The sequence below is a fragment of the Ranitomeya imitator genome, chromosome 1 (assembly GCF_032444005.1).
Source record: "Ranitomeya imitator isolate aRanImi1 chromosome 1, aRanImi1.pri, whole genome shotgun sequence".
In the NCBI taxonomy this organism is placed as follows: domain Eukaryota; kingdom Metazoa; phylum Chordata; class Amphibia; order Anura; family Dendrobatidae; genus Ranitomeya; species Ranitomeya imitator.
Genome location: NC_091282.1, coordinates 301097854 through 301374642, shown reverse-complemented (window position 1 = coordinate 301374642; position 276789 = coordinate 301097854). Strand labels below are relative to the sequence as shown.

The following is a 276789-nucleotide window of genomic DNA, read 5'->3' as shown; positions in this document are numbered from 1 at the left end:
AAGCTGCTCTCCCTAATGCTCTCAATGTTCAGTGAAAAACAGAGAAGCAGAAATGAAGCTCGATGTCACAGGACCATAAGTATGAAAATCACATATGAATGAAGTGTCCATGTAACATAGTAACATAGTTATTAAGGTTGAAAGAAGACTTTAAGTCCATCTAGTTCAACCCATAGCCTAACCTAACATGCCCTAACATGTTGATCCAGAGGAAGGCAAAAAAAACCATGTGGCAAAGAGTAAGCTCCACACTGGGAAAAAAAATTCCTTCCCGACTCCACATACGGCAATCAGACTAGTTCCCTGGATCAACGCCCTATCAAGGGATCTAGTATATATACCTTGTAACATTATACTTTTCAAGAAAGGTATCCAGTCCCCACTTCATTACAACATCATACGGCAGAGAGTTCCATAGTCTCACTGCTCTTACAGTAAAGAATCCGCGTCTGTTATTATGCTTAAACCTTTTTTCCTCCAGATGTAGAGGATGCCCCCTTGTCCCCGTCTCAGGTCTATGATTAAAAAGATCATCAGAAAGGTCTTTGTACTGTCCCCTCATATATTTAAACATTAACATAAGATCACCCCTTAGCCTTCGTTTTTCCAAACTAAATAGCCCAAGTGTAATAACCTATCTTGGTATTGCAGACCCCCAGTCCTCTAATAACCTTGGTAGCTCTTCTCTGCACCCGCTCCAGTTCAGCTATGTCTTTCTTATACACCGGAGACCAGAACTGTACATAGTATTCTAAGTGTGGTCGAACTAGTGACTTTTTTAGAGGTAAAATTATGTTCTCCTCATGAGCATCGATGCCCCTTTTAATGCATCCCATTATTTTATTTGCCTTTGTAGCAGCTGCCTGACACTGGCCACTAAATGTGAGTTTGTCATCCACCCATACTCCCAGGTCTTTTTCATTGACGGTTTTGCCCAGAGTTTTAGAATTAAGCACATAGTTATACATCTTATTACTTCTACCCAAGTGCATGACCTTACATTTATCCCCATTAAAGCTCATTTGCCATTTCTCAGCCCAAGCTTCTAGTTTACATAAATCATCCTGTAATATAGAATTGTCCTCCTCTGTATTGATTACCCTGCAGAGTTTAGTGTCATCTGCAAATATTGAAATTCCACTCTGTATGCCTCTTACAAGATCATTAATAAATATGTTAAAAAGAGGGCCCAATACTGACCCCTGTGGTACCCCATTGCTAACCGCGACCCAGTCTAAGTGTCCTCCATTAATAACCACCCTTTGTTTTCTATCCCTGAGGCAGCTCTTAACCCACTTACACATATTTTCCCCTATCCCCATTATTCTCATTTTATGTATCAACCTTTTGTGTGGCACCGTATCAAAAGCTTTTGAAAAGTCCATATACACTACATCCACTGGGTTCCCTTGGTCCAGTCCGGAACTAACCTCTTCATAGAAATTGATCAGATTTGTCTGACAGGAACGGTCCCTAGTAAACCCATGTTGATATTGGGTCATGAGGTTATTCCTCTTCAGATACTCCAGCATAGCATCTCCTAGAATGCCCTCCAGGATTTTACCCACAGTAGAGGTTAAGCTTATTGGCCTATAATTTCCGAGTTCAGTTTTTGTCCCCTCTTTGAATATTGGCACCACATTTGCTATACGCCAGTCCTGTGGTACAGACCCTGTTATTATGGATTCTTTAAAGATCTATATACATAATTGTCTAAGGGGTACTTCCGTCTGTCTGTCTGTCCTTCTGTAATGGATATTCATTGGTCCTGGCCTCTGTCTATCATGGGAATCCAAGTCGCTGATTGGTCGCCACAAAACAGCCACGACCAATCAGAGATGGGCACAGTCTGGAAGAAAATGGCCGCTCCATACTCCCTGCAGTCAGTGGCCGGCGCCCGCTCCCCGCACTCACTGTCCCCGGCGCTCCGCTCCCCGCACTCACTGTCCCTGGCGCTCCGCTCCCTGTAGTCTGTGTCCCCGATGCTCCGCTCCCCGCCCTGTGTCCCCAGCGCGCTGCTCCCCGCACTGTGTCCCCGGCGCTCCGCTCCCCGCACTGTGTCCCCGGCGCTCCGCTCCCCACATGCTCCATACTCCCCTCCGGTCACCGCTAACACAGGGTTAATGCTGGCGGTAACGCATTCCGTTACCGCCGCTATTAACCCTGTGTCCCCAACCTTTTACTATTGATGCTGCCTATGCGGCATCAATAGTAAAAATATGTCATGTTAAAAATAATAAAAAAAAAAAAAACCTGCTATACTCGCCCTCCGCCGCCTTTCTCGCTCCTCTCCACACTCCCGGGACCGCTCCATTGCAAGCGGCAGGTTCCGCTCCTGTCCCAGGGCTGGTGTGGGACAAGGACCTGCCGTGACGTCACGGTCAGTCATGTGACCGCGACGTCATCATAGGTCCTGCTCACACCAGCCCTGGGATGGGACCGCAAGCTGCCGCTTGCAATGGAGCGACCCCGGGAGCGTGGAGAGGAGCGAGAAAAGCGGCGGAGGGTAAGTATAGCAGGAGTTCAACGGGCTATAGGTGAGTATATGTTTTGGTTTTTTTTTAAGTCTCTATACTACGTGCCTCTGTGCTGGGCAATATACTACGTGGCTCTGCTATATACTATGTGGCTGGGCAATACGTGGCTGGGCAATATACTACGACGCTGGGCAATATACTACGTGGCTGGGCAATATACTACGTGGTTGGGCAATATACTACGTGGCTGGGCAATATACTACGTCGCTGGGCAATATACTACATCACTGGGCAATATACTACGTGGCTGGGCAATATACTATGTGGCTGGGCAATATACTCCGTGGCTCTGTGCTGGGCAATATACTACGTGGCTGGGCAATATACTACGTGGCTGGGCAATATACTACGTGGCTGGGCAATATACTACGTCGCTGGGCAATATACTACGTGGCTGGGCAATATACTACGTGACTGGGCAATATACTACGTGGCTCTGTGCTGGGCAATATACGACGTGGCTGGGCAATATACTACGTGGCTGGGCAATATACTACGTGGCTGGGCAATATACCACGTGAACATGCATATTCTAGAATACCCGATGTGTTAGAATCGGGCCGCCATCTAGTTAAAAATATTGGTCTATTAATGACTGTACTTAATTCCTGCTGTACTCGGGGGTGTATCCCATCCGGGCCCAGAGATTTACCAATTTTAGTGATTGTTAGACGCCGACGTATTTCATGCTGGGTTAAGCAGGTGACACTTAATGGGGAATTTTTGTTATCACTGATCATATTGTCTGCCATGGGATTTTCTTGTGTAAATACTGATGAAAAAAAGTCATTTAGCATATTGACTTTTTCCTCATCCTCATCCACCATTTCACCTAGATTATTTTTAAGGGGGCCAACACTATCATTTTTTAGTTTCTTACTATTTATGTAGTTAAAGAATATTTTGGGATTATTTTTACTCTCTCTGGCAATGAGTCTCTCTGTCTCAATCTTAGCTGCCTTGATTTGCTTTTTACCGAATTTATTTAATTTTCTGTATTTATTTAATGCCTCATCACTACCTACTTCCTTTAATTCACTAAATGCTTTCTTTTATTCACTTATTGCACCCCTTACAGCTCTACCTCATCATCTCCCGCCTCGATTACTGCAACACCCTCCTCTGTGGCCTCCCCGCTAACTCCCTTGCACCACTCCAGTCTGTCCTCAACTCTGCTGCTCGGCTAATCCACCTCTCTCCACGCTACTCCCCTGCTTCACCCCTCTGCAAATCCATCTACTGGCTCCCAATTCCCCAACGAATCCAGTTCAAACTACTAACACTGATCTACAAAGCCATCCACAACCTGTCCCCTCCCTATATCTCTGACCTAATCTCCCACTATCTTCCCTCACGTAATCTTCGATCCTCCCAAGACCCAAGACCTCCTTCTCTCCTCCACACTTATTCATTCCTCACACAACCACCTCCAAGATTTCTCCCGAATATCCCCCATCCTCTGGAATTCCATGCCTCAACACTAGTGTTGAGCATTCCGATACCGCAAGTATCGGGTATCGGCCGATACTTGCGGTATCGGAATTCCGATACCGAGATCCGATACATTTGTGGTATCGGGTATCGGTATCGGATACATAGAGATGTGTAAAATAAAGAATTAAAATAAAAAATATTGATATATTTACCTCTCCGGCGGCCCCTGGACTCAGCGCGGGTAACCGGCGGGCTTCGTTGTTCAAAATCAGCGCTTTTAGGACCTGAGAATCACGTCCCGGCTTCTGATTGGTCGCGGGCCGCCCATGTGACCGCCACGCAACCAATCACAAGCCGCGACGTCACCGCAAGCTATTAACGCGCTCATTTTTAAAAATGAGCGCATTAATGGCTTTCAAAGACGTAGCGGCTTGTGATTGGTCGCGGCCACGCGACCAATCACAAGCCGCGACGTCACCGCAAGCTATTAACGCGCTCATTTTTAAAAATTTTTAAAAATGAGCGCGTTAATAGCTTGCGGTGACGTCGCGGCTTGTGATTGGTCGCGTGGCCGCGACCAATCACAAGCCGCTACGTCTTTGAAAGCCATTAATGCGCTCATTTTTAAAAATGAGCGCGTTAATAGCTTGCGGTGACGTCGCGGCTTGTGATTGGTTGCGTGGCGGTCACATGGGCGGCCCGCGACCAATCAGAAGCCGGGACGTGATTCTCAGGTCCTAAAAGCGCTGATTTTGAACAACGAAGCCTGCCGGTTACCCGCGCTGAGTTCAGGGGCCGCCGGAGAGGTAAATATATCAATATTTTTTATTTTAATTCTTTATTTTACACATCCCTATGGATCCCAGGGCCTGAAGGAGAGTTTCCTCTCCTTCAGACCCTGGGAACCATGAGAATACCTTCCGATACTTGATGTCCCATTGACTTGTATTGGTATCGGATATCGGTATCGGCGATATCCGATATTTTTCGGGTATCGGCCGATACTATCCGATACCGATACTTTCAAGTATCGGACGGTATCGCTCAACACTACTCAACACGTCCGATTATCCACCACCCTCGGATTCTTCAGACGGAACCTGAAAACCCATCTCTTCAGGAAAGCCTACAGCCTGCAATAACCATTCTTCCGCCTCACCAACCGCCCGAGCTGCCGCCATGTCACCGACCACCCGAGCTGCCACCATGTCACCGACCACCCGAGCTGCCGCCACGTCACCAACCACCCGAGCTGCCGCCACGACCACCCGAGCTGCTGCCATGACCACCCGAGCTGCCGCCTCACCACCACCAGTGCTGCAGCAAACCAACCTCCTGTCTCTTCCCCACTATCCTGAAGAATGTAAGTCCGCAAGGACAGGGTCCTCTCTCCTCTGTACCCGTCTGTCACTGTAAATTTGTTTACTGTTAAGAATATCTATAACCCTGTATGTAATCCCTTTTCACATGTACAGCACCATGGAATTAATGGTGCTATATAAATAAATAATAATAATATTTAGCCATATTGGTTTCCTCCTATTTCTAGTATGTTTATTCCCATATGGTATATACTGTGCACAGGTCCTATCCAGGATGCTAATAAACGTCTCCCATTTTCTTTTTGTATTTTTATGTCTCAGGATATCGTCCCAGTTAATTGCACCAAGATCATCTCTCATCCGTTGGAAATTTGCCCTCCTGTAGTTTAGTGTCCTTGTAACCCCTCTACTACACATCTTATTAAAGGATACATGAAAACTTACTATTTTGTGATCACTATTTCCCAAGTGACCCCCAACCCTTAGGCCAGCGTCACACTCGACGTAAGACAATACGGTCCGTATTTTACGGCCGTAATACGCATAAAAGTCCCCAAAATAGTGGTCCGTATCTCCTCCGTAGGCAGGGTGTGTCAGCGTATTTTGCGCATGGCATCCTCCGTATGTAATCCGTATGGCATCCGTACTGCGAGATTTTCTCACAGACTTGCAAAACCGACATACCGACATACAATGGATCTATGTGCTCCCAAAAACATAAAAACATATGTACTGTCTATATATATATATATATATATATATATATATATATATATATATATATATATCAGTGAGACACATATATATATATATATATATATATATATTAATATTTCATCCAGTGCGAGATAGGTTAAAAGCCGGTAATTCAATTGCCGGCTTTGCTATCTCCTTCCTAAACCCGACATGATATGAGACATGGTTTACATACAGTAAACCATCTCATATCCCCATTTTTTTTGCATATTCCACACTACTATTGTTAGTAGTGTGTATGTGCAAAATTTGGGCGCTGTAGCTATTAAATTAAAGGGTTAAATGGCGGAAAAAATTGGCGTGGGCTCCCGTGCAATTTTCTCTGCCAGAGTAGTAAAGCCAGTGACTGAGGACAGATATTAATAGCCTGGAGAGGGTCCATAGTTATTGGCCCCCCCTGGCTAAAAACATCTGCCCCCAGCCACCCCAGAAAAGGCACATCTGTAGTGTGGAATATGCAAAAAAAATGGGGACATGAGATGGTTTACTGTATGTAAACCATGTCTCATATCATGTTGGGTTTAGGAAGGAGATAGCAAAAGCCGGCAATTGAATTACCGGCTTTTAAGCTATCTAGCGCTGTATGAAATATTAATATATATACATATATGTGTCTCAATGACATATATATATATACCTATTCTATGTGTACACATTTATTCTACCTATTCTATTCTAACCTGTCAGTGTGATTTTACTGTACACCGCACTGAATTGCCGGCTTTTATCTCTAACACCGCTGCGTATTTCTTCCAAGTCACACTGCTGGTCCGTGTGTAATCCGTATTTTTCTCGCCCCCATAGACTTTCATTGGCGTATTTTTTGCGCAATACGGTGACAAACGCAGCATGCTGCGATTTTCTATGGCCGTAGAAAGCCGTATAATACGGATGCGTAATATACGGCTGATAGGACATGACCAATTGAGAATCATTGGGCCGTGTGTAATGCGTGTTTTACGGACGTATTTTATGCGCTCATACGTCCGTAAAACTCGCTAGTGTGACACCGGCCTTATACTGTATTTGATATGTGGTCTGGCCTGTTGGTTAATATTAGGTCTAGCAGTGCCCCCTTCTTGTTGGGTCCTGAACCAATTGTGAAAGGTAATTGTCTCTCATAGTTGTCAAAAACCGATTACCTTTGCTGGAACTGCAGATTTCCGTTCCCCAATCTATTTCAGGGTAGTTGAAGTCCCCCATAATAAGGACTTCTCCTTGAGTTGCAGCTTCATCTATTTGCTTTATGAGGATATTCTCTGTTGCTTCCATTATTTTTGGAGACTTATAACAAACCCCTATCAGTAATTTATTATTTTTTCCCCCTCCCCTTATCTCCACCCACAGGAACTCTACATTTTCATTAGATTCACCTATATTATCATGCAGGATGGGTTTTAAGGATGATTTTACATATAGACACACACATCCCACTCGCTTATCCGTTTGGTCATTTCTGAACAGACCATAGCCCTGCAAGTTAACAGCCCAGTCATGGCTCTCATCCAGCCATGTTTCAGATATCCCCACCATGTCATAATTTTGCTCCAACACCATTAATTCTAATTCGTCCATTTTGGTGGCGAGGCTTCTGGCATTAGTATACATACATTTTATGCATCTCTCTGCACCTCTATTTTTTCTTAAATTATTAATTGATCTAACCCCACCCCCCATGCCACCGCCACCCCCAACTTCCTTATTTGTGCCCAGGTCCCTATCTGCACTTCCCTCCTATAAAATGAATACCCTCCCCCCATTCCCTAGTTTGAACACTCCTCCAACCTTCCAGCCATTCTCTCCACCAGCACAGCTGCACCTCCCCCATTGAGATGCAGCCTGTCCCTAGCATAGAACCTGTAGCCAACTGAGAAGTCGGCCCAGTTCTGCAGGAACCCAAACCCTTCCTTCCTACACCAATTCTTGAGCCACTTATTAACCTCCCTAATCTCCCGTTGCCTCTCTGGCGTGGCATGTGGTACAGGCAGTATTTTGGAAAATACCACATTGGAGGTCCTTGCTTTCAACTTGCAGCCTAATTCCCTGAAATCGTTTTAGTAGTGACGACTACTGGAACCTGCAGAGCTGAATCCAGACATCGCAGGCTTCTGAATTCTCACAACGCATGCACTGCTCACTCAGGATTCTCCTTGCCGGAGGACAGTTATGTCAGCACAAGCATGTGATTTGGCGGCCAGACTGCGCCCCCCTGCCAGCTGCGCCCAGGGCACATGCCCCGGCTGCCCACCCTAGATACGCCACTGGCTACATGTATTATCTGGATAGATAGTATTCTGTCACTGCCACTGCCTTCTCGTTCTCATTCTGTTCTGCTACAATGTAATGAAATAGACAAGCTTGGGGGAATTTGGGGATTTTAACTTTCCATACTTTATCTACATATATATATATATGTACATATATATATATATATATATATATATATATATATAAGGGACTCTTCCCAAACCACTTGGATAGATGAACATTCCCAAATAATATGGAATAGATTTGCTTTAATCAAATATCAGATACCGCGCTTAGGGGATATAATCAAGATTGCCACTAAACACATAAGCGCAACCAACGCGTGTTTGCACTGACAAGATACCTATTTCAACACGCTAATTGGTAGTAAAGAAACAATGTGGCAAAAACGTACTAACACGGCTAGTGTAGCCCGCTGGCTGCAGAAATCGTGCAGCTATATGCACCTGATTGATAGGGCACTTAACCCACTGAGACTGTGTCTGTGCCTGGATGATGCGGCTAGTGGCTGGGGGTGTAGGCGGTTCAAGCCTTACCAGAGGAGCCCCGGCCGGTGGAGTCCCTGGTTACTGCTAGGAAAAAAATGGCAGCCAGAGCCTGCTGGCGTGTACTCGAATGAGACGTCACAGAGCTACGGAGCAGCGTAAGGGACAAAAAGGCTACCAACGTGTTTCGAAGGGATGTGCTCTTCTTCCTCAGGGTGACGAAGACGTCCCGGCTCCAAGCTGCATAGCTGGACGCAGTAGCCGCATCATCCGGGCACAGTCTCAGTGGGGTAAGTGCCCTATCAATCAGGTGCATACGGCTGCACCATTTCTGCAGCCAGCGGGCTACACTAGCCATGTTAGGATGTTTTTACCACATTGTTTCTTTACTACCAATTAGCGTGTTGATATAGGTATCTGGTCAGTGCAAACACGCGTTGGTTGCGCTTATGTGTTTAGTGGCAATCTTGATTATATCCCCTAAGCGCGGTATCTGATATTTGACTATTGTTGTTTTGTACAGAAGTGGCACATATTCTGGTGATTCCAGCAGCTGGGGGATCTCACATCTTACTCCTACTAACCTAGTGGGTATCAAGTGGTGAGTGCCAGTGATATTTTACAGATTTGCTTTAAGCAAATTGCATTTAGGGCATTTCCTTAAATAGTGTGCTGGGGCATCTTTGCCTGAGAAATTAAAGGCATATGTGGCATTATGCATCAATTTATACTGCATTTCTCTCCATTGTTCGCTGATCATTGCTTTTTTTACTTTATCCCATCCTGCCTGAATTTTACCCTCTATCTCAGAGTCATTCAGCGCTTTATTCCAATGGATAAATAACTCTGGTGTCGTCGAAGAAAGAGTTTGTGTTCAAATTTTTTGGTGCAATGTGGATTAAGATTCTACCCCTGAGCCATTTCCTATCAAGGAGTCAAAATCCCCCATTCTTTCCGCTCTACCAAAATCCTTTACCACTGAGCTACAGTAACCAATCGTTTGATAATATTGCAGATATGTTGCTGACCTCTCATGTTATACTTCTCTGAGAATTCTTGCCTAGTACGTATCCGTCCCCAATTGATATTCAGTAGATCCCCTATTTTTATTATCCCTTTCTGTTTCCATTTTTCAAAAAGTTTGTTTTGTTTACCCTGATAAAACCAGGATCTTCCCATAGTGAGACTATTTTTGATAATCGGAACGGAGGTTTATATAGTTTTCTTAAGGTACCGTCACATTTAGCGACGCTGCAGCGATCTAGACAACGATGCCGATCGCTGCATCGTCGCTGTTTGGTCGCTGGAGAGCTGTCACAAAGACATCTCTCCAGCGACCAACGATCCCGAAGTCCCCGGGTAACCAGGGTAAACATCGGGTTACTGGGGAAAGTCCAGGACTTTAATTCGTCGCTGGATCTCCCGCTGACATCGCTGAATCGGCATGTGTGACGCCAATTCAGCGATGTCTTCACTGGTAACCAGGGCCACGCTTAGTAACCCGATGTTTACCCTGGTTACCAGTGTAAATGTAAAAAAAACAAACACTACATACTTACATTCCGGTGTCTGGTCACGTCCCTCGCCTTCAGCTTCCCGCACTGACTGAGCGCCGGCCATAAAGCACAGCGGTGACGTCACCGCTGTGCTCTGCTTTATGGTCGGCCGGCGCTCACAGTCAGTGCGGGAAGCTGAAGGCGAGGGACGCCGTTTTCTTCAATTTTATCCCATCTTGAACTGCTAAAACTGTAAGGATATTTGTGACTGCCGCTCTGTTTTGTACAAATCCAACTTGGTGTGAGCCAATTAACTTAAGGAAAGGAAGGAAAAGCAAGAAGCAAACCCCGACCTGGATCACGACAGTACCCCCCTCTCAAGGGGGGCCACCGGACCCCCAGGTTTCCCAGGATACCAAGCATGAAAGGCCCGAACCAACCAATCCGCATGCACCGATCACGCTGGAACCCAGGACCGATCCTCAGGACCATAACCCTTCCAGTGGACCAGATAATGGAGTGAGCAACGGACCATGCGAGAGTCCACAATCAGTTCTACCTCATACTCACTCTGACCATCCACCGAAATACAGGGTGGAGCACGGTAATTTGCTTTTTTGCACTGCATGCTGTGGCGGCACTGTCGGTCGAAGAGAGGGGAGAGTGGGTGTGGCTTACAGTGGCTGATGGGAGATTTGTATTCCTCTGCCTTTCAGTTGCCATCATGCAGTGGACACGTGAGGAGAGGTCATTTTCTGTTGAAGCGTATTTTTCAAATGCCCACTCGATCATTGCAGTGCAGCGTGCTTTTCGTTTACAATTCGCTGTTCCTCCACGCGGACGTGTTCCTGGACGGCAATCAATTGTAAATTGGGTGAATGCATTCAGAACAGCAGGGAATGTGTCATGTGTACGAAGGGGACCTGAGAGAAGGATTACAACACCACAAAACATCGAGAGAGTTAGAGCAGCAGTACTGCAATCTCCGAAACGCTCTGCTCGGAAGCAATCATTTGCTCTTGGCATTTCAAGACGTTCTCTCCACCGGATTCTTCATGATGAACTGAATTTTCACCCGTATAAAATGTGCGTGGTCCAACATTTGTCAGCATGGGACTATTTGACACGGCGGACCTCTTGTGAAGACATGTTAGCAACGATACCCCGTGACGCAATTGTGTTTTTTTTCTGATGAGGCACATTTTCACCTCATTTTCACTGTGTGGTGCGCCATATCACGAGTAGGCATCATTGGTCCTTACTTTTTTCAGGATAATGGTCGTGCCATAACTGTGAACTCCAAACGGTACTTGTCTATGATACAGGATTATTTTCAGCCGGCTCTTGAGGCAATGGAACTAGAGGATACATGGTTCCAACAGGATGGTGCCACTGCACACACAGCGAGGGTTACCATGAATTGTTTGAGGCAAATGTTTCCTGGACGGCTTATCTCTTTGAGGGGAGATGTGAACTGGCCAGCACGCTCACCAGATTTAGCCCCATGCGATTTTTTCCTTTGGGGTTACCTGAAGTCTAAGGTGTATATCAACCTTCCCAACACCTTGGAAGACCTAAGGAACAATATTGAAGCTGAAATTGGCAGAATACCAGTGGACATGCTTGTTAGAGTTCATGAAAACTTCAGAAAACGTATGCAGCAGTGTGTGGATAGCGAAGGTCGACATTTGCCAGATACACTATTTAAAACCATGTAATTTAAAAATTCCATTACTGTTCAGTATAATTAAAATATAAAATAAATTTTTCTAATGATCATAATTTTTTTATTTCATTCCCAAATCAGCAAATTACCGCGCTCCACCCTGTAGAAGGTGGCTGAGATGGAGACCCCCTTGAAGAAGACTCCAACGGTTTCAAAAGAGCTTTATGGAACATGTTGGGAATCCGTAGTGATGGGGGAAGGCGCAAACGGAAGGCCACCGGATTGACAGCCTCCATAATCTCATAAGGGCCAATGCACTTGGGTCATAACTTAGCCGAAGGAACTTTAAGATCTCTGGGGTGCACCCAGTCTACAATGGCTTAAACCTTTCTGGGATCCATACGAAATCCCTCAGCAGACAAGATGAACCTCAGAAGCGACAATTCCTGAACCAAAGACAAACATTTCTCTGTTTTAGCAAAAAGACAGTTCTCCTGGAGCCTCTAGAGAACAGCACACAGATGACTTATGTGGGCCTGCTTCACTGCAGAGTACACCAGAATGTCATCTAGCTAAACTACCATGAAGCACCCCCGAAAGAAAGAAAAGACATGGTTGATAAAGTTCTGGAAAACTGCTGGCTCATTAGTCAGACCGAAAGGCATAACCAAATTTCAAACAACCCTTCAGAGGTGTGGAATGCAGTTTTGCACTCATCTCCCTCCTGTATACTGGTAAGATTGTATGCCTCTCTGAGATCCAATTTGGAAAACCAATTGGCCCCAGACAATTAGTTATATAAATCAGAGATAAGTTGAGGGGGTAAGTATTCCTCACAGTTATTTTATTTAACTCTCTGAAATCAAGGCATGGACACAAACCACCATCTTTCTTTTTAACAAAAAAGGACCCAGCCTCCACAGGCGAATATGCCCTTTATGGAGACTCTCAGAGATTAATTCTTTCATGGCGACTCGCTCTGCACCAGACCGATTGTGCAAGCGGGCCTTGAACAATTTAGCATAGGGAATAAGGTCAACAGTACAAACAAATCCTCAAAGTCCTTCAGGTACTCCGGAATACCCTCCAGACTGACGGATGACATAGACATAGTAGTAAGACAATTTTCAGAACAATTAGTTCCCCACTTAACAATATCCTGGGACCCCCAGTCAATAATCGGGTTATGGATTATTAACCAAGGAAATGCTAACACCAGACCAGCAGGGAGATTATCCAAGACAAAACATGACATATGCTCCTGGTGTAGGGCCCCCAACTTGAGGATGAATTCTTGATAAATAAAATGGACACCGTTCTTGGTGAGGGGTGTAGAATTAATGGCCACAATCTTTATGGTAGTCTCCAACCTAACTGTCCCTAACTTACAGCTGGCCACTAGTTTAGAGTCAATCAGGTTCAGGGATGACCCACAGTCCACAAAAGCTGAAGTAGGAGTAAAACAGTTCTCAACACCAAGTTCCACTTTTAACAGTACTTTAAGGAATGAGGAAAAACCTCATGTCGGGGCAACCTCCTTGATAGTTACCCAGACTTAGACATTTCCCGACACCTTGGGAGTAGGAAGACAAAAGCGACAGTCCTTCTTCCAATGTCCTGAGGCACTGCAATAAAAACAGTTTACTCTCCCGTCGACGTCTCCTCTCCTTCATGGTGATGGCCCCTACTTCCATGGGCTGAGAAGGTTCTGAGGGTTCCGTCTTAACCGGAAGAAAAGGAGCCTCCCGACATATGGCTCCTCTCTCCCGTAACCTCCGATCCATGTGAACGGCCTGAGTCATGGCCTCTTCCATAAAGTTGGGAGGAGGATGGAGAGCCAGAGCGTCCTTTAAAAGATCAGACAGTCCCCTCCGGAACTGACACCTGAGTTCCAGGAAAACTCTGGGGACCATCGCTGAAACTCTGAACAGTATCATTTGGCAGAGAGCTTTCCTTGAGATAAACCCATAATAGTGTCTTCTGCCAATCTGACTCGGTCTGGTTCATCATAGATGAGGCCCAGAGCCTCAAAGAACCTGTCCACAGGTCGGGGGTAAGGAGCGGTCGGGGGTAAGGAAAAAACCCAAGACTGTGGACCCTCCTTCAATAAAGACATAATTATCCCCACCCGCTGACTCATCCCCTGAAGATCGGGGTCTAAGGGAAAATAGTAGTTTGCAACCCTCCCTGAACAAGCAGAACTTATCCTTCTAGCCAGAGAAGGTGTCAGGGAGTTTCACTGAAGGTTCAGGAGAGAGCAGAAACACATCAGTCACCTCACCAGACTTACTGAGGGAGTCCCCTGGGCTATCTTAACAGTCTCAGCCATCTCCCTCTGCACCTGCTTCTGGGAAGTAGACAAAGACCTGTGTTCCACAGATAACTCCTGCATCATCTGAGTAAGATTAGCTACTTGGTCTACCAGATTATGGAGTGGATACATACCAGAGAAAGGAAAAAAAAGTGCAAAATCCCCTTTGAATGCTAGGGTCAGGCACAAATACGGGTAATCAGAGGCAGAAGGATCACTAGGGTATATGGGTCAGCTGCTCAAGCCAGGGACTGGAACTATCACTGACAATTGCTACCAGGAGTGGCACCAATAAATAGCCACCCATGAATGAAAGAGGCAGGAAAGGTTAACCCCACCATAACCAGGCCAGGGAAGGAAAAGCAAGAAGCAAACTCATACCTGGATCATGACAATATAATTATATCATAATGACCCATCAATCATAATTTTGTAACATCTATTGGAACAATCAGTTAAATAGAACAATAAAAGAAATATATAATATTAGTGGATGTGAATTCAACTAAAAAGGGGGAGAAAAATAAACAAAAAGGAAGTGGAAAATCAAATAAAGCTCTGGTTCTAATGGACTCAGGTGCCTGTCACTTGTTTGACGAGAAAATTTTATCATTAGCAACAGCTCAGAGAGAGAAAAAAAGAAGGGTGAAAATATAAAAAAAAAGGGAACAAGGTTAGATATGAATATTCAAGAGAAACCAAACTCCAGAGGACAGGGAAAGGTACTAGAAATGATAGAAATGAAGACTAAACATGACATAATAATGCTAACAATTGTTCCCCAGAAATAAGTGCTGGAAGAGAAACAATCATAGAAGGAACAATTACTAAGATGAAAATCATTACCTGTGGAAGTCGGCATATGCGGCGTGCACCCCTCCAGTGCAGTGAGATGTGTGCACTGTGCTGAAATGGATCCCTTTTTAAATGCTGTCGTGGCTCCATTTCCGGGTAAGTCATGTGGCCAAGCATCTCATGTGACCAACACCGCTGAGTGCTGCCAGAGAAAGCCGAACAATGAGAGCAAGTTTGAGTGCGCACCCCTTTAAACATGTTCTGGGTAATTCTTTGTTATTTGTTGTGTTTACTATGCCATTGCAAGTGCTGCTATGCATACATTTTACCCTAATGTATATGATGTTTTAGGGAAAGCGTAGTGCTTAAATTAGCCACTAGATGGGGGCACAGAGATCATCTTATAATAGGAATTAGGAAGTTAGCATGTGAATAGTTAACATAGGAGGGGCACGGTGGATAAGGCAGGAGAGACTTCGTGACAGATCTGAGTTGGGACCAGGGTGCCAGTGCAGCTCACTTGGGCTGGCTAGCTACGGGCTACACCATGTCACGCAATGTTAATGAAGAATAGGGCCCAGCCATTTAGCATCCCTGGTCTGGACCCCATCAGGAAAAGCAACAGCAGCAGTGCTAGTGGTGCAGTATTAGTGGGACTGCAGTTGCTAGAAGAGGCTAAACAGTACGGGCACGTCACTCATCATGTGGCAGCTTATTGTGTAGGCTGACGTCGCCCAGTGTGAAACAGCTAAGGGAGTCCCCAAACAGAGTAATGCTGAACAGGGAGGATGCTGAGGGATCGAAAGGTACGGTCCATCCCAAAAGCGGGCTTAGCGACAGAGAGAAAAGGACAGGGACAGAAGAGGAGTTGAACGTTGTGAAACTTGATGTGGATGCTGGAAATAACTCGGATGGGCTATGTAAAGAACCAAGTAAAGCAGTTGTTGTTAAAGTTGAGCTGGACTGTGTCTCTCTTTGTGTGATACCGACGACAAGGAGCCTTCAGCAGCCCAGAGAGGAACCTGATGGCGCAGGAAGGCACTATTGTACTGTGAGGAGAGGCCAGGGTGTGATACAGGGATTGCTCTCAGCCATGACTACCGCCCTGGCCCACCCTCACAAAAGCGCAGTCAATTAAAGGTTGTGCGCATGCGTGAAGACCAAATGACTTCTGAGAAATGGAGCCACGGCAGCATTTAAAAAGGGCTCCATAACAGCACAGTGCACACATCTCACCACACCGGAGGGGTGGCATATGCCGACTTCCCTATCTACAGTTACTGATTTTCATCTTAGTAATTGTTCCTTCTATGATTGTTTCTCTTACGGCACTTATTTGTGGGGAAACAATTGACATCATTATTATATCATGTTTAGTCTTCATGTCTATCATTTCTAGTACCTTTCTTCTGTCCTCTGGAATTGGGTTTCTCTTGAATATTCATATCTAACATTGTGCCCTTTTTTATATATATTTTCACTCTTCTTTTTTTCTCTCTCTGAGCTGTAGCTAGAGATGAAATTTTCTTGTCGAACAAGTGACTGGCACCTGAGTCTATTAGATCTAGAGCTTTATTTGATTTTCCACTCCCCCTTTTGTTTATTTTTCTCCCCCCTTTTTTGGTGAACTCACATCCACTAATATTATATGTTTCTTTTATTGTTCTATTTAACTGATTGTTCCAGTAGATAATGTTACAAAATTATGATTGATGGGTCATTATGGTATAATTATACATTCTTTATTTTTTTGTTCATGTAGAAATATACCTTTGAAAAAACCATAAAGGCTGAAACATTAGGGAGAATTTTCTGTTTTTTCAAACTGTCGGCTGTGGATTCCCTGAATAAAATATATTTATTTCATCACATCAAAAAGTTTCATCTCATCATAATTGGATTCATTTATTAATATTGTGGAGTGCTTGAGGTTATTTATTATCAATTGTGCACTTTTGGTTCCTCTTAAGCACCAACTATCACTAAAGGAGTGCATTACTAACGCTGACCAAAATATTACAGCCAGAATTTTGGACATTATTTTCACATCATGGTTTATTAAGGATATGGATCTGTACGACCCTGGATTGTTTGGGTCTCTACCTTGCTTGTGTAATACTTTAATATAGGCCATATTTCCTGTTGGCAGGTATACTTTTTCTTTTAAGATATGATTAAAAACTTCTACCAGTGGAGTAGAAACTTCTTCTACCAATATTTTGTAGAGATCAATCTTTCTCACCTTCTGAGACTGTTGGGAGGGATAATCTGTCTAGGAATTTATTCCCCTCTTCTCCTTCTATTTGTTGTTGTTTATACATTGTGTTATAGTACTATCCTATCATTGTGTTATAGTACTATACCAACTATCCTGATCTTCCTCACCCAACTATTCCTGGTATGTCCGCTGGCTGCACCCCAAATCCCATCACCATCACTCAACTATCCTGATCTTCCTCACCCAACTATTCCTGGTAAGTCCGCTGGCTGCACCCCAAATCCCATCACCATCACCCAACTATCCTGATCTTCCTCACCCAACTATTCATAGTATGTCCGCTGGCTGCACCCCAAATCCCATCCCCATCACCCAACTTTCCTGATCTTCGTCACCCAACTATTCCTGGTATGTCCGCTGGCTGCACCCCAAATCCCATCACCATCACCCAACTATCCTGATCTTCCTCACCCAACTATTCCTGGTATGTCCGCTGGCTGCACCCCAAATCCCATCACCATCACCCAACTATCCTGATATTTCTCACCCAACTATTCCTGACCTCCTTCTCTCCTCCACACTTATTCGCTCCTCACCCAATCGCCTCCAAGACTTCTCCCGAATATCCCCCATCATCTAGAATTCTGTGCCACAGCACGTCCGGTTATCCACCACATTTGGATCCTTCAAAAGAAACCTGAAAACCCACCTCTTCAAAGAAGCTTACAGCCTGTAACGACCACACGGCCACCTCAACACGATCGGAGCTACTGCAACCCTCGACCTACTGTCTCCTTCCCCATAATCCTGTAGAATGTAAGCCCGCAAGGGCAGGGTCCTCTCCCCTCTGTATCAGTCTGTCATTGTTAGTTTTGTTTACTGTAAGTGATATTTGCATTTTGATGTAACCCCTTTTATGTACAGCACCATGGAATTAATGGTGCTTTATAAATAAATAATAATAATAATAGTACACTGCTCAAATAATAAAGGAAACACTTAAACAACAGGATATAACTCCAAGTAAATCAAACTTCTGTGAAATCAAACTGTCCACAGAAGCAACACTGTTTGACAACCAATTTAATTATTGGCAATTATCAAGACACTCAATAAAGGAGTGGTTCTGCAGGTGGGAACCACAGACCACATCTCAGTACCAATGCTTTCTGGCTGATGTTTTGGTCACTTTTGAATGCTGGTTGTGCTTTCACACTCGTGGTCGCACGAGACGAATTCTACAAACGACACAAGTGGCTCAGGTAGTGCAGCTCATCCAGGATGCCACATCAATGCGAGCTGTGGCAAGAAGGCTTGCTGTGTCTGTCAGCATAGTGTCCAGAGGCTTGAGGCGCTACCAGGAGACAGGCCAGTACACCAGGAGACATGGAGGGGGCCGTAGGAGGGCAATAGCCCAGCAGCAGGACTGCTAACTCAGCCTTTGTGCAAGGAGGAGCAATGCCAGAGCACTGCAAAATGTCCTCCAGCAGGCCACAAATGTGCATGTGTCTGCACAAACAGTTAGAAACCGACTCCATGATGATGATATGAGTGCCCAACGTCCACAGATGGGGGTTGTGCTCAAAGTTCAACACAGTACAGGACACTTGGCATTTGCCACAGAACACCAGGAATGGCAAATTGGCCACTGGCGCCCTGTGCTCTTCACAGATGAAAGCAGATTCACACTGAGCATATGTGACAGACGTGACAGAGTCTGGAGACGCCATGGAGAGCGATCTGTTGCCTGCAACAGCCTTCAGCATGACCGGTTTGGCAGTGGATCAGTAATGGTGTGGGGTGGCATTTCTTTGGAGGGCCGCACAGCCCTCCATGTGCTCGCCAGAGGTAGCCTGACTGCCACTAGGTACCGAGATGAGATCCTCAGATCTCTTATGAGAATATATGCTGGTGCGGTTGGCCCTGGGTTCCTCCTAATGCAGGACAATGCCAGACCTCATGTGGCTGGAGTGTGTCAGCAGTTCCTGCAAAATGAAGGCATTGAAGCTATGGACTGGCCCGAATCCGATTGAACACATCTGGGACATCATGTCTCGCACCATCCACCGTCACGTTGCACCACAAATTGCCCAGGAGTTGGTGGATGCTTTAGTCCAGGTCTGGGAGATCCCTCAGGAGACCATCCGCCGCCTCATCAGGAGCATGCTCAAGCATTGTAGGAAGGTCTTACAGGCACGTGGAGGCCACACACACTACTGAGCATCATTTCCTTGTCTTGAGGTATTTCCACTGAAGTTGGATCAGCCTGTAACTTCATTTTCCACTTTGATTTTAAGCATCATTCCAACTCCAGACCTCCGTGGGATATTAGTTGTGATTTACGTTGATAATTTTTAGGTTTTATTGCTCTCAACACATTCCACTATGTCATGAATAAAGATTTACAACTGGAATATTTCATTCAGTGATATCTAGGTTGTGGGATTTTAGTGTTCCCTTTATTTTTTTGAGCAGTGTATTTATGCAAGATGTCATTTATGATTTTTGGGTCTGTTTGTGGTGTACCATTGTGATCATTCAAGCTAAATGTCATAGGTGTTCAGCCTTTTGCCAAGCGAGCCAATAATGAACCAGCTTTATTACCGTATCTAAAAAAACTCCTACGTTTTTTGGCTCCCTGTTATTCTTTTCAGTCTGTCCAGCAAAAGGTCAAATTCTGCTTTAGATTTGATCCATTTATGCCTATTTATTTTCTAAATTGGGGTCAGTTAAGTACTTAGTGTATAGGCACCTTAGCTTTTCACTTACTGTATTATAGGCTTATGTAGTTTTAGAATTAATAGATTTTAAATATTCCATTATGCGACCCCTAATCACCGCTTTTGCAGCGTCCCAAAAGAGATGAAAGTTTTCTATTTGTTCTTTATTGTCTAAGTTATATTCCATCCACCATTTCTTCAACTGTTTATGAAAGCTTTCCTCTCTGGTTAAAAAAGTTGGAAATCTCCAAATAATATCTGTCCCCTTGGGAAAGGCATCTGTCAAGGATATCAGTATTGGTGCATGATCAGAGATGACCAAATCTTTTATAGCAATATGATTAACTTTGCTTAGTATTTCTTGGGATATCAGAAAAAAATCTAGACTAGGCATTATGAACATGAGAAAAGTGTGTATATTCTCTGCCCAGAGGGTATGAACTGCGCCATGTGTCTTTGAGATTAGTCGTTTCTAGCAAGGGGGCTAATACCTTGTCATGCGCCCTTTCTGGTGAGGTGTGGTGTTTTCTCGCCTCCTATCTTCTGATACATTTAAAACTCTGCTCAAATCCCCTCCTATGATGATCTTTCTTTCTGTATCTTACCGTTTCATAGTTTCCAGACTCTTAAAGAAAGGTCTATTAGAGGCATTTGGTGCATATATGTTGTATATAGGGTTGAGCGAAACGGGTCGAACATTTTCAAAAGTCGCCGACTTTTGGCTAAGTCGGGGTTTCATGAAACCCGATCCGACCCCTGTGCGGGGTCGGCCATGCGGTACGCGACTTTCGCGCCAAAGTCGCGTTTCAATGACGCGAAAAGCGCCATTTCTCAGCCAATGAAGGTAAACGCAGAGTGTGGGCAGCGTGATGACATAGGTCCTGGTCCCCACCATCTTAGAGAAGGGCATTGCAGTGATTGGCTTGCTGTCTGCAACGTCACAGGGGCTATAAAGAGGCGTTCCCGCCGACCGCCATCTTACTGCTGCTGATCTGAGCTTAGGGAGAGGTTGCTGCCGCTTTGTCAGAAGCAGGGATAGCGTTAGGCAGGGTCCATTAACCACAAAACCGCTTGTGCTGCAGCGATTTGCACTGTCCAACACCACCCTCGGTGTGCAGGGACAGTGGAAGTTTTTTTTTTTTTTTTTTCCCCTCAGCGCTGTAGCTCATTGGGCTGCCCTAGAAGGCTCCCTGATAGCTGCATTGCTGTGTGTACGCCGCTGTGCAAACCAACTGCTTTTTTCAAAGCACAAATCCTCTTGTTCCTTCCTTTCTGCACAGCTATCTTTTTTGTTTGTCCACACTTTTTATTTCATTTGTGCATCAGTCCACTCCTTATTGCTGCCTGCCATACCTGGCTGAGATTACTGCAGGCAGGGAGATAGTAGCTGCCTGCCATACCTGGCTGAGATTACTGCAGGCAGGGAGATAGTAATTGTAGGACATTCCCTGTTTTTTTTTTTTTTTGGTGGGAGATTAAGATTGGCAATTTGGCATTTCTGCTAGAGTGCCATCCCTGTGTGTGCCATCTCTCTCACATAGTGGGCCATAGAAAGCCTTTTCATTTTTCTGTATTTTTTTTTGTGGGGTGTATAAATTCTCCCTGATAAAAATACAGTGGGAGATTAATATTGGCCTTTGGGCTTGTGTGCCAGTCCTGAGTGTGCCATCTCTCTCACAAATAGTGGGCCATAGAAAGCCTATTTTATTTTTTTTTGGGTTTTATAAATTCTCCCTGAAAAAAAGGGAGATTAATATTGGCCTCTGGGCTTCTGTGCCAGTCCTGAGCGTGCCATCTGTGCCAGTCCTGAGCGTCCCATCTCTCTCACAAATAGTGGGCCATAGAAAGCCTATTTAATTTTTTTTTTGGTTTTATAAATTTTCCCTGAAAAAAGGGAGATTAATATTGGCCTCTGGGCTTGTGTGCCAGTTGTGAGCGTGCCATCTGTGCCAGTCCTGAGCGTGCCATCTCTCTCACAAATAGTGGGCCATAGAAAGCCTATTTAATTTTTTTTTTGGTTTTATAAATTTTCCCTGAAAAAAGGGAGATTAATATTGGCCTCTGGGCTTGTGTGCCAGTTGTGAGCGTGCCATCTGTGCCAGTCCTGAGCGTGCCATCTCTCTCACAAATAGTGGGCCATAGAAAGCCTATTTAATTTTTTTTTTGGTTTTATAAATTTTCCCTGAAAAAAGGGAGATTAATATTGGCCTCTGGGCTTGTGTGCCAGTTGTGAGCGTGCCATCTGTGCCAGTCCTGAGCGTGCCATCTCTCTCACAAATAGTGGGCCATAGAAAGCCTATTTAAATATTTTTTTGGTTTTATAAATTCTCCCAGAAAAAAAGGGAGATTAATATTGGCCTCTGGGCTTCTGTGCCAGTCCTGAGCGTGCCATCTGTGCCAGTCCTGAGCGTCCCATCTCTCTCACAAATAGTGGGCCATAGAAAGCCTATTTTTTTTTTGGGGGGGGTTTTAGAAATTCTCCCTGGAAAAAAAAAGGGAGATTAATATTGCCCTTTGGGCTTGTGTGCCAGTACTAAGCGTTCCATCTCTCTCTCTCTCTCTTAGTCAGTGGGCCATAGAACGCCTATTTTTGGTTTTATTTGTTTTCTAAATTCTCCCTGAAAAAATCATTTTATTTTATTTGGTTTCTAAATTCTTCCTGATAAAATCATATTTTTTTTATTATTTTTTTTTCTAAAGTCTCCCTGAAAAAAAAAACAAAAAAAAAAAAACAGTGGGAGATTAATATTGGCCTTTCTGCTTGTGTGCCAGTCTTGACTCCTGGGTGTGCCATCTCTCTCTCTCTCTCTCTCTCTCTCTCTCTCTCTCCAATTGTGGTCCATAGAAAGCCTATATTTTTTTTCCTTGATTTGGGTTCCAAAATCTACCAGAGAAAATAACTCCATCAATCATTGGTAGAAAAATATTGGCCTCTGGGCTTGTGTGCCACTCCTGATTCCTGTGTGCGTCATCTCTCAGTCAGTGGGCCATAGAACGCCTATTTTTGGTTTTATTTGTTTTCTAAATTCTCCCTGAAAAAATCATTTTATTTTATTTGGTTTCTAAATTCTTCCTGATAAAATCATATTTTTTTTATTATTTTTTTTTCTAAAGTCTCCCTGAAAAAAAAAAAAAAAAAAAAAAACAGTGGGAGATTAATATTGGCCTTTCTGCTTGTGTGCCAGTCTTGACTCCTGGGTGTGCCATCTCTCTCTCTCTCTCTCTCTCTCTCTCTCTCCAATTGTGGTCCATAGAAAGCCTATATTTTTTTTCCTTGATTTGGGTTCCAAAATCTACCAGAGAAAATAACTCCATCAATCATTGGTAGAAAAATATTGGCCTCTGGGCTTGTGTGCCACTCCTGATTCCTGTGTGCGTCATCTCTCAGTCAGTGGGCCATAGAACGCCTATTTTTGGTTTTATTTGTTTTCTAAATTCTCCCTGAAAAAATCATTTTATTTTATTTGGTTTCTAAATTCTTCCTGATAAAATCATATTTTTTTTATTTTTTTTTTTTCTAAAGTCTCCCTGAAAAAAAAAAAAAAAAAAAAAAACAGTGGGAGATTAATATTGGCCTTTCTGCTTGTGTGCCAGTCTTGACTCCTGGGTGTGCCATCTCTCTCTCTCTCTCTCTCTCTCTCTCTCCAATTGTGGTCCATAGAAAGCCTATATTTTTTTTCCTTGATTTGGGTTCCAAAATCTACCAGAGAAAATAACTCCATCAATCATTGGTAGAAAAATATTGGCCTCTGGGCTTGTGTGCCACTCCTGATTCCTGTGTGCGTCATCTCTCACTCAGTGGCCCATAGAAAGCATATAGTTTGTTACATTTGTTTTCTAAATTCTCCCTGCAAAAATCAATTTTTTTTTTTTGGGGGGGTTTCTAAAGTGTTCCTGAAAAAAATAAAAATAAAAAACAAATAATAGTGTGACATTAATATTAACATTTGTGCTTCAGTGACAGTCCTGCGTGTGGGGCATCTCTCTAATTTGCAGCCACCAAAAAAAGAGTGTGTAACATTGTGCCTGATTTTCGCGGTGGTCTCACCAACCTGTAAAGGGGTAGCTAAATCATACTGAAGTTATAGCTCACCGTGTAAGTTGTGTGACTGCAACAAATAATGTTAGTTTGGTTACGTTTTTAAAACAATGAGGAAGTCTAGTGGAAGAGGTCGTGGCCGGGGGCGTTCATTGTCAGCTGGTAATGAGGGTAGTGGTAGTGGTGGAGCATCAGGTGGTCGTGGGGAAAAAAATATTGCACCTAAGTCTGGAGCTGTGGAGCCAGGTTCGTCGTCCGGCTACACAAGGCCTCGAACGCTCCCTTTTCTGGGATTAGGAAAACCGCTTTTAAAGCCGGAGCAGCAAGAGCAAGTTTTGGCTTATCTTGCTGACTCAGCCTCTAGCTCTTTTGCCTCCTCTCGTGAAACTGGTAAAAGTAAAAGCAGCGCGTCGTTAGTGGATGTTCACGGTCAGGGACAAGTCACTTCCTTGTCCTCTTCAGCAAAAACAACAACAGAGAAGAATGCAGCAGGCGACACAACGGGTTACTCCATGGAGCTCTTTACACATACCGTCCCTGGCTTAGAAAGTGAAGCAGTTAACAGTCCATGCCCATTACAAATTGAATCTGACATGGAGTGCACTGACGCACAGCCACAGCCAGACTACTATGCTGGTCCTTTGACTCAGACCACAACATTGCCCTCGCAGGGTGCTGATCAAGAATCAGACCCTGATGAGACTATGTTGCCCCATCACGAACGCTATACCACCGAACGACACGGTGACACAGACGAAGTTGCGCAGGAGGTACAAGAAGAGTTATTAGATGACCCAGTTCTTGACCCCGATTGGCAGCCATTGGGGGAACAGGGTGCAGGCGGCAGCAGTTCTGAAGCAGAGGAGGAGGAGGGGCCGCAGCAGGCATCAACATCGCCACAGGTTCCATCTGCCGGGCCCGTATCTTGCCCAAAACGCGTGGCAAAGCCAAAACCTGGTGGAGGACAGCGTGGCCATCCGGTTAAAGCTCAGTCTGCAATGCCTGAAAAGGTATCCGATGCTAGAAAGAGTGCAGTCTGGCATTTTTTTAAACAACATCCAATTGATCAGCGCAAAGTCATCTGTCAAAAATGTTCTACTTCCTTAAGCAGAGGTCAGAATCTGAAAAGTCTCAATACTAGTTGCATGCATAGACATTTAACCACCATGCATTTGAAAGCTTGGACTAACTACCAAACGTCCCTTAAGGTTGTTGCACCCTCGGCCAATGAAGCTAGTCATCAACGCAACATCCCTTCCGGCAGTGTAGGACCACCATTTAGCGCACCACCTGCTGTATCTGTGCAGGTATCTTTGCCAGGCCAAAGCAGTCAGGGTCAGGGAATCACCAGTTTCGTAGTAGGAAACACTGCATCTAGGGCACCGGCGGCAACAATACCATCTCCCACCGTCTCTCAGTCTGCCATGTCCACCGGCACCCCCGCTAGTTCCACGATCTCCATCTCTCCAGTCCAGCTCACCCTACATGAGACTATGGTTAGAAAAAGGAAGTACTTAGCCTCGCATCCGCGTACACAGGGTTTGAACGCCCACATAGCTAGACTAATCTCGTTAGAGATGATGCCCTACCGGTTAGTTGAAAGCGAAGCTTTCAAAGACCTGATGGACTACGCTGTACCACGCTACGAGCTACCCAGTCGACACTTTTTTTCCAGAAAAGCCATCCCAGCCCTCCACCAGCATGTTAAAGAGCGCATCGTCCATGCACTCAGGCAATCTGTGAGCACAAAGGTGCACCTGACAACAGATGCATGGACCAGTAGGCATGGCCAGGGACGTTACGTGTCCATCACGGCACACTGGGTAAATGTGGTGGATTCAGGGTCCACAGGGGACAGCAAGTTTGGGACAGTTCTGCCTAGCCCACGGTCTAGTAAACAGTTGTCTGTAGCCGTTCGCACCCCCTCCTCCTCCTCCTCCTCCTCGTCCTCCTGCAGAAGCAAGAGCTCGTCCACAGACCGCAGTCGCACAAACACTCCATCCGCACCTGCCACTGTTGCACACCAGGTCTCCCATTATGGGGCAGCTACTGGCATACGTCAGCAGGCTGTATTGGCTATGAAGTGTTTGGGCGACAATAGACACACCGCGGAAGTTCTGTCCGAGTTCTTGCAGCAAGAAACGCAGTCGTGGCTGGGCACTGTAGATCTTGAGGCAGGCAAGGTAGTGAGTGATAACGGAAGGAATTTCATGGCTGCCATCTCCCTTTCCCAACTGAAACACATTCCTTGCCTGGCTCACACCTTAAACCTGGTGGTGCAGTGCTTCCTGAAAAGTTATCCGGGGTTATCCGACCTGCTCCTCAAAGTGCGTGGACTTTGCGCACATATCCGCCGTTCGCCTGTACACTCCAGCCGTATGCAGACCTATCAGCGTTCTTTGAACCTTCCCCAGCATCGCCTAATCATAGACGTTGCAACAAGGTGGAACTCAACACTGCACATGCTTCAGAGACTGTGCGAACAGAGGCGGGCTGTTATGTTTTTGTGGGAGGATACACATACACGGGCAGGCAGTAGGATGGCAGACATGGAGTTGTCAGGTGTGCAGTGGTCGAAGATTCAAGACATGTGTCAAGTCCTTCAGTGTTTTGAGGAATGCACACGGCTGGTTAGTGCAGACAACGCCATAATAAGCATGAGCATCCCCCTAATGCGTCTGCTGATGCAAAGTTTGACGCACATAAAGGATCAGGCGTCTGCACCAGAGGAAGAGGAAAGCCTTGATGACAGTCAGCGATTGTCTGGTCAGGGCAGTGTACATGACGAGGTACCGGGCGAAGAGGAGGTGGAGGATGAGGAGGATGATGGGGATGAGTATATTTTTAATGAGGAAGCTTTCCCGGGGGCACGGGAAATTGGTGGCGTGGCAAGGCCGGGTTCTGGTTTTTTGAGGGACACAAGTGACGTAGATTTGCCTGCAACTGCCCCTCAACCAAGCACAACCGCAGATTTGACAATGGGAACTTTGGCCCACATGGCGGATTATGCCTTGCGTATCCTCAAAAGGGACACACGCATTACAAAAATGATGAACGATGACGATTACTGGTTGGCCTGCCTCCTTGATCCTCGCTATAAAGGCAAATTGCAAAATATTATGCCACATGAGAACTTGGAACTAATATTAGCAACAAAACAATCAACTCTTGTTGACCGTTTGCTTCTGGCATTCCCTGCACACAGCGCCCGTGATCGTTCTCACACGAGCTCCAGGGGCCAGCAGACCAGAGGTGTTAGAGGGGCAGAAATCAGAAGTGGCGTTGGCCAGAGGGGTTTTCTGACCAGGTTGTGGAGTGATTTTTCTATGACCGCAGACAGGACAGGTACTGCAGCATCAATTCAAAGTGACAGGAGACAACATTTGTCCAGTATGGTTACAAACTATTTTTCATCCCTTATCGACGTTCTCCCTCAACCGTCATTCCCATTTGATTACTGGGCATCCAAATTAGACACCTGGCCAGAATTGGCAGAATATGCATTGCAGGAGCTTGCTTGCCCGGCAGCTAGTGTCCTATCAGAAAGAGTATTCAGTGCTGCAGGTTCAATACTAACAGAAAAAAGGACTCGTCTGGCTACCCAAAATGTAGATGATCTAACCTTCATTAAAATGAACCACAACTGGATTTCAAAATCTTTTGCCCCACCCTGCCCGGCTGACACCTAGCTTTCCTATGAAAAGGTCTTGCCTGTGGACTATTCTGAATGACTTTTCCAATCTCGTAATTTTCTTCACCTGATTGTCCAGCATACGACATGTTTCCACCTCACGAAATGGCCAAACTCCCCACACGGGGTCGTGCTATCGCCACTTTGCGCTTGGACCCTTGAGAGTGCTGTTTGTCTGAAGAGGTGGGTGTGGCCGCTTTTGGTCGACGGCACTGCCACTGGGTCCCTCATAGTACAATAAAGTGTCTCTGGCGGTGGTGGTGCGCACCCAACGTCAGACTCACCGTTGTAATATGAGGGGCTCTGTGCCTGTACCGCCGGCCACAAGCCAGTTCCCCCCCCCCAGCTCAAACAGTGCTCTACCACTAGCAAAATTATCTCTCACAGCTTCACCAATGTGTAGTCTAGGCGCTGACATCCTTCAATGCCTGGCACTGACAATACCATTGTTTTGACATTTTTGTTATGTTAGGCCTTCGAAGCCTGTCTGCGGTCACTCCTTCCACTAGACTTCCACTGACCAGACCACTGCTGCCCGTGTACCCCTGGAACCAATTTAAAATTGCCTACAGCCATGTGTTAATATTTTAGGCCTTCGATGCCTGTCTGTGGTCACTCCTTCCACTAGGCCTCCACTGACCACACCACTGCTGCCCGTGTACCCCTGGAACCAATTTAAAATTGCCTACAGCCATGTGTGATTATTTTAGGCCTTCGATGCCTGTCTGCGGTCACTCCTTCCACTAGGCCTCCACTGACCACACCACTGCTGCCCGTGTAACCCTGGAACCAATTTAAAATTGCCTACAGCCATGTGTTATTATTTTAGGCCTTCGATGCCTGTCTGCGGTCACTCCTTCCACTAGGCCTCCACTGACCACACCACTGCTGCCCGTGTACCCCTGGAACCAATTTAAAATTGCCTACAGCCAGCCCAATTTTTTTATTTTAGGCCTTCGATGCCTGTCTGCGGTCCATTCTTTCAACTACTACTACACTGACCAGGGCACTGCTGCCCAAGTACCCCTGGAACCAATTTAAAATTGCCTACAGCCATGTGTTAATATTTTAGGCCTTCGATGCCTGTCTGTGGTCACTCCTTCCACTAGGCCTCCACTGACCACACCACTGCTGCCCGTGTACCCCTGGAACCAATTTAAAATTGCCTACAGCCATGTGTGATTATTTTAGGCCTTCGATGCCTGTCTGCGGTCACTCCTTCCACTAGGCCTCCACTGACCTGTCTACTGCGGCCCGTGTACCCCTTGAACCAACCTAATAAAATATTTAAAAAATTAATTTGATTATAAAAAATAAGATCGTGTTGAGATCTCAAATGCAGACATTTTAACAATCAAAACAAACACACAACAAATATCTGGAACTGTACTACAAAGGTCCAACAGCTACAATTTCTTTCTCCTGCAAGAAGTTAACTGAAAGTTTTTTGGAGTTGTTAACACAGATATGGCATCCACCGAGTGTTGTCCTGTCGCGTCTCCTTTAAATTATTTCCAATAAGATGTTAAACTATTAATTTAATAAAATCAATAATTAAAAAAATAATTGAGTAAGTCAAAAGCACATTGCAAATAAACATTAATTACAAATCAAGAAGCATGGCGCGTCCGAGGGTGAGTAGATACCGAATAAGAATATAATCACCCTCGGGCGCGCAATGCTTATTTACAACAGCCTTCCTTCCTAAGAATCAGCCCTTCCGTGGTGTAGAGAGAGGTTGTTGTTACACTCCAAGGTGTTCCCCAGGTTGCCTTTCCTGAGCTTCGATCTTCCGGCTCTCGTTTAGTAGCTGTTGGAAACTACGCTGCATTAGGCCTACTAATTGTGTATGGGTGAAACAGTGGCGCATCTGCGGTCCCTCCTTCCACTAGGCCTCCACTGACCTGTCTACTGCGGCCCGTGTACCCCTTGAACCAACCTAATAAAATATTTAAAAAATTAATTTGATTATAAAAAATAAGATCGTGTTGAGATCTCAAATGCAGACATTTTAACAATCAAAACAAACACACAACAAATATCTGGAACTGTACTACAAAGGTCCAACAGCTACAATTTCTTTCTCCTGCAAGAAGTTAACTGAAAGTTTTTTGGAGTTGTTAACACAGATATGGCATCCACCGAGTGTTGTCCTGTCGCGTCTCCTTTAAATTATTTCCAATAAGATGTTAAACTATTAATTTAATAAAATCAATAATTAAAAAAATAATTGAGTAAGTCAAAAGCACATTGCAAATAAACATTAATTACAAATCAAGAAGCATGGCGCGTCCGAGGGTGAGTAGATACCGAATAAGAATATAATCACCCTCGGACGCGCAATGCTTATTTACAACAGCCTTCCTTCCTAAGAATCAGCCCTTCCGTGGTGTAGAGAGAGGTTGTTGTTACACTCCAAGGTGTTCCCCAGGTTGCCTTTCCTGAGCTTCGATCTTCCGGCTCTCGTTTAGTAGCTGTTGGAAACTACGCTGCATTAGGCCTACTAATTGTGTATGGGTGAAACAGTGGCGCATCTGCGGTCCCTCCTTCCACTAGGCCTCCACTGACCTGTCTACTGCGGCCCGTGTACCCCTTGAACCAACCTAATAAAATATTTAAAAAATTAATTTGATTATAAAAAATAAGATCGTGTTGAGATCTCAAATGCAGACATTTTAACAATCAAAACAAACACACAACAAATATCTGGAACTGTACTACAAAGGTCCAACAGCTACAATTTCTTTCTCCTGCAAGAAGTTAACTGAAAGTTTTTTGGAGTTGTTAACACAGATATGGCATCCACCGAGTGTTGTCCTGTCGCGTCTCCTTTAAATTATTTCCAATAAGATGTTAAACTATTAATTTAATAAAATCAATAATTAAAAAAATAATTGAGTAAGTCAAAAGCACATTGCAAATAAACATTAATTACAAATCAAGAAGCATGGCGCGTCCGAGGGTGAGTAGATACCGAATAAGAATATAATCACCCTCGGACGCGCAATGCTTATTTACAACAGCCTTCCTTCCTAAGAATCAGCCCTTCCGTGGTGTAGAGAGAGGTTGTTGTTACACTCCAAGGTGTTCCCCAGGTTGCCTTTCCTGAGCTTCGATCTTCATGCTCTCGTTTAGTAGGTGTCGGAAAGTAGGCTGCATTAGGCCTAAAAAATGGGGAATGGGGTGGAGAGAGATGGTGTGTTACACTCCAAGGTGTTCTCCAGGTTTCCTCGCCATTGCTTCGATCTTCCGACTCTCGTTTAGTAGTTGTAGAAAACTACACTGCATTAGGCCTACAAAATGGGTATCGGGTGGAGAGAGATGGTGTGTTACACTCCAAGGTGTTCCCCAGGTTTCCTTGCCATTGCTTCGGTCTTCCGACTCTCGTTTAGTAGTTGTAGAAAAGTACACAGCATTAGGCCTACAAAATGGGTATGGGGTGGAGAGAGATGGTGTGTTACACTCCAAGGTGTTCCCCAGGTTGCCTTTCCTGAGCTTCTATCTTCAGGCTCTCATTAAATTGTGGTTAAATGGAACAACTGCATTTGGCGTACTAGTTGGTTTGGGGCCTACTATCGGTGTCTGCCACTCCTTGCTGTTCTCCTGGTTTCCTGTCCTGAAATTCCATTTTCAGCCTCTCGTTAAGTAGTTGTTAATGTTAGACTGCATTTGGCCTACTAGTTGGGTTGGGGCCTACTATCGGTGTCTGCCACTCCTTGCTGTTCTCCTCCACTGAACAAAGCTGTGCCGCCTGTTTACTACGGTTGCCAATTTTGAACTGCATTTCGACTACTTACTGATTTGGCCCTACTCTCTGTGTCAGCCTCTCATTCCAGTTGTCCTCCACTGCAATGCCCCCTGGTTATTCCTGTGTTACCAATTTTGAACTGCATTTAGCCCACTTTATTCTTTGGGCCTATATCTGTGTTTCCACTTCATCGTGCCCATTGCCCAGCCAGTGATAGATGAGTCTGCTGGTACATTGACCCATAACGCAACATTCCCCGTGCACGCTACACAACAACATTGTGACCCTGCTGAAAGTCAGGTTGCTCTTCCCGCATACCATACCACCTTACACGGGGACAAAGAGGAAGGTGCAGATGAAAGTGCAGGTTCCTTCATCAGGTGGGGGGAGGAATACTAGTTGGCGACGTCACTGGCACAGGGCCTCTCATAGTACGCAAAAGTGTTGCTGCCGGTGGGAGGCGCCCCCGCCGTGCAAACACACCGCTGTACTTTGAGGGGCCCTGTGCCAGTGCCAATGCCAACGAGTGGGCCCCCCCTGCTTGCTCAGGATCACAGCACTTGCAAAGTTGAAATACTTACCTCTCCCTGCTCCACTGCCGTGACGTGGTCCAGATTTACTGGGCCCACTAATTACTTGAACCAGCCCTACCCCCCACAACTTTAGCCAAATGACCCCCAATTTCAAATGCCTTCCAATTATTTTAAGGTAAATTACGCTTGACAAGCTTCATTAAGAAGAATGGATGGTTTTGACATTAAAATGGGCACTCTAGGTGTTTTCCTGGCCCCCACTCACTGCCGACTATGCTGCCCCATTGACTTGCATTGGGTTTCGTGTTTCGGTCGATCCCGACTTTACGTCATAATCGGCCGATTTCACTCGACCCGACTTTGGACATAGTCGGGTTTCGCAAAACCCGGCTCGACTCTAAAAAGGTCAAGGTCGCTCAACTCTAGTTGTATAGACTAATATGACCTCCTGGACTGTCCAGCACTACTTTCAGTATTCTGCCAGCATTATCTTTTTCTTGTGATATGACCTTGCAGTTTGCTGGTCTATGTATCAAAAGCAGAACTCCTGCCTTCTTATTCCCTGCTGATACAGGAAAGATATTTATCTTGGTACCGTGTTTTCTGTGCTATGTTGTGCATAAATATGTGATTCTTCAGAATTTGTTTTAGTCTTGCCTGATGAAGAGACCTGTGTAGTCTCGAAACCTTGCAGTTTGTTACCATCTTTTCAGTTAGCCATTAAAAGGTATCAACCACTGAGGACTCTCAATACTAAATATTTTTCGATTCCCTGCTGGAGAGCCATAAACTTTTCCCACCCACATTTTATTCATTCTGTTATAGTCTTGTTCACCCACATGTGACTCTTGTAATAAAGCTACATCTACTTTAAGCTTTTTTAAGTGCCTCAATATCATCATCCTTTTCTGTGGCAACTGAAGACCTTTTACATTCCATGTAATCAACTTCTTATTGTATTGGCCAAATTATTTGGTTGTTATAGAAAATAGAAGTAAGTCCGCAAGGACGGGTCCTCTCCCCTCTGTACCAGTCTGTCACTGTAAACCTGTTTACTGTAAATGATATCTATAACCCTGTATGTAACCCCTTTCTCATGTACAGCACTATGGAATTAATAGTGCTATATAAATAAATAATAATAATAATAGAAGTTAAAAAACCACAAATTCCTCTCCCTCTTCAACCCCAGCTCTCCTTCTTCAGGAGAGTGTCTTGTCTACAATCTACAATAAACTTTAACCTTAAAAGTTTTCTTAAGGTACCGTTACACTTAACGATTTACCAACGATCACGACCAGCGATACGACCTGGCCGTGATCATTGGTAAGTCGTTGTGTGGTCGCTGGAGAGCTGTTACACAGACAGCTCTCCAGCGACCAACGATGCCGAAGTCCCCGCGTAACCAGGGTAAACATTGGGTTACTAAGCGCAGGGCCGCGCTTAGTAACCCGATGTTTACCCTGCTTACCATTGTAAAAGTAAAAAAAAAACACTACTGCAGCGCCCCAGAGATCTGGTCGTTGCAGTATGACACTCTGCCACTAAGGGGAGTGATGGTACGTCTGATGGCACTGAAGGAATTCTCCTGACCAGGTATCACCAGCACACATTACACTTCACACTCCGGCCACTAGGGGGTGTTGCAGGGAGAAGACACAGGGGGGTCCCTGTCAGGCGTGGGAACCTGGCAGGTGCCTAGCGAACAGAACAGAACGTTATGGAACTGCGCCTGCACCTCCTTGCGGCGGTATCCTAAGAAAGAAACAAGAAAGGAAGGATATTGTGGAACAGTGTAAACGAGATCTAGCAAAAAGGAGTACCAGTAGGAGTCGTGCTGTGAGACCGAGGCAACATCCTACTGAGGCGCATAGCCGGTGGCCGGAACACCGCGGGAGTAACTGACTTCAGGCCTTACTTCAAACTCCGCAGGACAGTTAATTATAGGTTGGCTGTCTACCTTAAATTTCCTAAGAAGACATAGGGGGCAACATTGGGAGAGGGGAGTCTCTAGGGTCCCGGAAGACCTTCAAGCCTTCCCATCATACGGGTGCGTCCTAGCCAAAACATACTGGGGGACGAGAAACTAGCAACATCTGGAACTAAAGAGAGAGCTGTAGAGAACGATGAACGAGAACAGCAGTTGTGAGGACTATTCCGAATGCTCAGCAGGGTAGAACTACAACACACAGGCGCTAGTGGTGGGCAACGATTTCCATCTGCGAGGGAAACTCTGGAAGTGCTCATCAGACCGGCCTGTCTCTGATAGCCCTGTTAAACGTGCTCTGGATTGAGGATCTTGAAGTCTTCAGTAAAGAGGTAAAGAGACTGCAACCTTGTGTCCTCGTTATTGCCTGCACCTCACACCATCACTATCCACCTTACTGGGAAGCCCTGGGGACATACTTCACCTGTGGGAAGGTATACCATCCAGCTGCAATTCCATCACCCCAGCGGACCCCGCAGCAGCGTCGGTCACCCTGACCACCACCACCACAGGTGGCGTCACGAACCCCTGACAGACTATACCACCTTTATTGGACGCCCCTTAGCAGGGTCGCGGACCGGTTCTAGCCACCGTGACAGCCTCAGAACCGAACCAGAGAGGCCCGGTACAGAGAACGCGTGGCCCTGTGTCTGGGGGCAATCCACTACATACTTACATTCCTGTCACGTTCCCCAGCATCAGCTTCCCTGCACTGTGTAGGCGCTGGCCGGAATGCAGAGCGGTGAATTCACCGCTGTGCTCTGCTTTACGGCCGGCCGGCGCTGACACATTGCAGGGAAGCTGACGCCGGGGGACAGACAACGGAATGTAAGTATGTACAGTTTTTTTTTTTTTACTTTTACAACGGTAACCAGGGTAAACATCGGGTTACTAAGCGCAACCCTGCACTTAGTAACCCGATGTTTACCCTGGCTACCAGTGAAGACATCGCTGAATTGGCGTCACACACGCCGATTCAGCGATGTCAGCGGGAGATCCAGCGACGAAATAAAGTCCTGATCATTCCCCAGTGACCAACGATCTCCCAGCAGGGGCCTGGTCGTTGGTCGCTGTCACGCATAACGATTTCGTTAACGATATCGTTGCTACGTCACAAAAAGCAACGATATCGTTAACGATATCGTTATGTGTGACGGTACTTTAACTCTTTACTTTAACAGAAACAGTATTTATCTTATTGACTTCACCCCCCACCCCACCCTTTACCACACGCTTATGGGAAGTCTTTTTTTTTTATAAAAGTGCATAATAAAATTAGCCTTAACCACAAGTAGATTCATAGTTTCTGCATCTCCTACTATCATCATCAGAATGTGTCATAAATACACGACAATTTTCAATGTATCATCTCCTAAACAGCTTCTGGTATATTATAAGGCATGTTGTATTATCTATTTTGCACCATTTTGTACCGTGAATATATATCAGACCTGATGCCCCTGGACCTAAGTTACCAGACCAGCAAGAAGACCCCCACTGGTGTTCAGTCATCTTGGTAATTGTCTCTTGTTCTGTTTTCTTTGTGATAGTCCTCCATACTGTTCAGGAATGCCAGTGCTCAGTCTGGAGCTGAGCTGAGAATGATTCTGTTCCACCTCCTGGTGAAAATACTTTGAGGATAGCTGGGAATTCTAATGAAAAGGGGATTTCTTCTTTACCAGTTCAGTGCAGATTCCACTGAATGCCAATCTCAAAGGTGGTGAGGATTTTCTGTATCTCTGCAAGATGTTAGCTAAGTCTCTATAGTCCAGATATTTCACTATAACTGGTCTGGGCCTGTTTGAGGCAGATCCCTGCCCAGGCTGAGGCAGGGGGACCAATTCTGTGAGCCCTCTCCATTTTTATCGGTGCATTGATGCCCATTGCCTTAGGTAAGTCTTCTGTACATAGCAATATGAGCTGGCTGGGAGTAATGGATTCTGGAATGCCAATGATCCTCAAATTGTTTATCTGGGACCTATTTTCTGAGGTCTTCAACTTTATCAATCAGTTGGTGAGTTAGTTGATTGGCTTTTTGAAGATCTGTACAGGCACTCTCCAGTTCATCCTCCAAATTGTTGATTCTATCTACAGCCTTATCAAATCTCTCACTTTGATGTGATGGATCACCCTGCATCTGCTTCAGTGTAATGGTGACTGTAGATTCCCGATATTGTTTTATCTCTGGAGCAAGCAATTCGGCAACTTCGGTAGCCAATGGTTTGCAAGAAACATTTAGATTAGTCATGCATACCTCTCCCTCTCCTACTTCTTCTTGCTCCTGTGTATTTGTTATGGGCAGTGAAGATGTCCGGTGTCATCTTGCCTTGTGGGGATCTTCTCTGAGGTAGTGGTGTGTGTTGTGAAGGGGTCCTGGTCCTTGTGAGAAACCTCTCCATACACTCTCGGAGGTCTTCTGGTAGTTTGTCTCAGGTTTCCACACTGTTCTGTGCAATTAGGAAGTGATATAGAGTGAAGGAGACACGGAGCTGTAATCACCAGCACTGGAAGTCCCCATTACCTCTTTTTTTTTTTTTAAGCAAAAAACCCTGCTGTACCCTGCCTCCCTATTCTGAGCTGGTAATTACATTTAAAAGCTTGCATAGACTAGTGTCCTTAGATTGTGGCTCGGTCCTTTTGTCTGCCCTTATTCACACACTGAGGACAACTCTGACACATGGTCTAATATTAGATAGTGTAGGTTCTGTCCCGATCAGGGCACCTTGACGACGGTGGGATGGCTTTTATGCTATTTTTGATCAAATACAGTATTACTAAGAACCCTGAGTTATTTAAATGCACTTGCTTTTTACTTATTTAGTTAAAGCGTGGTTTTTTGCTCATTTTGTTTCTTGTAGGTTTTGTGCGCTTTATGGCCAATGTGAACATGCGTTTATGTGCTTCATGTATACCAACTCAAACCAAGCTCAATTTTTGTGTTTATTTATTTTTTTTATTTTTAGAAACATGAAGCAGTTAAGACGTTCAAAATCCTAAATATTTGCACCCCACAGAAGTGTGTATGTTCATTATTTTGAGAACTTTGTGATAGATTTTTCATGCAGTTGCGCAACAAAATCCTTTGAAGGTTTTTTCCTAGCAGTTTTTTGCTGTGTCAGTACTAATTGATGTAATGCTTTGTTTTTTTATTCAGGTAAATACCCCCTCTCCCAAATCATTAATATTACTGTGTAAACCTTTTTAAAGATAAACCAGGCTATACCTTTACAACCCCAAAGTGTTGTTTAAGCAGTGAGAAACTGTATTTTGAAATTCAGACTAGAAGTGTATTGGGGCATGACATTGCACTTACAGCGCCTTAGCCTCCGCTGTATTCCCAAACTAGCAGCATCCTCCTTTGTCCAATTGAAAAGTTAATTGTTCTGATACAGCACTACAGACTTGTCATCCATCCAGGGAAGTGTATTGCTAGTTCAGGAATACAGCGGAGGCTAAGGAGCTGTAAGTGCATTGTCATGCTCCAATGCCTTTCCAGACTGAATTTCAAAATGCAATTTCTTGCTGCTGAAGCAGCACATTGGGATCATAAGGGATTGACTGGATTATCTTTTAAAGGGCTACGTGCAGTAGTGTAACTAGAGTCCGATGGGCCCCAGTGCAAAGTTGCAACTGGTCCCCCCACTCCCGCATATTGATCAGATGCTTTCAAAATCTTATAAGGATATGCGAGTTGCATGCCCTCCCATATTATGCAGTAATGTCCCACATCTTGGGCTCCTTCCTTGTATATATGTCACCCATCCTGGTATATATGTCTCTTATCCTGATATATATATCCCCCATCCTGGCATATATGCCTCATTCTGATGCTGTGCTTTAATGCACAGAAACTAATAAATAATTATACTCACCTTCTCCCCACTCCTCTGCCTTGTGGCGTTCTCTTCTGAAGCCGGCAGTTGATGTTTGCACTGGCGTTGGCCGGCCTCTCACCCGCGACCAAGATTATTATGCTCCTGGCTACATGGTCCTATTGATGATTTTGGTGATTTAAAATATCTGTAAGGTTCCTTTTAAATGATTTTTGAGTCCGGGGTTTACTGCCAGTGTTGATTATTATAAAGTACAATATGATTTACAGTTAAAAGCTCAGTAGTCTAGATGACAAAATATAAAATATTAAACCATTACTGTAAACATGACTATGCAAATGTTCTGATTGTCTCGCACTAGAAAATATAAGATCTAGGTTTCAGCAAAATGTATAATTTATTGAGCCATCAAAATATAAAGGCACCCAGTCAGCACATATGGCTGTGTAAACGCTTGTCCTCCAATAGAAATGATACCTGTTTTGTAGAGATCTGATGTGTCAGTCATGCTAAATCTACTGAAGAAGCCATATGAAAATTGTAAAGGAAGTGCATGGGAGGCGAGTCGTAGAACTTAGACGGCTCCTTCATAAGCCAATGACACACCTTAGCTGGATATGTATATGGCTTCTATTGTACATTTATAAACACTGACACAAGATCTCTACAAAAAGAGTATAATTTCTGTTGGGGGCAAGCGCCTACACAGCCATACAACTACTTCTATAAGTAAAAATATGCAGACAGGTTGCCTCTAAACCAAACACAGGGCAATGTTTTAGCTACACAGAGTCTTTTTTAACAGTTTATTACACTGAACTATATTTTGATTTTGCCTATATATAATTATAAAGTTAGAATTGTGCTGAAATCCATTAGCCTGAATTTCCTAATAATGATTGGATATTCATATGGTCATAATGGAGCCTTGTCAACTCCTATAGCACTTGCAGCGAGTGTCGTATAACGTGATAAAAATCCACCCTTTATGCTGCTTGCCTTGTTCAGACATTACAGTCTTGTATTTCAGATTGTTCTTTGTTCTTTTAGCTGCCGATATTTGAGAATCTATTGCGCTAATAACCTGCAGCCTTCCCTGATTTTCTAGTATCCGAATAGGGGAATAAACAGCCTTTCTCTTGGTAAATTCCTTGAACCACATTGAGCCGAAACAAAGATTCAGAAATGCTATGTCTTCGATTCTGTAGACCCTCCTTTATAGCCTGCAAAAGACAACAAGTTTGATCAACAGGTGTAAAACAAGTTTAAGCACATAACATTTATTCCATATAGACAGTGGCGTACTGCAAATGGTGGCAGGCAACGCTACGAGGCCGATGAGTCAGTGGGGCCCTATGCCAGCGCTGGCACTAGGCTCCCCCATCCGTCATCACACGTTCAACTGTATCACCATCATGGATGCCGATACAGTTGAAAGCAAGGAGGTTGACACTCCATCATTCTTCCTCTGCGTCTGACATCTAATCTCAGCAGAAGTGATGACGTCACTACATGGTGCCTGCAGCACTGAGGAGGAGTTGAGTATTGTTTTTTTCTTTTAATTAAACAGTGAGTACATGTGGTTGCCATAATACTGTATGGAAGACTATGGGGAGTGCAGTATACTGTATGGAAGACTATGGGGAGTGCAGTATACTGTATGGAAGACTATGGGGAGTGCAGTATACTGTATGGAGTACTATAGGGAGAGCATTATGCTGCATGGATGACTATGCTGTTTGGAGGACTATAGGGAATGCAGTATACTGTATGGAGGACTATGGGGTGTACAGCATACTGTATGGAGGACTATAGGGAGAGTATATTACTGCATGGATGACTATGTGGAGAGCCTTATACTGTATGGAGAACTATGGGGAATGCAGTATACTGTATGGAGGACTATAGGGAGAGCATTATGCTGCTTGGATGACTATGGGGAGAGCCATATACTGCATGGATGACTATGGGGAGAGTCTTATACTGTATGGAGGACTATGGGGAGTGCAGTATACTGTATGGAGTACTATGGGGTGTGCAGTATACTGTATGGAGTACTATGGGGAGTGCATCATACTGTATGGAGGACTATGAGGAGTGCAGAATACTGTATGGAGGACTAAGGAGAGAGCAGTGTACTGTATGGAGGGCTATGGGGAGTGCAGTATACTGTATGGAGGACTATGGGTAGTGCAGTATACTATACGAAGGACTATGGGGAGTGCAGTATAATGTATGGAGAACTATGGGGAGAGCATTATACTATATGGAGGACTAGGAAGAGTGAAATATATTCTATGGAGGACTATGGGGAGTGCGGTATACTGTATGGAGGGTTATGGGAAGTGCAGTATACTGTATGGAGGACTATAGGGAGTGCAGTATACTATATGAAGAACTATGAGGAGAGCATTATACTGTATGAATGACTATGGGGATTGCAGTATACTGTATGGAGAACTATGGAGAGTGCAGTACCTGAATAAAGGACTATGGGGAGTTCAATATACTGTATGGAGGACTATGGGGAGAGCATTATACTATATGGATGACTATTGGGTGCATTATACTATAAGCGCTGCGGAATATTGGCGCTATATAAATAAAAATTATTATTATTATTATATAGAGTATTATGGGATGCATTATACTATATGGCGGAGTATTGGGTACATCATACTATATGGAAGGCAATGTGGGTCCAAGTATGCTATATAGAGGGCTATGTGAGGCACATTATACTATATGGAAGGCTATGTGGGGGTTATTATAATATTTGGAAGGCTATGTGGGGGCCATTATAATATTTGGCAGGCTATGTGGAAGCCTTCATACTGTATGCAAGCAGTTATACAGTGTTAAGATTTGTGGGTGGTTCATATTGTGTTGAGGGCTATGTAGGGATGACTTTACTGTTTGAAGGGATAGTGTGGGCCATTATACAGTGTGGAGCCATTATAATGTATGTAGGCCCATTATACTACAAGGAGGGCTGTGTGTGGGATCATACTGTGATGGGATTAATTAGGAAAACACGGCACTTCTGAAATTCTGGTGGTGCACAAATAGGATAACTGTTATGATCTGGTGGTTTAGGAACAACATGAGACAAGCTCTGAAGGAGGTGGTATCTGTACTGACCGCAAACCCTGAACCTAGCAGCGCAACTAAAAATAGCCGTGGGGGGAACCTGACGCTCCCTAGACCCCTCGGCACAGCCTAAGATCTAACTTCCCCTAAAGATGGAAACAGGAAACCTATCTTGCCTCAGTGAAAATCCCCAAAGGAAAGATAGCCCCCCACAAATATTGACGGTGAGAGGAGGGGAAAATAACATACGCAGAAATGAAATCAGATTTTAGCATAGGAGGCCAGTCTAGCTTGATAGATAGGACAGGAAAGGATACTGTGCGGTCAGTATAAAAACTACAAAACAATCCACACAGAGTTTACAAAATCTCCACACCTGACTAAAGGTGTGGAGGGTAAATCTGCTTCCCAGAGCTTCCAGCTAACAGAAAAAAATCCATACTGACAAGCTGGACAAATATAGAATGCACAGAACAATAAGTCCACAACATGTGGACTGAAATGAGCAAAGCCAGAACTTATCTTTGCAGAACTGGTCAGGAAACCAGGAGAATCCAAGCAGAGATGTGAATCCAGCCAGGAACATTGACAAGTGGCACAGGCTGAAGAAAGAGCCAGACTTAAATAGCGGACAATAAGTGGAGGCAGCTGAAGACAGCTAACTCCAAGGAGCAGCCATACCACTAGAAACCACAAGAGGGAGCCCAAGAGCAGAACTCACAAAAGTGCCACTTACAACCACTGGAGGGAGCCTAAGAGCGGAATTCACAACAGATAACCAAATCCACTAGCTGTGATGTAGAAATGCTTTGCACTCACATAGGTGTATGCAAGAACCTATTTATTGAATTAAGAAATTCCAGTAAATTAAGAGATATTTGGGCAATACCTGACCTTCATCAGTCTGTAGCAAAAAATGCAGAAAGCCATAAACAAAAAGAAACTATAGAAAAACACCATTAATCAATTCATATCATTAAATAGGCAGAACAAAAAAACATACTGTATATACTTGTGTATAAGCCGAGATTTTCAGCACATTTTTTGTCACAAGACATCAATACTCACCCTCCGTCGCTGCATCTCCGTCCCTGCATCTCTGTCCTGGCGGTGGCAGCTCTTTCCTGTTCCTGTGCTCAGCGGTCAGGTGGTACCGCTCATTAAGGTAATGAATATGGACGCGTCTCCACTCCCATAGGCATGGAGCGCATGTTCATGACCTTAATGAGCGGTACCACGTGATCGCTCAGGACAGGAAGAAGCTGCTGCGCCGGGACAACGGAGATGCAGGGACATTCAGCAATGGTGTGAGGAGGGTGGGTATGACAGGGGAGCCCTGCCATGCATACAAGATGGGACGGGGAAGCCATGTATACAAGATGGGAGGGGGGAGCCATGCATACAAGGATGGGAAGGGGGGAGCCCAGCCATGCATACAAGATAGGACAGGGGAGCCATGCATACAAGATGGGATGGGGGGAGCCACACAGAGCAGGACAGGATGGGGGGAACCATACATACTGGGATAGGAATGAGGGGACAATACATACCCGGCTTATACTCGAGTCAATAAGCTTACCCAGTTTTCCGTGGCAAAATTAGGTGCCTCGGCTTATACTCGGGTCGGCTTATACTCGAGTATATATGGTAACTTCACAGAATGCAATCAATAACATCAATACACAATGGTGAAGGAAAGGATGCAAACTCCAAATTAGCATAACTCTAATTCTATTTATAGGACAAACAATAAAAAAGGGGAAAATGAAAATACTGAGAAAAATTTGGAAAACAAATGAAAAGTTGGAGGTAGAGGAAAGGACTCAGTTAGGAGAGTCAGTGCCCTGCATTATTAGCAGTCCCTAGTTCACATAGAGATAAGGTAGAGAGAACCCTGTCATCATGTCTTCAGTAGGAAGAAAATTACTTTGTAAAGGTTGCAAAGTAGTGAGATATGCTCTCCTGGCACCCTGCCGAATATTTTTTTTTTCATGGGGGGGCACATAATACTTCTGCCCCATGTGGCCCCATGATTTCTTTTTATTCCCATGCCTATAGACAAACATTGATGATAGTATGGTTTGTACTGGACCGCTGTTTCACATATAAAACTATACGGCAGATTGTGCATAGTTTTGCAGGTGAAACTGATGTTCTGCAAAATTACCGTATTTTTTGGACTATAACATGCACTTTTTTCCCCCCAAAATGTGAGGAAAATGGGGGGTGCGTCTTATAGTCGTAATGCAGGCTTACCGGCAGTGGTCTGGTGGTGGCGGCAGAGGTGCGGCGGCGGCAGAGGTGCGGGGATGATGAGCGGTATGGCGTGAGCAGTATCCCTTCCACAGGTGAGGTAACGCAGCAGCCCGGTATCCAATGTGAGCAGCAGAGCCGGGTTAATCACCGGCTTCTCGGTGGCGGCGGCCATCTTTCTGAGGCCGTGCGTGCGCAGATGGAGTGCTCTGCTTCCCGGGGCTTCAGGAAAATGGCCGCGGGAGGCCGCGCCTGCGCAGATGGAGATCGCGGCTGCCATTTTTCTGAAGCCGAGTTCGCAGATTTAGATCTCGGCTTCAGGAAAATGGCCGCCGCGATCTCCATCTGCGCACGTGCGGCCTCCCGCGGTGATTAACCCGGCTTTGCTGCTCACATTGGATACCGGGCCGCTGCGTCACCTCACCTGTGGAAGGGACCCTGCTCATGCCATACAGCTCATCATCGTGCATGCAAATAAAGGTTGGAACACCACAGAAATTTAACCAAAATACAAAAGTTTATTTCCACACAGAAATACTACACACAATTAAAAACATCTAAAACCATTCCACAAAATGGATAGACTCCAATATACCATAATATAGTGTTTCATTCAAGGTATAAATATACACTTAAATATTACCTGGCTCAAAACATTTTTTGCACCAAAACCAGTTAAATACTAACACAGTTGCCACATATATCACCCACCATACAAGGAAAAATTCCAGTAGATGGGACCCATAAGGTGGCGATATTGTGGATACTATGAATAATATACACTGCACACGCACATGTAGAAAACACCTATGAATAGTGAAATACAAACGGTATGACAAACTCATAAACAATGGCAACAATACCAGCAAAATATACAATAAGAGTGCACACGGTATATAGGTAATGGACAACCTTTACTTGGTCTAGAGAGATGCCCATGCCAAAATAAGTGGCATTGTAGATCACTAATACATGTGTATGAGAGTAGTTTGTTAGTCAAAGGTAAATGCAGGTAGGTTCTAAATACTTCACCCTTACCGGTCCACTAAAGTCGCCCACTGATCCCATAAGCAGCAGTGCAGCCAGGATATAGAAGAGTATAGGACCCACGCGTTCCGACACACACAGTGTTTTTCTCAAGGTGAGTGTATCCAGTGTGAGAAATTCTATCTATTTAAGCTATCTAAATTACATTACCAGTTGAACAACTGTGGGAAGCGGTGTACGCCAGTGCCGTCAGCGCGTCTGGCCCCGACCCGGAAATGAAGTACTGGGGACATATCTTGCAGAGCGCCTGCACGTATACTTTGTTTTTCTCTCTCTCATGCTGTCCGATTCATATGCGCTTGCGCATCAGGACTGCAAGTCCATGTTTGTATGCGCTTGCGCGTTAGATATAGTAACATCAAGTGCTTATTTTTGCGCCTGCGCATTAAGTGCTTATTTCTGCACCTGCGCATTACAGATTGTACCTTAGAGTACCTATTCGGCCTGTGCAAGGTAAAATTGGATGCTCTGCAAAAAAGCTCCAACCTCCTTGCACTTGTCCGTATAATTTGGGAACATTTGGCAACACCTCTTGGTATTTGACTGGCATTTAAAATTAAAAGCCCAGATTGTAATTGCCGACCATGAATTCAATAGGTCTGAGCATCATAAATATAATGCAGAATACGTATATTTTGTGCTATGTATGTGTGTCATTTATTTATAGGATATATATCTGGTATCCATTAGATCTTGGTGTGGATGACACCCCACATAAACCCTTTTATTGCAATAGATGTAGTTTTGCGTTCACGCACTATATATTGCATAATTACGAGCCTATTCAAAATAGATAGAGAAGACTCTAAACGCTCTGCAAATCATGATGTCTCTGTACACCTGTTAGGCACATTTAGTAAAGAAATCTTAAAGTTATGTTTGGAGGCAAAGAAGGATAACTGCATCCAGGTATCACAAACATGCAACACATTTCACACTCCAGACAACCAGGGGGAGCTTCTTCTCCTATTTATTAGGACACTCTCCATATATATATATAACTGGTAGTCTGTAGGGAAAGTTAGAAAGTTCCAGACAGTAGTCTGAGGTGGACAGAGGGTCCAAAGGAGCTGTGTATGCCCTCAGAGCTGCAGCTCCCAGAAACAGACATTCAGAAGGCAGAACAGTATTGCAGCGAGCGTGAAGCAAGTCGTAGCAAAGGAGAGGATACCAGAAGGGGATGAGCCCTACACAGGCTGCCTCCTTCTGAGGCGCAGAATCCCGGTGGCTGGAACACCGAGAGAGTAAGGATCTTTATGCTTTGCTCCAGAGACCGGCAGGACAGCTAATTGCAAGTTACCTGTCCGCCCTACACCCAGGAGGCATGGTGGCAACCCATGGAGGCCGGGGCATGCTAGAGTCCCTATAAACAGCCTCAAGCCACCAGTCATACGGGTTTGTCCTATCCTATTTGTGGGACAGAGAGAAATACACTACATCTGTGAGACCCTTATGTGAAGCCATAGGCAGTAAGGGACTACACCACTACAGCGCAAGGGAAGGCTACTGATTTCCACCTGGACAAGGGGACTCTGGACTTGCCTCCAAACCGGCCGGACTCTGCCTGCCCTGTGATCTGGTGCCCTGGACTGTGGATGCTGAAGTCTTCAGTAAAGGTAAAGAGACTGCAACCTTGTGTCCTCGCTCTTCTCTGTGCCTCTCACCATCCACCATCTACACATCTGGAAGCCCTGGGGACATACTTCACCTGTGGGAAGGTATACCATCTAGCTGCCATAACATCACCCCAGCGGACCCCTTAAAGCAACGTCTGTCACCCTGACCGAATACCACAGGTGGTGTCACGAACACAAACTTTATCCCTTTAAAGACCTTTTCCTTTCACACAGATGTCCCAGGGCCACGGATCGGGTCAGCCACCGTGACATCCCCCTGTGAACTGCAGGACCCAGTACCGAGTACCCCACGGCCCCATGGAGGCGACCCAGAGCCATGATGTATTGGCAGCAGTCCTGTAGGGTCTCCTGGATCTTTGGATGTATTGGCAGAATCTCTGTCTCTCTCTCTCTGACTCGCTGAACACAGGAAGATCATCCTTATTAAAGGTCACAACTTTTCATTTAGGCATTCCACCACACGCTTGGGGGAAGGTGGTAGGGGGTCATCCCTCACAGCTGGAGTGTTCAAACAACATGCATAGATTGTCCTTCATATTGCAGAGCAGGAATGGATCATCAACATATTAACAAACATTCAAACATTGTGCCTTTGTTTCCCAAAGATAGAACAATACAGGGACTGCAATACAAGGACAGATACAATAGCTAACTAGCAGCCAGTCAACAAATGGCACTATGGCAGCCATTGAACATTAAATTAATGACAATAATGGTCAACAGTCATTCTCACATTCTCATATGAACTCTAGTTCATGTCCCTGGGCCTATTGAAATAATAGTCGTCTGGTTAATTAAGATACAGTACAATGCTGTGTCTTCACAATGGACATGGACATTTTGTTTCCAGGATCTTTACCGAAAAGAACCGGTACTACTAAAAAGTTTTATGATTATGGGCTGTTACACTTGCTGTTCTGGGGCCCCTAACCAAGAAGGGTAGGATCTATACACAAAAGAAGACATCGGGACCAGCCTGCAGTGTGATGTTTTATAATGTTTGATAGAGTTTTGTAATGACTTATCTCTGCACTAACTCTTCTTTTGTGAGGATGACCATAATTAAAGTGTAGGGGAATGTAGCAGTGGTTGGGGCTGGTAATTTGCTCCCTGACACTCCAAGTGTTAAAATGCATTTGATGTTTATGTATGTTATAAAAGGATGATACTCACTGTGGCTGCCGTTAAATTAGACAAGGTTAAGTGTAATGGCTGGCTCAGTTTGGGAGGGGAGAACTGTGGAGAGTGTGGAGAGCAGTGTCTGAAGTAGCAGGCCCAAATCAGCGGCTGTAGGGACAGTGGGGGCCTCATACTTGGGGCAGTGGATTGCCGAAAATATCCTTCCGTGTGATTCCGTCTAATGGCTTGGGGCAACCTTGAGATGGATGTCGGAGGCCTGGGGTGAACTCAGCCTGTGAAGCTATAGACTACATGGGGCAGAAGGTATTGCAATCCAAATATACTGCTAGTGGTGGAGAAGTCTCCTTAGGGTTAGAGAAGCCAGAGAGAGAGAGACATTATACCTATACCGAGAACCAGGGCTGAAGTTGTAGCTGGTAGGGAAAGATGACAACCCATTGGGCCTTTTCCCCCATATCTGCCTGTAAATACTGTAAATACTGCTATTCACCAAGTAAAAGTTTGGTTGTTTTCATGAACCTCGTGCTTCCTGGATTAATTGCTGCCCTGTTTCCAGAATAGGGGTTCCTGGACTCAGAAGAGGCATGCAGCCCTGAAGAAAGTGTGATGCACCTCACACACAGCAGCACACCTGGACTGGGACACGAGATGTCTGTAGGATGTCAAAGCGAGTGGGAATAGAAGCTCGTCCATGAGTACCTCGCTTGGGCATCTTACAAGAAGCTGCCACATATGGAAGTCCATTAGCCCCGGCCAGTAGCAGTGTAGAATATGCTGCTCGTCATTGTAACACACAGTAATACAGAAATATTGCAGAATAATATGCCAGCAGTCAAAAGTTCTGTCAATGTTCAAGTACTATAGGGAGACTAAGTAAAAAAGTTAAAAATAAAATGATTTAGGGGGAAGATTTTTTTTTAAATTAAGCAAAATTTCCTTTTACATATGAAATCAGCATAATATATTAAATGCAAATTACATGCACTGCATGTTACCATCTGCTGCACCAACAGCCAACTTAAATTCCTATTAGTGGCCCCTGCTTACCGGACTGAAGGATTGCTCAAAGTCCAGTGAATTGTCCACTTGTACATGGAACACAGGAGCTGATATCGCTTCCGTCATGTTATAGCCGAACCACAACTTGTTCATAATGGCCTAAAATAAAGATTAATATTTCTCTGATGATGAGTGGAAACCAAGTATTGTCAGTAATCTCAGAAGCAAGTAACAAAAAATCATGTTACATAACAGACAGAAGTGCATTAGTCGTCATTCTAAAGCTTCAGTCAGACATCAGTCAGCCATGTCCATGTTCTATCTCTAATTTTAATAGACAGAACCCGTACTCATTTCAGTCCATAGAGCTGTTCACATATACATGGTATTTTATGCACTGTGCGTACACAAAAAGATCACTGAGACGTGCGTTTTTGAGTCACGGATAAAATTTAGCCTTACAAGTCTATGGGTCCATGAAAATCACAGCCTGAGCACAGATGGCATGAGTGTACAATCTATTTGCTTTCTGTAATTAATATTGCAATGAAAGTGAGGACAAAATGTCAGACACTAATGTAAAGAATAAATATATACTTTATTAAATAATATAATTAATTAAAATACTTAAAAAGAGCAATGATAAAAGTAACATGGTATTGACAAAATGGTTACAATAAGTTACACGGACTGTGAAAAACAGTATACATCGTCGCATTGAATGTAGTATGTCACAGCGGCTGAATTGACTAATGTCCCAAACAAAATACGTACTCATTATGTATTGTAATGTAACTGTTCATAAATAAAATATTGCTAGAAATATGCCCCAGACTAAGCCTAAGCAAAACGTGTGTTGTGTGTTGTGTGCATTGTATGATGGAAGGATTACCCTATTCCTATAAAATGGCTTTACTTTTAGATAATTTTATATCTGTGTCGCTTGCTTGTCTTTTCTTCGACAGATAAGTCCTTTAGACCAGAGGTCCCCAACTCCAGTCCTCAAGGCCCACCAACAGGTCATGTTTTCAGGATTTCCTTTGCATTGCACAGGTGATGCAATTATTACCTGGGCAAGACTAAGGAAATCCTGAAAACATGACCTGTTGGTGGGCCTTGAGGACTGGAGTTGGGGACCTCTGCTTTAGACCATCAGCAGATTTGGCTTTCAGTACCATTGTTCTGTCCTCACTAGCTGAGGCAGGCTCATACGTAGCTATACAGTTAGCTAAACCGCTATACCGGGGTCCAATAAGGAGACTGTGGTTGAGTCGGTGCTTTATTAAACGTAGTGGTATATTGATGCGGTGAAACTGTGAACAATGATATACATAGAATCAGTGCATGGCATAGAACAGATACATAATACACATGATATACATTATGCATAACATTTAGAAAGCTAGTGACTAAACTGGGAGTACAACTGGTTAAACTAAGCTAATATAGAGCAGGAATATCTATAGGAAGCATAAAGACATACCGGCAATGCAATCGCAAGGGGGATGAAGTGAAGCGTCTTTCCTTGAAGGCAAACTGAAGAAAGTGAAAGGAAAAATGGAGGGAAATGGAGGCTGAGCTACCATAATGCATTGCAAAGGAGGAGGAGAATCAGACATGGATAATACAAAAACAAGATTGAACTGCCAACATAACTCTGACCGCTAGAGGGAGCCAAAGCATCACAGATGAATAAAGGCATGAATATATCAATACTGTATACTGAGGAAACTGCAATTATGCAAGCAAATAATCAGGGTAACAATATTAGATGGCGGAGACAGAACACTCCCCGTCTGGCATCAACGGATGTCACTACTCCTTTCTTCCGAAGGCAACAATAGGATCAGTTCAGATACCGGTCTGGAAAATGTCTTAGGTTCATTCCCTTTGGTCATCCTTAGCTCAACTTTGCGGACGTTGCCGTCCTTGCTCGGGAACGTTGCGGTAACTAGACCAAGTGGCCACTGGTTCCGGTGAATCTGACAGTCTTTCACAAGAACAAGGTCACCTATCTTCAGATTAGGTTTAGTAGATTGCCACTTCCTCCGTGGCTGCAGGGTAGACAAATATTGTTTGCGCCACCTGTCCCAGAAAGTATTTGCAAGACTTTGTACCTGTCTCCATTGGCGCTTGTAGAGGTCCTTCGCGTCGAATCCTCCTGGAGGGGTACTGGACAGTCCTGTTTTCTGGGTAAGTAAAGTAGCTGGAGTCAATAACAAGAGCTCCTCAGGGTCGTTAGGAACTGGAACCAGGGGTCTTGCATTGATTATAGCTGCAGCTTCAGCCATGAAGGTGATTAGGCTTTCGTGGGTAAGCCTCGCTGCTCCTTTACATTTTTCCATGTCATGAGTTCTGGTGGTCCTGAATGAGCGAGCTATATGTGTCAGGCAGGTAATGGCTCGAGTAAGTGACTTCCAACTTGAGAATCTGTCGAACCTGCAAGATCCAAGCTGGATAACAGAGGTCATTGTATGTAGTGTAGACACCTGAGGGCGGATTTCAGCATCTGAGTCCTCTCCTACAAGTTCGAAGGTGTCTGGAAAACATTCCTCAATGTACAATAGTTTTGGTCCAGAGAGCCACGTTGTGCTTCCTAGTCGACTTGCGTCAACTGCTCTAGTTGCATGATCTGCGGGATTCTGGTCTGTGGGTATGTAATGCCACTGCTGTGGGTGAACTGATCTCCTGATTCGTAGCACTCTGTTATTGACATAAACGTAGAATCGCCTGGTTTCGTTGTGGATATATCCCAGGACTACTTTGCTGTCTGAGTAGAACTTGGCCTGTGTCAGGTCGATATCCATTTCGGATGCGATGAACTCCGCTAACTCAACGGCTAAGACAGCGGCACAAAGCTCTAACCTGGGTATAGTGTGCTCTGGTTGTGGTGCGAGTTTGGCCTTTCCCATGACGAAACCAATGTGGCACTGACATTTGGAGTCTACAGTTTTGAGGTAGGCAACAGCGGCAATTGCTTTGACAGAAGCATCTGCAAATACGTACAGTCTTTGGCTCTGTATCTCAGTAGATGGCACAGGGGTGTATGGTCTTGGCATATGCAAGTTGGAGAGTGCCGCTAAAGAGTTCTTCCACTCTTCCCACTGGATCCTCTTATCAGGTGGCAGAGGTGCATCCCAGTCAGATGTTTCCCTAGTTAAGTCTCTTAGTAGGGCCTTGCCTTGTATAGTAACAGGAGCTGCGAAACCCAAGGGGTCGTACAGACTGTTGATGTTAGACAGGACGCCTCTACGTGTGAAAGGCCTTTCTTCCTGGCTGACCTGAAAGGTGAAAGTGTCTGATTGTAGATTCCAGAGAAGCCCGAGGCTGCGTTGCATTGGTGCGGGGTCTGACCCCAGGTCCAGGTCTCTGAGACCATTACATAGGTCTTGAGAAGGGAACGCTTCCATGAGTTCTTGGCTGTTTGAGGCTATTTTATGAAGCCTAAGGTTCGAGCAGGTAAGCATGTCCTGAGCTCTCCTGAGAAGACTGATGGCAGTCTCATTTGAAGGCATGGCTTTTAGACAGTCGTCGACATAAAAGTCCTTTTCTATGAATTGTCTGACATCTGCTCCGTATTCTGGTTCTACTTCCTGAGCTGACCTTTTGAGTCCGTAAATGGCGACTGCAGGTGAAGGACTGTTGCCAAAGATGTGCACTCTCATGCGATACTCTGTGACTTCTTTAGTAGGATCATTGTCTCTGTACCAGAAGAATCTTAGGAAGTTCCTGTCTCTCTCTCTCACAAGGAAACAATGGAACATTTGCTGGATGTCAGCGATGAAGGCAATGGAATCCTTACGGAAGTGCATAAGTACACCCAGTAGTTTGTTATTGAAGTCTGGTCCTGTCAGCAGAACGTCATTCAGGGAGACATCATTAAATTTAGCACTGGAATCAAACACGACTCTGATCTGGCCTGGTTTCTTAGGGTGGTATACTCCGAACATGGGTAGGAACCAGCATTCTTCAGAGTCTTTGAGAGTGGGAGCTAGTTCTGCGTGACGGTTTTCAAAAATCTTTGACATGAAGGAGAAAAAGTGATCTTTCATCTCTGGTTTCTTTTGCAGATTATGAATGAGAGAGGAGAAACGTTGTAATGCCTGATTTCTGTTGTTCGGTAGACGTGGTCTGTGGGTTTTGAAGGGAAGAGGTGCGACCCAGCTGTTGGTCTCATCTTTAACGAGTCCCTTGTCCATTACCTCTAAGAACAACTTGTCTTCTACCGACATTGCCACTTGGTTGTCCTGCTTAGTTCTCTGGAAGACTGTGCCCCCTAACTGATCCTCATAGCTTCCCGACACTATACTGTTGTCGTGAGTAAAGTCTATTAAATGATCAGGTAGTTGGATGCTGTGTGGCAGTTCCCTGACATGGAACTCATTGTTACAAGGTTGAAACAGAGATGGACGTCCTTTCTCCAATGTATTTGTCAGCATGTTTGTCACAGAAGATGGGGCGTGCATGCGTCCCAAGCATACGTTGCCAATTATGACCCATCCTAGGTCTAGCCTTTGGGCATAGGGAGCATTGTGGAGTCCATTGATATGACGTCTCACTTTATGAACCTGCAGGATATCTCTCCCCAACAGCAGAATTATCTGGGCCTGATGGTCGAGTTCCGGTATAAGGTGCGCTATTCGTTTTAAGTGAGCGTGATGGATTGCTACATCTGGTGTAGGGATTTCAGATCTGTTGTCTGGGATCTGGTTACATTCGATGATCGTAGGTAGCGGTAGGCAGAATTGTCCGTCTAAAGACTCGATCTGGTAGTCAGTAGCTTTCCTGCCTGCTGTTGTCACAGTACCTGCACACGTCTTTAAGGAGTAGGGTGTGCTTGGCCCTTTGATGTTGAATAGGTCAAAGAACGTTGATCTAGCCAAGGATCGATTACTTTGATCATCCAAGATAGCATACAGTCTTACAGCTTGGTCTCTATGGCCCTTCGGGTATACTTTGACGAAGCATATTTTTGAACAGGACCTACTGTCTATTGTCCCTTTGCAGACCTCTGTGCATTGTGAAGTGATCTCTGGCGTAGCTGTATCAGTGTTCCTTTCCTCCCCGCCATGCTCACTGTCAGCAGGCGTGTTTTGTGTACTCCATGGAGCTGGGCCAGGGTGTAGAGCGGTGTTTTGGTCTGTGGTGCCACATTCTGTGCATTTTACACTGACCTTGCAGTCCTTGGCGAGATGAGCTGTGGACGAGCAGCAGTTGTAGCAGATACCGTTTTCTTTCAGGAAGCTTCTGCGATCTGGCATAGATTTTCCTCTGAAGGCTTTGCATTTCAGGAGAGGATGAGGCTTCTGATGAAGTGGGCACTGCTTGTCAGGGTCCTGCACCTTTGTCTCTGATTGGGAGCAGCTAGCAGACCTGTAATTAGAACCTGGAGAAGAAACATAAGTCTTGTGTACTGCCACAGATGTTCTGCGTGGATTTGCAGGTGGTGATGGTGTGGCATATGGTATTGCAAAGTCAAAGCTGGGATCGTTTCTAATTCTTGCTTGTTGGTGTATGAAGTCAACAAAAACGGAGAAGGGAGGGAATGGAACGCTGTGTTTGTATTTGTACGTGGAACCATGTGTGAGCCACCTCTCCTGTAGATTGTAGGGCAACTTCTGGACTATAGGGTTAACACCTCTGGCTGTGTCGAGAAATGCAAGTCCCTGTAGGTCGTCCTCGTATTTGGCAACTTGGACTTCCTTTAGCAGGTCGCTTAGCTCTCTAAGTTTCTGGAGACCTTTGTTAGATATTTTAGGAAAGTCATCGATTCTTTTGAACAAGGCTCTTTCTATTACTTCTGCTGAGCCATAACACTCATCCAGCCTTTTCCAGATCTCTTTGAGGCCAGTCTCAGGGCGGTTTATATTAATGTCTCTGATCCTTACTGCGTGTTTGACTGACTCTTCTCCCAGGTATTTGACTAACAGGTCTATCTCTTCCCTGTGTTGTAACCCCAAGTCTCTAATGACATTTTGGAAGGAAGCTTTCCAAGCTCTGTAACCTTCAGCTCGGTCAGTGAATTTCATGAGTCCCTTGGCAACCAGTTCACGTCGTGTGAAGAACTTGGCAAATTCTGTCGTGAACCGGTTGTCAGCAGAGTATACTGGTGATGGGTCGCCCTGATAGTGATGTGAGGTGCGTTCGTACCTGTTAGTGTCCTCATGGTGGCGCCAGCCGTTGTCGTATTGCTTCGGCCTGATGTACGGTGCGTCAGCAGGGTGATCCACGTTGGTTACCTGATGAGGGGCAAGGTAGTCATTAGCAGAGTTGTTTTGCCTCACATTTTCGAGTTTGTTTCTGTCCTGAGCCTCGTGACGACTCTCGCTCACTTCGCTGGAGGTGTCGTATTCTGGTTTTGGTACTGGTTCAGGGTTATAGTTTGGATCAGGAAGGTCATTAACATACTGAGATGTGCGTTGTGGTGAGTCTTGCAGTGGAAACTCCAGACTCGACGTACTGCTTTGGCTATGCAGCTTGGGATTTTGCGCGGCTTCTAGCGATTCTGCTTCGGCGAGGGCTGCGGCAGCTTCCCTTTTTGCTGCTAGGCTTTCTAAGGCGGCATCCACACGTGCCTTCTCTAACTGCGTTCTTCTCTCTTGGTCGGCTCTCTCTAAGCGTGACCTTCTCTCTTCCTCGTCTCTCTCTAAGCGCGACCTTCTCTCTTGCTCGTCTCTCTCTAAGAGTGACCTTCTCTCTTCGTCATCTAGGCGTGCTTTTTCTAATTTAAGTTGCATCTCTTGGTCAGCAAAGCTCGCTCGTATTTTGGCGGCTTCAGCATTTGCGCGGGCAATGGCGACCGCGCTGCTGATGGATGTTGTCTTTGAGGAGACGGAAGTAACAGATCTTGTCCTATGTGATTTGTGAGACATGGTGTCTTGGGAGAGTGCTTGGCTGTGCAGAGATTGCTGCAGCTGTATTCAGTCTCTGTGTAGCCGGTGACTTGAATCCCACTAGTTGGATGGCTGCCGTTTCACTGTTCTGTCCTCACTAGCTGAGGCAGGCTCATACGTAGCTATACAGTCAGCTAAACCGCTATACCGGGGTCCAATAAGGAGACTGTGGTTGAGTCGGTGCTTTATTAAACGTAGTGGTATATTGATGCGGTGAAACTGTGAACAATGATATACATAGAATCAGTGCATGGCATAGAACAGATACATAATACACATGATATACATTATGCATAACATTTAGAAAGCTAGTGACTAAACTGGGAGTACAACTGGTTAAACTAAGCTAATATAGAGCAGGAATATCTATAGGAAGCATAAAGACATACCGGCAATGCAATCGCAAGGGGGATGAAGTGAAGCGTCTTTCCTTGAAGGCAAACTGAAGAAAGTGAAAGGAAAAATGGAGGGAAATGGAGGCTGAGCTACCATAATGCATTGCAAAGGAGGAGGAGAATCAGACATGGATAATACAAAAACAAGATTGAACTGCCAACATAACTCTGACCGCTAGAGGGAGCCAAAGCATCACAGATGAATAAAGGCATGAATATATCAATACTGTATACTGAGGAAACTGCAATTATGCAAGCAAATAATCAGGGTAACAATATTAGATGGCGGAGACAGAACAACCATCTTTATGCTGATGTCACACAACTATACACGTCAGCCCCTGACCTTACCCCCACTGTACTACAGAACGCCAGTGACTGTCTGTCTGCAGTCTCCAACATCATGTCCACCCTCTATCTGAAACTCAACCTCTCCAAAACTGAACTTCTTCTGCTCCCGCCTTCTACTAGCCTCCCTAAATCTGACATTTCCATCTCCGTGGGTGGCACCATAATAACGCCTAGGCAGCAGGCACGCTGTCTGGGTGTTATGTTTGACTCCGATCTCTCCTTCACCTCCCACATACAATCTCTTGCCCGCTCGTGCCACTTACACCTAAAGAACATCTCTAGAATCCGCCCTTTTCTCACCATGGAGACAACAAAAACTCTCACTGTCGCCCTAATCCACTCCCGCCTGGACTACTGCAACCCTCTATTAATTGGCCTCCCCCTCACGCGACTTTCCCCTCTCCAGTCTATCCTTAATGCAGCAGCCAGGGTTGTCCATCTGGCTAATCGTTACTCGGACGTGTCCGCTCTTCGCCAGTCGTTACACTGGCTGCCCATTCATTACAGGATACAATTCAAAGTACTTGTTCTCACCCACAAAGCTCTCCACAGTGCGGCACCCCCTTACATCTCCTCCCTCATTTCTGTCTATCGGCCTAGCCGACCGCTGCGCTCTGCAAATGACTTTCGACTAACCTCTGCACTAATCCGTACCTCCCACTCCCGACTCCAAGACTTCTCCCGTGCTGCGCCAATCCTCTGGAATGCTCTACCCCAAGATATTAGGACCATCCACAACTTGCATAGTTTTAGGCGCTCGCTCAAAACTCATTTGTTCAGAGCGGCCTATCACGTTCCCTAATCAGTCATTTTATGTTTGTGTGTGTGTAGCCCATTCACTATCTCCATCTACCCCCCACCCCCTGAAGATGGCTGGACCATCATTGTAAATACATCATTGTAAATACACACCTGTACTTTGTATCTCCCCCACCTCATTGTAGATTGTAAGCTCTCACGAGCAGGGTTGTCTTATTTTGCTTTATTACTGTATTGTTAACATTGTTACCTATGGCTGTTGTGTTTGAAACTGTTAAACTGTAAAGCACTGCGGAATATGTTGGCGCTATATAAATAAAGATTATTATTATTATTATTTAATACACTTGCAAGCTCATTTCCACACATTTTCCTCTCTGTATACTCATATGTAATCTCATATAAGTAGCCTTGTACTTAATACTAACATCACTACTCGACAAATATGTGCCACATTTGTATATATGTTACGCACACAAGGGGCGCATGCTTCTTGGACCTACTGTGCCACGGGGTCGAGCTTGCTTAGGAGTGTAGCTGAGCAGCTTAATGATATTCACTGGAGCTCCTGATGATGGAGTCAGGATTGAGCTGCAGGTAGCTGTCAGGTAACACTCCTAGGCAGTCGCTGGTAATGCAGCTGCTGACCCCAAGGTCAGGTACGCAAACACGGATAGCATAGGACTATTAGGCTCTGGATTCTCTGCAGAATGATTACTGACACATACAGGGACTCAGGCTCCATTACGATTACTAGGTTCAGGATCCCCAAGTAGAACGGTTACTGACACGGCACCACTGACAGTGTTGATTCGGAGTCTGTCCAGATACATGGAATACTTGGATAAGCAAATGTTTATACACACGGGTCTCGGATACTGATTCAGGTACTGTCCATACGCGAGCCAGCAGATGAGGGGCAAGCACTGGCCACACAGGGACCAGGAGTTTGGGTTTCAGGCACTGGCTGCACACAGACCAGAGACTTCAGGTTCTGGACTGGCCACCAAGGACCAGCAACTTCAGGTTCAGGATACTGGCAATGCCAGGACCAGGGATCTAACAACTCACTAGTTGCATCACTAACACACTAATGAAAGGTCAGCACGCACGCACTAGACACGCCGCCGGAAAAAGTGCCCATGGGGAGGTGACAACGTGGCCGCAGTAGTGAGTATGTCGGCATCCCTGCATGGAGGAGGAAGGGAAGCCATGCGGGGACACCGGCAATGGCGTTACAGTACCCCCGCTTACGCCGCCTCTTCTTCAAGCCCGTGAAGATTTTCTGCAGAGAAATTAGAGGCCAGCATCTCTTCACGGACTCCCCTGACTTCTCTTAAGGACCATGACTTGTCCTGTCCACTAGAAGAAAACCTCTCACCATCTTCATGACTAGGATACTTCTCTCCATCAAGCCATCCTTAGCATAGGATAAAGCAGGCGTATTATCAGGAACTTGGCATTGGGAAGTCTCTCTCACTGTTCATTGAGATTAGCTACCACCTCGGAGGATTCAAGGACCAACTGGAGTTCCTCTACCTGGTTGGTGGAGTGCAGAGACTTGGAAGATCATGACATGAAACCCCCCATTGAAGAAGCTGCACGCGAAACGCGCGTCGTGGACTTGGACAGCCTAATCAGGTCGTACACCACTTACTTACCTATATGTATATATGATCCCATTTACTCACTCATGGACTCCTACGGCATCTAAGCACATTGGTGCACTAGAGGCGTTAACCCTTAGGGGATTTTGGCAGCCTAAGAAGGTGGTATACCATCTATCTAAATGCACATGCTATTCTACTCTATTACCTAGGGATACCTATGGTGCCGAAGCACACTGTTGCATTTATGACTTGTTACTGTGGAACTTTATTTATATGATGGTACCTATGTATTATACATTTAAGCACTATGCACTTTATCTAGATTTAATTAACTAGGATTTATATTGAGTGAGAATTAGTGAATAAAGTCACTTATGTGGTATTGAGAGGCAATGTACTGACATCAGTCTATTATGGGAGTTTAGATGATTTAGCACGTTTTGCAATTGTTTATGCGTATTAACACAAATTTATTATTCTTCTGGCACAAGCATATGCACGCTGTCAGACATTACTTTAGCTTTAATGTAGATTAATCAACTTACTATGTAAAAAGGCCACAGGTGGACTTGTATTGAGAATCTGAGGGATAAGATACCTGTGGGTGTGCAATGTGACTGCACAGTCCTAGTTGTATTGTATCTCCATCTTTTATATGGTCTTGTACCATTTTAGATTCTTGTGTTAAAAAAAATTGATTTATTTTACTTTATGGCATTTGCTTCTGTTTTCTACTTGGATTTTGTATGATTTTGGGAAGAGCCAAAATTAAGCCTGTTGATTGTAGGTGTAACATGTCCTCAAAGAGGAGAGCTTCCTGGGAGCAGCTCATTGGAACAATCGTTGGAACGGTGTGGGGACATCGCCTCCACTTCCCTTCCTTTAGAGACGCCGGCACGAAGCAAATCAGTGACTAGCAGACCTAGCGGACAAGATAGTGACGCTAATTACTGACCTGGATGTTTGGGGACCAGACACTTCTTGTGACTACATTGTCCCCAACGATTCACCACACAGGGTCTCCAGACTAGAACAAGCACTTATGTCATGGACGACCTATGGGAAAACTAGACAGCACATGAAAAGGCAATTTTCTCCGTATACAATGCTCCAGTCTGGAGCTCTAGCTGCTTGGAAATGACTTGACTTCCTTCTGGCAGGGCTTGTTCTTCACCTGACAACACCCTCACTGCATGGGAATCTGACACTAACTCTTCACGGCTTGTAGCACAAACTTTCCCGCCGAACTGAAGCCTCCAATTGCCAGGGATACAGTCACAGTCATCAGTGGAAAGGGAATACTCCCGCCAAGAACAGCCTTTCTTACTGTCCCAAGGCTTTGGAGTTTTTAGACTTCTCAGTACTTTGAAAGTTGGGACGTTATCCCTTCTCACCACTGAGTTTCGGCCAAACACAGTTGACGTTCATGGATTCTGTATGAGTAGCTGCCTTAACAGGTTGGGAAATGGGTGGTCTTAAGAAAGACAGAGTCAGATGTGATGGATCCCTCACACGTGTCTCCTCACTGGGCTGCCCCCGGAAGCTGGGAAGGGAAGATATCATAGAAGATACAAGATTCAGCTCATCAAAGACATTTCAGAAGGCCACTAGGAAGGCCCACAGGTTTGAAGTCACAGGATCCCTTTTCTGTCATGGGGGAATGAGCCATGCAAGGGCATCTACTGCTAGGTAGAACATTAGTACACTTTGACCCGATCAGACGAAAACTGATGACCCAAAAGTTCATAGTGCTGCATGCATGACTCTAAGAAACCACTGCACTGCTTCAAATCCCCATAGTACCGTGGCGCATCAGAAAAGACAAGTTCCACTACAGTAGTATAAGTTTCAAGTTGAATAGGCACACCTGTAGGTACTGTGACTTGGTCTGGCACAGGTGACGTCAAGGCTTCCAATCGAGCATCAAGTGCCTGCAGATGAAACTAAATTTTCTCCAGGCTCTCTCGCTGGTAGCTCAACTGCCAATACAGCTCTGAGCGCAGAGAGGACTGGGGATCAGCAGGGCCCATGGCTAAAGCAAACTCAGGAGCTGTTCAGGCTACTATGTTCTAGACCCTCTGCAGAATGATTACTGACAGGGACATGGACTCGAGCTACATTTAGACTGCTAGGTTCAGGATCCATTAGTATAATGGTTACTGACATGGAGTCACAGACAGGGCTGATGCAGAGACAGATAGGACAGTCCGGATACGTGGATCACTCGGATAGGCAAACATTGAGACACACAGGTCTCGGGTACGGATTCAGGTACTGGCAGCACAAGGGCCAGGGGACGAGGTTCAGGCACTGGCCGCACAGAGACCAGGGATTCGAGTTTCAGACACTGGCTGCACACGGATCAGGGGACGAGGTTCAGGCAATGGCCACACTAGGACCAGGGACTACGGGTTCAGGACAGGACACCAAGGACCAGGGACTTCATGTTCAGGACACTGGTCACACCAGGACCCTGAGACCTGACAATGCACTTATTGCACCACTAACACATCAATGAAACTCATTCCTTTGGCACTCCCCTATTAGGGAGGGTGCCTTTTAAACAAGATGCCTCCCAGATTTTGGCTCTGAGCATCTTAGCTGGTGTGCGCTGGCCCTTTAAAAACAGGGCAGTGAAGGGGGGTACAGAGCTGGTTTGCTATGGGACAGATTTGAGTTACTGTGCCCTGAATCCCCTTTTCTAAACAGGAGTCTGTTAGGAGTGTGTGGTGCTGTGGAATTTGTTCTTTACTTGATGTTCCTTCAGGAGTTGTTTCTACCTCCTCGTCCATGGGATCGGGTCCGGCTGTAGCCTCAGACAAGACAGGATACCTTGAGGCTGGGTTAACAGGTTCCGCTTTATTGTGCAATTCGGCTGCAGCATACAGAATAAGTGATGTTCCCTTTGCTTCCTGGCATGTCAGTCTTCATCTTCTTTCTGCCCAACTTGTCCACCCACCTGTCGTAGCTGGCCCTAGGGACCCTCCTCCTGGAATAACAGCTTCCCTGAGGATCACCATCCTTTCGTTTCTTTGCGACCTTGGCCAATATCTTCCTCACAGGCGGGACAGGGGTATGGTTCTCAATACCCCTTCCGGACCTCAAGCCAAAGACTGTCCTGACAAAACTTAGAATGTGTTCTCATGTTGTTGGGAAACCTGGACTGACAGAAACCCTTCAGCTCTGCTGCATCTGCCTCTTCTTGCACCCGCTAAAACTGTCTTGTCCAGCTTTACTCCACACTCCATTCTCCTTCACTGACAGGTCTCCACTCTGAACTTGTACTTGTACTGATTCATAGACCCTAACTGCCTCTAACGTGGACACCTTTTCTTATAAAACTGGTCTAACCCCTCCCAAACTGTGGGATAATGACAACTCTATTAACTATTCCCTAGTTTAGTGCAAGCTATATTCCTGTACTTAGTGTGGTCCCCCTAGTAGACAGACCTCCTGCATTCCCAGAGATAGCCTTAGGCAGAGCCTATAGGATAACCGAACACACCCTGGCCATAGGAATATAATAAAACCCTTTTTATCACACATAAATATTTAGACATCAACAACAGTACATCAGACTACAAACAACATCCCTTCAGTTGCCACAACATCTTCATTATCCTAGCCTCCCCCTACATGCGCCGGAAACAGTGCACAGGTGTAGGAAGCAGGGAAGACGCAATTTCGAAACTATGTGAAGGTGAAAACGCACCTGCAGCGTTGAATATGCATCACTGCATGGAGGGGGAATGGGAGCCATGCGGAGACACCAGTAGCCGCGTTAGAATATATTTCTGTCACTATTTTTATGCATGGAGAGCACAACACAGGCTCTCCATACATGTGTTGTGACTGTTACACAGCAGCGACACATGCAGCTGCGGTGCCGAACAGCTGACTATCGGAAGCGCTCCAGGTATCCGGGTTCCCGATGCAGCTATTCGGTAAGCGCTACAGCTATTTGGATAAGGAGTTATGCGAAGCTATTCACTCATCCCTATATTACAATACATAATGGGTACATATTTTGTTTTTGTCTTGAGCTCAATACCATCTTTGGGAAGGACAGGAGATTTTAGTTTTCACGTGGGTGGTGTGTGTGTGTGTTGAATAACCAAATTGTATTTAAGTGTGTGCTTAGTGTAAACTTTTTTTTATTAACTTATTAAATTTAGAATAGAATAAAGGAGAAAGAAGAATAGAAAAAATTAAAGAGAAGAATCTAGAAATGAAAAGATGAATTAAAAACATAAGAATTTGGTAAAATATAAAAAGCGTGCTAAATGGACAGCAGTAAAAATACGAGTGCCTGCAACTAAATGATGCTAATCATAATTCTATTCAGTACAAAAAACTGCAGGATACAATAATTTTCCACTAAAATTCTGAAACGTCAATTACTAACAGGAAGTAGAAAAAAATTACTGAGCACCCGCAACTATCTGACGCTAATTTAAATTCTATATATTAGTAGAAAAAAACTGTAGTATAATTGCTACAAGAATTTTCCACAAAAATTTTGAAACTACTATTACTAAACGGGCATCAGTAAAACCAATTACTGAGCACCCACAACTGACACTAAAATACAGTAAAAATACTGTAAAATACAGTAAAAATACTATAGTGTAAGCTGAGCACTACAGTATATTTTTACTGTGGATTAGACAGTCCCTAATCAAGCTCTATCAACTAACCTAAATTATTTTTGTTTGTTTTTTTTACACCATACTATTTGATTCAAGATCTGATATTATAGTAAAAAAATAGTGCAGTATCAGCTGAGTACTACAATGAAGCCGATCAGTGATGTGCATCACTGAACATCGATATTTCAGGCAATTCTATTTGCCATAACATTGACATTGTAGTGATCGTAGTTGTGGGGTGGGGGTGACAAGTCTCAATGCCCTGCTGTAAGAAACAGCAGGCATCTTTATGTGATGATGACCATGGCTGCATGGTTGACGTAGATTCCCTTAGTGACCATGATGTATAGGTACGTTAAATGTCGTGAAGAGGTTAAGACACAGTACTTGGTTAATGAATTGGCCTGTAGGATTACTATAACACTAATGAATAAAATAAGCTTTGCTATTTATTTATTTATTTAGCTAATTTAATTATTTATGAAATACTGATGGTAAAACCTGACAGTGACCAAGCACTGATAAAACTCGAATAAAAAAAACAAGACTATTTTGGCATACATGAAAAGTCACTGATGTTTGCATGAGGCCTTAATGATACTTTTAATTAGCATTCATAAAGTTACCCCAGGGACAATTCTAACAGTTTTTGCTGGAAGTCCGGAAGTTCACACACTGCGAGTGGTGACGTGAGTAAGGTTACCGCAATTAATCGGCTGTGAACTGCAATAACTTTACTGTTGCCAGCGCTCGTCACAGCAGCGGGATTCACAACCTACTCTCAGTGTGTTCCGGGTACTGTGTTCAGCTGTCACGTTACTGATGTCACCACTCATCACTGCCTGACTCTGTAGCAGAGTCAGGGATCAGTGTAAGACCTCCTTGTTATGAATTTATGGTGGACACCTTTGGATTATTTTTTTTTAATGGTATTAAATAAGTAAAAAAGGGCGGGGTGTGATTTTTACAATGAAAGGACTTTTTTCTATGTGTGTATTTATTTCTTTTTACTACAGGGTTAATAATGGGGCTGTCTTATAGACACATCTAGATTACCAACCCCTGGGCTTGATCCGAGCGGACATTACACAGCTGACGTCAACCATAAAACCATTACCCTGATTGCCAATGCACCAGGGCAATTAGAAACATAGGAGTCTAAGCTCCAGAAATGGTGCATCTAATTGATGCGCCATTTCTGGGGAGACTGAGGGCTGGTGTTATAAGTCAGGGAAGGGACCAATATCCAACAAAATATGAAAGAACTGTCATAAAAACTGTCGTTAGTCACTTATTTTTCCTAGAAAAATATAATAAATTATATTGATTTTCAACATCCTTGCAAAATTGGATAAAGCAAAGACTTTCAGAATGTTTACAAGTCGCTAAGGTTTATCCAATCCTTGTGTTCTGCTTCACCATTTATTTCTGAATATATAGGACCACTTCATAAATATCCACCTTGTCCACACCATATAATAGTCTAATTGAAATGTAGCTTTTTCCTTACCTATACACTTACCTGTGCTGTAGCGCCAACTATCCTTAAACCACCTGAACCACCTATTACCAGCTGAGAGCTGTGGTCTTTAGACAAAAGAATGGTTGGCGTCATAGAAGATGGTGGCTGCATCCCTACAATGCCAGGGAAAAGTAATAATACTTATGAATCTCAAAGAAACATTTCACAAAATAATATCAATGGATAACACCAGGCTGAACTAAAATGCTGTTGGCATGCTGCGTTATCTCTTCTCTTTTGTTATTATAGTGCTCAATCTAAATTGGTAAGCGGTTAGTGGTTTTCTAAGGAGACATAGTTTAATACAGTAAAAGCAAACAATCACAAAAGATACAATGCATTTTGCAAGCTTTATGACATGTGCAAATAATGAACATAGGAATTATTCTAAATTGCATTATTGCCATGTAGAATGTGTAGAGCATGTGAGATCTAAGGCTACGTTTCCACCGTCCCCAGCGTATTTTCGCTGTGTTCTATTCAACGCAGGTAAATACATATGTGTTCACTGAACCATGCGGATTTACCGCATTTAATACATTTCTATTGATGAAATTTCTGTCCTCCACAAGAGAAACTGACATGCTGCGGTCCTGAAAGATATGCTGCATGTCCGTCTCCGCAGATGATCCATTTTCCCAAAGCCGAGATGCAAACTCGGCTTTGGGAAAATGGCCGCCGCGATCTCTTCTGCGCACGCGCGGCATCCCGCGGCCATTTTCCTGAAGCCCCGTGCAGCAGAGCTCTCCATCTGCGCACGCGTGGCCCCAGGAAGATGGCCGCCCCCACCGATGACAGGGGGTAATAGCGCAGATCGCGCGCTGTTTCTTCACGTGCGTGCAGTGGATTCGTTACTGCGACATGCGCACACCACTACGCCACCAACGGAAAGCTGGGGAAGAAAAGAGCGATGTCACCACGCCCACCCGACCTGACCAGCCTGATTGACAGGCGAAAACGGCGACTTTGGTAATGTATTTCTCAGCATAGGTGGGGAATCAGGGTACACTACATACACTATAGTAACGCACAGCGCAGGCCCTATTTAACAGTATTTATATCTCAATCTGAAAAAACGGGGTGACAGGTTCCCTTCAATTCAGACGTCAGTTTTCTGACTTTTGAAAAAAACGGAATGGGTTTCATCAGTGATTTATCATTGTGTCATTGGTTTCATAAAAGTTTGATTAGAGTTTCATCAGGTTTTTTTTAACTGAAAAAAAATGTCTTCAACGTATTCTATCTAGAGATATCCGAGGCATCATAGAGATCCTTATAAAAATCCAATCTTTATTCCAAAATATTTGAAACCTCAAAGTAGTGAGGAAACAGAAATAGTGCAATGTTTCCATCAAATGGCCTTTATCAAGCCTAAAACACAGTGACTGGTGATTATAATTTAGGCTTGAAAAAGGTCAATTGGCTGGAACGTCGTTCTATTTTTGTTTGCTCACTGCTGAAATGCTTTAGGGCTCATCTCCACTTGTGAGGAAAACGGACGAGTGCAATCCGATAAAAAATCGGATTGCACTCGGACCAATGTTAATCAATATGTGACACTCCATTTGCGATTTTTTTCCCAGCCGAAATCGGACTGAGAAAAATCTGTGTCAGCTGAGAAAAAAATCGCAGCATGCTGCGTATTGCTGAGATTCTCGGACGAGACTCACCAATGCAAGTCAATGGGTGCGAGAAAAAAAACGCACAGCACTCGCACCATGCGAGTGCTGTCCGATTTTTACGCACCCGTGTCCTTAGAAAAGCCGGCAATTCAGCGCAGAGTACAGTAAAATCACACTGACAGGTTAGATGAGAGTAGATATATACACATAGAATAGGTATATATACATATATATATGTCAGGGAGACACCTATATATATATATATATATTTATATTTAATGCAGCGTGAGATAGCTTTAAAGCTAGTAATTCAATTACCGGCTTTTGCTTTCTCCTTCACAAACCCGACATGATATGAGACCTGGTTTACATACAGTAAACCATCTCATATCACCATTTTTTTGCATATTCTACACTACTAATGTTAGTAGTGTGTATATGCAAAATTTGGCCGTTCTAGCTATTATATTTAAGGGTTAAATGGCGGAAAAAATTGGCGTGGGCTCCCGCACAATTTTCTCCGCCAGAGTAGTAAAGCCAGTCACTGAGGGCAGATATTAATAGCCTGGAGAGGGTCCATGGTTATTGGCCCCCCCCGGCTAAAAATATCTGCCCCCAGCCACCCCAGAAAAGGCACATCTGGAAGATGCGCCTATTCTGGCACTTGGCCACTCTCTTCCCATTCCCGTGTAGCGGTGGGATATGGGGTAATGAAGGGTTAATGCCACCTTGCTATTGTAAGGTGACATTAAGCCTAATTAATAATGGAGAGGCGTCAATTATGACACCTATCCATTATTAATCCAATTGAATGAAAGGGTTAAATAAAACACAAACACATTATTTAAAATTATTTTAATGAAATAAAAACAATGGTTGTTGGAGTATTTTATTCTACGCCCAATCCAATCACTGAAGGATTTACATCGTTGGACTTTACAGATCTGTGGAAGGTAAGTATATTGTTGGTTTATTTTTATTTTTTTGTCACAGAACGAGGGTCTTCACTGAGTGGATTTGGCGTTAAATAAAAAATTACAACAACCTTTGTTTTTATTTCATTAAAATAATTTTTAATAATGTGTGTGTGTATTTTTTTAACCCTTTCTTTAACTCTTTCATTACCCCATATCCCACCGCTACACGGGAATGGGAAGAGAGTGGCCAAGTGCCAGAATAGGCGCATCTTCCAGATGTGCCTTTTCTGGGGTGGCTGGGGGCAGGTGTTTTTAGCCAGGGGGGGGGCCAATAACCATGGACCCTCTCCAGGCTATTAATATCTGCCCTCAGTCACTGGCTTTACTACTCTGGCGGAGAAAATTGTGCGGGAGCCCACGCCAATTTTTTCCGCCATTTAACCCTTAAATATAATAGCTAGAACGCCCAAATTTTGCATATACACACTACTAACATTAGTAGTGTGGAATATGCAAAAAAATGGGGATATGAGATGGTTTACTGTATGTAAACCAGGTCTCATATCATGTCGGGTTTGTGAAGGAGAAAGCAAAAGCCGGTAATTGAATTACTAGCTTTAAAGCTATCTAGCGCTGCATTAAATATAAATATATATATATAGGTGTCTCCCTGACATATATATATGTATATATACCTATTCTATGTGTATATATCTACTCTAATCTAACCTGTCACTGTGATTTTACTGTACTCTGCGCTGAATTACCGGCTTTTCAAAGGAGACCCGTGCGTAAAAATCGGACAGCAATACGGATGTCATACGGATGTTGCGATAAAAAAATCGCATGACACTCGCATGACACTCGCATGGCACTCGCATGGCACTCGCAGACGTTACATCAGTTTTTTCGGTCCGTAAATCGGACCGTTTTTTTCTCACACAAGTGGAGATGAGCCCTTAAAGGGACTCTGTCACCTGAATTTGGAGGGAACAATCTTCAGCCATAGGGACGGGGTTTTCGGGTGTTTGATTCACCCTTTCCTTACCCACCGGCTGCATGCTGGCTGCAATATTGTATTGAAGTTCATTCTCTGTCCTCCATAGTACACGCCTGCACAAGGCAAGATTGGACACCCTCATTAATTTCCTACTTATCGATAGATGATTAAAAATACTTAACCCAACTCAATACATATCTAATGCAAAGATAGAAAAGGATGCAAAAGTAATACTGTCTCACCTTCCTTCAAGGAAACCATATGTATATTGCAGAAATCAGCCAGCTGATTGTTAAAGATTATCCCTGTGCTTGGGGAATAAATCATGGAGCCAAAGCTGGAATTCAGAAAAGAAAAAAAAAATAAAGTTAATTCAGAAATTACTTTCTGACAATCAAAATAGGAAATCTCATAAAATCCAGTCTTTTAAATTGATGAGATATTGATAGGATATGCCATCACTTTTGATCGGTTGGGTGTTCACACTATTGAACCTAATGTTTTGCAAGGCATTCTGCAAATCAGTGTGAGGCTGCCGTCACACTAGCAGTATTTGGTCAGTATTTTACATCAGTATTTGTAGCCAAAACCAGGAGTGGAACAAATAGAGGAAAAGTATAATAGAAACATATGCACCACTTCTGTATTTATCACCCACTCCTGGTTTTGGCTTACAAATACTGATGTAAAATACTGACCAAATACTGAACGTGTGACGGCAGCCTGATAAGTAGAATACTTTATATATGTAGGGTATGGTGTCTTTGATCCTTATGGCACATCTATTTGTCTTTTATCTGTATTTATTGTTGTTTTCTTTTCTGCTCAGATTAATATTGTGATACGTCTAAACTTCTGGTTTTTGATAAGGAACATTGGAAAGAACTTGGAGGATGCGATTTTCTATATACTTGCCATTTGGGAACAAACATGGAGAATAAACTACGGTATGTGAATGAACATTAATAGGATCTCTGGAATCATCGCCTTTACTTTAAGATATGAGTAGAATATAATGTTTGATGGGGATTTTTTTGAAGTCTGGGACTAATAGACGATTTTTTCCTCATTTTTCATCCGTGTGATGTCCTATGCAATCCGTTTTTTTTACTCAGCACTTATTAATGTTTTGCAGGACCATTCAGTTTCCTATGCTACAGAATTGTAATGTATCGGTAAAAATCGGATGCCATTCTGATGGTCCACATGGCATATGATTTTTTTCTTTCACTACCTGATTTTGGAGTGAAATCGCAGCATGCTGCAATTTTTTTTTTCTTTTGCCAAATACAGGTGAGAAAAAATACACAGATCTGTACTGCTTCACTGAATGACATTGATCAGAGTGCCATGCTATTTTTTTTACCAGATTGCACTTGTCCGATTTATATGCTAGTGTGAGCGAACCCTAATGCCAACACTCACGGTTACAACATTTTCACTTCACTATTTAGATTTTCGTCACAATCAGAATTTTCACTTTATCATTACTTTTATTGTATACAATTTTTAAGGTTCAAAATTTGATCTACATATGCACAATTTGTGTATGTATGCCAACTTTGGCCCAGTAGCAGCGGATTATTCAGGATACTCTCCAAGCGTGTGACAACAGACCTTCTTTATTCAGGAACAACCAGAAACAATATATGATAAGCTTAATAGATTAGGAATAAATCATTTGTGTGATTCTCTCATACACAGACACAGGAAAAAACAGGAGATACAGTCACATGCTCTCCCTGTGTGAACGTCGGGGAGCTTTTTTTTTTTGCTCTAACTTTATAAACAGCATACAAATCTATCAACTAAACACTCATAGATAGGAATGGAGTTGTTGCATCAAACATATTCCAACAGTAATACACAATATTTAGGTGTATACCACAATGTCTTAATTGAAATATACTTTTTATATATTTTTCGTAAAACCACTGCTTTATCCATATTTCAGGTATTTTGTGGAATAACTTCTAACAAATAATATATTGGCTGATTGGTGAAGCTCTTTGAAAAGTTTTTCTCACGATTCTGCTATATGCACTCTATATATACTTACTTATTTTTATTTTTTATGTGTGAAAACTACTAATGATGCATGCAATTTTAATGTTACAAAACTACGAGGAAAGAAAAAGACAAAACAATTATTTAATTTTTATTTTTGACATAATAAGATTTATCCTAATATGTATAGGCGCTGGTGTAATCTAGTGTCATCGCCTTTAACGACATTTTCTATCTATTTAACATATTGATTTCCCAGTCAAATAAATAGTAGTAAATATCCCTACAAGGGTTAAATTCGCAGATACAGCTTTTTAATGTCATAGATGGTGATGCGCTTGCGTGATCTGCCATCCTCATAGATTTCCTTAAGTGCGTAACATAGCAACCGCTGGCAACGGTTCACCTTGTACAAGCAGGAGATCCTTTCATTATAGTATATATTATATATATATATATATATATATATATATATATATATAATATATATATTATAGTATATATATTACTGTATATATACAGTAATGTTACGCTCCATCAGTGCTGCTTATGTCATGATCCCAAATGTCCCCTCCAATTGGTGAATAGTGAATCGACGTGTCCCAATGAAACATGGGCTTTATAACCCGGTAGTGATCCCTACTTGGACACACCCCCAGGAAGAAGCAAGCAAAGCGAAACGCGCATCGGGGCAGTGTGACACACCAGTGTCACGATTCCTCTGCTCAGAGTGTCTGGGACTCTGTGATGGACAGTTCTGTCATCCTATCCTGTGCTGGGGCATGCTGAGCTGTCGGTGCTTTGATTGACAGCTCGGTAGACCTATCTGACTGGGAGGTGCAGAGATTTCCACAGATACATCATGTTCTTGATATATGCCCTGTTATTTAGGTGAGCTGTCTGGCCCAGATCACTGCCAGTCAAAAATTTGTTCTAATCTTGCACTCTCTGGTGTGTTCACCTGTACCCTGTGCTGTAAGTTCTCATCTTGTGCCCCTTTGCATCTGATATTCTCCTGTTGACCTTTGGACCTTGTTCAGACTACTCATTTGTTATTGTTCCTTTGTATCTGATATTCTCCTGCTGACCTTTGAACAGTGTTCTGACTACCTGTTTGTTATTGCCCCTTTGGTTATCTGCTATTTTTCTGGTATTCTGACCCTGGCATGTGACCTGACTAACAACTTTGTATTTTTCCCTTGGTTTACTATGTGCTCTTTTGATATTGACCCCAGAAAGTCTGACTTCGCCGATTCATGGCCTGGCTGTGGGTTGTGACTAGCGTCACAACCAGCCTGTCAGATCCATTGCAGTATCAAATTCCCGGACCACCTGGAACCATACCATTTACAGTTAAACAGATATCAATTGAAGAACAGGCACTGTTGGGCTCATGACTTCATTTTGAGACCCTGGCAACCCTTTAATATTATGAGGAGGATAAATGTTCTGTATATGTTCTGTATATGCACTAGTATTACATCACCATGTACATGTATAAAGGCTTAGCCCATTGATCTATATTATTGTTGTCATGTACAGGTTTTGGTGGTCCTTTAGAGGTATTCCTTGTTTTATATGTTTTTTTTATTTATAGTTTTATATTCCCAATAAACTTTACATTTTTTTAACCATTTCATAAATCTCTTTGCTTTCTGGGATTTTATAGTGTTACAGAATTTTAGTGTATACAGTGGGTACGGAAAGTATTCAGACCCCTTTATATTGATCACTCTTTGTTTCATTTCAGCCATTTGGTAAATTCCAAAAAGTTCATATTTTTCTCATTAATGCACACTCTGTGACCATTCTTGACTGGCCCAGCCCACCCAATTGAGCATCTCTGGAGAGACCTGAAAATGGCCGTCCACCAATGTTCACCATCCAACCTGACCGAACTGGAGAGGATCTGCAGCGAAAAATGGTAGAGGAAAAACTTGTTGCATCATCCCCAAGAAGACTCATGGCTGTACTAGCTTAAAAAGGTGCGTCTACTCAATACTGAGCAAATATTGTGAATACTTATGACCATGTGACATTTCAGTTTTTTTTTTTTATTAAATTTGCAAAAATTTCTACATTTCTGTTTTTTTTCCGTCAAGATGGGGTGCAGAGTGTACATTAAGGTGAAAAAAAATTAACTTTTTTGAATTTACCAAATGGCTGCAATGAAACAAAGACTGAAAAATTTAAAAGGGTCCGAAAACTTTCCGTACCCACTGTACATACAGTATATATATATATATCTATATATATAATTGTCTAAGGGTTTTTCCGTCTGTCTGTCTGTCTGTCTGTCTGTCCTGGAAATCCCGGCTCTCTGATTGGTCGAGGCCGCCAGGCCTCGACCAATCAGAGACGGGCACAGCATCGACGTAGAAATCCCGCGTCTCTGATTGGTCGAGGCCGCCAGGCCTCGACCAATCAGCAACGGGCACAGCGACGATGATGTCATAAAGGACGTAGACATCCTGCGTCTCTGATTGGTCGAGGCCGCCAGGCCTCGACCAATCAGCGACGGGCACAGCAACGATGATGTCATAATGGTTGCCATGGCGACGATGATGTCATAAAGGTTGCCTCGACCAATCAGCGACGGGCACAGTCTGCCGCGAATTCTGGAATCATCATTGTCCATATACTACGGGGACATGCATATTCTAGAATACCCGATGCGTTAGAATCGGGCCACAATCTAGTATATATATATATATATATATATATACAGTGGGGCAAAAAAGTATTTAGTCAGTCAGCAATAGTGCAAGTTCCACCACTTAAAAAGATGAGAGGCGTCTGTAATTTACATCACAGGTAGACCTCAACTATGGGAGACAAACTGAGAAAAAAAAAATCCAGAAAATCATATTGTCTGTTTTTTTAACAATTTATTTGCATAATATGGTGGAAAATAAGTATTTGGTCAGAAACAAAATTTCATCTCAATACTTTGTAATATATCCTTTGTTGGCAATGACAGAGGTCAAACGTTTTCTGTAAGCCTTCACAAGGTTGCCACACACTGTTGTTGGTATGTTGGCCCATTCCTCCATGCAGATCTCCTCTAGAGCAGTGATGTTTTTGGCTTTTCGCTTGGCAACACGGACTTTCAACTCCCTCCAAAGGTTTTCTATAGGGTTGAGATCTGGAGACTGGCTAGGCCACTCCAGGACCTTGAAATGCTTCTTACGAAGCCACTCCTTCGTTGCCCTGGCGGTGTGCTTTGGATCATTGTCATGTTGAAAGACCCAGCCACGTTTCATCTTCAATGCCCTTGCTGATGGAAGGAGGTTTGCACTCAAAATCTCACGATACATGGCCCCATTCATTCTTTCATGTACCCGGATCAGTCGTCCTGGCCCCTTTGCAGAGAAACAGCCCCAAAGCATGATGTTTCCATCACCATGCTTTACAGTAGGTATGGTGTTTGATGGATGCAACTCAGTATTCTTTTTCCTCCAAACACGACAAGTTGTGTTTCTACCAAACAGTTCCAGTTTGGTTTCATCAGACCATAGGAAATTCTCCCAAAACTCCTCTGGATCATCCAAATGCCCTCTAGCAAACTTCAGACGGGCCCGGACATGTACTGGCTTAAGCAGTGGGACACGTCTGGCACTGCAGGATCTGAGTCCATGGTGGCGTAGTGTGTTACTTATGGTAGGCCTTGTTACATTGGTCCCAGCTCTCTGAAGTTCATTCACTAGGCCCCCCCGCGTGGTTCTGGGATTTTTGCTCACCGTTCTTGTGATCATTCTGACCCCACGGGGTGGGATTTTGCGTGGAGCCCCAGATCGAGGGAGATTATCAGTGGTCTTGTATGTCTTCCATTTTCTAATTATTGCTCCCACTGTTGATTTCTTCACTCCAAGCTGGTTGGCTATTGCAGATTCAGTCTTCCCAGCCTGGTGCAGGGCTACAATTTTGTTTCTGGTGTCCTTTGACAGCTCTTTGGTCTTCACCATAATGGAGTTTGGAGCCAGACTGTTTGAGGGTGTGCACAGGTGTCTTTTTATACTGATAACAAGTTTAAACAGGTGCCATTACTACAGGTAATGAGTGGAGGAAAGAGGAGACTCTTAAAGAAGAAGTTACAGGTCTGTGAGAGCCAGAAATCTTGATTGTTTGTTTCTGACCAAATACTTATTTTCCACCATATTATGCAAATAAATTGGTAAAAAAACAGACAATGTGATTTTCTGGATTTTTTTTTCTCAGTTTGTCTCCCATAGTTGAGGTCTACCTATGATGTAAATTACAGACGCCTCTCATCTTTTTAAGTGGTGGAACTTGCACTATTGCTGACTGACTAAATACTTTTTTGCCCCACTGTATATATATATATATATTGTCAATCTTTGTCCTAGGTGAAGGAAAGTCTACCTACAGCTCTGATGGACACTGTGGACTGCAGAGTGCTACCGTTCTCTCCTACAGATGGGGTCTCCGTGTCATGGATGATGCTTAGGTAAGATCCTCCTTCCCCCACATGTCACAAGGACCAATAAGAGAAAACATTCTGGGCCTCAACTATATGGACGCCAGCTTATAAGGACATAGTGAAGAAGGTTAGGTGCTGCTTCTGAATTCTGACCTCTTTGTCCTTGAATTCAGATTAGTGTCATTCATGTAAATGTGCCTTGCTGCATTTTACAGTGAAGGAAAGATAGTTATTGTGGCACTTAAGGTCTCAACATTTAATTTGGTGGAATCCCAGAGATTGGACCTCTATTTATTGTAAAGTGATAGCATTTATTCTACAAGATATGACACGTTAAGCAGGAGATTAAATAAGTCATGTTTGTAGTTGGATAATAAGTCTAGTTGGGGTCCAACCACTGGGACTGCACAGTCTCACTTTCGTTAATAGTGAAAAGGAAATACTGACAAGGCTAACTGCACTGTCACCAATGTTGTTGCATCTCCTTCTACTGTATACTAGTTGTTTGTTAAAATTCTATATTTAACCCCTTAATGACCGCCAATACGTCTTTGAACTGACCTGAGATATAAGAGAATATCCTCCCCATACAGGTAACAATCCAGCAGCTGTCGGCTGTCCACTATAGCTGACAACTTGCTGCATCAGCCACGATCAGTGTTTGCACCATCCAAATCTGTTTAACTCCTTAGATGCTGCTGTCAATAGTGACTACATCAATATAAATGGTTAACAGAATGTGGGGGCCCCTCTTTATCGCATTTGGTGCCCTCAGATCATGATTGTGTGGTCCTGATGTTTGCCATGGCAATTCATGACCAAATAGCAGCCTTAGAGTTTGCTGGCTGTAGTAATCTGTTCAGAAGTTAGCGACATTTAGGTGGTAAAAATACACATTTTCATTTCTGTCATGCCACTTTGCATTAATTCCTGAAAAGCACCTGAGGGGTTAATAAACTACCTGACTGCATTTTTCCATATGTCAGGAGGTGCCGTTTTTAAAATGGTATCACTTTTGGGGGTCTTCCAGTATGTAGGACCTCTAAAGTCACTTCAAACCTGGCTAGGACCCTAAAAAAATAATTTAGTAAATTTCCTTGAAAAAATTAAAAATTGCTGCCACATTTTTAAACCTCCTAAACGGCTAACAAAATTAAATAACATTTTACAAATGGTGCTGATGTAAAGCAGACATGTGGGAAATGTTATTTATTAATGTTTTGCTATGGTATGACTATTTGGATTAAAGGGATAATCATTGAAAGTTTAAACATTGCTAATTTTTTTTACATTTTTCTCAAATTTCTAATATTTTTCATAAATAAACACAAAATATATCAACCTAAATTTACCATTATCATAAAGTATAATGTGTCAAGAAAAACATTCTCAAAATCACTGGGATTTGTTGAAGCGTTCCAGAGTTATTGCCACATAAAGTGGCACGGGTAAGATTTTAAAAATTTGGCTCCGTCACTAAGTTAATATTCACAAAACTGTGCTTTCTACAAGACAGCCAACACAAAAATTGAATGAATTCATTGATAGAATCCTGAGAGGCGTCCACAGCCTAAAATAGTAGCCAGCAACCCTTTAAAGAGACCGCATAGGGCGCTGAAGGCCGTTTTCAACCACTAGTTCTATTAGAGAAAATCATACCATAGCAACACTCCTACAGAAAGCATGCCATACTCTTACATTTGATTGATGGAGCTCGTGACAGACACAGAACTTCCATCTTTGCTGATGACTGACAGGTGAGTCGTGCCAAAGGTCTCTGAATTAATCACTTCAGACATATTATAAAACCGAAAGTCGTGATCACCATAGTCATCAATTTTGCTCCTGATTTTATCTCCATAAGGCTTAGAGATGAACTGTAGGTGAAAAGAGACACAAATATAATGGATAAGAAAAACGAAAGTAAAAAATATACCGAAAATACTGTATAAATATATATACAATGGCGTGTATAAGTTTGGGTACCCTTGGTCAAAATTACTGTTATTGTGAACAGTTAAGCAAGCTGAAGATTAAATGATCTCTAAAAGTTAAAGATGATTTCCTTTGCATTTTAGGCAAATATATATACAGTTGTGTGAAAAAGTGTTTGCCCCTTCCTGATTTCCTATTCTTTTGAATGCTATTACACTTAAATGTTTCAAATAACCAAACAAATTTAAATATTAGACAAAGATAGCACAGGAAAACACAAAATGCAGTTTTTACATGAAGATCTTTATTATTAAGGGAAAAAGAGATTCAAACTTACCGGCCTGTGTGAAAAAGTGATTGCCCCTTAGCAGCAACAACTGTAATCAAGTGTTTGCGATAACTGACAATGAATCTTTTACAATGTTCTGGAAAAATTGCTGTAATTCAGCCACATTGGAAGGTTTCCGTGCAGGAACCACCTTTTTAAATCCATGACAGAGCATCTCAATCGGATTAAAGGGACACTGTCACCTGAATTTGGAGGGAACAATCTTCAGCCATGGAGGCGGGGATTTTAGGTGTTTGATTCACCCTTTCCTTAACCGCTGGCTGCATGCTGGCTGCAATATTGGATTGAAGTTCATTCTCTGTCCTCTGTAGTACATGCCTGCACAAGGCAATCTTGCCTTGTGCAGGCGTGTACTATGGAGGACAGAGAATGAATTTCAATCCAATATTGCAGCCAGCATGCAGCCAGCGGGTAAGGAAAGGGTGAATCAAACACCCGAAAACCCCGCCTCCATGGCTGAAGATTGTTCCCTCCAAATTCAGGTGACAGTGTCCCTTTAAGGTTAGGGCTTTGACTGTGCTGCTCTGAAGTCTTAATTTTGTTTTTCTTAAGCCATTCAGAGGTTGACTTGCTGGTGTGTTTTGGAGCATTGTTCTGCTGTATGACCCAAGTGCGCTTCAGCTTGAGGCCACGAACAGATGGTTGCACATTATCCTTCAGGATTTTTTGGTAGACAGCAGAAATGATTGATCCATTTACCACAGCAAGTCTTCCAGGTCCTAAAGCAGCAAAACAGCCCCATCACACTACCACCACCATAATTTACTGTTAGTATGATGTTCCTTTTCTGAAATGATGTGTTACTTCTACACCAGCTGTAAAGGTTCAAACACCTTCCAAAAATTTCAACTTTTGTCTCGTCAGTCCACAAAGTATTCTCCCAAAAGTCTTGGGGACCATCAAGATGTTCTCTGGCAAAACTGAGATCTGTCTTTATGTTCTTATAGCTCAGCAGTGGTCTTCATCTTGGAACTCTGCCATGCAGGCTATTTGTGCCCAGTCTCTTTCCTATGGTGTAATCATGAACACTCACTTTAACTGAAGCAAGTGAGGCCTGCAGTTCTTTGTATGTTGTTGTGGGGTATTTTGCGTTCATCTGGTCACTCCTGGGAAGGTTCACCATTGTTCCATGTTTTTGCCATTTGTGATTATTGGCTCTCACTGTGGTTTGCTGGAGTCATAAAGCTTGAGAAAAGGCTTTATAACCTTTTCCAGACTGATAGCTCTAAATTATTTTGTTTCTCATTTGTTCCAGAATTTCTTTAGATCGCAGCACGGATTTCTACTTCACTTTGTCAGGCCGGTCCTATTTAAGTGATTTCTTGATTGAGAACAGGTGTGGCAGTAATTACTCCTGCGTGTGGCTATGGAATTTGAACTTAGCTTCCCAAAGATGCAATCACTTTTTCACACAGTGCCCTGTAGGCTTGGATTTCTTTTCCCCTTAATAATAAAGACTGTCATTTAAAAACTGCATTTTGTGTTTAGTTGTGTTATCTTTGTCTAATATTTACATTTATTTGGGGATCTGAAACATTAACCCCTTTTCCACATCCGTCGTAATACTACGCCGATGTCGGACACTCTCCCTTTGATGTGGGCTCTGGCGGTGAGCCCACATCTTTTCTGGCACATGTCAGCTGGTTTAAACAGTTGACATATGCCACTAACAGACGCGGAAGAATCGGGATCCTCCGGCGGCTGTTAACCCATTAAATGTCGCTGTCAAACTCTGGCAGCGACATTTGCCATGCGCTTCTGGGAAGTACGCTGGAAATCCGCCCATCGGTGACCTCAGTCACGTGATCGCGGGTCACAGATGGGTTGTCATGACAGCCATAAGTCTCCTGCAGACTTTTATGGTTGTCACTGCTGGATTGCTATGAGTGCCGCCCCGCCAAGTGAGTAATGCTGCTACATACAGGCAATCTGATCATCGCCTGTACGTAGCAGAGCCGATCTGATTATGACAGCTTTTAGTCTCCCATGGAGACTATTGAAGCATGCAAAAAGTAAAAAAAAAATGTTTTTAAAAATATAAAAAAATATAAACATCCAAATCACCCCCTTTTTGCCCCATTCAAAATAAAACAATAAAAAAATCAAACATACACATATTTGGTATTGCCAAGTTCAGAATCACCCGATCTATCAATAAGAAAAAAGGATTAACCTGATCGCTAAACGACGTAGCAAGAAAAAAGTCAAAACGACAGAATTATGTTTTTTTTGGTCGCCACAAAAGTGCCTTAAAATGCAATAATGGACGATTAAAAGATCGTATCTGCGCCAAAATGTTATCATTAAAAATTTCAGCTTGGTGCGCAAAAAATAAGCCCTCACTCAACCCGATATCACCAAAAAAGGAGATGCTGCGGGTATCAGAAAATGGCGTAATTTTTTTTTAACAAAGTTTGGCATTTTTTTCACCTTAGATAAAAATAAACCTAGACACTTTTGGTGTCTATGAACTTGTAATGAGCTAGAGAATCATTATGGCAGGTCTGTTTTAGCATTTAATGAACATAGCAAAAAAGCAAAACAAAAAACAACTGTGGGATTGCACTTTTTTTGCAATTTTACTGCACTTGGAATATTTTTCCCGTTTTCCAGTAAACGATATGTTAAAACCAATGGTGTTCTTCAAAAGTAAAACTCATCCCGCAAAAAACAAGCCCTCACATGGCCATATTGATTGAAAAGGGGTTAAAGTCTGACAAACATGCAAAAGAATAGGAAATCAAGAAGGCGGAAAACACTTTTTCCCACAACTGTATATATTGTGAGGCAGTGACTCGTGTCACAGGTAGGGGTTGCTATATGTTCTCCCCAGGTTGTGCATGGAGATGGATGAAGTCCATAGGTGTGCATGGCAGTCACGGATTTCTGTTTTTTTTTGTTAAAAACCCTGCAGTAAGGGGTATGGGTGTCAGGTATCAGGTGCCCCGTCAGTCAGGTATGTGCTGTTGTGCAGAGCAGAGGCCTGCAAAGCGCTGGCTGTGTGTGAAGCAGCACAAGCCAACGGAGCAAGCAGATATGGCATCTGAATAGCCTGGCACCCACAGCGATGCAAGTCATCCATGGTAACTGGTCTCCGATGTGGACAGTCCTGTTCCCGGAGGTGCCGGAGGTAGATGTCCTGTGCCCTAAAGAGTTGGATGTGGACTGTCCTGTGCCCGGAGATGTACCGGAGGTGGATGCCTGTGCCCAAAAGAGGACTGGCATGTGTAAAGATTGCAAACAGGTGGATATGGTGCCTGGCTACTATGTGGAGGATATCCTGGGCTGTGTACGGCTGTGTGAGTAAAGAGTCTGTGATGCAGCAGTACAGGACACCCACGTGAACTAGTCAGAGGAGGACTGGCGTATGTAGTGTCTGCAAAATGTGAAGCTGTGTTTAGAGATTGTAATATGATGTGCGGTCGCCCCATGGATACTGGACAAGGAGAGGTCCGGCGTGTTTATGGACTGCAATCTAAAAGCCATATGATGTGTAGTGCTATGAAACGGGCACTGAGACAAGATGCAGCTGAGTGTATTGAACTTTGATGACATGTACTATAAAATGCTATGCACTTTTATGTGTGAAGTAACATTAAAGAGACTTTTGTGTTTGAACTTTGCCTCTTCACTGCATACGTTGCTACCGCAGCATTACAATATATTTTCATCTTTTACATTTTAGGAATGGGCCTATGCAAAATTTTGGCACCCTTTGTGTGCTCAGACAACTTTGACCAAGGTTTCAGACCTTAATTAGCCTGCCAGGGTTATGCCTTTTTCACCATCATTGTTAGAAAAGGCCAGGTGATGCAAATTATCAGCTTTATAAAAACCTAACCATGTGCAAAAAAATAGCAGCCATGAGCTCAGCTGCCTAACTCTCTTAAAATGGAAGTGCTCAAAATAAAGTCTGGAAGGCCAAGCAAAATTTAATTGAGAGCTGCTCATAGGATTTTTAGAGAGGCTAATATGAATCCCCACTTGACTGTAAAAGATCTTCATAAAGATTTAGGAGATTCTGTGGTTGTGGTACATTTTTCTGTTCAGAGACAACTACACAAATATGGTGTTCATGGAAGAGTCATCACGAGAAAAAACTCTCCTACACCCTCACCATAAAATTCATCATCAGAAGTATGCAAAGGAATGTCTAAGCAAGACTGATGTATTTGGAAACAAGTTCTGTGGACCGATGAGGTTAAAATTGAACTCTTTGGCAGATTGATTAATGGTATGTGTGGAGAGAAAAGGGCACAGAATTTCAGGAAAAGAACATCTTGAGAACATTAAGCTTGGGGGTGGATCAACCATGCTTTGAGGATGTGTTGCAGCCAATGGCACAGGGAACATTTCACAGTTAGAGGGAAGAATAGATTCAATGAAATTTCAACAAATTCTTGATGCAAGGAAGTGCAAAGCCCTTGTAATGGGGGTTTTCCATTCACTACTATCCACCCCCCACGCGGTGTCCACGATAATGACCAAAGACACAGGTCTCGGGGATAACAGTTGCATTTACTTTCGCAGGAACAGGAAACTATGACACGGAGTAAATGCTTCATAGCTCACAGGGTTAAACCATAGCAAATACAGTACAGAGTTAGATTTTGACATGGAATTGAGGCTTCGGAGCTTTAAGAACCTGCTCCTTTAGATGTAATGCTTGAAAGTTGTTATAGAGAGATTCAGAGTCTTTTGTAGCTTTATGCAGAAGATTTTACATAGCAAGAGTATTTCAGCAACCTGGAAGTCCTGGGGCAATTTCTAAGCTTATCAGGCCTACCAGAGGGTCTTGGAGAGAGGGAGCCTGCTCCCAGAGACAGCTTGTTTCAGACTGGGGTTTTCCCAGCTCTCCTGGTCTAGATGAGGCAGAAACTAGAATAGCCCTGCCTCTGGAAACCTCAGTTCTCATGTCAAAACTTTACATTGTATATATTTCACCAGCAGATGGTGATGGAACACAACAAATGAGAAAATACCTGGAAAAATACATAGTCAAATGAAAGTACATGCCTTAATAACAGTAAAAGGGGTAGCTAGAATGTGAGCTAGAATGTACAGGATTACTCACGGTCCAGGGGTATTTAAAGGGTCAGTCATAACCTGTACCAGGTCACTATAGAAGAATGGATGAAAATCCCTCAAACAAGAATTGAAAGACACTTGTCTGGCTACAAAAAGCGTTTACAAGCTGTGATACTTTCAAAAGGACTTGCTACTAGGTACTAGCCATGCAAGGTGCCCAAAACTTTTGCATCAGCCCCTTTTCCTTTTAGTTATTTTTAAAATATAAAAGAAAATGTGTCACAATAACAGTAATATTGACAAGTAGGGTTGAGCGAAACGGGTCGGCCATTTTCAGAAGTCGCCAACTTTTGGCAAAGTCGGGTTTCATGAAACCCGACCCGACCGCTGTGTGGGGTCGGCCATGAGGTCGGCGATCTTCTGAATCTGGTATTGGAATTCCGATACCGAGTTCCGATATGTTTGCAATATCGGAAATCGGTATCGGAATCCATATTTAAGTGTAAAATAAAGAATTAAAATAAAAAATATTGCTATACTTACCCTCTGACGCGCCCTGGTACTAACCGGAAGCCTTCCTTCCTTAGAATCAGCGCGTGAAGGACCTTAGATGACGTCGCGGCTTGTGATTGGTCGCGCGACCGCCCATGTGACCGCTCACGCGACCTATCACAAGCTAATAGGAATATACTCACCCTCGGACGCGCCCTGCTTCTTTCCGGCAGCCTTCCTTCCTAAGAATCAGCGCTTGAAGGACCTTCGGTGACGTCGCGGCTTGTGATAGGTCGCGTGAGCGGTCACATGGGCGGTCGCGCAACCAATCACAAGCCGCGACGTCATCTAAGGTCCTTCACGCACTGATTCTAAGGAAGGAAGGCTGCCGGTTAGTACCAGGGCGCGTCAGAGGGTAAGTATAGCAATATTTTTTATTTTAATTCTTTATTTTACACTTAAATATGGATCCCAGGGTCTGAAGGAGAGTTTCCTCTCCTTCAGACCCTGGGAACCATAGTATCCCATTGCACTGCATTGGGTTTCGTGTTTCGGCCGACCCCGACCCCGACTTTTCTATAGGATTGGCCGATTTCACTCGACCCGACTTTTGAGAAAGTCGGGTTTTCGTGAAACCCGACCCGATCCTATAAAAGTAAGAGTCGCTCAACCCTATTGACAAGCGGTACCCAAAGTTTTACATTTCACTGTACAGTTGTGCTCAAAGGTTTACATACCCTGGCCAATTTTCATGCATCGGTGTCCTTTGAAAAGCCGGCAATTCAAGTGCCGCATACAGTAAAATCACAGCTTGACATGTTAGAATAGAATATATATACACTCGTGCTCAAAAGTTTACATACCCCTGCAGAATTTTTGCTTTCTTGGCCTTTTTTCAGAGAATATGAATAATAACACCAAAACTTTTTCTCCACTCATGGTTAGTGGTTGGGTGAAGCAATTTATTGTCAAACTGCTGTGTTTTCTCTTTCTAAATCATAATGACAACCCAAAACATACAAATGACCCTGATCAAAAGTTCATATACCCTGGTGATTTTGGCCTGATAACATGCACAGAAGTTGACACAAATGGGTTTGAATGGCTACTAAAGGTAACATCCTCACCTGTGACCTTTTTGCTTGTAATCAGTGTGTGTATAAAAGCTGAGTGAGTTTCTGGGATCCAGACAAACTCTTGCATCTCACATCCAGCCACTGATGCTTCTGGATTGTGAGTCATGGGGAATGCAAAATAATTGTCAATGGATCAACGAGAAAAGGTAGTTAAAATGTATAAAACAGGGAAAGGATGCAAAAATATATCCAAGGAATTGATAATGCCAGTCAGCAGCATTCAAACTGTGATTAACAAATGGAAATTCAGGGACTCTGTAAAAACAAAACTATGGTCAGGTAGACCAACAAAAATCTTGTCCACAACTGCCAGGAAAATTGTTTGGGATGCAAAGAAAACCTACAAACAACATCAGCTAAAATACAGGACTCTCTGAAAACTAGCGGTGTGGTTGATGGACAATAAGGAGGCACTTGAAGAAAAATGGCAGACGCGGTACTGAATAAGGTGCGCGTCTCTGACTGGGGAGCACACAGCTGCACGAAAAGGATGTCTGTGCCAGTTCCCCCCTTGCATCACTCCCCCTTAGTGATTCACTAATTAGAAGACCCCCAGCCGGCCAGTGGTCTCTAGAGGGGAGGGGTCCTACGGCCACTCCTACAGGGGTTAAATCCAGGTGTCCTGCCGGGAACTTCCTCTTTTCCTCCCAGCTGACACCTGGAAGCTTTTGTCCCCCTGCATTTCCATAGTAATGTTGGACCCCCTGGTCGAGGCCCTGCTGAAAGGAGTGGAACAGAGAGGTGAGCAGTGGCTTCAGGCCATTCTTACCGGCGTCAGGGCTCACCTCCCTGGGCCTTCTCCCGACCCCGGTTTGTCCTCCCTCTCCCCTTCGCCCCCGGATCCCCTAAGTCTGTCCTCCCTTACCCCTTTGCCCCCGGGTCCCTTTGGGCCTAGCTCACCTCCGCTGCCTTCCGGAGCGCCAGCACCCTGCGGACTGGAGTTTGGTATGGCCCAGATCGGTGGACAGAGGCCCCTCTCCGCGCCGCTGCAGGTACCGGGACCCTCGGCTGCAGATGGCCTGGGGACCTCACGAAGGTGGCGGGGTAGAGCCAGGCGTCACACCTGTCGGAGGGCGGTCGGCATCTCCTCGCCGGCGGCATCGCATGCTCCTTTCCGGGCTCCAGTGGGGGCGGAGGGCGGCGATATGCAGCCGGTGCCGAATGCTCCGTCCCGGGTGTGCGGGGCTAAGTCCGGAGGCGCCAGGTGGCGCACGGTATTGCCCCTTTCCCCAGCCGCTCCGGAGAGGCTGGAGGCGGCGCCGGGTAGAAGGTGATCCGCCCGCTTACCCCGCGCCCCGGAGCGGCTCCAGGTGGGGGAGGGGGCGGCCTCGCCATCTCGCAGCTGCAGGCGTCTTCCGGCGTCTTCAGGCACCGCTCGGAGCCCTGGGAAGGCTCCGCCCACCCACTTCCGGTCACCGCATATCAGCGCTGAACACAGCGCTGGCCAGTCCTCCATTACCAGAGGGTAACCTGGAGACTGGCTGTAACCCCACACGGTCCCCAGAGTGCGCTGATCGGTCGAACTCGACCGATCAGCGCACTGATTCCTCACCAGGCCTGACCTCCAGCCTACCCTACCCGACGCAGCACTGATGCCTGCACGTGGGTATCAGGGGTCAGGCCGGAGAGGTTACATGGTGGCTGAAGAGTGCATTGTTTGGTCCCATAGGACCGAACAGCGGGAATCACTGCGAAATATCAGTAAACGCACCAAACACGGACACATTCACACCTCCCCACACCGCCCAAAATCCTAATAAAAATTATCCGTCAACCGCTGCCCCTTCAAATCCCAGCAATAGGGATGAATACAGTTACCTCCTTACGCCCCCCCCTTCTAAGTAGCACTACAGGACCATCTACGGCCAATTATCCCCCTCGGGCTACTGATAGAATCCCTCCATTACACAGCATAGCAACGGCAGACAAAGGCGTAGACGCCGCACGTCCTCCTAATCTTCCTCCGATAACTCCCGGTGCCATTTGCGCTACGCCTCTAAATGCCCCTCCCGTCACCGAAGCAGACGCTGCTCCCATAGGAGCCACCGCAGATCCCGAGCCTCAGGATGGCTGTCATCAGCAACATCCGAGGGGTCCGATGTATCGCTGAGCCCGGAGAGAAGTTATCGGGCACGTGACAAGACTTCAAAATCACGTGCACCCTCTAGGGCTTTCAGCCGGGGAGAACAATACCCCACGGCTTCCAGTCACAACAACAACCACGCAGTCGCTGAAGACAGAGCCAGTAATCCGCCACTATGTGGTTGTAATCGGGCTCCAACGCACGATACTCAGTGCATCGGCTAGCACATCGGCCAATCCCTTGCTGTAGCGGGAGCCAGAGTTTCCCCGTCCTGCGACATCACCCCATCAACATCTGCGGGGGTTCCTCCAGGGTCGGTGTACACTCGTCCAGAATCACGCAGCGGTGAGTGTTCCAAGGGTGGCAAGGAAATGTTACAAGAATTGGAGCTAACCTCAGCGTTAAAGCATATAATCCTACAACTATCACACTCGAGCGGAAAAGTGGTGAGCAATACAACACCACAGTCCGCTAATCTACACAAAGACGCCTTCTTCTGCGGGATCAGCCTGCTAGGCGCCCATATAGATCAGGAAACTAGACTAAAAATCTGGAGCAACGATTATATTGATATATGGTCGCTGTTATCAGTGGACCAACAAACTGTGGATAAAGCTAACGATAGGGGTTTCGATAGGGGGAGATCAAAAATTGCACTAACCATGAATAATTGGCTCCAGGCCTTCGCAGTATTGGGCTGTATTATGCAAATTCGGACATGATTGCTCCGCTTGCGGCGGGTTTTTTATTCCCTTTAGGCTAACAAGAACGCCAACCCTACCCGATAACCTAAAATTGACTCGCGAATTTCCCCAAATTCTTAGACAAAAAATTGAAAAAGAGGTAGAATTGGGTAGAGTAGCAGGCCCCTATAAGTCACCCCCCTTCAAAAACATGAAAATATCACCGCTAGGCATTATACAAAAAAAGGAACCCGGTAAATACCGCCTAATCCATCATTTATCTCACCCATAGGGTGATTCGGTTAACGACGCAATTTCCCCAGAAGAAGCTTCGGTCTCATACGCATCTTTCGATAAGGCGGTAGAATTAGTCCGGGCAGCCGGACCCGGCGCCCTGCTAGCCAAATCCGACATAGAATAGGCATTGCGTTTACTACCCGTGCACCCCGAATGTTTCCACCTTCTGGGCTGCAAAGTGGACCAGCTCTATTACTTCGATATGTGCCTGCCGATGGGTTGTTCCATCTCATGTCACTATTTCGAGCTATTCAGCACCTTCCTAGATTGGGTTCGGTACGAGACGGGCAGTATCCCTGTTGTGAATTCCGCTCTTGGGCTCCCTCCGGTGGTTGTAAGTAGCATTTTTGTGAGTTCTGCTCTTGGGCTCCCTCCTGTGGTTTTGAGTGGTATGGCTGCTTCTTGGATTTAGCTTCAGCAGCTGTTTTCACTGATCTTCTTTCTGGCTCGGCTATATTAGTCTGGCCTTATCCCTCATTCAATGCCAGTTGTCAATTGTTCCTGCCTGGAGTCATTGCTCTTAGAACTTTCCTGACACTCTGACCAGTTCATCAAAGCTAAGTCCTTGCTTGTCCTTTTGCGGTTCACTTGTTGTGGACTTTGTTGTTCAGCACTTTCTATTTTTTGGTTCATTTGTCCAGCTTATCAGTATGGATCTATTCAGCTAGGCTGGAAGCTCTGGGCAGCAGAGTTTGCCCTCCACACCTTTAGTCAGGTGTGGAGATTTTTGCATTCCTCTGCGGTGGACTTTTTCTAGTTTTTATCACTGACCGCACAGTGTTCTGTCCTGTACTATTTCTATCTAGCTAGAAGTGGCCTCCTGTGCTAAATCTTGTTTCATACTACGTATGTAATTTCCTTCTCCTCTCACAGTCATTATTTGTGGGGGGCTAATCTATCCTTTGGGGATTTTCTCTGAGGCAAGATAGTTTTCCTGCTTCTATCTTTAGGGGTAGTTAGCTCTTAGGCTGTGATGAGATGCCTAGGCAGAGTTAGGAGCATTCCACGGCTACTTCTAGTGTTGTGTTGAGCTTAGGGACTGCGGTCAGTATAGTTGCCACCTGCTCAGAGCTAGACGCATGTCGCTCCTTAATCACCAGATCATAACAGTACAACTGGCCAAAAATGAGCTGAATGCATTTCAAAAGAAGGAAGAGAAAAATAGTTCTGAGCCATTTTTTTTTTCTTTAGTTTGTTTTGTCTTTTTCCTTCCTCTTGATCTCTGGGTGATTCGGGATTTGGATGCAGGCATGGATGTTCAGGGTTTGTTTTCTCGTGTGGAACAGCTTGCTGCAAGAGTACAGAGTATTCAAGATTATGTTGTTCAGACTTCGGCCTTAGAGCCTAGAATTCCTTCTCCGGATTTGTTTTACGGGGATAGATCTAAGCTTTTGAACTTTAAAAATAACTGCAAATTGTTTTTTGCTCTGAAACCCCGTCCTTTTGGTGACCCCATTCAGCAAGTAAAGATAGTTATTTCTCTGCTGCGTGGCGACCCTCAGGACTGGGCATTCTCACTTGAGTCAGGGAATCCGGCATTGCTTAATGTAGATGCATTTTTTCAATCGCTCGGATTATTGTATGACGAACCTAACTCTGTAGAGCATGCTGAGAAAACACTGCTGGCCCTGTGTCAGGGTCAGGAAGCGGCAGAATTATACTGCCAGAAATTTAGAAAATGGTCTGTGCTCACTAAATGGAATGAGGACGCTCTGGCAGCAATTTTCAGAAAGTGTCTTTCTGAAGCCCTTAAAGATGTTATGGTGGGGTTTCCCACGCCTGTTGGATTGAGCGAATCTATGTCTCTGGCCATTCAGATTGATCGGCGCCTGCGCGAACGCAAAGTGGTGCACCATATGGCAGTGTCCTCTGAGCAAAGTCCTGAGCCCATGCAATGTGATAGGATTTTGACTAGAGCGGAACAGAGGGGATACAGACGTCAGAATGGGCTGTGTTTTTACTGTGGTGATTCTGCTCAAGCTATTTCTGATTGCCCTAAGCGTATTAAGAGGGTCGCTAGATCTGTTACCATTAGTACTGTGCAGCCTAAGTTTCTCCTGTCTGTGACCCGGATTTGCTCATTGTCATCTTTTTCTGTCATGGCATTTGTGGATTCAGGCGCTGCTCTGAACTTAATGGACTTAGAATTCGCTAGGCACTGTGGTTTTTCTTTGCAGCCTTTACAGAGTCCCATACCCTTGAGGGGTATTGATGCTACACCATTGGCCAAGAATAAACCTCAGTATTGGACTCAGCTGACTATGTGCATGGCTCCTGCACATCAGGAAGATTGCCGTTTTCTGGTGTTGCATAATTTACATGATGTTGTTGTACTGGGTTTTCCATGGTTACAAGTACACAATCCAGTGCTGGATTGGAAATCAATGTCTGTGACTAGTCGGGGTTGTCAAGGGGTACATAGTGATGTTCCTTTAATGTCAATTTCCTCTTCCCCCTCTTCTGATGTTCCTGAATTTTTGTTAGATTTCCAGGATGTATTCGATGAGCCCAAGTCCAGTTCCCTTCCTCCACATAGGGACTGTGATTGTGCTATTGACTTGATTCCTGGCTGTAAGTTCCCTAAGGGCCGACTTTTCAACCTGTCTGTGCCAGAGCATGCCGCCATGCGGAGCTATGTTAAGGAGTCTTTAGAGAAGGGGCATATTCGGCCGTCTTCGTCACCATTGGGAGCGGGATTCTTTTTTGTTGCCAAGAAGGATGGCTCCTTAAGACCCTGTATTGATTATCGCCTTCTTAATAAGATCACGGTCAAATTCCAATACCCTTTACCTTTGCTCTCTGATTTGTTTGCTAGGATTAAGGGGGCTAGTTGGTTTACCAAGATTGACCTTCGAGGGGCATATAATCTTGTTCGTATTAAACAGGTTGACGAATGGAAGACTGCATTTAATACGCCCGAAGGCCATTTTGAATACCTGGTGATGCCTTTCGGGCTTTCTAATGCTCCTTCTGTATTTCAGTCCTTTATACATGATATTTTCCACAATTATCTTGACAAATTCTTGATTGTGTATTTGGATGATATTTTGATTTTTTCCGATGATTGGGAGTCTCATGTGAAGCAGGTCAGGATGGTATTCCAGATCCTTCGTGATAATGCTCTATTTGTGAAGGGGTCTAAGTGCCTATTTGGAGTTCAGAAGGTCTCTTTTTTGGGGTTTATTTTTTCTCCTTTGTCTATAGAAATGGATCCTGTTAAGGTCCAAGCCATTCATGACTGGATTCAACCCACATCTTTGAAGTGCCTTCAGAAATTTTTGGGCTTTGCTAATTTTTATCGCCGTTTCATTGCCAACTTCTCTAGTGTGGTTAAACCCCTGACCGATTTGACGAAGAAAGGCACTGATGTGACTAATTGGTCCTCTGAGGCTGTTGAGGCCTTTCAGCAGCTTAAACGTCGATTTACTTCTGCCCCTGTCTTGCGTCAGCCGGATGTTTCTCTTCCTTTTCAGGTTGAGGTTGACGCTTCTGAGATTGGGGCAGGGGCCGTTTTGTCACAGAGGAATTCTGATGGTTCCTTGATGAAGCCATGTGCCTTCTTTTCCCAAAAGTTTTCGCCTGCGGAACGCAATTATGATGTCGGCAATCGGGAGTTGTTGGCTATGAAGTGGGCATTTGAGGAGTGGCGACATTGGCTTGAGGGAGCCAAACACCGCATTGTGGTCTTGACCAATCATAAGAATTTGATTTACCTTGAGTCGGCCAAGCGGCTGAACCCTAGACAGGCTCGGTGGTCCCTGTTTTTCTCCCGTTTTGATTTTGTGGTCTCATATCTTCCAGGATCTAAGAATGTTAAGGCGGATGCCCTCTCTAGGAGTTTTTTGCCGGATTCTCCTGGAGTCCTTGAGCCGGTTGGCATTCTTAGGGAAGGGGTGATTCTGTCTGCCATCTCCCCTGATTTGCGGCAGGCGCTTCAGGAATTTCAGGCTGATAAGCCTGACCGCTGTCCTGTGGGGAAGCTGTTTGTTCCTGATAGATGGACAAGTAAGGTAATTTCCGAGGTCCATTGTTCTCTGTTGGCTGGTCATCCTGGGATTTTTGGTACCAGAGATTTGGTTGCTAGGTCCTTTTGGTGGCCTTCCTTGTCGCGGGATGTGCGCTCTTTTGTGCAGTCCTGTGGGACTTGTGCCCGGGCTAAGCCTTGCTGTTCCCGCGCTAGTGGGTTGCTTTTGCCTTTGCCCATCCCGGAGAGGCCTTGGACGCATATTTCGAATCTTCCTGTGTCCCAGAGGATGTCTGTTATCTGGGTGGTTTGTGACCGGTTCTCTAAAATGGTCCATTTGGTACGTTTGCCTAAATTGCCTTCCTCCTCTGATTTGGTTCCATTGTTTTTTCAGCATGTGGTTCGTTTGCATGGCATTCCGGAGAATATTGTGTCTGAAAGAGGTTCCCAGTTTGTTTCCAGGTTTTGGCAGGCCTTTTGTGCTAGGATGGGTATTGATTTGTCTTTTTCTTCGGCGTTCCATCCTCAGACAAATGGCCAAACTGAGCGAACTAATCAGACCTTGGAAACCTATTTGAGATGCTTTGTGTCTGCTGATCAGGATGATTGGGTGACTTTCTTGCCGTTGGCCGAGTTTGCCCTTAATAATCGGGCCAGTTCGGCTACTTTGGTTTTGCCTTTCTTTTGTAATTTTGGTTTCCATCCTCGTTTTTCTTCGGGGCAGGTTGAGCCTCCTGATTGTCCTGGTGTAGATTCTGTGATGGACAGGTTACAGCAGATTTGGACTCATGTGGTAGACAATAAACCTACAAAAAGGGGCACCGGAGGTAAATGCTCCGCCATAATACATATAATAGAAACCCGAAAGAGAAATGGACACTAGAGCTAAAATTTAACAATTTTATTAAAGCCATATTAAACCATATTAAAAAGTACAAATAATATGAATAGAAACCAAGTAAAAAGATGCAATGGAAAAAATAATGAAAAAGGCGACACTAGTGCCACACACGGGAGTAATGTTATACTATAGAGCAAAAAACGGTCAGTTGTACTGATACCATGAGTGTAAATAACATACATCAGTCAATAGGATAACACATAATGCATTGTGCAAACAATAAGAACCATACTGATGTATTATATATAAATGGCCGAACACGTGGTAACCAAAAGCAATAAACATATAATAAATGCTCACAAGTAAAGTGCTAATGCAGGGAGAGACACAGTATGCAGGAGAATAACACGTAAGGTGCCTGGTGCAATAATATGTATACTGAGCGATACCAATAAAGTGCCTAGTGCAAGCTTGATGTAGCAGGGTATACTATATGGCTCATGCTTACCAAGACCTAAGGCATAAATCAATCATAAAGGGAAAATCCCATATAGTTAAATAGGTGGGACCTAAAATATGCCTGCATACTACTGATGAGAAGGTACGTACAGGGAGTACCAACCTGCAGCCGTGTGTGGAGAGAGGAGCCCCGACGCGCGTTTCGCAGATGCTGCTTCCTCGGGGGGCGCTAGTGTGAAGAGGAAAGGTGGTCTCCTTATATCCCCAGCATAAGCGCCCTAAGCGATAATGGCGGCGCTTTCCCAGGCACAGCAATGGCCGGAGGCGGCGAGTCGGCGTCCGACGTCACACATCCACGTCCCGCACTGACGCGTCAGTGGGAGGGGCCAGATGCGCGACGCATACAGGACGCGTATCCACGGCAACCAGGACAAGCCGGCCAGGAGAAGTTCACACCGCTAGGGGCGGAGTGGGAGGCAGGAGGCGGCCGAACAGAAGATATAAACAAAGCAGAAGCCGTAGGAAAGCGAGTGCACATACCTGATCAGTGAGAGTGGGAGTGGAAAGAAAACAGAGGTAAATAAAGTGCTCGTGACTCATGCCAGGACACAGCCTGCAGAAGAAAGATAAAGAGACAAAGGAATTGCCTGTAAAAAAGGTGCACAGTTGAATGCAAATACAATCATAAATGTAAAAAGAACCGATGTAGTGAAAAAAACAATGTAGTGAAAAAAAGAGAGGGGAGCCATATCGGAGGATAAATGCAAGATATACTATACAGTCTGTTAATAAAACGCAGGGGCATGAGAGCGATAAGTGATCTATATGTATGTGCTAGAGATATTATCCATATATAATGCATATAAAGGAAAATGGAAAGAGGAGAAGGGTGCAAAAGGGAAAAAAAGGGGTAATATATTAATAGATGAACTAGCATCAAGTGAACAGAGGGGCCACTAGAGTCACCCTGCTATAAATCAAAGTATGCAAGAGTAGACCATAGAAAAAATGGATATAAATATGCGGGCGACGTAACGCTACATGTGAAAAATAAGTAGAAAATATGTAGATGAAAGTGAGGGAAATGGATGATTAATATGCAACACAATGATACAATGTGTCAAGGAAATACCTAAACCAATTAGGCACAATAAAATAGTGAGTAGGCACAGGGACACTGTAGCGACTGATGGCGTTTATCCTCAGCTTCATGATAGACAAGAAGAAAATCAGTAAGCGCCTCCTGAGATCATAGGGGATGAAAGTAATACATAACGCAGACAATTTGTTAAAAATAGAGAAAAAGACAAGTAAATAACATGAACATAAGACAACTGTTAAAACCACTAAACACTAGACTAAAAAAGTTTTTTATAGAAAACGTGATAGTCAGCCATAAGACTATAAAAAACCTTATAAAAATGGGACAAAACTAAGGACCTTAAGGCCCTTAGGGCGAATGCAGTCAATTCAGACTATCCATTGTGCTTCCAATTGGGCAAGGCGTTTCTACATATCTCCACCTCGTCCATCCGCCAACATGCGATCAATGCCGCGTACCATCAGCAACTGACTATTGCAGCCATGTTTTTCTTTAAAATGCCTTGGTATTGGCTTCAAGAATTCATCAGCCGATGAGTTTAGTGCTGCTTTTATGTCCCGGGTGTGTTCCCTAATTCTGACACATAGCTGGCGTGATGTGAGACCCACGTAGATAAGTCCACAGGGACATGTGGCGTAATATACCACATGGTCTGTGGAACAGGTAATGTGCTGAGTTATCCGAAATTCTTTGGATCCATCACTAGAGAAGCAGGTAAAACAGCGTTCCAAATTCTTGCATGCTGTACAATCACGGCAAGGGAAAAAACCCCATCAAGGACCCTTGGAGCCAAAGGCACATTTAGATTCTTGGCCTTTATAGTAACTATGAGTTAGCAAGTCACAGAGGTTTCGACGATGTTTGGGATTCCTTTTTCGTCTTCAGGAGACTCGCTCTATCGATCCAAGAGGCTCTCCCTTTACATCGTCTGACTGTCCTAGACGAGTAGCCTCGATCCAACCGGTTCATGGATCGAGGCTACTAACTACTACTAGCTACTAACATCTAATCAGGTGAGATTCATAGCCACCTATTCAAGCAAGTCCACTATGGTAAGAGAAATTCTGAGTAAATACTGGCCCATCATTAAATATGATACAACATTAACCAATTGTCTCACCAACAAACCCTCCATTACGTATCGGAGGAATAAAAACCTCCGTGACTTGCTAACTCATAGTTACTATAAAGGCCAAGAATCTAAATGTGCCTTTGGCTCCAAGGGTCCTAGATGGGGTTTTTTCCCTTGCCGTGATTGTACAGCATGCAAGAATTTGGAACGCTGTTTTACCTGCTTCTCTAGTGATGGATCCAAAGAATTTCGGATAACTCAGCACATTACCTGTTCCACAGACCATGTGGTATATTACGCCACATGTCCCTGTGGACTTATCTACGTGGGTCTCACATCACGCCAGCTACGTGTCAGAATTAGGGAACACACCCGGGACATAAAAGCAGCACTAAACTCATCGGCTGATGAATTCTTGAAGCCAATACCAAGGCATTTTAAAGAAAAACATGGCTGCAATAGTCAGTTGCTGATGGTACGCGGCATTGATCGCGTGTTGGCGGATGGACGAGGTGGAGATATGAAGAAACGCCTTGCCCATTTGGAAGCACAATGGATAGTCCGAATTGACTGCATTCGCCCTAAGGGCCTTAATGAGGTCCTTAGTTTTGTCCCATTTTTATAAGGTTTTTTATAGTCTTATGGCTGACTATCACATTTTCTATAAAAAACTTTTTTAGTCTAGTGTTTAGTGGTTTTAACAGTTGTCTTATGTTCATGTTATTTACTTGTCTTTTTCTCTATTTTTAACAGATTGTCTGCGTTATGTATTACTTTCATCCCCTATGATCTCAGGAGGCGCTTACTGATTTTCTTCTTGTCTACCATGAAGCTGAGGATAAACGCCATCAGTCGCTACAGTGTCCCTGTGCCTACTCACTATTTTATTGTGCCTAATTGGTTTAGGTATTTCCTTGACACATTGTATCATTGTGTTGCATATTAATCATCCATTTCCCTCACTTTCATCTACATATTTTCTACTTATTTTTCACATGTAGCATTACGTCGCCCGCATATTTATATCCATTTTTTCTATGGTCTACTCTTGCATATTTTGATTTATAGCAGGGTGACTCTAGTGGCCCCTCTGTTCACTTGATGCTAGTTCATCTATTAATATATTACCACTTTTTTTTTCCCTTTTGCACCCTTCTCCTCTTTCCATTTTCCTTTATATGCATTATATATGGAAAATATCTCTAGCACATACATATAGATCACTTATCGCTCTCATGCCCCTGTGTTTTATTAACAGACTGTATAGTATATCTTGCATTTATCCTCCGATATGGCTCCCCTCTCTTTTTTTCACTACATTGTTTTTTTCACTACATCGGTTCTTTTTACATTTATGATTGTATTTGCATTCAACTGTGCACCTTTTTTACAGGCAATTCCTTTGTCTCTTTATCTTTCTTCTGCAGGCTGTGTCCTGGCATGAGTCACGAGCACTTTATTTACCTCTGTTTTCTTTCCACTCCCACTCTCACTGATCAGGTATGTGCACTCGCTTTCCTACGGCTTCTGCTTTGTTTATATCTTCTGTTCGGCCGCCTCCTGCCTCCCACTCCGCCCCTAGCGGTGTGAACTTCTCCTGGCCGGCTTGTCCTGGTTGCCGTGGATACGCGTCCTGTATGCGTCGCGCATTTGGCCCCTCCTACTGACGCGTCAGTGCGGGACGTGGATGTGTGACGTCGGACGCCGACTCACCGCCTCCGGCCATTGCTGTGCCTGGGAAAGCACCGCCATTATCGCTTAGGGCGCTTATGCTGGGGATATAAGGAGAGCACCTTTCCTCTTCACACTAGCGCCCCCCGAGGAAGCAGCATCTGCGAAACGCGCGTCGGGGCTCCTCTCTCCACACACAGCTGCAGGTTGGTACTCCCTGTACGTACCTTCTCATCAGTAGTATGCAGGCATATTTTAGGTCCCACCTATTTAACTATATGGGATTTTCCCTTTATGATTGATTTATGCCTTAGGTCTTGGTAAGCATGAGCCATATAGTATACCCTGCTACATCAAGCTTGCACTAGGCACTTTATTGGTATCGCTCAGTATACATATTATTGCACCAGGCACCTTACGTGTTATTCTCCTGCATACTGTGTATCTCCCTGCATTAGCACTTTACTTGTGAGCATTTATTATATGTTTATTGCTTTTGGTTACCACGTGTTCGGCCATTTATATATAATACATCAGTATGGTTCTTATTGTTTGCACAATGCATTATGTGTTATCCTATTGACTGATGTATGTTATTTACACTCATGGTATCAGTACAACTGACCGTTTTTTGCTCTATAGTGTAACATTACGCCCGTGTGTGGCACTAGTGTCGCCTTTTTCATTATTTTTTCCATTGCATCTTTTTACTTGGTTTCTATTCATATTATTTGTACTTTTTAATATGGTTCTTTAATAAAATTGTTAAATTTTAGCTCTAGTGTCCATTTCTCTTTCGGGTTTCTTTCATGTGGTAGACAATTTGACGTTGTCCCAGGAAAAGGCTCAGCGTTTTGCTAACCGCCGTCGGTGTGTTGGTCCTCGGCTTCATGTGGGGGATTTGGTTTGTTTGTCCTCTCGTCATGTTCCTATGAAGGTTTCTTCCCCTAAGTTCAAGCCTCGGTTTATTGGTCCTTATAAGATTTCTGAGATTATCAATCCTGTGTCTTTTCGTTTGGCCCTTCCAGCCTCTTTTGCCATCCACAATGTTTTCCATAGATCTTTGTTGCGGAGATATGTGGTGCCCGTTGTTCCATCTGTTGATCCTCCTGCCCCGGTGTTGGTTGAGGGGGAGTTGGAATATGTGGTTGAGAAAATTTTGGATTCTCGTTTTTCGAGGCGGAAGCTTCAGTATCTTGTCAAGTGGAAGGGTTATGGCCAGGAGGATAATTCTTGGGTTGTTGCCTCCGATGTTCATGCCGCCGATTTGGTTCGTGCTTTTCATTTGGCTCGTCCTGATCGGCCTGGGGGCTCTGGTGAGGGTTCGGTGACCCCTCCTTAAGGGGGGGGTACTGTTGTGAATTCCACTCTTGGGCTCCCTCCGGTGGTTGTAAGTAGCATTTTTGTGAGTTCTGCTCTTGGGCTCCCTCCTGTGGTTTTGAGTGGTATGGCTGCTTCCTGGATTTAGCTTCAGCAGCTGTTTTCACTGATCGTCTTTCTGGCTCGGCTATATTAGTCTGGCCTTATCCCTCATTCAATGCCAGTTGTCAATTGTTCCTGCCTGGAGTCATTGCTCTTAGGACTTTGCTGACACTCTGACCAGTTCATCAAAGCTAAGTCCTTGCTTATCCTTTTGCGGTTCACTTGTTGTGGACTTTGTTGTTCAGCACTTTCTATTTTTTGGCTCATTTGTCCAGCTTATCAGTATGGATCTATTCAGCTAGGCTGGAAGCTCTGGGCAGCAGAGTTTGCCCTCCACACCTTTAGTCAGGTGTGGAGATTTTTGCATTCCTCTGCGGTGGACTTTTTCTAGTTTTTATTACTGACCGCACAGCGTTCTGTCCTGTACTATTTCTATCTAGCTAGAAGTGGCCTCCTGTGCTAAATCTTGTTTCATACTACGTATGTCATTTCCTTCTCCTCTCACAGTCATTATTTGTGGGGGGCTAATCTATCCTTTGGGGATTTTCTCTGAGGCAAGATAGTTTTCCTGCTTCTATCTTTAGGGGTAGTTAGCTCTTAGGCTGTGACGAGATGCCTAGGCAGAGTTAGGAGCATTCCACGGCTACTTCTAGTGTTGTGTTGAGCTTAGGGATTGCGGTCAGTATAGTTGCCACCTGCTCAGAGCTAGACGCATGTCTAGCACTGCATATCAGCAAATTGCTACTGCGGTCAAAAAACGCGTCGGAAGGAGGCCTAATTAATGAGGACATAGCTATATGCAGCGACGCCCTGCGCATAAGGGTTAGAAAATCCAAATGCGATCCCACCGGTAGGGGCACATGGGTCCTAGTTAACTCTACAGATGGCCCAGCTTGCCCGCTAAAAATGGTTAAACCATACGCCGTAATAAGTCACGCTGGTAGATTTTTCTATACTCATCGAGACGGGTCCCCTCTGACCAAGTACCAATTCCAGGCGATGTTTAAGCTATGCTTGGAAAAAAACGGGGCAAATCCAAAGTACGGAACACATTCGTTCCGGATAGGGGCGGCCACAGAAGCAGCTAGGGCAGGAGTATCAGAGGCCGAGGTGCAGAGAATGGGTCGTTGGAAGTCTGCATGCTTCGCCAGATACATAAGACCCGACTTGCTTAATTAACATGTGTTGTCTCTTACAGGGGTTGAAGTTTGGGTTGTAGGAGATTCCTACGTTTACTGGGCCGAGGAGAGGGCCAAGCTGCGGCAAGGAGGAACAAATCTTTACCTCCCGAGCATAAAGGTTAACTGGAGGGGTATCAGAGGCCTCCAGTGGAAACAGGTGTTCAAGGAGATGGTTGGCATAGCGAGGATGGCGGAATGCCCTGTGATAATGGTGGTACACGCGGGTGGTAATGACCTTGGAAAACAAGAGGTGGCCGAATTGTACAAATGGGTGACAACTGATATGGATCAGTTCAGCTGTCTTTTCAGGAACATGATACTGGTGTGGTCGGATATAACGCCACGGGCCGTATGGTGAGGAGCAAGAGATAAAAAAGCCATAGAGCGGACAAGGAGTAAATACAATGCTCGGATTGGAAAATATGTGAGAGGAAGAGGCGGTATCATGATTCGTCACCTCCCGCTACAAGGGGATAACACGTCACAATTAAAACTGGACGGAATTCACCTAACGGACATTGGCCTCGATATTTTTTTGTTGGGTTTACAGGATAGGGTTGAACAGGCCCTAACATTGATGGGTGGGGTCGGAGTCCCGCGTAGGTAATACACGGGATCCTCCGTGGCGGAAGAAGCGGAGGAGGGCAAAGGTCGTAACCGCTCGTTGGGCCAATTCCCCTGTCGATCACGGACAGGAGCTCGGCGTGAGCCGCTCGTTATGATATGTAATTGCCCTTTCTCTGCTTATTTAATTAATAAACTGTGACCGACTTGTTCAACCCACCTAGGACTGTGTGTGTTTCATTACGGGATTGATGGGAGGGGGGAAGGCACTGTTTATGACACCCAGGTCTCCACATTCTGGCAGATGCGGTACTGAATAAGGTGCGCGTCTCTGACTGGGGAGCACACACAGAGCTGCACGAAAAGGATGTCTGTGCCAGTTCCCCCCTAGCATCACTCCCCCTTAGTGATGCACTAATTAGAAGACCCCCAGCCGTCCAGTGGTCACTAGAGGGGAGGGGTCCCATGGCCACTCCTACAGGGGTTAAATCCAGGTGTCCGGCCGGGAACTTCCTCTTTTCCTCCCGGCGGACACCTGGAAGCTTTTGTCCCACCCACCCTCCCTGTGTGTCTTTCATTACGGGATTGATGGGAGGGGGGAAGGCACTGGTTACGACACCCAGGTCTCCACTGTCTGGGCTGCATGGTCAAGTCGCCAGAAGAAAGCCATTACTGTGCAAATGCCACAAAGTATCTCGCCTACAATACGCTAAACAGCACAGTCAAGCCTCAAAACTTCTGGAACAAGTTAATTTGGAGTGATGAGACCAAAATTGAACTTTTTGGCCACAACCATAAATGTTACATTTGGAGAGAGGTCAACAAGGCCTTTGATGAAAGGAGAACCATTCCTACTGTAAAGTACGGAGGTGGATCGCTGCTGGTTTGGTGATGTGTGAGCTACAAAGGCACAGGAAACTTGGTCAAAGTTGAAGGAAAGATGAATGCAGAACGTTATCACCAAATACTGGAGGCAAATTTGCACTCATCAGCCCAGAAGCTGCATATGGGACATACTTGGACGTTCCAACATAACAACGATCCAAAACACAAAGCCAAATCGACCTGTCGTTGGCTACATCGGAACAAAGTGAAGGTTCTGGAGTGGCCATCTCAGTCTGCTGACCTCAATATCATTGAGCCACTCTAGGGAGATCTCAAGCGCGCAGTTCATGCTACACAGTCCAGGAATTTACAGGAACTGGAGACTTTTTGCCAAGAAGAGTGGGCAGCTTTACCCTCTGGGAAAATAAATAACCTCATCCACAACTACCACAAAAGACTTCAAGCTGTCATTGATGTTAGAGGGGCCAATACACGGTATTAAGGGGTATGTAAACTTTTGATCAAGGTAATTTGGATGTTTTGGGTTGTCATGACTTAAAAAGAGAAAACACAGTAGTTTGATAATAAATGGCTTCACCCAACCACTAATCATGAGTGGAGAAAAAGTTTTGGTGTTATCATTCATATTCTCTTAAAAAAAAAGGGCAAGAAAGCTAAAATTCTGCAGGGGTATGTAAACTTTTGAGCACAACTGTATATATTCCGATTTTTTAAATACATTTTTATTTTCATATACACAAGCAATACAAATATCATATAGGAAATATAGGATATACATATAGGAAAGCCCTAAGTTGTCCTAGTATAATGCACTGGCCTGTCATATTTGCAAAGTATTTTTCATCAGGTTTGCTCATATTTTATGTATAATCATACCTTTTGCATGTTGTCAGATGTCTCAGGATTAGTAAGTTTTTCTCTGTGCCCGTTTGCAAATTTCCAGGCTTCTGCTATGCGATGGTAGGTTGTTATTTGGTCAGGTACTTTACTCATTGCACTCTGATCAAAATGATAGCCTAAAAAATTGTCAGATTTTAGACATGAAATCTACATTTTAAATTATATATAACATGAAAATGCCAGGTTCCTACTCAGTTACATTCCTCAGTTACAGTTATTCCTTTTATTTCAGCTATTCTGTAAAACAATCTTTACACATATTTTATAGTGTTTATGTTTACATCTGCTTTTTATACTATACAGGTTCAGTTGTACGCTATGCTGACGCATGTGGCCAAAAGCCAATCCTGCCTGCAGGGGCAGGAAGAGCACAATACTGTTAATTCCTCAGTGTTACTGTAAACTCTGGTGCTAATTCACCCAACCACATGTGTCAGCGCACTAAGCGACCATACCCTAAATTACCTGTTAGTTGCTATAATGCTGCATTGTACACTCTTCCTTTCTGTTCTTCACACGGTACATTGTTTCGTTTTATTATTTTACAAAGATATAATTTCAGTTGAATCATTTCCACCTTTTTTCTTACTAACAATTTTTTTTCATAATTCAATTGATGGAAAACAATACCAGGGGGACAGGCAGGCAGCAATCATGCTGGCAGCACGCATCCACCTCCAATCCTTTTAGGCGCTTCATTTTCAAGAACAAATTTTTTTAGTTTTTTTTTTTCATGTAGAAAATGGACTGTACATGGACCCAATATTAATCTATGATCTGGTTAACAGTGTGCGCTTGTGCTCTTATTACCATTATCTCGTTCCTTCCTCTCTATTTTTTAGTTGTGTGTTTATTATCATTATATCATCCCTTCCCCTCCTTTTTTGTGTTGTGTGCTTAATACCAATATCTTGTTCCTTCCCCTCTATTTTTGTGTTGTGTGCTTATTACCATTACCCTTCCCCTCCATTTTTGTATTGTTTGCTTATTATCATTTTCGTGTCCTTTTCACCCTTTTATGTGTTTGTGTTTTTGGTTGTCCTTTTATTTAGTCACAATTTTCATGCCTCTTACTTTTTTGTCTCTCGACTATATATTATTCTGCTTACATTCTTAGGGGTATTTTTTCTGTTGAGTAATTTTTAGTTATTTTTAGTATATGTAAATAGTAGGCAGCATCGGTCCATTATGCGGTTGAGTAGACAGAGCCCATCCCCACTCCACAACATGCAACCAAGAAGTAAAGAGACTTCATAGTTCTGAGTTGCCAAGAGGCAACTTGAATATACCCATTAAAGAGATCACATTAATTCTCTGGGTAAGTAAAGGAAACTAATGGTGCTCTTTGGCCTTATTCAAGTCTGTGCACACTTTGAAGATTCTCCGGTGCATGTGCCGTGAGCTGGTGGGCATGTTACTACAAGTGTGCGATTTGCATATTTCTGGCCACATTCTGACTAGACATGTTTGGCCTCACTCAGTACACTTGTATTGAGCAAGGCCGCACACGTCTAGTCAGCACGTGACCTCATGTATGCAAATCACAAACTTGTGGTCCCGCTCTGCCTAGCTCCCAGCATTGGCACCAGAGAATACTCACAGCATGCAGTGCAAACATTGTGAGGATTCACAAGTCTGCAATCACATAGCCTACCAATTTAAGAGGATATTGAACAATATGTGTTCCTGTTAGGCATTGATGGAGACATTTAAAGCGCAAATAAAACATCTGGGACAAAGAGTTGAGGGTGTGGACAAAAATCCCCAAACAGTCTTTGCCTGCTTACATGAGCAGCAGCAGACAGTGTTCTAGGAACATTCTGCACATTCATGGTCTCCCAAGTTACAAAGATTTTTACATCTGGAGCCTGTTGTGCTGTCACTGTTTGACTCATTGCCTGGAATCCACAAGCTGCTTCAGTCTAACACAATATGATTTACAGGACACCTCGGACCATGTTTAGGTCACGTAAACCTAAAGTTTTTGTGACATTGTATGCAGAGTACACTTCTTTAAAGTAATAGAAACCAATAAAGAGGTTGCCCACTTCTCAGACAACCCCTATTCAATCCCTATTTTTCCCTCTAGCAAAATAATAATGTTTAAACCCACCTCCAGTGCCAGCGCCATTCCAGTGGTGTCAGCACTGGCTATCTTGGGTATCGTGCGACACTGTCACATCTGCTGTATCTTAGTTGTGGAATCATTGTCCTGAACTCCAAGAGCAAATGTCTATATAACAGTGATGAAGATTAAGGATTCTATACTTAAAAAGTAACTTATATAATTTATCATCCTTTGCAAAGTTATGAATTTTTGTAGCACACTTCATTATCTTATTTTGTCTTCTTCTCTCCCAGACGCTATGCTGCATACTAATTCAATATCCAGGTCAAGCGCCTTTAAAAACTCCTTTGAACTGCTGCTCAGCAAAAGGCTGCCGTCACACTAGCAGTATTTGGTCAGTATTTTACATCAGTATTTGTAAGCCAAAACCAGGAGTGGGTGATAAATGCAGAAGTGGTGCATATGTTTCTGTTATACTTTTCCTCTATTTGTTCCACTCCTGGTTTTGGCTTACAAATACTGATGTAAAATACTGACCAAATACTGCTAGTGTGACGGCAGCCAAATTCATACACTGCATTCAAATAATCTGTTACAGGACTTTCCCTTTCATATTAGTGGGGGGTATAGAAAGGAAAAGCACTCTGACTGTTCGAAATGAGTGTGAGATCATGCTGAGCAGCAGATGAAAAGAGCTTGAACTAGGCACTGATGCGCTGCACCATAGTGTTTGGGAGGGAAGAAGCTAAATGGACTAATGAAGTATATTACAAAAATTCATAACTTTGCAAAGACTGATGAATAATTATATTTAAAAAGTTACGGTAGTTACTTTTTAAAGCAAACCTGTCATCAGGATTTTGCTAAGTAAACTACAAGCATTGTCAGTTTGGCACTGTTATACTGATTAAAATAATACCTAAGTGGAAGAAATCCGTCTTATGGTTCTTGTTTAATCTTTATTTTCAGTTAATGAGATTCTCGTGCTGCGGGGAGGGCCTGTGGATGGGTGCTCTGTCCTCATCTTAATCCTTGTGGGTTTAAATGACAGGTTACTGAGCCTTCAGTGGCCTGCATCCTATTTAAAGTACTGCTCTTGTGGACTAATGAAGGGGCCACTATACAGCTTGGGGACTAATGCAGGAGCCATTATATACCTTGGGGACTAATGCAGGGGCCATTATACAGAATGGGGACTAATGCAGGGGCCATTATACAGATTGGGAACTAATGCAGGTACCATTATATAGTTTGTGGACTAATGCAGTGGCCATTATACAGCTTGTGGACCATTGCAGGGGGCCATTATACAGATTACAGACTAACGCAGGGGCTATAATACAGCCTGAGGACTAATGCAGGGCCAATTAGACAGTGTGGGAGCTAATGTGGGGGCCATTATACAGCTTATGAATTAATCCAAGGGCTATTACACAGTGTGGGAGCTAATGTGGGGGCCATTATACAGCTTGGAAAGTAATGTGGGGACCATTATACAGTTTGGGAGCTAATGTGGGGCCTTTATACAGTTTGGGAGCTAATATGGGGGGCATTATACAGTTTAGGGGTCATTATAAAATCTGATGGCTAGTGTGGGGGTCATAACACTGTGTTTTGGGAGAGTATTGGGGCATCGTACTATGTGTAGGGTGAGCTGTGGGCCCATAATACTGTGTGTAGTGGAGTAGTAGGCCCATTATACTGTGTATAGATGAGCTGTGGGCCCACCATACCATTTATAGCAGAGCTGTGGGCCCTCCATACTGTATATAGGGAAGTTGTGGGTTCATTATACTGTGTAGAGGGCAGTTGTGTTTATAGAGGAGCTGTGGGTGCATTATATTGTGCATGGATGAGCTGTCGGCTCACCATACTGTGTATAGGGGAGCTTTGGGCTCTTCATAGTGTACATATAGAAGCTGTATGTTGGGGCCTCAGGGGACATTATTAGATGTTAAGTACACATTTAAGAAACATTATTGTTATAGTGGCACTTAGGGGTTAACTTAGGGTGGGGGCTCATAATTAAAGGTTTATAAGGGCCAGCTGTTTGGGGCTCAAGTCCTTTTTGGAAGTGCATTTGAACAGCAAGGCAGATTGCTGTTAAGGGAACTAGAGAAAAAAAATCTATAAATCTTCAGCATAGCGAGTGTGAGCGAGCTGAAAGTGAGCTGAGTGTAAGTGTGAACGGCAGTAAGTGTGACTTGTGATTCAGGGACTTTGGATTCAGGGAGTTTCCAAGGGAGGAATTACTGAATTGCTGTCTGTTTTTTATTAATACTTTGTATTTATTTTTTATTTTTTTATTTAACTTTTCTGTCTGGTGCAATCCCCATTAGGAAATGTGCTCCACTATTGTTAATGCCATCCAGTGCACGTCTTGCCACATGTATGCAATCCTTGAGCAGCCGATCGAGGGTGCATACTGCTGTGCGAGATGTGAGCACGTTGTGCATTTGGAAACCCAGATTCTGAATATAAATGTGCAGCTGGCAACACTGAGATCCATAGACAATATGGAGAGGAGTCTTCTGCTCACGGAGCAGACACTCAATGGGATAGATGAGGGGGGGTGGTAGGATGGAGCTGCAGGACGATGTAGTAGCAAGCTGGGTGACAGATAGGAAGCGGGGTAGAGGGAAGAGAGCCAGGGAGGCTAGTCCTGATCTGGAACACCCCAATAAGTTTGCTAAGTTGGCAGATGAGGGGGGTGCCAGTACACGGGTAGCACTACTGCAGCCAGGCATGTCCTCTGAAAGCCGGAGGAGTGACTGCTCCAGTAAGGAGGGAAATAGGAGAGCAGGGCAGGCCAGACAGGTGCTGGTAGTGGGCGACTCAATTATTAGGGGAACAGATAAGGCAATCTGTCACAAAGACAGGGATCGTTGAACGGTGTGCTGCCTACCTGGCGCTCGAGTCAGACACATCGCTGATCGGGTGGACAGATTACTGGGAGGGGCTGGTGAGGACCCAGTGTTCATGGTGCACATTGGCACAAATGACAAAGTTAGAGGTAGGTGGAAGGTCCTTAAAAATGATTTTAGGGAATTCGGCCGCAAGCTGAAAGCAAGGACCTCCAACGTGGTATTTTCCGAAATACTGCCTGTACCACGTGCCACGCCAGAGAGGCAACGGGAGATTAGTGAGGTTAATAAGTGGCTCAAGAATTGGTGTAGGAAGAAGGGGGTTGGGTTCCTGCAGAACTGGGCCGACTTCTCAGTTGGCTACAGGCTCTACGCTAGGGACGGGCTGCATCTCAGTGGCCAGTGTCAGGCAGCTGCTACAAAGGCAAATAAAATAATGGGATGCATTAAAAGAGGCATAGATGCTCATGAGGAGAACATAATTTTACCTCTATACAAGTCACTAGTGCGACCACACTTAGAATACTGTGCACAGTTCTGGTCTCCAGTGTATAAGAAAGACATAGCTGAACTAGAGCGGCTGCAGAGAAGAGCGACTAAGGTTATTAGAGGACTGGGGGGTCTGCAATACCAAGATAGGTTATTACACTTGGGGCTATTTAGTTTGGAAAAACGAAGACTAAGGGGTGATCTTATTTTAATGTATAAATATATGAGGGGACAGTACAAAGACCTTTCTGATGATCTTTTTAATCATAGACCTGAAACAGGGACAAGGGGGCATCCTCTGCGTTTGGAGGAAAAAAGGTTTAAGCATAATAACAGACGCGGATTCTTTACTGTAAGAGCAGTGAGACTATGGAACTCTCTGCCGTATGATGTTGTAATGAGTGATTCATTACTTAAATTTAATTGGGGACTGGATACCTTTCTGGAAAAGTATAATGTTACAGGGTATATACACTAGATTCCTTGATAGGGCGTTGATCCAGGGAACTAGTCTGATTGCCGTATGTGGAGTCGGGAAGGAATTTTTTTCCCCAATGTGGAGCTTACTCTTTGCCACATGAGTTTTTTTTGCCTTCCTCTGGATCAACGTGTTAGGGCATGTTAGGTTAGGCTATGGGTTGAACTAGATGGACTTATAGTCTTCCTTCAACCTTAATAACTATGTAACTAGAGTACTATGGCAGTCAAACGTGCACAAGGATACTAACAATTTCTAGAGGCAAAATGTGGACACTGTTTTTTAGGGAATTTGCAGAGGGCATTTATATATTCTAGGAAGCAATTTTACCATCTAGAGGGCACAAAGTAGGCATTATTATTACGAGAAGGGCATAATGGTGGGTATTATTATGTGAGGCAGTAAGAGGAGCTATTATTTCTAGTATACAATTAGTGATGAGCGAACATGCTCGTTACTCGAGAGTTTTCATCGCCGCAGCTGAATGATTTACATCTGTTAGCCAGCATAAGTACATGTGGGGGTTGCCTGGTTGCTAGGGAATCCCCACATGTAATCAAGCTGGCTAACAGATGTAAATCATTCAGCTGCGGTGATGAAAACGAAATCTTCGAGCACTACAAAATACTTGGAGGAAACCCGAGCACGCTCGGGAAATCTCGAGTAACGAGTATATTCGCTCATCACTATATGCAATGTATGAAGAAACTACTTGTAGGAAACACAAGTTTAGAGGATAAATTTTATAATACCTGGCAATCCTGTATACATTTTTGCTTTCTTGACCTTTTTTTTTATAGAATATGAATGATAACACCAAAACTTTTTTTCCACTCATGGTTGTCAAACTACTGTCAAACTACTGTGTTTTCTCTTTTTAAATCATATTGACAGCCCAAAACATCCAAATGGCCTTGATCAAAAGTTTATATACCCTGGTGATTTTGGCCTGATAACATGCACACCTTTTTGCCCCAGCATCCCTCTGTAGCTCTTGTGACGTCACACTCTGAGAGCTTTCGTCGGCCATTTTTTTCCTGTCTGTATCCAGGGACGCCACCGGCCGGGGTGTTCTCTGGCTCTACGCCGACCACCGCCACGACGTTTCGCTGCGGCTGCGGTCAGCCCCACTCCATTGCCCATTTCCCATTTGGCAGGATCTCCATCAGGTAACCTGACAGCCGTTCACGCTTCTCAAGCCCTGTGCATCCAGGACACCTCAGGATCCTGGTGAGTCAGATTGTAGCTACGGATGTCATACACTATACAGTGCCGTGCTGGCTCGTATTGCATGTCCACATTGCACGTTGCACTACATTTACAACGATGTACTTCAATTGGGCATATCTATGAGTGGTAGCGGGCAGTGTCTTTGTATTTTGCCATCACATTTGCTTATTGGTAGTCCACCCTGAAGTGCGGTATTTATCCTCTTAGTATTTTTTAGTAGATAGTTTCTTCGCATTACGCCACCACATTTGTTGATTAGAAGTCTATCCTGAAGCACGGTATCAATTCTTTTCCAGCATTATTGTTTACTTTTGTGTCAGCCTTGGCACCTGGCTGTCTGATTCAAGCTGCTAAGAACAATATTCACACAAGGGAGCGCTGGTGTTTTTCTCTTTATATCTTTTTAAATCATATTGACAGCCCAAAACATCCAAATGACCTTGATCAAAAGTTATATACCTGTTATGATCCGGTGACCTTGGAGCTGCATGAGAACGTTCACTGGAAAAAGTGGCCACTATACTGACTGCAAACCTGAACTTAACACCGCAACTAGAAGTAGCCGTGGAGTGTACCTAACACACCTAGACACCTCGTCACAGCCGGAGGACTAAATACCCCTAAAGATGGAAATCGGAATACTGTCTTGCCTCAGAGAAAATCCCCAAAGGATAGACAGCCCCCCACAAATATTGGCGGTGAGTCGGAGAGGAAAAAACATACACAGGCAGAAAAAACAGGATTTTGCACAGGAGGCCACTCTAGCTGGATAGGACAGGATAGGACAGCGTTCTGTGCGGTCAGTATAAAACCCTTCAAAAATCCACAGCAGAATATACAAAAAACTTCCTACATCTAACTAAAGATGTAGGAGCGTATATCTGCAACTCCAGTGAAACCAACCAGACAGAGAAAACACAGACACAGTCTAATCTGGACAAAAGACAAACAAACGAACAGTACTGAAAATAAGCACACTGCATGTGTGCCACAGGAAAAGAAACCGACACTTATCTTTGTTGAACTGGCAGATAAGCAGGAGAGGCCAGGCAGAGATCCAATACTTCCAAAGAAACATTGACAACTGGCAAGGGCTAAAGGATCCTGCACACCTAACTATCCCAGTCAGAATTGTAATTATCCGATACACCTGGCCAGGACTGCGAGTCAGAGACAACTGCATTCCCACCAACAACCACTGGAGGGAACCCAAGAGCAGAATTCACAACAGTACCCCCCCTTTGAGGAGGGGTCACCGAACCCTCACCAGGGCCCCCAGGATGATCAGGATGAGCCAGATGAAAGGCACGGACCAAATCAGCAGCATGGACATCTGAGGCAAAAACCCAAGAATTATCCTCCTGGCCATAACCCTTCCATTTGACCAGGTACTGAAGCTTCCGCCTCAAAAAACGGGAATCCAAAATCTTCTCAACAACATATTCCAACTCCCCATCAACCAACACAGGGGCCGAAGGATCAGCAGAGGGAACAACGGGCTCCACATATTTCCGCAACAAAGATCTATGGAAGACATTATGGATAGCAAAAGAGGCCGGAAGCGCCAGTCGAAAAGACACCTGATTAATAATCTCAGAAATCCTATAAGGACCAATAAACTGAGGTTTAAACTTAGGAGAAGAAACCTTCATAGGAACATGACGGGAAGACAACCAGACCAGATCCCCAACCCGAAGCCGAGAACCAACACACCGACAACGATTAGCAAAACGTTCAGCCTCCTCTTGAGACAACACCAACTTGTCCACCACATGAGCCCAAATCTGCTGCAACCTGTCCACCACAGAATCCACACCAGGACAGTCAGAAGGCTCAACCTGCCCAGAAGAAAAACGAGGATGAAAACCAAAATTACAAAAGAAAGGCGAAACCAAGATAGCAGAACTAGCCCGATTATTAAGGGCAAACTCGGCCAATGGCAAGAAGGCCACCCAATCATCCTGATCAGCAGATACAAAGCATCTCAAATAAGTCTCCAAGGTCTGATTAGTACGCTCGGTCTGGCCATTTGTCTGAGGATGAAATGCAGAAGAAAAAGACAAATCAATGCCCAGCCTGGCACAAAAGGCCCGCCAAAACCAGCCAATGGAACCACTCCTCAAACGCCCACTTCATAGCCAACAACTCCCGATTGCCGATATCATAATTGCGTTCAGCAGGCGAAAACTTACGGGAAAAGAATGCACACGGTTTCATTAAGGAACCAACAGGATCCCTCTGAGACAAAACGGCCCCTGCCCCAATCTCAGAAGCGTCAACCTCAACCTGAAATGGAAGAGAAACATCCGGTTGGCGCAACACTGGAGCAGAAGTAAATCGACGTTTAAGCTCCTGAAAGGCAGAGACAGCCACAGAGGACCAATTCGCCACATCAGCGCCCTTCTTCGTCAAATCGGTCAAGGGTTTAACCACGCTGGAAAAATTAGCAATGAAACGGCGATAAAAATTTGCAAAACCCAAAAATTTCTGAAGGCTCTTCACGGATGTGGGCTGAATCCAATCATGAATGGCCTGAACCTTAACCGGATCCATCTCTATAGACGAAGGAGAAAAAATGAAGCCCAAAAAAGAGACTTTCTGCACCCCAAAGAGACACTTAGACCCTTTCACAAACAGGGCATTGTCACGAAGGATCTGAAATACCATCCTGACCTGTTGCACATGAGACTCCCAATCATCGGAAAAAATCAAAATATCGTCCAAATATACAATCAAGAATTTATCAAGATAAGTCCGGAAGATATCATGCATGAAGGACTGAAAAACAGATGGAGCATTAGAGAGTCCGAATGGCATCACAAGGTATTCAAAATGGCCTTCGGGCGTGTTAAACGCAGTTTTCCATTCATCACCCTGCTTAATACGAACAGGATTATATGCCCCTCGAAGGTCAATCTTGGTAAACCAACTAGCTCCCTTAATCCTAGCAAACAAATCGGAATGCAAAGGTAACGGGTATTGAAACTTGACCGTGATTTTATTCAAGAGGCGATAATCTATACAGGGTCTCAAGGAACCATATTTTTTAGCAACAAAAAAAGACCCCGCTCCCAACGGTGAAGAAGATGGCCGAATATGCCCTTTCTCCAAAGACTCCTTAATATAGCTCCGCATGGCGGTATGTTCAGGCACAGATAGATTAAAAAGTCGACCCTTAGGAAACTTACAGCCTGGAATCAAGTAAATAGCACAATCACAGTCCCTGTGCGGTGGAAGAAAACTGGACTTGGGCTCATCGAATACATCCTGAAAATCAGACAAAAACTCTGGAATCTCAGAAGGTGAAGAAGAGGAGATTGACATCAAAGGAACATCTTTATGAACCCCCTGACAACCCCAACTAGTCACAGACATGGACTTCCAGTCCAACACAGGATTATGTACCTGCAACCATGGAAAACCCAGCACGATAACATCATGCAAGTTATGCAACACCAGAAATCGACAATCTTCCTGATGGGCTGGTTACCTGTGTCCAAAACTGGGGCTTATTTCTAGCCAAGGGTGTAGCATCAATGCCCCTCAAAGGAATAGGGTTCTGCAAAGGCTGCAAGGGAAAACCACAACGCTTGGCAAACTCAAAATCCATTAAATTCAAGGCGGCGCCTGAATCCACAAACGCCATGACAGAAAATGATGACAATGAGCAGATCAAGGACACAGATAACAGAAATTTAGGTTGTACAGTACTGATGGTAATTGAACTGGCGATCCTCTTTGTCCGCTTAGGGCAGACAGAAATGACACGAGAAGCGTCGCCACAATAATAACACAACCTATTTTGACGTCTGAAACCTTGTTGTTCCGTTCTAGACAGAATTCTATCACATTGCATAGGCTCAGAAATTTGCTCTGAGGATAACGCCACAGCGCGCACAGTTCTGCGCTCCCGCAGGCGTCGGTCAATCTGAATGGCCAGAGACATAGAATCACTCAGACCGGAAGGCGTGGGAAACCCCACCATAACATCTTTAACGGATTCAGAAAGCCCCCTTCTGAAAATTGCCGCCAAAGCATCATTATTCCATTTAGTCAATACAGACCATTTTCTGAATTTCTGACAATACAATTCTGCCACCTCTTGACCCTGAGACAGGGCCAACAAGGTCTTCTCAGCTTGATCCACAGAATTAGGCTCATCATATAATAGTCCTAAAGCCTGAAAAAAGGATTCAATATTAAGCAAAGCCGGATTCCCAGATTCCAGGGAAAACGCCCAATCCTGCGGGTCGCCACGCAGCAGGGAGATTACGATTTTTACCTGCTGAATGGAATCACCAGAGGATCGAGGTCTCAGGTCAAAAAACTGTTTACAGTTGTTTTTAAAACTCAAAAATTTAGACCTGTCACCAGAAAACAAATCAGGAGTAGGAATCTTCGGTTTCAAAGCAGGAGTCTACACGAGAAGCTAATTCCTGAACATTCATGCTTGCACCAGGCTCCTCAGCCACCCAGATATTAAGAGGGAAGAGAACACAAAACAGACTGGAGAAAAAAAAATGGCTCAAGTGCTTCCTTCCCTTCTTCTGAGATGCATTTAAATCATTCTTGGCCAGTTGTATACCGTTATGATCCGGTGACCGTGGAGCTGCATGAGAACGTTCACTGGAGAAAGTGGCCACTATACTGACCGCAAACCTGAACTTAACACCGCAACTAGAAGTAGCCGTGGAGTGTACCTAACACACCTAGACACCTCGTCACAGCCGGAGGACTAAATACCCCTAAAGATGGAAATCGGAATACTATCTTGCCTCAGAGAAAATCCCCAAAGGATAGACAGCCCCCCACAAATATTGGCGGTGAGTCGGAGAGGAAAAAACATACACAGGCAGAAAAAACAGGATTTAGCACAGGAGGCCACTCTAGCTGGATAGGACAGGATAGGACAGTGTTCTGTGCGGTCAGTATAAAACCCTTCAAAAATCCACAGCAGAATATACAAAAAACTTCCTACATCTAACTAAAGATGTAGGAGCGTATATCTGCAACTCCAGTGAAACCAACCAGACAGAGAAAAGACAGACACAGTCTAATCTGGACAAAAGACAAACAAACGAACAGTACTGAAAATAAGCACACTGCATGTGTGCCACAGGAAAAGAAACCGACACTTATCTTTGTTGAACTGGCAGATAAGCAGGAGAGGCCAGGCAGAGATCCAATACTTCCAAAGAAACATTGACAACTGGCAAGGGCTAAAGGATCCTGCACACCTAAATATCCCAGTCAGAATTGTAATTATCCAATACACCTGGCCAGGACTGCGAGTCAGAGACAACTGCATTCCCACCAACAACCACTGGAGGGAACCCAAGAGCAGAATTCACAACATATACCCTGGTGATTTTGGCCTGATAACATGCACAGAGGTTGGCACATATGGGTTTGAATGGCTACTAAAGGTAACATCCTCACCTGTAACCTGTTTCCTTGTAATCAGTGTGTGTGCGTAAAAGCTGAGTGAGTTTCTGGGATCCAGACAGACTCTTGCATCTTTCATCCAGCCACTGACATTTCTGGATTGTGAGTCATGGGGAAAGCAAAAGAATTGGCAATGAACCTATGGGAAAAGGTAGTCGAATTGTATAAAACAAAAAAGGGAAACAAAATGATAACCAAGGAATTGATAATGCCAGTCAGCAGCGTTCAAACAGTGATTAACAAATGGAAAATCAGGGGCTCTGTAAAAACAAAACCATGGTCAGGTAGACCAACAAAAATGTCATTCACAACTGACAGGAAAATTGTTCGAGATGCAAAGAAAAACCCACAAATAACATCAGCTGAAATACTGGATTCTCTGGAAACTAGCTGTGTGCCTGTTTCAAGATGCACAATAAGGAGGCACTTGAAGAAAAATGGGCTGCATGGTTGAGTCACCACAAGAAAGCCTTAATGCACAAATGCCACAAAGTATCTCACCTACAATATGCTAAACAGCACAGAGACAAGCCTCAAAACTTCCGGAACAAGGTAATTTGGAGTGATGAGACCAAAATTTTACTTTTTGGCCACAACCATAAATGTTACATTTGGAGAGAGGTCAACATGGCATATGATGAAAGGAACACCATTCCTACTGTAAAGCACACAGGTGGATCTCTGATGTTTTGGGGGATGTGTCAGCTACAAAGGCACAGGAAACTTGGTCAAAGTTGAAGGAAAGATGAATGCAGCACGTCACGTTATCAGGAAATGCTAGAGGCAAATTTGCACTCATCAGCTCGGAAGCTGCGTATGGGATGTACTTGGAGGTTACAACTTGACAACGATCCAAAACACAAGGCCAAGTCAACCTGTCATTGGCTACAGCAGAAGAAAGTGAAGGTTCTGAAGTGGCCATCTCAGTCTCCTGACCTCAATATCATTGAGCCATTCTGGAGAGATCCCAAGAGCGCACTTCATGCTAGACTGCCCAAGAATTTACAGGAACTGGAGGCTTTTTGCAAAGAAAAGTGGGCAGCTTTACCATCTGAGAAAATAAAGAACCTCATCCACAACTACCGCAAAAGACTTCAAGCTGTCATTGATGTTAGAGGGGGCAATACATGGTATTAAGAAATGGGGTTTGTGAACTTTTGAGTAGGGTCACTGGGATGCTTTGTGTTGTCAGAGAAAACACAGTAGTTTGACAATAAATGGCTTCACCCAACCACTAACCATGAGTGGAGAAAAAGTTTTGGTGTTATCATTAATATTCTCTGAAAAAGGCCAAGAAAACAAAAATTCTGCCGGGGTATGTAAACTTTTGAGCACAACTGTATTCTAGAGAATATTAATGTAGTTATAGAGATCTTCCCCACTATCTTATGCCGAATATTCCAGTATTTTTTTCATTTAAAGATTATTTTATTCCCTTATTTTTCACCACAAAATGAAAAACAGAGATCCCCAAAACTGCCCGAAATGCTTATCAAATACAAAATCAGGTATTTAGCCGTTCTGTAAAAAATGGTCACAGGTCATTTAATTTATTAATAAGACTACAGAGATGCAATTATCAGTTAATCCCTCACTTTGCACTTAGTCAAGTCAAATGGAAATGGAAATGATTGTCATTATGTGGAGTTATAAAGGGCTCTATATTAAGCCTGTAGGACCAGAAAGTGTGGTTGGACTACCTGGCAGCATGTATACTATTCCTATAGCGACAATCTACAGCTGATAAAACAATTTATAAAAACTATTCTACACAAACAAGTAAGTGATACATCACCGGAATCCACATCTCCGTCTATCACTGTCTCTATATCATGCTGCTCTCAGATGGAGTAGCAAAAACCTGGTGATAGATTACCTTTAACAAGATGGATATATTCAAAAAGATTTTTGACTTGTGGGTTTCTATGGTCAATCTGAAAATTTGAAGATTTTTTATTTTCTATTTCTTTCTCCGATTTGGATATGAGAGACTATGTTGGGAACCTATCATATTTCTGTTTATCTGATGGTATTATGAACAGTGTTGTATTGTATTTTTTTTATGTGAAAAACAAAGTAAAAACCTATGTTGGCTGAAGAATAGATGATTCTTTCAAAAATATGGAGATATAACCAATTTAAGTACAATATGTATGGCAACCTCTAGAATCGATGTCCCAACGCTATAACATTTTAACTAATCTGGATATGTAAATATTCCCTTTAACAAATACAGTTTTAAATTTAAAAAGAACAAAAAAATTATATTTACATTTTTAGGATCTTGCTACTATTCCATCTCAAGAAACTTGTAATTTTGTGATCTTACCTTCAAGGACATTTAGGATGAAACTGAGAACACCACCTCCTGCCGGTGCTGGTGGTGTATACAGCTTGTAGTCTTTTAGAGTCACATTTAATGGTCTTACAATTTGCACCTTGTAATTTCTGAAGTCTTCCAGTGTAAGACTGCTCCCTAATGCCAGAATGAGATCAGGTAAAGAACATTTTGATAATTAGTGAACACGAATAGGCGCTACAGAAAAATAATAAACTGGAAAAAATGTATCATATTAGCGAGAAATGTAAGCAACAGTTAATTGTTTAACACTAAGGTTTTTTTTTTGTTGTTTTTTTTTTAAGCTCACCTTGATGTTGGAGATCTTCTACCATTTTCTTTGCTATGGAACCACTGTAAAAGCTGTCAGCACCCTCATCTGCTAAAGTCTGCAGGGTTTCTGCCAGTTGGGTAAAGTTTACAGAATCTCCAGCATTTATTACTCCTGTGTCTTTGCAAAGCAGCTGACTAACAGATAAAAATAAACGGACCATCAATAAATTGCATATGGTGTCTGTGTGTGTGTGTGTGTGTATTACAGTACAGACCAAACGTTTGGACACACATTCTCATTTAAAGATTTTTCTGCATTTTCATGACTATGAAAATTGTACATTCACACAGAAGGCATCAAAACTATGAATTAACACATGTGGAATTACGGTATATTGAGCAAAGTACTGCAGTGCGCAGGCGCCGGGCCTCTCTGACCTTTCCCGGCGCCTGCGCACTGCAGTACTTTGCTCTGCCCTCAACAGAGCAGACAAAGTATGCCTGCACCAGAGCCGCAGCATGAAGACCAGAAAAGGACGTCATCCTATGAAGATGAGAGGCCCCGGACCGGACTGCGATGCCTACAGGATCGGACCGCCTGCCCAGGTGAGTATAATATAACCTTTTTATTTCTCATCTTTTAGGATACATCGGGGGCTTATCTACAGCATTACAGAATGCTGTAAATAAGCCCCTGATGCCAGTGGGCTTAGCTCACCCTCGATTTTGGGGGTGACAGGTTCCCTTTAAGCCAGAGTATTTTCCTCCAGCACACTAAAGTGTTCTGAAGCTTAAAGGAAAGTTGCATAAAAGGGCTGTTTTTTTGTGGACATTCATAGAGCGGGTGGGAGAATGTCCACCTTATCTCCACCTGCAGAGTCGACACCACCGTGCCCTGACAGGACCTGTGTGTTGTCACAATCATGTGATTAGTCACATGATGGAGGAGTCACAGGATCTGGGGCTTAAGTACTTGGTTTCCAAAGGCAGCATTGTTCAGTGGGCCTGGACAGGAAGCACTCCAGGAAAGTGTTCATGCATGTGTTAAAGAAGGAAAAGGTATCCAGCAACAGATCCATCGGTGAAAAATTATTTAAAACAAAAATCTTTAATGTACAACATGGTTAAAATTATGGCATAAAACCATTGATTTAGATAAAAGGCAAATAACACAGGAAACTCCTGGCCTTACGCGTTTCAAACCGACTGATTCTTAATCGTAGTTCAGAGTGTTCCCAATCTCAAAGTAGCCCTAAAATAAATAAGGGAGTAGCCTTCTCAGCACTTCCCAGTCTCAATTTGATCAGTCAAGCTGGCAATCAGAACACTGACAGCTCAGCACGTCCCTGCACCAGACTGGACACTGAGCTGTCAATCATAGGAAGACTGTTGAACCCAATCAATAATGGCCTGCACCTTCCCAGGATCCATCTTAAACCCTTCTGCTGACAAGATAAACCTCAAGAATGAAATCCCCTGAACAGAAAGAAAACACATTTCTCTAATTTAGCAAATTTCTCTCTCAATCTTTGTAATATAGCACAAACATGTTCCTGGTGTGAGTCAAAATCGGGCGGGAAAATTAAAATATCATCTAGGTAAATCACAACAAGTTTTCCAGTGCAATTAGAGAAAATATCATTCATAGAAATTAGAAAAATAGCAGGTGCTAGTAACCTAAATGGCATGGCAAGATTTTCAAGTAGACCCTCAGACGCTAAGAACTCTATTTTCCACGTATCACTCTTCCAAATGCGTATCAAATTGTAAGCCCCTCTAAGATCAAGTTTACAAAGCCACCTGGCCTCCAGAAGCTGATTATATAGGTCGGGGATGAGTGGAAGCAGGTAAGTATTTTTACCCATAAGTTTGTTTAGTTCTCAGAAATTGAGGCAAGAGCAGAGAACCCCATCTTTCTTTTTACAAAGAAAAATCCAGCAGCTAAAGAGGAGGAAGAAGGACTGATATGACCTTTCAGTAAATTTTCGTTAACATATTCTTTTATGGTGGTCTGTTCAGGCCCAGTCAAATTGTAATGGTGAGCTTTTTGTAATTTGGCATTAGGGACAAAATTAATAGCATAAGGATGAAGGAGGTAGTATCTCTGCCTCTTTTTCCAAGAATGCAGAGGAGCTGCGGAGACACCATCACGTGTTTCTCAACGCAGGCAGTGAATAGCCAGGCCTTTCCCCGGGAAGGAACAACCAAGGGAAGGGCAGCATCCAATAAAGGAAAACATCCAATAAAGGAAAACCACCTATGCCAAGCATAGTATCCATCCACAGACAGCTGTTTTGGTTTTTTTTGCCCCTCATCAGTGTGGAGTAGGAAACTGGCTATCTGGAGCAGTGCCTAGTAGAAAGTCTAAAAAGGCACGGATGATTGACCTCATGGAGACCAAAACATCCAACACCGCGGAGACACCATCACGTGTTTCTCAACGCAGTGATCCAGAACACTGCCCCCAAATATGCAAATGCATGTAGAGGAGCTGCGGAGACACCATCACGTGTTTCTCAACGCAGGCAGTGAATAGCCAGGCCTTTCCCCGGGAAGGAACAACCAAGGGAAGGGCAGCATCCAATAAAGGAAAACATCCAATAAAGGAAAACCACCTATGCCAAGCATGGTATCCATCCACAGACAGCTGGTTTTCTTTTATTGGATGTTTTCCTTTATTGGATGCTGCCCTTCCCTTGGTTGTTGTGCGTTGAGAAACACGTGATGGTGTCTCCGCAGCTCCTCTACATGCATTTGCATATTTGGGGGCAGTGTTCTGGATCACTGCGTTGAGAAACACGTGATGGTGTCTCCGTGGTGTTGGATGTTTTGGTCTCCACGAGGTCAATCATCTGTGTCTTTTTCCAAGAATACAGTGCATCTCTAAAGTCGTTCAGGTACCCCAGCATACCCTTCAGACTAGCGAATCATATTTGCACAGATTTTAGATATTTCTTGTATCAATTGGGACTCCATTTAACAATGTACTTCTGACACCAATCAATAACAGGATTATGAATATGCAACCATGGAAGTTCCAGTACCAAACCCCAGGTAAATTATGCAAAACAAAACAGGAGATGTATTCAGAGTGGAACTATCCCACTTTAAGTGTGAAATCCACCGTTACCCCCTTGACCAGATTCCCGGGCTAACAGTTTCTTGTCAATGGCAAAGATTTGAATGGATCTTTCTAAACTAATCCTAATCCTAACTTCAAAACAAGTCCATAATCAATAAAGTTAGCAGACCAAAGTTAGAGACCCACAGTCAATGACCGCCAATGTTGATAAATAATAACACCTGGTTCTTGAAGGATAACACCATATTTTTCAGTACTTTATCACAGGAAGAAAAAGGTACCTGGGAGTCTGAGTGACCTTCCTGGCCGTCAGGCAGACTCAAACATTCCCTTGACAGTTTGCTTGCCTGAGGACGAGTTGGGCAATTTTTAATAAAATGTACAGAGAGACCACAGTACCTACAGAGTCCGAGATATTGTCTACATTTTTCTCCACAACACGAAGACTGGCAACTCTAACCTCCAATGGATTTACTACCAGTAAATGAACCTGCTCTGGGTAAGTATAAAAGGCAGCGTACTGTTTACACCATCTCTCACTGATTATGGGGTACATTCGTATGACTTGGGTCATGGCCTTTGCCAGAGAACAATGGTCATCATAAAGGACCAGAGCGTCATTAAGAGTTTCAGAAACGCTTTTGTGAAACAGGCACCTGAGAGCTGCATCGTTCCACAGAACTTCAGTGAACCTCTGGAATTCAGTGCAGTAGTCCTCAGCTGTGCGAATCCCGTGTGCCAGGTTCCTGATCTTAGCATCAGCAACCTGAATTCTGTCGGGTTTGTCATAGATCAGACCTAAATTGTCAAAAATGGTGTCCACAGAAGATCATTTTGGGGCTTGTGGAGACAAGGAAAATGCCCAGGTCTGAGGACCCCCTTGTAGGGACATGATTGTTCCCACACGCTGGAACTCATCCCTTGACGACCATGGACACAGGGTAAAAAATAACCTACAGTTCTCCCTGAACACCTGAAACTGCCCAACATTTATCAGGGAGGGCCATTACAGGTTCGGAAGAGACCAATTGTAAATCAAAGGGAACTGACGACACAGCCACTGCCAGCAATGGAGGGCAATAGGAAGTATTCATTAAATTAATTATCTGACCCTGCAATTGACATTGTGATGACTCCAGACTTTGGCATTCCTTAGCCAGCTCCTGAGTCATCTGCATCAAATTTGCCACCTGGTTACTAAGAACGTGAACAGGTTCCATACTGGTGAAAAAGAACAATGTATAGGCCATACGTAATGTGAAGCTCATTCACTTCTCACAGACAAGCCATGAGTGGGGATAGTCAAGGAGTCCAAGGTCAAAAGTCAGGAGGGTACATCATAAACAGAGGGAAGAGACAAAGGCATAGTCAGGAAATGGTCCTAGTTTAAAGTACCAGGGAGATAGCAGATCAGAACAAAGGGGTTAAACAGAGAGATGGTCAGAACAAGGTCTAAGGTCAGGCAATGAAAGATCAACAAGCAGAACACAAGGCACAAAGACTAACCACATTTAGTTGAATGTACCTCTGGCAGAGGTCTGGAACTAACAGCCCAGCTAAGTAGCAGAGCAATCACCTGGGACAAAGATCACCTGCAGACAGCCAGCACCTCCCAGTCTCAGATTGGATGGCCGAGCTGTCAATCAAAACACCGACAGCTCAGCACACCCCTGCATCAGACTGGACACTGAGCTGTCAATAACAGTACTGTCAGCTTTGCATGCCCCTGTACCAGATTGAACAGCTGAGCCATCAGTAAATGCATCCCAGACAAACTGAGGGGTGGAATCATGACAGTAGAAATGTTAACCCCCAAGTCCCAGCACTTACCACAATGAATTATTTCTTATTTGTTTTGAAGTAAAGCTGATGAATTTGACCACAACATTTGAGACCTTAATTCCATCTGTCACCAATTTGATTGTAGGCTGAAATAGAGCTTTCCAAGGTAATCGTCCATATCTCCTATGAGCAGACTCATAACCTCTCAGCTCTCCAGGAACACCAATCCATTGTGGTCCTAGAAAAGACAATCCTATTTTAGGGGACACTATTTTACTTGTTTTTCAATTATTTGCTGAATTTGTCTTTCCTTTACAAACACACATTAATACGTAATAAATACTGTTGATCTTAGACATATCATGTCACCTATAGAAATATATGAATCCATACTCTACCGCCAGGGGCAACTCTAGGTTCATGGGAGCCCTTGGTTGACAGGGTCAGAGTGGGCCTCTCTTTGCTTTCGATTTTTCTCCTTGCCTTCCAAAAACTATCATTTTGGGGTTAATATGACTTTCTGATCTTTTTTTTACTCCATTTTTTGGGGGGAGGTGAAGTGACCAAAAAACAGCAATTCTGTCATTTCAGATTTTCTTTTATGTTTTGGTGTTCACCAAATTTGTAAATATTAGAATATTTAATTAGACTGGACAGTTACAAATGCTGAAATACCAAATATGCTATAGTTTAACTCTCATCATCTTAAATGGTTAAAATTGCAAAGAAAAAACAAGCAACTTTGGAGTTTGCTTGTTATTAAAAAATGCTCTCCATCCTCAAAATGGAGGGATTTTTAATTCTATTGCTTACTGCTCATTGCCTAGGTAATCAGTCACCGCTACAGCATATTGGTAATGGCTGTTCCGCTAGGCAAGAATTGCAGTTCTTATAAGTTGTTTCTAGCAGATCTTGTAAGCAGCGGTGTAACTATAGTTAGATGGGCCGCAGTGCAAGATCTGAACCAGGGCCCCATCCTAGCATATATACTGTATATACGTCCTCCATCCTCATATATATGTTCCTCATTCTGGTATATATACAGTGGGACAAAAAAGTATTTAGTCAGTCAGCAATAGTGCAAGTTCCACCACTTAAAAAGATGAGAGGCGTCTGTAATTTACATCATAGGTAGACCTCAACTATGGGAGACAAAGTGAGAGAAAAAAATCCAGAAAATCACATTGTCTGTTTTTTTAACATTTTATTTGCATATTATGGTGGAAAATAAGAATTTGGTCAGAAACAAAATTTCATCTCAATACTTTGTAATATATCCTTTGTTGGCAATGACAGAGGTCAAACGTTTTCTGTAAGTCTTCACAAGGTTGCCACACACTGTTGTTGGTATGTTGGCCCATTCCTCCATGCAGATCTCCTCTAGAGCAGTGATGTTTTTGGCTTTTCGCTTGGCAACACGGACTTTCAACTCCCTCCAAAGGTTTTCTATAGGGTTGAGATCTGGAGACTGGCTAGGCCACTCCAGGACCTTGAAATGCTTCTTACGAAGCCATTCCTTCGTTACCCTGGCGGTGTGCTTTGGATCATTGTCATGTTGAAAGACCCAGCCACGTTTCATCTTCAATGCCCTTGCTGATGGAAGGAGGTTTGCACTCAAAATCTCACGATACATGGCCCCATTCATTCTTTCATGTACCCGGATCAGTCGTCCTGGCCCCTTTGCAGAGAAACAGCCCCAAAGCATGATGTTTCCACCACCATGCTTTACAGTAGGTATGGTGTTTGATGGATGCAACTCAGTATTCTTTTTCCTCCAAACACGACAAGTTGTGTTTCTACCAAACAGTTCCAGTTTGGTTTCATCAGACCATAGGACATTCTCCCAAAACTCCTCTGGATCATCCAAATGCTCTCTAGCAAACTTCAGACGGACCCGGACATGTACTGGCTTAAGCAGTGGGACACGTCTGGCACTGCAGGATCTGAGTCCATGGTGGCGTAGTGTGTTACTTATGGTAGGCCTTGTTACATTGGTCCCAGCTCTCTGCAGTTCATTCACTAGGTCCCCCCGTGTGGTTCTGGGATTTTTGCTCACCGTTCTTGTGATCATTCTGACCCCACGGGGTGGGATTTTGCGTGGAGCCCCAGATCGAGGGAGATTATCAGTGGTCTTGTATGTCTTCCATTTTCTAATTATTGCTCCCACTGTTGATTTCTTCACTCCAAGCTGGTTGGCTATTGCAGATTCAGTCTTCCCAGCCTGATGCAGGGCTACAATTTTGTTTCTGGTGTCCTTTGACAGCTCTTTGGTCTTCACCATAGTGGAGTTTGGAGTCAGACTGTTTGAGGGTGTGCACAGGTGTCTTTTTATACTGATAACAAGTTTAAACAGGTGCCATTACTACAGGTAATGAGTGGAGGAAAGAGGAGACTCTGAAAGAAGAAGTTACAGGTCTGTGAGAGCCAGAAATCTTGATTGTTTGTTTCTGACCAAATACTTATTTTCCACCATAATATGCAAAAAAAATGATAAAAAAACAGACAATGTGATTTTCTGGATTTTTTTTTCTCAGTTTGTCTCCCATAGTTGAGGTCTACCTATGATGTAAATTACAGACGCCTCTCATCTTTTTAAGTGGTGGAACTTGCACTATTGCTGACTGACTAAATACTTTTTTGCCCCACTGTATATATATATATATATATATATATAACCTCCATCCTGGTGTATTTTTCCCTCATCCTAGCCCCATCCTGGTATATATGTGAAGATGGCTCAAACTTAGACCTGAAACGTCGCCTCATGGGCTATTAACCCCATTACCCCCCCAAGGTGGTTTGCATGTTAATGACCAGGCCAATTTTTACAATTCTGTCCAGTGCCATTTTATGAGGTAATAACTCTGGAACGCTTCAACGGATCCCACTGATTTTTTCGTGACATATTGCACTTCATGATAGTGGTAATTTATTTGATATGACATGTTTATTTATGAAAAAAACTGAAATTTGAGAAAATTTGGAAAATGTAGCAATTTTCAAACTCTGAATTCATATGCCCTTCAATCAGAGAGATAATAAATAATATTTCGCACAAGTCTACTTTACTTCAGCACAACTTTTGAAACCAAATTGTTTTGGTTAGGAAGTTATAAGGGTTAAAAGTTGACCAGATATTTCATTTTTCCAACAAAATTTACAAAACCATCTTTTTAGGGACCACATTACATTTGAAATGACTTTGATGGCTCTATATGACAGAAAATACTCAAATGTTACAACAATCTAAAAACTACAACCCTCGAAGTGCTCAAAACGATATTCAAGAAGTTTATTAACCCTTCAGGTGCTTCAAAGGAAGTTTTGGAATATGTAAAAAAAAATGAACATTTACCTTTTTTTCACAAGGGTAACAGGAAAAAATAGACCCCCAAATTTTTGTGCAAATGGGGGAAAACCACAGTTTGGAACCACGGCAGAGCTCGAAAGGGAATGAGCGCCACTTGACTTTTGAATGTAAAATTTTCTGGCACAATTAGCAAACACCGTGTCATGTTTGGAGAGCCCCTGATGTGAAAATCCCCCACAAGTGACACTATTTTGGAAACTAGACCCCTCAGGGAAATTATCTAGATGTATGTTGACCACATTGAACACCCAGGTGCTTCACAGAAGTTTATAACATTGAGCAGTGAAAGTTAAAAAAAGATATATTTTCACAACAAAAATGTTTTTTTAGCCCCAAATTTTTCATAAGCGTAACAGGAGAAATTGCACCATAAAAATTGTTGTATAACGATAGCCCATAGGAGGAAGAAGAAAAAAAAGTACTGTTTAGGCGCACGGCATAGCTCGGAAGGGAAGAAGCGTCATTTTACTTTTTGAACGTAAAAGTTGATAGAATAATTAGAAGACAGCATGTCCCATTTGGAGAGCTCCTGATGTGCCCAAACAGTGGAAACCCCTCAGAGGTGACCCTATTTTGGAAACTAGGCCCCTCAAGGAATGTATATAGATGTGTGGTGAGCACTTTGACAATCAGGTGCTTCACAGGAGTTTATAACAATGAGTTGGGAAAATAAGAAAAAAGATCAAATTTTTCACACAAAAGTGTTGTTAGCCCCAAGTTTTTCCACAACAAAAGAAACCCCCCATATATGAGCTCATTTTACAAACTACTCTCCCCCTCCCCCTCTAGGGGTGTAGTGATCATATTGACACCACATGTGCCTCACAGAATTTTATACCATTGAGCGGTGAAGAAAGAATAAATTAAATTTTTACCACTAAAATGTTGTTTTAGCCCCAAGTTTTTAACTTTTCTAAGGTCTATTAGGAGAAATTTTTACAACAAACTGAGGTCCATTTTTGCTATATGCGCCACTAACCTCCATGTAATCGGGAAATACTTTCCGGGCACAGTGCAAAGCTCTGCCATATTACAGTGCAGATTTTACTGTTATGGTCTGCGGGTGCCATGACCCACTTGGAGAGCCCCAGAGGTGCCAGCACAGCAGAACCCCCCATAAGTGACCCCATTTTACAAAGTACACCTCTGTCTGCTCCATTACAGGGAAATTTCCGCTGAGAGTTCTGTATGAATCATGTATTTCAGAGATTTACACGGAAACCCTGGTGTAAGCACTCAGTGTAGAGCACATGATAAATGTGACCCAAAACCTTACTGCGATCTTTGGGAGGCAGAATTTAAAATAAAAAAATAGGCAGGTGAAGAATTGGTTTTATTTATTTTTTACGCCGTTTCTTGTACAGTATAAGTGATTAGACAACTTTATTCTTTGAGTCGGTGCAATTACAGCGATACCAGATTTATATCGGGTTTTTATGTTTGGCAGCTGTCACACACTAAAAGATGCTTTTTGCATTGCTATATTTTGGGACCTATAATGTTCCATATTCCGTCCGACAGAGTCATGTGAGGGCTTGTTTTTTGCATGACGAGTTGATGTTCTGATTGGTACCATTTTTGGGCACATGACATTTTTTGCTTGCTTTCTATTCTGATTTATGGGAGGCGTAATGAGCAAAAAACAGCAAATCAGGAGTTTTTTTCATGTCATTTCACATGTTGTAAAATTGATAAGGCAGCTTTATTCTTATAGTCAATACAATTACAATGATACCACATTTATATACAGTTGTACTCAAAAGTTTACATACACTGGCAGAATTTTTGCTTTCTTGGCCTTTTTCAGAGAATATGAATTATAACACCTTTTTCTCCACTCAAGGTTAGTGGTTGGGTGAAGCCACTTATTGTCAAACTACTGTGTTTTCTCTGACAACACAAAACATCCCAGTGACCCTACTCAAAAGTTCACAAACCCCATTTCTTAATGCCTTGTATTTCCCTCTCTAACATCAATGAAAGCTTGAAGTCTTTTGCGTTAGTTGTGGTTGAGGTTATTTATTTTCTCAGATGGTAAAGCTGCCCACTCTTCTTGGCAAAAAGCCTCCATTTCCTGTAAATTCCTGGGCTGTCTAGCATGAAATGCGTGCTTGAGATCTCCTCAGAATGGCTCAATGATATTGAGGTCAGGAGACTAAGATGGCCACTCCAGAACATACACTTTGTACTGCTGTAGACAATGACACATCGACTTGACCTTGTGTTTTGGATCGTTATCATGTTCGAATGTCAAGTACATCCCATGTGCAGCTTCTGGGCTGATGAGTGCAAATTTGCCTCCAGTTTTTGCTGATAACATGCTGTATTCATCTTTTCTTCAACTTTTACCAAGTTTCCTGTGCCTTTGAAGCTCATACATCCCCAAAACATCAGTGATCCACCTCTGTGCTTTACAGTAGGAATGGTGCTCCTTTCATCATAGGCCTTGTTGACCTCTCTCCACATGTATCTTTTATGGTTGTGGCCAAAAAGTTCAATTTTGGTCTCATCATTACAAATTACCTTGTTCCAGAAGTTTTGAGGCTTGTCTCTGCGCTGTTTAGCATATTATAATTTCAGGAGAACAAAAGGAGCGTTCAAAAAGCAAAATAAAAAAGTACAAAATTTTATTGAAACATCGAAGAAACACATACAAACAAATACTTAAAATAAAGACACTAAAGACCACCCCTTACACCCGCACTGGTCCTCAAAAATGTATCACATACTAATAGTACAGGAAAACGTGTCACACAGAAGTGGTACAAAGGGATAACCATGTCCATACATACCACTATAGACCAATTGGACTGCACACCTCAAAACACTATGTCTCTGGTCCCAAGTATAGACCTAAATGAGGCTTACAGACAGTACTGCAACATCAGGGGTCTACAGTCCAGGACACACTCTAGGAGACCAGTTAAACTGCCGGTACTGTGAATGCATATAGCGTAACAAACGCAGTGAAAGCAGTCTCCTAACGTTCGTCTTACCCGGGTGAAGGGATCGATAGAGTTGGGCGACACCCCCAACACGCGTTTCGCTCCAGCGTTCTATTTGCTTTCTCAAGGGGAAGTGTCTTTACTCCACCAGAGGGGCCTTATACCCAATACTTCCGGTCACATGATTAATCACGTGACCCGGAAGTCAGCGGGGCTGATAGTGAACGGCGCACGCGTCCATGGCCCCCGACGCCACAACCACCCCGCCCAGCCAGGCTACCGAGCCAAGTGAGTGGGAGCATGGGGTTACCATGACACCCAGTCACCGGCCAGGGACGCCGGGCAGCCGGACCGAGGAGGGGCGAAGCTGGGAGCAAACGGGCGCGTGCGCACTGCAGACCCGGGGGTCTTAATGAATCTCTCAATTTTGCCCCGTTTTTGTAGCCCCTGTTAAGATCTTTTTTCTTCCCTCCGCTGTAAGGTGTCTGCTTCACCTTTTTTAATTGTTTTAATCCTAATTATTTGTTTTTGTGTTTATCATAGTTTTTTTACATGGTGTTCCTGGTATCCTTTGAAAACTTGGACCTCAGACTGGCATGCTGAAAGATCATACGGACTCAATATATGCCTTCTATATGATTTGTCATTGTACTTATTTATATCTTATTTATATCTGGATCTCTCTGCAGCATTCGACACTGTGGATCATCAGCTCCTCCTCACTATGCTCCGCTCCATCGGCCTCAAGGACACCGTTCTCTCCTGGTTCTCCTCCTATCTCTCTGACCGATCCTTCACTGTATGTTTTGCTGGTTCCTCCTCCTCTCACCTTCCCCTTACTGTTGGGGTTCCTCAAGGATCAGTCCTAGGCCCCCTACTCTTCTCGTTGTATACTGCCCCTATTGGACAAACAATCAGTAGATTTGGTTTCCAGTACCATCTCTATGCTGACGACACCCAATTATACACTTCTGCTCCCGATATCACACCGACCTTTTTAGAAAACACCAGTGATTGTCTTACCGCTGTCTCTAACATCATGTCCTCCCTCTATCTGAAACTAAACCTGTCAAAAACTGAACTCCTCGTGTTCTCTCCCTCTACTAACCCACCTTTGCCTGACATTGCCATCTCCGTGTGCGGTTTCACCATTACTCCAAAGCAACATGCCCGCTGCCTTGGGGTCATCCTTGATTCTGACCTTTCATTCACCCCCTACATCCGATCACTGGCTCGCTCTTCTTACCTGCATCTCAAAAACATTTTTAGAATTCGCCCTTTTCTTAATTTCGACTCTGCAAAAACTCTGACTGTTTCACTTATTCATTCTCGTCTGGACTATTGTAACTCTCTACTAATCGGTCTCCCTCTTGCAAAACTCTCCCCGCTCCAATCTGTCCTGAATGCTGCAGCCAGGATCATATTCCTCACCAACCGTTACACCGATGCCTCTACCCTGTGCCAGTCATTACACTGGCTACCCATCCACTCCAGAATCCAGTACAAAACTACTACCCTCATCCACAAAGCACTCCATGGCTCAGCACCACCCTACATCTCCTCCCTGGTATCAGTCTACCACCCTACCCGTGCCCTCCGCTCCGCTAATGACCTCAGGTTAGCATCCTCAATAATCAGAACCTCCCACTCCCGTCTCCAAGACTTTACACGTGCTGCGCCGATTCTTTGGAATGCACTACCTAGGTTAATACGATTAATCCCCAATCCCCACAGTTGTAAGCATGCCCTAAAAACTCATTTGTTCAGACTGGCCTACCGCCTCAATGCATTAACCTAACGATCCCTGTGTGGCCTATTTATAAAAAAAAAAAAAAAAAAAAAGGTTCCTCGCATCATGTTCTCATACACTTTATGCAGTATTAGCCCTCTGTGTCTGTACTGCTACATACTTAGGCAGGTAACTGGTTCATGCAGCTTTACATGAACACCTGAGCCTTACACTATAGCTGGTCCGAATAACTAAAGCAATTGTTACCATCCACCTCTCGTGTCTCCCCTTTTCCCCATAGTTTGTAAGCTTGCGAGCAGGGCCCTCACTCCTCCTGGTATCTGTTTTGAACTGTATTTCTGTTATGCTGTAATGTCTATTGTCTGTACAAGTCCCCTCTATAATTTGTAAAGCGCTGCGGAATATGTTGGCGCTATATAAATAAAATTATTATTATTATTATTATCTTGTTTGTGACTAAATATCTTTTATCACATTGTCATTATCTTATTGTTAGATGTGACTAATCCTTGTCATTATATTGTGTCTGTTGTGTACATTCTCCTTTAAGTATCTCCATGCCTTGGAACGGTCCTGGCCTGCAGTGCGCCCGTTTGCTCCCGACTACGCCCCTCCTCAGTCCGGCCGCCCGGCGTCCCTGGCCGGTGACTGGGTGTCATGGTAACCCCATGCTCCCACTCACTTGGCTCGGTAGCCTGGCTGGGCGGGGTGGTTGCCGCGTCAGGGGCCATGGACGCGTGCGCCGTTCACTAGCAGCCCCGCTGACTTCCGGGTCACGTGATTAATCATGTGACCGGAAGTATTGGATATAAGGCCCCTCTGGTGGAGTAAAGACACTTCCCCTTGAGAAAGCAAATAGAACGCTGGAGCGAAACGCGCGTCGGGTGTGTCGCCCAACTCTATCGATCCCTTCACCCGGGTAAGAGGAACGTTAGGAGACTGCTTTCACTGCGTTTGTTACGCTATATGCATTCACAGTACCGGCAGTTTAACTGGTCTCCTAGAGTGTGTCCTGGACTGTAGACCGCTGATGTTGCAGTACTGTCTGTAAGCCTCATTTAGGTCTATACTTGGGACCAGAGACATAGTGTTTTGAGGTGTGCAGTCCAATTGGTCTATAGTGGTATGTATGGACATGGTTATCCCTTTGTACCACTTCTGTGTGACACGTTTTCCTGTACTATTAGTATGTGATACATTTTTGAGGACCAGTGCGGGTGTAAGGGGTGGTCTTTAGTGTCTTTATTTTAAGTATTTGTTTGTATGTGTTTCTTCGATGTTTCAATAAAATTTTGTACTTTTTTATTTTGCTTTTTGAACGCTCCTTTTGTTCTCCTGAAATTATATTAGTGCCTTTTGGAGCAGGAATTGACAGTGTCCAGGACATGGTTTTTGGACACTTTGCACTATGAGCCTGGATTTATATATATTGAGCTGTTTAGCATATTGTAGGTGAGATGCTTTGTGCCATTTGCACAGTAATGACTTTCTTGTGTCGACTTGAACATGCAGCCCATTTTTCTTCAAGTGCCTCCTTATTGTGCATGTTGAAACAGCCACACCATTAGTTTTCAGAGAGTCCTGTTTTTCAGCTGATATTATTTGTGGGTTTTTCTTTGCATCCCGAACAATTTTCCTGGCAGTAGTGGATGACATTTTTGTTGGTCTACCTGACCATGGTTTGTTTTTTTTACAGAGCCCCTGATTTTCCATTTGTTAATCACAGTTTGAACGCTGCTGATTGGCATTACCATTTCCTTAGATATCTTTTTGTATCCCTTTCCTGTTTTATACAGTTCAACTACCTTTACCCGTAGATCCGTTGACAATTCTTTTGCTTTCCCCATGACTCACAATCCAGAAACAGTCAAATAAATAAGGCAGCACACTGCGGCGCTAAAACATGCAAACATGAAACATGAAAATTGAACTGCATTACTGCACTAGAAATATGAAAAAATGAGAGCATTTAGCGCATAAATTGGCCAATTGATGTGTACCTGGTAGCCACATTAGGGAATCTCTCATATACCAGGTCCTAAACTTTCCTTTCCTCGCTGAGAATAAACGTCTTCATCTGAATGGGTACCTGTGAAACCTCTTCTCAGACTAAATTTCTCTCTCTCTGTGGAAGGCTAATGGACCTGCTGCGATTAAAACACCTGTGGCTAAGAGGCGGAGGAGTGTTCAGTCAGAAGGCTAATGAATACAAATTTAAAAAAACTGACCATCACTTCCAAACATAGAATAAGTGTGAACACTTACACAATAAGTGTGAGCACTCCTCCGCCTCTTACCCACAGGTGTTTTAATGACAGCAGGTCCATTACCCCTCCACAGAGAGAAATTAAGTCTAAGAAGAGGTTTCACAGGTACCCATTCAAATGAAGACGTTTATTCTCAGCGAGGAAAGGAAAGTTTAGGACCTGGTATACGAGAGATGCCCTAATGTGGCTACCAGGTACACATGAATTGGCCAATTTATGCGCTAAACGCTCTCATTTTTTCATATTTCTAGTGCAGTAATGCAGTTCAATATTTTAATGTTTCATATTTGCATGTTTTAGCGCCGCAGTGTGCTGCCTTATTTATTTGACTGTGTACAAGTTGTTGACTCTATGTTCAGCACCTGTTCACACTTGGAAGTGACGGTCAGTTTTTTGAAATTTGAATTCACAATCCAGAAACGTCAGTGGCTGGATGAAAGATGCAAGAGTCTGTCTGGATCCCAGACACTCACTCAGCTTTTATGCACACACACTGATTACAAGGAAACAGGTCACAGGTGAGAATGTTACCTTTAGTAGCCATTCAAACCCCAAATCACTAGGGTATGCGAGCTTTTGATCCATTTAATTTGGATGTTTTGGGTTGTCATTATGATTTAAAAAGAGAAAGTAGTTTGACAATAAATGGCTACACCCAACCATTAGCCATGATTGGAGAAAAAGCTTTGGTGTTATCATTCATATTCTCTGAAGAATAAAAAAGACAAGAAAGGAAAAATTCTACTGTGGTAAGTAAACTTTTGCGCACAACTGATTATATATATATATATATCTATCCTGGTATATATGTTCCCCTTCCTGGTATATATGTCCCTTATTCCGGGCCCCATCCTGGTTTATATAACTCCCAAACCTGACAGGTGTGTCCCTTATCCTGAGCCCTATTCTGGTGTTTACATATCCCCCATCTTTGCATATATGTCATTTATCCTGCACCCTTTCCTAGTGTCTATCCTCCATTCTGATATATGCTGTATATTTCCCATCCTGGTATATGTCCCATGGTCTTCCGCTGTTCTTTAATGCTTAGAAAAAAAATAAACAATTACTCATCTTCCCTCTGCTTCCCCACTAGGTGGAGTCCTCTTCTGAAGACAGCAGCTGACTTTAGTCTGAAAGCGATGGAAGTAGATTTAGTCACTTCCATGCACCCCCAGTAAGGCTACTTTCACACTAGCATTTTCTGGCGTACGTCGCAGTGCGTCGCTTAGGTGAAAAACGCATCATGCAAAAGTGCCTGCAGGATGCGTTCTCCATACACTTGTATTACCGACGCATTGCGACGTAAGGCCACTAGTGTTGAGCGATACCGTCCGATACTTGAAAGTATCGGTATCGGATAGTATCGGCCGATACCCGAAAAGTATCGGATATCGCCGATACCCGATACCAATACAAGTCAATGGGACACCAAGTATCGGAAGGTATCCTGATGGTTCCCAGGGTCTGAAGGAGAGGAAACTCTCCTTCAGGCCCTGGGATCCATATTAATGTGTAAAATAAAGAATTAAAATAAAAAATATTGATATAATTACCTCTCCGGAGGCCCCTGGACATCACCGCTGGTAACCGGCAGCCTTCTTTGCTTATAATGAGCGCGTTTAGGACCTGAGAATGACGTTGCGGCTTCTGATTGGTCGCGTGCCGCTCATGTGACCGCCACGCGACCAATCAGAAGCCGCAATGTCATTCTCAGGTCCTAAATTCCAAGAATGAGGAGTTTAGGACCAGAGAATGACGTCGCGGCTTCTGATTGGTCATGTGGCGGTCACATGAGCGGCACGCGACCAATCAGAAGCCGTGACGTCATGGAAGTCCCTAAACGCGCTCATTTTAAACAAAGAAGGCTGCCGGTTACCAGCGGTGATGTCCAGGGGCCTCCGGAGAGGTGAGTATATCAATATTTTTTATTTTAATTCTTTATTTTACACATTAATATGGATCCGATACCGATTCCTGATACCACAAAAGTATCGGAACTCGGTATCGGAATTCCGATACTGCAAGTATCGGCCGATACCCGATACTTGCGGTATCGGAATGCTCAACACTAATGGCCACACGTCGCATCTGTCGTGTGACGGATGCGTCGTGTTTTGGCGGACCGTCGGCCCCAAAAAAGTTCCATGTAACATTTTTTTGTATGTTGAGTCCGCCATTTCCGACCGCGCATGCGTGGCCGAAACTCCGCCCCCTCCTCCCTGGACATTACAATGGGGCAGCGGATGTGTTGTAAAACTGCATCCGCTGCCCCCGTTGTTCATTTTTTTCCCAGCTTGCGTCGACGGCCCCGTACCGATGCTAGTGTGAAAGTAGCCTAATATGCACGCCAGTGTCAGCTGCGGTTTGGCCGGCAGCGTATATTGCCACGCACGGACCTGACGGGTTTCTGTGCTGCAATACCCGTCACCTGAATGTGCATCCAAGGGTGTACAACTAGTTAAATATCGTGCTGGCGTCAGCATGCCCTCCCCCATGGGCCTGGTTGCGGTCGTGACCTCTGCAACCACAGTTGTTAAGCCCCTGCTTGTAAGTGCTACTCTAAACCTAGACGGATTGCTGGATCTGGTGCACTTCAGTATCCATGGGCTCCCAATGCAGTGCTCTGAGTTTAACTATACAGAGCAGCATAAAAACATGCTCACAAAGATTCCTGTGAGCAACATTCCCTTGGTAGAAACCACAAAAATTAGCACTAAAGAAAAAAGTCCATATCTCTGGAAACTTATGGCGGATTAAAACAAAAAAGGAATGCTCTGAGGAACAGTAGGGATAAAATACAATTTGCATTCAGGCAGATCCCCATTGGGTGACATTGCATGGAAACTTGTACACTGCAACTTTTAATGATACCATAGAGTGCAAGCACACGCACACAGCTCTCACTATTGAACGCCACCATGGTACATGCAGCACTGAATTACATTTGGCAATGGCTAGTGCCTCGAAAAGGATATTATTTGTGGGTGGAGAATATGCATTCTGCATTCCTGACCCCCCCCACCTGTGGTGCATGCCACAGAGTCAGTGTATCCTATTTGCTGTGTATACAGTAGTGATGGTGTCTCCTATGTGAAGTACACAGCAGTATCAGTGTATCCTATGTGATGTATAAATTAGAATTTCAGTGTATCCTGTATGATGTATATACCACAGTAGGTACAGTATATCCATGTGATGTATTCAGTAGTCTCAGTGTCTCCTATGCAAAGTAAAATTTAGAATCTCAGTGTATTCTATATGATATATATACAGCAATCGGTGTATCCATTTGATGTAAATGTGACGCCCCAGGGTCCTGGTCGTCACAGTGGAATTGCTTTCCTCATGGGGAGAGTGATGTCACGCTTGGAAGGGAAGGAAGATCTCTATCACCAGGTAATCACCATACACACAACATGTTCCAACTCCAGGCCAGAAGGGGGAGCTCTGAACCCGGATTAAGGGGAACTTCCCTACATTCTGGTCTGGAGGGAAAGAAAGGGAGGCAGTCTGTCAGAGGACAGAGAAGAGAGCAGTCAGACCTTGAGTGTCGGAAGGACTGAAGGGACCATGCAGCCAGATTTGCTGCAGCTCCTGGAGAAAGAGAGAGAATATGAAAGGAAGAATATTGTTTAGTGAGCGTGCAGGAGAAGGAAGCACAGGAGAGTGACACCAGGGGAGCAGAGCAGTGTTTGGGCTACTTCTCTAGCTGAGCGCAGATTTTGGTAGCCGGAAGACCGAGGCTGTGTCGGACTCTAGGAGGCATAGCAGAAATCGGAGGACAGCTTGATTATTACAAGTAACCTGTCCGCCCTAGTACCCAGGAGGCACAGTGGCATATAGAGCCTGGGTCATGATAGAGACCCTGTAAAAAGGCTCGAGCCACCTGTCATACGGGTTTGTGTCCTAACCTATATGGAGGACAGAGAGAACTGTGAGGAACTTGCCAGAAGCCATAGGCAGTAAGGGACTACAACTTCACTGAGCAAATGGGAAGGCTTCTAACCCCACCTGGTAAAGGGGACTCTGAATTTGCTTCCAAGCCAGCCGGACCCTGTCTGTAGCTGTGATCTGGTGCCCTGGACTGCGGTTGCATGAAGCTTCAGTAAACCAAGTAAATAAACTGCAAACCTCTGTCCTCCGTTTTTACTGCACCATTCACTATCTCCATCTACACATCGAGAGCCCTGGGGATCTACTTCACCTGTGGGAAGTTAAACCATCTGGCTGCCATAACATCACTTCAGAGGACCCCTTTAAGCAGCATCGGTCCCTACTGACCAAATACCACAGGTGGCGTCACGAACACAAACTTTATTCAAAACCCCTTTAAAGACCTTTACCTTTTAATTCGGCGCCCAGGGCCACGGACCGGGTCACAGCCACCGTGACATCCCCTTCAAGTACCGGGCCCGATACCAAGTACTCCACGACCCTGGCGGGCAACTCATAAACAGTAGTCGCAGTGTATCCTATGTGATGTACGGTTGAAACTAAAAGTTTATATACACTATTTAAAAAGAATAATGAGAGAAAGAGAATGTTTTAAGGCATTTTTATTACTTACTGCAAAGTCAAAAGTTTACATACATTTCATTAGTATTTGGTACCATTGCTCTTAAACTGAACGACTTGGGTCAAATGTTTGGGTTATCCTGCCACAAGCTTCTCACAATAGTTAATAGTTGGTCAGAATTTGGGCCCATTCCTCCTGACAAAACTGGTGTAACTGATCCAGGTTTGTATGTTACCTTGCTCGCACCTGCCTTTTCAGCTTTGCTCATAAATTTTCAATAGGATTGAGATCAGAGCTTTGTGATGGCCACTCCAAAACATTGACTTTGTTATCCCCACTTTGTTACCATTTTGGCAGTATGTTTTGGGTCATTGTTCATTTGGAGACCCCAGATTTCTGCCCAAGGTTTAACCAGGCTGATGTCTTGAGATGTTGCTTCAGTATTGCCACATAATCTTCGTTTCTCATTATGCAATCTATTTTGTGAAGTGCACCAGTCCCTCCTGCAGCAAAACAAACCCACAACATGATGCCGCCACGCCCGTGTTTCACAGTTGGGATAGCGCTCTTAGGTTTCCAAGTTTCTCCCTTTTTCCTTCAAATGTAACGATGGTCATTATGCACAAAAAGTTCAATTTTATTTTCATCAGACCACTGGACATATCTCCAAAAATGAAGGTCTTTGCTCCTGCGTGCATTTGCTATTGCATTACGTCCGATGGCAGAACCCCTGCTTTGATACGAGCTTCGGCGGTTAGCCTGCATCAAAGCCGGGACATGTCAGCAATAGGTGCGGGCTGAATCGTGATCCGTCCGTGCCTATTAACTAGTTAAATTTAACAAGCGCTTCCAACCATCTGGCTGGAAATGCACGCACCGCTGACCCCCGTCACTTGATCAGGGGTCAGCGATGCATCGGCATGAAAACCAGAGGTCTCCTGCAGACCTCTATGGTTGTTGATGCCAGACTGCTGTCAGCGACACCCTGTGGTCAGCGCTCATAGCAATGCTGTAATTCAGCTACATAGGGGCGATCTCAGCATCGCCCCTATGTAGCAGAGCCAATCAGGCTATGCCAGCTTCTAGCCTCCCATGGAGGCTATTGAAGCATGGCAAAAGTTTAAAAAAAATGTTTTTACAAATATGAAAAAAATAAAATAAAACATAAAAGTTCAAATCACCCCCCTTTCGCCCCATTCAAAATAAAAAAAAATAAAAAAAATCAAACCTACATATATTTGGTATCGCCGAGTTCAGAATCGCCCGATCTATCAATAAAAAAAAGAAATAACCTGATCGCCAAACGGCGTAGCAAGAAAAAAAACTCAAAACATCATAATTAAGTTTTTTTGGTCGCCAAAGAACGTATCTGCACCAAAATGGTATCATTAAAAACGTCAGCTCAGCATGCAAAAAATAAGCCCTCACCCAACCCGAAATCACAAAAAATGGAGAGGCTACTGTTCTCAGAAAATTGTGCAAACATTTTTTTTTTTTTAGCATTTAGTGAACCTAGCAAAAAAGCCAAACAAGAAACAAGTGTGGGATTGCACTTTTTTGCAATTTCACCGCACTTGGAATTTTTTTCACGTTTTCTAGTACACGACATGGTAAAATCAATGGTATTGTTCAAGAGTACAACTCGTCCTGCAAAAAATAACATGGCCATATTGACGGAAAAAATTAAAAAGTTATGGCTCTGGGAAGGAGGGGAGCGAAAAATGAAAACGCAAAACCGAAAAAAGCTCCGGTCATTAAGAGGTTAATCTGGCTTTTTTATGTTTGTTTTGGAGTAATGGCAGAGCTGCCCTTCAGCTCATGTTGATACAGTACTTGTTTCACTGTGGATATTGACACAATCTTACCAGCTTCCGCCATCATCAAATTGTACCCAAGGATGAGCAAGACTTCTCTTCTGGATATCTTGGCTGATTTCATTACACTTTCCCATGATGCTACACAAAGAAGCAGTGTGTTTCAGGTGTGCATTAAAATACATCCACAGGTGCGTCTCTAATAAACTTAGATGTTACAAAACAAAACTTATCAGAAGCTTCCAAGCACATGACATCATCATGTAAGCAGTCCATTTTGACACTGGCAGTGTTAGCAGCTAGATTTTAGCTAGTTAGCTAGGTGGTTGTTTCTTACTCAGTTTAGCTAGGCAGTGTCCTGTGTGGCTGTTAAATCAGGTCCACAGAGACAGTCGGGCACATTTCATACATGTGTGTGTTGCACACTGCTTCTATTGTGCTCCAATATATAGTGTTCTAAATCTTATTTTTTCACTAGCTAAATGTGAAACAGCATGCCATATCACACTTTGTCATTTAGTGCTGTGGTGACATCGTTTTGTGATTTGAGCTGTTGTGCATGAATAAATATTTTTGGGGCAGTTGCTAGTGTGAGTCACTATGCCATATGTCACCTTGTTATTTAGAGGCAGTGAAATTCCACAGCATGCATAGCTCATGCACATTAAAAAAATAATATTTTTTTCTGTTGCTAAATGTGATATAGCCTGCTGAATTCCACGTTGTAATTTTGTGGCAGTGATATGAAGCTGTCTGCAGACCTAATGCACATTAAAAAAATATATAATTTTTTCTGATGCTGAACGGAACGTGATACAGCCCGCCATATCCCATGTTGTCATTTTGTGGTGGTTATATGAAGCTGTCTGCAGACCTAGCACACATTTTAAAAAATATATAATTTTTTCTGTTGCAAAATGTGATACAGCCTGTCGTATCCCATGTTGTCATTTTGTTGTGTTAAAACTGTCTGCAGACCTCAAGTACATAACAAAAAAAAAATTCTGGGGCTAATTTTGCAATTTTTTGGCGGTGAAATTGTGTGTACTGTTATGATTAGGTAATTCAGAACCACAATGGACCTTGAAGTTCAGAGCACACAAGTGACCTGACAATAACCAAAAGACATAGGACGAGCTCTGAGACGTGGGAACTCTGCTAACCGCAATCCCTAATCCTATCCAACCACACTAGAGGCAGCCGTGGATTGCGCCTAACGCTCCCTATGCAACTCGGCACAGCCTGAGAAACTAGCTAGGCCTAAGATAGAAAAATAAGCCTACCTTGCCTCAGAGAAATACCCCAAAGGAAAAGGCAGCCCCCCACATATAATGACTGTGAGTAGAGATGAAAATACAAACGCAGAGATGAAATAGATTTAGCAAAGTGAGGCCCAACTTACTGAACAGACCGAAGATAGGAAAGATAACTTTGCGGTCAACACAAAACCCTACAAACAACCATGCAGAGGGGGCAAAAAGACCCTCCGCACCGACTAATGGTACGGAGGTGCTCCCTCTGCGTCCCAGAGCTTCCAGCAAGCAAGAAAAACCAATAAAGCAAGCTGGACAGAAAAAATAGCAAACAAAAATAACACAAGCAAAACTTAGCTTATGCAGAGCTGACAGGCCACAGGAACGATCCAGGAGGAAGCAAGACCAATACTAGAACATTGACTGGAGGCCAGGAGCAAAGCACTAGGTGGAGTTAAATAGAGCAGCACCTAACGACTTCACCACATCACCTGAGGAAGGAAACTCAGAAGCCGCAGTACTACTCACATCCACCAACGGAAGGTCATAGACAGAATCAGCCGAAGTACCACTTGTGACCACAGGAGGGAGCTCTGCCACAGAATTCACAACAGTACCCCCCCCCTTGAGGAGGGGTCACCGAACCCTCACCAGAGCCCCCAGGCCGACCAGGATGAGCCATATGAAAGGCACGAACAAGATCGGCAGCATGGACATCAGAGGCAAAGACCCAGGAATTATCTTCCTGACCATAACCCTTCCACTTAACCAGATACTGGAGTTTCCGTCTCGAAACACGAGAATCCAAAATCTTCTCCACAATATACTCCAACTCCCCCTCCACCAAAACCGGGGCAAGAGGATCAAGAGATGGAACCATAGGTGCCACGTATCTCCGCAACAATGACCTATGGAATACGTTATGGATGGAAAAAGAATCTGGAAGGGTCAAACGAAAAGACACAGGATTAAGAACCTCAGAAATCCTATACGGACCAATGAAACAAGGCTTAAACTTAGGAGAGGAAACCTTCATAGGAATATGACGAGATGACAACCAAACCAAATCCCCAACACGAAGTCGGGGACCCACACAGCGTCTGCGATTAGCGAAACGTTGAGCCTTCTCCTGGGACAAGGTCAAATTGTCCACTACATGAGTCCAAATCTGCTGTAACCTGTCCACCACCGTATCCACACCAGGACAGTCCGAAGACTCAACCTGCCCTGAAGAGAAACGAGGATGGAACCCAGAGTTGAGAAAAACGGCGAAACCAAAGTAGCCGAGCTGGCCCGATTATTAAGGGCGAACTCAGCCAAAGGCAAGAAGGACACCCAATCATCCTGATCAGCAGAAACAAAGCATCTCAGATATGTTTCCAAGGTCTGATTGGTTCGTTCGGTCTGGCCATTAGTCTGAGGATGGAAAGCCGAGGAAAAAGACAAATCAATGCCCATCCTAGCACAAAAAGCTCGCCAAAACCTCGAAACAAACTGGGAACCTCTGTCAGAAACGATGTTCTCTGGAATGCCATGTAAACGAACCACATGCTGGAAGGACAATGGCACCAAATCAGAGGAGGAAGGTAATTATTATTATTATTATTATTTATTTATATAGCACCATTGATTCCATGGTGCTGTACATGAGAAGGGGTTACATACAAGTTACAAATATCACATACAGTAAACAAACTAACAATGACGGACTGATACAGAGGGGCGAGGACCCTGCCCTTGCGGGCTTACATTCTACAGGACAGAATTTAGACAAAGGTACCAAATGGATCATCTTAGAGAAGCGATCACAAACCACCCAAATGACCGACATTTTTTAAGAGATGGGGAGATCCGAAATAAAATCCATAGAGATATGTGTCCAAGGCCTCTTCGGGACCGGCAAGGGCAAAAGCAACCCACTGGCACGAGAACAGCAGGGCTTAGCCCGAGCACAAATCCCACAGGACTGCACAAAAGAACGCACATCCCGCGACAGAGACGGCCACCAAAATGATCTAGCCACTAAATCTCTGGTACCAAAGATTCCAGGATGACCAGCCAACACCGAACAATGAACCTCAGAGATAACTTTATTCGTCCACCTATCAGGGACAAACAGTTTCTCCGCTGGGCAACGATCAGGTTTATTAGCCTGAAATTTTTGCAGCACCCGCCGCAAATCCGGGGAGATGGCAGACAAAATTACTCCCTCTTTGAGAATACCTGCCGGCTCAGACAAACCCGGAGAGTCGGGCACAAAACTCCTAGACAGGGCATCTGCCTTCACATTTTTAGAGCCCGGAAGGTACGAAACCACAAAGTCAAAACGGGAGAGAAACAGCGACCAACGAGCCTGTCTAGGATTCAACCGTTTGGCAGACTCGAGATAAGTCAAGTTCTTGTGATCAGTCAAGACCACCACGCGATGCTTAGCTCCTTCAAGCCAATGACGCCAATCCTCGAATGCCCACTTCATGGCCAGCAACTCTCGATTGCCAACATCATAATTTCGCTCAGCAGGCGAAAACTTCCTGGAAAAGAAGCGCTTTCATCACCGAGCAATCAGAACTTCTCTGCGACAAAACAGCCCCCGCTCCAATTTCAGAAGCATCAACCTCGACCTGGAACGGAAGCGAAACATCTGGTTGACACAACACAGGGGCAGAAGAAAAATGACGCTTTAACTCTTGAAAAGCTTCCACAGCAGCAGAAGACCAATTGACCACATCAGCACCCTTCTTGGTCAAATCGGTCAATGGTTTAGCAATACTAGAAAAATTACAGATGAAGCGACGATAAAAATTAGCAAAGCCCAGGAACTTTTGCAGACTCTTCAGAGATGTCGGCTGAGTCCAATCATAGATGGCCTGGACCTTAACAGGGTCCATCTCGATAGTAGAAGGGGAAAAAATGAACCCCAAAAATGAAACCTTCTGAACACCAAAGAGACACTTTGATCCCTTCACAAACAAAGAATTAGCACGCAGGACCTGGAACACCATTCTGACCTGCTTCACATGAGACTCCCAATCATCCGAGAAGACCAAAATATCATCCAAGTATACAATCAGGAATTTATCCAGGTACTCTCGGAAGATGTCATGCATAAAGGACTGAAACACCGATGGAGCATTGGCAAGTCCGAAAGGCATAACTAGGTACTCAAAATGGCCCTCGGGTGTATTAAATGCAGTTTTCCATTCATCGCCCCGCTTAATACGCACAAGATTATACGCACCACGAAGATCTATCTTGGTGAACCAACTAGCCCCCTTGATCCGAGCAAACAAATCAGATAGCAGCGGCAAGGGGTACTGAAATTTGACCGTGATTTTATTTAGAAGGCAGTAATCTATACAAGGTCTCAGCGAACCATCCTTCTTGGCCACAAAGAAGAACCCCGGTCCCAATGGCGACTGTGTCCAGTTTTGGGCACCGGTGCTCAGGAAGGATATAATGGAACTAGAGAGAGTACAAAGAAGGGCAACAAAATTAATAAAGGGGATGGGAGAACTACAATACCCAGATAGATTAGCGAAATTAGAATTATTTAGTCTAGAAAAAAGACGACTGAGGGGCGATCTAATAACCATGTATAAGTATATAAGGGGACAATACAAATATCTCGCTGAGGATCTGTTTATACCAAGGAAGGTGACGGGCACAAGGGGGCATTCTTTGCGTCTGGAGGAGAGAAGGTTTTTCCACCAACATAGAAGAGGATTCTTTACTGTTAGGGCAGTGAGAACCTGGAATTGCTTGCCTGAGGAGGTGGTGATGGCGAACTCAGTCGAGGGGTTCAAGAGAGGCCTGGATGTCTTCCGGGAGCAGAACAATATTGTATCATACAATTAGGTTCTGTAGAAGGACGTAGATCAGGGGATTTATTATGATGGAATATAGGCTGAACTGGATGGACATGTCTTTTTTCGGCCTTACTAACTATGTTACTAAGTTACTATGTTACTATGATGACGGGCGAATATGACCTTTCTCCAAGGACTCCTTCACGTAACTCCGCATAGCGGCGTGCTCAGGTACAGATAAATTAAACAGTCGACCTTTAGGAAACTTACTACCAGGAATCAAATCGATAGCACAATCACAATCCCTATGCGGAGGTAGGGCATTGGACTTGGGCTCATCAAATACATCCCGGTAATCAGACAAGAACTCTGGGACCTCAGAAGGGGTGGATGACGAAATAGACAGAAATGGGACATCACCATGTACCCCCTGACAACCCCAGCTGGACACAGACATTGATTTCCAATCTAATACTGGGTTATGGACTTGTAGCCATGGCAACCCCAACACGACCACATCATGCAGATTATGCAACACCAGAAAGCGAATATCCTCCTGATGTGCAGGAGCCATGCACATGGTCAGCTGGGTCCAGTACTGAGGCTTATTCTTGGCCAAAGGCGTAGCATCAATTCCTCTCAATGGAATAGGACACTGCAAGGGCTCCAAGAAAAACCCACAACGCCTAGCATACTCCAAGTCCATCAAATTCAGGGCAGCGCCTGAATCCACAAATGCCATGACAGAATAAGATGACAAAGAGCAGATCAAAGTAACGGACAAAAGAAATTTTGACTGCACCGTACCAATGGTGGCAGACCTAGCGAACCGCTTAGTGCGCTTAGGACAATCGGAGATAGCATGAGTGGAATCACCACAGTAGAAACACAGCCCATTCTGACGTCTGTGTTCTTGCCGTTCAACTCTGGTCAAAGTCCTATCGCACTGCATAGGCTCAGGTTTATGCTCGGATAATACCGCCAAATGGTGCACAGATTTACGCTCACGCAAGCGTCGACCGATCTGAATGGCCAAAGACATAGACTCATTCAGACCAGCAGGCATGGGAAATCCCACCATGACATCCTTAAGGGCTTCAGAGAGACCCTTTCTGAAAATAGCTGCCAGCGCACCTTCATTCCATTGAGTGAGCACGGACCACTTTCTAAACTTCTGACAATAAATCTCTATCTCATCCTGACCCTGACACAGAGCCAGCAAATTTTTCTCTGCCTGATCCACCGAATTAGGTTCATCGTACAGCAATCCGAGCGCCAGGAAAAACGCATCAATATTACATAATGCAGGATCTCCTGGCGCAAGGGAAAATGCCCAGTCTTGAGGGTCGCCACGTAATAAAGAAATAATGATCCTAACTTGTTGAACTGGGTCACCAGAGGAGCGAGGTTTCAAAGCCAGAAACAGTTTACAATTATTTTTGAAACTCAGAAATTTAGCTCTATCTCCAGAAAACAAATCAGGAATAGGAATTCTTGGTTCTAACATAGAATTCTGAACCACAAAGTCTTGAATATTTTGTGCTCTTGCAGTGAGATGATCCACACATGAAGACAGACCTTTAATGTCCATCACTACACCTGTGTCCTGAACCACCCAAATGTCTAGGGGAAAAAAAAGGCAAAACACAGTGCAAAGAAAAAAAAATGGTCTCAGAACTTCTTTTTTCCCTCTATTGAGAAGCATTAGTACTTTGGGCCTCCAGTACTGTTATGATTAGGTAATTCAGAACCACAATGGACCTTGAAGTTCAGAGCACACAAGTGACCTGACAATAACCAAAAGACATAGGACGAGCTCTGACGTGGGAACTCTGCTAACCGCAATCCCTAATACTATCCAACCACACTAGAGGCAGCCGTGGATTGCGCTTAACGCTCCCTATGCAACTCGGCACAGCCTGAGAAACTAGCTAGGCCTAAGATAGAAAAATAAGCCTACCTTGCCTCAGAGAAATACCCCAAAGGAAAAGGCAGCCCCCCACATATAATGACTGTGAGTAGAGATGAAAATACAAACGCAGAGATGAAATAGATTTAGCAAAGTGAGGCCCAACTTACTGAACAGACCGAAGATAGGAAAGATAACTTTGCGGTCAACACAAAACCCTACAAACAACCACGCAGAGGGGGCAAAAAGACCCTCCGCACCGACTAACGGTACGGAGGTGCTCCCTCTGCGTCCCAGAGCTTCCAGCAAGCAAGAAAAACCAATAAAGCAAGCTGGACAGAAAAAATAGCAAACAAAAATAACACAAGCAAAACTTAGCTTATGCAGAGCAGGCAGGCCACAGGAACAATCCAGGAGGAAGCAAGACCAATACTAGAACATTGACTGGAGGCCAGGAGCAAAGCACTAGGTGGAGTTAAATAGAGCAGCACCTAACGACTTCACCACATCACCTGAGGAAGGACACTCAGAAGCCGCAGTACCACTCACATCCACCAACGGAAGCTCATAGACAGAATCGCCGAAGTACCACTTGTGACCACAGGAGGGAGCTCTGCCACAGAATTCACAACAGTGTACAGAGTTGTTGCACATAGAAAAAACAACATTTTTGTGGTTTTACAAATGTGACACAGCAGGCTAAATCCGAATTTGAAATTGTTTGGAGAATATTTTCCATGTTATACAGGCGTCACCTACACAAAAAAAAAATTCTTCTGTTACTAACGTCGTACAGTGGAGGGCATCTCACTTTCAAATTGTTTGTAGTATCTAGTCCGTTATAGAGGCCTCATCCACAGGCTCCCCAAAAACTCTTGTGTTACTAACATCATACAGTAGGGAATATCTCACTTTCAAATTGTTTGTAGCATCTAGTCTGTTAGGTGGCCTCATCCACAGCCCTCCCCCCCCCCCCAAAAAAAAAAATATTGTATTACTAACATCATACAGTAGGGGAGATCTAATTTTAAAATAGTTTGGAGCATATATTATTTGTCATACAGGCCACATCCACACTCAAATAATTCTCTCTTCTGAGGCTAACAAGATTCAGCACGCCATATTTCACCTTGTCATTTACTGCCACTGAAATTCAGCTGTTTGCAGAGCTGGTGCAGAGTTTAAAATCAAATTATTTGTTGCTAATATTGTGCTCCTACCACACTATCTGAGCAACATGCCTGGGAAAAAGGCTGTGGTGGAAGGTGGATTAGGATTGGTATTCAAGGTGTACATGGGGTAGGTGGTCATGTTTGTTAAAGCACTAGTGACCCAACAATGTCACGTCCTATGCAAAGACAACTGACAACTTCTGTTACTGGATGGGCTAACACACTACCTTACTTTGGCAGACGCACTGCGATACACCTTGTTGATGAAGCCCAGAAAGAGCATGTGCTCAAGTGGATGGCAAGCGCAGCTTCAAGTGGCCTCTCCTCCACTTCCTCCACCTCAACATCACACCCAGTACAGTTCACAGAGGTGGCACCCAAATTACCCTTGCTTCCGAACCCTGTGTCCCAACTCTCCAACCAAAGAACTGACTGTACGGTACCACAAATGAGTCTGAAGAGCTGTTCACACATTTTATGCCTTGGTTATCAGAAATGTACTCAAAAGCTTCAGAGTCAAGAGAAGGAAATCTGCACAGATGCCCAAAATTTTGTTTAGTTTGGATCCAGGGCAGGACAAAGTAGGGTCTGAGCAGCATCCTGACCCAGGTCACCAAATTTTAACCCCCGGGGAGATGATCTTGATGAGACACAGATATCTGATGCTCACACGGACTGTACTGTGCTGTCAGGACAGGAAGAGGAGGAGGGCAACTCCAAAGGCAAGCAATGTGTTAACACAGATGATGATGATGAGGTAGTAGATCTTAGTTGGCATGAACACAGAGGCCCACTGCTGAGTAGGTCATCAGAGGAGAAAGATGAGGTTATATTGCGCCGTACATCGCAGACACAAAGTGATGCAGCCACAGCGAGCAATGCATCCTTAGCCTCAAATGTGGCTGTGACCAGCAGCGTCTGCGGGTCTACAGCTCGCAATGGGTGGCATGGGTTGCCTAGCCTGGGCGTTTTTTTGACACTGCAAAGGACGACCCAACTGAGTAGAGGTAAAAAGTTGAATGATTTCTCTACTACATGTATGAACCTTTACATGCACAATCAACATGCGTTATTCTGGGAATCGTACTGCGCTAAAATGCGGTACACTGGACCTCAGCAACCATCAACCACCCCATCAATCCCATCTGCTGCTTCTTCCTCTACCTCTGTTACCGTGCCAACATGCTACAGATCCTCCCGTTCTTTAGTCACGATGACTGAGAAACTGCCATCAGCTGTAAAGGAAGCTGACATGCCTGATGTTTTTGATCTCAGTGAACGAGCACAACCCAACTTTTTCAATCTACCATAACCTCTCCGCCTGCACTTCCCTCACAGTACAGCAGTTGTTTCAGTTCACCGTACTTCGCCCTCTCTCAGCAGTGCAGCCAGCCCATGGTACCGCAGTTGGGGTCACATAAAAGACTGTTTCCTCTTACGCATGACAAAGCTAAAAGTTTGAACTCCACCATCTCCAATCTTTTGGCCACGTAAATGCTACCATTCCACCTGGTACATACAGACAGTTTTCGAAAGCTGATGGCCGTCACACTTCCCCAGTACTTTTCTAAGAAAGCTGTGCAAGCACTACACCAGCATATCTCAGACAACATGGCAGGCACAATCACCCGTTCCTTGACTAAAATCAATGTCTGCTAGTGTGCATTTCACCACAGACACTTAGTAACATAGTAACATAGTTTTTAATGTTGAAGGAGAAGACTTTAAGCCCATCTAGTGCAACCCATATCCTAACCTAACATGCCCTAAAATGTTGATCCAGAGGATGGCAAAAAAAAAAAAAACACGTGGCAAACAGTAAGCTTCACACTGGAGAAATAAATTCCTTCCCGACTCCATATACAGCAATCAGACTAGTTCCTTGGACCAGTAAGCATGGCCAAGGACGTTACGCTGACTGGGAAAATGGGTCACTGTGGGGGAACAAGTCTTAAGGTACCGTCACACTCAGCGATGCTGCAGCGATATAGACAACGAGCCGATCGCTGCAGAGTCACTGTTTAGGTCGCTGTAGAGACGTCAAACACAGCAACACCAGAACGATGCAAGAGCGATCCAGTGACGTACTTATCGTTCTCACTGGTTGTTAGCTCCATGTAAAAACATTGCTGGCATCGTTGCTTTTGCTGTCAAACATGACGAATCACGCCGACCTGACGACCAAATAAAGTTCCGGACTTCTAGCTACGACCAGCGATGTCACAGCGGGATCCTGATCGCTGCTGCGTGTCAAACACAACGAGATCGCTATCCAGGACACTGCAACTTCACGGATCGTTGTCGTTCTCGTTGTAAAGTTGCTCAGTGTGAAGGTACCTTTAATGAGACATGCGTTCCATTAGTGCAGAGTGAATCCCCACCTGTACTGCTCAGCCAGAGTGCACCGCAATCAGGTAGTGTTAAAATTGATATGCCTTGGAGATCGCAGTCATACAGCTGAAGAGTTGTGGACAGCTCTCCAGGCCGAGTATGAGCAATGGCTGTCTCTGCTGAACTTGCATCCAGGGAAGGCTAGTGTCCAATAATGGTGCAAACCTGGTGGCGGCCCTGCAGTGAAGCAAGCTCACACACATGCCTTGCATGGATCACATCCTCAACCTAATGGTACGAATTTTCTCCACAACTATTCAGGCCTGGGTGAGCTGCTACAGAAAGCACGGAAGCTGTGTGCTCACAGCCATCATTCGCACCCCTCAGGTCATCGACTTGCATCAAAACAGAGGTCTTTGTCCATGCCAGTTAACAGGTTGATATGCCATGTGCCGACATGGTGGAATTCCACTCTGCACATGTTTCAGCGACTGTGGCAGCAGCAACCAGCCCTGATGCAGTAGGTCATGTCGTATATCCAGGGCCAGCACAGTACGGATGTGGTGCATATCACGTTTACAGAGTGGGCAAAGATTAAGGACCTCTGCACCCTTCTACACAGTTTCGAAATGGCTACTAAGATGGTTAGCGCTGACAATGCCGTCATCAGCATCACTATTCCGGTCATCTAAAAGCTGGGACAGATTTTTAATAGCCTGCGGGAGGAGGTGGTGGCCCCAGAGGAAGAGGAGGAAGCAGAGGAGGATGCAGAAGGGATAACATTGTCTCAATGTCCCAGACTGTTGTCACACAGATTGGTGCCAAGAGAGGGTGGATTACTACGAACAAGGGGGGCTGGTGATAACAGAAAAACTGTTAACGAAGGTGCAAGATCTGAGGAACAAATGGAGGAGGAAGAAGTGATGGGCGAACAACTATCTGGAGATGAAGAGGATAATCATCACCTCTCTGCTGTTTATGGTTGACGGGACGGGACGGAGGAAGTAAGCTTCAGTGTTTCCCAGCCACCAACACAGCATGGGCTTTGATCTCATGGTAGAGCCCGACATATGAGTGACTTCTTGCTGCACTATCTGCAACATGATCCCCATATAGTTATGATTACAAATAGTGCTGACTACTGGGTTGCCACTCTGTTAGATTCACGTTATAAAACCAAATTTTGCCAGATGCTTCCTGCCCTAGAAAGGGACCCGCAAATGCTGGAGTATTGAAACATGCTTTTACACAACCTTAAGAGAGGTTTTCCCCATGACAGCAGTGAAGCACTCAGTGCGCATCGCAGCTCTAGATTTTCAACGCGTTAACACCTAAACTTGTCAACTCGTCAACACCAAAACAATAGCAGCAGCAGCAGTAGTGGAAGTGGAAGAAGCAATTTCTGCGACAAGCTCGTGCACTAGCACAACAGAGTCTAAAGGTACCTTCACACTGAGCGACGCTGCAGCGATACCGACAACGATGTCGATCGCTGCAGCATCGCTGTTTGGTCGCTGGAGAGCTGTCACACAGACAGCTCTCCAGCGACCAACGATCCCAAGGTCCCCGGTAACCAGGGTAAACATCGGGTTACTAAGCGCAGGGCCGCGCTTAGTAACCCGATGTTTACCCTGGTTACCAGCGTAAACGTTAAAAAAAACAAACACTACATACTTACCTTCCGCTGTCTGTCCTCCGGCGCTCTGCTTTCCTCTGCACTGTCAGCGCCGGTCAGCCGGAAAGCACAGCGGTGACGTCGCCGCTGTGCTTTCCGGCTGGCCGGCGCTAACACAGGATGCAGGAGGAGTGCAGAGAAGCACAGCGCCGGGGACAGACAGCTGAAGGTAACATAGTAACATAGTAACATAGTTAGTAAGGCCGAAAAAAGACATTTGTCCATCCAGTTCAGCCTATATTCCATCATAATAAATACCCAGATCTACGTCCTTCTACAGAACCTAATAATTGTATGATACAATATTGTTCTGCTCCAGGAAGACATCCAGCCCTCTCTTGAACCCCTCGACTGAGTTCGCCATCACCACCTCCTCAGGCAAGCAATTCCAGATTCTCACTGCCCTAACAGTAAAGAATCCTCTTCTATGTTGGTGGAAAAACCTTCTCTCCTCCAGACGCAAAGAATGCCCCCTTGTGCCCGTCACCTTCCTTGGTATAAACAGATCCTCAGCGAGATATTTGTATTGTCCCCTTATATACTTATACATGGTTATTAGATCGCCCCTCAGTCGTCTTTTTTCTAGACTAAATAATCCTAATTTCGCTAATCTATCTGGGTATTGTAGTTCTCCCATCCCCTTTATTAATTTTGTTGCCCTCCTTTGTACTCTCTCTAGTTCCATTATATCCTTCCTGAGCACCGGTGCCCAAAACTGGACACAGTACTCCATGTGCGGTCTAACTAGGGATTTGTACAGAGGCAGTATAATGCTCTCATCATGTGTATCCAGACCTCTTTTAATGCACCCCATGATCCTGTTTGCCTTGGCAGCTGCTGCCTGGCACTGGCTGCTCCAGGTAAGTTTATCATTAACTAGGATCCCCAAGTCCTTCTCCCTGTCAGATTTACCCAGTGGTTTCCCGTTCAGTGTGTAATGGTGATATTGATTCCCTCTTCCCATGTGTATAACCTTACATTTATCATTGTTAAACCTCATCTGCCACCTTTCAGCCCAAGTTTCCAACTTATCCAGATCCATCTGTAGCAGAATACTATCTTCTCTTGTACTAACTGCTTTACATAGTTTTGTATCATCTGCAAATATCGATATTTTACTGTGTAAACCTTTTACCAGATCATTAATGAATATGTTGAAGAGAACAGGTCCCAATACTGACCCCTGCGGTACCCCACTGGTCACAGCGACCCAGTTAGAGACTATACCATTTATAACCACCCTCTGCTTTCTATCACTAAGCCAGTTACTAACCCATTTACACACATTTTCCCCCAGACCAAGCATTCTCATTTTGTGTACCAACCTCTTGTGCGGCACGGTATCAAACGCTTTGGAAAAATCGAGATATACCACGTCCAATGACTCACCGTGGTCCAGTCTATAGCTTACCTCTTCATAAAAACTGATTAGATTGGTTTGACAGGAGCGATTTCTCATAAACCCATGCTGATATGGAGTTAAACAGTTATTCTCATTGAGATAATCCAGAATAACATCCCTCAGAAACCCTTCAAATATTTTACCAACAATAGAGGTTAGACTTACTGGCCTATAATTTCCAGGTTCACTTTTAGAGCCCTTTTTGAATATTGGCACCACATTTGCTATGCGCCAGTCCTGCGGAACAGACCCTGTCGCTATAGAGTCACTAAAAATAAGAAATAATGGTTTATCTATTACATTACTTAGTTCTCTTAGTACTCGTGGGTGTATGCCATCCGGACCCGGAGATTTATCTATTTTAATCTTATTTAGCCGGTTTCGCACCTCTTCTTGGGTTAAATTGGTGACCCTTAATATAGGGTTTTCATTGTTTCTTGGGATTTCACCTAGCATTTCATTTTCCACCGTGAATACCGTGGAGAAGAAGGTGTTTAATATGTTAGCTTTTTCCTCGTCATCTACAACCATTCTTTCCTCACTATTTTTTAAGGGGCCTACATTTTCAGTTTTTATTCTTTTACTATTGATATAGTTGAAGAACAGTTTGGGATTAGTTTTACTCTCCTTAGCAATGTGCTTCTCTGTTTCCTTTTTGGCAGCTTTAATTAGTTTTTTAGATAAAGTATTTTTCTCCCTATAGTTTTTTAGAGCTTCAATGGTGCCATCCTGCTTTAGTAGTGCAAATGCTTTCTTTTTACTGTTAATTGCCTGTCTTACTTCTTTGTTTAGCCACATTGGGTTTTTCCTATTTCTAGTCCTTTTATTCCCACAAGGTATAAACCGCTTACACTGCCTATTTAGGATGTTCTTAAACATTTCCCATTTATTATCTGTATTCTTATTTCTGAGGATATTGTCCCAGTCTACCAGATTAAGGGCATCTCTAAGCTGTTCAAACTTTGCCTTCCTAAAGTTCAATGTTTTTGTGACTCCCTGACAAGTCCCCCTAGTGAAAGACAGGTGAAACTGCACAATATTGTGGTCGCTATTTCCTAAATGCCCGACCACCTGCAGATTTGTTATTCTGTCAGGTCTATTAGATAGTATTAGGTCTAAAAGTGCTGCTCCTCTGGTTGGATTCTGCACCAATTGTGAAAGATAATTTTTCTTGGTTATTAGCAGAAACCTGTTGCCTTTATGGGTTTCACAGGTTTCTGTTTCCCAGTTAATATCCGGGTAGTTAAAGTCCCCCATAACCAGGACCTCATTATGGGTTGCAGCTTCATCTATCTGCTTTAGAAGTAGACTTTCCATGCTTTCTGTTATATTTGGGGGTTTGTAACAGACCCCAATGAGAATTTTGTTACCATTTTTCCCTCCATGAATTTCAACCCATATGGACTCGACATCCTCATTCCCTTCGCTAATATCCTCCCTTAAAGTGGACTTTAGACAAGACTTTACATAGAGACAAACCCCTCCTCCTCTCCGATTTTTACGATCCTTTCTAAACAGACTGTAACCCTGTAAGTTGACTGCCCAGTCATAGCTTTCATCTAACCATGTCTTGGTTATTCCCACTATGTCAAAGTTACCTGTAGATATTTCTGCTTCTAGTTCTTCCATCTTGTTTGTCAGGCTTCTGGCGTTTGCGAGCATGCAGTTTAGAGGATTTTGTTTTGTTCCAATCTCCTCACTGTGGATTGTTTTAGAAATGTAAAGTATGTAGTGTTTGTTTTTTTAACGTTTACGCTGGTAACCAGGGTAAACATCGGGTTACTAAGCGCGGCCCTGCGCTTAGTAACCCGATGTTTACCCTGGTTACCAGTGAAGACATCGCTGGATCGGCGTCACACACGTCGATCCAGCGATGTCAGCGGGAAGTCCAGTGACGAAATAAAGTTCTGGACTTTCCTCAGCGACCAACGATCTCCCAGCAGGGGCCTGATCGTTGGTCGCTGTCACACATAACGATTTCCTTAACGACATCATTGCTACGTCACAAAAAGCAACGATATCGTTAACGATATCGTTATGTGTGACGGTACCTTTAGTCTTACACGTGATGAACGAATGGAGAGGATGGTGCAGGAGTATCTATAACTGAATATCATTAGCATCAGGGAGGGATTGGACCCTTTCACATTTTGGTTTTCCAAAATGGATGAGTGGCCTGAGCTCACCTGACATGCTTTGAAGGTTTTACCATGCACGGCAGCTAGCGTTCTCTCAGAATATGTCTTCAGTGCTGCTGGTAGTATCCTGACGGATAAGCGCAGACGGCTGTCCACTGAAAGTTTAGACCTCCTAACTTTCATCAACATGAACAAGTGATGGATTTCCAAGGACTTTTGCACCCCAAGTGCAGACTGTACAGACTAGGCGATGTTGCATATTTTAGTAAAGCACATATGGAGATAAATTGTTCCTACATCTGTAGATAAATTCCCAGAGGGGTGTAATTTCCAAAATGGGGTCACTTGAGGGGGGATTCTACTCTTCTGGCACTTAGGGGCTCTGTATATGGAGTCTACAAACTATTCTACAATAATTTGTTCTCAAAGAGTCAAATAGCGCTCCATCCCTCCCAAGTCTTCTCCAAGGACTTTTGCACCCCAAGTGCAGACTGTACAGACTAGGCGATGTTGCATATTTTAGTATGCTGCATTAATCTTGCATAACTGCACTCTGTGATATCTTTAGTGTGGCTTCTGTGCTTACTGCTGCTGCAAATGTTAACACAAATCTGTGGAAATGTGAATAGTCATGAATGGTCTACATCTGATGGCTTGGCTGTAGTGGAAGACGTGTTGGTCCCTATTACACTATTTCTACTCTAGTGAAATGTATGCCACTTTGGTGGTGTCAGGCCCTCATTTTTTGAAATTTGAAAATTCCAGGTTGGGTGTACATCTCCTGGGTTGGGTGTAGTGGAAGACCTGTCGGTCCCTATTATACTATTTCTACTCTCATGAAATTTATGCCACTTCAGTGGTGTCAGGCCCTCATTTTTTGAAATTTAAAAACTTCTGGTTGGGTGTCCATCTGCTGGTTTGGGTGTAGTGGAAGACCTGTTGGTCACTATTATACTATTTATACTGTGGAGATATCGATGCCACTTTGATGGTGTCTGCCAATAATTTTTGGAAATGTGAACACTCGTGGTTGGGTGTCCATCTGCTGGGTTGGGTGTAGTGGAAGACATGTCGGTACCTATAATACTATTTCTACTCTCGTGAAATTTATGCCACTTCGGTGGTGTCAGGCCCTCATTTTTGGAAATTTGAAAACTCCTGGTTGGGTGTCCATCTGCTGGGTTGGGTGTAGTGGAAGACCTGTAAGTCCCTATTATACTATTTATACTGTGGTGAAATTGATGCCACTTTGTTGGTATCTACCACTTACTTTTTTTAAATGGGAACACTCCTGGTTGGGTGTTCATCTGCTCTGTTGGGCGTAGAGGAAGACCTGTCTTTCCCTATTATACTATTTCTACTGTGGTGAAATTGATGTCACTTTGTTGGTGTCTGCCACTAATTTTTGTAAATGTGTAGACTCCTGGTCGAGTCTCCTTCATGTGTGTTGCCTGTAGCATTAGGCCTCCGAGACCGTCAGGCCTTCACTTCATTGGAGTAAAGTACCCATGTTACTACTATCCTTAGATTTTTCTGACAATGGTAGTTTACAGAACTGATATTTGTGCCACCTGAGTGTGGCTCAGCATGAAAGCAGGTTGAGCTGTTGTATGTGATATCAGGGCTCCCAGGCCTACACCGATCCCTCATCCACCTCGTCTCACTTTGACATTCAGTTGCAAACTGTAAACGCTGGCCCAGACCTGATACCTTATGCATGGCTGATTGCTGCAGTTCAATGCTACAGTTTTTACTGTGGGTTAATTGAGGCCACTTTCCTACTGTCTGTCCCTCATTTGAAGTGTTGTGGCAGCTTTTGGGGCCGTTAGAAGGTGTTGTGCCTGCGTTAGTTTTTGCCTCCCATTGACTTGAATGGCATCCGGCTATGTTTGGCAAATATTCGACAAATAAATCGGCGAATATTGCAAATTCGGCAATCGTAATCCGAACGGAACATTGAAATATTTGCTCATCTGTAATGGTGGCATTGCTTGTTTTGCACCAATTTTTTGCTGTTCACTACCATTTTTACTAGACATTAACACATAAATCCCACACACGACATTCTAAAGTGCACTTACCTGTTTTTAAAAATGTTTTATCTGCACACTGGTCCATTAAATTTGGAGTAATCTCTCTGGGAACAGTCTCTCTAGCATTGATGACCTCAACATTTCCTGAAATCAACAGATGAATGTAGATTTTAGTTTGTGGAATTTGTATATTTGTGATGTGTTATATAAAACAACTCACAATACTGTAGACACAAAGTAAAACACAACTCTTTATACAGCTGTCACTAGACAGTGCTACACTTTAATTGCAGACTACACGAGAGGGTTGCGCAAGCGCATTTACACTTGCGACCTCTGTAAACTTGCATCGGAAGTATTCCCCGTTCTAGCGCACAAATAGCAGATGCCAGGCATAGCGCCTACACACAACACCCGCACAGGGATTCCGACAGTCTGCAGCCGCACCGAGGCGTCCATTATTAACAGGTACATGTGGTTTCAGATTGGCGTGCTCAGCCACCTTCCCACTACATGGCATTGCCTTAATTACTAGCCTCCCTCCGCTTCCCTCCCAGCTTTGTCTGCACCGTATACATATACATGTATACATTTTGCCAATCTGGATATTTATTTTAGACAGAACGGCCAAGCTGATCCCAACACCTTAGATTTTTTCCGTACAGGTTATCCTGGTTCTACACTGTATACCTCATTTGTTCACTCATGTGCACATTTTATGGCGGATTACTAAGGGTTATCCCCTCTTTTTTTCCCCCCTTTTTTTGCCCCTTTTTTTCCCTTACACTTTTATTGTTTATCACTTTAATAGATGGTGGCCTGATTCTAACGTATCGGGTATTCTAGAATATGCATGTCCACGTAGTATATTGCACAGCCCACGTAGTATGTTGCCCAGCCACGTAGTATATTGCCCAGTCACGTAGTATATTGCACAGCCCACGTAGTATATTGCCCAGTCACGTAGTATATTGCCCAGTCACGTAGTATATTGCCTAGCCACGTAGTATATTGCACAGCCACGTAGTATATTGCCCAGTCACATAGTATATTGCCCAGTCACGTAGTATATTGCCCAGCGACGTAGTATATTGCCCAGCGATGTAGTATTCAGCACAGAGCCACGTAGTATATTGCCCAGTCACGTAGTATATTGCCCAGGGACTTAGTATTCAGCACATAGCCATGTAGTATATTGCCCAGTCACGTAGTATATTGTCCAGCGACGTAGTATATTGCCCAGCGATGTAGTATTCAGCACAGAGCCACGTAGTATATTGCCCAGTCACGTAGTATATTGCCCAGTCACGTAGTATATTGCCCAGTCACGTAGTATATTGCCCAGCTACGTAGCATATTTCCCAGCGACGTAGTATATTGCCCAGCGACGTAGTATATTGCCCAGCGACGTAGTATGTTGCCCAGTCACGTAGTATATTGGCCAGTCACGTAGTATATTGCCCAGACACGTAGGTATATAACACTGCCCACGCAGTATTTAGCAGTGTGTGCACTATATCACTGTTAAAAAAAATAATTAAAATAAAAAATAGTTATATACTCACCCCTGGGATCCAGCGAAGCTGTGTGATGCGGCCGCCATCTTCCGTTCCCAGGATGCATTGCGAAATTACCCAGATGACTTAGCGGTCTTGCGAGACCGCAAAGTCTTCTGGGTAAGTTCGCAATGCATCTCTGGGAACAGAAGATGGCGGCCGGCGCGAGCGCATCGTCCTGACGACGGAAGGTGAGAATAGCAGGTTTTTTGTTTTTTTTAATTACTTTTAACATTAGATCTTTTTACTATTGACGCTGCATAGGCAGCATCAATAGTAAAAACTTGGTCACACAGGGTTAATAGCAGCGCTTACAGAGTGCGTTACCCGCGGCATAACGCGGTCCGTTACCGCTGACATTAACCCTGTGTGAGTGGTGACCGGAGGGGAGTATGGAGCAGACGTTGACTGCGGAGAGTATGGAGCAGGGAGTATGGAGCGGGGGCCAGGGACACTGACTGCGGGGAGTATGGAGCGGGCGCCGGGGACACTGACTGCGGGGAGTATGGAGCGGGCACCAGGGACACTTACTGCGGGGAGTATGGAGCGGGCGCTGGGCACACTGACTGTGGGGAGTATGGAGCGGGCGCCGGGCACACTGACTACGGGAAGTATGGAGCGGGCGGCGGGCACTGTGACTGTAGAGGAGGGACTTATCGGACTGCCGGCACCAGCACTGCGCACAGTTACATTACGGCGGGTCACCCCGGAGATGACCGCGCCAGACAGCCTGCCACAAACGGCAACGGGAGACAGCGGGAGAGTGCGGACACAGTGGCGGGCAGAGCTCCAGCCGGGTCTCCCAGGCTGGACCTGGCCTCGGATCCAGGACCCCACGTGCCACCTGCAACCGGGGCTGGTGGACCCTTCACTTCGGTGGGATCGGATGGCGGCGGCATGATCGGTGGGCTTTGTGTTGGGGCTCCCCTACACCGGGCTGCATTAGTGGCAGACGGCGTCGTGGCAGTGAACTCAGCTGTCGTTGGGAAGGCGGGACCTTCTTCAGGAGCCGGACCTCATCTTCAGGACGGTACCAGGACGGCATCGGCATCTGGAGACGGCTGGACAACCACGGCGCCTGCGGCTGGGGGGATCACAGCTCCCCTGCAGCCTGGTGAGCATGCTTCTACGTCTTGTCTGTCATCGCCTTTTTTAACATCTTCGTCTGTTGTTGGTAGTCGGGTGTTGGGGTCTGTTGGTCAGAGTGAGGGGGTTGGATCGAGGGCCAACGTGGGTGGTGTCGAGGTGGGGGAGCTTTTGCTAAATGTTCGTGAGCTGCTGTCGCAGTTAGGGGGCGTTCAGCCTGGGCCGTCCCCTTTGTCGGCGTGGGTGGGACCCTCTGATGTGGGCCAGGAGTTGTCCAGTAGCTGTACGGCGGTGCGGGTCGGGTCGGCAGAGCCGGTATCGGTATCCGTACAGACAGAAGGAAAAAGAGGGTGGGATCCGCTTGGATGATAAGGCGCGGTTCGAGGTCTACGTTTGTTTTGAGGGTCCGTTAGGGTCTCATTTGAAGAAGGAGGTGCGCGAAAAGATTTGGAAGGACGAGTACGTGGAGATTTTTTCGCTGTTAGGCCGGCGTCACACTCAGCGTATAAAAATATGGTCCGTAATTTACGGCCGTAATACGCAGAAAAGTCCCCAAAATAGTGGTCCGTATCTCCTCCGTAGGCAGGGTGTGTCAGCGTATTTTGCGCATGGCATCCTCCGTATGTAATCCGTATGGCATCCGTACTGCGAGATTTTCTCGCAGGCTTGCAAAACCGACATACGGATATACAAGGGATCCATGTGCTCAAAAAATAATAAAAACATATGTACTGTCTATATATATATATGTATATATATATATATATGTTAGTGAGACACATATATATATATATATATATATATATTAATATTTCATCCAGCGCGAGATAGCTTAAAAACCGGTAATTCAATTTCCGGCTTTTGCTATCTCCTTCCAAAACCCGACATGATATGAGACATGGTTTACATACAGTAAACCATGTCATATCCCCATTTTTTTTCGCATATTCCACACTACTAATGTTAGTAGTGTGTATGTGCAAAATTTGGGCGTTCTAGCTATTAAATTAAAGGGTTAAATGGCGGAAAAAATTGGCGTGGGCTCCCGTGCAATTTTCTCCGCCAGAGTAGTAAAGCCAGTGACTGAGGGCAGATATTAATAGCCTGGAGAGGGTCCATGGTTATTGCCCCCCCCCGGCTAAAAACATCTGCCCCCAGCCACCCCAGAAAAGGCACATCTGGAAGATGTGCCTATTCTGGCACTTGGCCACTCTCTTCCCATTCCCGTGTAGCGGTGGGATATGGGGTAATGAAGGGTTAATGTCCTCATATGAACTCGAGCCTGGGAACTTTTCTGATTTTTTCCCACGCTCGAAGGACATCCAGCAGAGGGCGCCTCACCGCGAATGAAGGTAACTACAGGTCATTGACCTAGTTTCCATTAATTCGCTGGGGTTTTACAGTCAGGAGCATAGCTGCATTATAGCAGAGCTCCTGGCTGTAAAAAAAATTAACCCCTTCAGATGGATTTACATCGTGGGACGTGACAGATCCTCGGAAGGTATGGATATTGTTGGTTTATTATTTTTTCTTTGTCACAGAGCGAGGGTCTTCAGGTGGATTACCAGAATAATAAAATATTAAAACAACATGTGTTTTTATTTCATTGAAAGACTTAAATAATGTGTTTGTTTTTTTTAACCATTTCATACTATTGGATTAATAATGGATAGGTGTCATAATTGACGCCTCTCCATTATTAATCTGGCTTAATGTCACCTTACAATAGCAAGGTGACATTAACCCTTCATTACCCCATATCCCACCGCTACACGGGAATGGGAAGAGAGTGGCCAAGTGCCAGAATAGGCGCATCTTCCAGATGTGCCTTTTCTGGGGTGGCTGGGGGCAGATATTATTAGCCGGGGGGGGCAATAACCGTGGACCCTCTCCAGGCTATTAATATCTGCCCTCAGTCACTGGCTTTACTACTCTGGCGGAGAAAATTGCACGGGAGCCCACGCCAATTTTTTCCGCCATTTAACCCTTTAATTTAATAGCTAGAACGCCCAAATTTTGCACATACACACTACTAACATTAGTAGTGTGGAATATAAAAAAAAAGGGGGAATATGACATGGTTTACTGTATGTAAACCATGTCACATATCATGTCGGGTTTTGGAAGGAGATAGCAAAAGCCGGCAATTGAATTACCGGCTTTTAAGCTATCTAGCGCTGTATGAAATATTAATATATATACATATATGTGTCTCACTGACATATATATTTATATACCTATTCTATGTGTACACATTTATTCTACCTATTCTATTGTAAGCTGTCAGTGTGATTTTACTGTACACCGCACTGAATTGCTGGCTTTTCTCTCTAACACCGCTGCGTATTTCTCGCAAGTCACACTGCTGGTCCGTGTGTAATCCATATTTTTCTGGCTTCCATAGACTTTCATTGGCGATTTTTTTGCGCAATACGGTGACAAACGCAGCATGCTGCGATTTTCTATGGCCGTAGAAAGCCGTATAATACGGATCAGTAAAATACGGCAGATAGGAGCTGGGGCATAGAGAATAATTGGGCCGTGTGTAATGCGTGTTTTACGGACGTATTTTATGCGCTCATACGTCCGTAAAACTCGCTAGTATAACGCCGGCCTTACTGTTGGAGAAATTTAATTTAGGCTGCCATCACACTAGCAGTATTTGGTCAGTATTTTACATCAGCATTTGTAAGCCAAAACCAGGAGTGGGTGATAAATGCAGAAGTGGTGCATATGTTTCTATTTTACTTTTCCTCTATTTGTTCCACTCCTGGTTTTGGCTTACAAATACTGATGTAAAATACTGATCAAATACTGATAGTGTGACGGCAGCCTTAGACAAGAGCAAGAAGGAGGATAGCAAGAAGGAGGATGAGGAGAAACGGAGATGGCGCCTCATTCCTCAGACTTTTATGAATTGCCTCCAGGCATTCGCGATTCTGGCAAGCGTCGTTGGTGAGAAGGCTCCTGAGAATTGTTCAGCTTTATTTTGCTACATGGATTCAATAGGGGAAGCGCATAGGGCTTATGGGGGTCAAGCGTGGTTGCGCTATGACGGACAGTTTAGACAAAGGAAGGCGGTTCGTCCTTCAATTCGGTGGGATCAGAAAGACATAGGGTTGTGGTTGCGGGTTACGGCGCCAATGAAATTTGGCCATTCCTTTCAAAGCGGGGCCGGAACTTCCGGCCAGGCTGCTTCGCAAGGCAGTTCTTCAAGTGCTGGGGGTCAATCAGGACAGCCTGGAGGTCAAAAACATGGCGTGTGCTGGCAATTTAACGAGGGCCAGTGTAAGTTCGGAGCCACTTGTAATTTCAAGCACTTGTGCTCGCACTGCAATGGGTCTTCCCACGGAGCAGCTAGATGCTTTAAGAAAAAAAGGAAGCCGGATAGTAATTCAAAAGGGAGCGATGCCAGTGAGGCTGGACGCGATGGCCCCCTTTCTAAATAGGTTCCCTGACAGGGAAAGGGCGGAGTTGTTGCGGGAGAGGTTTCGTGATGGTTTTCGGATACCTGCTCCTGATATTGTTATACCCCCGAGTTTGAAGAATCTTAGATCTGCTGAGTTACATGCACCGGTGGTGTCGGAGAAATTGAGTAAAGAGGTCGCGTTAGGTCGGATGTCGGGACCGTTTCCCGTTCCTCCTTCGGACGACCTGGTTTTGTCGCCTTTGGGTGTGGTTCCCAAAAAAGAGCCGAACAAATTTAGGCTTATTCAGCACTTGTCTTATCCAAAAGGGAGGTCGGTGAACGATGGGATTGACCCGGAGCTTTGTTCCGTAGTCTATACGTCGTTTGATGAGGCTGCTAAGTCTGTGCGGAGTTGTGGCAGGGGGGCATTGTTAGCTAAGACTGACATTGAGTCTGCTTTCCGTTTGTTGCCGGTTCATCCTGATAGCGTGAGGCTGTTAGGCTGTTTTTGGGACAGCGGGTTTTATGTTGACAGATGCTTGCCTACGTGCGCTTATTTTGAGACCTTTAGTTCATTTCTTGAGTGGGCAGTACAGGATGTATCCGGTTTGGATTCTGTGATTCATTATTTGGATGACTTCCTATGCATCAGGCCTGATCAGTCTCAATGTTGCGAGGTTCTCTTGAGGACTGTTGTTTGGGTGGATGAGCGGTTTGGAGTACCGCTAGCGCCAGGAAAAACCGAGGGCCCGTGTATGAGCTTATCTTTCCTAGGCATTGTCATTGATTCTGAGAAATGGGAATTTAGGTTGCCTGTTCACAAGGTGCTTGGTTTGAGGACCGACGTGGCTCGGGCCAGGCGCTTGAAGAAATTGCCATTGCGTGAGGTGCAGTCGCTCCTTGGGAAACCAAATTTTGCATGTAGGATTATTCCAATGGGGAGAGTTTTTTCACACAGGTCGGCTAGTGCGACAGCTGGGGTTCAGGCCCCTCATCATTTTGTTCATTTGTCGGCTGAACACAATGCCGATTTGGAGGTTTGGGACCGTTTTCTGGCTTGTTACAATGGGTGTTCTTTGTTGTTGGATGATGTAGTTGGGAATGCTGACTTGGATCTTTTTACCGACGCGTCGGGTGGTATTGGTTTTGGGGCCTTTTTTGGAGGTCAATGGTGCACCGCCAGATGGCCGGAGGAAAGATTTGTGAACGGTTTGGTGAAGAACATTACTTTGCTTGAGGTTTTTCCGATTTTGGTGGCTGTGCATCTGTGGGGCAATTAATTTTGGAACAAAAGGGTCCGTTTTAATTGAGATAATATGGCAGTGGTGTGTGCTATCAACAGTTTGACTACGTCTTCGCCCCCGGTTATTAGGGTTCTTCGTCAGTTGGTTCAACTTGTTTGTCCATGAATGCTTATGTTACGGCATCTCATGTTCCCGGTGTTCAAAATTCCATTGCCGACTCTTTGTCTCGTTTTCAGTGGGAGCGTTTCCGGTTGCTGGCTCCGGAGGCAGAGGAGACTGGGCTAAAATGCCCGGGGGAACTTTGGAGCGTGGTGTCCGGGCTGCGGAACCTCTAATTCAGGCATCCCTGGCTCTCAGTATGTGGTTGGCTTACCAGTTGGTATGGAGTTCTTGGGAGAATTGGTTGGCGTTGTGCGGGGGTGATAATACGGGCCAGGATCAAGTTGGGGTTTTGCTTCTATGGTTGAGACATGGGGCGGATCAAGGATGGTCGGTGGCTAAGGTCAACAGGATGATTGCAGCTTAGGCGTTTGGTTTTTGGTTTCAGGGTTTTCGCGATTTGACAAAGTCCTTTTTGGTGAAGCAAGCGGTGAAGGGGCTGAGAAGAGCATGTGCCCGGGGTGATCGTCGGCGCCCGGTGTCATTTGTGATGTTAGAACAGTTGGGCGCACGGCTGACTGATATCTGTGTTTCTCGTTTTGAGGCGGCCTTGTTTCGTCTAGCTTTTTCCCTTGCCTTTTTCGGGGCGTTGAGAGTTGGGGAGCTTGTGTCACCTTCTACGGTTCATCAAGGGGGGCTTTGGGCTGGGGACGTTTTTGTTACTGGGGGGGTCTTTACAATTTTGGATTCGGAGGTCTAAGACGGATCAGGAAGGTCGAGGCAAAAGGGTGGTATTGGGTTCTGTGCTGGGTTCGGAAATGTGTCCCATCCGTTGTTGGCAGGTTTTTGATAGTTTTCACCCGAGCAGGGACGGGCCTTTGCTGCGTCACGAAGATGGGTCCTTTCTTTCCAGATACCAATTTGTGGCAGTTTTTCAGCGGGCATTGGAGGCCATCGGCATCGGGGGCCATCCGAAACGAATGTGAGGCAAACCTGGACCCATCCAGGTTTGCCTCACATTCATTTTGGATTGGGGCTGCTACAGAGGCAGAGTTGGGTGGTTTGGCTCCTGCGGTGGTTCAGAGGATAGGTCGGTGGGAGTCTGGCCGTTATCGAAGTTATGTCAGGCCTGGTGATGTGTCAGCTGATTGTTGATTCTTCTGTTTTCCTGTGCAAGTTTTTTACGTTGTTTGTATTTTTCAGGTTCGTCCTCGCTTTTGGTTTGGATTGTCGGCCACTCATACGTGTATTGGGGCGCGAAGCGGGCAGACAGAAGACAGGACAGAAGACAGCTTGGTTTTTCTAGGGATGTGGCTGTTATCAGGTGGTTGGGTTTCCGGGGCCTGGGCTGGAACAGGGTTATGCAGGAGGTGCACAACGGAGTTCGTTTGGACAGGCCGCCTGATATATTGGTGTTGCATGTTGGGGGAAACGATTTGGGAGTCCGCCCTTGTCGCGAATTGATTAGAGACATCAAACACGATTTAATAAGATTATGGGTTTCGTTTTGGGACATATCTATAGTGTGGTCGGAGATTGTTCTGCGGAAATCTTGGAGGCATGCCAGGTCGGTTGACAAGCTGAATAAGGCCCGCATTAAGGTAAATCGGGCTGTGTCTGGTTTTGTGGTTAGGAATGGGGGCTTGGCAGTTCGTCATTTTGAGTTGGAACGTGGAGGAGATGATTTCCTTCTGGGCGATGGTGTCCAACTGAACGCCGTGGGCAGTGATTTGTGGGCCCTGTGGCTGCAGACTGGAATTGAAAGAGCCATAGCAGTTAGGGGTAGTGGGGTCTCAGGTACTTGAGGGAGGTCAAGTACTCTCATTGTGGCGGTGGGAGGGGTCCTTGGAGTTGGTGCTAAATTGGCCTGGGGGATCCGTCGGGATACGGATTCTTCAGTTGTGATAAGTTTTGGTTTCGGGTCTGGTGATCTGGGGGAGTCTTGGCAACGGTGGGCCAGATTCCTAAGTTGGAAGTGGACAATGGTAACCCTTCGGGGAATGTGAATCTTCGGTGGGCCAGACAATCTTGCCTTGCGCGGGCATGTACTATGGAGGACAGAGAATGAACTTCAATCCAATATTGCAGCCAGCATGCAGCCAGCGGGTAAGGAAAGGGTGAATGAAACAGCCGAAAATCCCGCCTCTATGGCTGAAAATTGTTCCCTCCAAATTCAGGTGACAGAATCCCTTTAAACTCTCAGTTTTGTCTTGACTGTGTCAGTGTTTTCTTTGCAAGCTGTAAAGCTATGGTCACACTCAGTATTTGGTCAGTATATTACATCAGTATTTGTAAGCCAAAACCAGGAGAGGAACATACAGAGGAAAAGTATAATAGAAACACATCACCACTTCTGTATTTATCACCCACTCCTGATTTTGGCTTACAAATACTGATGTAAAATACTGACCAAATACTGAACCTAAGGCTGGAGTCACACATGCGAGAAACACGTCTGTGTCTCGCATGTGAAAAGCAAGCTCTGGCACCGGCACTTTGGAGCGGAGCATGCGGGCGCATAGCAACACATGGAGCCGCATGCTCGCAAGGGGATGTCACGGTGGCTGACCTGGTCCGTGGCCCTGAGACGTCCGTGTAAAAGGGAAAGGTCTTTAAGGGGAATGTTCGTGACGCCACCTGTGGTATTCAGTCAGGGTCAGGGTGACCGACCCTGCTTTAAGGGGTCAGCTGGGGTGATGTTATGGCAGCTAGATGGTGTACTTTCCCACAGGTGAAGTATGTCCCCAGGGCTTCCCAGTGTGTAGATGGTGATATGGTGAATGGCGCAGAGAATAACGAGGACACAAGGTTGCAGTCTCTTTACCTTTACTGAAGACTTCAGCATCCACAGCCCAGAGCACCAGATCACATGCTGGCAGAGTCCGGCTGGTTTGGAGGCAAGTCCAGAGTCCCCTTGTCCAGGTGGAAATCAATAGCCTTCCCTTGCACTGTAGTGGTGTAGTCCGTTACTTCATAAGCTTCAAATAAGGTTCTCACAGATGTAGTGTCTCTCTCTCTGTCCCCCGTAGTCGGATAGGACAAAACCCGTATGACTGGTGGCTTGAGGCTGTTTATAGCACGCCCGGGCCTCTGAGGTGTGCCACCGTGCCTCCTGGGTGTAGGTGCGGACAGGTAACCTGCAATTAGCTGTCCTGCCAGTCTCTGGAGTAAAGCATAGAGATCCTTACTACCTCGGTGTTCCGGCTACTGGGATTCTGCACCTCAGAAGGAGGCAGCCTGTTCCGGGCTGGTCCCCTTCTGGTATCCTCTCCTTTGCTTTGCTTACCTTGCACGCTCGCTGCAATACAGTTCTGCCTTTCAATATCTCTTCCTGGGAGCTGCAGCTCTGAGGGCATGCATAGCTCCTTTAACCTTCTATCCTCCTCAGACTCTAGTCTCAAACTAACAAGACTCCAGTCTGGAGCCCTGCCAGGAACAGATTCCTGTCTGGAACTGACTGACTTTCCCTACAGACTACCAGTTATATATATATGGGGAGTGACCTAATAAATAGGAGCAGAAGCTCCCCCTGGTGGTGTGGAGTGTGAAATGTGTTGCATGTTTGTGATAGCTGGATGCAGTTATCCTTCTTTGCCTTCAAACGTAGCATCACTCTCCCCGAGAGGAAAGCAACACCACTGTGACAACCAGGACCCTGGGGCGCCGCACTTCCTAATAATCACAGCTAGTGGTTCAATGCCTAATGCGAACAGTAAGGGGGACAGAGGCAACATGCTGATGTAAGATGCCCTAGTCGTGCCAGTTGCCTCTAATATAGTAGTTTGATCCATGAAATAAATTCAACACCCATACCAAATTTCTCCAAAACTACCCATAAATATTCCCATTCAACAGTGTCAAATGCCTTAGCATCGTCAAGCGAGCATATGACCCTATCTCCTGCATTATCTACTGGTAGCTGGACATTAAGAAATAATCTATGGATAATAATGGCTTTAGACCTAGCGGGCATAAATCCCTCGTGATCACTGTATGACATTAGATAGTATGTTATTTAACTTGGAGGCCAGAACTTTTGCTATAATTTTAACATCCGTAGGTAGCAAAAATATAGGCCTCTAGGATTCGGGAAGCAATGGATCCTTACCTGGTTTGAGTATAACAACAATAACTGCTTTTCTCATTGATAGGGGCAAAGTGCCTTCCTTGGCTGCCTCCTCGAAGATAAACAACAATTGAGGTAGTAGTACCTCAATTTCTTGTATATTTAAATAGGATACCCATCCAACCCCGGTGATTTATTATTGGCCATTGATGCTGTGGCCATTTGTAGCTCCTCTAATTGCAGGGGAGTATTTAACTGTTGTATTTTGGGATATTTAAGACGCCATACATCAGTCAAGGATAACTCTGACAGGAGCTCACCAAACTTGGTTATCGGGGAGACCTCTGTTGCTGTGCCTGATCTGAATATGTCCTTAGTATTGATGTAGAGCAGGGGTCCCCAACTCCAGGCCTCGAGGGCCGCCAACAGTGCAGGTTTTCAGGATTTCTTTAGTATTGCATCGGTGGTAATGTGATCATCTGCACAGGTGATGATTCCAACCCCTGAGCAATACTAAAGAAATCCTGAAAACCTGCACTGTTGGCGGCACTCGAGGCCTGGAGTTGGGGACCACTGATGTAGAGTATTGTTAAAATCTCCCTTGCATATCACAGGCACCCCCCCTACCCCCCCCCCCCCCCCCCCCCGGTACTTTGTCCATAAGAGGTGCAATCACCTTCATAATGGTATTATTAAAGGAAGGTGGGATGTAGACTGCCACAAGTAGTAATTCTTTAGCAAATATTCTTTTCACAATAATTTTACTGTAGACCCATTTTTTTTTATTTTCACAAGAGTAACAGGAGAAAATGGACCCCAAAATTTGTTGTACAATTTCTACCGAGCACGCCGATACCCCATATGTGGGTGAAAACTACTGTCACTGATGAATCTTGGGCCATTTTTATGAGAAAAATCTCTGACATGTGGCTGAGCCCACAGAAATATGAAAGAAATTATTTTCAACTAAAAAAAAAGACTGCCTAAATATCAGGTCCATTTTTTCCAAGGTAAAAATCAGTAAATCCTAGTTAAGAGTGTAATCTGGAATTATCCTTGTGGGACAATCACTTTAAAGCCATTTGCTCAAATAGGATGAATTTGTAGTTTTACAAAGTCTACATACTATTTCTGGATATCTCCTTGTAGAAAATGAAAGGGTCATTAGAAACAATCACAAATATAAAAAGAGAAAACGTGGCCACTGAAAGCACAATGGGAAGAAGAGGATGTATCTAGAGCAGGGGTGGACAATTTTCCCAAGTGGTCACATAAGAAACCATGACTGTTGTGGAGTGCCAAACCAATAGGCTGAGACTAATTCTGCTCAATTACAGTCCCCTCTCATGTTTTTAAGTGGGAGAACCCACTGTATATACAACCTGAGCCACTCCTATGTACATCATGTTCCCCATATTGCCTCCTAAATAAAGCATGAACCTCATATACCCTCCCTAAAATAGCATGAGCCCTACATAGCCTCGTATACACAGCATGAGCCCCACATAAGACTCCAATATACAGTATAAGCCCCACATAGCCTCCCATAAGCAGCATGAGCCCCACATAGCACCGTATATACAGCATGAGTCCCACATATGCTGTCTAAAGGAGGCTATATGAGGCTCATGCTGTTTATATGAGGCTATGTGGGGCCCAGCCTCCCAAAAACAGCATGAGCCCCACATAGCCTCCTATATAAAGCATGAGCCCCACATAGCCTCCTATATGCAGCATAAGCCCCACATAGCCTCCCATAAACAGCATGAGCCCACATAAACCCCTATTTACAACTTGAGCCACTCCTATAAACAGCATGTGCCCCACATTACCTCCTACATGCAACATGAGAACCACACAGCCTCCTATAAACAGCTTGAGCCCAAATAGGCTCCGATGTACAGCATGAGCCCCACAGACTCCTATATATAACTTGAGCCACTCCTACATACAGCATGTTCCCCACATTGCCTCCTAAATAAAGCATGAGCCCCATATAGCCTCCCAAAAATAGCATGAGCCCCACATAGCCCCCTATACACAGCACAAACTCCACATAGCCTCTTATATATAGCATGAGCCCCACATATGCTGTTTATGGGAAGTGGAGCACATGCTGTTTATTGTAGGCTGAGCCCCACATAGCCTCCTACGTACAGCACGTGCCCCACATATAGGAGACCTATATACAGCATGAGCACCACATAACTTCTCTATATATAGCTTAAGCCACTCCTATATACAGCTTGAGCCACTCATATAAACAGCATGAGCCCCACAGCCTCCTGTATACAGTATGAGCCCTCTACATACAGCATGAGCCCTACATAGCCTCCTATATACAGAATGAGCCCCCACCACATAGCCTCCTATATACAGCTTGAGCCACTCCAACATACAGCATGAGCCCCACATAACCTCACATAAACAGCATGAGCCCCCGTACATAGCCTGCTATATACAGTGTGCTGCAGTGACCCACGTTACAGCCAGGGGGAGCTGTGTGTGCGCTGCAGGATGCGCTTGGATATATAACTGTGGTGGTGAGACAAAGTCCGGCAGAATTGTAGATGGCCAGTATGTGTGTCACAGAGGAAGACACTCTGCGCTGTCAGTCTAAAGTTGTGTTGTGTTCTGGTACCTGTAGTCCCACAAGTAATGGTGTAGTTCTAATAGGAGACTGGCAGTGCTAGTTATGAGAGATGGGAGTGTCAAACTAGCCACACACACCCACACTCCCACCCAGGGGAGTGGTTACACCTACATAATGTGACCAGGGTGTGGGTCACATGGGTAGAGTGTATGGATCTGTTTTTGGTCCATATGCAAAGTCCTGGACGGTCGGTGTTGGAAGCTCCTGTGAGTCGCATCTTCCTGGAAGCACCTGAGACCATGACCTAGTGGACGGTCAGTGTTGGAGTCTCCTGGCAGTGGAGATGTCGTGGAAGCACTGAAGAGTGTGAGTCCTGCAGTAGCCTGTGTGTTGGATTGTCCTGAAGTGGCCTGGAGTCCTGGAAGGACTGCTGAGGCTATGGACTGTTGTAAATTCTGCTCTTGAGCTCCCTCCGGTGGTTATGAGTGGTAGTGTTGCGGTAGTTGGATCGCAGCATTTTTCAGGTGTATCTATTTTTTGCAATTTGGGCTGGGCTATATAGCCTTGCTTGATCCTTTAGTCAGTGCCAGTTGTCCATTGTTTTTGGAGGATTCACATCCCTTCTGGTCTCTCCTGTTTGCTGTGCTTTTCTTCAAAGATAAGTCCTGGCTTTGTTTTTGCTGTCCACCTGCTGTGGACCTTATAGTTCTGTGCATTTTCATGTTTTTGTCTTGTCCAGCTTAGTCTGTGAAGGATTTTTTGCAGCCTAGCTATTTCTCTGGAGATGCAGATATACCCTCCATGTCTTTAGTCAGATGTGGTGTTTTGTATTTTCTGTGGTGGATATTTTCTAGTGTTTTAATACTGACTGCATAGTACTCTGTTCTATTCTTTCTTTTTAGCTAGTATGGCCTCCTATGCACAATCCTGATTTCATTTCTGCGTATGTTATTTCCCTCTCCTCTCACAGTCAATATTTGTGGGGGGCTGTCTTTCCTTTGGGGATTTTCTCTGAGGCAAGATAGGTTTCCTGTTTCTGTCTTTAGGGGTAGTTAGTTCTTAGGCTGTGTCGAGGGGTCTAGGGAGTGTTAGGTACCCCCCACGGCTACTTCTAGTTGCGCTGTTAAGTTCAGGGTTTGCGGTCAGTACAGGTTCCACCTTCTCCAGAGTACGTCTCATGCTGCTCCAAGGCCACCAGATCATAACAGTACAACTGGCCAACAATGAGTTAATTGTATCTCAGAAGAAGGGAGGAAAGATTTTGAGCCATTTTTTTTCCTTAGCCTGTTTGGTCTGTTCCTCCCTCTTAATCTCTGGGTGGCTGCGGAAGCTAGTAATAACATGAACCATAACAAAACCAGGGATTCAAGCTTCAGGAGGCTAATTTGCATATTCCAGGTGCCTTCTGGGAGAAGCGAAGTCTCCCTAAGCTAGAAGATCGTTGGGTACAGCCGGGACCAGCTGCTTCGAAAGCATCACCAAACCAGGGATTCAAGCTTCAGGAGGCTAATTTGCATATTCCAGGTGCCTTCTGGGAGAAGCGAAGTCTCCCTAAGCTAGAAGATCGTTGGGTACAGCCGGGACCAGCTGCTTCGAAAGCATCACCAAACCAGGGATTCAAGCTTCAGGAGGCTAATTTGCATATTCCAGGTGCCTTCTGGGAGAAGCGAAGTCTCCCTAAGCTAGAAGATCGTTGGGTACAGCCGGGACCAGCTGCTTCGAAAGCATCACCAAACCGCGCGCCTTACGGCGCGCAAATTTTTGCCTGTAGGACATTATTGCAAGAGAGCTTGGCTGAGTAGATTACACAAGAAGGAAAACACACAGCAAGTCAGCAGGATCTAGGAGCAACATGGCAGATGTGACAACCTACATGGTGAGCTGCAGCATGTGCTACATGTTCACAGATCGACCAGAAGAAGAATCCAATTTCACCTGTCAGAAGTGTAGACTAGTGGCCCTTTTAGAAGAAAAGGTGCGGGGTCTGGAAGAAAGAATAGCAACTTTGAAACTCATCAAAGAGAATGAAGACTTTCTAGACAGAACAGAAGCATCTCTACTGGTCACAGAAGGTGCAAAAAGTGTCAGAGAACCTCCAAAAGCAGATGAGTGGAAGCATGTGACCAAAAGAAGCAAGAAGACCATGGAGAAATCACCAACCACACAACTGAAGAACCGATATCAAATCTTTGTAGAGGATGAAGATGGCACACCTAAGAATGAAGCAATACCAGCAAGCAAAAAAGAAAAGGGCACACAGCAACAAGTGACAGCAAAAAGTACAGCCAAGAAGCAACGAAGAGTGGTGGTGGTGGGAGACTCACTACTGAGAGGCACCGAAGCAGCCATCTGCAGACCAGACATAACTGCAAGAGAAGTATGCTGCCTTCCAGGTGCGATGATCAAGGATGTGACCGATAGGATACCAAAGCTCTTCAGCTCCAAGGACGTCCACCCATTTCTTCTGATACATGTTGGCACCAATGACACGGCAAGGAAGGACCTACCGACAATCTGCAAGGACTTTGAAGAGTTGGGGAAGAAAGTAAAGGAACTGGATGCACAGGTAGTTTTTTCTTCTATCCTTCCAGTAGACGGGCATGGCACCAGGAGATGGAACAGGATCCTTGATGCAAACAACTGGCTAAGACGATGGTGCAGACAACAAGGATTTGGATTCCTGGACCACGGTGTGAATTACTGGTATGATGGACTCCTCGCCAGAGACGGACTACACCTCAACAAACCTGGGAAACACACATTCGCCAGAAGACTCGCTACACTCATCAGGAGGGCGTTAAACTAGAAGAAGAGGGGACGGGAAGAAAAACATTAGACTCGAACAAAGACGACCCAGGAAAACATACTCAGAAGGGAGGTAAGAACATTTCTAAAACAATCCACAGTGAGGAGATTGGAACAAAACAAAATCCTCTAAACTGCATGCTCGCAAACGCCAGAAGCCTGACAAACAAGATGGAAGAACTAGAAGCAGAAATATCTACAGGTAACTTTGACATAGTGGGAATAACCGAGACATGGTTAGATGAAAGCTATGACTGGGCAGTTAACTTACAGGGTTACATTCTGTTTAGAAAGGATCGTAAAAATCGGAGAGGAGGAGGGGTTTGTCTCTATGTAAAGTCTTGTCTAAAGTCCACTTTAAGGGAGGATATTAGCGAAGGGAATGAGGATGTCGAGTCCATATGGGTTGAAATTCATGGAGGGAAAAATGGTAACAAAATTCTCATTGGGGTCTGTTACAAACCCCCAAATATAACAGAAAGCATGGAAAGTCTACTTCTAAAGCAGACAGATGAAGCTGCAACCCATAATGAGGTCCTGGTTATGGGGGACTTTAACTACCCGGATATTAACTGGGAAACAGAAACCTGTGAAACCCATAAAGGCAACAGGTTTCTGCTAATAACCAAGAAAAATTATCTTTCACAATTGGTGCAGAATCCAACCAGAGGAGCAGCACTTTTAGACCTAATACTATCTAATAGACCTGACAGAATAACAAATCTGCAGGTGGTTGGGCATTTAGGAAATAGCGACCACAATATTGTGCAGTTTCACCTGTCTTTCACTAGGGGGACTTGTCAGGGAGTCACAAAAACATTGAACTTTAGGAAGGCAAAGTTTGAACAGCTTAGAGATGCCCTTAATCTGGTAGACTGGGACAATATCCTCAGAAATGAGAATACAGATAATAAATGGGAAATGTTTAAGAACATCCTAAATAGGCAGTGTAAGCGGTTTATACCTTGTGGGAATAAAAGGACTAGAAATAGGAAAAACCCAATGTGGCTAAACAAAGAAGTAAGACAGGCAATTAACAGTAAAAAGAAAGCATTTGCACTACTAAAGCAGGATGGCACCATTGAAGCTCTAAAAAACTATAGGGAGAAAAATACTTTATCTAAAAAACTAATTAAAGCTGCCAAAAAGGAAACAGAGAAGCACATTGCTAAGGAGAGTAAAACTAATCCCAAACTGTTCTTCAACTATATCAATAGTAAAAGAATAAAAACTGAAAATGTAGGCCCCTTAAAAAATAGTGAGGAAAGAATGGTTGTAGATGACGAGGAAAAAGCTAACATATTAAACACCTTCTTCTCCACGGTATTCACGGTGGAAAATGAAATGCTAGGTGAAATCCCAAGAAACAATGAAAACCCTATATTAAGGGTCACCAATCTAACCCAAGAAGAGGTGCGAAACCGGCTAAATAAGATTAAAATAGATAAATCTCCGGGTCCGGATGGCATACACCCACGAGTACTAAGAGAACTAAGTAATGTAATAGATAAACCATTATTTCTTATTTTTAGTGACTCTATAGCGACAGGGTCTGTTCCGCAGGACTGGCGCATAGCAAATGTGGTGCCAATATTCAAAAAGGGCTCTAAAAGTGAACCTGGAAATTATAGGCCAGTAAGTCTAACCTCTATTGTTGGTAAAATATTTGAAGGGTTTCTGAGGGATGTTATTCTGGATTATCTCAATGAGAATAACTGTTTAACTCCATATCAGCATGGGTTTATGAGAAATCGCTCCTGTCAAACCAATCTAATCAGTTTTTATGAAGAGGTAAGCTATAGACTGGACCACGGTGAGTCATTGGACGTGGTATATCTCGATTTTTCCAAAGCGTTTGATACCGTGCCGCACAAGAGGTTGGTACACAAAATGAGAATGCTTGGTCTGGGGGAAAATGTGTGTAAATGGGTTAGTAACTGGCTTAGTGATAGAAAGCAGAGGGTGGTTATAAATGGTATAGTCTCTAACTGGGTCGCTGTGACCAGTGGGGTACCGCAGGGGTCAGTATTGGGACCTGTTCTCTTCAACATATTCATTAATGATCTGGTAGAAGGTTTACACAGTAAAATATCGATATTTGCAGATGATACAAAACTATGTAAAGCAGTTAATACAAGAGAAGATAGTATTCTGCTACAGATGGATCTGGATAAGTTGGAAACTTGGGCTGAAAGGTGGCAGATGAGGTTTAACAATGATAAATGTAAGGTTATACACATGGGAAGAGGGAATCAATATCACCATTACACACTGAACGGGAAACCACTGGGTAAATCTGACAGGGAGAAGGACTTGGGGATCCTAGTTAATGATAAACTTACCTGGAGCAGCCAGTGCCAGGCAGCAGCTGCCAAGGCAAACAGGATCATGGGGTGCATTAAAAGAGGTCTGGATACACATGATGAGAGCATTATACTGCCTCTGTACAAATCCCTAGTTAGACCGCACATGGAGTACTGTGTCCAGTTTTGGGCACCGGTGCTCAGGAAGGATATAATGGAACTAGAGAGAGTACAAAGGAGGGCAACAAAATTAATAAAGGGGATGGGAGAACTACAATACCCAGATAGATTAGCGAAATTAGGATTATTTAGTCTAGAAAAAAGACGACTGAGGGGCGATCTAATAACCATGTATAAGTATATAAGGGGACAATACAAATATCTCGCTGAGGATCTGTTTATACCAAGGAAGGTGACGGGCACAAGGGGGCATTCTTTGCGTCTGGAGGAGAGAAGGTTTTTCCACCAACATAGAAGAGGATTCTTTACTGTTAGGGCAGTGAGAATCTGGAATTGCTTGCCTGAGGAGGTGGTGATGGCGAACTCAGTCGAGGGGTTCAAGAGAGGCCTGGATGTCTTCCTGGAGCAGAACAATATTGTATCATACAATTATTAGGTTCTGTAGAAGGACGTAGATCTGGGGATTTATTATGATGGAATATAGGCTGAACTGGATGGACAAATGTCTTTTTTCGGCCTTACTAACTATGTTACTATGTTACTATGTTACTATGAGTGTTCAGGAGTTAGTTTCTCGTGTGGATCAGCTTGCTGCTAGGGTACAGGGTATTTCAGATTATATTGTTCAGACTCCTGCCTTAGAACCTAGGATTCCCACTCCTGATTTATTCTTTGGTGACAGATCCAAATTTTTGGGTTTCAAAAATAACTGTAAACTGTTTTTTGCATTGAGACCCCGGTCTTCTGGTGATCCCATTCAGCAGGTTAAAATCATCATATCTGTTATGTTTGCTAATGACAGGTGTTATGAAGGCAATCCAGAAACACAGTGTGCTTAGCGATCAGAGCGCACACAGTGATCTGACAAATACCCAAAAATACAAGAACGAGCTCTGAGACGTGGAAACTCTGTAGACTGCACACCTGATCCTATCCTAAACACAACTAAAAGCGGCTGTGGATTGCGCCTAACAACTACCTAGGCAACTCGGCACAGCCTAAGAAACTAGCTAGCCTGAAGATAGAAAAATAGGCCTGACTTGCCCCAGAGAAATTCCACAAAGGAAAAGGCAGCCCCCCACGACTGTGAGTAAGATGAAAAGACAAAACGTAGGGATGAAATAGATTCAGCAAAGTGGGGCCCGATATTCTAGGACAGAGCGAGGACAGTAAAGCGAACTTTGCAGTCTACCAAAAACCCTAAAGCAAAACCACGCAAAGGGGGCAAAAAAAACCCACCGTGCCGAACTAACGGCACGGCGGTACACCCTTTGCGTCTCAGAGCTTCCAGCAAAACAAAAGACAAGCTGGACAGAAAAAAAGCAACAAAAAAGCAAAAAGCACTTAGCTATACAGAGCAGCAGGTCACAGGAACAATCAGGAGAAGCTCAGATCCAACACTGAAACATTGACAAGGAGCAAGGATAGCAGCATCAGGCGGAGTTAAGTAATGAAGCAGTTAACGAGCTCACCAGAACACCTGAGGGAGGAAGCTCAGAAGCTGCAGTACCACTTGTGACCACAGGAGTGAATTCAGCCACAGAATTCACAACAGTACCCCCCCCTTGAGGAGGGGTCACCGAACCCTCACCAGAGCCCCCAGGCCGACCAGGATGAGCCGCATGAAAGGCACGAACAAGATCGGAAGCATGAACATCAGAGGCAAAAACCCAGGAATTATCTTCCTGAGCATAACCCTTCCATTTAACCAGATACTGGAGTTTCCGTCTAGAAACACGAGAATCCAAAATCTTCTCCACAATACACTCCAATTCCCCCTCCACCAAAACCGGGGCAGGAGGCTCAACAGATGGAACCATAGGTGCCACGTATCTCCGCAACAACGACCTATGGAATACATTATGTATGGAAAAGGAGTCTGGGAGGGTCAAACGAAAAGACACAGGATTGAGAACCTCAGAAATCCTATACGGACCAATAAAACGAGGTTTAAATTTAGGAGAGGAAACCTTCATAGGAATATGACGAGAAGATAACCAAACCAGATCCCCAACACGAAGTCGGGGACCCACACGGCGTCTGCGATTAGCGAAAAGTTGAGCTTTCTCCTGGGACAAGATCAAATTGTCCACTACCTGAGTCCAGATCTGCTGCAACCTATCCACCACAGAATCCACACCAGGACAGTCCGAAGACTCAACCTGTCCTGAAGAGAAACGAGGATGGAACCCAGAATTGCAAAAAAATGGAGAAACCAAGGTAGCCGAGCTGGCCCGATTATTAAGGGCGAACTCAGCCAACGGCAAAAAGGACACCCAATCATCCTGGTCTGCAGAAACAAAACATCTCAGATATGTTTCCAAGGTCTGATTGGTTCGTTCGGTCTGGCCATTAGTCTGAGGATGGAAAGCCGAGGAAAAGGATAGGTCAATGCCCATCCTACCACAAAAGGCTCGCCAGAACCTTGAAACAAACTGGGAACCTCTGTCAGAAACAATATTCTCAGGAATGCCATGCAACCGAACCACATGCTGAAAGAACAAAGGTACCAAATCAGAGGAGGAAGGCAATTTAGCCAAGGGCACCAGATGGACCATTTTAGAAAAGCGATCACAGACCACCCAAATGACTGACATCTTTTGAGAAACGGGAAGGTCAGAAATGAAATCCATCAAAATATGTGTCCAAGGCCTCTTTGGGACCGGCAAGGGCAAAAGCAACCCACTGGCACGAGAACAGCAGGGCTTAGCCCTAGCACAAATCCCACAGGACTGCACAAAAGTACGTACATCCCGTGACAGAGATGGCCACCAGAAGGATCTAGCCACTAACTCTCTAGTACCAAAGATTCCAGTATGACCAGCCAACACCGAACAATGAAGTTCAGAGATAAGTTTATTAGTCCACCTATCAGGGACGAACAGTTTCTCTGCTGGACAACGATCAGGTTTATTCGCCTGAAATTTTTGCAGCACCCGCCGCAAATCAGGGGAGATGGCAGACACAATGACTCCTTCCTTGAGGATACCCGCTGGCTCAGATAAACCCGGAGAGTCGGGCACAAAACTCCTAGACAGAGCATCCGCCTTCACATTTTTAGAGCCCGGAAGGTACGAAATCACAAAGTCGAAGCGGGCAAAAAATAACGACCAACGGGCCTGTCTAGGATTCAAGCGCTTGGCAGACTCGAGATAAGTCAAGTTCTTATGATCAGTCAATACCACCACGCGATGCTTAGCTCCTTCAAGCCAATGACGCCACTCCTCGAATGCCCACTTCATGGCCAGCAACTCTCGATTGCCCACATCATAATTACGCTCAGCGGGCGAAAACTTCCTGGAAAAGAAAGCACATGGTTTCATCACTGAGCAATCAGAACCTCTCTGTGATAAAACCGCCCCTGCTCCAATCTCAGAAGCATCAACCTCGACCTGGAACGGAAGAGAAACATCTGGCTGACACAACACAGGGGCAGAACAAAAACGACGCTTCAACTCCTGAAAAGCTTCCACAGCAGCAGAAGACCAATTAACCAAATCAGCACCCTTCTTGGTCAAATCGGTCAATGGTTTGGCAATGCTAGAAAAATTACAGATGAACCGACGATAAAAATTAGCAAAGCCCAGGAACTTTTGCAGACTTTTCAGAGATGTCGGCTGAATCCAATCCTGGATGGCTTGGACCTTAACTGGATCCATCTCGATAGTAGAAGGGGTAAAGATGAACCCCAAAAATGAAACTTTCTGCACACCGAAGAGACACTTTGATCCCTTCACAAACAAAGAGTTAGCACGCAGGACCTGAAAAACCATTCTCACCTGCTTCACATGAGACTCCCAATCATCTGAGAAGATCAAAATGTCATCCAAGTAAACAATCAGGAATTTATCCAGATACTCACGGAAGATGTCATGCATAAAAGACTGAAACACAGATGGAGCATTGGCAAGTCCGAACGGCATCACTAGATACTCAAAATGACCCTCGGGCGTATTGAATGCAGTTTTCCATTCATCTCCTTGCCTGATTCTCACCAGATTATACGCACCACGAAGATCTATCTTAGTGAACCAACTAGCCCCCTTAATCCGAGCAAACAAGTCAGATAACAATGGCAAGGGATACTGAAATTTAACAGTGATCTTATTAAGAAGGCGGTAATCAATACACGGTCTCAGCGAACCATCCTTCTTGGCTACAAAGAAGAACCCTGCTCCCAGTGGTGATGACGATGGGCGAATATGTCCCTTCTCCAGGGATTCCTTCACATAACTGCGCATAGCGGCGTGTTCGGGCACGGATAAATTAAATAATCGACCTTTAGGGAATTTACTACCAGGAATCAAATTGATAGCACAATCACAATCCCTATGCGGAGGTAGAGCATCAGACTTGGGCTCTTCAAATACATCCTGATAATCAGACAAGAACTCTGGGACCTCAGAAGGGGTGGATGACGAAATCGACAAAAATGGAACATCACCATGTACCCCCTGACAACCCCAGCTGGATACCGACATGGAATTCCAATCCAATACTGGATTATGGGTTTGTAGCCATGGCAACCCCAACACGACCACATCATGCAGATTATGCAACACCAGAAAGCGAATAACTTCCTGATGTGCAGGAGCCATGCACATGGTCAGCTGGGCCCAGTATTGAGGTTTATTCTTGGCCAAAGGTGTAGCATCAATTCCTCTCAATGGAATAGGACACCGCAAAGGCTCCAAGAAAAACCCACAACGTTTAGCATAATCCAAATCCATCAGATTCAGGGCAGCGCCCGAATCCACAAACGCCATGACAGAAAACGACGACAAAGAGCATATCAAGGTAATGGACAGAAAGAATTTGGACTGTACAGTACCAATGACGGCAGACCTAGCGGACCGCTTAGTGCGCTTAGGACAATCAGAAATAGCATGAGTGGAATCACCACAGTAGAAACACAGACCATTCAGACGTCTGTATTCCTGCCGTTCAACTCTAGTCATAGTCCTATCGCACTGCATAGGCTCAGGTTTAACCTCAGGCAGTACCGCCAAATGGTGCACAGATTTACGCTCGCGCAAGCGTCGACCGATCTGAATGGCCAAAGACAAAGACTCATTCAAACCAGCAGGCATAGGAAATCCCACCATGACATCCTTAAGAGCCTCAGAGAGACCCTTTCTGAACAAAGCTGCCAGCGCAGATTCATTCCACTGAGTGAGTACTGACCATTTCCTAAATTTCTGACAATATACTTCTATATCATCCTGACCCTGGCACAAAGCCAGCAAATTTTTCTCAGCCTGATCCACTGAATTAGGCTCATCGTACAGCAATCCGAGCGCCAGGAAAAACGCATCGACACTACTCAATGCAGGGTCTCCTGGCGCAAGAGAAAATGCCCAGTCTTGAGGGTCGCCGCGCAAAAAAGAAATAATAATCAAAACCTGTTGAATAGGATTACCAGAAGAATGAGGTTTCAAGGCCAGAAATAGCTTACAATTATTTTTGAAACTTAGAAACTTAGTTCTATCTCCAAAAAACAAATCAGGAATAGGAATTCTTGGTTCTAACATAGATTTCTGATCAATAGTATCTTGAATTTTTTGTACATTTATAACGAGATTATCCATTGAAGAGCACAGACCCTGAATATCCATGTCCACACCTGTGTCCAGAATCACCCAAATGTCTAGGGGAAAAAAAAGTGAACACAGAGCAGAAAAAAAAAAAAATTATGTCAGAACTTTTTCTTTCCCTCTATTGAGAATCATTAGTCGGGCTCCTTGTACTGTTATGTTTGCTAATGACAGGTGTTATGAAGGCAATCCAGAAACACAGTGTGCTTAGCGATCAGAGCGCACACAGTGATCTGACAAATACCCAAAAATACAAGAACGAGCTCTGAGACGTGGAAACTCTGTAGACTGCACACCTGATCCTATCCTAAACACAACTAAAAGCGGCTGTGGATTGCGCCTAACAACTACCTAGGCAACTCGGCACAGCCTAAGAAACTAGCTAGCCTGAAGATAGAAAAATAGGCCTGACTTGCCCCAGAGAAATTCCCCAAAGGAAAAGGCAGCCCCCCACATATAATGACTGTGGGTAAGATGAAAAGACAAAACGTAGGGATGAAATAGATTCAGCAAAGTGGGGCCCGATATTCTAGGACAGAGCGAGGACAGTAAAGCGAACTTTGCAGTCTACCAAAAACCCTAAAGCAAAACCACGCAAAGGGGGCAAAAAAAACCCACCGTGCCGAACTAACGGCACGGCGGTACACCCTTTGCGTCTCAGAGCTTCCAGCAAAACAAAAGACAAGCTGGACAGAAAAAAAGCAACAAAAAAGCAAAAAGCACTTAGCTATACAGAGCAGCAGGTCACAGGAACAATCAGGAGAAGCTCAGATCCAACACTGAAACATTGACAAGGAGCAAGGATAGCAGCATCAGGCGGAGTTAAGTAATGAAGCAGTTAACGAGCTCACCAGAACACCTGAGGGAGGAAGCTCAGAAGCTGCAGTACCACTTGTGACCACAGGAGTGAATTCAGCCACAGAATTCACAACACATATCACTGCTGCGTGGTGACCCACAGGATTGGGCATTTTCCCTGGAAACTGGCAATCCTGCTTTGCTTAATGTTGATTCTTTCTTTCAAGCATTGGGGTTATTGTATGATGAGCCTAATTCTGTGGATCAAGCTGAGAAAATCTTGCTGGACCTGTGTCAAGGTCAAGAAGCGGCAGAATCGTATTGCCAGAAATTTAGAAAATGGTCTGTACTGACTAAATGGAATGAGGATGCCTTGGCGGCAATTTTCAGAAAGGGTCTTTCTGAATCCGTTAAAGATGTTATGGTGGGGTTCCCCACGCCTGCTGGTTTGAGTGATTCTACGTCTCTGGCCATTCAGATTAATCGGCGCTTGCGCGAGCGCAGAGTTGTGCACACTGTGGCGTTGTCCTCTGAGCGGAGCCCTGAGCCTATGCAGTGTGATAGGATTTTGTCTAAAGCTGAACGTTAAAGATTCAGGCATCAGAATAGGTTGTGTTTTTACTGCGGCGATTCTGCTCATATTATTTCTGATTGCCCTAAGCGTACAAAGAGAATCGCTAGTTCTGTTACCATCAGTACTGTACAACCTAAATTTCTGTTATCTGTAACCTTGATCTGCTCATTATCATCATTTTCTGTTATGGCATTTGTGGATTCAGGCGCCGCTCTGAACTTAATGGACTTAGAATTTGCCAGATGTTGTGGTTTCCCCTTGCAGCCTTTGCAGAACCCTATTCCTTTAAGGGGCATTGATGCTACACCGTTGGCTAAAAATAAACCTCAGTTTTGGACACAGCTGACCATGCGCATGGCGCCAGCCCATCAGGAAGATTGTCGTTTTCTGGTGTTGCATAATTTGCATGATGATATTGTGCTGGGTTTTCCATGGTTACAGCTACATAATCCGGTGTTAGATTGGAAATCTATGTCTGTGATTAGTTGGGGTTGTCAGGGGGTTCATGGTCACGTTCCTTTGATGTCAATTTCCTCTTCCCCCTCTTCTGAAATTCCTGAGTTTTTGTCAGATTTCCAGGATGTATTTGATGAGCCCAAATCCAGTTCCCTTCCACCACATAGGGACTGTGATTGTGCTATTGACTTGATTCCAGGTTGTAAGTTCCCTAAGGGCCGACTTTTCAACCTGTCTGTGCTAGAACATGCCGCCATGCGGAGCTATATTAAGGAGTCTTTGGAGAAGGGGCATATTCGGCCATCTTCTTCACCATTGGGAGCAGGTTTTTTTTTTGTTGCCAAGAAGGATGGCTCCTTGAGACCCTGTATTGATTATCGCCTCTTGAATAAGATCACGGTCAAAATTTCAATACCGGTTGCCTTTGCTTACTGATTTGTTTGCTAGGATTAAGGGGGCTAGCTGGTTTACTAAGATTGACCTTCGAGAGGCATATAATCTTATTCGTATTAAGCAGGGTGACTAATGGAAAACTGCATTTAATACGCCCGAAGGCCATTTTGAATACCTTGTGATGCCATTCGGACTCTCTAATGCTCCATCTGTGTTCCAATCCTTCATGCATGATATCTTTCGGAGTTATCATGATAAATTCATGGTTGTATATTTGGATGATATTTTGATTTTTTCCGATGATTGGGAGTCTCATGTGAAACAGGTCAGGATGGTATTTCAGATCCTCCGTAATAATGCTTTATTTGTGAAGGGGTCAAAGTGCCTCTTTGGAGTGCAGAAGGTTTCTTTTTTGGGCTTCATTTTTTCTCCCGCATCTATAGAAATGGATCCGGTTAAGGTTCAGGCCATTCATGATTGGATTCAGCCCACATCTGTGAAGAGCCTTCAGAAATTCTTGGGCTTTGCTAATTTTTATCGTCGTTTCATTGCCTACTTCTCCAGTGTGGTTAAACCTCTGACCGATTTGACGAAGAAAGGCGCTGATGTGACGAATTGGTCCTCTGCGGCTGTATCTGCGTTTCAGGAGCTTAAACGCCGATTTACTTCTGCCCCTGTGTTGCGTCAGCCGGATGTTTCTCTTCCATTTCAGGTTGAGGTTGACGCGTCTGAGATTGGGGCAGGGGCCATTTTATCTCAGAGGAATTCTGATGGTTCCTTGAGGAAACCGTGTGCCTTCTTTTCTCGGAAGTTTTCGCCTGCGGAACGCAATTATGATGTCGGCAATCGGGAGTTGTTGGCTATGAAGTGGGCATTTGAGGAGTGGCGACATTGGCTTGAGGGGGCCAAGCACCGTATTGTGGTCCTGACCGATCATAAGAATCTGATTTACCTCGAGTCTGCCAAACGGCTGAATCCTAGACAGGCTCGATGGTCCCTGTTTTTCTCCCATTTTGATTTTGTGGTCTCGTACATTCCTGGTACTAAGAATGTTAAGGCGGATGCCCTCTCTAGGAGTTTTTTTCCTGATTCCCCTGGGGTTCTTGAGCCGGTCGGCATTCTGAAGGAAGGGGTGATTCTTTCTGCCATCTCCCCTGATTTACGACGGGTTCTTCAGGAGTTTCAGGCTGATAAACCTGACCGCTGTCCAGTGGGGAAACTGTTTGTTCCTGATAGATGGACTAGTAAAGTGATTTCTGAGGTTCATTGTTCTGTGTTGGCTGGCCATCCTGGGATTTTTGGTACCAAAGATTTGGTTGGTAGGTCCTTTTGGTGGCCTTCTTTGTCGCGGGATGTGCGTTCTTTTGTGCAGTCCTGTGGGATTTCTGCGCGGGCTAAGCCTTGCTGTTCCCGCGCTAGTGGGTTGCTTTTGCCTTTGCCGGTCCCTGAGAGACCTTGGACGCATATTTCTATGGATTTTATTTCAGATCTTCCGGTTTCCCAGAGTATGTCGGTTATCTGGGTCGTTTGTGACCGGTTTTCTAAGATGGTTCATTTGGTACCTTTGCCTTAATTGCCTTCCTCTTCTGATTTGGTTCCGTTGTTTTTTCAGCATGTGGTTCGTTTGCATGGCATTCCGGAGAATATTGTGTCCGATAGAGGTTCCCAGTTTGTTTCTAGGTTTTGGCGGGCCTTTTGTGCTAGGCTGGGCATTGATTTATCTTTTTCTTCCGCATTTCATCCTCAGACAAATGGCCAGACCGAGCAAACTAACCAGACTTTGGAAACTTATTTGAGATGCTTTGTGTCTGCTGATCAGGATGATTGGGTGGCTTTCTTGCCATTGGCCGAGTTTGCCCTTAATAATCGAGCTAGTTCTGCTACCTTGGTTTCGCCTTTTTTTTGTAATTTTGGTTTTCATCCTCGTTTTTCTTCAGGGCAGGTTGAGCCTTCTGATTGTCCTGGTGTGGATTCTGTGGTTGACAGGCTGCAGCAGATTTGGGCTCATGTGGTGGACAATTTGGTGTTGTCTCAGGAGGAGGCTCAACGTTTTGCTAACCGTCGTCGGTGTGTTGGTTCCCGGCTTCGGGTTGGGGATTTGGTCTGGTTGTCTTCTCGTCATGTTCCTATGAAGGTTTCTTCTCCTAAGTTCAAGCCTCAGTTTATTGGTCCTTATAGGATTTCTGAGATTATCAATCCAGTGTCTTTTCGTTTGGCCCTTCCAGCCTCTTTTTCCATCCATAATGTGTTCCATAGATCTTTGTTGCGGAAGTATGTAGTGCCCGTTGTTCCCTCTGTTGATCCTCCGGCCCCGGTGTTGATTGATGGGGAGTTGGAGTATGTGGTTGAGAAGATTTTGGATTCTCGTTTTTCGAGGCAGAGGCTTCAGTATCTGGTCAAATGGAAGGGTTATGGCCAGGAGGATAATTCTTGGGTTGTTGCCTCCGATGTTCATGCTGACGATTTGGTTCATGCCTTTCATTTGACTCGTCCTGATCGGCCTGGGGGCTCTGGTGAGGGTTCGGTGACCCCTCCACAAAGGGGGGGGGGGGGTACTGTTGTGAATTCTGCTCTTGGGCTCCCTCTGGTGGTTATGAGTGGTAGTGCTGCGGTAGTTGGATCGCAGCATTTATCAGGTGTATCTATTTTTTGCAATTTGGGCTGGGCTATATAGCCTTGCTTGATCCTTTAGTCAGTGCCAGTTGTCCATTGTTTTTGGAGGATTTACATCCCTTCTGGTCTCTCCTGTTTGCTGTGCTTTTCTTCAAAGATAAGTCCTGGCTTTGTTTTTGCTGTCCACCTGCTGTGGACCTTATAGTTCTGTGCATTTTCATGTTTTTGTCTTGTCCAGCTTAGTCTGTGAAGGATTTTTTGCAGCCTAGCTATTTGTCTGGAGATGCAGATATACCCTCCATGTCTTTAGTCAGATGTGGTGTTTTGTATTTTCTGTGGTGGATATTTTCTAGTGTTTTAATACTGACCGCATAGTACTCTGTTCTATTCTTTCTTTTTAGCTAGTATGGCCTCCTATGCTAAATCCTGATTTCATTTCTGCGTATGTTATTTCCCTCTCCTCTCACAGTCAATATTTGTGGGGGGCTGTCTTTCCTTTGGGGATTTTCTCTGAGGCAAGATAGGTGTGACGCCCAAGAGACCGGGATACCCAGCACCGGACCAATGGGGTCTGTCTCTTGAGGGGGATGTCACGGGTGGCTTGACCCGGTGCTGTGGCCTCAGGCAATGCACAGTGTAAGGGGTATTGAGAGGGAACAGGCACTTACTTGATCAGCAGCAGGTTCTCTCAGCGGTGATGATCCTGATCCTGGATAGATAGCTATTGTCCAAATGAAAGTCTGAGGCACTGAAACGTTTAACCAGTTTACTTCAACATAAAGGGATTTACAACCAGTCCTGTCACCGGAGTCTGTATGGGAACTGTGAGTTACTTTGACCCTGCCGGGGTCTTCGCCTCTTATTGTACGCAATTTCTGTGTGGCCCTGCTGCTGTATGTGAACTGGCTGCCGGCCCAATCTGTCCCCTCCGGGTCCTGGTTCGACGGGCAACCCGAGTCCTTTTATCGGCTTACCCCCTCCAGGAGTACCGCTGAACTCTGTGTCTGTTGCTGCGTCCGGCCCTAGTGAAGCTGATATCACCTCACGTTTTTCCGGTTGCTGTATTATGTATAATGAATACAGCCACGGATCCGGTATCCGTCTTTGCGCCTGTTCTGGGTAGTGATTAATGCTACCCGGTTCTCACAATGTCCTTTTTCTCTGTCCCTTTTCTCCTCAGGCCGGTGATTTGGGCCTGGAAACTGTCATAGGGCTGTTAGAAATTCAGCTGTATGACCTCTCACTTTCAGCTCCTTAGCCCAACTGCCAGTTCTTCTCTCAGACCAGAATGGATCAAGGGGAGTCTCTGGAGCTCCCCCTTCTGGCCGGAGGTGGTAGTGCAGTCTTGCTATTTTAGTATTTGTATTTATTGTCAGTAACTATTTTTGTGGCAAATACCCCTAGGGGTGCCACATTCCCCCTTAGTTAAGAACAGTACTCCAGGACTGTGGGACGATAACATTTTGAAATAACAATTAATATGTACAGAGTCTTAAAAATGAAAAGTTACAAAAACCACTCAAGGAAACAAAAATAGAGTTCTGTAAAAAGTCACTTCAAATAGCGTCCATTAATACAGTTCTATCCTTGAAGGTACTAGGAAAGGCACTGCACTTTGTGTCCAAGAATTTAGTTCCATTTTTCCAACGGAGTTACCAATATAAAGTCTAAAGAAAGTTCAAAAAGAGCAAAAAACAAAGTTCAAAAAGCAGTCTTTCCGGAGCTTTGATTTAGTGCCTCCGGGCTGATAAAAAGTTCAAGAATATGCAATAAGTTCATACAGACAAGTCTCTGTAGGTACTGGGCTTAAACATTGCAGAATGATAACAATGACTATAGTTTTATAGTTGGTAATCCGCATACCTGGCCGGTAATTGACCCTGGGTACTACGCTGTGATCTACGTAATAGCGGTGTCTCTTCATGTTGTGTACTACTGTCTACTGCGGATGTAGTATCTGCCCGCTCTGCTAAAGATAATTCCACGACTATGGAGTTGGCAAGTCCACCGTGAATGGGATTACTCTGATCAGGAATCTGTTCTTCCTGGCCTGGAATCTCCTGTAGTACGGGGTCAGCCTCTTCCTGTCTTGGGACTTCTGGTATTGGGTTCGGTGTTGGGTAAAAGGCCACCATGGGAACCACTACTGCACCATGGTATGTTAGTAGGGTTTTGGGAAAGTCTCCTATACAGGTGTGATACATTTCCTCTTCTTTTTCCTTTACTGGTTGAACCTGTATGGGTTGAATAACTTCTGGTTCTGGCTGGACAACTTCTGGCTCTTTCAGTGCTTCCGGACATAATTTAAGATTGTCTCTTGACACTAGTACAGATGTTAAGCCTCCGTTTTTGCTAATGAGACACATTTTAGGATTATCCATTCTTGTTGGTAAAACTGTGTAGGGTACGGCTTCCCACTGATTGTCTAGTTTATTGGTTCGACGATTTCTCTTGAGCACTTGGTCACCCGGTCTTAATGGGGTCGCTAGAGCATTCTGGTTGAAAGTTCGCTCTTGTCTTTCTCTAGTTTGCTGAAGGCTTCTTTCCACACTCTCTTGCACTTGGCGATACTGCTTTTGCCGTATGATATCCCAATTGGAGTCTTGAACTTCTGCGTCTGGTTTCAGAATTCCCATTTCTAGATCGATTGGTAATTGGCCGGGTCTTGCACGCATAAGGTAAGCTGGGGTGCAGTTGGTGGAGCTCACCGGGACATGATTATACAGATCCACCAAGTCAGGCAATTTCTCTGGCCATTGATTCCTTTCTGTCTCAGGTAAAGTCTTTAGTAGGTCTATTACAATATGGTTCATCTTCTCGCATAAGCCATTTGTTTGTGGATGATAGGCCGTCGTCCGGATCTTTTTGCAACCATACATATTACAGAATTCTCTGAAGATCTCTGATTCAAAGGCTGTACCTTGGTCGGTGAGAACCTGTTCTGGATATCCATGGGGTCTACAAAAGTACGTTTGGAACGCTTTGGCTGCTGTTTTTGCTGTCAGATCTTTTACGGGTACTACTACCAAGAAGCGTGAATAATGGTCCACGATGGTCAAGGCATAGACATAGCCAGACCGGCTTGGTGTCAACTTCACGTGGTCCATGGCTACAAGTTCAAGTGGTTGTTTGGTGATTATGGGCTGCAGTGGTGCTCTTTGGTTCTTTTGATCGTTTCTTCTGAGGTTGCACGGGCCACAATTTCTGCACCACTGTTCGATTGATTTTCTCATCCCGACCCAATAAAATCTTTCTCTTAGAAGTACTTCTAACTTTTTCCAACCGAAGTGACCAGCACCATTATGGTAAGCTTCGAGGACCATCTTGACATCTTGTTTAGGCACGATAATCTGCCAAACCAATTCATGTGTTTTCGGATTGGTGTACCTTCTACAGAGCTTCCCTTGATACAGGAACATTTTGCCTCTCTCTTTCCAGAGTTGATGCGTCTCTTCTGGGGCATCCTCATCGGGATATGCACTTTGCTCAGTTAACAGTTCCTTCACCAACTTCACAGCCGGATTGCTGTCTTGGGTGTCAGCCCATCTATGGTGTGCTAACGGATTTAAATTCACCTCTTGTTGTTTCTGATAGGTACTTGACTGATGATGTTTTGCCTTGGGATGATGGAAGGCTGGTAGTTCAATTTCTTCAAGCTCCCCCGTTTCTTCTTCTACATCTCTCAAGTGTGGCATCCGGGATAGGGCATGGGCATTTCCATTCTTGCGACCTGCTCGATACTTGATCTTGAAGTTGTAATTAGATAACCGGGCTATCCATCGCTGTTCTAACGCACCTAATTTGGCTGTGTCCAGGTGGGTCAACGGATTGTTGTCAGTATAGACAATAAATTCTGCAGCGGCCAGATAGTGTTTGAAACGTTCAGTCACAGCCCAAACTACTGCCAGTAGTTCCAATTTGAAGGAGCTATAATTTTCTGGATTTCTTTCAGTAGGCCGGAGCTTTCTACTTGCAAAGGCGATGACTTTCTCCCGACCTTCTTGCTTTTGTGACAGCACCGCTCCTAGTCCCACATTACTGGCATCGGTGTAGAGGATGAAAGGTTGATGGTAATCTGGGTATGCCAGAACCTCTTCACCGGTTAGTGCCTTCTTTAGTTGTTCAAAGGAGTCTTCCCTTTCGTCGTTCCACTGGAAAGGAGGGTTTCGGTTTGAAGGTTTCTTCGTCTGCCCTACCAAGGCGTCTTGCAAGGGTGCTGCCAACTTGGTAAATCCTTTTATAAATCTGCGATAGTAACCCACCAATCCCAGGAATTGCCTCACTTCTTTTGCGCTGGTAGGTCTCGGCCAATCCCTTATGGCGGTTATTTTCTCGGGATCCGGTGCTACTCCCTCCGAACTCACGATGTGTCCCAAGTACTGTACCTTTGGCTTGAGAAGATGACATTTGGATGGCTTGATTTTCATGCCATACCTGGATAAGGCTTCGAACACTTCTGCCAGGTCTTTTAAGTGTTGTTCGTAAGTCTTTGAGTAGACGATCACATCATCTAGGTACAGGAGGACGGTCTCGAAGTTCTTGTGTCCGAGGCAGCATTCCATCAGCCGCTGGAAGGTACCGGATGCATTGCAGAGTCCGAACGGCATGCGATTAAATTCACTTAGACCCATTGGTGTGGTGAATGCCGACTTTTCCTTATCTCTCTCAGCCACAGGGACTTGCCAATACCCGCTTGTTAAGTCTAAGGTGGAAAAATAATTAGCAGATTTCAAAGCGGTCAAGGACTCTTCTATCCTAGGCAAGGGGTAAGCGTCTTTATGGGTGATGTTATTAATCTGCCGGTAGTCTACGCTCATTCTCATGGTTCCGTCTTTTTTTTTGACAATCAATAGAGGGGCCGCCCAGGGGCTACAGCTGTCTCTTATTACCCCGGCCTGTTTCATCTCCCTCAGCATATCTTTTGCACATTGATATTGAGCGGGCGGTATGGGTCTATATCTTTCTTTTATTGGGGGATGATCACCGGTGGGGATTGTGTGTTCTACCCCTTCTATCCGTCCGAAGTCCAATGGGTGTTTACTGAAGACTTGTTCATATTCCGTCACTAGCCTATACACCCCTTGTTTTTGATGGGTAGGTGTTGAATTTATGCCCACGTGTAGCTGTTGACACCAATCCTCCAATTCTCCGTCTGAGCCGTTGCCTTCCACCTGACAGGTTGGTTCTAAGGGCTCAATGGTTGTGATGGCATTGTTGTCAACAGTATATAGCTTTGCCACTGTAGCATACCTTGGCAAAGTGACATCTTCCTCTCCACAGTTCAAAAGTCGTACCGGCACTCGTCCCCGGTGTACCTCGACTACCCCTCGTGCTGTGAGTATAGTGGGCCTGCTGTCGGTATACACTGGTTCTATTAAGGCTTGATAATCACGTCCCTTAGTACCAATGGCTGCTCTACACCATACCAGCATTTCTGTTTTTGGTGGGATTACAATAGACGTTGGATCACTTACCCTCACACTGCCGATTTCTCCACCTGCAACTTCTACCTGTTGCCTTAACATCAATACTTTTATTTCCCTCTGGAGAACTCTCTGCTGGTAGGATTGGGCAGTTTCAGCAATTTGCTGTAAGACAGAAATAACTTCGGAAAAGCAGTTCTCTAACACATTCATTCCTATCAATACAGTTGGTTCACAGTTCCGCCGGTCAACATCAACAACAATTATACCCTGTTTCTTCAATTCTACTTTACCTATCTTTATGGTCATCTCCCTGAATCCTAGTTTCGGTACCAACTTACCATTACTGGCCCATATATCTAGTTCAACATCAGAGGGCCCTTTATCAATATCTGCATCAGCCCAGTACCTCTTATAAAGGATATACGGTATAGATGAAATCTGGGAACCTGTGTCCAGCAAAGCGTTGAGGGGAATTCCGTCCAGCACGATAGGGATAATGGGTCGTCCTCCGATGTACCTGTCGTGCCAGGGTGTTGGGCCTTGAAAGTTCATTCCTGCGAAGCGGCCCGCATTCCCAGGGGATTCCCGTTTAAATCACAATCTCGTGCAAAGTGGCCTGGCTGCTGGCAACGGCGGCAAATGGGCTGTCCATCTGGTTGGTAGCGGTCGCGGGGTCGTCCTCTCCATGTCGGGTATCTCCGGGATCTCATCCATGGAACATCTTCTCTACGGTTTGCCAACTCCATCTTGGGTCCTCTCATCTCCTGCATGGTTTTAGCCATTGAAGCAACAACATCAGTTAAAGAGTCAAGCTTTTGTTGAAGAACCTCATTAGTACTGGGCCCCAGGGGCTTAGCAATGGCCCCGGACATAGCTGATGTCACTGGCACTCCCTGTTGTTGAGGAGCCTCTGCCATGGGTTGCGCAGGCTCCTGATCCCGAGGTGCCTCTGCCAGCTGGAGACGTATAGCGCTCTCCTTTAATTGGGCAAATGTCAATTCAGGGTTCTTAAAAACAAGCATGCTCACATGCCCCCGGTGAGAAGGGGTGTAGAGTCCCTCAATAAATTGATCTCTTAGCAGTTTGTCCGCTCCGGTGTTAAAAATGGGTTCAGCCAGTGTAAGTGATTTAAGGGCTTCCTGCAGGTTTAAGGCAAAGTCTCTCACGCCCTCATTAACTTTTTGTTTGCAATTAAAGAATCGTACTTTAGCTTTGCTGCTGGCAGTGGTTTCAAATGTAGCTCTTAATCCAGCAAATATGCGTTCAACAGTGCCTTTTAGATCAGCTGCCCATGCTGTGACTTCTCGCTTAGCATGGCCACTTAACTGCATCATCAGGAGACTAACACGCTGAACTTCACCCACGGGGAACATGTCAAAATGGGCTAGCATCTTTTCTCTGAAATCGTCAAGGGTATTAGGCTCACCTTCATACATTGGAAGCCACGGGCCACCCGGGGTATATGGCATTAGCACCGGCATGATGGGCGCCACTCCTTGCACCGCTGCGCTACCGGACTCTCTATCGACACTCTGTCTTTCAGCTGCATTAGCGTCGCCAGGTGCTGCGGCGTCTCCGTGCTGCGACATACTGTGCCCCCTTAGTTAATCCGGACCCTTCCGGTCCTCCGCTTCCGTCGGGATAGTGTAGATTCGTTCCGCCGTGCAGCAGAATTGGTTTTCCTCTTGCTCTGACGTCAGAGCGCTCAGCTTGGTGCCGCCCACAATGACACGCCCCCCTGCTGCTCCCGCCCGCCGCGCGCTCCGTAATGGCGGATTCTGAAGTTTTTCAGTCAGACTGGGGCTCAGGTAATGGCGTAGCTCAATTAACAGTCTCGTGCCTAACGGTTATGAGGTGATGGCGGCCATCTTTACTCCATTATAACTAATGGGGAAAAGTCACTTTCAATAGTTTTTAATGGGAAATGGAATTTTCTTTAATAAAGTCAATTTTCAAGATTTTTCATCCAAGTTTTCACAGTTTTGGGCTCCAATCACGGCACGCAATACCCGGTATACGGGCTGGTCGTATCCTGTTCGTGACGCCAAATGTGACGCCCAAGAGACCGGGATACCCAGCACCGGACCAATGGGGTCTGTCTCTTGAGGGGGATGTCACGGGTGGCTTGACCCGGTGCTGTGGCCTCAGGCAATGCACAGTGTAAGGGGTATTGAGAGGGAACAGGCACTTACTTGATCAGCAGCAGGTTCTCTCAGCGGTGATGATCCTGATCCTGGATAGATAGCTATTGTCCAAATGAAAGTCTGAGGCACTGAAACGTTTAACCAGTTTACTTCAACATAAAGGGATTTACAACCAGTCCTGTCACCGGAGTCTGTATGGGAACTGTGAGTTACTTTGACCCTGCCGGGGTCTTCGCCTCTTATTGTACGCAATTTCTGTGTGGCCCTGCTGCTGTATGTGAACTGGCTGCCGGCCCAATCTGTCCCCTCCGGGTCCTGGTTCGACGGGCAACCCGAGTCCTTTTATCGGCTTACCCCCTCCAGGAGTACCGCTGAACTCTGTGTCTGTTGCTGCGTCCGGCCCTAGTGAAGCTGATATCACCTCACATTTTTCCGGTTGCTGTATTATGTATAATGAATACAGCCACGGATCCGGTATCCGTCTTTGCGCCTGTTCTGGGTAGTGATTAATGCTACCCGGTTCTCACAATGTCCTTTTTCTCTGTCCCTTTTCTCCTCAGGCCGGTGATTTGGGCCTGGAAACTGTCATAGGGCTGTTAGAAATTCAGCTGTATGACCTCTCACTTTCAGCTCCTTAGCCCAACTGCCAGTTCTTCTCTCAGACCAGAATGGATCAAGGGGAGTCTCTGGAGCTCCCCCTTCTGGCCGGAGGTGGTAGTGCAGTCTTGCTATTTTAGTATTTGTATTTATTGTCAGTAACTATTTTTGTGGCAAATACCCCTAGGGGTGCCACATTGGTTTCCTGTTTCTGTCTTTAGGGGTAGTTAGTTCTTAGGCTGTGTCGAGGGGTCTAGGGAGTGTTAGGTACCCCCCACGGCTACTTCTAGTTGCGCTGTTAAGTTCAGGGTTTGCGGTCAGTACAGGCTCCACCTTCTCCAGAGTACGTCTCATGCTGCTCCAAGGCCACCAGATCATAACAATGGACTGAATGCTCGAGGTGTTGGATTGTCCTGGTATGGACTGGAGTCCTGCAAGCACCTGGTAAGAGTGTGAGTCCTGGAATGGTCAGGGTGTTGGATTTTCCTGGGATGGACTGGAGTCCTGCAAGCACCTGGCAAGATCATGGACTGATGGCCTGTGTGTTGGAAGTGCCTGTGATTGGACTTCGTGGAAGCGCATGGAAAGGCTGCAACTGCAGAGCCTGGGATGGTTACTGTGTTGGGGAAGCTACAGTTCTTGTTGTGGGTCTGGACTATCCGAGGTGCCTATGCAGCATCAATAGTAAAAATATATAATGCTAAAAATAATTTAAAAAAGTAAAAAAATCGTTCTATTCTCACCATTTGGCGGCCCCCCGCAGCTTTCCTGATCCTCGCGATGCACCCGGCAGCTCTAATTTCCAGTGATGCCTTGCAAAATGACCCCAGATGACGTAGGATCAAACAAGACCACTACGTCATCACAAGTCATTGTCTCGCAAGGCATTACTGGGAACGGGAGCTGCCAGGAGCATCGCTAAGGCCTGAAATGGATCTGGGGGCCGCCAGAAGGTGAGTATATAACTATTTTTTATTTTAATTATTTTTTTAACAGGGATATGGTGCCCACACTGCTATATACTACGTGGGCTGTGTTATATACTATGTGGCTGACTGTGCTATATGCTATGTGGCTGTGCTATACTACATGGGCTGTGTTATATGCTATGTGGCCTGTGTTAAAGGCTACATGGCTGTGCTATATGCTACGTGGCTGTGCTATATACTATGTGGGCTGTTTTATATGCTACTTGGCTGTGCTATATACTACATGGCTGTGTTATAGACTATGTGGCTGTGTTATATACTACGTGGGCTGTTATATGCTACGTGGCTGTGCTATATGCTATGTGGGCTGTTATATGCTATCTTATATGCTATGTGGCTGTGCTATATGCTACTTGGGCTGTGTTATATACAACGTGGGCTGTGTTAAATACTACATGGTCTGTGCTATATACTACGTGGGCTGTGCTATATACTACGTGGGCTGTGTTATATGCTACGTGGGCTGTGTTATATGCTATGTGGCTGTGCTATATACTACATGGCTGTACTATGTGCTACGTGGGCTGTTATATGCAACGTGGCTGTGTTATATGCTACGTGGGCTGTGTTATATGCTACGTGGGCTGTGTTATATACTACGTGGGCTGTGTTATATGCTACATGGCTGTGCTATATACTACATAGCAGTGCTATATGCTACATGGGCTGTGTTATATACTACGTGGGCTGTGTTATATACTACTTGGGCTGTGTTATATATTACTTGGGCTGTGTTATATACTACGTGGCTGTGCTATATACTACGTGGGTGTGCTATATACTATGTGGCTGTACTATATACTACGTGGCTGTGCTATATGCTACACATTTTGCTATTTTACAAATGTTCTACGTTAATACTTTCTAATAAAAAACCAAAAGATAGTCAGCTCACCTGAATATCGGCTATTCCACACCTGTTCCTGCACGGAAAAGTTGAGCACTCAGTCCACAGAAAAATCGATGAATCCAGCAGGAATGTAGTAAAATCACTAAATTTATTTCTTCATTTTTTTAAAAAAAGGAAAGGGTTGTATCCTCTGGTACACCACTTGTAAATAAGTATAATTTCTTACAACATTATGCGCACATGGCAGCGTTCTTCCGACGCTGCCATGATTAAGACGTTAGTCGAAACGCGTCGGAAGAACGCTGCCATGTGTGCATAATGCTGTAAGAAATTATACTTATTTACAAGTGGTGTACCATAGGATACAACCCTTTCCTTTTTTTAAAAAAAATGAAGAAATAAATTTTGTGATTTTACTACATTCCTGCTGGATTCACCGATTTTTCTGTGAATACTTTCTAATGTTTACTTTAAAAAGTTTTCCATTAAAAAATTGTCATATTCAATGTATGCAGTTTTTTCTTTGCAGCAAGTTTAGCTAACAATAAAATACCTGCTGGTAACTGAGGATGAGGGAGTAGGTCACCAAAATTGGCATATAAGGGGTTGACTTATATAAAGCCCCTCTGCTGTATGGTATTGTAGAATTTACAATAGCTATCACTCATGTAAGAAGTGAAATCTGACATTGTACTATACCTATATTTCTCTGCTGTATCTGTGCCTGTATCTTTCAGGCTTGCAGCGCAGAGAACCGCCTCCTCTGTGACACATACCGGCCATTTACAATAATGCCGGTCACTGTCTTACAATAGTTTTTTGCCTAAAATACATAGGACATGTGTCATCTTTAACTTTAGGACTTTTATAGATCATTTCACCTTCAACTTGCTTAACTGTTCACAATAATAGTAATTTTGACCAAAGCTGCCAAAACTTTTGCATACCACTGTAAGCCTATGAAAGCCAAATTGGGGCCAGAGCGAAGATTTCATAGACTTATGCTGAGAGCTTGTGACCATTACCTCTGACTTCCGGTCAGTCAGAAGTTGCCTTCATAAGATGGCAGCGTGGTACCGGAGCAGTGTCAGAAACAGCTGAAGACAGTGGCAGGTAACTATAGTACTAGTGTCAAGGTAAAAATATATTTTCTTTATACTCTTTTGTACTTTTATATATTCTTATGCTGTGAAACAATAAGTTTTTCCCCTTCGCTTGCTAATGCATATGTAATTGTATTTAACATGGCTGCCAGTATTCACCTTTGCCCCAGATTCACTCTGTTGAAGAAACAAGTTTCACATTCCAGAAGCCAAGTATCATTTCTCTGGAAATCGAAACTTAACGTGACGCCTTAGTTTTTGTTCTTGCCAAGAATCTACTTTCGTTTCTGAAGCTAAAGTATCGTCCCTGGAGAAATGGAAACTTAAAGTGATGTGGAGGAAGGAGGATCTATCATATGACGTCAGGCCAACCAGAGGGACTGAATACTAGATACATTGCTTAAACCCCGCCTAACCCTGCCCTCTGCACACCTTCCCCCAATGGACCATATAGTGTTGTGTATTAGGAAATAAACCAGTTGCTGTGAGGTTACCACTACGTGTGGAAGCATAAGCAGACACTGAGTTTGAACCAGCTTTTGTCTGACTCATTCTTCACTCCGGTACCACTGCTTTTAATCTGATTTGGAATGACTGGTGGATGAAGGATATTGTCGTGACGACCCCAACAATTTGGCGCAACCAACGTGGGGCGTGGCCCGCGATCCGAGACCCCCTGGACCCATGCCTGGATATCCGTGGACGATACCCGTAGTGGCTGACCTCGAGGACTGATCACCCTCCAAACACGGTAAGTGGAGATCACATACTATGTTTGTGTCACACTTGCTAGTGTTTCAGCCGTTATTGGTTAGTCTGTGGTCTCCTTGGGTCTGGGGAGTGACCGGTCGAGTGGTGAGACCGAGCGCGATCCCGTGCCACGCTTCGAACCAGCAACTGAGAGACGTCGCACTCTGCGCGTCCTCGTGTACACCACACCTCCTCCACCGGTCATTGTACTCCATTCAACCACCCTACCCGTGACTATTGCCTAGTAGTGATAGAGTGAAAGATTGAGAAGTTGTAGATTGGGGGCGGCTTTGAGAAAGGGACAGGAGACGCAGCCTCTGTGATATTGTACCAACTAGGTAATTAAGACGTCCCGAGAGGGGACCACCTGTTTTTCTGTGGAGGGCTCTCACTAGGAGACCGCCTCCCGACTGGTTAGAATATCGTGACAGGGTAGACTGTTAATCACTGGTGTTCAGGTTAGGGAAAAATATCGAGCGCGAGGCTCTTTATTCATAACACGTCGAACGTGAGGCTCCGTTTTAGAACACACGTGTTGTTACCGCTGTCAGCAATCCTGGGCTGCAGCAGGGCGTAGTATTCTGTGAGTCATGTTGTGTCTCTTGAAGCAGAAGAAGTCCGTGCCCCACGAGTTAAGTGAGGATGCTGTGGAAGTCAAGACAATAGTAGAGTCACGGGAGGGCAAGAAGGCAGTCAAGAATGTTGAAAGATGAAGGACTGTTAGAACAAGCGCAAGCTCATCTGCGAGTTGCGCGAGGTTTAAAGAACGAGGAATGGAAAAAGGTTGATGGAGAGGGAGGATGAGAGGATGCAGAGCCCGTGTTTGGCTATAAAATATCTCAATCATTGGTTTTTCTAAGGTGTTTTGGTATATGAATTGTGTGAAGGTTTTGTAGAAATTAATTGAGTCTGAGAATTGCTGTATTCCGTTACTGTGGTTTTCCGAGACACCCGATGGGAGGGGTCAAACAGCTGCGCTGTGCCTTTCTTCTTTTGTGTTGAGGAATGCTGTAAATTCTTATTTCTGTGTTTATAGCTGATGGGAGGGGTGAACCCCTGCGCGAATTGTTTATTTGATTTCTCCTCTTTGTGCTGCGGGCAAGAGAAAGGGGGGCCAGCTGCGCTGAAGAATATGGAGTTGTGTATATTCTGTCCTTGGTTCAGTATGCGCTGAGTCCAGAAGAACTTAACCTATTCTGTATCAGCAGCTGCGCTCTTGGCCCCCACCGCTCTCTAGCCCCCACAGCTGCAAGGACACAGCTCGCAGCTCCATTCCTTATCAGTGGCCCAAGAAACAGATTTCAGCTCCAGCCCCCCTCCCTTACACAAATCCAGTGTCATATTCCAATATTCATTTTAACCCTGTGTCTGGAAATCTCTCTCGCCATGTTAATTCTCAGACCAAGACAAGATAGATGGATTTGTAAACATTGCGGTCAGACAAACCCAGACTGGAGAAATACTTGTATAATCTGTGCTGCAACCCAACCTAAGTGAATTACGCTGAATCCTGTCCAGATAAGATCACATGTAGTGATATAAGAAGCTGACACAGGATTGTGGTTAGTGGGGACATTAACTTTTGGGAGTAGGCTGACAGTAATCCTTTTGGGAAGGAGCTGTAGACCAGCATGTCATGTCACCCACAACCGGTCATCTAGTCACCCCCACCACCAGAGAACCAACCACATCAGGTAGTGTAAGACAGATACAGGAGTATTATCCCTGGAAGCCCTCTGACTAGCTAGCTACGCTAAAATAATTGGGTGACCCTGAGAACAAACCTTTCCCATGTTACAGACAAAGACAATATGATGGATGTATAAGTGCACCTGAGCAGACCTAGAGAGTTGGTGATCCAAGATGATGATCAGATGGTATTTACCTTATATAACCCCTATGTAGATGAATATAATGAGATGTGTATCTTACACGCCCTTTCCCGATCAGTTTGAAAAAAAATAAAAAATAGGGGGGATAGTGTGTTTAACCCTGTCAGTTAGAATATCCCTATGTTATGCTGCTTCAGTATGTGGGTAATTTTTTTGTTTTTTGTTGTGTGCACAGACAGAGCAGGAAGCCATTGTTGCCACTGTTAGTTTTCGCAAGTATCTGGCAGATCTGAACTGTCAGGTTTCGGCCTCGAAACTTCGGTTCTGCCTTGGTCAAGTGATATTTTTGGGTCACTGTCTCCTTCAGGGTGCCAGACACCTCACAGAAGAAAGAAAAATAGCCGTCAGCTACAAAAGATGAGACTGAACTCCAGCGTTTCCTTGGACTATGTACTTATTGTTGTCAGTGGATACCGGACACATCCCGCATAATGCAACCTCTCTACAATGCCCTGAAAGACTGTTCAAGATATGCTGATGATTTTGGCAGACTCCACACAGGATACGCTGTTACTATAGAAGATACTGTAGTGCACGGAGCTGCACTCCCTCCCTCCCTGTCAGGACAAGAAGCAGAACTTCAGGATCTGTCTACTACATGTACTTTGGCCAAAGACAGACGGGCTGATATATACACGGACTCACAGTATGCATTTGGTATTGCTCATGATTTCGGAGCCCTATGAGCCAATCGAGCGTTTGTTACTACTGCCGGGACTCAGTGAAGAATGCTAAAGCTGTTAAAGCCCTCATGGACTCAATCGAATTACCTACTCAGGTGGCCATTATCAAAGTTAAGGAGCACGGTCCTAGGAACAGTCCACAGACTGGTGGTAATGCCTTTGCGGATATGCAAGCAAAAGCTGCTGCTCTCCTGCCTGTTGAACAGCCCATACCAGCTATGGTGACCACACGCTCTCAGCGTAAACAGTTACAAGAAACACTGACTCTACAAGAACCTGATGATCTACGACAGACTGAGGTTTTCTGCCGGACCCCGCAAGACCGCTTAATGACGATGCAGAGAATGTCTCCAAAGGAAGAAGTGAAGCAGTGGAAAGCTGATGGAGCACGTATGGACAATGGTCGCTGGAAAAAGGACCAACTTGTGTGTCTCCCTAAGCAGCTGTACCCTGCTATTGCCACGTGGGCGCATGGGCCCACACATCGAGGTATCTGTCAGACCTGCAATCCCGGTCAACTTCAACGTGTACCCCCGAAGCATCTTGCTAAGCCCGACTATCCTTTCCAAAGGCTCCAGGTGGACCTCATTACGTTGCCTAAGTCTGGAAGGTATGAATACTGTCTGGTGGTTGTCGATATGTTCTCCAGTTGGCCAGAAGTATTCCCCGTTACCAACGTGACTGCAAAGACCACAGCAAAGAAACTGGTGATGGAAGTTATATGCAGATATGGTGTTACAGAAGTTGCTGAAAGTGACCAAGGCCCGGACTTTTCTTCTCATGTGTATCAGGAGGTTCTGATAATGTTTGGATCCACTGTAGCCCTCCATACTCTCCACAATCCAGTGGGAAAGATAAGAGGCTGAACGACACACTGAAGGGACAATTGACCAAAATGATGCAGGAGACTACGGCTCCATGGCCAGGGCTCTTACACATTCGTACTACCCCTATTGCAAAACATGGCCTGTCCTCATATGAGATATTGTTTGGTGCTAGGTTCTCAGTTGTAAATTTTCAGTCTCAGTAGTTGTCAGAAGAAACTGACCGTGCTGTTCAATATGTTATTCAGCTTAGTAAAAATGTTGCTAACACCCATGTTTTAGTTTCTTTTTCCCTTCCAGATTCAGCAGAAACCGATATTGGTCACAATTTGAAGCCTGGTGGTTTTATGGTCGTGAAAAGCTATGTCAGAAAACACGGACTAGAACCCTTGTATGGCGATCCCTACCAAGTCCTCATTACTCCTATGTCAGTAAAGCTGGAAGGAAGGCCGACGTGGATCAACGTATCGCACTGCAAGCTGGTCAAACAGACTAGTAGCAAATAAGGGGACATAATGTTTTAGTTTTTTGTATTTCCATATAATAATGTTGGTAACCGTATGGGACAGTCTAAATTCCCCAATATTCTTGAATAATAAGTTTGTACAATATCATGAAAGATTAGTAGTACAGATGGGTATAGCCAATAAAATTGTCAGTTATACAAATGTGGGATAAATTGGTTAGGGCCACAGATTGTCCAGATCATCAAATTTGGGATATATTGGATATTCTTAATACTACTGCCTGTGTTATGAATCTGTTGAAGGATTTAAAGCCCACTGATTGCTCAGATTATGTCCCACTAATTCATGAAGAACCCACACTAAAGGTCCCAGGTGGGATAACCGTATTAGCTGATAATTATACCTGCTATAATTCCCACGACACTACAGGTACACCAGTAGGGGTCTTCGAGACAGGGTTCTGCAAAGAGAACAGTTCCCTAGATACTGACTTACTAGCTAATCATACACAGTATATGTATGACATTTATTGGTTATGTGGAGATGGTAAGCTCCATCCTAGGTTGCCTAATGCCTGGATAGGTCAATGCACCCTTGTTAAACTAGCTGTGCAGTTCAAAATTTTACCTTGGGATCCGGAGACACCTGATGAATATACCAGAAAGAGGAAAAGTCTCGATCAGCTCCACATGAGTTATGAAGAAAATCCATTGGTATATGTCAATGGCATTGGAGTGCCAAGGGGGGTGCCTGATTAATTTAAAGCCCAGAACCAGATCTATGCTGGCTTTGCTTTGCCTCTATAATCCCACTGGTGCAGATTAATAAAAATGTTGATGGGATCAATTACATATATTACAGTGAACAAAGGTTTGTCAATTTTACCTGTGATGCTTTCCAGGGTATGGTTGAGGAGTTGGGCCCTAACACTAGAATGACCCTCCAAAACCGATTAACCCAGGATATGATCTTAGCTGAGAAAGGAGGAGTCTGTGGGATGGTGGGAGAGGAATGTTGTACCTATATCCCTCAGAACTCTGGGGTAAATGGAAAGACCATGATAGCCCTTAAGAAGATAAATGGGTTAGCAGCAGAATTAAAAACTAATGTTGGAGTAGACATATCTTTTTTTTCCGGTTGGTTGGGTGGGCTCAAAGGATTCTTTCAACGAGATTGTCTAGTACTGATTGCTCTTCTTGTAGTTGGATCAATAATCCTCTGTTGTGTTATTCCCCTGTATAAAAAGGTTATCACTGAGGCAACTCCGACTGGCACCTTCCTCAACCAAGAAGTAGACCCACCAGAGTGCGATGGCACTGATCCAGGGGAGATCCCCAAGTACGTCCCCCTCAAGAAGTTAGACAAAACCCCCAATTCTCAGATGATGCTAAGAGATTTAGTTTAGGGACAGCGGGAGAACTCCATGTGAAGCTAGTGAAGGGTTCAGCTGCCTGGAGGCCTCTCACAAGGGGAGAGCTTCTGAGGTGTCTGGATGAAGAAATCCACCTCCCCTTTCCCCATCACATGGACAGTCTCGAAGGATCTTTCTTTTTAGGGAAAAACTTAGTGTTTAGGGGGGATTGTCAAGGTAAAAATATATTTTCTTTATACTCTTTTGTACTTTTATATATTCTTATGCTGTGAAACAATAAGTTTTTCCCCTTCGCTTGCTAATGCATATGTAATTGTATTTAACATGGCTGCCAGTATTCACCTTTGCCCCAGATTCACTCTGTTGAAGAAACAAGTTTCACATTCCAGAAGCCAAGTATCATTTCTCTGGAAATCGAAACTTAACGTGACGCCTTAGTTTTTGTTCTTGCCAAGAATCTACTTTCATTTCTGAAGCTAGAGTATCGTCCCTGGAGAAATGGAAACTTAAAGTGACGTGGAGGAAGGAGGATCTATCATATGACGTCAGGCCAACCAGAGGGACTGAATACTAGAACCATTGCTTAAACCCCGCCTAACCCTGCCCTCTGCACACCTTCCCCCAATGGACCATATAGTGTTGTGTATTAGGAAATAAACCAGTTGCTGTGAGGTTACCACTACGTGTGGAAGCATAAGCAGACACTGAGTTTGAACCAGCTTTTGTCTGACTCATTCTTCACTCTGGTACCACTGCTTTTAATCTGATTTGGAATGACTGGTGGATGAAGGGTATTGTCGTGACGACCCCGACACTAGGGGAAGAGAACTTAGATTAGTTGCACCCCTCCAGTGCTGAAATAGAAAAAAAACACTGGATTGAAGCTTTAAACTGGGTTCACAATAGGTTTTTGCTCTTCATTCATGACCAAAAAAACAAGATAAAGATAGAACCCCTGATGAAGCCATTGTGTAAGAGAAGTGTAAATGTCTATAAGGATTTATGTTGATTCACTTGAACTTTTATATCCAATGCAATAAAATACTTTTGATAAAACTTCTTACTTGTAGTCGCATCATAAATAGTAAAAATAACTCCTCCTCCAAGCCCCATGCTCTGTGGATTTATCACTGATGTACAAAGAAGAGCAGCAATAGCGCCATCCACAGCGGAGCCTCCTTGCTTCAGGATATCCCTGCAAGTAAAAAATAATTTCAATGACTCTACAAATAGAACATATATTTCCTTCAATTTGTCTATATAATACATATTTTCTGAATGATTGACATGTTCAGACACTTCAGTTGCAAGGTCTATTGTATGGTCTGTGAATTTCCTTAAGAAATATTTAACAAATATTTAAATAGCTTAATAATTAAAAATCCATTAACAAAACATGTAGTTTTTTGCATGACTGTAATAGGCAAGCATATTCTATTACATGTGTTCTTTGTGAAATAGAACCCCTGGAAAATCTTTTCTTAGAACTCTGTGTTACCAGCTGAGAGTATGTCCCTGCAGATTCTGATACTGTTCAGTCAGTGATAAAATTTCCAGATTGTGTAAATAGTCCAAAGTAGTGAAAAATTTGTGACCCTAAAATGATACGAGACTCGAAGAACTGAATAAAAGATGCCTGGGAGGTTTTCAGAATTAAACTAGAACATAAAATGTTGCAGAATAACTCGAGAGAGGTGTGGTCTGGAATGAATTTACTAACTAGGTTTAAGGTGAGGCCGGAGTACGGGGTGGGAGGACTGGTCAGGGCCAATGAAATGAATGAGTTTCCCAACAGATTCAGCAATACATGTACAGTGCCAACAGGGAGAGGTGATGGAGCTGGGGAATGATCTGAAACATTGATTTTAGAGGATGAACGGACTGATTTCAGAGTGTCCCAAAATTATGTGAGGAGACAGTTTAAGAAACTACACATAGGTAAAGCAGCATGGCCAGATGGACTCAGTCCAAGTATCCTTAAAGTGTGTGCAAATCAGCTGTGTACTGTTTTTAATTGCCTGTGTAACTGGAGTCTACAATCACAGAGGATACCAGTGTTACGGAAGACTTCCTGCCTGTTCCGGTCCCCAAGATTACTTTTCCTGCATCTCTAAATGACTATCGCCCTGTAGCCTTAATTTCGCATGCTATGAAGTCCTCGGACATATTAGTGCTTCTTACCTGAGTCCTAGGGTGAGGGCTTTTGCTGACCCCCCCCCCCCAACAGTTTGCTTACCAGCATAAATTGGGAGAAGATTATGCTGATATGTCTGGGTTACAAACAGTACAATCATTTTTGGATAATGATGGAACCATAGTACACACAATGTTATTTGATTCCTCTAATGCGTTTAATGCCTTATGGCCACTTTTACTACGCAAAAAGATCACTGATATGAAGGTGGAGGACGGGATGAGAAATTGGATAACTGACTACCTCTCAAACAGGCCACAGTTTGTACAGATTGGGGCGGTTGCGTCTGGCAGACTACTGAGCAGCATAGAGGCCCCTCAGGTGTTTTTACCTTTTCTATATGATGTATACAGAAGATTTTAAGTATAAATCTGATTTTTTGCCACCTTCCAAAATTCTCTGACTCTATGGCAGTCAGATGTATTGGGGGAGGGGGGCCGGGGCAATGAAGAATATATAAGGGTGGTGTTGGATTTTGTGCATAGGTGCCATGGCTGACTACAACTAAACATAAAGAAAACTAAGGAGTTGGTAGTGAACTATAGTAGGAGAAAGATGGACTGTTTACCTGTCACAATTGCTAGTCAGGAAGTGGAGCAGGTGGAGAGTTACAAATATTTTGTGGTCTACTTGGACAGTAAACTTGATTGGAGGTGCCATACAGAGTGGGTTTACAAGAAGGGGATGAACAAACTGTAGTACGTATGGAAACTAAGGTAGTATAAAGTGTGCAGCAAAATGTTAAAAATGTTCTACCAGTCTGTAGTGGCATATGCTCAGGATGTAGTATGCGGGGGTCTGATGATAATAAGATAATAAGCTTCTCAAGATGTCAAGCTCGGCTGTTGGCCACCATCTTGACACTTTTGAGGAGGTAATGGAGAAAATAACTCTGAAGAAATGTTTGGTGATAACAAACAATAACGCACAACCATTGAGCTGTTCGAGAGGCAGAGGAGCACCTTCAGTGAACGTCTAATCCTACTAAGGTATAAGAAGGAAAGATACAGAAAATCATTTGTGCCGACTGCTATGGGAATGCACACAGTGGGGAAAAAAAGTATTTAGTCAGCCACCAATTGTGCAAGTTCTCCCACTTAAAAAGATGAGAGAGGCCTGTAATTGACATCATAGGTAGACCACAACTATGAGAGTCAAAATGAGAAAACAAATCCAGAAAATCACCTTGTCTGATTTGGCACAATTGGTGGCTGACCCCCTAGCGGAAACAATCCGCATAAACAAAAATATCTTGGGAATTAATATAGGACATAAACAATATAAAGTAAGCTTATTCGCAGACGACCTGATATTAACTCTTACAGATCCCCTCAATTCTATTAAAAATCTTCTAGAAATATTGGACGAATTCTCTCTGATTTCTCTATTCAAAATAAATAACTCCAAATCAAAAATTCTCCAATTTAACCTACCTGAAGAAAATATTAACTCATTAAAAAAAACTAGTAGATTTTACTTGGGAAAAAGACCAGATCCCATATCTGGGTATCCTATTTACAAAGAAAATACATACATTAGCCAATACTAATGGGGAACATATCCTATCTACAATAACAAAACACCTCCAATCATGGGGCAAAATCGGCCTCTCATGGATGGGCAAAGTATTGGCAATCAAATCAATTATCCTCCCAAAATATTATATATTTTCAGAGCTCTGCCATTGAAATTTCCTCCTGATTTCTTTAAAAACTGTCACAAAAAAATATATTTTATTTGGAATGGGAAAAAAGCGAGGATTTCCAAGGACATTCTTTATAAAAGTAAAAGTAATGGGGGGTTGGGTCTTCCAAATCTATTGGCATATTATAATGCAAATCTAATAAAGCAAAGCCAAAACTGATTAAATAAAAAAGAGAACCCAGTATGGCTGGAAATGGAAACATCCCTCCTTAAATCAATTTCTTTGGAAAACCTTCTTCTCAAACATATCTTTAACTTAAACAAATATAAATCTAATCATCCAATAATTTCAGCTATCATTCAAACATGGGACCAATTGGCTAATCCCTCTGGAAAAAAGGATAAACATGCATTTGGAGATAACATTCCAATTTCACTAATAACCTCAATGTTCGGACATCAAATACCAGACTTATGGGAACAAAAAGGCATAAAAAATTAGGAGATCTGCTTGCAAATAACAAATTCTTAAATTTTTCAGAAATCAAACAAAAATATAACATCCCTTCATCAGAATTCATTCATTATTATATTATTAAAGAGTGTCTTCAAGATTTTGTCTCTAAGGTTCCCCCCAAAACAGAATCAACTTATTTACTAATTAAAAATACTAATCACAAGGTATTTTGGAGTACAAAGTATCTATACAATATCTTTAATAAAGACTACAAATTTCAAAAACCAAATATATGATAAAATGGGGGAAATCATTAAAACTAAATATAAGCAAGGACCAATGGGAAGATGCAATCAAAAACACTTACTCCTCTAACATTTCCCTACAATTACACGAAACATATTATAAGCTACTAACAAGGTGGTAACTTACACCGAACAGAATTTCTCACTTCGGAGGAAACTCCTCGCCTTTGTGTTGGAGGGGATGTGGAATTAAAGGAGACTTGTTTCATATCTTTTGGTCCGGCCCAAAAATTACAAATCTGTGGAACCAAGTATCCAGATACATAGGCACAATTCTAAACAGGGATTTAAGTCCTTACACCTCAAACAGCACTCTTTTCCATGGATACTGAAAAACTGCATTATTCAATAAGGTTTGTTACAATTCACCTCTTGTTGATAGTTAAGAACAAAATCGCAGCTATGTGGAAGAGATCAGAAGTTCCGAGTTTCTCTAACATTGTGGACAATCTAAATTTACACAATTCATTAGACTTTAATTTCTCAATAGCGAATGGATATTTACACAAATACAATAAAAAAAGGAACAAATGGAAGATTAACTTCCAAAACCAACAGAATAATCAATAGACTGCAGGAGCTGTTGACGACTTAAATAACTTGATAAATATTAGTTTATAATTACAGTTAAAGAAATTTTTTGGGGCTCTCAATTATTTAATCCCTTTTACATATTTAGGTCAGTGGCCCAAAATTCAAGGTTTAAATTTATGGTTTCTTCTAGGTATGGTATTTACATACCTATTTTTCTCTTCCTCTCCCAGCACCTCTTCCTCACCCCTCCCTTCCTATTCCCTCCCCAATTTTCCTCAGATATGAAGCATATTACTATCTACTGAAAAATGCTTTGTTAAAGAATTTCAAAATTTTAATAAAATATTTGGAAAACAATTGGTGGCTGACTAAATCCAATTTTTCCCCACTGTATAACAATTACCTAAGAGGAAAATCCTCAAAGTGAATTGTTTTATTGGGTACCAAGTGTGTATATAGCCTGTGGATAACTGGGTATGACCTGTGTAATAGTAATGTTATGTATGACATTTTTCTATCAATTCTACTACTGTTTTGCTAATTAAGTAGTTCATGTTCTTCTATGTATTGTGCTGCTGTGATTCTACAATTTCCCTCGGGACCAGTAAAGTATATCGGATCATATAGTACTGTATGGTAAAAATCAAACTATTGGTAGAAAGTATGGCTACAATATACAGCACAGTGGCTGGAAGACAGTTGTATTAGGCCAAAACACAACAAGGCTCAGTGAAGCTGTGGACACTACCTTCCAGAAATCTCATGGCATTATGCCTAGGAATTTGTTTACAATTGACCCAGCTGTAATTTCTCAGTTATCTGACACGTTGAGTCAAGTTCTCGTGGGCTTCACTATCATTAATGGCTTACATAGCAAAAGTGAAATTTGGGGGAAAATACTAACTTACAAACTTTATTTATGTAAAGAAGACAAAACTAAGCTGTGGCTCCCTCATGTCAGTATTATACAATGTGAGGAAGTTTATAGAACTTCTTCAAACTGTATTCAGCAGACATTAGCAGTTTCCTGACACATAAAAGGTTTTCCCACGAACAAAGTGTGTTGTAATTAATAGATCTTAGAATAAAAATAAGTTCCACAATTGGATGTGTTAAAAAAATGTTCCTGTGCTGAGATAATCTTATACATGTGCCCCTGCTGTGTACTGAGCACATGGAGAGGAGAGAAGGCTGAGTACCAGACAGACTTTTGTGACCTAACCTGCCACTTGCTTCCCGTCCATTTAGGTTTGATTCTGAGAGTACCATGGCCTTCTTTGTTTCGGCCGCAAGTGCTTATGGACTAGGGGCTCAGCGGAAGGTACCGGAGACCAACCACTGCCACCAGAAGATGGACCATTGCTTAAAGGACCCTATCTGAGGACATCGCCCGGCCGCTGCCAGTTCTACAACATCCCTGCGGGATCATCTGCTGCAGAGGACCATACAGGACATCATAAGTTTCTTCATGGAACTGCTATTTTTTTACAGTTGCTATTATCCCCCACTTTAACCATTAACCTCCCTGGTGAGGAGTGAATATCTTGTTTTATTAAATTGTTACATCTTGTTACCCTTGCTCTGCCTCCTGTTTGGCACTGCATCCTGGAACCTTTGTAGTCAGCAGGATGCAGTCCACAAGCACAGAGGTGGCAGACCAAGCGGCCGTGGGGGTCATGCTCAGCAATCTCCCAAAGTTTACAGGGAGTAATTCACTGTTATGGGATTGGTCCGAGCTGGTTAAAGGCATGCTAACGATGCACCCCATGACCCCCGCTATGCAGGTGGAGATTGCTGTGATGGCCCTAGATGGAGAAGCCAGATGTTCTGTCATGCACATGAGTGGAACACTTTCACAAAAGGAGATCTTGGAGGAGATGCATGGGGACCCCATGGATATCGGTGAATTGTGGATGCGCTTGCTTGGCTGCGTCCAAAAGAAGGGGGAGTCTGTGACTCAATACATAAATGCGCTGCAGGAGATCCACGCCGTGATCGCTAAGTGGGATGATGTGGGTGTGGGGCCACCTGATGTAATTTTGAGCATCCAATTAGTGGCAGGCCTCAGGGATGCACTGCTCAAACAAGCCATGCAGGAACGCTTGCGAATCAATCCATGTATGTCTTTTCTAGAAGTTGGGGAGGAAGCGCGTGCGCAGGAGAAAGAGCAGGGGGTGACAGCCTCAGCAGGGAGGGTCTGGAGTGGGGAGTTATCTGCTCCGCCTGGAGCTGAACCAGGCTGGGTGAGAGAAATCCGGAAGGAAATTCAGGACACACGGGAAGAGTGGTCAGACTTAAGAAAGAAACCCCTCGTGATCCTGAGCCCCTCCAGAGCCAGAACCGACCCTGAGCCCCGTCAGGAAACAGGACAATCTCGCACAGAGAGACTGCCGATTTGTTTTGGGAGTGGAGACACTGGAAATATTGCTCAAGGATGCACATGGTGGGGAGACCACTTGCCTGTCGGCCGTTAAACTAGTGGGCACCGTGGCTGGGGGATGCCGCCCGGAGCCTGAGCAGCCAAAAAGGAGAGAAGGAAGTCCCGCAAGTTTAGTTTCCTTGTGCCCCTTTGTATGGGCTGAAATAGATGGCCAAACCGTTTGTTGCTTAGTTGATACCTGTTCCCAAATGACTACTATGCCAGAAACTTATTTCAGACTTCACTTTTCCAGGGCAATGCGGCCTGAATGGGGCCCAGTGATCAAGTTGACAGCGGCCAACCAATTACCCATCCCGGTCGCAGGGGTGGTTTGGATGCAAATTACCGTGTGTGGCAAAGATGTGGGCCGAAAAGGAGTAGTGTTGACCGCCGGAGACCCTGGCAATGACCCTACCGTGATGGTAGGGCTGAATGTGCTGAAGGAACTCGGGACCATCCTAGTCAATGAGTCACCAGATGTTTTTCTCAATCGATGGAGCCCCCACATCCCTCAAGGAAAGGTGTTCCAGCAACTGATACGGGTAGCCCAAGCCCAAGAAACATCGAGAGAAGGAAAAGTCCTGGGGAAGGTGGTCATTCCGGCCGCTGCCAATCTTGTTTTACCACCTGGCCAGACTGTACTCACATTGCCCGTGCAAGCCTGTACAACCCTCAAAGGAGTGGAAGTCCAGTTAGAGCCCGCTCTACTATATCAGCTACATTCAGGACTCCTCATTGCTCTCACATTAACCACTGTCTACAACGGTAATGTAGTGGTGCAATGTGTTAACCTAGGGGAGGATGATCTCACGCTCTCACCCAAGAGTGATGTGGCCCAAGTACTGGGTATGCCAGAAGAACTGACACCACCAGACGCCATTCAGTTAGTGGTCAAACCAGGAGATCCCTGGACTGTAGTCCTCACCATGTCCTCAGAGACTTTGTCCAGTATCCTGGGGGGACGCCGGATCCTAGAACAGATGCAGGCTGAACTGACAGGACTGTCATTGCAACAGGTGCAATAAGTGGAAAGTATGCAGGGGCGGTACCAAGATGTCTTTGCCTGTCACGATGATGATTTCGGGTGCACCACAGCCATAACTCATGAGATCCCCACAGGCATTGCCACACCGGTTTGGGAGCACTATTGACAGATCCCACTGCAAATGTACCATGAGGTGAAAGAAATGTTGGCACACATGCTGCAGGGTTGGGTCATATGGAAAAGTCAGAGCCCGTGGGCAGCCCCAATCATTCAAGTTCGCAAAAAGAACAAAACCCTGCGTTTCTGTGTTGACTATCAGTGAATAATAAATGCCTGTACCGTTCGGGACTCTTACCCGAAGAGTTGTTGTCTGCCCTGTTAAAAACAAAGTACTTCTCGTCATTAGATCTTGCCAGTGGATATTGACAAGTGCCTATGGCTGAGAAAGACCGGCCTGAAGACAGTTCATACTGCCTATGGGGTTGTTCAAATTCAACCGGATGCCCTTCGGTTTTACCAATAGGCCTGGAACTTTTCAGAGGTTGATGGAATGGTGTTTGAGAGACCTGAACTTTGAAGCTACTCTCATTTATTTATCTGGATGACATCATTGTCTATGCAACCACTTTTGAGGAACATCTTCGGCGGCTGGAGCAGGTGTTGAGTCGGCAACAGAAGCACGGCCTGAAAGTGAAGCCTCAGAAGTGCCATCTTTTCTTGCAAGCCAATTGAATACCTCGAACATGTTGTATCTGCTGAGGGATTAAGACCTGCACGTGAGATGATAGCGGCAGTACAGGATTGGCCCACCCTGAAAATAGTGAAGGACGTGCGGACCTTCCTGGGGCTTATGTGTTGTCCCAGATACAGGACGTAAAGGAACGAATGATTGTGTATGTGAGCCAATCTTTCCACAATTCAGAGTGAAACCCAGGCAACTATAGTTCCTTTAAGCTGGAGTTACTGGTGTTAGTGTGGACGATTACCGAGAAGTTTGTCGAGTACCTATTGGAATCTGAAGTCTTGGTACGCACTGACAACAAGCCTCTAGCCCACCTAGAAAGTGTAAAATTGGGGGCTTTGGAGCAAAGATGGGTGGCCTGTATGGCAAAATATCGATTCAAAATTGTGTACAGAAAAGGAGCTGAGAATACGCATGCCAACACCCTGTCCAAAGTGACTTATGAGTGACCTGGCCGGGACCGAGATGAAGAGTTGGAGGAGGAAGAGATTCCTGGATTCCGGAACCTCGCCAGGACATTGGCGATGACGCAGAAACAGGCCAACTTCGAGATGATTGGGTGTGGCTTCAGCAGGAAGACAGGGAACTCGCTCAGTTGAGACAGACAATGGGTGGTCCTGAAACAACTCCCCGGCCAGAGTAAGCGAGATGCCCTGTCCTTGGGGATGCTGCAGATTCTCCGACAATGGGAGAGGCTTCAACTGGAAGGTTTGCTGTATCGGAAGATGCAGTTGGTCCGAGAATTGAGCTTCACCTGGCAAGTGGTGCTCCCCGAAGAAATGATTGATGAGGTGGCCATGGACGCTCATGTAAGAGGGGCTCACTTCGATCCAGAGAAGATGTTTCAGTGGTTGCAGAAGCTGGCCTATCATTCCCGATTGAAGACGGCAGTGGAGGAGGCCTGCAGACAATGTGGAAGCTGTGAATTGGCTAAACCTCCAGAACAGAGAGCTCCTACACAGACCATTGTGACCTCCGCTCCCTTGGGACTGCTAATGATCCACTACTTGACCATGGGTCCTGCTTATCTCGGATATGAACATTGTTTTGTGATGACCGATCATTTCACTAAGTTAGCTGTAGTGACTCCGACCAGGGATCAGACGGCTGAGTCAGCTACACAGGCCATCTGTCGAGATTTCATCCGAGTGTATGGATGTCTGAAAAGATCCATTCTGATCAAGGCGCCTGCTTTCAGGGTCGAGTGATGGAGGAGCTTCACCACCTGTGTTGGATTGAAAAGTCCAGGATTACACCCTACCATCCGCGGGGGAATAGATCCTGTGAACATTTCAACCGGACGTTGATTCAGATGTTGAGAACGTTGGGGGAAGACAAAAGTCCGTTGGTCCGAGTATGTAGCTGAGTTGGTCTGGCGGTACACACCATACACCATGCTGTACGGCTGAAAAGGACAAGAGATTACCAAGCTGGAGTTAGACCCAGAGGAGGACTACCCACAGACGGGGGTGTCCACATGGGTCCATGAACATTGACATTGCTTGCAGACACTGCATCGACTAGTAGAGATTAGGTTTCAGGAACTTGAACACCACGAGACGATGCCTCTGCAAGGGACAGCTCTCAAGGCTGGGGACCGAGTATTGGTCCAAGACAAGCGACCTCAAGGCAAATTAGAACATTGATGGGAACAAACTCCGTACCGGGTGAAACGCCGAATTGGAACTGATGGACCCATCTATGAAGTTCAGCCTGAGGGAGAAGAAGGGGGCTCTACCTGAGTAGTCCTTCAAAGCATGCTACATCCGTGCCTGTCACAAGATCCCAAAAGAGAAGGAAGAGCGCCAAGTGTTCTCGAAGTGTCCATTCCACTAACCTTCAATTATGATGAAGAAGAAGAACCAGCAGCAGCGTGCAGCCAGGTGAGCAGCGTGCTCTGTCCGAGCTGCGTTGTTTGGTCCCCGCCTCTTCCAGCGGGACTGCTGCAGAGAGAAGTGCCGTGCGCTCAGTAGCTGCCAGAGAGAGAAGTGCCATGTGCTCAGTAGCTGCCAGAGACAGAAGTGCCGTGCGCTCAGTGACTTTGAGTACCATGCACGTGTAGAGGAGAGAAGACCAAGTACCGGACAGACTTTTGGGGCCTAACCTGCCACTTGCTTAACGCCGTTTACATTTGACTCTGAGAGTGCAGCAGCCTTGTTTGTTTTGGCCACACGTGCTTATGGACTAGGGGAGACCAACTGCTGCCGCCAGAAGATGGGCCTCGCTTAAAAGGACCCCATCTGAGGACATCACCTGGCCGCTGCCGGTTTTACAACCCCCCTGCAGGATCATCTGCTGCAGAGGACCATACAGAACATGATAAGTTTCTTCATTGGACTGCTGTTGTTTTATAGTTGCTACCCCTATTATCCCCCCTTTAACCATTAACCTCCCTGCGAGGAGTGAATACCTTGTTTTATTCAATTGTTACATCTTGTTAACCCTTACTCTGCCTCCTGTTTGTCACGGCATGTAAAAAAAAATTTAAACAGGGCGTGAAATGTTTTTTTTCTCACAAAATCCAGCAGATAATTTGAAGGTGAAATCAGAGTCTGGTATTTTCCACCAATGACATGACATTCAGGTGTGAGTGGGTGACCTGTTTTATTTAACCCCGTAGTGACTGGGCCAAACTTTTTAAATCTGACCAGTGTCACTTTATGTGGTAATAACTCTGTAATGCTTCAACATATTCCATTGATTTGAAGATTGTTTTTTCATGATACTTTATACTTTATGATAATAGAAAATTTAGTTTGATATGTTTTGTGTTTATTTATTAAAAATATCAGAAATTTGACAAAATTGTAAACAAATTTGCAATTTTCAAACTATGAATAATTACCCCTTTAATCAAGATAGTCACACCACAGAAAAACCTTAATAAGTAACATTTCCCACATGTGGGCTTTACATCAGCACCATTTGTAAAATGCTATTTTATTTTGTTAGCATTTTAGGAGGTTTAAAAATGTAGCAGCAATTTTTCTTTTTCCAAGGAAATTTGCAAAATTAATTTTTTAGGGACCTATCCAGGTTTGAAGTTACTTATGGGGTCCAATATATTATCAACCCCCCAAAAGTGATTCTATTTTTAAAACAACACCTCCTGACATATTGAAAACTGCTGTCAGGTAGATTATTAACCCTTCAGGTGCTGTTCAAGAATTAATGCTAAGTGACATGACAGGAATGTAAAAGTGTATGTTTACCACCTAAATGTCGCTAACTTCTGAAAGGGTTACTGTAGCCGGCAGACTCTAAGGCCCCTATTTGGTCGTGAATTGCCATGGCAAACATCAGGACGACAAAATCATGATCTCAGGGTGACAATGGAGATAAAGAGGAAGCCCCCACACCCCGTTAACCATTTATATGATGTTGTCACTATTGACAGCAGCATCTAAGGGGTTAAACAGATATGGATGGTGCCGAAACTGAGCATGGATGATGCAGTAACTTGTCAGCTATAGTGTCCAGCTGCTGGATTATCATCTGTATGGTCTCTTATATCTCAGGTCAGTAAAAAGACAAATTGTCTATCATTAAGGTGTTAAAGGGAACTTGTCGTGTCCTTTTTCCGCACTGCACAAGCACGGCTGTCCACTGGACAATGCACAAGCACAGCTTCACGCTCCGCACTGCACAAGCACAACTGCCCACTGGACAATGTACAAGCACAGCTCCACGCTCCACACTGCAATAGCACAGCTACCCACTGGACGATGCACAAGCACAGCTCCACGTTCCACACTGCAATAGCACAGCTACCCACTGGATAATGCACAAGCACAGCTTCATGCTCCGCACTGCACAAGCACAGCTCCACGCTCCGTACTGCACAAGCACGGCTGCCCACTGGACAATGTACAAGCACAGCTCCACGCTCCACACTGCAATAGCACAGCTACCCACTGGACAATGCACAAGCACAGCTCCATGCGCCGCACTGCAATAGCACAGCTACCCACTGGACAATGCACAAGCACAGCTCCATGCGCCGCACTGCACAAGCACGGCTGCCCACTGGACAATGCACAAGCACAGCTCCACACTCCGCACTGCACAAGCATGGCTGCCCACTGGACAATGCACAAGCACAGCTCCACGCTCCACACTGCACAAGCACAGGATTTTACAGTGGATTTGAATAACGGCAACACAACCCAGAACGTCTATTAAATTGTGTTTGCAGCGACACCCTTGACTGAATGAAAATGAAGCACACCCCTATGACTTAATGAGCAGGTACGATGCACACTGGACCACTAAGAACGCACTGGGAACAGTTTATATGCTAAAAAAGACATGACAAATTCCCTTTAAATAAAACAGGTCACCCACTTACACCTGAATGTCATTTTATTGGTTGAAACTACCAGAGTCTGATTTCACTTTCAAATTATCTGGTTATCCTAAAGATTCACATATTTGTACCAATCACAGACATGCGATATTGGATAATTTTGTAGCACAGTTTTTAATGAAAAAAACGTGTTAGTGATGCACATTGCATCATTAACAACGCACTGGGGACAGTTTAAATGCTAAAAAGGACGTGACAGGTTCCCTTTAAAGAATAGGGATATATCCAAGTCTGATCTTCAGAACACTATTGGTTTTTAATCACTGCTTAACGCGCAATGGTGCTAGTAGATGCCCTTGTATTGGGATTGTACAGTGAACATTGCTGCAATCTTCTCATCATAATTTGCCTTCTCTTTATATCCACTCATGGTTTTGGGTTAAAATGTATTATAAAAACTTCTAAAAACCTTATGACTGGTTCTGGGTTTCAAAGGTTATTGCCAACATTTAAAGTTATCTGGGAACAGGGATCTGAAATGTCTTATCAGAGGAAAATGCTTCTTTCTTAAGATAGGATCCATATCTTCTCCTTCCCTTGCCTCTTGAACTGATAATTCACTCAGGGAAAAAAAATATGTCGTCCTCTACACAAGACTTAATTCCAGCTCTACGTACAGGGTTGTAGCTGCCTAATGAAGAGGTTGGAAGGAAAAGCAGACTGAAAAAATAGGAAAGGGAAGTTTACTGACCCAACTGCTTTTTTAAAGTAAGCTACACTATATGCGAAACGCGTGTCGGGGTCCTGGGATGGCTGGTGTTGGCAGGTAATGGTGTTATTGCACTATTGAACATTATTAGAAGCTCTGCTTGTGAGGGGTCTCCTTGGGATCAATTATTGTGCATTATATTTAATTATTATTCTATTTTGCTTAGAGTTTCTTTGAGGGGTCATCGTATGAATTAAGGCTCTCATAAAGGCAATCTTGTTATTTGTTTACACAATCATGATTTTATTTATGTTCTGTGTCTATGGTTGTGATACATCATTGACCACACTGCCTTATCTTTTTATGGGGTGTTTTTAATTCTTTGTCCTTCACACTTTACTATATGTGAATGTTTTATTTATTTATTTATTATTAGAAAATTATTTTGATGAGTTATTTATAGGTTTATATCAGTATTTGGGGACTAAGATAAAGTGCATTACATTTTTGTAATTTTAGTATGGGTCTTTGGGTCTACTACTAGATATTACTAGTTTATTTCACCCCTGAGATGGATTCACATCTACAGTGATCAATACTTCTGTAAAATGTCCACAATTCTGCTACTGCTTCAGAACATGTGTTACAGGAGTACTGATTCCTTATGTCTCTGTGTACCGTGCATGGGAGACACTCTGCCAGCAAGAATCTATTAGCTCAGAGTCTGCAGATAGTTACATAACATAGGTTACATAGTTATTAAGGTTGAAGGAAGACTATAAGTCCATCTAGTTCAACCCATAGCCTAACCTAACATGCCCTAACATGTTGATCCAGAGGAAGGCAAAAAAAAACCCATGTGGCAAAGAGTAAGCTCCACATTGGGGAAAAAAATTCCTTCTCGACTCCACATACGGCAATCAGACTAGTTCCCTGGATCAACGCCCTATCAAGGAATCTAGTATATATACCCTGTAACATTATACTTTTCCAGAAAGGCATCCAGTCCCCTCTTAAATTTAAGTAATGAATCACTCATTACAACATCATACGGCAGAGAGTTCCATAGTCTCACTGCTCTTACAGTAAAGAATCCGCATCTGTTATTATGCTTAAACCTTTTTTCCTCCAAACGCAGAGGATGCCCCCTTGTCCCTGTTTCAGGTCTATGATTAAAAAGATCATCAGAAAGGTCTTTGTACTGTCCCCTCATATATTTATACATTAAAATAAGATCACCCCTTAGTCTTCGTTTTTCCAAACTAAATAGCCCCAAGTGTAATAACCTATCTTGGTATTGCAGACCCCCCAGTCCTCTAATAACCTTGGTCGCTCTTCTTTGCACCCGCTCTAGTTCAGCTATGTCTTTCTTATACACCGGAGACCAGAACTGTGCACAGTATTCTAAGTGTGGTCGAATTAGTGACTTGTATAGAGGTAAAATTATGTTCTCCTCATGAGCATCTATGCCTCTTTTAATGCATCCCATTATTTTATTTGCCTTTGCAGCAGCTGCCTGACACTGGCCACTGAATATGAGTTTGTCATCCACCCATACACCAAGGTCTTTTTCATTGACGGTTTTGCCCAGAGTTTTAGAATTAAGCACATAATTATACATCTTATTACTTCTACCCAAGTGCATGACCTTACATTTATCCCCATTAAAGCTCATTTGCCATTTATCAGTCCAAGCTTCTAGTTTACATAAATCATCCTGTAATATAAAATTGTCCTCCCCTGTATTGATTACCCTGCAGAGTTTAGTGTCCTCTGCAAATATTGAAATTCTACTCTGAATGCCCCCTACAAGGTCATTAATAAATATGTTAAAAAGAAGAGGGCCCAATACTGACCCCTGTGGTACCCCACTGCTAACCGCGACCCAGTCCGAGTGTGCTCCATTAATAACCACCTTTGTTTCCTATCCCTGAGCCAGCTCTCAACCCACTTGCACATATTTTCCCCTATCTCCATTATTCTCATTTTATGTATCAACCTTTTGTGTGGCACCGTATCAAAAGCTTTTGAAAAGTCCATATACACTACATCCACTGGGTTCCCTTGGTCCAATCCAGAACTTACCTCTTCATAGAAACTGATCAAATTAGTCTGACATGAACGGTCCCTAGTAAACCGGTGCTGATACTGGGTCATGAGGTTATTCCTCTTCAGATACTCCAGTATAGCATCCCTTAGAATGCCCTCCAGGATTTTACCCACAGTAGAGGTTAAGCTTACTGGCTTACTCGGCTTTCCGAGTTCAGTTTTTGTCCCCTTTTTGAATATTGGCACCACATTTGCTATACGCCAGTCCTGTGGTACAGACCCTGTTATCATGGAGTCTTTAAAGATTAAAAATAATGTCTATCAATGACTGTACTTAATTCCTGCAGTACTCGAGGGTGTATTCCATCCGGGCCCGGAGATTTGTCAATTTTAGTGATTTTTAGACGCCGCCGCACTTCCTGCTGGGTTAAGCAGGTGACATTTAATTGGGAATTTTTATCACTAGTCATTTTGTCTGCCATGGGATTTTCTTGTGTAAATACTGATGAAAAAAAGTCATTTAGCATATTGGCTTTTTCCTCATCCTCATCCACCATTTCACCCAGACTATTTTTAAGGGGGCCAACACTATCATTTTTTAGTTTCTTAATATTAATGTAGTTAAAGAATATTTTGGGATTATTTTTACTCTCTCTCTCTGGCAATGAGTCTCTCTGTCTCAATCTTAGCTGCCTTGACTTGCTTTTTACAGAATTTATTTAATTTTTTGTATTTATTTAATGCCTCCTCACTACCTACTTCCCTTAATTCTCTAAATGCTTTCTTTTTGCCACTTATTGTGCCCCTTACAGCTCTATTTAGCCATATTGGTTTCCTCCTATTTCTAGTCTGTTTATTCCCATACGGTATATACTGTGCACAGGTCCTATCCAGGATGCTAATAAATGTCTCCCATTTTCTTTGTGTATTTTTGTGTCTCAGGATATCGTCCCAGTTAATTGCACCAAGATCCTCTCTCATGCGTTGGAAATTTGCCCTCCTGAAGTTTAGTGTCCTTGTAACCCCTCTATTACACATCTTTTTAAAGGATACATGAAAACTTATTATTTTGTGATCGCTATTTCCCAAGTGACCCCCAACCCTTGCATTTGCTATGCGGTCTGGCCTGTTGGTTAATATTAGGTCTAGCAGTGCCCCCCTTCTTGTTGGGTCTTGAACTAGTTGTGAAAGGTAATTGTCTCTCATAGTTGTCAAAAACCGATTACCTTTGCTGGAACTGCAGGTTTCTGATCCCCAATCTATTTCAGGGTAGTTGAAGTCCCCCATAATAATGACTTCTCCATTGCTTCCATTATTTTTGGAGATTTATAACAAAGCCCTATCAGTAATTCATTATTTTTCCCCCTCTCCTTATCTCCACCCACAGAGATTCTAGATTTTCATTAAATTCACCTATATTATCACGCAGGATGGGTTTTAAGGACGATTTTACATACAGACACACCCCACCCCCTCGCTTATCTGTATGGTCATTTCTGAACAGGCTATAGCCCTGCAAGTTAACCGCCCAATCATGGCTCTCATCCAGCCATGTTTCAGATATCCCCACCAAGTCATAATTATGCTCCAACAACATTAGTTCTAATTCGTCCATTTTGTTGGCGAGGCTTCTGGCATTAGTATACATGCACTTGATGTTCCTCTCTGTACCTCTATTTCTTAAATTATTAGCTGTTCTAACCCCACCCCCCATGCCACCGCCACCCCCAACTTCCTTATTTGTGCCAAGGTCTCTATCTGCATTATCTTCCCCTACTATAAAATGAATACCCTCCCCCCCAATTCCTAGTTTAAACACTCCTCCAACCTTCTAGCCATTTTCTCCCCCAGCACAGCTGCACCCTCCCCATTGAGGTGCAGCCCATCCCTAGCGTAGAGCCTGTAGCCAACTGAGAAGTCGGCCCAGTTCTGCAGGAACCCAAACCCCTCCTTCCTACACCAATTCTTGAGTCACTTATTAACCTCCCTAATCTCCCGTTGCCTCTCTGGCGTGGCACGTGGTACAGGCAGTATTTCGGAAAATACCACGTTGGAGGTCCTTGCTTTCAGCTTGCAGCCTAATTCCCTGAAATCATCTTTAAGGACCTTCCACCTACCTCTAACCAGCCCCTCCCAGTAATCTGTCCACCCGATCAGCGATGTGTCGGACTCGAGCGCCAGGTAGGCAGCACACCGTTCGACGATCCCTGTCTTTGTGACAGATTGCCCTATCTGTTCCCCTAATAATTGAGTCTCCCACTACCAGCACCTGTCTGGCCTGCCCTGCTCTCCTATTTCCCTCCTTACTGGAGCAGTCACTCCTCCGGTTTTCAGAGGACATGCCTGGCTACAGCAGTGCTACCCCTGTACTGGCACCCCCCTCATCTGCCAACTTAGCAAACTTAGTGGGGTGTTCCAGATCAGGACTAGCCTCCCTGGCACTCTTCCCTCTATCCCGCTTCCTAACTGTCACCCAGCTTGCTACTTCACCATCCTGCAGCTCCATCCCACCATCCCCCCCCTCATCTGTCCCATTGAGCGTCTGCTCCGTGAGTAGAAGACTCCTCTCCATATTGTCTATGGATCTCAGTGTTGCCAGCTGCACATTTAGATCCAGAATCTGGTTTTCCAAATGCACAACGTGCTCACATCTCGCACAGCAGTATGCACCCTCGATCGGCTGCTCAAGGACTGCATACATGTGGCAAGATGTGCACTGGATGGCATTAACAATAGTGGAGCACATTTCCTAATGGGGATTGCACCAGACAGAAAAGTTAAATAAAAAAAATAAAAAATAAATGGATGGGAAAACTGGTGAAAAATGCAGGATATACATTTTCTAATCACCAAAAAGAGTGTTATTTTTTTAACTTAAACATACAGGACACCTTATTCAGAACAGTCACCTGATCGACAGGCACCCTTTAGAAGCCCAACGCAATCAAGTTCATAATGGTAAAATACATTACACTTTTATGGAATAATGATATGAATGGCAATAATGCGCGTAAAAGTTTTACCGTATCCAACGACATGGAACAGTTTCCTTTCCTTCCATTAGAGGAAATAGATTTTTCTCTGTAGGAGTAATGCTGTATAAAGGCCACTTACCTGCCAATATTTGAGCAGATCTCAGAGTCTGCAGCTACGGCTCCATTTAGAAATCCTTCACAGTCGGATTCTCTAAGCAATAGTACCAAGGGGATGACGATCACAATAGCCAGGAAGAGGGCAACGATGAGAGAATAGAACAAACTTTTGGATATTGCCATTGTACCAGGATTTTAAATTGCGGCTGATGTCTTTGTAAGCAGTCTGCTTGTTACATGCTTTACAATGCTGTTCTTTCCTGGAATTCCTTCGTTTTTCACTCCTGACTATAGGCTTTCTTCATAAATCTTCTGTCTCGCTTGGTTTTGCATTTGCCTGGTGAGGAGCAGAGTAGCTTTCACTTACAATGTAATAAACAGGATATAAAACGTCTTTATCCCTTTTCAGATCCTTCCTCGTTCTAACAGCTGCCCACCCCCCTCCTTCACATCCATACACAACACGCATTCAAAGTTTGGCTGAAAATAAAATCACTGAGAACTATGGCCCCGATTCATAATTTGCTATTTATTAAAGTCATATTTCTTTTTTCTTGTCTTGTGATATTCACTGACATTTTGTGCTCACACAGTTAATGAATTTGGCGCAACATCAAAAATGCTCTTTATTTTTGTCTTCAACTGGTTTTTGCAACTTTGTTTAGTGAAACATCGTGAATCCTTTAAAATGTTGCATGCTAGTCTTCAATTGCTGTCAAAAAGAATCAGGAAGGAATGAATTCTGTTCGGTTTGCATGCATACATGAAAGCCACAGTGATAAATGTAAGATAGCAAGGCTGGCTTCACAATTCTGAGTTTCATGGTCTGTGATTTCTAAATGGGCTTCAGTTCTCCTGACCCAAAGTCAACCACCCCATATATTATTGGCCAGAAAATCACAGTCTATACACAGACTGAAAATCAAACATATAAAACTGGCTTTAAAGAAAACCTGTTAACAGCCTAATGTAGGGGCAGAGACCTTGATTCCAGCGTTGCTAGCTGTAGTTTTGATAAAATTACTTTATTATTAGAAGGAGATTATAACTAAAGGACTAGTAAACCTACTGCGGCGTACTCCTCTATATTTATGAGCTCTGTATAACCCCACCCAGACCACTGATTGGCAGCTTTTTGCCTATGCACAGTGTACACAGAAAGTTGCCAATCTGTGATGTCTGCGGGGTTATGCCCTGCATCCCGTCACGTTCCTTCCTAATAAAGCAGGTACGTGTTATGTGTAAAACGATGTCTTATGTGGTACTGTTTTATTGTGTAGTCATATGCTAAGTAATGTTATTGTCACGCTGCTGCAATGCAGGTAGGTGCAGGTTCCACTAGATGGCAGTAGAGTGGAAGCAGGACTGTATCGAAACAGAGCTGGCCTGCAGTGCAGCAGTGAGGCTACCACAGGTGGCAGCAGAATAGTCAAACTAACCCGGTCAAATTTTAGATTGTAGCACAGTACAGGAATAAGCAAACTCACTGTCAGAGACATGCCAGGGAGTCAGTAATGGTCAGGAGCGGATTAGCCAAAAGACAAAAGATGGAAGCAGGTCAGGATACTAGCTAAGTCAAAACCAGGGAGTCAGCACACTGACGGGAAACACGGAGTCAAGATGGGAATTGGGGAAAACAGAGACACGGGTTCAGACAGCAATGCAGCAGGACAAATCAGAGCAATTAGAGTCAGCTACAGCAGCACCAGGCAAAAACTACAACTGACATTGCCTGGAGGAAGCAGCAGTAATAAATAGCCAACCTGAACCCAAAGAGAGGCTGAGAAAGGTTAACTCTTGACATGACAAGACCGGGAAAAAGGGAAAACGAGACTCAAAACCTGGTCTGGATCATGACAGTTATTATGTTTTTGTACTGTGTAAGTCTAAGTTCACATTTGCGTTGTGCGCCGCAGCGTCGTCGCCGCAACGCACAACGCAAACAAAAACGCAGCAAAACGCAGCGGTTTTTTGAAACGCAGTTGCGTTTTTACCAAAAAGCGCAGCGTTTTTCGACGCATGCGTTTTTAGTGCAGTGAGTCATTCTTCATCCCCCTCCCACAAAAAAAAGTGTCTACACAATAGATAAGGACCACCAATGGCTAGAAGAGGGTTGGTGTTAAAAATGTGTATATACCATGGCAGAGATGAATTCCTCCCATTTTGCTGGTATTCATGATGGAGTGAACCATGGACAGTATCTACATGGATATGGAGATGGAATTTGCCTTGGCTCATGCCTATGCTGTTGCCTGTTTTAATCAAAGGGAAAGGGAAAAATGGAGATGGAGTCGTCGCCGCTTTTGGATACACCCTATCGTTGAAGTCAGGGAGAGCCGTGGAGCATACCATTGCTTGTTCGGCGAACTGAATGACAACCGGGAAAAATATTTCGAATATACCAGGATGTCACAGGACAGCTTCCGCTATCTTCTGCGTCGGGTGGAAGGATCCATTAGCAGGCAGGACACGCAGCTCCGGAGAGCTATTTCCACAGAGGAACGGCTGCTGGTGACTCTACGGTACGTTGCTGTTTGAATGACTGTGATATGTATTTACTTTTTATTTTATTTATAATTTTTTTTTTTTAATTGTAATGGTCAATGTACTTTTATAAATTACAATGTACTTTAATCTAAATTTCTTTATCTTCTTGGCAGTTTCCTGGCTACCGGAGAGACGTTGAGATCACTTCATTTTCAATTCCGGATTGGAGTCTCCACTCTTTCAGGAATTATTGCTGAGACATGCCGCGCATTGTGGGATAATCTCCGGGAGGAATTTTTACCCGTCCCTACAAGCGAAATCTGGGAGGCCAACGCACAGAAATTCGAGCAAGTGTGTTCTTTTCCAAACTGTATTGGCGCAGTGGATGGAAAGCACATTCGGATTACCAAGCCTGCGAAAAGTGGATCACTTTTCTACAATTATAAAAAATACTTTTCAACTGTGCTCATGGCAATTGCCGGTGCGGACTGCCGTTTTCTCGCAGTGGACATTGGTGCATTTGGGCGTGCAAATGACTCGCGCACATTTAAAGAGTCGGATATGGGCCAAAAATTATATGGCAACAATTTTAATTTCCCACAGCCACAACCTCTTCCCCACACCGAAGGCCCTGCAATGCCATTTGTTGTGGTTGGGGATGAGGCATTCCAAATGTCTGCCAACCTATTGAAACCCTACTCCAGTCGGGGCTTGGACCATACAAAAAGGGTTTTCAATTACAGACTGTCCAGGGCCAGAAGGACTGTGGAATGCGCCTTTGGCATCCTTGTCTCCAAATGGCGGATATTAGGATCCGCCATTAATCTTAAAATTGAAACAGTGGATGAGGTGGTGAAGGCTTGTGTGGTTCTCCACAATTTCATTATGGCCAAAGAGAGACTAAATGTGGAACTCGATGAACCCATAGCCAACCCATTGCCCGATTACCATGATCATCCTCTCAGGACAAGTGTGGAAATTGCGCAGATGCGTGATCGTTTTGCGGCCTATTTTGTGTCAGATGTTGGCCGTGTGTCATGGCAAGATCAAATGGTGTAGTAATGTTACTGTTGGACTGTGTTCTGATTGTAACTACACCAATAATACCACTACTGTGACTGTGCTAACAATGTATGAAAATAAAGTAATTCTCCAGTAAATGTGCAATAAATGTTCCGTTTAGGTTGGTTGGGTATATGTCAAATTTGGCATCTAACTATAGTTCACAAATTTAATGTGCCTATAAAAAACTGGAACCCGTTGTTTTTAAAATGTTGTTGTTTAATAAAAATTTTTTCTAATTTTTTAACGATTCAAATAACATTTTTATACCATACCATAACATATTTACTTGTTTGTCTGATCACCGTGTATCTTTGTGTTTTACAGCAAAAGCAACGATAACAGCAATGTTTTGCAATGGTAACCAGGGTAAATATCGGAAGCGTGGCCCTGCGCTTAGCAACATGATGTTTACCCTGGTTACCCGTGGGCCTCTGCATCGTTGGTCGCTGGAGAGCGGTCTGTGTGACAGCTCTCCAGTGACCAAACAGCGACGCTGCAGTGATCTGCATCATTGTCTGTTTCGCTGCTGCATTAAGTGTGAACACCTCATACTCTTTAGTGTTTGTGAACACCTCATACAGCAATGAGAGACACCCAAAAAAAGGCAAACTAACAATTGTAAAAATAGTGTCTGACATTGCATATATGAGGTGTTTGAAGCGCATAATATGTGTAGACAGCACACGGCGTGACTTGCCGAGAAATATTCTGGAAAATAAGAGCAAATATTGTTTTTTTAAACCAACATTTTTTATTTGGGGGTAAACAGAAAAAAAAAGGGGGAAATAAACTTAGGGGGTTTCAACCTGTGCCACCATGGGGGAATGGTATGTGTCTTGTTTGGAATGGGGAGAGGAAGGGGAGGATGATGATGAACAGGAGGATGATGGCGAAGAGGAGGATGATGTCCTATAGTCCAGGAGGCTCGATGGCAGGTCCAAACTCTCCGCAGGGTATACTGGGGAAGAAACCGCCACCTCTGTAGGGGAGGGAGGAGGCAACACAAGCCTTTGAGTTTTTCTTGGTTGGCCCTGGCTGCTCCTGCTGCGGCTAGAGCCCCGACGCGCACTTGGTGTCTGTACTGGAGCAGCCAGAGCCTCAGTGTGTGCCTGAGTGTGTCTCCTCTTCCTTTTTTTGTGTTTTTTTGCTCCCGCGGCAGCTCCCCCAGAATGACGCCTACGGGAGGATGAGGGCATGGCAGGAGCAGGAGTCGGCGGCACTACGCTATGGTGCCTGTGGTGGCGTTGCTCGGCACGTGGACCACGGTGGGGTGGCTGGAGTGGCTCTCCAGCAGGAGTCGGAGTCATGCTTGCCAGCGACGGCACTACAGGCATTGTCGCTGACTGCATGACCCGAGCCTGCTGGAGAGCCCTCACGTAGGTAGTGTTGCAGGCCTGCATCACCGAAATCTGGAGTTCCGGCGTAAGGTGTTCCACCATGCCCTTAGCAATGGTACTAAAGAAATGTTTGGCCGGACTCGAGAGCTCGGATTCCATAGTTTCAAGGCGCCGGTCGATATTGGCCAGACGAGTGTCCATTTTATCGCTCAACGCCTTGAAACAGTTCTGGAAAACCGTGCTCAAATGCAAAAATTCGGGCATGGCTGGCCTGTCCGAGGCCCGCTGGCGCTGTCGGGAATTCCCAAACGAAGGTGCGCCAGAGATTTTGGAATCGAAAACTCTTTATTGACGCTGCCTATGCCGCAAAAATATTCTAAAATTTAATGTCAAGATAAAAAAAAAATACACAGTGATTTCGCTGATCTGATTGCAGGAACGGCCATGACGTTAGGATCATGTGATCGAGACTTCATCATTATTCCTGCGATCAGAACTACCCTGACTCAGAACTTAACCTGTCATGGACTACAAGGACTCACGCTTAACCCAAAAAATAACTAATGGCCTATATACCATTTCACTAGGGATAAATTTACGAGGATGGCCAATATGTTACGCTGACTACATGGATGGCCAATACACTATGTGCCTGGGAAATATACTATGTGGATACGTGGCTAGAACGTGTACTATGTGGCTGCGATATAGTGCCCTGCCAATATACTATGTGGATGCACAATGTACGTGACTGGGCAATGTACTATGTGGCTGTGCAGTAGGCTATGTGGCTGGGCACTGTAATGTGGCTGTGCAATATGGTTTGTGGACAAAATACTTACTGTCGGCAGCCAAGGACCGGTCTTAAGAACTGTAAAGCCTTGCCGTATTTGTATGGCACAGACTTGGCCGCAGCAGCACCACTCTTTGATCGCTCCTCCTCAGCCCGGATCCCCTTATTGAAACGGTCCTTCATGGATCGCCATCTGATCCTCAACCTTTTAACTGTGAATGCAAAGAAAAAAAAAAGGTTACATATTTAGCATTTTAAAAGGATAAAACAACCGTGTGCGATGCAAACTTGTTGATTGCATCACACACAGTTGTGTTTATCCTGGAAAGATGGGTCATAGCAGCGTATCAGCACGGCGTATCAGCAATACTCACCAAAGTTGGCTTTGTCCTTGGCTGGAGCAATGCCAAAGCCCTCCCACAGCGACTTTGCCACCTCTACCCACAAACGCCTCAACACCACCTGGTCCATGTGCCGGGAGTCACGGCTGTCCCACAACGGGCCACGCTCCTGGATGCTGGAGATCAGGAGCTCCACGTCAATTACTCCTTGGTCCCGTTGTGAAACCTAGAAAAATTACAAACCAAAAAGGTTAGAAATATGCAAATATTAACAACCACCAGCACCTGTCATGATATGTACCTTGGCCCTATCCTTTGCCATTTGATATATGTATATTGATGGTTTCTACACCTGTATTTTGGAATGTTTTTGTTCTGAAAGTTTCACCTTTGTTACCTTCCCCCAATACTTGATACCCTGAAAAGTTATAATGTAAGCTTACTAAACATCCCTAGTGAAAGCAGGATGATACTCAAATGTAATGTTCCGCACAGCAGGATGCTACTCAAAAAAAAAAAAAAATTGTTAAAAAAAAATACTCACTCGCCATCCTGACGCCACACCTTGGCCCTGACCTCGCTGCTCCCGCTGACTGCCTTCCCCCTCACTTGAAGAAGCCTGTAAAAATTGTATAAAGAAATTATTTTCAATACTACAAATGACAGCGAATAGTAAGCAAATGGACATAATTACTCACCGCACTCCCCTGCGCCGATTGGCTATGTTCAGAATCACTCGCCATTCTTGCAAGTTTGTTCTGCCATGAAAAAATGGAATAAAAAATCACATCCAAACCTAACTATGGCACATACAATAAAATAGGCACAAAAATTTAAACAACCACAATTGACTGTTGACTGATAGGACAATGCAAAAATCAGAAAGCGACACCACAACGCCATACATTGCAAGAGAAGACAATAGAAGAAACTATACAAGAATAGACCCAAACAAAATTAAGCAAAAATAGACACCTATGTCCAAATTTTTACATATCATAACTTTCCAAAAAAACATTACAGGCACAAAAAAGGACAATGAAATAGCAAAATAATGAACGCCATACTTTACAATTGCAACAAGACATGATCCAAAAAAACACCATCTGGTGACAAAAGACATCAGAAAAAGGCAATAAATACCATTCTAGATAATAAGCAATAAACATTACGGGACAACCGCTGTAAAAATATACAGCAACCCAAAGATAAACCATAGTCAAATAGAAAAGAAAACACATGAAATTTTAAAAAAGGGCACCACCCAAAAAAAATAAAACAAAAAAAAATTATACTACACACTTGGCAATGCAAACAGTCAATGAAGGAAGATATATGCCATACGGAAAACGACGTAAAAACATCAGAGTTTTTGTTTTAAAATAAAGGGAAAGTACAATTGAAACTATAATGGCATAGCAGCACGGAACTATACAATACAAATGAGACATCATAAATGTAGCCCCCCCACCAGCAAGAAAATACACTCAAGGAAAGAAAAAATAAAGCCAACAGCATAATAAAAACACAGCAAGACATGAGCCAAAAAAATGCCACACAGTTACCACCAACAATAGAAACCAGAAAAACATGCACCTGAAATTTTACAAGAAAAAATGAGCCAAAATCAAGACATTGAACAACCACATGACACAAGAACAAAACACAAAACCAATCCAAAACCAACGTAAAAAAAAAAAAAGGCCAAAGACAATAAACGCAATCATATAAAGCCAGAAGAACATCAGAACCAGAAAAACAATTTTTCAATAACAACCCATAACCGTAAAATAGCACAGACCAAACATTGCAAAAATAAATAAAAATCAAGAAATAAAACACAGAATACAAAATGTGCAAAGAGAAATATATACTTACAAGTTTGGAAAGCAGATTCTCTCCAGATTCTCTCTTGGTTGATGACTTGTGAAAGACAATGGCAAACCCCTTTTTCTTTTATATATATAGGTTGTTTTTTTTGTGTCTAGACAAAGTCTAGACAATGTTTTGCATTTTTTATTGGAAAACGCATGCGTCGTACAACGCACCACGACGCAGGTACTTGCGTCGTCTGCGTTGTCAATACAAGTCTATGGGGGAAAAGGCGCATCGACGACGCAAACATGACGCAAACACGACGCATGCGTTTTTTAAAAGGTCGGCGCCGCCCGAAAAATGCAACATGTTGCATTTGCCGCGCCCAGACAGGTGCGCCCTAACGCCGCATGCGGCGTAAAACGCAACAAAACGCAACACAACGCATGCACATGCGGCCCCATGCGGCGCCAATGTTAAAGATAGGGCCGCACGACGCATGCGTTTTGTTGCGGCGGCGACGCTGCGGCGCAAACCGCAAATGTGAACGTACCCTAAGTTATGCATCTTTATGCACTATGGATAGAGATAGGGAGATACAGTGATAGAGTACGGTATAGTATAAGTAAGGCGTAATATAGGATTTAGAACAGTGGGGGGCACTGTAGATTAGGAGATAAGATAGAGTAAAGATAAGAATTAAGGGAATTTCCGAGTAGGGGCCAGGACAGTTTTAGTTGAGACACTTCCTGGTTTTGGTCAGTTAGAGAGTGGGAAGAAGAACAGTAAGGTTGTTGCAGAAACAAGTTTAAGGAGAGGAGCCCAGCAGTCCAGGGCCTCGGGGCTGGAAATAGCAAGAACACGAGAGGACATGAGCAGCATGAGAGTGGCAGCGGCTAGGCTCAATGGCAACATTCGAGACCTACGGTCTGAGGAGGATTGGATACGTCATCGTTTGGTTTCACCCTCGGAGGGGAAAACGGGCGGGGAGCTCGAAGCACAAGCCAGTCTGGCTAGTTGAGAAGCTGCGGTACTGGAGGGTACGGTATGGAAACACAGAATTGCAGGAGAGCAAGAGACAGCACAGAGGAAAGGATCTATGATCAATGCGGATTCCTGTGCGATGCTTGTGACTGAATTGGACGTGCTGAGTAAAGTTGTTTTGATGGAAATGGACTGTTAATCAGTGTGTGATGATGTCTGAAACCGGAACCCTGCAACCTGAGGAGGACTCTAACCTAAAAGTGAGTGATTTACATTGCACACATCACACACCAGATGGGACGTTGTGTTTTCTTTGCGGGATGCCAGGACACGGAAACACATGAGCCTTTAACCATTGGCAGTAGTAGTAGTGGTAGTTGGCAGGATTTAGATTCCTCACATTCAGAAAGCAGAGAAACCCCCAGAACAGCAAACATAGTGGCCGTTAGAGATTTTAAAATGGCGGATGTTAGAGCAGAGGCTGGCGATAGCTCCACCCATCGTGGTCATCCTAAAATGGAAATAGTGCAAAAATTTACCTAGCAGAGACAATGTCCTAAGCCCAGGTAACATCCCTCTGTGAGTGGTGCCTGCCCACGGGGAACATGGCAAAGGAAAAATAAACCCAGTCCCCTGCAGCTGATGCTGAACGGGTGGAGCAACAGGAAGTGTCTCTACCCACGAACGGGTGGAGTGCGGAAGAAGAAAACCTTGTGTTGGGCCGCGCGGCACCATTGCAAGTCGCGGCACTGGTATCAATGGAGAATACCAGCATCAGGTACAGAGGTGGCATCGGCCCTGTTGAATGCAAGTGGCAGCTTGCAGAGGAGAAAGCTCGTCCTGGAGGACCACGCGAGTTGCCCACTGCAAATGTAGAGAGTCCGCTTGGCACTTTTCCCCTGCTAATCGGGATGCAGTATCAGCGGCTGGCAGAATCCGGAAGTGGCCGCAAGCTGGATGCGGTCGGGAATGGATGGAAGACGGAAGCCGTCGTAGAGTTTGGATTGCATGACCTGAAAGTTGAGGGAGCGGTCATGCAAGCGATAGGATCCGAGCCGAAGGATGCAGCAGCTGCACCAGCTGAATCTCGCGGTCGAGGAGCGATCGCAGTTGTGGTCTCGAAGCAATGGGGATGAGGTATCGGAACTCATGCGGTGAGTGAACCTCGGTCCCAGACCCTGGAACCAAGGCCCAAATTTGCGGTCAGTCCCCCCCGTAGTTCCCCACCCTTGTATCAAGTGGGAGAGCACCCCTTTCCATTCCCTGAATTGGTGGCCTGGATAGCGGGGGTGGTGGAAGAAAAGAAAAGGCGGGAGAGAGAGATTTGGGCAGAGTTGCATTGACCGGGAGGAGGAACCATGGTTGACCAAAGAATGAGCGACCTACTGACATATACTAGCCCGTCCTGTGGCTACGGCTTCATCCGGGAATCAAAAACAGGTGATAAGGTTTACGTGAACGCGGGTTCCATCAAGTTCCAGCGACCCCTCCGGGAAGATAATCAGGTTTCCTTCATCAAAGAGAAAGGACCCCGGGACTACTATGCGGTAGCAGTCGCCCTGTTATTACCAAAGGATGACTCTGAGCTGCACGAGCGCCAGGAACATGAGCAGGCGCAGGCTCAAACATGACCATCATTCGCTGGAAAACTGGACTTCTCTTCCCCCCTATCAGTAACGTTGGAAACTGCGACACCAGAAGTGGTGTCTGAGCCACAACTCGCCAGTGCGGCACAGCCACTGAGCCCAGTGGTGGATAAGCAAGTCCGGAGGGGTAGTGGAGAGTTTTCCTCCAGTGGATCCTCCTCCTCTGGAAATGCATTTATATATGTGCAGGAGCACGGAGCGGCTCAGTACGCCAGCCGCAAAGATTATGGTTAAAAACCACCCCTTTAAGAAAAAAAGTTGTGCTAGTTGCACCTAAAACAGTCGTATATATGACTGTTCTGCGTCCCTGAGGGCAGGAGCCCTTGCATAGCCGGGAGCGAATAGTGCAGGTCAGAGTGGGCCGAAATTGTAGAAAATCTACAGTGTGGTCAAAGCGGCCGCAGCTGAAAAGAAACGTTTGTGTGTGTTCCCCCCCAAGTTCTTGTTGTGGACAGTTGCGCATTCCCTGCTGTATTACGGGACTAAAACCCTGAACAGGAGGACCTGAGGAGTGAGCCGGGTCACGATCACATGGTCTGTGAATGCTCCTGGACTGTCGGAGCTGTGGTGAGTTGGCCACTGGGTCATTATGTTTGCTCGGACACCCTGAATAGTAAAAGGACTGACGAACGAGCCTGGTGTGTCCTAAAGTGAACTTGATATGTGTCCGAGTCACAGGAGCAAAGGGACAGGGGTCAGTCGGACAAATGTTTAAACAGGAGTTTGGACACTTTGTCGGGGTCCCTAAGGAAAGGGATTGGGGGCCATGTGGACCCATGTTGGCGAAAGTACTCAGACACGCTGTGTCATTGTCCCATACGTTTGCAGGCTAATGTGTATCGTTAGCCAGAAAAGGCCAGATTATTAAAAAGACGTGAACTATACGTACCAGGGTTCCATCTAAATGGGACCGGTAACAGTACTGACCAGGAACAGGGTCAGAGATGAACTAGAGAAAGAAGAAAAAAATGGACTCTTCTGTAGAGCATAAAAATTTTTGTGGTTAAACATGTTAAAAAGAATGTTTTATATTTGTGTTATTTCCTACCCTTACCGTATGGTTGGGGACGACCATGTTTTAGCAGGGAGGAATGTAAGGGGTGTGTTGGGGGGGTTAAGTTATTCCCTGCATCTCGTCACATTCCTTCCTAATAAAGCGGGTATGTTTTATGTGTAAAATGATGTATGTAGTACTGTTTTATTCTGTAGTAATATGCTAAGTAATGTTATGATGTTTGTGTACTGTGCAAGTTATGTATCTTTATGGACTAGGGATAGAGATAGGGAGATTGTTGTGAATAGGTAATTCAGAACCACAATGGACCTTGAAGTTCAGAGCACACAAAGTGACCTGACAATAACCAAAAAACATAGGACGAGCTCTGAGACATGGGAACTCTGCTGACCGCAATCCCTAATCCTATCACACCACACTAGAGGTAGCCGTGGATTGCGCCTAACGCTCCCTATGCAACTCGGCACAGCCTGAGAAACTAGCTAGGCCTGAAGACAGAAAAATAAGCCTATCTTGCCTCAGAGAAATTCCCCAAAGGAAAAGGCAGCCCCCCACATATAATGACTGTGAGTAAGATGAAAACACAAACACAGAGATGAAATAGATTTAGCAAAGTGAGGCCCGACTTACTGATTAGACCGAGGATAGGAAAGATAGCTTTGCGGTCAACACAAAAACCCACAAACAACCACGCAGAGGGGCAAAAAGACCCTCCGCACCGACTAACGGTACGGAGGTGCTCCCTCTGCGTCTCAGAGCTTCCAGCAAGCAAGGAAAACCAATAAAGCAAGCTGGACAGAAAATATAGCAACAAAAGTAACACAAGCAGAACTTAGCTTATGCTGAGCAGACAGGCCACAGGAACGATCCAGGAGGAAGCAAGACCAATACTAGAACATTGACTGGAGGCCAGGATCAAAGCACTAGGTGGAGTTAAATAGAGCAGCACCTAACGACTTAACCTCATCACCTGAGGAAGGAAACTCAGAAGCCGCAGTACCACTTGTGACCACAGGAGGGAGCTTGATCACCATGTACCCCCTGACAACCCCAGCTGGACACAGACAATGATTTCCAATCTAATACTGGGTTATGGACTTGTAGCCATGGCAACCCCAACATGACCACATCATGCAGATTTTGCAACACCAGAAAGCGAATATCCTCCTGGTGCGCAGGAGCCATGCACATGGTCAGCTGGGTCCAATACTGAGGCTTATTCTTGGCCAAAGGCGTAGCATCAATTCCTCTCAATGGAATAAGACACTGCAAGGGCTCCAAGACAAACCCACAGCGCCTAGCAAACTCCAAGTCCATCAAATTCAGGGCAGCGCCTGAATCCACAAATGCCATGACAGAATAGGAAGACAAAGAGCAGATCAAAGTAACGGACAAAAGACATTTCGACTGTACCGTACCAATGATGGCAGACTTAACGGACCGCTTAGTGCGCTTAGGACAATCGGAGATAGCATGAGTGGAATCACCACAGTAGAAACACAGCCCATTCTGACGTCTGTGTTCCTGCCTTTCAGCTCTGGTCAAAGTCCTATCGCACTGCATAGGCTCAGGTTTATGCTCAGATAATACCGCCAAATGGTACACAGATTTACGCTCACGCAAGCGTCGACCGATCTGAATGGCCAAAGACATAGACTCATTCAGACCAGCAGGCATAGGAAATCCCACCATGACATCCTTAAGGGTTTCAGAGAGACCCTTTCTGAAGATTGCTGCCAAAGCACATTCATTCCATTGAGTGAGCACAGACCACTTTCTAAACTTCTGACAATAAATCTCTATCTCATCCTGACCCTGACACAGAGCCAGCAAATTTTTCTCTGCCTGATCCACTGAATTAGGTTCATCGTACAGTAATCCGAGCGCCAGAAAAAACGCATCAATATTACATAATGCAGGATCTCCTGGCGCAAGGGAAAATGCCCAGTCTTGAGGGTCGCCACGTAATAAAGAAATAATTATCTTAACTTGTTGAACTGGGTCACCAGAGGAGCGAGGTTTCAACGCCAGAAACAGTTTGCAATTATTTTTGAAACTCAGAAATTTAGCTCTATCTCCAGAAAACAAATCAGGAATAGGAATTCTTGGTTCTAACATAGAATTCTGTGCCACAAAGTCTTGAATATTTTGTACTCTTGCAGTGAGAAGATCCACACATGAAGACAGACCTTTAATGTCCATCACCACACCTGTGTCCTGAACCACCCAAATGTCTAGGGGAAAAAAAAGGCAAAACACAGTGCAAAGAAAAAAAAATGGTCTCAGAACTTCTTTTTTCCCTCTATTGAGAAGCATAGTACTTTGGGCCTCCAGTACTGTTGTGAATAGGTAATTCAGAACCACAATGGACCTTGAAGTTCAGAGCACACAAAGTGACCTGACAATAACCAAAAAACATAGGACGAGCTCTGAGACGTGGGAACTCTGCTGACCGCAATCCCTAATCCTATCACACCACACTAGAGGTAGCCGTGGATTGCGCCTAACGCTCCCTATGCAACTCGGCACAGCCTGAGAAACTAGCTAGGCCTGAAGACAGAAAAATAAGCCTATCTTGCCTCAGAGAAATTCCCCAAAGGAAAAGGCAGCCCCCCACATATAATGACTGTGAATAAGATGAAAACACAAACACAGAGATGAAATAGATTTAGCAAAGTGAGGCCCGACTTACTGAATAGACCGAGGATAGGAAAGATAGCTTTGCGGTCAACACAAAAACCTACAAACAACCACACAGAGGGGCAAAAAGACCCTCCGCACCGACTAACGGTACGGAGGTGCTCCCTCTGCGTCTCAGAGCTTCCAGCAAGCAAGGAAAACCAATAAAGCAAGCTGGACAGAAAATATAGCAACAAAAGTAACACAAGCAGAACTTAGCTTATGCTGAGCAGACAGGCCACAGGAACGATCCAGGAGGAAGCAAGACCAATACTAGAACATTGACTGGAGGCCAGGATCAAAGCACTAGGTGGAGTTAAATAGAGCAGCACCTAACGACTTAACCTCATCACCTGAGGAAGGAAACTCAGAAGCCGCAGTACCACTCGTGACCACAGGAGGGAGCTTGATCACAGAATTCACAACAGTACCCCCCCCTTGAGGAGGGGTCACCGAACCCTCACCAGAGCCCCCAGGCCGACCAGGATGAGCCATATGAAAGGCACGAACAAGATCGGCAGCATGGACATCAGAGGCAAAGACCCAGGAATTATCTTCCTGACCATAACCCTTCCACTTAACCAGATACTGGAGTTTCCGTCTCGAAACACGAGAATCCAAAATCTTCTCCACTATATACTCCAACTCCCCCTCCACCAAAACCGGGGCAGGAGGATCAACAGATGGAACCACAGGCGCCACGTATCTCCGCAACAATGACCTATGGAATACGTTATGGATGGAAAAAGAATCTGGAAGGGTCAAACGAAAAGACACAGGATTAAGAACCTCAGAAATCCTATACGGACCAATGAAACGAGGCTTAAACTTAGGAGAGGAAACCTTCATAGGAATATAACGAGATGACAACCAAACCAAATCCCCAACACGAAGTCGGGGACCCACACAGCGTCTGTGATTAGCGAAACGTTGAGCCTTCTCCTGGGACAAGGTCAAATTGTCCACTACATGAGTCCAAATCCGCTGCAACCTGTCCACCACAGTATCCACACCAGGACAGTCCGAAGACTCAACCTGCCCTGAAGAGAAACGAGGATGGAACCCAGAATTGCAGAAAAACGGTGAAACCAAGGTAGCCGAGCTGGCCCGATTATTAAGAGCGAACTCAGCCAACGGCAAAAAGGACACCTAATCATCCTGATCAGCAGAAACAAAACATCTCAGATATGTTTCCAAGGTCTGATTGGTTCGTTCAGTCTGGCCATTTGTCTGAGGATGGAAAGCCGAGGAAAAAGACAAATCAATGCCCATCCTAGCACAAAAGGCTCGCCAAAACCTCAAAACAAACTGGGAACCTCTGTCAGAAACGATGTTCTCTGGAATGCCATGTAAACGAACCACATGCTGGAAGAACAATGGCACCAAATCAGAGGAGGAAGGTAATTTAGACAAGGGTACCAAATGGATCATCTTAGAGAAGCGATCACAAACTACCCAAATGACCAACATTTTTTGAGAGACGGGGAGATCCGAAATAAAATCCATAGAGATAAGTGTCCAAGGCCTCTTCAGAATCGGCAAGGGCAAAAGCAACCCACTGGCACGAGAACAGCAGGGCTTAGCCCGAGCACAAATCCCACAGGACTGCACAAAAGAACGCACATCCCGCGACAGAGACGGCCACCAAAAGGATCTAGCCACCAAATCTCTGGTACCAAAGATTCCAGGATGACCAGCCAACACCGAACAATGAACCTCAGAGATAACTTTATTCGTCCACCTATCAGGGACAAACAATTTCTCTGCTGGGCAACGATCAGGTTTATTAGCCTGAAATTTTTGCAGCACCCGCCGCAAATCAGGGGAGATGGCAGACACAATTACTCCCTCTTTGAGAATACCCGCCGGCTCAGGCAAACCCGGAGAGTCGGGCACAAAACTCCTAGACAGGGCATCCGCCTTCACATTTTTAGAGCCCGGAAGGTACGAAACCACAAAGTCAAAACGGGAGAAAAACAGCGACCAACGAGCCTGTCTAGGATTCAACCGTTTGGCAGACTCGAGATAAGTCAAGTTCTTGTGATCAGTCAAGACCACCATGCGATGCTTAGCTCCTTCAAGCCAATGACGCCACTCCTCGAATGCCCACTTCATGGCCAGCAACTCTCGATTGCCAACATCATAATTTCTCTCAGCAGGCGAAAACTTCCTGGAAAAGAAGGCGCATGGCTTCATCACCGAGCAATCAGCACCTCTTTGCGACAAAACAGCCCCCGCTCCAATTTCAGAAGCATCAACCTCAACCTGGAACAGAAGCGAAACATCTGGTTGACACAACACAGGGGCAGAAGAGAAACGACGCTTCAACTCCTGAAAAGCTTCCACAGCAGCAGAAGACCAATTGACCACATCAGCACCCTTCTTGGTCAAATCGGTCAATGGTTTAGCAATACTAGAAAAATTACAGATGAAGCGACAATAAAAATGAGCAAAGCCAAGGAACTTTTGCAGACTCTTCAGAGATGTCGGCTGAGTCCAATCATAAATGGCCTGGACCTTAACAGGGTCGATCTCGATGGTAGAAGGGGAAAAAATGAACCCCAAAAATGAAACCTTCTGAACACCAAAGAGACACTTTGATCCCTTCACAAACAAAGAATTAGCACGCAGGACCTGGAACACCATTCTGACCTGCTTCACATGAGACTCCCAATCATCCGAGAAGACCAAAATATCATCCAAGTATACAATCAGGAATATATCCAGGTACTCTCGGAAGATGTCATGCATAAAGGACTGAAATACTGATGGAGCATTGGCAAGTCCGAATGGCATAACTAGGTACTCAAAATGGCCCTCGGGCGTATTAAATGCAGTTTTCCATTCATCGCCCCGTTTAATACGCACAAGATTATATGCACCACGAAGATCTATCTTGGTGAACCAACTAGCCCCCTTAATCCGAGCAAACAAATCAGATAGCAGCGGCAAGGGGTACTGAAACTTGACCGTGATTTTATTTAGAAGGCGGTAATCAATACAAGGTCTCAGCGAACCATCCTTCTTGGCCAAAAAAAAAGAACCCTGCTCCCAATGGCGATGACGACGGCCGAATATGACCCTTCTCCAAGGATTCTTTTACGTAACTCCGCATAGCGGCGTGCTCAGGTACAGATAAATTAAACAGTCGACCCTTAGGAAACTTACTACCAGGAATCAACTCGATAGCACAATCACAATCCCTATGCGGAGGTAGGGCATTGGACTTGGGCTCATCGAATACATCCCGGTAATCAGACAAGAACTCTGGGACCTCAGAAGGGGTGGATGATGAGATAGACAGAAATGGAACATCACCATGTACCCCCTGACAACCCCAGCTGGACACAGACAATGATTTCCAATCTAATACTGGGTTATGGACTTGTAGCCATGGCAACCCCAACACGACCACATCATGCAGATTTTGCAACACCAGAAAGCGAATATCCTCCTGGTGCGCAGGAGCCATGCACATGGTCAGCTGGGTCCAATACTGAGGCTTATTCTTGGCCAAAGGCGTAGCATCAATTCCTCTCAATGGAATAAGACACTGCAAGGGCTCCAAGACAAACCCACAGCGCCTAGCAAACTCCAAGTCCATCAAATTCAGGGCAGCGCCTGAATCCACAAATGCCATGACAGAATAGGAAGACAAAGAGCAGATCAAAGTAACGGACAAAAGACATTTCGACTGTACCGTACCAATGATGGCAGACTTAACGGACCGCTTAGTGCGCTTAGGACAATCGGAGATAGCATGAGTGGAATCACCACAGTAGAAACACAGCCCATTCTGACGTCTGTGTTCCTGCCTTTCAGCTCTGGTCAAAGTCCTATCGCACTGCATAGGCTCAGGTTTATGCTCAGATAATACCGCCAAATGGTGCACAGATTTACGCTCACGCAAGCGTCGACCGATCTGAATGGCCAAAGACATAGACTCATTCAGACCAGCAGGCATAGGAAATCCCACCATGACATCCTTAAGGGTTTCAGAGAGACCCTTTCTGAAGATTGCTGCCAAAGCACATTCATTCCATTGAGTGAGCACAGACCACTTTCTAAACTTCTGACAATAAATCTCTATCTCATCCTGACCCTGACACAGAGCCAGCAAATTTTTCTCTGCCTGATCCACTGAATTAGGTTCATCGTACAGTAATCCGAGCGCCAGAAAAAACGCATCAATATTACATAATGCAGGATCTCCTGGCGCAAGGGAAAATGCCCAGTCTTGAGGGTCGCCACGTAATAAAGAAATAATGATCTTAACTTGTTGAACTGGGTCACCAGAGGAGCGAGGTTTCAACGCCAGAAACAGTTTGCAATTATTTTTGAAACTCAGAAATTTAGCTCTATCTCCAGAAAACAAATCAGGAATAGGAATTCTTGGTTCTAACATAGAATTCTGTGCCACAAAGTCTTGAATATTTTGTACTCTTGCAGTGAGAAGATCCACACATGAAGACAGACCTTTAATGTCCATCACCACACCTGTGTCCTGAACCACCCAAATGTCTAGGGGAAAAAAAAGGCAAAACACAGTGCAAAGAAAAAAAAATGGTCTCAGAACTTCTTTTTTCCCTCTATTGAGAAGCATAGTACTTTGGGCCTCCAGTACTGTTGTGAATAGGTAATTCAGAACCACAATGGACCTTGAAGTTCAGAGCACACAAAGTGACCTGACAATAACCAAAAAACATAGGACGAGCTCTGAGACGTGGGAACTCTACTGACCGCAATCCCTAATCCTATCACACCACACTAGAGGTAGCCGTGGATTGCGCCTAACGCTCCCTATGCAACTCGGCACAGCCTGAGAAACTAGCTAGGCCTGAAGACAGAAAAATAAGCCTATCTTGCCTCAGAGAAATTCCCCAAAGGAAAAGGCAGCCCCCCACATATAATGACTGTGAGTAAGATGAAAACACAAACACAGAGATGAAATAGATTTAGCAAAGTGAGGCCCGACTTACTGAATAGACCGAGGATAGGAAAGATAGCTTTGCGGTCAACACAAAAACCTACAAACAACCACGCAGAGGGGCAAAAAGACCCTCCGCACCGACTAACGGTACGGAGGTGCTCCCTCTGCGTCTCAGAGCTTCCAGCAAGCAAGGAAAACCAATAAAGCAAGCTGGACAGAAAATATAGCAACAAAAGTAACACAAGCAGAACTTAGCTTATGCTGAGCAGACAGGCCACAGGAATGATCCAGGAGGAAGCAAGACCAATACTAGAACATTGACTGGAGGCCAGGATCAAAGCACTAGGTGGAGTTAAATAGAGCAGCACCTAACGACTTAACCTCATCACCTGAGGAAGGAAACTCAGAAGCCGCAGTACCACTCGTGACCACAGGAGGGAGCTTGATCACAGAATTCACAACAGTACCCCCCCCTTGAGGAGGGGTCACCGAACCCTCACCAGAGCACCCAGGCCGACCAGGATGAGCCATATGAAAGGCACGAACAAGATCGGCAGCATGGACATCAGAGGCAAAGACCCAGGAATTATCTTCCTGACCATAACCCTTCCACTTAACCAGATACTGGAGTTTCCGTCTCGAAACACGAGAATCCAAAATCTTCTCCACTATATACTCCAACTCCCCCTCCACCAAAACCGGGGCAGGAGGATCAACAGATGGAACCACAGGCGCCACGTATCTCCGCAACAATGACCTATGGAATACGTTATGGATGGAAAAAGAATCTGGAAGGGTCAAACGAAAAGACACAGGATTAAGAACCTCAGAAATCCTATACGGACCAATGAAACGAGGCTTAAACTTAGGAGAGGAAACCTTCATAGGAATATAACGAGATGACAACCAAACCAAATCCCCAACACGAAGTCGGGGACCCACACAGCGTCTGTGATTAGCGAAACGTTGAGCCTTCTCCTGGGACAAGGTCAAATTGTCCACTACATGAGTCCAAATCCGCTGCAACCTGTCCACCACAGTATCCACACCAGGACAGTCCGAAGACTCAACCTGCCCTGAAGAGAAACGAGGATGGAACCCAGAATTGCAGAAAAACGGTGAAACCAAGGTAGCCGAGCTGGCCCGATTATTAAGAGCGAACTCAGCCAACGGCAAAAAGGACACCCAATCATCCTGATCAGCAGAAACAAAACATCTCAGATATGTTTCCAAGGTCTGATTGGTTCGTTCAGTCTGGCCATTTGTCTGAGGATGGAAAGCCGAGGAAAAAGACAAATCAATGCCCATCCTAGCACAAAAGGCTCGCCAAAACCTCGAAACAAACTGGGAACCTCTGTCAGAAACGATGTTCTCTGGAATGCCATGTAAACGAACCACATGCTGGAAGAACAATGGCACCAAATCAGAGGAGGAAGGTAATTTAGACAAGGGTACCAAATGGATCATCTTAGAGAAGCGATCACAAACTACCCAAATGACCAACATTTTTTGAGAGACGGGGAGATCCGAAATAAAATCCATAGAGATAAGTGTCCAAGGCCTCTTCAGAATCGGCAAGGGCAAAAGCAACCCACTGGCATGAGAACAGCAGGGCTTAGCCCGAGCACAAATCCCACAGGACTGCACAAAAGAACGCACATCCCGCGACAGAGACGGCCACCAAAAGGATCTAGCCACCAAATCTCTGGTACCAAAGATTCCAGGATGACCAGCCAACACCGAACAATGAACCTCAGAGATAACTTTATTCGTCCACCTATCAGGGACAAACAATTTCTCTGCTGGGCAACGATCAGGTTTATTAGCCTGAAATTTTTGCAGCACCCGCCGCAAATCAGGGGAGATGGCAGACACAATTACTCCCTCTTTGAGAATACCCGCCGGCTCAGGCAAACCCGGAGAGTCGGGCACAAAACTCCTAGACAGGGCATCCGCCTTCACATTTTTAGAGCCCGGAAGGTACGAAACCACAAAGTCAAAATGGGAGAAAAACAGCGACCAACGAGCCTGTCTAGGATTCAACCGTTTGGCAGACTCGAGATAAGTCAAGTTCTTGTGATCAGTCAAGACCACCACGCGATGCTTAGCTCCTTCAAGCCAATGACGCCACTCCTCGAATGCCCACTTCATGGCCAGCAACTCTCGATTGCCAACATCATAATTTCTCTCAGCAGGCGAAAACTTCCTGGAAAAGAAGGCGCATGGCTTCATCACCGAGCAATCAGCACCTCTTTGCGACAAAACAGCCCCCGCTCCAATTTCAGAAGCATCAACCTCAACCTGGAACGGAAGCGAAACATCTGGTTGACACAACACAGGGGCAGAAGAAAAACGACGCTTCAACTCCTGAAAAGCTTCCACAGCAGCAGAAGACCAATTGACCACATCAGCACCCTTCTTGGTCAAATCGGTCAATGGTTTAGCAATACTAGAAAAATTACAGATGAAGCGACGATAAAAATGAGCAAAGCCAAGGAACTTTTGCAGACTCTTCAGAGATGTCGGCTGAGTCCAATCATAAATGGCCTGGACCTTAACAGGGTCCATCTCGATGGTAGAAGGTGAAAAAATGAACCCCAAAAATGAAACCTTCTGAACACCAAAGAGACACTTTGATCCCTTCACAAACAAAGAATTAGCACGCAGGACCTGGAACACCATTCTGACCTGCTTCACATGAGACTCCCAATCATCCGAGAAGACCAAAATATCATCCAAGTATACAATCAGGAATATATCCAGGTACTCTCGGAAGATGTCATGCATAAAGGACTGAAATACTGATGGAGCATTGGCAAGTCCGAATGGCATAACTAGGTACTCAAAATGGCCCTCGGGCGTATTAAATGCAGTTTTCCATTCATCGCCCCGTTTAATACGCACAAGATTATATGCACCACGAAGATCTATCTTGGTGAACCAACTAGCCCCCTTAATCCGAGCAAACAAATCAGATAGCAGCGGCAAGGGGTACTGAAATTTGACCGTGATTTTATTTAGAAGGCGGTAATCAATACAAGGTCTCAGCGAACCATCCTTCTTGGCCAAAAAAAAAGAACCCTGCTCCCAATGGCGATGACGACGGCCGAATATGACCCTTCTCCAAGGATTCTTTTACGTAACTCCGCATAGCGACGTGCTCAGGTACAGTTAAATTAAACAGTCGACCCTTAGGAAACTTACTACCAGGAATCAACTCGATAGCACAATCACAATCCCTATGCGGAGGTAGGGCATTGGACTTGGACTCATCGAATACATCCCGGTAATCAGACAAGAACTCTGGGACCTCAGAAGGGGTGGATGATGAGATAGACAGAAATGGAACATCACCATGTACCCCCTGACAACCCCAGCTGGACACAGACAATGATTTCCAATCTAATACTGGGTTATGGACTTGTAGCCATGGCAACCCCAACACGACCACATCATGCAGATTTTGCAACACCAGAAAGCGAATATCCTCCTGGTGCGCAGGAGCCATGCACATGGTCAGCTGGGTCCAATACTGAGGCTTATTCTTGGCCAAAGGCGTAGCATCAATTCCTCTCAATGGAATAAGACACTGCAAGGGCTCCAAGACAAACCCACAGCGCCTAGCAAACTCCAAGTCCATCAAATTCAGGGCAGCGCCTGAATCCACAAATGCCATGACAGAATAGGAAGACAAAGAGCAGATCAAAGTAACGGACAAAAGAAATTTCGACTGTACCGTACCAATGATGGCAGACTTAACGGACCGCTTAGTGCGCTTAGGACAATCGGAGATAGCATGAGTGGAATCACCACAGTAGAAACACAGCCCATTCTGACGTCTGTGTTCCTGCCTTTCAGCTCTGGTCAAAGTCCTATCGCACTGCATAGGCTCAGGTTTATGCTCAGATAATACCGCCAAATGGTGCACAGATTTACGCTCTCGCAAGCGTCGACCGATCTGAATGGCCAAAGACATAGACTCATTCAGACCAGCAGGCATAGGAAATCCCACCATGACATCCTTAAGGGTTTCAGAGAGACCCTTTCTGAAGATTGCTGCCAAAGCACATTCATTCCATTGAGTGAGCACAGACCACTTTCTAAACTTCTGACAATAAATCTCTATCTCATCCTGACCCTGACACAGAGCCAGCAAATTTTTCTCTGCCTGATCCACTGAATTAGGTTCATCGTACAGTAATCCGAGCGCCAGAAAAAACGCATCAATATTACATAATGCAGGATCTCCTGGCGCAAGGGAAAATGCCCAGTCTTGAGGGTCGCCACGTAATAAAGAAATAATGATCTTAACTTGTTGAACTGGGTCACCAGAGGAGCGAGGTTTCAACGCCAGAAACAGTTTGCAATTATTTTTGAAACTCAGAAATTTAGCTCTATCTCCAGAAAACAAATCAGGAATAGGAATTCTTGGTTCTAACATAGAATTCTGTGCCACAAAGTCTTGAATATTTAGTACTCTTGCAGTGAGAAGATCCACACATGAAGACAGACCTTTAATGTCCATCACCACACCTGTGTCCTGAACCACCCAAATGTCTAGGGGAAAAAAAAGGCAAAACACAGTGCAAAGAAAAAAAAATGGTCTCAGAACTTCTTTTTTCCCTCTATTGAGAAGCATAGTACTTTGGGCCTCCAGTACTGTTGTGAATAGGTAATTCAGAACCACAATGGACCTTGAAGTTCAGAGCACACAAAGTGACCTGACAATAACCAAAAAACATAGGACGAGCTCTGAGACGTGGGAACTCTGCTGACCGCAATCCCTAATCCTATCACACCACACTAGAGGTACCCGTGGATTGCGCCTAACGCTCCCTATGCAACTCGGCACAGCCTGAGAAACTAGCTAGGCCTGAAGACAGAAAAATAAGCCTATCTTGCCTCAGAGAAATTCCCCAAAGGAAAAGGCAGCCCCCCACATATAATGACTGTGAGTAAGATGAAAACACAAACACAGAGATGAAATAGATTTAGCAAAGTGAGGCCCGACTTACTGAATAGACCGAGGATAGGAAAGATAGCTTTGCGGTCAACACAAAAACCTACAAACAACCACGCAGAGGGGCAAAAAGACCCTCCGCACCGACTAACGGTACGGAGGTGCTCCCTCTGCGTCTCAGAGCTTCCAGCAAGCAAGGAAAACCAATAAAGCAAGCTGGACAGAAAATATAGCAACAAAAGTAACACAAGCAGAACTTAGCTTATGCTGAGCAGACAGGCCACAGGAACGATCCAGGAGGAAGCAAGACCAATACTAGAACATTGACTGGAGGCCAGGATCAAAGCACTAGGTGGAGTTAAATAGAGCAGCACCTAACGACTTAACCTCATCACCTGAGGAAGGAAACTCAGAAGCCGCAGTACCACTCGTGACCACAGGAGGGAGCTTGATCACAGAATTCACAACAGGAGATACAGTGATAGAGTAAGGTATAGTATAAGTAAGGGGTAATATAGGATTTAGAACAGTGGGGTGCACTGTAGATTAGGAGATAGAGTAAAGATAAGAAGTAAGGGAATTTCCGAGTAGGAGGGGCCAGGACAGTTTTAGTTGAGACACTACCTGGGTTTAGTCAGAGAGTGGGATGAAGTATAGTAAGGTTTTTTCAGGAACAAGTTTAAAGAGAGGAGCCCAGCAGTCCAGGGCCTCGGGGCTGGAAGTCACAAGAACACGAGAGGATATGAGCAGCATGAGAGTGGCAGCGGCTAGGCTCCATGGGAAATCCCGGAACATCTGAGACCTACGGTCTAAGAATTGGGAGTGCCATTGTTGTGAATTCTGCCTTTGGGCTCCCTCCGGTGGTTGTAGGTGGTAATGCAGTTGTCCCTGGGTTGCAGTCCTGGTCAGGTGTATCTGCTGATTGCAGTTCTGACTGGGGTATTTAGGTGTGCAGGATTCATTAGTCCTTGCCAGTTGTCCATGGTTTTTGGGAGGTGTTGGACCTCTATCTGGTTCCTCCTGCCTTGCTGCCAAATCTGCAAAGATAAGTGTCTGGTTTTGTTTCTGTGGCACTCATGCTGTGTGCTTTATAATTCAGTGCTATTCATTTGATTTTTCTTGTCCAGCTTAGATTGTGTCAGTATTTACTCAGGCTAGCTGGATTCTCAGGAGTTGCAGTTATACGTTCCACGTCTTTAGTTAGATGGTGGAATTGTTTGTATTTTCTGCTGTGGATATTTTTGGAAGGGTGTTGTGAATTCTGCTTTTGGGCTCCCTCCGGTGGTTGTAGATGGTAATGCAGTTGGGCCTGGACTGCAGGATTGAACAGGTGTATCAGCTAATTGCAAAGCTGACTGGGGTATTTAGCTTTGCAGGGCTCATTAGTCCCTGCCAGTTGTCAATGTTCTTTTGCCAGTAATGGTTCTCTGCCTGGCCTCTCCTGCCTGCTGCCATTTCAGCTTAAGATAAGTGTCTGATTCTTTTTCTTAGGCTCACAGGCTGTGTGTCTATTTTTTCGTGCTGTTCTTAGTTTCTATTTTGTTCCAGCTTCAACTGTCCTGTTGTTTTCTTAGTCTGGTTGGATTTGCTGGAGTTGCAGATATACTCTCCACACCTTTAGTTAGGTGGTGGAGTTTTTGTATTTTTCTGCTGTGGATATTTTGTAGATTTTGTGCTGACCGCTCAGTATCCTGTACTATACTTCCCTATCTAGGTAGAAGTGGCCTCCTGTGTTAAATCTGTTTTCTGCCTGCGTGTGTCTTTTCCTCTCCTACTCACCGTCATTATTTGTGGGGGGCTGCCTATACTTTGGGGGTCTACTCTGAGGCAAGTCAGTTTTCCTATTTTCCATCTTTAGGGATAATTAGTCCTCCGGCTGTGTCGAGGTGTCTAGGTCTGGATAGGTACACCCCACGGCTACATCTAGTGTCTGTGATAAGTTCAGGGTTAGCGGTCTGTATAGTTACCACTACTCCAGCGAAGGTTTTTTCATGTTGTTCCAAGGCCGCCTGATCATAACAGAAGGGTTTTAATACTGACCGCTTAGTATTCTGTCCAATCCTTTCCTATTTTAGCTAGAGTGGCCTCTTTTGCTAAATCCTGTTTTCTGCCTGCGTGTGTCTTTCCTCTCCTACTCACAGTCAATATTCGTGGGGGGCTGCCTATCCTTTGGGGTTCTGCTCTGAGGCAAGGTAGAATTCCTATTTTCATCTATAGGGGTATTTAGTCCTCCGGCTGTGTCGAGGTGTCTAGGGTTTGTTAGGCACACCCCACGGCTACTTCTAGTGCGATGTTAGTTCAGGATTTGCAGTCAGTACAGTTACCACCTACTCCAGAGAAAGTTTCATGCGGCTCCAAGGTCACCGGATCCTAACATGCCATACATTGGTTTTGTCCTTGGAGGGGAAAACAGGCTGAAAACTCCAGGCACGAGCTAGGCTGCCTAGTCAGGAAGCTGCGGTATCGGAGGGTATGGTATGGAAACACTGAATCGTAGGAGAGCAAGGGACAACACAAAGGAAAAGATCCACGATCATTGTGGATTCCTGTGCGATGCTTGTGACTGAACTGGACGTGCTGAGTAAAGTTATTTTGTTGGAAATGGACTTGGACTCTGTTAGTCAGGTGTGATGATGTCTGAAACCAGAACCCTGCAACCTGAGGAGGACTCTAGCCTAAAAGTGAGTGATTTGCATTGTACACACATCACACAGCAGATGGAACATTGTGTTTTCTTTCCGGGGTGCCAGGGTGCGGAAACACTTGAGCCCCTCGCCATGACTACCACCCTGGCCACCTCACAATACATCACTGGCATCAGGGTCCATCCCCTTTATTATGCCTCTCAAATGGGTTAGCAAAAACCTGGCGACAGATTCCCTTTAAAGTAATTTTACGTTCTTAAGTCTTGTTAATACTTTGATTAACAAGACTATACAAACCCAGGGTCTCTTCATACACAGGAGTTTTTTTTGCAGACATTTTTGTGGCTGTCTCATTCATGTTAGAGGAAACCTGTCAGTAGGATTGTGCTCAGTAACCTACAGTGTTAGGTTGGTGCCGTTATACTGATTACAATGATACCTTGGCTGCTCGGTGCTCTGGTTACAAATTCATGTGTATGGCTTCTGATAGGTCAATGATCCCTCAGTGACTTGTGCCTTAGTTTACATAATGAACATTATATATATATATATATATATATATATATATATATTATTTTTTTTAATCCCCTTCTGCGGGCAGGTGCCAGAACCGATGCCTGCACTACACCATCATGGCATCCATAAAGTGCATTTAATTAACGGTTTTGAAAATGGCGCCAGATGTTCCTGCACAGTAGCAGCTATCGGCTATTCGATAGATGCTACTGCACAGGCGCCAGCGGTGCCATCTTTAAAGAGGCAATTTTTTTCCCAAGCAAGATGGCGCCGCCTGCCGCCTGCGTAGTAACAGCTATCAAACGCCAATAACTACTGCTGTGCAGGTGCGGCCAGCGCCATTTTCAAACTGTTTTTTAGGAATTTATGGATGCCATCAAAAAGAATAATTAAATGCACAATATGGATGCGATCATGGTTCAGCTGAGGATTTTTTTTTAAATATATATAATTATGTATTTTTTTAAAATATATATAATGTTCATTATGTAAACTAGGGGACAGGTCAGTGAGGCATCAGTGACCTGTCAGCAGTCTTCATTATGAATATGTAAAGACCCTCCGCCCACAGGCTGCACCAAAGCACAGTCATATCATTAACTCAAAATTGAAAATAAAGATTAAAAACAACCACAAGAAGGATTTCATCACCCAGGTATCATTGTAATCAGTATAACAGCGCCAACCTGACAGTGTGTGTAGGTTACTCAGTACAATCCTGCTGACAAGTTCCCTTTAACCCCTTTCTGACATCGGACGTACTATCCCGTCGAGGTGGGGTGGGCCCCCATGACCACGGACGGGATAGTTCATCCAGCGCGATCGTCGATGCTCACAGGGGAAGCGCGGCCGATCGCGGCCGGGTGTCAGCTGCCTATCGCAGCTGACATCCGGCACTATGTGCCAGGAGCGGTCACGGACCGCCCCCGGCACATTAACCCCTGGCACACCGCGATCAAAGATGATCGCGATGTGCCGGCGGTGCAGGGAAGCATCGCGCAGGGAGAGGGCTCCCTGCGGGCTTCCCTGAGCCCCCCGCAGCAACGCGATGTGATCGCGTTGTTGCAAGGGTCTTACCTCCCTCCCTGCTTGCTCCAGGCCCGGATCCAAGATGGCCGCGGATCCAGGTCCTGCAGGGAGGGAGGTGGCTTCAAAGACCCTGCTCAGAGCAGGCACTGTGAAGCAGCCTGCACTGCTATCAGATCGGTGATCTGACAGAGTGCTGTGCAAACTGTCAGATCATTGATCTGTGATGTTCCCCCTGGGACAAAGTAAAAAAGTTAAAAAAAAAATTTCCAAATGTGTAAAAAAAAAAAAAAAAATATTCCTAAATAATGAAAAAAAAATATATTATTCCCATAAATACATTTCTTTATCTAAGTAAATAAAAAAAACAATAAAAGTACACATATTTAGTATCGCCGCGTCCGTAACGGCCCGACCTATAAAACTGGCCCACTAGTTAACCCCTTCAGTAAACACCATAAGAAAAAAAAAAAAAAAACGAGGCAAAAAACGACGCTTTATTATCATACCGCCGAACAAAAAGTGGAATAACACGCGATCAAAAGGACAGATATAAATAACCATGGTACCGCTGAAAGTGTCATCTTGTCCCGCAAAAAACGAGCCATCATACAGCATCATCAGCAAAAAAATAAAAAAAGTTATAGTCCTGAGAATAAAGCGATGCCAAAATAATTATTTTTTCTATAAAATAGTTTTTATCGTATAAAAGCGCCAAAACATAAAAAAATGATATAAATGAGGTGTCGCTGTAATCGTACTGACCCGAAGAATAAAACTGCTTTATCAATTTTACCAAACGCGGAACGGTATAAACGCCTCCCCCAAAAGAAATTCATGAATAGCTGGATTTTGGTCATTCTGTCTCACAAAAATCGGAATAAAAAGCGATCAAAAAATGTCACATGCCCAAAAATGGTACCAATAAAAACGTCAACTCGTCCCGCAAAAAACAAGACCTAACATGACTCTGTGGACCAAAATATGGAAAAATTATAGCTCTCAAAATGTGGTAACGCAAAAAATATTTTTTGCAATAAAAAGCGTCTTTCAGTGTGTGACGGCTGCCAATCATAAAAATCCGCTTAAAAACCCGCTATAAAAGTAAATCAAACCCCCCTTCATCACCCCCTTAGTTAGGGAAAAATTAAAAAAATGTATTTATTTCCATTTTCCCATTAGGGCTAGGGTTAGGGCTAGGGTTAGGGCTAGGGTTAGGGCTAGGGTTAGGGCTAGGGCTAGGGTTAGGGCTAGGGTTAGGGCTAGGGTTAGGGCTAGGGTTAGGGCTAGGGTTAGGGCTAGGGCTACAGTTTGGGTTGGGGCTAAAGTTACACTTAGGATTTAGATTACATTTACAGTTGGGAATAGGGTTGGGATTAGGGTTAGGGGTGTGTCAGGGTTAGAGGTGTGGTTAGGGTTACCGTTGGAATTAGGGTTAGGGGAGTGTTTGGATTAGGGTTTCAGTTATAATTGGGGAGTTTCCACTGTTTAGGCACATCAGGGGCTCTCCAAAAGCGACATGTTGTCCGATCTCAATTCCAGCCAATTCTGCGTTGAAAAAGTAAAACAGTGCTTCTTCCCTTCCGAGCTCGCCCGTGTGCCCAAACAGGGGTTTACCCCAACAAATGGGGTATCAGCGTACTCAGGACAAATAGGACAACAACTGTTGGGGTCCAATTTCTCCTGTTACCCTTGGGAAAATACAAAACTGGGGGCTAAAAAATAATTTTTGTGGGAAAAAAAAGATTTTTTATTTTTACGGCTCTGCGTTATAAACTGTAGTCAAACACTTGGGGGTTCAAAGTTCTCACAACACATCTAGATAAGTTCCCTGGGGGGTCTAGTTTCCAATATGGGGTCACTTGTGGGGGTTTCTACTGTTTAGGTACATTAGGGGTTCTGCAAACGCAATGTGACGCCTGCAGACCATTCCATCTAAGTCTGCATTCCAAATGGCACTCCTTCCCTTCCGAGCCCTCCCATGCGCCCAAACGGTGGTTCCCCCCAACATATGGGGTATCAGCGTACTCAGGACAAATTGGACAACAACTTTTGGAGTCGAATTTCTCCTCTTACCCTCGGGAAAATACAAAACTGGGGGCTAAAAAATAATTTTGGGGAAAGATTTTTTTTTTTTAATTTTCACGGCTCTGCTTTACAAACTGTGGTGAAACACTTGGGGGTTCAAAGCTCTCACAACACATCTAGATGAGTTCCTTAGGGGGTCTAGTTTCCAAAATGGTGTCACTTGTGGGGGGTTTCTACTGTTTAGGTACATTAGGGGCTCTGCAAATGCAATGTGACACCTGCAGACCATTCCATCTAAGTCTGCATTCCAAATGGAGCTCCTTCCCTTCCGAGCCCTCCCATGCTCCCAAACAGTGGTTCCCCCCCACATATGGGGTATCAGCGCACTCAGGACAAATTGGACAACAAATTTTGGGGTCCAATTTCTCCTGTTACCCTCGGGAAAATACAAAACTGGGGGCTAAAAAATAATTTTTGTGGGAAAAAATTTTTGTTTTATTTTTACGGCTCTCCATTATAAGCTTCTGTGAAGCCCTTGGTGGGTCAAAGCGCTCACCACATATCTAGATAAGTTCCTTAGGGGGTCTACTTTCCAAAATGGTGTCACTTGTGGGGGGTTTCTACTGTTTAGGTACATTAGGGGCTCTGCAAACGCAATGTGACACCTGCAGACCATTCCATCTAAGTCTGCATTCAAATGGCACTCCTTGTGGGGGGTTTAAATGTTTAGGCACATCAGTGGCTCTCCAAACGCAACATGGGGTCCCATCTCAATTCCTGTCAATTTTGCATTGAAAAGTCAAACGGCGCTCCTTCCCTTCCGAGCTCTCCCATCCGCCCAAACAGTGGTTTACCCCCACATATGGGGTATCAGCGTACTCAGGACAAATTGTACAACAACTTTTGGGGTCCAATTTCTTCTCTTACCCTTGGAAAAATAAAAAATTGGGGGCGAAAAGATAATTTTTGTGAAAAAATATGATTTTTTATTTTTACGGTTCTACATTATAAACTTCTGTGAAGCACTTGGTGGGTCAAAAAGCTCACCACACCCCTAGATAAGTTCCTTAGGGGGTCTACTTTCCAAAATGGTGTCACTTGTGGGGGGTTTCAATGTTTAGGGACATCAGGGGCTCTCCAAACCAAACATGGCGTCCCATCTCAATTCCAGTCAATTTTGCATTGAAAAGTCAAATGGCGCTCCTTCGCTTCCGAGCTGTGCCATGCGCCCAAACAGTGGTGTACCCCCACATGTGGAGTATTGGCGTACTCAAATTGTACAACAATGTTTGGGGTCCATTTTCTCCTGTTACCCTTGGTAAAATAAAACAAATTGGAGCTGAATTAAATTATTTGTGAAAAAAACTTAAATGTTCATTTTTATTTAAACATTCAAAAAATTCCTGTGAAGCACCAGAAGGGTTAATAAACTTCTTGAATATGGTTTTGAGCACCTTGAGGGGTGTAGTTTTTAGAATGGTGTCACACTTGGGTATTTTCTATCATATAGACCCCTCAAGATGACTTCAAATGAGATGTGGTCCCTAAAAAAAAATGGTGTTGTAGAAATGAGAAATTGCTGGTCAACTTTTCACCCTTATAACTCCCTAACAAAAAAAAATTTTGGTTCCAAAATTGTGCTGATGTAAAGTAGACATGTGGGAAATGTTACTTATTAAGTATTTTGTGTGACATATCTCTGTGATTTAATTGCATAAAAATTCAAAGTTGGAAAATTGCGAAATTTTCATAATTTTCGCCAAATTTCAGTTTTTTTCACAAATAAACGCAGGTACTATCAAAGAATTTTTACCATTGTCATGAAGTACAGTAAGTCATGAGAAAACAATGTCAGATTCACTGGGATCCGTTGAAGCGTTCCAGAGTTATAACCTTATAAAGGGACAGTGGTCAGAATTGTAAAAATTGGCCCGGTCATTAACGTGCAAACCACCCTTGGGGGTAAAGGGGTTAATAGAAATGACAGAAAACTACATTTTAAGAAATGCAGTTTATGTTAAAGGATTGGGGAGATATGTATGGATCACTAAAGGGGGTCATACCTGGCCCAATAAAAGAGTCATGTAGTAAACAAATAAATAATACCAGAGCTTGTACTTGAAATAGGAGGAGGCAGGAGGAAAAACAGAAGATGTTAATGTACACACCCAGTGTCGGACTGGGGTGTCAGGGGCCACAGGGAGAGTTAACCTTAGGTGCCCACCCTACAGCTATATTCAAATACCTGTTAGCCGTTATCCCTGTTATAGTGGAGCATCGACTTTAAAACACATCTTCTGTGCACATACTATAACTGGGATGTACAATAACAATATTTTGCAGTAAATGGATTATTTGGTAAAAACACACGGATTCATGGGATTAATAGTATAGGTGATAATTTATTGATTGTTTGGGTCTGACCATTGGAAACTGCACCGATCGGTAGAATTTAGAAGTTTTATCACTGACAGGACACTTTTATCAACATTCTTAAAGGGAACCTGTCACCTGAATTTGGCGGGACTGGTTTTGGGTCATATGGGCGGAGTTTTCGGGTGTTTGATTCACTCTTTCCTTACCCGCTGGCTGCATGCTGGCTGAAATATTGGATTGAATTTCATTCTCTGTCCTCCGTAGTACAGGCGTGTACTACGGAGGACAGAGAATGAACTTCAATCCAATATTGCGGCCATCAAGCAGCCAGCGGGTAAGGAAAGGGTGAATCAAACACCCGAAAACTCCGCCCATATGACCCAAAACCAGTCCCGCCAAATTCAGGTGACAGGTTCCCTTTAAATGGAACGGCAGGTCACAGCGCTCGCAGCCACTGAAGAGAATGAATGGATCAGTGGTCAGGGTGTACATGCCGCTCCAGTCTAATGGGGATAAAAGCTCCACATTCTGCCGATCGGTGCAGGTTCTAGCAGACAAACCCCCACTAATCAATAAGTTATCACTTTTCCTGTGGAGAGGTAATTACTTGCTTTCACCGAAGAATTCTTGTAAGTGCATCTTGTTCCAAGTATTTAATCACTATTGGAAATAAAGAATATTTTCCTAATTCATTTCAGAGAGAACAAATGACTGCCATACACAACCCAATCGACTTTACCAAGACCAATAATACCACATACAAGGGAGAAAAATGGCCACACCGTGACCAGACCAGATATAACCAGCAAATGGTGACCAAATAATTACATATATAAGGGAGAAATACCATCACACCATGGCTGAACTATGGTACTTATTACCACCACATAGTGATAAAATAACACCACATACTGCGCACGGAAGAACTATCGCCATAACGTGACAAGACCACAAATTACCAGCATATAGAGATCAAAAATTAAACATACAATGGAAAAATACTGCCACATTGTGATCACACCACATAGTGACCGAATAATACCATGACAGGACCACATATTATGACATAGTGACCGAATATTACAATACTGATCATTAATATAAAAAAAAACACAATACTAACAACACTGTTATTACCAACAGTTACATTATACACAGTAGCTCTGTATATAGTATACAGTGTATAGTGTAAGTATACAGGTAATGCACTCACCAATGACAATATATACAGGAGCTCTCTATATAGTGTACAGTTTAGAGGTAATACAGTGATCAGTGACATTTTACATATGAATTTTGCATATAGTGTCAGTGTACAGGTAATACAGTGATCACCAGTGGCATTATACACAGGAGCTCTGTATATAGTGTACAAGTATTACAGGGATCACCAGTGACATTATACACAGGAGCCCTGTGTATAGTATGTAGTGTAAGTCTACAGGTAACACACTGACAATGATGTCTCTATTTGAAGTCCTTCAACATCGCTTTTCTTCTTCATCTGGCACAGACCACCATCACTTCTTCCAACTAGTACTCGTCTCTGCAGAAAATAACACACAGTCATCGATAGGCACAGCTAATCACATCTAGATCACATTCCTCACTTATTCAAGGACTTATACATTATGCCAGATGAAGAAAAGAGGCGACATACTGCCGCCCTAGACAGCAACAGGGTCTCCCTTTTGTTCCCTCTATGGAAAACAGAAATATAAAAAGTATATTATATTACAGTAGTAATGTTCCCTAATCAGTCTCTACAGTCATTATATCTGTCTGCTTGCCACCATTGTGAGAGCAGGATTTATATTTTATCTATCCTGAATTCATTTTAGTTTCTTTCTACTTGTATTTCTTTCCTTCCAAGATGGAGTCCATGATCAGATAAGAGGGTTCAGAAATGCCTTTGTGTAAAGACATAAAAATCAGAGAAACGAAACTTAGCGGCTAGTACAACCCTTAGACCACAAGCTGGGTGTCAATAGTGATAACTTAGCCAATGAGAAGTACAGTTGTGCTCAAAAGTTTACATACCCCGGCAGAATTTTTTCTTTCTTGGCCTTTTTTCAGAGAATATGAATGATAACACCAAAACTTTTTCTCCACTCATGGTTAGTGGTTGGGTGAAGTCATTTATTGTCAATCTACTGTGTTTTCTCTTTTTAAATCATAATGATAACCCAAAATATCCAAATGACCCTGATCAAAGTTCACATACCCTGGTGATTTTGGCCTGATAACATGCACAGAAGTTGACACAAATGGGTTTGAATGACTACTAAAGGTAACATCCTCACCTGTGACCTGTTTGCTTGTAATCAGTGTGTGTGCATAAAAGCTGAGTGAGTTTCTGGGATCCAGACAGACTCTTGCATCTTTCATCCAGCCACTGAAGTTTCTGGATTGTGAGTCATGGGGAAAGCAAAAGAATTGTCAATGGATTTACGAGAAAAAGTAGCTGAACCATATTGCCCAATTGTTATTATGAGTGTCATTGTGTTATGGGTATTTTCTTATCATGGGATACAAGTATAGTTGTTTAGTCACTTGTGTGACCTTTAAATGTTTTTAAATGTGTCTGTTGCATGTTTTTGCACTCAATAAAAACTTTTTTGATTATTTCATCTATTGTGTGGTGATCACCCTTTTATGGCCCTAGCTTGTCTTTTCTGTGTTTATATGGTTATCTTCTGGGCCTTGGGCTGATCCCCTGTATTAAAGTCCAATGGTGCCCTCCATTTACTATTTTTTCATCAACTCTTGGGAAGGTTCACCACTGCTCCAAATTTTCTACATTTGTGGATAATGGCAGGTACAACAGTTCACTGTTGTCCCAGAGCCGTAGCTCATTGACTTTGGGGTTGATACAGAAAAGTTTGTATGTTAGTTTGCAAAAAACACTTTGGAAAGTTGTTTGTCATGCTAGTTACCACTAAGTGTGACTCTAGTCACTTGCTGGGAGGCAGGATAGTCAAGAGTTCAGTACCAAGAAATTTCGAAATAGACAAAGAGAGAAGTCAAAGGCATAGTCAGGTCATAGTCTGAGGTCAGAGTATCTGGAAGGTAGCTGATCAAGACAAAGGGGTAAGTAAAACGGATGTTCAAAAGTAAGTCCAAAGTCGGAAACGAATAACAGAATATAACTCAGAGCACAGAGCAAACTCACACACCATTTGAGCAAAGCAACAATTTGCAGTGGTGTATCCATTGTTAGAGTGCTAAATATCCCTGTAATCAGTCAGAACAGATGACACCTAGATGAGATCCCACTGACCCAGAAAAATACAAAGGCTTAGCTGTCGTTCATAATACTATTTTTGCACAACAAGAAGTTTTACAACAAGCTTGCAATTTTAGGCATTTTCTTGAAAGTCGTGGCCAGGTCTGACAAAATGAACAGAGTGAGGGCAGGACGGTGGTGCCCATTTAATTAATTACCAGATGTGGCATACCTTACAAAAGAAAAGATTTGTGGCAAAGTGCGTGGAGGCACACATCACTGGTAAGATGCATCCGATTCATTAACTGCTATATGCCTCTGAATGAATCAGGATCCTGTTACCCCTCCATGCCCCTTATTAAGACTGGCTTGTACAGCGCCAATCTTAACCCCTTCATGATCCAGCCTATTTTGACCTTAATGACCTGGCCATTTTTTACAATTCTGACCAGTGTCCCTTTATGAGGTAATAACTCAAGAACGCTTCAACGGATCCTAGCGATTCTGAGAATATTTTTTCGTGACATATTGGGCTTCATGTTATTGGTAAATTTAGGTCAATTATGTTTGGTTTATTTGTGAAAAAAATGGAAATTTGACAAAAATTTTGAAAATTTCACAATTTTCAAATTTTAAATTTTTATTCTGTTAAACCAGAGAGCTATGTGACACAAAAGAGTTAATAAATAACATTTCCCACATGTCTACTTTACATCAGCACAATTTTGGAAACAACATTTTTTTTGCTAGGAAGTTATAAGGGTTAAAATTTTACCAGCGATTTCTCATTTTTACAATAAAATTCACAAAACCATTTTTTTTTAAGTACCACCTCACCCCAAAAGTTACACCATTCTAAAAACTGCACCCCTCAAGGTGCTCAAAACCACATTCAAGAAGTTTATTAACCCTTCAGGTGTTTCAAAGCAGCAGAAGCAACATGGAAGGGAAAAATGAACATTTAACTTTTTAGTCACAAAAATGATCTTTTAGCAACAATTTTTTCATTTTCTCAAGGGTAAAAGGAGAAACTGGACCACGAAAGTTGTTGTTCAATTTGTCTTGAGTACGCCAATACCCCATAGGGGGAGCCACTGTTTAGGCGCACGACAGGGCTCGGAAGGGAAGGAGCGCCATTTGACTTTTTGAATGAAAAATTAGCACCAATCGTTAGCAGACACCATGTCGCGTTTGGAGAGCCCCTGTGTACCTAAACATTGGAGCTCCCCCCACAAGTGACATCCATTTTGGAAACTAGACCCCCCAAGGAACTTATCTAGATGCATAGTGAGCACTTTGAACCCCCAGGTGCTTCACAAATTGATTCCGTAAAAATGAAAAAGTACTTTGCTTTCACACAAAAAAGTTCTTTAAGCCTCAATTTTTTAATTTTCACATGGGCAACTGGATAAAATGGATCCTAAAATTTGTTGGGCAATTTCTCCTGAGTACACCGATACCTCACATGTTGGGGGCTTCCACTGTTTGGGCACACGGAAAGGCTCGGAAGGGAAGGAGCGCCATTTGACTTTTTGATTGAAAAATTAGCTCCAATCGTTAGCAGACACCATGTCGCGTTGGGAGAGCTCTGTGTGCCTAAACATTGGAGTTCCCCCACAAGTGACCCCATTTTGGAAAATAGACCTTCCAAGGAACTAATCTAGATGTGCGGGGAGCACTTTGAACCCCCAAGTGTTTCACAGAAGTTTATAACGCAGAGCCGTGAAAATAAAAAATAATTTTTCTTTACTCAAAAATTATTTTTTAGCCCGCAATTTTTATTTTCACAAGGGTAACAGGAGAAATTAGACCCCAAAAGTTGTTGTCCAGTTTGTCCTGAGTACGCTGATAACCCAAATGTGGGGGGGAACCACTGTTTGGGCACACGTCGGGGCTCGGAAGGGAAGAAGTGACGTTTTGGAATGCAGACTTTGATGGAATGGTCTGCGGGCGTCACGTTACATTTGCACAGCCCCTGATGTGCCTAAACAGTGGAAACCCCCACAAGTGACCCCATTTTGGAAACTAGACCCCCCAAAGGAACTTATCTAGATGTGTGGTGAGCACATTGAACCCCAAGTGTTTCACAGACGTTTATAACGCAGAGCCATGAAAATAAAAGAATCATTTTTCTTTCCTCAAAAATTATTTTTGAGCCCGCAATTTTTTATTTTCACAAGGGTAACAGGAGAAATTAGACCCCAAAAGTTGTTGCCCAGTTTGTTCTGTGTAGGCTGATATCCCATATGTGGGGGAAACACTGTTTGGGTGCATGGCAGAGCTCAGAAGGGAAGTAGTGACGTTTTGAAATGCAGACTTTGATGGAGTGGTCTGTGGGCGTCATGTTACGTTTGGAGAGCCCCTGATGTGCCTAAACAGTAGAACCCCCCAAGTGACCCCATTTTGGAAACTAGACCCCCCAAGGAACTTATCTAGATGTGTGGTGAGCACTTTGAACCCCAAGTGTTTCACAGAAGTTTGTAACGCAGAGTGGTGAAAATAAAAAATCATTTTTCTTTCCTCAAAAAATATTTTTTAGCCCCCATTTTTTAATTTTTCCAAGGGTAACAGGAGAAATTGAACCCCCAAAGTTGTTGTGCAATTATTCATGAGTACGCTTATGCCCTATATCTTTGGGTAAACCACTGTTTGGATGCACATCGGGGCTCGGAAGAGAGGGAGCACCATTTGTCTTTTGAATGCAAGATTGGCTGGAATCAATGGTGGCGCCATGTCGTGTTTGGAGACACCCTGATGTGCATAAACAGTGGAAATCCCTCAATTCTAACCCCAACACACCCTTAACCCTAATCCCAACCCTAACCATAACCCTAACCACAAGCCTAACCCTAACCCCAACACACCCCTATCCCTAATCTTAACCCTAATTCCAACGCTAACCCTAATTCCAACCCTAACTGTTGTTCCAACCCTAATCCTAAGGCTATGTGTCCACGTTACGGATTCGTGTGTGGATTTTTGAGCAACGTTTTTGAAAAATCTGCGGATTTACTTGCGGATTTACTGTGGATTTCCATTGTTTTTTGTGTGGATTTCACCTGCGGATTCCTCTTGAGGAACAGGTGTAAAACGCTGCGGAATCCGCACAAAGAATTGACATACTGCGGAAAATACAATGCAGCATTTCCGCCCGGTATTTTCCGCAACATGGGCACAGCGGATTTGGTTTTCCATAGGTTTACATGGTACTGTAAATGTGATGGAAAACTGCCACAAGTCCGCAGTGGCCAATCCGCACCATGTGCACATAGCCCAATTCTAACCCTAACCCTAATTCTAACCCTAACCCTAATTGCAACCCTAACCCTAATTGCAACCCTAACCCTAATTCTAACCCTAATTGCAACCCTAACCCTAGTTGCAACCCTAATTCTAACCCTAACCCTAATGGCAACCCTAACCCTAATTCTAACCCTAACCCTAATTGCAATCCTAACCCTAATTCTAACCCTAACCCTAGTGAAAAAATAAAAATAAATATATTTTCTTTATTTCAGTATTTTCCCTACCTATGGGGGTGATAAAGGGGGGATTATTTAATATTTTTTAATTTTGATCACTGTGAAAGGTTCTATCACAGTGATTAAAATGTACCTGGAATGAATTTGCTGACTGGCAGATTCGACGGGTGCACTGCGCATTGCCTCGCCATTTTGGAAGATGACGGCGCCCATGGAGATGACGGACAAACACCAGGAGGGACACGGGGACTCGTAGGTATGGGGGGTGAGATCAGAGCGCAGGGGGGGCAGAGGGGAGGATGGATGGGAGAGGAGGGCAGCGGAGGACAGGACGGAGGGGAGGAAAGACTGACGGCGGCGGCAGATCGGGGTCTCCAGCCGTGGTCAATAATATTGCAGCGTCGGCAATGGCTGGATTGTAATATTTCACCGATCTTCATTGGTGAAATATTACGATTGCTCTGATTGGCTTTTTCACTTTCAACAGCCAATCAGATCGATTGTAGCCACAGGGTGGGGGGGGCGTCTCAAAGCCACCCTTCCTGGGCTCAAGTACAACTCCTCCTGTACCTGCAGGTCGGGTGAAATTTCAGTTAACCCTTTCACCTGATCTGCAGGAACACGATCCTGCCATGAAGCCACATAGGCGTCACAGGTCGGATTGGTACCGACTTTCATGACGCCTACGTGGCGTCACAGGTCGAGAAAGGGTTAAGAATCGGGCCCATAGTTTTTGTATTTAAATCCTGTGTGATAGGCAAAATTGCACACCGTCGCCAACGGCTCATTTAACACCTTAAAGGGAAAGGAGGTGAATTACTTTTTCACATGAGGCCACATAGGGCTGAATAATATTTTTCATTCAATAAATGAAACTATCATTTAAAATCAGCATTTTTTATACACATCTTTGTCTAATATGAAAGCTCCTTTAATAACCTGAAGCTTTCAAGCCTTATATATATAAATAGCAAGATAATATGGTAATAATTGGCAAACCATAGAATGATGTTAGCCCGCAACCCTCTGCACACTCCCTTAACCCACCTTTCCTTTTCTGCTCTATGGAGATGATGCTCTGAGGTGTGAGCTTTAGCAGCAGATCCCTGGATGTTCATGAATAGCAGCTTCTTGGAGATGTATAGAGAGGTCATTCATGTCCTGGGTCCTCTTCATCTGGAAGTTAGGATGAGTAGTGTATATTTCTGTCTAGGCGTATGGAAGAGAAATGTGCGATGTGCAGCTTCCTAGAATTCTGGATTCCCACATGTCTTCCCTTGATACTTTGTCTGGATCTGGGCTTGGAACTGCCTAAGTCTTTCAATAATTGTCAGTAAAAGTAATCATTAAATCAATTGGTGCAATGTTAGGAAGGCACTTTCTCTACCGCAGACCAATTCACTCAAGATCTCCAACATCACCATCTCCAATGCTTTTTTGACTAAATGAAAAATTATTAGTGATTGTTGGGCGGCAAGTGCATTACTTAAGCCTCACATTACTGTTCTAAGTGCTTATAGCTGTCTGACTCCTCTAGAAGCTATTGTGATTATGCATCATTCTTGCCCTCCAGTTATACAGTAGGGAAAATAAGTATTTGATACACTGTCAATTTTACACTGCTGATTCAGCTTTAAGAATGAAATGTAGCATTCTGTGATGGGGGTCGCGAACAGGATTTCATGCAGCATGAACCTAATGACTGTTTTTTCCTCTGTCTGCGTAGGAGATCTGGAACTCTATCAGAGAAAAAAACATGGCTGTAACAGCTGTAAAAATATATTAAGAAATTATTTGCACAGAGTTTTTGACATTAAAGGGGTTATCAATGATTTTTGAGTTGCCTGAGAGCATGAAATGTTATAAATGGAAACATAACTCTTACTTTCCCATTAAATCCCCACAACTCCAGCAGTACTGCCCTGTTGGTCTCCACCCATCGTGCGGTGATGGCAAAATGTCAATTGTTCATAATGAACCCACTAACTAGCATCAGTAGTCATCTTTGCATCTATGGCAGTTGACCCCCCAGGAAAGTGATTGGCTGTAGCGGTCATATAACGGTTGGATATAACATCATTGGGACCACTGAGAAACACCAGATTGGAAGTGCTGAAGTTGTGGGAAATTTCATGAAAACATTTTTTATTTTTCAGATTGAAAACAAAGTATATACTGTGTATATGTATATATCCAATCAGAGCATTACTGCACAAATTGTTGTATGGGGTCCGGTGAGCAGCAGTAAAGAGGGGGGCCTGGACACAGTCCAGGACCCCCACTTAAGCTTCTACTCACCCGATCCCAGGGTATAATAATGCAGACTGTGTTGGAGCCTCACATCTTGGTGCATGGAGGCTTGATGGAGCTCCTGGAACAGCCGTGCAGCTCCAAAGGAGTCCACCTGCCTCTTATGTGATGCGCTGGTGATGGCACATACGCAATTACATCATCGCGTGCGCGCCAGCATATACGCTTGTCACCGGCCAGAAGGATACCAGAAATAGAGCTGAAGGGGACCATATGAGAGGTAAATATAAACTTAAAAAAGTAAACAAATAAAATGAATTAAATGGGTGTGGTGAAGCAAATTATGATGAATTGAAGGTGGGGATGGGAAATTGGAAATGATGATGGATTGAGGGTGGGTGATGAGGGACAGTTAATTATAGATTGGGGTCAGGGACGGGAGAGAGTGAACGATGATGTATTAAGGGTGCTGTGGGGGAGCGTAAATAATGATGGATTGAGGGTGGGGGACAGGGGACAGCAAATAATGATGGGTGGGGGACAGCAAATAATGATGGATTGAGGATGGGGCAGGGACAGTGAATTATGTTGGATTGAGGTGGGGGAGCACAAATAATTATGAATTTGGGGTGGGGGACAGCTAATAATTAATTGAAGGTGGGGGAGAGCAAATGACGACTTGAAGGTGGAGGGGTGGTGAGAGCAAATAATAATTAATTGAGGGTGGGGTACAGAAAATGATAATTGAGTGTGAGGGGAGAGAGCAAATAATGATAAACTGAGGGTGGGAGGGGAGAACAAATGATGATGAATTGAGGGTGGGTACAATAAATGATGATGTAGTGAGACTGGGGGATGGGGGACAGTAAATGATGATGAATCGAGGGCTGGGGAAAACAAATGATGATGAATTGGGGCTTGGGGAGAGTAAATGATGAATTGAGTGTGTGAAAGAGTAAATGATGCTGTATCGAGAATGGGTGAGACCAAATCATGATGAAGTGGGGGTGGGAGAGAGGACATGACATAATAAATTGGGGTGGAGAGGGGCATGTTAATACACTGCTCAAATATACAGGGGACACTTAAACAACACAATGTAACTCCAAGTCAATCACACTTCTGTGAAATCAACCTGTCCAGTTATGCAGCAACACTGATTGTAATCCATTTCTCCTGCTGTTGTGAAAATGGAATAGACAACAGGTAGATGTGATAGGCAATTAGCAAGACAAACCCTATAAAGGAGTTGTTCTGCAAATTGTGACCACAGACCATTTCTCTGTTCTCATCCTTTCTGGCTGTTGTTTTGATCACTTTTTCATTTTGTCATTGCTCTCATCCCTCGAGGTACAGTAGCATGAGGCGGTGTCTACTACCCACAAGAGTTGCTCAGGTTGTGCAGCTCATCCCGGTTGGCACATCAATGCGAGCTGTGACAAGAAAGGTAGTTGTGTCTGTCAGCACAGTGTCCAGAGCACAGAGCAGATATCAGAAGACAACCCAGCAGTAGGACTGCTACCATATGTTCTGCTGCCTGCAATATCCTTCAACATGACCGGTTTGGCAGTGGGTCAGGAATGGTGTGGGGAGGTATTTATTTTGCATGTGCTAATCAGAGGTACGCTGACTGCCATTAGATATCAAGATGAGATCCTCAGACCCATTGTGAGACCATATGCACGTGCGCTAAACCATGGGTTCCTACTGATGTATGACAATGCTAGGCCTCATGTGGCTGAAATGTGTCAGCAGTTCCTGCATGATGAAGGCATTGATGCTATGGACTAGCCTGCCCATTCCCCAGACCTGAATAAAATCAAGCACATTTGGGATATCATGTTTCGTTCCATCAACCAATGACACATTGCACCAGAGACTTCCAGGGTTGACTAATGCTTTAATCCAGGTCTGGAAGGAGATCCCACAGAAGAATATCTGCCACCTCATCAAGACCATGCCCAGGCGTTGGAGGGAGGTGTCAGGACTCTGAACATTTTTTGATTACCTTTTGTGCATTACTGCCCTTTTCCAAGATGGCGTCTTTGGTCTCATGCGTCTAATAATAATAATTTTATTTATATGGGCAAGAACAATTTGTGGTGGAGGAAATTATTGATTCCAGGATTCGCAGGAATCGGCTCCAATATCTGATAAGATAGCAGGGATATATCCCCTGAGGAAGACTCTTGGGAACCTGTGGAAAACATCAATACCCAACAGAAGATTTCTCATTTTCATCAGAGATTCCCTGATAAACCAGGTCCAGGATCGTCCTGAGGCCGCTTCTATGGAAGGAGTAATGTCAGAACTCTGAACATTTTTTGATTACCTTTTGTGCATTCCTGCCCTTTTCCAAGATGGCGTCTTTGGTCTCATGTGCACTCTGTCTTCCTGCTATATAACTCCACCCCAGCCTTCAGTCTGTGCTAGAGTATTGTGCCTTGCATCCAGCTTCTGACCCTGGTGGCTTCCTGGCTTTGTACCTGCTCCTGTGAACCTGTGTGGTTATCCTGCTACTCTGCTCTGTGTTCCTGCTGCATACACCAGTTTCCAGTAATCCTCCTCCATCTGGCTGCTTGTGTTTGTTTCCATCTGCATTTGTTGGACGGTTAGCACTGCTGCCTTGCAGCGCTGGAGTCCTGGGTTCGAACCCCACCAAGGACAACATCTGCAAAGAGTTTGTATGCTCTCTCCGTGTTTGCGTGGGTTTCCTCCGGGCACTCCGGTTTCCTCCCACATTCCAAAGACATACTGATAGGGAATTTAGATTGTGAGCCCCATCGGGGACAGCGATGATAATGTGTGCAAACTGTGAAGCGCTGCGGAATATGTTAGGCTGGGGTCACACTGCGTTAGTGCAAACCGTTTAGCGCTAAGCGCTAGCGGGTTGCGCTAACGCAATGTCTTTTTCGGGGTCGCGTTAAACGTCCCCGCTCTCGCAGATCCCCGATCTGCGAGAGCGGGGAACGGACCTCGGGCGCGCCGCGGACGCTGCAAGCAGCGTCCGAGGCGCGCTACAAAAGAACGGCACATCGCTAGCACGTGCCGAAAATGACACGCGCTAGCAATGCGCTTTAACATTGCGGGCAATGGGAGCGCTAACGGACGCGTTGCACGGCGTTAATTTCGCCGTGCAACGCTGTCCGCTAGCGCTCACATTAAAACGCAATGTGAACCTAGCCTTAGCGCTATATAAAAATAAACATTATTATTATTATTATTAAGCTGTTTCTGCTCTGCAAAAACCTGAGACTATTAACCAGGCCTCCCTGGTTGAGCTAAGATATTATTTGAACTGCCTTATAAGCATATCTATCTGTGTTTGGACTAAACTAGGACCTATTCGTGTCAAGTGTCCTCAAGAATATCTGTGCTTCATAGACTTTCTGCTTGATTGCATTTTCCTCTGAAGTTCCCTATAGACTGCTAAGCTGCGTTTAATATTTACTCCAAGTGTTGTGGACTTGAGTTTCTCTCTGCACCTGTTTGAATCACCGTGTGATAATATAGACTTCACCACTTATAAAACTGTTCTGTAGTTGTCTTGTTCCACGCAAAGAGTCTCCTGAGTCATCCCCTATAATTATTACAGGATACTCTAGCCTCAAAAGAGGAGACTGCTGAAACAATGACTGCAGAAAGCAGACTAGAGCAGGTGTTTTCCATAATTAGATCGCTGCAGAAAGATGTGGAAGGTCTGCAAAAGAAGTTTGGAAGCATTGAACACAACCAACAAGTGTTTGGACAAACTTTGCAGGACCTAAGCACCCGCATGGCGGCTCAGGAAAACAAACTTGCTGGCATAGAGTCCCAGTATGGACGGGCTTTCCAGGACATAAGAACACAAATAGCTGCACAAGCTATTCAGATTTAATGGTGATCGCGACATATTTCGTGGTTTTGTAAATCAATGTATGCTATATTTTGATGTGCATGCGGACCGTTTTCCTAATTATAGATCCAAAGTATTGTGTGTAGTAATGCTGCTGACCTCACGAGCGCTCGCCTGGGCGAATCCGATGATTGAGTCTTGTGACCCATGGTAAATAACTTGGATGATTTCTTAACCACTATGGCATTAATGTTTGATGATCCTAATCGCTGTGCAACCGCTGAATCTGCTTTATTGTCTTTACGCCAGGCTAAACGTTCTGTTATTGAGTATGCTACTGAATTTAGGTTAGCGGTAGATACTAATTGGGACAGTTATGCACAATTGCCTATTTTTAAGAGGGGTCTGTCTAGTATTGTAAAAGATGAATTAGCTCGCTCTGAGTCACCACAAGAGCTAGAAACGTTTATACAGCATTGTGTGCGAATTGACATTCGCCTTACTGAGCGTAGGCAGGAGAAGTTTGCTGCCTTTAACTGTATCTCTAACTTTTCCCTTCCTTCCAAAGAGCCTGCAGGTAAAACATCTCAGGAGGTGGAGGAGGTGCCCATGCAAATGCAAATTGATTCCGTTCAGAGGCGCGAGATTAATGAGCGCCGGGAGCATCACCTTCATGAAATTCTATTATGTTTCTACTGCGGTCAGTCTGACCACTTTTTAATCAACTGTCCCAAGTGTCCCAAGTGGCCTAACAAGGTGCTAGCAGCGGTAGGGGAGTATGACAACTGTGATGATGAATCTGACATCTTTGAATGTAGCCTGCCTTTAAACGCTGTATTCCATTCACTTTCTATTACTTTACCCCCCCCCCCCAAGAAGCTTAAGGAAAAGAACTCTCACTGTTCGCTCCCTATTAAGATCCTGTGTTCAGGACAATGGATTTCCAGTGCAGCTATGATTGACTCTGGTGCAGGTGGCAATTTCATGGATATCGCATTTGCCAAGGAACATGGTATTGAAATTCAGCAAAGAGCCTCTCCAATAGCCATGGAAACAGTGGATGGGTCACCTTTAATCTCCGGGCCTGTGGATCAGGAGACCGTACCCCTTGAAATTTTGTTGGAGCCTAATCATCAGGAGCAACTTTCTTGCTTGCTAATTTCTTCTCCCCATTTTCCTGTGATTTTAGGCAATCCTTGGTTGCGTTCTCAGAACCCAATTATCAACTGGGAGACAAAGGAGATTATCTTTCCAACAAGGAGCAACTCAGCGTTAACACAAGCTGTCCCTGAGTCCACGGCTACAGAACCACATGTACAGGTATTTACTTTACCTTCAGCATATAAAGAGTTCTCTGACATCTGTGACAAGAAAAATACAGATCAGCTTCCTCCACATAGGCATTATGACTGTCCTATTGAGCTGCTTCCTGGGGCAGCTATTCCTTTTGGTAACTTATACCCTTTGGCAGCACCTGAACTTCAAGCCTTAAAGGAGTATATTGATGAAAATCTGGCCAAAGGCTTCATACGTCCTTCTTCCTCACCAGCAGGGGCATCTATATTTTTTGTAAAAAAGGATGGGACCATGAGACCCAGTGTTGACTATTGGGAACTCAATAAGGTAACCATACGAAACCGTTACCCTTTGTCTGTGATTCCCGAATTACTGGAAAGAGTCCGCAGTGCTAAGGTGTTCTCTAAACTGGATCTTCGTGGGGCTTATAATTTGGTACGTATTCGTCCAGGGGATGAGTGGAAGACAACATTCAGATGCCGTTATGGACACTTTGAATATCTCGTGATGCCCTTCGGGCTTTGTAACGACCCTGCAACGTTTCAACACCTTGCTAATAACATTTTCAGAGATTTGTTGGACCAGTTTGTGGTGATCTATTTGGATGATATACTAATCTTTTCTGACTCTCTACAGGAACATAAAGAACATGTCAAAACTGTTTTAAGACGTCTGAAAGAGAACCATCTGTATATTAAGCCAGAGAAATGCGAGTTCCATCGTTCTGAGATACAATTCTTAGGTTATATCATCCCTCCCCAGGGGCTGAACATGGAATCTGGTAAGATTCAGGCTATCCTTGACTGGCTGGTACCCAAGAACGTTAAGGAGGTCCAACGTTTTATTGGTTTTGAAAATTTCTACAGACGCTTTATTCGAAATGTTTCTGATATTGTCCGTCCCATTACTTCCTTGACAAGGAAAGAGAAGCCCTTTAAGTGGTCATCACAGGCTCAAGAAGCATTTGATCGGCTTAAGATCTGTTTCACCTCAGCACTGCTGTTGATACACCCAGTCCCAGATCCAACACTTTCTTTCATTGTGGAGGTGGACGCTTCTGTTAAGGCTTTGGGGGCTATTCTCTCCCAAAGAACTGGAGAGAAGAGTCTGCTACATCCTTGTGCTTTCTTTTCCCGTAGACTAACCTCAGCAGAGAAGAATTACGACGTGGGAGACAAGGAATTGCTGGCTATTATTGCAGCTTTCAAAGAATGGAGGCATCATCTGCAAGGAGCTGCACAACAGATCATAGTGCTAACTGACCATCGCAATTTGGAGTTCCTTAGATCTGCTAGATGTCTTTCTCCTCGTCAGGCTCGTTGGAACTTATTTTTAAATCAATTTAATTTTGTTATCTCGTACCGTCCAGGTTCTCGTAATGGGAAGGCTGATGCTTTATCCTGAATCCATGCTGCGGATTCCTTACCTGGAGCCCCGTCCAAGACCATTCTATCTGATGCCAATTTCATTGGAGTTATCCACGATCAGGACTTGTGGAAGGAGTGCAGGGAGGCTTATGACGGTGATGTATTTCTGGCCAACCCACCTGTGGATATGAATCTTGTCTTTAAGGGTGGCATGTGGTTCAGAGATCGACGTATCTACGTCCCTGAGGTCATCCGTCTGCAGATCCTCAAGTTGGTACATGACTCCAAGTTGGCTGGTCACAGGGGGGTACAGAAGACACAAGAGTTCCTAAGCCGATTTTTCTGGTGGCCAACTTGCCTGAAGGATACCAAGGACTATGTTCTCTCTTGCGAGGTATGTGCTCGTTTCAAGACTCCTCATGTGGCACCTACGGGTCTTCTGCAACCATTACCTGTTTCGTCATGCCCTTGGTGGTCTATATCAATGGACTTTATTGTGGAGCTGCCTGCATCAGGGGGCATGAATACAATCATGGTGGTAGTTGATCGCCTGACTAAAGCCGCTCATTTTGTTCCATGCACCGGCATCCCCTCAGCTAAAGATACAGTGAACTTGGTTATACAGAATGTCTTTCGGTTGCATGGGGTCCCGGATGAGATCATCTCTGACCATGGAGTTCAGGTCACTTCAAGATTCTGGAAGGGGTTTTGCTCTGCAGTCAATATTAATGTCTGTCTCTCTTCCGCTTACCATCCCTAGACAAATGGTCAGACTAAGCGTACCAACCAAACACTGGAACAATATCTAAGATGCTATGTCAGCCATCTCCAGGATGATTGATTGGAGTTGCTGCCGTTAGCCGAATTTTCATATAACAATTCTCAGAGCGCCTCCACTAAATTTACACCTTTCTTTGCCAATCTGGGTTATCATCCGTGTATCTTACCTAGGTCTCCGATTAATTCTCCGGTTCCGGCAGTGGAGGAAAGGCTGACTGCGATGAGGCAGAATCTGGAGGTTCTGAAGGAATCCCTGACAACAGCTCAAGAACTTTATAAGAGATTGGCTGATAGATTCCGTAAACCTGCACCCATGTTCAAGGTAGGAGATTCCGTGTGGTTAGCACCTAAGAATCTGAAGTTAAATGTTCCTTCACAAAAACTTGGACAGAAATTCATTGGCCCTTTCAAGATCAATGGTATTGTGAGCTCTTTGCCCTGCCGTCTGAAGCTGCCTAGGACTATGAAGGTACATCCAGTTTTTCATGTATCTTTACTAAAGCCTGTATCTCCTAATACCTTCCAGGGACGTGTTGTGCCACCTGTGGTGATTGATGGGCAAGAACAATTTGTGGTGGAGGAAATTATTGATTCCAGGATTCGCAGGAATCGGCTCCAATATCTGATAAGATAGCAGGGATATCCCCTATAATTATTACAGGAGGTCATACAGGCACGTGGCGGCCACACACTGCTGAGCATCATTTCCTTGTCTTGAGGACTGGGTCTGAGAGGAGATCCCACAGGAGAACATCCGCCACCTCATCAGGACCATGCCCTGGCATTGTAGGAAGGTCATACAGGCACGTGGAGGCCACACATGCTACGGAGCGTAATTTCCTTGTCTTGAGGTATTTCCACTAAAGTTGGTTCAGCCTGTAATTTGATTTTCTACTTTGATTTTGAGTATCATTCCAAATCCAGACCCCCATGTGATATTAATTTTGATTTACATTGATAATTTGTATGTTTTATTGCTCTCAACACAATCCACCATGTAAAGAATAAAGGTTTCTCAAGATATTGAGAAAAACCTGCAGATGTGTATTTTTATATAGTCTATGTAAACTTCTGGTTTCTACTGTATGTATTCATGTATATGAATTAAACAGTGTACTTTGGATAGCTATCAAATAGATTGTAATATCGCGCTGTGGGTTAATGAATACTCACGGTATTTTGCATAGGAGAGTGAGCAAGTTTCTCAATTAAACACAAGTTAATGCAGTTGAGAAATGAAAAACAATAAAATGATGGAATGTTCTATTACTTGAAGTAAAAAGAATAAACAAGGAGTGTGTAACTTATGTAAGGTTTGATGGGCGATATCTCATTCTGCGCACTGCTCTCCATTCTCTCATCAAGCGAGAGGTATGGGAGACAGCAGTTGATTTTTAGATGGAGGAATTCTCACTCTTTCCAGTGCTGTCTTTCCTTCTTCTATAGGTAGTGTTGTTATAGATGAATGATAAGGCGAAATGAAATCAATAATACCTCTCAGCTTAGAGATGGACATTACTTGCTAAGTCCATTAGTGAGGGATTTTTTTTTAACTGAGGACAGAATGCCTTAAAGAGATTATCCACTACTAGGACATCTTCTTAAACTAAATGTTTGGCCCCTATAAAATAAATAAACCTATACTCAATGTTAAGGGGCTCAACATTCCAGAAAAAAGAAAACAAATCCTATACTCCAGCCATAAGCAACGTATCTCAATATTATTATGCCAGGAGACCCACTTTAATTCTGGGGTGACCCCTGACTGTACATCCCCTTATTATCCAAAATGGTTCCATAGTACGAACCCCCATGCCAAATCCAAGGGAGTATCTATAGGCTTTCACAAGTCCTTCCTTCCGGAGGTTCTTGATTCAATGATTGATCCAGTGGGGAGATTCATATTCTTGAAATTGTCTTGGGGATCTCGTGAGCTCACTCTGGCGAATGTCTGTTTTCCTAACCAGGATCAGCAGAAATTTGGCTACTCGTGCAAAAAGCTCCTGGAGAATTTTGCAGGCGACTCGCCGACTGTTCTGGGAGGTGACTTCAATCTTCCATTGAACCCCTCAATAGACATGTCATTGGGTAAGTCCTCTTATCCCTTGTCTACTATTAAAAAGGTAAGAAAACAGATGAGTGATCTATGTCTGGTTGATGTGTGGAGGGCTCTCCATCCGGATGCGAGAGACTACAGCTTCTATTCACAGGCACACTCCATTTACAGCAGAATCGATTATTTTTTTGTATCCCATTCCCTGCTCGATTCGAGGGTGGGGGCGGAGGTGGGGTCGATGCTAAGGTCCGACCATGCACCCATTTATTTCTCAATAAAATTGGACACCTCGACGAGGCCTGGATTCTCTTGGCGTCTAAACGAGAACCTATTGCGAGATCCGTTATGTGCCTCAGAGGTGAAACGATCGATAGAGGGTTTTGTGGCGGATCACGCATAGGACCCCACGTCTCCTACGATAAAATGGGAGGCTCTGAAGAGTGTTCTGATGGGTGTTCTTATCTCGCACGGTGCCCGCCTCAAGAAAATCCGCATAGCAGAAATAGCTGATCTCTCCTCTAAAATCTCTAAACTCGAGTCACAACATAAACAAGACCTTTCCCCAGTTACCCTGTCAGATTTATCCACGGCTAGACAAAAATTACTCACAATTCTAGACCAGAAATCCCGATGTCTCAGGGAGAAGATTAGGAGCCGTTTCTATCACTTAGGTAACAAGAGTGGCAAATTTTTAGCAAGGGCCCTACGCCCAAGAGGTCCGAAAACTTTCATCCCATTCATAAAAACCGCTAAGGGTAAGATAGCAGATAGTACACGGGATATTTTGTCCAGCTTTTATGACTACTATAACTCCCTATTTAATATATAAAGCTGAATGTGTGTATGTATGTATGTATGTGTGTATGTCCTGGATTGGCATCTGCACCATCGCAGCTACAGCCACAAAATTTTGCACACTCACACGTCTGGACCCCGAGAGCGTCATAGGCTATGTTGTGAAGTGAAATTTTAACCCTGCACTTTCCAATTCACCAAAAAATTTTGCCCCTATCTACATAATGGGGAAAAAGTGAAAGGAAAATTGTTGGAGGCATCGCAGCTACAGCCACAAAATTTTGCACAGTCACATGTCTGGACCCCGAGAGCGTCATAGGCAATGTTGTGAGGTGAAATTTTAACCCCGCGCTTTCCAATTTACCAAACAATTTTGCCCCTATCTACATAATGGGGAAAAAGTGAAAGGAAAAGTGTTGGAGGCAAATTGACAGCTGCCAGATGTGAACAAGGGGGACTTAAAGAGTGAGAGCGATGGCACCAAAGAGTATATACCGTACAGGTGCTAAGGTGGGGCCCCGACATGGGATACTCACCACACACAGGGATATGAACACACACACACAAAAGGCGCCACAAACTACCACGTGCTTGAACGCATATGCCACCCTTAGCACACATTTCACCACACATACACCAACCTCGCCACATAAAAGTCGAAACACAAAAGTCACCGCTCAAAACTCGCCACATGCAAAACTAGGCTCACGCAAAAATCGCCACACGTGCAAAACTGCTTGCGTCGAGAAACACGTGATGGTGTCTCCGCAGCTTCTTTACATGCATCTGCATATTTCCCATAAGGGATGGGGGCAGTGTTCTGGAATCACTGCGTTGAGAAACACGTGATGGTGTCTCCGCGGTGTTGGATGTTTTGGTCTCCCCGAGGCCAATCATCTGTGCCTTTATAGCCTTTTTACTAGGCACTGCTCCTAATAGCCAGATTCCTACTCCACACTGATGAGGGGCAAGAACCCCGAAACAGCTGTCTGTGGATGGATACCATGCTTGGCATAGGTGGCTTTCCTTCATAGGATGCTGCCCTTCCCGTGGTTGTTCCTTCCTAGGGAAAGGCCTGGCTATTCACTGCTTGCGTTGAGAAACACGTGATGGTGTCTCCGCAGCTTCTTTACATGCATCTGCATATTTCCCATAAGGGATGGGGGCAGTGTTCTGGAATCACTGCGTTGAGAAACACGTGATGGTGTCTCCGCGGTGTTGGATGTTTTGGTCTCCCCGAGGCCAATCATCTGTGCCTTTATAGCCTTTTTAATAGGCACTGCTCCTAATAGCCAGATTCCTACTCCACACTGATGAGGGGCAAGAACCCCGAAACAGCTGTCTGTGGATGGATACCATGCTTGGCATAGGTGGCTTTCCTTCATAGGATGCTGCCCTTCCCGTGGTTGTTCCTTCCCAGGGAAAGGCCTGGCTATTCACTGCTTGCGTCGAGAAACACGTGATGGTGTCTCCGCAGCTTCTTTATATGCATCTGCATATTTCCCATAAGGGATGGGGGCAGTGTTCTGGAATCACTGCGTTGAGAAACACGTGATGGTGTCTCCGCGGTGTTGGATGTTTTGGTCTCCCCGAGGCCAATCATCTGTGCCTTTATAGCCTTTTTACTAGGCACTGCTCCTAATAGCCAGATTCCTACTCCACACTGATGAGGGGCAAAAACCCCGAAACAGCTGTCTGGAGTGAGGTTTTCTGGAGCAATCCAGACCCTTTTGCAGAGAATTCTGTTTTTTTCTGTGGTCATTTGTACCGACAGCTTTGAAGATGAGTTATGTGAAGAACACCATCCGAGTGACGTTGGAGCCATCTATCCGGGCAAGGAACAGCGTGGTCTTTATTGTACGTGACCTTATTGAGGAAAAGGCTGGAGGAAAGCGGGAGAACATCTATAGCATCAATGAGTTCCCTAATCAAGGTAACTACGATGTTACTTTTATGTCGGAGCATTATTGCTTGAATGTCTATGAGTGGTTTCGGAATCATGCCGGAGATCCCTGTTTGAAGGGAGTGAAATGTGAACCACTGTTTGGTCTTCAGGAAAGGCAGGTGACTATCACTGTCTATAACCCCTTTACTGAACCTGCATTGTTGGAGAGCTTCCTCTCACAGTATTGTGACTTTGTTTCAAAGGGAGAGAAGCAAGTGAACTGTTTAGGAATCTTCAATTGTCGATACAAATATCGTGTAAAGTTCAGAAGAGATCCTGGCAGTGTGGGTGGGTTCAGACACCCTCCGGCGAACTTCTCTGTGGCAGGGCATAGGGGTTTCCTCACGTACCCTGGGCAGCCTCTGTTTTGCAGGAGATGTTTCTCTTTTGGACATGTCCAGGCAGACTGCCAGAAGGGGCAGTGTTGCCGAAACTGCAAGAAGGAGGGGCATATGGCTGGTGATTGCCCGATGGCTAAGACCTGTGACGTGTGTGGTAGTAGTGACCACATGTATAAGGATTGTCAGTGGAGGGCGCCTAGACGCTCAGAGAGTGAATGGAGAGAGGAGGAGGAGAGAAGGAGGAGGTTGGCGACTATCAGGAAGGAAACTGAAAGAATGGAGAGAGAGGAAAGGAGGGAGAGGGAGAGGGAAAGACGCTCTGTGACTCCAGATGACATTGTGCTAGCACCCCGTGGTACTATGAGTGATGCACAGAAGGAAGATAAGGAGTTTTGGTTGGCGGCAAAAAAAGTAGAGAAGGGGTTTAATAAGGAAGATCAGGAAGAAGATGAGGAAGAAGATGATGACTCTACTGTGCCTGAAATGTTTTCTCTTGAGGAAGCAATGGATGCAACGGAGGAAGACGTGCATATTTCTGAAGCTGAGAGCCCTGTGCACCCCTCAGATCCTCAGAATATTAGAGGGCTTTCTTCAGATCAGGACAGGGGTGCGAATAAGTGTCAGAGGGAGGAGGATGGGGAAAGTGATGAGGCATGCAGTAGTATGCCTAAGAGGAAAATTGGGCCAGCTAAAAAAAAATGGAGTGAGCACGAAGGGGTTAGTGGTGATACTGGGTAAAATGAAAGCTCAGTGGATCTGTTTTTTTTTCTCTCTCCTTTCTGTGAGTCTTGACCTTTGTCAAGGGCTTTTTGTGTAATGTGTGTAGTTTTGTGGTAATTTTTGCATTGTTTTTTTGTTTTTATAGTATGGGTTTTTCTATAGTTTCTCAAAATGTGAGAGTTTTTAAGAAAGCGAGGAGGAGAGCAGCAATTTTGGATTTTTTAGCTATGCAGAGTGCATCTATTTTTTGTTTGCAAGAATGTGGGATTGTGGATGGTGTGAAAGGGGATGAGTGGTCTTATGGTGCGTCTGTGTGGTCTGGTAGTGCAAATAATAGAAATGATGGTGTGGGTATTTTAGTTAAGGGGCAGGAGGTTGTTTTGAATAATTATTTGGTGGTGGAGGTGGGGAGGTGTATCTTAGCAAATTTTGAATATAAAAATGCTAAGTTTTGTGTTATCAATATTTATGCGCCAGTAGAAAAAAATGAGCGTAAGTTATTATTTGAAAAAGTGAAGCTTTTTGTTCCAGGAAGAGTGCCTGTGGTGATTGTGGGTGATATGAATTGTGATGTGGGGGGAGTGAATGTGGATGTGTCTGGAAAAGTTTTGCTGGAGTTAGTTACTGACTTTGATTTGAGTGATATGCAGCGTGTGTGTAAGGTTAACCCTTTGTTAGATACCTTTTTTTCTGATAGTGGAAGAGCACAGTCCAGGTTGGATTATTGTTTTATTTCTAAAAATATTATTCCTGTTGGATATAAGCAGGATAGGGTCGTTTTTTCGGACCATGTTTGTGTGTTGTGCGAGTTAGATATTAATGTTAGTGGTGTGTTTGGAAAGGGTTTGTGGAAATTGAATGTGAAATTGTTGGAAAATGAAGCTGTGAGGAAGGAGTATGTGAGAAAGTATGAACAGTGGTGTAAAAGTAAGTAAAGTTTTGGGAATGTTTGTGACTGGTGGGATTGGGTTAAGAGGCAGACAAAAAAGTTTTTTAAAAGTGTGGGGTATGAATTTGCGGCAATTAAGAGGGAAAAGTTTGTTAAGTTGAATGCCCGTTTATGTTTATTGTATAAATTGAGGGAAGGAGGAATGGAGGTGGAGGAGGGGATAAAAAAGGTTA

The 276789-nt window shown here is 44.3% G+C and overlaps 2 protein-coding genes across 3 annotated transcripts; one reads left to right on the top strand and one right to left on the bottom strand.

Annotated features, from left to right (window-relative positions):
* Positions 1-36928: 36928 nt before the first annotated feature.
* GGT5 (gamma-glutamyltransferase 5) lies at positions 36929-221394 on the bottom strand. 2 transcript variants are annotated; one of them, XM_069757378.1, is made up of 12 exons: positions 220954-221355; positions 202560-202690; positions 154678-154773; positions 120294-120483; positions 115419-115576; positions 115100-115246; positions 100173-100312; positions 75870-76048; positions 67966-68060; positions 64185-64297; positions 48054-48164; positions 36929-39062 (listed from the first exon to the last, which is right to left on the bottom strand). In XM_069757378.1, the coding sequence occupies exons 1-12, from the start codon at positions 221112-221114 to the stop codon at positions 38916-38918; spliced, it is 1668 nt and encodes a 555-aa protein (XP_069613479.1). In that variant the 5' UTR covers positions 221115-221355; the 3' UTR covers positions 36929-38915. The 2 variants fall into 2 exon arrangements, with proteins under 2 accessions (XP_069613479.1, XP_069613489.1); XM_069757388.1 differs by lacking the exon at positions 48054-48164 and having other exon boundaries at positions 220954-221394.
* A 1869-nt stretch (positions 221395-223263) lies between these two features.
* LOC138670234 (uncharacterized) lies at positions 223264-224606 on the top strand. Its single transcript, XM_069757399.1, has 2 exons — positions 223264-223453; positions 223592-224606. Exons 1-2 carry the CDS (start codon positions 223338-223340, stop codon positions 224475-224477), a joined length of 1002 nt encoding a protein of 333 aa, XP_069613500.1. The 5' UTR covers positions 223264-223337; the 3' UTR covers positions 224478-224606.
* Positions 224607-276789: the final 52183 nt, after the last annotated feature.

Coding starts and splice junctions, on each gene's coding strand:
- GGT5 (XM_069757378.1), bottom strand. CDS start 221,114: ATGGCAATATCCAAAAGTTTGTTCTATTCTCTCATCGTTGCCCTCTTC. Junction 120,484..154,677: donor TAAAACATTTTTAAAAACAG/GTAAGTGCACTT, acceptor TGTCTTTTCTAG/GACCACAATGGATTGGTGTT. Junction 115,577..120,293: donor ATAAGAAATAATTCATTGTG/GTAAGTGCTGGG, acceptor TTTATCTGTTAG/TCAGCTGCTTTGCAAAGACA.
- LOC138670234 (XM_069757399.1), top strand. CDS start 223,338: ATGTCACAGGACAGCTTCCGCTATCTTCTGCGTCGGGTGGAAGGATCC. Junction 223,454..223,591: donor CGGCTGCTGGTGACTCTACG/GTACGTTGCTGT, acceptor TCTTCTTGGCAG/TTTCCTGGCTACCGGAGAGA.